Source organism: Myotis nattereri (assembly GCF_964212035.1).
Source record: "Myotis nattereri genome assembly, chromosome: 7".
NCBI classification, from domain to species: domain Eukaryota; kingdom Metazoa; phylum Chordata; class Mammalia; order Chiroptera; family Vespertilionidae; genus Myotis; species Myotis nattereri.
The window spans coordinates 91,002,833-91,291,190 of record NC_138082.1 but is presented as its reverse complement, the minus strand read 5'-3'; the positions used below and the strand labels follow the sequence as shown (position 1 = coordinate 91,291,190).

The following is a 288,358-nucleotide window of genomic DNA, read 5'->3' as shown; positions in this document are numbered from 1 at the left end:
CTACATTGTGTGTGATTGTTTTTGAGTGTTTTTGTTGTAGTTGATTTCTAACTTTGTGCCATTGTGATTTGGAAGAATGATTTCAGCCTTCTTGAATTTTAGAGACTTAGTTTGTGTCCTAACATGTGGTTTATCTTTGAAAATATCCCATGTGCAGTTGAGAAGAATTTATATTCCGTAGCTTTGTGATGATATGTTCTGAACATGTCAATTAGTTCTATCTGATTGAGTGAGTCATTTAGGATTGCTGTTTCCTTGTTGATTTTTTTTTGTCTAGAAGATTTAACCAGTAACATTAATGGGGTATTAAAGTCCCCTACTATGTTTATATTGCTGTTGATTTCTCCTTTGATAACTTTCAGAAGTTTTTTATTTATTTGGATGCTCCTGTATTGGGTGTGTATATGCTTATCAGAGTTATAGCCTCTTTATGTATTGATCCCTTTAGTACTGTGTAGTGGCCTTTCTTATCTATTGTTATGGCCTTCATTTTGAGGTCTATATTGTCAAATATAAGTATTGATACCCCAGCTTTTTTTTTTTTTAATTTCCATTTGCCTGAAGAATTTTTTCCCATCCCTTCACTTTCAGTCTGTGTGCATCCTTTGTTCTAATGTGCATCTCTTGTAGACAGCATACATAAGGCACATGTTTTCCTAACCATTCAGCTACCCTGTATTTTTATTGGAGCATTTAATCCATTTACATTTAAGGTTATTGTTAATAGGTACTTGTTTGTAGCCATTCTTATTTTATTATTATTATTATTTTTTTATTTATTGCTTAAAGTATTACAAAGGGTATTACAGATGTGTCCATTTTATCCCCCTGCCCTAGACAGTCCCCTAGCCTCCCTTATCCCCCAGTGTCTTATGTCCATTGGTTATGCTTATATGCATGCATACAAGTCCTTTAGTTGATCTCTTACCCCCCTACCTCCTGCCCCCAACCCTCCCCGGCCTTCCCGCTGCAGTTTGACAATCTGTTTGAGGCAGCTCTGCCTCTGTATCTATTATTGTTCAAAAGTTTATAATGGTCTCTATTATCCATGACCATTCTTATTTTTTTATGCCTGTGTACTTATCTCTCTATTTCTTCTTACAACAGTCCCTTTGCATTTCTTGCATTGTTGATTTGGAGGTAATAAACTCCTTTAGCCTTGTTTTGTCTGTGAAGATCCTGATTTCACCATCAATTTTGAATGATAGCTTTGCTGGATAGAGTATTCTTGGATTCAGTCCCTTGCTTTTCATTACTTTGTATATTTCATTCCATTCCTTTCTGGCTGGATGTGTTTCTGTTGAGAAATTATTTGATAGCCTAATGGGAGATCCCTGGTAGGTAACTTTCTGTCTCTCTTTTGCAGCCCTTATGATACTTTCTTTGTCATTGCTGTTTGCCATTTTACTAGTAATTACAATGTGTCTTATTGTGGGTCTTTTTTGTTCATCTTGTTTGGGACTCTCTGTGCTTGTGTGACTTTTATCTTCCCCAAGTCAGGGAAGTTTCTGTCATTAGTTCTTCAAACATGGTTTCTATTCCTTGCTCAGCTTCTTCTCTTTCTAGCACCCTATTGTGCAGATGTTTCTTCATTTCATGTTGTCCCAAAGCTCCCTTAAACTCTTGCTTTTTAATTTTTTCACAATTGTTGTTCAGATTGGGTGTTTTTTTTCCTACCATGTCTTCTAAGTTGTTGATTAGGTCCTCAGCTTCTTCTACTGTGAAGTCTTCCATGTTGTTCTTTATTGAAGCTATGTCATTCTTCATTTCCTCTTTAGTCTTATCCATGTTGCTGTATTTCACATTCAGCTCCTTATAATTCTCCTTATAATTGAGTTGTTTGTAATTGGCATTCAGATATTTGCACATCCTTATAACTATTACTTAGAAATCTTTATCTGACAAATTATTTGCCTTTGTTTCATTTAGTTCCTTTTCAGGTGATTATTCCTTTTCTTTCCTTTAGAGATTCTTTATTTATCTCCCCATTTTTGCCATCCCTTTGTATTTGTTTCTATGTCAGATCAAACTGCTATGCCACCCTGATTTTGGGGGTGGGCCTATGTAGTAGGTGTTTTGTGGGCCCATTGATGCAGTGTCTCGGATCTCCTGAGCCGGGTGTTCCAAGAAAGCTCCTCTACTTGAGTTATTTGGGTTGTGCTGATGTAGTTAGGTCTTGAATGTTATTATCCCATTCATGGATGGAGTCTCCTCACAGATTGTCTGACTATGTGGCTCACTCTTGTCCTCTTGGTTCAAGCTATGTAAATATGCTTGGGGTCCTGGATCCCGTGGCCATGAGGGAAAGCCAGGCCAGCAGGGGGTGCAGTTGGGGGTGACCAGGCAGTCAGGGGGGCAGTGAGGGGTTAGTAGGCTAGTGGGGGGGGCAGTTCGGGGCAATCAGGCCAGCACGCAGAGGCAGTGAGAGGTGATAAGGCTGGTGGGGGGAGCAGTTAGGGGTGACAGGCAGGCAGGCAGGCAGGTGAACAATTAGGAGCCAGCAGTCCAGGATTGTGAGAGGAATGTCCAACTGCCGGTTTAAGTCTGATCCATGGGCCTAAACCGGTAGTCGGACATCTCCCAAGAGGTCCCAGATTGGAGAGGGTGCAGGCTGGCTGAGGGGACCCCCCTGCCATGCACATATTTCATGAACCAGGATATATATATATATATATATATATATATATATATATATATATATATTAAAAGAGAAACATGCAAATTAACCATCACTCCATCACTCCATCACTCTGCTACACCCACCAGCCAATCAGAACGACTATGAAAATTAACCCAATAAAGATGGTGGTTAATTTGCATACATAGGCACTGAGCGAAGACTAAAGGCAACTGAAGATGGTGGCAGTCACAGAGCTGGAGCGAGAAGGAGGCTTGGGTTGCTCCCAGCGACAGAGGAAGCCAAGCTTCCCGCCGGCCCTGGACTCTACCCCAGGAGGGGCTGGGGGCCTGGGTTGCCGGGGGGGGGGGCGGGGGACCCAGGCTTCCAGCCCACCCTGGGCTCCTCTAGAGGAGCTGGGGAAAAAAAGGAGGGGCTATGGTGGCGCCCATAACTATAAGATGGCAGTGACCAGTCCCCTCAGCCCTGCTACAGTCCCTGGTCCTTTCAGGCCCGCAGGGTGGCGGGGCACCGCCCTTCCCCAGTCTTGTCAGCCCCACCTGTCTGCGGTCCTGTCAGTGGCCCTGCAGAGAGCAGACAGCAGGGCCCACTGCCTGCTCGCCCAGTCACCGCAGCGACCTGCAAGAAGGCCCTGCTGTTTACTCTCTGTGGGGCATGCTTGCCAGTTCGCCACACTTCCCTCAGTCCCACTGGCCCTGAGGCATCCTCCCCGACCTGTTTCAGCGAGGCCTCTGTGAAGAGCCTGCCCTCTGAGCGTGCCTGGCTCCAGGGAAGCGGGCGGCACCACAGGCATCGCAGTGGGTAGCCCAGCTCCCTGTGCGCTGAGGGCTTGGGAGGACCCCACCAACAGAGGTAGCACTGCCGGGCAAGGAGGCAGTTGCAGTGGCAGCAGTCCCATCTAAGCCGCCACCCTCACTCTCACCCTCACCCTCGCTGCTGGCTGATCCTGGGTGTAGCCTCCTGGCCCAGAAGGTGCAGGATTGCAGGGACAGCCACCATGGTGGGACACATTGACATCATCCTGGCCATGCCACACGAGTTTGCAGATCTGCACAGACCTCCGCTGAGTGCACCGTCTCCCCCACCCTCATGTGTGAATGTCCGCCAGTGCGCTGTCACTCATGCCTGCCGCAGCAGTCCCGGATCATGGTGCGTGCATGTTCCACGTGCCACTCTGCTGCACTTCCCTCAGTCCCACTGACCCTGAGTCACCCTTCCCGATCTGTTTCTGCCAAGGCCTCTGTAACGATCCCACCCTCCGAACATGCCTGGCTCTGGAGGAAGCAGATGGTACCACAGGCATGGCAGTGGGTAGCCCGGCTCTCTGTGTGCTGAGGGCCTGGGAGGACCCCACCAACAGAATTAGCACCTACCCAGCGACCACTGTCCCTGCCCACTCCCAGCCAGGAAAGAGGAAGAGTGAGGCAGGGAGGCAGGGAGGCCTGGAGGCAGGCAGTCGCTGAGAAAAACAAAGAGAGACAGAGACTGGGTGAGATCAGGCTGGCAGGGGAGAGCACTTGGGGCAATCAGGCAGGCAGCGGCAGTTAGGGTGATCAGGCAGGCAGGCAGGTGAGCGGTTAGGATCCAACGGTCCCAGATTGCGAGAGGGATGTCCCTGATTGGAGAGGGTGCAGGCTCTGCTGAGGGACCTGCCCGCCCCCCCCCCCCCCATCCCCGTGCATGAATTTTGGCACCAGGCCACAAGTATGTGTGTGTGTGTGTGTGTGTGTGTGTGTGTGTGTGTATCTTCATCTGTATTATTTTTCTTCCCCTTTACTACCTTCAAAATTTTGTCAAATTTTTGTTGATTCTATATTTTCATTTCACTTTTTAATATTTTGTTTTGTTTTGTTTTTTAAGTTCTCCTAATGTTTTATACCCTTCTTTTGCTTCATAATTTTCCTCAAATATTATTTGCCAGTTTTGAGTCCTCAGTTGTTTCTAAGTGATACTTCATTAAAGTTTTTATATTTTCCTTTTATTTTATAGCAATGGCAACAGGTTTTATCTACTCTATTGCAACATATTTTTCCTGCCAAAAGTGAATATGTGTATGTGTAAATTGTGCTGTCTTTTTATAAATCCAGTACTTATTTTTTTTATTATTCATCTTTCCTCAGGCAAGATATTCTGAGCCACATTTGCAGGTGGTACATGTGAAAATCCACAGCCAAGGCCCAGCCTGATAGGTTATAGTGTCTGTATGAGGGAGCCTTCAGCAGAGCAGGTGTAGGTTCCTTCACAACTGTGTGTTGTTCACTCTGCACCTCACTCTTAACCAAAGTCTCCCTCTTAAGTGTACAGCTTGTTTATACACAGCCTCCTATACTCCCACTTCCTGTCCTTATTTCTGGTGCTTAATATGTTCCATGGAAGCTTCCTCTTTCATTACCATTTTCTCGAAATTTTCTTGTAAGAATTGTTCCTCAGTGTGTCCATTGGCCTTATATTCATGTCCTCAAACTTTGTACCAGCTGAAAAGCCATGACAGTATCTTCATTTATTCCTTCTAAACATTGTACACTTTTTGGTCCCTAGTTTCATGAAAAAAGTAACTTTTTGATATTGCTTTTTATTTCTTCTCTTCTTCAGTTAATTTGGCTATTTTTCAACTTTGGTTCTAATTTCTAATGAGATGATTATCTCCAGCAAATATTACATATAATTCATTCACTTTGTATTTGTATGAGTATTTAAGGTTATGTTTCCTTTATGCATTTCTTTTGCTATATCTTGGTTTTGAAATGTAGTGTTTTTAATATCATTGTTTTCTAGAAATTTTTCAATTTAGATTTCTATTTACTTTTTGACCTGGGATTTGCTTATGAGAGCCTTGCATTTTCATACATTTCAAACATTATGTTTGTAAGCATAATGGAAATATTATGATATTAAGCACCTGATAAAATATACTCTGCACAGTGAAGAATGTATGAATTGGTGAATAAAGAGGCTGTGAACACCTCTGCATATTTTAAATTGGCTTCTTATGTTAGTAATTTTAGGTGTCCTGAAACAGCAGTAGTGTAGTGCAAGCAGTCGATGACGGTGAGGAAACAAGCAGATAGATTTGAGATATGTAAAGGGATGTGATAAAATTGTTAAGACAATGTATTAAAGTGCAGCCTGAAGTTGAGAAGAAATGAGGCTGTTTCCCTGGGGTTGGGCTGAGGGAGCCACGTGGCAAAAAGCTGCTCAGGGGCAGGCGTTGCCATGAAGAGCAGGTCTGGGTAGGAAGACCAGGACAGGTAAGAGGAGTTACACTTCAAGTGCCTGAGAAACATACAAGCAGTGATGTTCTCAAGACAGTTAGATGCATGCTAGAGTAGAGTGGAAGCAGATGTTAGAGTCATTCGCATTGAGGTGGTAATGGATATATAGAAATAACTGAGGGAATAACTTTTAAACAATAAGAAGAGAGGGCTGAGAAGGGACTCCAGAGAGCTCCGGGCATTTGTGGGACAAGGACAGGAAGCACAGCCTGGAGTGCGGGCTGAGAAGGGGCCAGTGTCTCTCTGCATTAGATTGTGAGTCCCTTGATGCAGGCACAGAATTTGAAACAGGAATAGATAGAAAAGGGTTAATTTAATGAGTAAATAAGTGAGTGTATGGGAAAAACAAATTTCTAAAATCAAGGCAAGCTATAAAACCTGGTGTGCTCATTTAATCAGCATGGAAATTGAATCATGAAATATGTGACACCTTAAGCTGACACCTGCAGGGAGGACTGGCCTCTGCATAGAACACATGGCTCCTTCATGGAGCCACAGCCAGCAATAAGCACGGCCTCTCTGCACCTCGCTGCGCTTCCACACCCAGGCAACACGATCATGTTGACAACTAGTCATTTAACTCATCAGAAGCAGGTAATAGCCCCTCGGTCAGTCAAAACAGTCAAATTAGTGTGCATATAAACGAAACCTTCTTTTGCCAAGGTTTATGACATGGAAAGGGAAGAATTAGAAAATAGAACAATAGTACCCTGTAATATGAAAGATGTGGAATCTGCCTAAAGTGAAAAAACACAGTTTATTGACTGGGAATTGCCTTTGAGGGTTTGAACAGCTTTGAAAGAAAACCAAAATATGCTAGCTTCATCCAGTGATTGAAACATATACCATATGTTTCTGTGTATAAGAGGCCCCCATGTATAAGATGCCCCCAAGTTTTCCAACCCAAAATTAAAAAATCAATATTTTAAACATTTTGCTGGTTTTCCTCTTAAGGCCTTCTTCTTCTTCTTCTTCTTCTTCTTCTTCTTCTTCTTCTTCTTCTTCTTCTTCTTCTTCTTCTTTTTTGTTTTTTTGCATCTTAAGGAGTTGTTCTTCCTGTTTTCTCCACAGTCTGGTCGCACACTCAGTGGGAGGGGGTCCAAATGGTCTCTCTGCAGATCTATTTCCATGCTCTTTTACATAGCTGATTACATTCAGTTTGAATTTTACAGAGTAAGACGACCACTTACTGGTATTTATCTTTTTAGTTTTTGACATTTTAATGGGCTCAGAATACTCCAGTCCCTGTTGCATCTACAGCTATCCATCTCCACCTCCAATCACAGCATCAGCTGATTTCAGTAACAATAAGGCTCAGGATTGGAGGAAGCCTGTTTGACAAGGTATGAGCAGCCACTCAACTGTGGGGCTCCCTCCTCGGCTGACTTCCATGTATAAGATGCCCCTGAATTTTCAGTCTAAAGATTTTAGAAAAAAAATAGTGTCTTATACACGGAGAAATACGGTAACTTTGGAAGCTTTTATGAGAAGGAAGTCAGGGTTGGGAGGAGAGGAATTAATAGGGAAATTGAAGTCCTTACTAGTAGATGTGTTAGCCCACAGCCAAACATAATTGTACTTTGTATAGTTAGCTTTACACTTTGCTACTATTTTATTCGATCTATGAAAATATCTTTATTTTATTGTTTAATATATTTTATTTATTTTTTACAGAGAGGAAGGGAGAGGAACAGAGTCAGAAACATTGATGAGAGAGAACATCGATGGATCAACCGCCTCCTGCACACCTCCTACTGGGGATGTGCCCGCAACCAATGTACATGCCCTTGACCAGAATCGAACCTGGGACCTTTCAGTCCACAGGCCGATGCTCTAACCACTGAGAAAACCAGTTAGGGCACAAAAATACCTTTAATTATACTTAAAAGAAAAACCAAATATTGTTTTTTAAACTATGTGGCAAGAGCCATCTAGTCAAGATTTTAATGAATTGAATTCTTAATGCAAGTGAAAATAGAAGTTTTCCAAATATATTACATATATGACTCTGTTCTTACCTAGGAATTCAGTGTTCTCTTCTCTCTATTAAAGAAAGCAATCGACCTACCCATTTGACAGTGCTGCCTGGTTGTTTCCTGCCTGAGGCACTGCTGCCCCTTGGAAATAGCTGATAATCCTCATATCCTCAAACATTTAAGTGACATTTTATCGTACTTTACCTAACACAATTTGTGGTATTGTTCCATGATTTTAAATTATTTTCTTGAATTTTTAGAGAGAGAAAAAACATTGATCTGCTGCCTCCTGCCTCCTGCACACCCCTTACTGTACCTGGGCAATAGACCCTGACTTGGAATCCAACCGGCAAACTTTCTGTGCGAGACGGATGCCCAACCAACTAAGCTACCCCTGCCAAGCCTGTACCATGTCTTTTTTTCAAGGTTTAGTATCATGTTGTTTTTCACTAAGTCTTAATTTCCTTGCTGGTCTGCTTTCTGTGTGAACATGGGCTGTTCCGCATGTTATTTGTTGAATGAATAACTTGCTTTCTTCCTCTCTTCCCTCACACTTCCTCCCCGCCCTCCTTTGCCAAACTCTGCTCTAAACACATGGTTCACTAAACTGCAGCCCGGCCCCTAAATTTGTGACTTCTGAGAGGCTTGGCTGTTCCAGATCTTGGTCAACCACCGAAGTTTTCCGATTAAGTTTTCTTCTCTCTCTCTGTCTGCCCCTTCACCCCTTCCCACTCAGAACTCTAGTCAATTAAGCAAATTTTGAAAGCAGTGCATGTTGGACTGGTTAGTTTACTGACATGGGAAATTCAATCTCAAAGTACAGTCCGAGTTTTAATTGCTAATATTAAGTAATTTAATTTTTTTTAAGGAATACCTAATTAGAGCAATTATCTTCCTTACTGATAAGTAATTATAGCATTCCAAACATGTTTACTCTAATTAAGCAAAAGTAGTTTGAATAATGACAAGGCAGGACACAGTAAATATATATATATATTTAGTGCCCCAGTGCACACATTCATGCACATTGAAAGGATATTAATTAGAAATTAGAAGGTGGCTGGAGGGGCAGGACTGGGAGAGATGGGCCAGACACGCCCTGGAGCCAACCTCCCATGGTACCTCCCCAGCCAGCTGCACCTGGGGTGGCACTGTGGCTTGAAGGGCATCTGCGGAGTGAGTGGGGTCCCTCTGGCAGGTGGGGTCCCACAGCCTGCCCTGCAGGGATTGGGCCGAAACCAGCTCTCCAACATCCCCCGAGGGGTCCTGGATTGCTAGAAAGTAGTTCTCAGATGACGCACCCCAGAATCGGGCTCCCTCCTCTCTGGTTCCAGGGTGTGTCACCCAAGAACCATTGCTGCCAAGTCACCGCAGCTCAGCAGCTTCTACATTGAGCATCTGCCCCTTAGTGGTCATTGAGCATCATAGCGACCAGTCAGAGAGTCATATGGTTGCTTAGCCATATATATATATATATGTATATATGTATATATTAATATCAGAGAGGAAGGGAGAGGAAGAGAGAGAAACATCAATGATGGGAATCATTGATCAGCTGCCTCTTGCCTGCATCCTACTGGGGATGGAGCCCACAACATAGGCATGTGCCCTGACCTGGAATTGAACCATGACCTCCTGGTTCATAGGTCCATGATCAACCACTGAGTCACACAGCTGGGTCTGGGGCATTCTATCTTGAAATTGCTTCCTCAGATATTTTTTTTAGGGCAAGGCAATTTTTTCACATGCTTTCAAGGAAGCTCCTGGTGATACCAGTTAACCAAACAGAAGCTGTCCAATGGAGACTCAGTGCATTCTCCACATGACAGAGACATCTTCATGGGGTGCTTCCCAACTCTTTCTTACCCATTCAAGGGGAACAAGTTATTTTGAGCGCATGGGACTAGAATCTAAGGATTTCAGGTTAAATTGATTTTAATGAAAGAAATAATAGTTCCCCCAACTATTTGACACACTAAAAGGTAACTCACACTCGATGGGGCTTCCTTGGCCCCTGGCACAATGCAGTGAGCTCCTGTGGTTGTGATTTGGGGCAGGAACTGTAGTGTCTGGTAGCAAAGACCAGCCTCTAGGAGACCCTGTCTGTGTTATATGCTCAATGACATGGCTCTCCTTTGAATTAGAACTCAAGATGGCAAAAATTTAGGGATTTTTTACAGCTATTTTTATATATTGAGCTGCTACTGACGTTTGAAATTAGACCCTCCTATTGGCCTACCTATGCAGTATCTAGCTGCATTGCTGAGGGAACAGACAGTTAGATACTTCACATTCACTCTTTGAGGCACCCTGCCCTGGCGTCCGCACAAGAGAGCCACTGGAAAGACATTCACGCTAAACCTCTTCAGGAGGCCAACCACAGGTACAGGAATCAGGTGAGTCACAGAAGATGCTATGGACAGAGCAGTCTGTACAAGCCTGTGCCACGTAGACATTCATTCTGCAGAGATGTGAGCAAGGGGATACACACCATGGCTCTGAGAGAAATGGCTTCCCTGAAGCTCTGAGGGTAGGCTCGTGATTTAGTAAGAAAGCGTATCACATGGAAGAATAGAACTGGAAACAAGTAAAGAGAAGGACTTACTATGAGGAGAACAACTAGCAGGGAGGATAAATGGTGCAGAGGGCTGAAACCAAACTGAGCAGGAAGAAAAGCAAAACGTACAGCTTAAAAGGAAGTCCAGACCTCAGCTGTGGAGGTGTGCAAAGCCCTAATAAAGTGTTTTATTGTGATTTGACAAGTACCCACCCATGTGTTCAGTGAATATTTAAGGACTTTTCTCAGGTGCCAGTTGTTAAGGGCCATGACATACCCGTAGACCGGTGTAAAGTGAAAAGCAAGAAGAGAGACATCCCAGAAAAAAGAAGCAGGAAATATAACAGCAGCTCAGAGACCCCAGCCTGTCCTTGATTTTCAGCTTCTTCCCTGCTCAGGGCAGTTTTGAGACCCTACTTAGGGCATTTTTATGCAGATTACCTTCTGGTCATTCTCTCCCTTTTTTCTATAACCCTCATCACTATCTCAGACTGCCGGACACTTACCCCAGTGAAGGAGAAAAATGCTTGGCACTGTTGTAAGGGCTTTTAAGGCATTCACCAATCCAATTTGCCTGTGGTAAGCAACTAGTAAGTTACGTAACCAGTATCTGAGCCACAGAAGTTGATTCCAGAAAACGTCTGTATTCTTAAAAACTGCACCACAGTTCCTTGTTGGTGCCTTCATTGTTGTCATGAAGTAGCCCTGATTTATCCACATGGAGTGTTCCCTGTGTCCTCTGAACTCACGGAGCAGCCCTCTAGCTCCCATCAAATACTCATCTCATTCTCATTTTACATTCGGGCTCTTAAGAATGCGACCCAGGGAGGATTTCTATTTTAACAGAGAAATATCAATAAGTATTTATAATAGAATAAAGGCAGCTCCTTAATAGTCCCAGATCCCAATTTATTCTTTATTTTTTGCATAATTTTGCTATTCTTCTTGGTTATTGAAATGAGAGGATTTAGGATGTCTTTCTTTGGCTAGTCTTACTTTGAAGGCAAAACTGCAGAATGCATACTTAAATACTTTATTTATTGATTTTTTATTGATGTTAGAGAGGGGGGAGTGGAGAGAGAAAGAGAGGAACATTGGTGTGAGAGAGATACACGGATCAGTTGCCATTGCCGGCAAACTAGGTATGTGTGCTGATAGGGAATTGAACCAAGACTTTCTGCCACGACCTTCCAGTGCACAGGACAGCATTCCAACCAACTGAGCCACACTGGCCAGGGCTGTTTTAATGTTTCGTGGCTAAGTTATTTTAATTATCTTTCCTCATGTAGAGAGGGATTAGACAGATCTTTGACGTTTTTCCTTAACCCTATCCCAACTTTGCTGTTGTGGTCCTCGCCTACGTCCTGGCATTTGCTGACTACCTTGCAAGAGCATCCACTCTAGAATATGATCCAGACTTGTCTTTTCTAAAAGGCCTAGTGCCTTGTTCCCTTTGCAGAGGCAACTTTTGAGGTGTTGTTAGTATTCTAGCAGAGCACATGAACTCACACTACAGTATTAGTGGATGCCCACTTGCCTGATGCTCTTATAAAATTCAAAGGAAATCAGGCATCTGATGCTTTACTGTAATCAATGAATGCAAACATCTTCACTTAAAATACTCAATAATCCTTTTCATATATTCTCACTCAGAGGAACCTGCTTAATGCTCATTAAAACTTAATAGGCTCTGTTTAAGTAGCTTCTTTGCTGTGTTTGCATAAAATAAATTTGTCATCTAAGATCTAAAGTTAGACTATTAATCTAATGTAATCAAGAGTTGAAAAACAGGATTATAAAAAGTAAACACGGGAGCATTATTGCTTAAGTATTCCTTTGCCTCATGATATGATACCCATTTGCCTAATAGAATTCTGTTCCTACATGATGTAATAAATTAGAATATAACTGGAGATATTAAAGTAAATAAAATATATAAATTGAATGGGGTGGATTTCAAGAAGCACAGAACCCAAATAAGTCGTAACCATTTCTTGTATTACTGCCAGTGACAGAAAAGTAAAATTTACTTTAACGCTATTTTATCAAGGCTAAAATTTCAGCTCAACCAAACTCTGATGTCCTGAAATTTGTTAAAATATCTTGGTGGCCGAAACCGGTTTGGCTCAGTGGATAGAGCGTCGGCTTGCGGACTGAAGGGTCCCGGGTTCAATTCTGGTCAAGGGCATGTACCTGGGTTGCGGGCACATCCCCAGTGGGAGATGTGCAGGGGGCAGCTGATCGATGTTTCTCTCTCATCGATGTTTCTAACTCTCTATCTCTCTCCCTTCCTCTCTGTAAAAAAATCAATAAAATATATTTAAAAAAGAAAGAAACTAATCTTCTAATACAAGAAAAAATTTTCTAAAAAAAAAAAAATATCTTAGGTGAACTAATTACTAGAATGACACTTTCCCCTATTCATTCCTTAGTTTTTCACACTATGGAATGACGATATTGGTCTGTGAGTCTCGAACGTTTTTTCCAATACTGACATTGGTAATTCCAAGTGAGATTTCCTTCAGCTAGTATGCCATTGAAGGCTACAATTTTATTGGCTTTCTGTTTCCCTTTTTTTCATTTCATATAAAAGATTTCATGAATCATCTTTTTCTATTTGATATTGGGAACCTATGAGCTCTTGGAACTAGCTTTAAATTTAAATTATATTTATGTTTTTGCTCCACAAGGGACATGCACATGTAAAAATGTTTCCCTTTTTTTATCTACTCTAAGCTGACTTACTAGGAAAATTCATAAGTGACATGTTCCTTCTCCCTTGTTAATAAAAACAAAGGAACACAACATACATAGGATAAATTATATCTTCAAAGGATTTTTACAGGTAGCATTTGGTATTTATTTTCACAATTGTGTTATGATGTAGGAAGCACCGTTACCCATTAAAAAAAAACAAAGTATGTAACAGTAACTACTCTACAAAATCCATAGTGTTATGGGCATAAGTAGCCATGGTTGTATGTCTCCCCCACAAGCACTTATCCACATACAGACACATACTTCACAAATATAAGAATGAATAGCTAAGGAATAGTGGCTCTATATTTATGTAAGTCACAAGACGCCGGAGTCCATTCACTGTCTTCACTAGCTGAGTTTAGACAGAGACCCCCCAAAAGCTAGTAACCTTTGAAGTTCTAGCAAAGGTCAGAATTGTGCACCACCCAGTTAATTTAGGTAATAATAGTTGAAGCATCCCCACCTTAGTTCACTTAATTCCTTAGATACTTATGTAGATCCTTGTTGATTAATGTTAATCAGATACTCCTGGAAATCTATTGATGAGCTAATCAGATACTTTGTCTATTCCTGAAAATTGTTTGCTGATCTGTGTGTCATTGAAACCTCCTTACCCTAAGGGCTATTCCAGATCAATAAAAGACTGGAGCAGCCTGAGCAGTGGAGGAAGTCCTTTGGGACTTGCAGCCTGGTCCCCCAATATTGCAAAATTATCTTGTGTCTTTTTCTCTCATTTGTTGTGCGGCTCCTCTTTTAGATACCGAACCCTACTCCACGCAGAACGTGGAGGGAGTCTTACTCGACAACAACCTCTACAATAATTTTAAAAATCAAAAGCTTCTATAGAATAGAAACTTAGCAAAAGCTCAATAAATGTAATTACTCTTTTTAAAAAATATGCATATTTTTATTGATTTTAGAGAGGAAGGGAGAGTGAGAAAGAGATAAAAACATCAATGCTGAAAGAGAATCATTGATCAGTTATCTCCTACATGGCCCCACAGGGGATTAAACTTGCAATTGGGCATGTGCCTTGACTGGGAATTGAATGATGACCTCTTGGTTCACAGGTCAATGCTAAACCACTGAGCAATACTGGCTGGGGTTAAATGTAATTACTCTTATTAATTGTTCCTGCATTCTCATCTATAAATTATGATAGATCCTCACTCAATGTAGTTGTAAGAATTATAAATATAAAAGTGACTAATATGCTTAATGCCCACTACATTCTCAGGGAATGTTAATATGTTTTTTCTTTAAGTGATTTGAAGATCTCAGACTGTTAGGAGTTCTGGATAATTCCTCTGTCAAATAAACGAGTCCCTGATATTCCATTAATCACTTAGCTTAGACTCAATTGTGCTACAGTAAAAAAAAAGATAAAACAAAAAAAAACCCCACATCTTAATGGCTTAAAACAGCAAAGATTTACTTTGTCAAAAAAAAAAAAAAAAAACCCTTAAACTATAATAAAAAATGAAAAGCATTTATTTGAGAAAAGTATTGCAATCCAACAGACACAGATTCATGTAACAACTCGAACTATTCTTTGGGGAAGACAAAAACAGCAGGGTTTATAAAGGAAAACACACAGAGTTTGTAACAAAAGAAACTTCTCCTATTTGGTGTCTACCTTGGTGTGATGAATAGTTAAAAATGAATTGGTCAGGAGCTCCAAAGATGGCGGCCAACGGGACGGCAGGCTGCAAAATAGTGTGTGATTGGATAGTGTGTGAGTGAGAGAGAGAAAGGAAAGTGCATGGATGTGTGGGGAGTGTGTGTATTTTTGAGTGAGGGACAGATATATTCCACAGGAATGTTGGGGACTGGCAGACCAGGCTCCTGTGGTCGGGCAGCCTCTACTACCACTGAAATCTCTCCTGGAGTGTCTGGCTCTGCTGCAGAGACCGCCATCTTGAAGGGGAGAGAGGCTGTAATCAGAAGCCCAGCCTTACCATCAACCAGGGAGACCTTGGATACCTCCCAGGACCCTACAACCACATCACCCAGGGACCAGCTGCCTTAGCTGTGAACCCATGAACACCAAGACATCAGCCTCCCCAACCGCAGGAACCAAAAAACTTTGTCCGGGGGAGACAAAGTGATGCTGAATATGTGGACGGCCCCTGTGCCTTCTCACAGAGCAGGTAGAAGGAACAGCTGAACCTAACAACATCCACCTAAAATTGGCGAATTAAACACATTTGTGAGGCAATTCATGGACAGAAAGGTCAAAGGTCACCTAGAGAGAGCTCTGCCTCCTCAGATTCAGTTGGGTGTTTGTTGTTTGGGTGTTTGTTGTTTGCATTTTTTGGATTAGCTGTTGGTTTTTTGGAGTTTTCTTCCCATATACATATATTTTTGCCCTTCTATTTTCTTCTCTTTCTTTTCTCTCTTACATTTTTTCCTTTTCTCAATATCATTTTTGCACTCATTTCCCTCCCCTAATTCTCTTTTCTCTGGTGGTCACCTTTATTTGGGGTTATTGGTATCGTGAATACATTTGTGTTTGGTACTCTGTGTGTTGTGTCTTGTCGTGTTGTATTTTGTGCCTTTAAGTCAATACAGGAGGGAGAGAGCTACATTACCAGACACCCTGAGAGGAGCGAACATGGGGAGACAAGGAAACCGTCCCCATACAAAAGAAAAGGAGGAATCACTGGAAAAGGAAGCAAATGAAATGGAGGCAAGCAATATGTCAGAGAAAGAATTCAAGGCAATGGTCATAAGGACGCTGAAAAGGATGGAAGACAAATTCAACAATATGTGTAAGAACCAAGAGGAAATGAAAAATGACATTGTTGCAATAAAGAACTCAATAGAAAGCATCAACAGTAGACTAGAAGAAGCAGAAGAACACATCAGTGAGCTAGAAAACAAGGTAGAAAAAAATACCCAAGCAGAGCAGCAACTGAAAAACAAAACAAAACAAAACAAAAAAAACCTTAAGAGACAGGAAGAGAGCCTAAGGGAGCTATGGGACAACATGAAACAAAACAACATCTGCATAATATGGGTGCCAGAAGGAGAGGAAACTGAACAAGGAATAGAAAACCTGTTTGAAGAAATAATGACAGAAAACTTCCCTGATATAGGGAAGAAGAAAAAACTCACACAAGTCCAAGAAGCTCACAGAGTCCCAAACTTGATGAATCCAAAAAGACTGACACCAAGACACATTATAATTAAATTGGCAAACAACCATGACAAAGTAAGAATCTTAAAGGCTGCCAGAGAGAGACAGAAAGTTACCTACAAAGGATCTCCCATCAGACTATCGACTGATTTCTCAACAGAAACACATCAGAGCAGAAGGGAATTAAATAAAATATACAACATCATGCCAAGCAAGGATCTGAACCCAAGATTACTGTACCCAGCAAGGCTATCAATCAAAGTTAAGGGTGAAATCAGGAGCTTCACAGACAAAAAATGACTAAGGGAGTTTATTACCACCAAACCAGCAATGCAAGAAATGATAAAGGGACTACTGTAAAAAAAATAGGAAGGGAAGAAGGAACGCAGTCATAATGAATAATTATTGTGACAAACAAGTACCTATCAATAATAACTTTAGCCCTAGCTGGTTTGGTTCAGTGTATAGAGCATTGGCCTGTAGACTCAAGGGTCCTGGGTTAGATTCCGGTCAAGGGCACATGCCCGGGTTGCAGAATCTGTCCCCAGTAGGGGGCATGCAGAAGGCAGCCAATCAATGATTCCCTCTCATCATTAATGTTTTTATGTCTCTCTTCCTCTCCCTTCCTCTCTGAAATCAATAAAAAATATATAAAAATAATAAAAACTTTACATGTAAATGGATTAAATGCCCCAGTCAAAACACAGGGTAGCTGAGTGGATAAGAAAACATAACCCATATATCTGCTGTTTACAGAAGAATCATCTCAGAACAAAGGACTCCCACAGACTGATGGTGAAGGGATGGGAAAAGGTTTTCCAGGTAAATGGAAATGAAAAAAAAGCTGGGGTAGCGATATTTATATCTGACAAATTAGACCTCAAAGTGAAGGCCATAACAAGAGATAAGGAAGGCCACTTCAGAATACTAAAGGGAGCAATTAAACAAGAAGATATAACTCTGGTAAATGTATATGCGCCCAATATAGGAGCACCCAAATACATAAAAAAACAAACAAACAAACAAACAAACAAAAAAACCTTCTGGAGAATGTCAAGGGAGAGACTGACAGCAATACAGTCATAGTAGGGGACTTTAATACCCCACTAACACCACAGGATAAATCCTATAAACAAAAATATCAGCAAAGAAACATCAATCCTAAATGACTCACTAGATCAGATAGAATTAACTGACATCTTCAGAATATTTCACCCCAAAGCCACAGAATATACATTCTTCTCAAGTGCACATGAGTCATTTTGAAAGATAGACCACATATTGGTACACAGGCAAAGTCTCTTCAAATTCAAGAAGATAGAAACCATATCAATCATCTTCTCAGATCACAATGGCATCAAATTAGAAATCAGCTACAATAAAAACAATGAAATAAATCAAACACCTGGAGGCTAAATAGCATGCTATTAAATATTGATTGTGTTACCAAAGAGATCAAAGAAGAAATAAAAAACATCATGCAACAAACGACAATGAGGAGAGAGAACCAAGATGGCGGCATAGGTTAACGCCGGAGTTTGCTGCTTTGAACAACTACTTCAAAAGTGAAACTAAAAGACGGAGGGACATCACCCAGAACCACTGGAACGCTGGCTGAGTGGAAGTCCTACAACTAGGAGGAAAGAGAAACGCATACGGACACTCAGAGGAGGCGCAGTGCTGAAGTCAAATTCTGAGGTGCGGAGTGCGCGGAGCGGGCTGGCGGCAGAGGGCGCGGTTGGCGTTTTCAATCGGGAGGGAGTCGCAGACTCTGAGCTCCAGATCCGGGCGAGTCTTTAGGGACCCAGACTCAAACGGGAGAAGCGGGACTGTCTGGCTTCGGTCAGAGCGAGTGCAGCTTTCTCTCCGAGCTTTGCAGCGGGTGCTGGGACTCAGAGAGGCAGAGCCCCTGGGGACAGGACTGAGAGCCGCCATAACTGCTCTCTCCAGCCCACCCTGTTGATCCTGTGCGACCCGCCCCGCCCAAGCCCTGCACAGAGGCATTTGCCGGATAGCCTCAGGCAAACGCCAGATTAGCACCTCCCTAGAGGACAGAAGTTCTCTCACTGCTGACACAGCTGATTCTCATAGCCACTTGGCCTGGAGGTCAAACCCTCCCTGGAATTAGCTACAACAATCAAAATTTAACTATAAGACCACGAACAAAGACCACTAGGGGGTGCATCAAGGAAGCATAACAAAATGCGGAGACAAAGAAACAGGACAAAATTGTCAATGGAAGATATAGAGTTCAGAACCACACTTTTAAGGTCTCTCAAGAACTGTTTAGAAGCCGCCGATAAACTTAATGAGATCTACAAGAAAACTAATGAGACCCTCGATGTTATATTGGGGAACCAACTAGAAATTAAGCATACACTGACTGAAATAAAGAATATTATACAGACTCCCGACAGCAGAACAGAGGAGCGCAAGAATCAAGTCAATGATTTGAAATGCGAGGAAGCAAAAAACACCCAACCGGAAAAGCAAAATGAAAAAAGAATCCAAAAATGCGAGGATAGTGTAAGGAGCCTCTGGGACAGCTTCAGGCGTACCAACATCAGAATTATAGGGGTGCCAGAATATGAGAGAGAGCAAGATATTGAAAACCTATTTGAAGAAATAATGACAGAAAACTTCCCTCACCTGGTGAAAGAAATGGACTTACAGGTCCAAGAAGCGCGGAGAACCCCAAACAAAAGGAATCCAAAGAGGACCACACCAAGACACATCATAATTAAAATGCCAAGAGCAAAAGATAAAGAGAGAATCTTAAAAACAGCAAGAGAAAGAAACTCAGTTACCTACAAGGGAATACCCATACGACTGTCAGCTGATTTCTCAACAGAAACTTTGCAGGCCAGAAGGGAGTGGCAAGAAATATTCAAAGTGATGAACACCAAGAACCTACAACCAAGATTACTTTATCCAGCAAAGCTATCGTTCAGAATTGAAGGTCAGATAAAGAGCTTCACAGATAAGGAAAAGCTAAAGGAGTTCATCACCACCAAACCAGGATTATATGAAATGCTGAAAGGTATCCTTTAAGAAGAGGAAGAGGAAGAAAAAGGTAAAGATACAAATTATGAACAACAAATATGCATCTATCAACAAGTGAATCTAAGAATCAAGTGAATAAATAATCCGATGAACAGAATGAACTGTTGATTATAATAGAATCAGGGACATAGAAAGGGAATGGACTGACTATTCTTGGGGGGGAAAGGGGTGTGGGAGATGCGGGAAGAGACTGGACAAAAATCGTGCACCTATGGATGAGGACAGTGGGTGGGGAGTGAGGGCGGAGGGTGGGGCGGGAACTGGGAGGAGGGGAGTTATGGGGGGGAAAAAAGAGGAACAAATGTAATAATCTGAACAATAAAGATTTAATTAAAAAAAAAAAAAACGACAATAAAAACACAATAATACAAAATCTATGGAACACAGTGTGAAAGCAGTCTTGATATGGAAGTTTATAGCTCTACAGGCCTACCTCAAAAAAAACAACAACAAAAAATGGTAATAAGTTATCTAACTCTACAATTCGAAGACTTGGAAAGAGATTAACAAGAAAAACCCAACATACGCAGAAGGAAGGATATAAAGATCAGAGCAGAAATAAAGGGGGAGGACAGGGGATTGTCAAGGCTGTGGAAAAAAAAAAGGAGACATATGTAATATTCTTTGTAATACTTTAAGCACTAAAAGAATAAAAAAATAAAAAATATATATTAACAATAAAAAAAAGAAATAAATGACATAGAAACAAACAAACAAGCAAACAAAAAAGATGAAGAGCTGGTTCTTCGATAGGATAATCAAGATTGATGAATCTCTAGCCAGGCTCACCAAGAAGCAAAGAGAGAGGACACAAATAAACAAAATCAGAAATGAAAGAGGTGAAGTAACAACTGATCTTACAGGAATACAAAGGATTATGAAAAAAATACTATGAACAAATCTATTCCAACAAAATGGACAACCTAGACAAAATGGACATATTCTTAGAAAATACAAACTCCCAAATCTCAATCAGGAAGAATCAAAATATCTGAATAGGCTGATAACCACCGAAGAAATTGAAGCAGTCATCAAAAATCTTCCAGCAACAAAATCCCTGGTCTGGATGGCTTTACAGGGGAGTTCTACCAAGCATTTAAAGAAGAACTAACACCTATCCTCCTCAGACTATTCCAAACAAATGAAGAGAAAGGCACACTTCCAAGTTCTTTCTATGAAAACAGCATTACCCTAATTCCAAAACCAGATAAAGACACCACAGAAAAAGAGAACTAAAGGCTAATATCCTTGATGAACAAAAATGCTAAAATCCTCAACAAAATTGTAGCAAATCAGATTCAGCATTACATTAGAAAGATCATACACCATGACCAAGCAGGATTTATTCTGGGGATGCAAGCATGGTACAATATCTGCAAATCAATAAATGTGATATATCACATAAACAAATTGAGAGACAAAAATCACATAATCACATCAATTGATGCAGAAAATGCATTTGACAAAATCTCACATCCTTTTTTGATAAAAACTCTCAGCAAAGTGAGAATAGAGGGATCATACCTCAACATAATAAAAACCTTATATGACAAACCTACAGCCAACATCATACTCAATGTGCAAAACCTAAGCTCATTTCCCCTGAGAATGGGAACAAGCCAGGGATGCCCACTTTCATCACTCCTGTTCAATATAATACTGGAAGTGCTAGCCATAGTAATCAGACAAGAAGAAGAAATAAAAGGCATCCAAATTGGAAAAGAAGATGTAAAACTGTCCTTATTCACAGTTGGCATGAAACTGTACATAGAAAACACCAAAGACTCCATCAAGAAACTAATAGACCTAATAAATGAATTCAGCAATGTAGCAAGATACAAAATTAACACCCAGATATTGCCCTAGCCCGTTTGGCTCGGTGGATAGAGCGTCAGCCTGAAGACTGAAGGGTCTCAGATTTGATTCCAGTCAAGGGCATGTACCTTGATTGTGGGCACATCCCCAGTAGGGGGTGTGCAGGAGGCAGCTGATCAATGTTTCTCTCTCATTTATGTTTCTAACTCTCTATGTCTCTCCCTTCCTCTCTGTAAAAAATCAACAAAATGTATTAAAAAAAAACAACAAAAAACAAAATTAACACCCAGATATCTATGGACTTTTTATACAGAAACTAGAGACCCTGTGCATGAAATTCATGCACGGGGTCAGGGGCAGAAGAGGAGAGGTTCCCTCAGCCCAGCCTGCACCCTCTCCAATCCAGGACCCCTTGAGGGATGTCTGACTGCCAGTTTAGGCACAATCCTGGGGGTTGGATTTAAACCAGCAGTCAGGAATCCCTCTCACAATCTGGGACCACTAGCTCCTAACTGCTCAACTGCCTGCCACTTGATTGCCCCTAACTGCCCCCTCTGCTGGCCTGGTCACTCCCAACTGCCCCCCTGCTGACCTGTTTGCCCCAAACTGACACCCTGCCTGCCTGGTCACCCACAACATCCCCCTTGACAGCCTGGTTGCCCCCAATAGCCTCCCCCACCAACTTGGCTGCCTGCACCTGCCCCTCTGCCAGCCTGGTCACCCCAACAGCCCCCCTGCAAGCCAGGTAGCCCCCATCTGCCCCCCCCCCCTGCTTGCCTGGTCAACCCATGCAGCCTGCTGTTAAATCATTTGGTCATCCCTAACTATCCCCCCTGCCGGGCTTGTTGCCCCACGTAGCCTGCTGTTTGGTTGTTACTGTAACTGTGACAGAGTCCCGGACTATTATTTGCATGTTCCTCTATTATCAGTGTAGATAATGAACTCACAGAAAGAGAAATGAGAAAAGAAATCCCATTTACCATTGCACCAAAGAAATTAAGATACCTAGGAATAAACTTAACTAAGGAGCTAAAAGACCTATACTTGGAAAACTATAGGACATTGAAAAAAGAGATAGAGGAAGACATAAACAAATGGAAGAATATACCATGTTCATGGATTGGTAGAATCAACACATTAAAATATCCATATTACCCAACGCAATCTACAGATTCAATGCAATCCCTATTAAAATAACAAAGGCATACTTCAAAGATCTAGAAAAAACTCTCCAAAAAATCATCTGGAATAAAAAAGACCCTGAATAACCACAGAGATCCAGAAAAAGAAGAACAAATTTGGAGGGATCACAATACCAGATATTAAGCTATATTACCAACCCATGGTTCTTAAAACTGCCTGATACTGGCTCAAGAACTGACATATACACCAATGAAAGAGAACAGAGAATCCAGAAATTGACTCAAGACATCTTCAATTAATATTTGACAGAGGAGGCAAGAGCATACAATGGAATCAAGCCAGTCTCTTCAATAAATGGTGCTGGGAAAATAGGACATATGCATGCAAAAAACTGAAATTATATCACCAACTTGCACCATACACAAAAATAAACTCAAAATGGCTAAAGAACTTAAATGTAAGATGGGAGAGCATAAAAATCCTACAAGACTCCATAGGCAGCAAAAAGCAGACATATGTTGTAGCAATATCTTTACCAAAACAGCTCCTAGGACAATGGAAACTAAGGAGAAAATAAACTAATGGGACTACATCAAAATTAAAAGCTTCTGGATAGCAAAAGAAACCATAAACAAAACAAAAAGAAAGCCCACTGCATGGGAGAACACACTTGCCAACAATATTTCAGATAAGGGTTTAATCCCCCAAATTACAGAGAACTCATACAACTTAACAAAAGGAAGGTAAACAATCCAATCAAAAAATGGGCAAAGGACCTACACAGCCACTTTTTGAAAGAGGACATACATATGAAAACATGCTCAAAGTCACTAATTATCCGAGAGATGTAAATCAAAACAACAATACCATCTCACACCTGTCAGAATTGCTATCCTCAACAAATCAGCAAACAACAAGTGCTGGCAAGGATGTGGAGAAAAAGGAATCCTCATGCATTGCTGGTGGAAATGCAGACTGGTGCAGTCACAGTGGAGAACAGTATGGAGTTTCCTCAAAAAGTTAAAAATGGAACTTCCATTTGACCCACTTCTAGGACTATATCCCAAGAAACCAGAAACACCAATCAGAAATGATATATGCACCCCAATGTTCATAGCAGCACAATTTACAATGGCTATGATTTGGAAACAACCAAGTGCCCATCAGCAGATGAGTGGATTAGAAAACTGTGGTACATCTACACAATGGAATACTATACTGCTATAAAAAAGAAGGAACTTTTACCATTTGCAAGAGCATGGATAGAACTGGAGATCATTATGCTAAGCGAAATAAGCCAGTCAGAGAAAGATAAATATCACACAATCTCATTCATATGTGGGATATAATGATCAACATAATTTGATGAACAAGAATAGATGCAGAGATAAATGTTTGGGGTGGGGGTTAGAGAGCAACCAAAGGACTTGTATGGATGCATAATAGCATAACCAATGGACACAGACACTGGGGCAGTGGAGGCTAGTCCCGGGTGGGAGTGGCTGGGTGGGGGGTGGTCAAGCGGGGGAAAAAGGAGACATATTCTAGCCCTGCCCTGTTGATCCCATGGGACCAGCCCACCCAAGCCCTGCAGGGAGGCTTTTGCTGGATAGCTTCAGGCAAAGGTTAGATTAACACCTCCCTAGAGATCCAGGAGCCAGGAATCCCAGAGGTCAGAGTGGGACCATCCAGTTTGCAGCTCCATGGAACCATAAAGGACACACTCAGTGGGCTGACTCAGTGAGCACCAAAGTCCCATTGAAGCAAGTCTTGCCCAGAGGGGTGTCTTCAGCACAGAAGTTCTCCCACTGCAGACACAGCTGATTCTCACAGCCAATTGGCCTGGAGGTCAATTCCTCCCAGTGATACCTACAGCAATCAAGGCTTAACTACAATAAGACTTTGCACAAAGCCCACAAAGGGGTGCACCAAGAGTGTCCTCCTCAGGTAATTGGGGAGGCTGAACCACTGGGCCCTAGAATAAATAAAATAAATTTAAAAAGGACTTGGTCAGGTCTGGGTTGTGAGACTCTGAGGGTAAGCAAGTTCCATGGTGTATTTCTACAGTAAGCAAGAAAGAAAGATAGTTTCAATCTCATTTAGGTCCTGTTTGCAAATGAAGAATGAGAGCGGATGAACTAAATTGGCTCCTATCAAGTTATACAGTGCAGATGGACTGGTTGCCATGGTGGGGAAAGTCAAGTTGAGGAGGTGGTCTCACAGCCTGTTCAAATGTTTGTAAATGGTGTGCGCATAGGCCATCACTTTGTGACCCCCTGGCTCTATTTCCTTTCCCTGGACAGAGTGACCCCATCCTGGCAGTATCGTGCATAACTCCTTGCTCGATCACATGTAGAGCAAGTGAGTGTAGCTGACGCACTGTTACTTATCTCCTGTAGCCCAGAACCAAATGTTGGGGCATGCTGGTCACAAAGCACAGGGAGAAAAGAGAGAAGTCATGGAAATGTGCAGCTATTTTTAACATTTCTGCTCAAGGGTCAATAGCACCACTTCTACTTCATTTTAGTGGCCAAAAAGAGTCATATGACCTAGACTGACATCAAGGGGGTGGGAAAATATAATCACCATACAGACAGCAACAATCAATATTTGAAAATAGTACTCTATTACAAACTGCCAAGTTTCTTTAAAAAAATTAACTGCTCCCATGATTGCAAATGTAGGAGGATCATTTGTTTACTCGTTTATTTATTCATCACTCATCAGGTGCTTATGGAGGAATTACTATGTTCCAGATACTGTGTTATATCCTGTAATGATAAAAAGAGAAAGAAAATGTGTTCTACATGTAGTGAGCAAACTTTGATAGAGAAAGAAAAATATATTTACTTTATTAGGATGATGTGCTTGTGTGTGTGTGTGTGTATGTGTGTGTGTGTTTGGAAGATAGACATGGTATCAAATGCACATGCACACACATGTGTGCATACACACACACACACACACACACACACACATACCAGTCAGTAGTGGGCATTCATGTTTAGCTTTTGAAAAAAATACAAGGATGAGAGAACACAGCAGAACAAAGGCAAATACCCCTACAGTGCTCTTTGTGTTAAAAAAAATTCAGATATCATAGAAGCCGAGGTCACATCTTATTCTGCTCATTTCTCTGCCTCCATTCAACAACTATTCCGTGGATAAAAGAAAAGCCAGTGATCCAATACATGGATGCACAGAGTGAAGACAGAGTGTTGAAAGTACTTAATGCCTTTATTGAAAATTCTGCACCCAGTGTCTTGGAGCAACAGAGGCCATACATTCAGCATAAAGGTAAGGAGTCACTGAGAAAAAAGAAGGGGCAGTTGGGGGAACTGTCCTTGTCCCTTTCCTAAGAAGCAACCAGAAGGCTAGAGAGAGCTTCCTACTGAGATGGGACTGTCCAGATCAAGGCCTGGTGAGTGGGACAGTAGGAGGCTCTTTGGTCCACAGAAAGTCAGCATCTGCTAATCGAGTTTGTGTGGGGAAACCATGTTGGTGAGGAAAGCCATGGTTATTGAAAGCCCCAGGTTTACTGGAAATTTTCAGAATCCATATCCAGTCTACACAATTGCAGCAGGGCCTTGACTTACGAGTTTCATTCATTCCGTGATGGAGCTCATAACTCAAATTACTCGGATGTCAAATCAAAAAGTGAACAAGTGAGACACGTGATGCTGGGCTGATGTGGCGTTCACTGTGACATTCACTGCATCAACTAGCGGTGGGGTATCTGAAGCTGACTCGTAACCCGAATTTAGCTCACAACTCAAAGCAAAAAATCGGCCGAGAGACGGCTCGTATCTCTAAAAACTCGTTAGTCAGGACACCGTAAGTCAAGACCCCACTGTATATGAGTGGCCCCCAAAATAATATGCCTGCTAAAAAGGACCCCTCATTGTTAATTGGGCTCAAATTCCTAACCAGAGTCTAGCAGTCATTATTTGTAGAAGGCCCTCAGTGCATTTAAGGGAAAGCCCCAGACCTGGTAGCCAAGCCTTCTGCACTGTGCTCCTGCCCTCTGAATAGACCTATGTTTGTATAAGAGAGCTGCTAGTATCAAAATTTAACCAGTAGGATTAAGACTCTACTGACCCAATAGGAGCTGTGCAGCTATATCCTCAATTGTATCATTACCAATAAATCAGAGAAGCTCTATTCCAGCTAAATAGGATGGTGCTTTTTGGACTAATCAAACTGTGAGAATTTGGAATACTCATTTGAAAGAGAGTGGACCAATCAGGAACCAGGGTCAGGCACTCTTCTTTACATGTGTCATCTTCACTTGTGACTTTAAGGGGTATGCTTTCCATTTTTATCAAAGACTGCCTTTTTTTGATACATCTACAACTACAGAGGTAAGCTGGGACGCTTGAGATAAGCGGGGACTCCTGAGCTGAGCTACAACACCTAAGCTGAGCTGGGAAACCTGAGCTGAGCTGGGAAACCTGGTATGAGCTACAAAATCTGAGCTGAGCTGGGACACCTGAGCTGAGCTGGGACACAAGAGATGAGCTACAACTCCAAAGCTGAGCAGGGACACCTGAGTTCACTTAAGAAACCTGAGCTGAGCTGGGACACCAGACCTGAGCTGGGACATCTTAGCTGAGCTGGAACACCTGAGTTGAGCTAGGAAACCTTAGCTGAGCTGCAACACCTGAGCTGAGCTGGGAGACATTAGATGAGTTGGGACACCTGAGCTGCTAGGACTCCTAAGCTGATCTAGGACACCCGAGCTCAGCTGGGACACCTGACTGAGCTAGGATACCAGAAGTTAACTGGACACCTGAGCTGAGATAGGACACCTGAGCTGAAATAAGACACCTATGCTGAGCTAGGACACCTGAACTAAGCTGAATCACCTTTGCTGAGCCGAGACACCTGAGCCAAATTAAGACACCTGGGCTGAGCTGAGATACCTGAGCTGAAGTAAGACACCTGAGCTGAGCTGGAGCACCTGAGTTGAGTTACGAAACCTGAGCTGAGCTACAACACCTTAGCTGAGCTGGGACCCCTTAGATGAGCTGATACACCTGAGCTGAGCTACAACATCTGAGCTGAGCTAGGACACCTGAGCTGAGTTTGGACACATGAGCTGAGCTGGGACTACTGAGCTGAGCTGGGACATCCAAGCTGAGCTGAGACACATGTGCTGAAGTAAGACACCTGAATTTAGCTAGGCCATCTGAGCTGAGCTACAACATGTGAGCTGAACAGGGACACCTGAGCTGACCTGGGAAATTTGAGCTGAGCTGGGACACCTGAACTGAGGTGTGACATGTGTGCTGAAGTAAGACACCTGAGTTGAGTTAGGACACCTGAGCTGACTACAACAGCTAAGCTGAGCAGGAACATCTCAGCTGAGCTACAACACCTAAGCTGAGCTGGGACATCTCAGCTGAGCTGGGACACCTGGGCAGATTTGGAACACCTGAGCTGAGCTGGGTCACCTGAGATGAGCTACATAATCCAAGCTGATCTGGGACACCTGAGCTGATATAGGACACTTAGCTGAGCTGGGTCACTTGATCTGAGCTGAGACACCTGAGCTGACATAGGATACCTGAACTGAGCTGAGACAACTTTACTGAGCTGAGACACCTGAGATAAAGTAAAAGGCCTGAGCTGACCTAGGACACTGAGCTGAAGTAAAACACTGGAGTTGAGCTAGGACACCTGAGCTGAGCTCAACACCTGATCTGAGCTGGACATCTGAGCTGAGCTGAGACACCTGTGCTGTAGTAAGACACCTGAATTTAGCTAGAACACCTGAGCTGAGCTGGGAAATCTGAGCTGACCTGGTAAATCTGAGCTAAGCTGGGACACCTGAGCTGAGCTGTGACATGTGTGCTGAAGTAAGACACCTGAATTTAGCTAGGCCAACTGAGCTGAGATACATGTGAGCTAAGCAGGGACACCTGAGCTGACCTGGGAAATTTGAGCTGAGCTGGGACACCTGAGCTGAGCTGGGACACGTGTGCTGAAGTAAGACACCTGACTTGAGCTAGGACACCTGAGATGAGCTACAACACCTATGCTGAGCTGGGACATATCAGCTGAGCTGGGACACCTAAGCTGAGCTGGGGCACCTGCCTGAGCTACAACTCTTAAGCTGAAACCTGAGCTTAGCTGGGACACCTGAGCTGATCTGGGTGACCTGAGCTGAGATAAGACACCTGAGTTGAGCTTGGACACCTGATGTGAGCTTCAAAACCTGAGTTGAGCTTGGTCACACAGCTGAGCTGGGACATCTGAGCTGAGTTGCAGCACCTGAGTTGAGCTAGGAAACCTGAGCTGAGCTGGGACACCTTAGGTGAGTTGGGACACCTGAGTTGAGCTAGGACACCAGAGCTTAGCTAGGACACCTGACCTGAGCTGAATTACCTTTTCTGAGCTGAGACACGTGAGCTGAATTGAGTTGCCTGGGCTGAGCTAGGACACTTGAGTTGAAGTAAGACACCTGAGTTGAGCTAGGACACCTGAGCTGAGAACAACTGAGCTGAGCTGGGACAGCTGAGCTGAGTTAGGACAGCTGAGCTGAATTAGGACACCTGATCTGAGCTGGGACACCTGAGCTAAGCTACAACACCTGAGCTGAGCTGGGACACCTGAGCTGAACTGGGACACTGGAGCTGAGTTAGGGACCTGAGCTGATTTGGGACACCTGGGCTAAGCTAGGACACCTGAGCTGAGCTTGGACACCTGAACTAAGCTAGGACACCTGAGCTGAGCTAGGACACTTGAGCTGTGCTACAATGCCTGAGTGGAGCTACAACATCTGAACTGAGCTAGGACACCTGAGCTAAATTAAGACACCTGAGCTGAGCTGGGGCACCTGAGCTGAGATGGGGCACCTGACTTGAGCTAGAACACTTTAGCTGAGCTGGGACACTGGAGATGAGTTGGGACACCTGAGCTGAGCTACAACATCTGAGCTGAGCTGGGACACCTGAGCTCACTTAAGACACCTGAGTTGAGCCAGGACACCTGAAGTGAGCTACAATGCCTGATCTGAACTGATGCATCTGCTCCAGGGGGAACACCTGAGCTGAGCTACAACATCGGAGCTGTGCTAGGAAACCTGAGTTGAAGTAAGACACCTGTGCTGAGCTGGGATACCTGAGCTAAGCTAGGACACCTTAGCTGAGCTGGAGCACATGATCTGAGCTGGGACACCTGAGCTGAGCTACAACATCTGAGCTGAGCTAGGACACCTGAGTTGAAATAAGACACCTGAGCTAGGACACCTGATATGAGCTGGGACACCTGAGCTTAAGTAAGATATCTGAGTTGAACTGGGACGTCCGTGCTGGATACCTGAGCTGAGCTGGGACCCCCTAGGTGAGCTGGGACCCCCTAGGTGAGCTGGACACCTGAGCTGAGCCAGGACACCTGAGCTGTGCTACAATGCCTAAGCAGAGCTACAACATCTGAACTGAGCTAGGACAACTGAGCTGGATTAAGACACCTGAACTGAGCTGGGACACTTGAGCTGAGTTAGGACACCTGAGCTGAGCTGGGGCACCGGAGCTGTGCTGCATCACCTGAGCTGAAATGTTAATACCAGCGCTGTAATACCTTGGTGCCTTGCCAAGGCTAATCCCATGGTCCTGCTGCTCCACAGAGAGGCTCTATCTCACAGCCATGCTATGTTATAGTGAACCTTTTTCACAATTGAGTTTTTGTTTGTTTGTTTGTTTTTGTATTTGTTTTTGTTGGTGTTGTTGTTGTTTTTTCTCCTGATTAACATCTTCCCCCTTTACCACCCCTAATATTGGTGATTATGTTGGAATCACCTGAATTGGCAGTGATGACCTTAGGTTGTCAATATTAATATTACACACCCTTGTTATGTGTGTCCCTGTAATTTAACTTTGGTAATGAGGTGCTGGGAAAATAATTGCTCTATAGAAGAAATCCAGCACCCTGCCTGGGCTACATATTGTAACATAATTGCAAGCAGCCTATATGTTTGAAGACCCTTGAGGAAAGAGATGTTTTTGCATTGCAAGAAATGAGCCAATATCCTGCATATATTAGGGACTTGGCAAGTGCTTTCTTAATGGATATATGAGTGAAAGACAGTGGCTCTTATGACAGAGATTTTTCTTGCATTCTGTTATCCTGTCACTCAAGTCTGGGAGATGTCTGTTCACTGTTATTAACTCATGTTTGGCTTACTGCTGTTAGAATGAGTAAATACAATTCAATAATAACCTACAGATTATTAAAACAAGTTTCCCATTTGGTATCGAAGCACCTCTAAACACTTGATACACCCTTTCAAAGGTGTCACTGTAAATTAAAGAAACAGATTATCTTATTTTAAAATGTAGTGTAATTGGTGCTTTAGTAATTGTACACTTACAGAGGCAAGAAAAAGTGTGATTCTCTTAGAAGGCTCAACTGAAAGGTTCTGGGGATTTTCTGTTAACCCAAGGTCCAGTTGGAAAGTGAAACTAGCCAGCTGGTCAAAGTTGAGGATGGACTCTACTTTCAAGCTGTTAACAAAAACTGATTCCCTTTCATGAGAAGCAAAGACCAAGGAACATATGTGTGGGTAGAGTTGGACCAAATACAGGGAATTTTACTGAATCTGTTTTCCTAAGAAGAATGTATTTTCTTTAATTACTTCATAAGTAAGTGTTTGACAATTTAATCTGTGCTTTAAGGTATAGAAAGGAATAGATTCTCTAACATTGCCATTTTTTATACCATCCATAAATTTACATAGCTGCAACCTACACAGTGTAAAATGATACCTTTAAAATATTAAGAAAAAACAAACACTATCAATTCTTATTGTTTCTGAAGTGTTCTAAAGTTATAATGAAGACTCCAAATATCTGCTTTTTTGTTGTTGTTGTATTATTTCTCAGGCAATTACATTTTTACTGCCAATTTGGAGGATTTACTTGATATAATCATTGAGTACAAGTGTAGTGCTAAGTATTTAAATGAGAATGCTATGAAAAGAGTAATTTTCCTTGTTTTGTTGTAACCAGATTATTTTTAATATGCAAAATTTATTTTAAAACATTTTAATTATGCTAGGAAATTTGAATCAAGCAAGCATTCCACACATAATATTGCCTCTAATAAGGTTGGCATTTACAATATGGTAACATTCTCTATGCTTATTTCTTAAGTATTTTGATTTTGTTAATACAAGATAAATTAGCAAATCAGGCAATGATGTTTAGGTATTTGAATTAATCAGGTGCTCAATCTTGTCTGAATATTTTAAGGAATGTTTAGCAACTGTGCTAAGTAAACTGAGTGGCAAAAATGAACATAGATTTTGCTATGAATTGCAAATATGTACAAAATTAATGTGGCTAGCTGAATAGTAATACATTATTATTTAAAGTAATTTTATTTTGATTTGAAGAACTCATTTGCAATATAAAATAGGAATTTTATTATTTCTCACTTAGAAAAAATGGCAAATAAATTTATTTTGCAAATTCATAATGCTTATGTTTCTGGGTTCATTTCAGACACTGTCTATTTAAGAAAAATAACTAACAGTTGAATGAAAAATAATGGTTTCTCATCACAGGAGGGTTTTTGGACATACTTCTTGATTGAATGACTGATAAGTTCAACATTGGATGGTGAATTAAATAATTACTGGTGTGACTGCTTCTACATGTGCAATTTGACTAGTTTCTTCCTAATTGTATACAACCCATGACCCTGCAAACGTTTTCCTAGTATTTTGAGTTGAAGCTTCTCACAACCAGTGTCAGGAGCCCACAGAAGAACCTTGTGAGGAAGCATAATCAGAGCCAGTATTCCATTTACATTTATTTATTTATTTTTATTTTGACTAGCTGTGTAAATAAACATGTCCTGGACAATCATTCAATTTTAATTTGCTTTAATATCTTCAATCTATACATATAAAAGCCTAAGCAACTGGACGACCATACAACCGGTTTACCAGTCGACCGGTCACTATGACACACACTGACCACCAGGGGGCAGATGCTCAACACAGGGCCTGCCCCCTAGTGGTCAGTGCACTCCCACAGCCAACCTCCTGCAGCCCCTCCTTCCCAGCCGGCCAGCCTCCCATGGCCCTACTATGCCCAGATCACCTACCAAGCTAAGGGACGCCACTTGTGCACGAATTCATGCACCAGGCCCCTAGTTTATTTTATAAATATTTAGTGACTATTATTGAGGTGATTTAATCCATTTAGTAAACACATTTGTAAGAAGAAATGGATTTATTCATTTCCCATTTTCACTATTCAAAATTGTCCAAAGAACTCATTCAACTTTAGAGTAGAACCATGTCTGGTCAGCACCACTTGTTGAGGGGTACACACTAGGTGCATCTATTTTGAGAAAACTAGCCCAGTGTATATCAGGATAGACAGACGAAGTATGATTCTCTTCTTCCAAGCCCACACCAAGGGAGAGCAACCTATAAGCACTGTGAGAGAGAAGGTCACTTCCTATAATTGCTGTAACCTAGAACCGAGTAAGGTACTTAATATGTGGTGGGCACTTTACATCATCATTTAATAATATTTACTAATTGATTACTATGTGACAGGCTTTATTTTAAGCACTGAGAATAGAGCAGTAAAGAAAGAAACACTTGCTTTCTGCCCTGGGGCTTATATTCTATTCGAAAAACAGAAATCTAAAAAAGTTACACACAAGTACTCATATAATATTTTAGATAGTTATAAGCATTCTGGAAAAGATAAAGCATGGGGAAGATGATGTACGTGCTGTGTGTGGGCTCCCTGTTATATGTAGGGTAGAGAAGAAAGGCCTTGTCTTTAAAGTGACATTTGAATGGGCATCTGAAGAAAGCAATTCTATCTGGGGAAAGTATCTAATACATAAAAATAGCAAGTATCAAGGGTGTGCTCAGCTGGTATCAGGAAGAATGAGGAGCTCCCTGCCAAGTGGGAGAAAGCTAGTGGAAAATGCAGAGAGCCCCTCATAGGGCTTCATAGAGAATTTGGTTCATCCCCTCAACTTGATTTCACATACACAAATATAAAATAATATTTAATAATTATATGTCATGTCTAATTATTAAAAGTACTTTTCACACAGATAGTGACCCATTGGCAATCATCCACTGGGTATATGCATGGCATTGTTGTAATTTGATGATAATAAAAATGTTGAATGATTATTGGATATGCACACTGATTAGGTAGAAAGGGTCCAAGGGAGAGATGGAGGAGAGGTGGAATTGACCAGAAAATGGGGGTAAATACTAAGAGGGATTGGTCATGACTTCTCACCAGTTATCATAACAAACTAGAACAGCCCTTGGACTTTAGCGTGTCCCAGGTACTACCTACCCTCATTTCATAAAGGTTTCTTATTCCATTCTCACAACAATCTTGAGGCTGTGTGTCTTTGAGAAGAGAATCCAAATGAGGATTATGAGAGAAGGAATGGCAAAAGGCACTGAAATTTTCAATGGCCAATATTTTGGGAGTAGAGAGTAGAGCATGAGGTAATAAGTGGGAAGCCAGAGCTCCAGTATTAGATTAAGAATATGCAGGTTATGACCTGCTGAATGAGGCACAAGCCACCCATATGGGTGGGCAAGGAGCTACAACAGCTCAGAGGTCCTACTTTGGGAAAATGAAAGCCCTAGGATTATTTTCATTGAAAGCTGAGCTGTAGCACTCTCACACAAAGAAAGTAAAGTCACAGATTTATTGCTTACATACCCCAGAAATGAGGAGGTGCAGTGAGCAAGGAGAAGGACAGTCCTCCATCCCAGCTCACAAGGAGCAGGAGATAGAGAACAGGCCATAAACACATTATTTAAAAGGTGGTTGGAGTAGAGGTCACAAAGTTTTTGCTGGCTCCATTCTAAGTGGTTATTTTAAAAGGTTCTCAGGTAAAAGCAAAGTAGAAACTTGTGGCTACAATCTTAAGCTCAGGTCCTCATGTAAGACTCCAAGTGTGAGCAGAGTTGCCTACTGCAAAATGACTAACAAACAACGCAATGTTTTTGTGTGTTTGTGTGTGTGTGTGTGTGCGTTTTTGCTGTTGTTTTTTTGTTTTGTTTTGTTTTTTTCTCATCACAGGACTTAGTCTCTTGCAGTAATCCAGACAATAGAAGTTTTCAGTTTCAAGAATATTTTTCTAGAGTAAAATGTTTGAATGTGTTGACTGTCATCAAGGAAATAAATAAAAAATAAGAGTGCTTCAAAGGATTTATTGTCTCTGAAAAGTGTAAATAATAAAGTTGTTATTTATTGAGAGTGGGAACAGCTTGGGATGGGCTTAGACTCAGAAGCCGTGTTTGAACTTGCTAAATTTGAGAGGAATACTAACACCCAAGTGAAGACAAGGACATTTTGTCAGGTCCACCCACAAACAGCTGAGTAACGAATGGAGGCAGAGAGGAAGGAAGCTCAAGAAGCTGAAGATGCACCAACAAAGGCAATAGCAGAAAGTCTGAAATTTAAATGTAACTAAAGTAGGCAAAGCATCTTTCTCGGGGGATAATTTTAGTTCTGTGTGGGCTAAGGCTAATTAGTAATGTCAGCATTAAATGCATGGGGTTAAGTATTTCCCCAGCAGTGACATCTGGCTCCTAGCGGCTATTTGGCAGCTCCATGGTGCAGTCCAAATAGGGCGGAAAGTCTGTCTTTTGGCTTGTGTTGTTTGTGCTCTTGTAATTTTTCATTAGTGCATCCTGTGTGTATTTGAAAATAAATTGTATTAATCGATATCTATTTTTAATAAAAACAACCATGAGATGTTCATATGTTTACAAAATAAAATCATATTTAATAATTATATGTCATGTCTAACTATTGAAAGTGTTTTCACATGGACTATTGATCAATTAACAATCATGCACTTGGAATGTGCTATGTGCATGGGCTGGTTGTAGAGATTATAACCAAAATGTTGCATGACTCTTGGCTATGCACACTGATCAGTTAAGAAAGGTCCCAAGGAAAAGGTATCATTGACCAGAAGGTGGGCAGCAGCACAAAGAGGGCTTGGGGCAGTTACCATTTGTCAGCCACTTTAGTCATATTAACATACTACAGGCTTGGTGCATGAATTCGTGCACCAGTGGGGTCCCTTGGCCCCAGATTGCGAGAGGGCGCAGGCCAGGACAAGGAACCCCACAGGTGCACAATTCGGGTCAGGGAGGGATGCGGGAGGTTGGCCAGCTGCAGAGGGACCGCAGGAGGGCTCCAGAGTGTGTCCAGCCCATCTCACTCAGTCCCGATTGGCTGGACCCCAGCAGCAAGCTCACCTACCAGTTGGAGCATCTTTCCCCTGGTGGTCAGTGCACATCATAGCAACTAGTCAACTGGTCAACTGCCTGCCCCCTGGTGGTCAGTGCATGTCACAGCGAGCGGTTGAGCGGCCTTAGCATATCATTAGCATATTACACTTTGATTGGTTGAACAGCCTACCAGACAACCAGACACTTAGCATATTAGGCTTTTATTATATAGGATTTGAACTGCCTTTGTTTTCTACTCTGTTTCAGATAATATCTACCCTGATGTAATTAGGGTAATTAATGTTTCTCATTCTAATCTCATGACAATTTTGAGATATCTGTTTCTTATTCACTTGAAATTAATGTCCATAAAAGTTGCAATTTTCTAAGGTTATTGAGCTCGCTGTCAGCAGTTCTGAAATCACATTTGGATAAACTGGATTAAGAGAGGCACTATATGTTTTTAGAATTCCTAAGAATAGCTCATCTTCGAATCTTTCTCAACCCAGTCCTATAATCTCTGATACTGCCTCTTTAATCTAGTAACACTTTCCACCCTCAAAGCCTAAATATTAAAATATCAAATAGTTACCGTGGTGTGCCCTTACTTTACCATGATATGAAAGATAGCAGCCTTACTCAAATGATATTACACAAGAAGTTCCCAACTTATTAACCATTGTTTTACAATTGTCAAAACGGAACACAGCTTTAATTTAATCATATGATTTTATGCGTTTTTGCTCTTGATACATGGACTGAGATGATACTTATGGGCAAAGAACAGAAAGATGTGTGACTGTGCTTATCAGAAGGAGCGAGACCCGCACTGTGTAGGAAACAATACTTGTAGGATCAGTGTGACCTCCAAATAGATGAGAGTCGTCAGGGAAGCTTTTCACATGCTCCAAGCCATGTGCTGGCATGGTTTCCTGTGGGTGGATATGACACATGCTTTGGGCTAAAATCCAATTCAATTAAAGAAATACTTATTGCCCTCCCACTTTGTATTCATCATATTGTACCATTTCCCTGATACCATTCATATATCTATTCAAAACCTAAAACTTATATGAAATAAACTGGCTTGGATGTTAACTACATGTGACCAGAAAATTGACTCTTTTTATAAAAATGACCATTTCCATCTGCCAGGATCTATGCCAAATTCCTGAGCCAAGAATTGGTTGGAAAATACATTGACACCAGTGTTTACTTAATCTATAATATAAAGTAAGAATTTCTAAATCACCCCTGCCCTTTTGTGCCTCCACTGTAGCATGCACAGGTTGTTGTCACAGCCCCTGACCCAACGTGTGCCAAAGGCAGGCTGTTGGAAGTGAGTGAGGTCCTTTAGACACAATAGGGAGGCCTTTCATGTAAAGACTTTACAAAAATAACGAACTACAAGTCGGTCTACTTATTGTTATGAACATGCATAGTTAACTCAATGTTGTGCATTAAATCTGAGTGCATTCACCCATGAACAATGTTACAGAATTTTTTAACTTCACAATTATGCAGGAAGCCACAACGGTATAAACAAGGTTGGGGGTATTGCCAAAACGGAGAGTAAGGTGAGTTACTAGGTTCTGCAGTTCTTCAGGGCACTGCACACAGGAGCCATGTTGTGTGTGGGTTTCACCTCACCCACCCCAGCAAAGCTGAGATGCACCAACACAGCTAGGAAAAAAGCAGACAGGCAGGGACTGTCAACAGCAGCCAGGAAACAGGAGTCATCTTAATTCATAGTGACCAGTCCTGCAGACAAGCCCCGCAGATGTGAAAATTGAAGGAAGGAAAGGGCAGCACAGGCATCATGAACCCTTGCAGACTTTACCAACATTTGCCCCATAGGCATTTATGTTCGGTGAATCCAGTGGCTTCAGTCCCTCTCGACAACTCTGTTCTCACCCACTGGGGCCTTGGAACTGCACCAGCAGCCAGGCAAGCCGATGCATCGTGCAAGTGTAAAAGGCCAGCCAGATATGGTGTCTGAACCCTACTGTGCACACACACGGGGCTAGCACTCCAGCAATGCCTTTGCACACTTCTAATCTGATGCCTGTCACCAGCCTCGAACAGCACACTCATCTGGGGAACACTATGCAGCCACAAAGGACATGCCAACCATCAGGGTCCCTACAGCTGCCTGTGGGCTGGTATTAGCCCTGTGTTATGTCTGCGAGCTACACCACCATGCTCACCTGAAGCTAGCTCCTCCAAGGGTGTGCCAGCCTCCCCTGCAGCTTGGCCTTTGCCACCAGCTGCCTGACTGAGTGCATGCAGGGTGAGTCTGAGCAGTCAATGGAGAGCACAGCAACACCCAGGGTCTGTGCAGCTGCCATGAGCCAGGAGCTGGCCTCCACCACGGCCCAACCACCACGTGTATGTCTGAAAGCAGCCCTTTTCACTACCTAGCCACGTGCTGCTGACCCCCAGATGAGTGTGTTCACATGACCAACTCCAGCCACCACAGCTCCCTGCCCTGGTCCCAAGGCACGGGACCTGGAGGCAGTGCTGAGGCCCCAACAGCCTTTGCACTAATTGAGAACCCCCGCAGGGCCTACCAAAGAGCTCACAGTTGTTAATGCTGTGCACCTCAGTCATCTGAGCCACATGGGAATCATGGCGCATCAGGGACACACAACGGCCACCAAAACAATACAGCAAGCTCCCAGTAACTGGTCCCAAAGGAATGAAGATCCAAAAATTTCTCAACAAAAATTCAAAATGATTGTTGTAAATGTGTTCAGAAAGCTGCAAGAGAACACTCAAGTACTGAAACCACCAGTACTTGAAGCCACTAGTAGCACTGTTTTCTTCCTATACATACACACTTATGATAAATGCTATTTCGTAAATTAGGCATGTTATGAAATTAACTATAACTGCTAATAAAATAGAAACATTACAATAATATACTATGGTAAAAGTTATTTAAATGTGTTCTCTTTCAAAACACCTTATTGTATTATGTGCACCCTTCTTTTTGTGATAATGTGAAATGTAAAATACCTCATTAAGTCAAGCACTTCTACTTTTTCACTTAAAGAAAGCACTTTACAGCTTCTGTTTGGCTTGTCTGAGTTCCCAGCACACTAACTGTGTACGTTGGGCCATTATTAAATAAAACAAGGGTTACTTGTGCACAACCACTGCAGTACCACAATAGTCAGCCTGATAACAGATACAGCCACCAAGTTACTAATAAGTGGGGAGCGTCTACAGCACTGAACAAAGGGGTGATTCATATCCCTGATGACCAGAGTTGGGCAGTGTAACATATCACTCCATCAGTTTGAAATTTAAAACTTATGAATAATTTATTTCATACTGCAGTTGACTGTAGGTAACAAACTGAGAAAGCAAATTCATGGTGAATGAGGGACTACTATAATTTCAACTGACTTGTCTTCTAGTCCATTGACTTCTTCTGCTTGATCAGTTGAATTACTAAAGTTCTCTAGTGCAGTCATTGTATTCTTCCACTCCAAAATTTCTGTTCAGTTGTCATTTATGTTTCCTCTCTTTGATGTACTTCTCATTTTGTTCTTGTGTTTTTTAATCCTGGTATCATTAAATTCTTCATGAGTGTTCTCTTGTAGCTTTCTGAACACATTTACTTTATTCATTATATTCCACATATAAGTGAGATCATGTGATACCTGTCTTACTCTGACTGGCTTATTTCGCTTAGCATAATACTCTTCAGATCTTCCATGTGTTCTCAAAGGGTAAAAGATCCGTCTTTTTAAAGCTGCATAGCATTCCATTGTATAAATGTACCACAGCTTTTTTATCCACTCATTTACTGATGGGCACTTGGGTTGTTTCCAGATTTACCTGTTGTAAATTGTGCTGCTATGAACACAGGGGTGTGTGTATTCTTTCTGATTGGTGTTTTGGGATTCTTAGGTTACATTCCTAAGAGTGGGATCACTGGGTCAAATGGCATTTCCATTTTTAATTTTTTTAAGAAACTCCATACTGTTTTCCATAACAGTTGCACCAGCAGTGTACTAGGATTCCCTCAACAGCAGTGTACTAGGATTCCCTCTTCTTCACATCCTCCCCAGCACTTGTCATTTGTTGATGATAGTCATTCTAGCAGGTGTGAGGTGATACCTCATTATCATTTTAATTTTCATTTCTCTGATGATTAGTGATTTTGAGCATTTTTCAAGTGTTCTTGGCCATCTGTATGCCCTCTTGGAGAAATGTCTATTTAGGTGCTTTACCCATTTTTAAATTGGATTGTTTGTCTTCCTTTTTGTTAAGTTATATTAGTCCTTTATATAACTTGAATATTAACCCCTTATCAGATGTATCATTTTTATCTTGTTGATGGTTTCTTTTTAAGTGCAGAAGCTTTTTATTTTTTACATTTATTTATGTTTTCTTTATTCCCCTTGCCCTAGGAGATGTATTGGCAAACATACTTCTACGAGAGATGTCTAAGATTTTGCTGTCTATGGTTTCTTCTAAGATTTTTATGGTTTCAGTGTTTACATTTAAGACATTGCCTATTTTGAGTTTATTCTTGTGTGTGGTGTAAGTTGGTGGTCTAGTTTCATTTTTTTGCATGTACCTTTTCAATTTTCCCAACACCATTTATTGAAGGGACTGTCTTGACTCCATTGTATGCTCTTGCCTCTTTTGTCAAATATTAATTGAGCATAATGGCTTGGGTCAATTTCTGGGTTCTCTATTCTGTTCCATTGATCTATATGCCTGTTCTTGTGTCAGTTCTAGGCTGTTTTGATTACATTTATTATGACAAATCTCAGCAAAGTTGGAATAGAGAGAACATATTTCAACATAATAAAGACCATATATAACATATAGTCAACTTGGAAACTTGAAGCATTTCCCATAAGACTGGGAACAAGACAGGAAAGTCTACTATTACCACTCATATTCAAGATAGTATGGGAAGTTCTCGCTACAACAATCATATCAGAAGGTATGCAAAGCATCCGAATTGGAAAGTAAGAAATAAAATCTTCATTATTTACATATTACATATTACTGTATATAGACAATCCTAAAAATACCACCAAAAATCTCCTACAGCTGATAAATGGATTCAGTTAAGTAGAAGGATAAAAAATGAATATTCAGAATTAGGTTGCATTTTATGCACCAATAATGAACTATCAGAAAGAAAGACTAAAAAACCAAACAAACAAAAATACTCCCAACAATCCCATTCATAGTGGAATCAAAAACAAACACCTAGGAAAAAACTTAATCAAGAAAGTAAAATACCTGTACTGGAAAATTATAAGATACACGAGCTATCTAAGCTTTTGCTCCGTCTTTAATTTTTGGCATTTTTATTGTGATGTGTCTGTGCATCGGCCAGTTTGGTTCTTCTTGCCTGGGACTCTCTGTGTCTCCTGAACTTTTGTGCTTTTATCCTTCACCAGATTAGGGAAGTTTTTGTCATTAGTTCTTCAAACATGTTCTCTATTCCTTACTTTCATCCCCATCTGAACCTCTTATGATGCAAATATTTTTACCTTTCATGCTGTCCCACAGCTCCTTCAAAATGTCCCCCTGTTTTTTCTTTTTGGATCTCTGAGTGTTTTTTTCCTACTATGTCTTCTAATTCATTAATCTGATCCTTGGCCTCCCCTAATCTGCTGTGTATTCCTCTCAATGTGTTCTTTATTAGTGGCATGTCATTTGTCATTTCCAGCTGGTCTTTTTCAGTTACTATATTTTTTCTCATGCTGTTGAGCATCCTTGCCATCATTATTCTGAACTCTATATCTGATAAATTCCTTTTCTCCATTTCATTTATCTCTTCTGGAGAATTCTCCTATTCTTTCATTTGGGGCTTAGTTTTTTATCTCCCTATTTTGTCTGCCTATTTAGGTTTGTGTCTGTGTACTGGCAAGATTTGCTACAGATCCCAATCTCTAGTGCAGGACAATGTCAGATGCTGTTTGTGACTCCCCCTGAGTTTCATGTTTGGAGCTAGCAACAATCCACAGCTTGTGGCTTTCTATGCTGGGGCTTGCTTCTTGGAAAGAGCCAAGATGTACACCAGGGGCTGCTTTTCCTAGTTCTTGATTCATAAGGAGATCAGGCAAAGACTCACAGCTTCCAGAGACCCAACTCTCCCTATAGTCTGATTATTAGCCAGGCTGTGGATCACAGGGTGAAAGAGTTTTCCAACAGGGTGGGGCAATTGCTCCTCCCCTCCAGGCAAATGCTGCCTGGATGGTAATGGTCTGCCTGTGAACAATATCCTCTGCTGTATGAGGGAATGACTCAGCACAGGAAACCGGGGTGACTGCCTCCTGAGCTCTAGCTCCAGAGCCCCTAACCCTGGCTTCTGCTCACACATCTACTCTGAGCTCCCTCTGCCAGAGCCCAACTTGAGTGGTTGCACACACAATTTTTGTGTTTTCCCTTAAGAGTGTGCCTGCATTTCCAGATGTCTCTCCCTGGCAGATAGCAACCCTGAAGCTTTTCACAGCCAGACATTATGTGGGCATCTTTCTCAGTTCTGGTGCTCTGGGATGGGGAGCCAAGCTTGGTGTATAGACTCCAGAGTTGTCAGTAGACCCCACCACAGCTGAGATATCCCTCCAGAACTTTAGCTGCTACTTGTGAGAGCCTGGCCAGCACTTTCACATCTCTGTACTTCCTACCAGTCTCTATGGGGTCTCCACTTTCTGTGCTTGGTTGCCAGGATTCTCTCCCGCTAGTCTTGAGTTTATTTTCCAGGGTGCTTTTTCTGCATTTAGTTGTAATTCCAGTTTGATCCTGGGAGAGTGTCAATGTAGCTTCTACTTACTCCTCCACCATTTGGCAACCTCATCATATTTCAGTTTCAATCCTCATTTACAGTTTTATTTAAACTACTCTCCCGCAGGACATGATTTCAGATATCTCTCTTTCCCCTTCAGTATGGACAGTCATCACCACTGGTGCCACCACCTTCTAGCAGTAAATGCATTTATTACCTATCATGTGCTAGGTTTGAGTTGAGCTTTACAAGTCATGTAATCTCATTCACATGTTGACACACATTCCTCATTTTGCTGATGAGACAACAACCATAGAGATGAGCAATTTTCATAAATTTAATCTTATTTATGAAAAATATTTATTGAACACCTTTTATGTTCTCTATGAGTTGAGGATACTGCCAGAAATTAGGGAGATGGGATTCTTTTCATTTTTATGGTATTCGTTTTCAGCTGTGGGAGGCAGATTAGCAAAAGGAACAATTCAGAGATCAAGATAACCTGGGACCATGGAGGAGGGCACAGTGCCTCCTTCAGCCTCTGTACTCCTCTCTAGCTTTTGCACCCCAGCCTGTTTCCTTTAATCTATGTGCAGACAAAATGTTGATGAAGGGGAATTATATAAACTCTGTAGCAAGTAAAAAGTGGAAATTGTGAAGCAAAATGGGCTAAAGATATCAAGAGAAATGACATAGAAAAGTCTTCCCAATTAGACCATCTATTGAACTAGATTTTGTAAATGTTTTCTTAAAATTGTTCTCTAAAATGGAACATGATTGAGCTTCAAAATACTTCATTGTTGGGCTCTGGTCTATTTAAGTGACCTAGTGATTATTTAACTTTCTTGGCCTCAGATGCCTGAGATATATACATGGATCTGGTATTGTAAACACATTATTTCTAAATTACTTTACCTCAAAAAATTCAATGGCATAGTCTCCTGAAGTGGGAGTAGTCACAATGTTTAACCTCAACAGCTTACAAATCAATACAAATTATATGATAATAAAGTATAATTTTACATTCATAAAGCTCGGGTACTTTTTCTTGTAAAGATTACTGTCTATTGCTAATAGAAATTACTTTTGGAAGGTTTTCAGTTGCTTGTTAAGCAATTTTAAGTAAAATGCTGTGTGCATGAGATGTTTTTGTATCTTTCTCGAAGTTATAGATTGTCTCGATTCAAAAAGAGACCCCGTCCTTATTTTCACCATCCTTATAAGCAGTTATATCTACTCTGTACTGAGCCAAATGGGATAATTGTCCTCTTTGTGTTCTTTCCTGAAAACACATGCCACCGCCCCACTGCTGGTGCTTAGAAGGAAATGAATTATATTTAACCCAAAGGACCTTTGCCAGCTTGGAATGCTGACTGCGTTAGCCTCAGGCAGGGCTCCACTGCCTGGGCAGCCTTTCGGACGTCTCCAGTCTCACCTCACTCCTGCACAGGTGTCTGAGGCCGTGCAGGTGAACCCGAGTCGCTGGCACCAGGGAAGGGTATCATGAACTGGAGCTCAGCTGGTGAGGTGTCGTAAAACTCTCCGCCTTCCTTTGACAACTTCATCGGTTTCTATAGTTCACGTTTGCTGCTGTGCAGAACTTGAGGGCTGCAGTTCAACCCAGCACCATCATTTACTCCCTCCTGGTAATAAGGTTGACGCAAGCTCAATGACTGGCTAGCTTTCCGTCAGTGATATAGTTTGGAATTAGCTGCTGCCGCTGTTTTGGGCATCTTGGTTAGCCCTGTAAAGAAGCACTGGGAAATGAGAAGCACCCAGGGACTTTAAATGACATATATGTGGAGGCTGAAAACGCCAGTGGCCCATGGATTTCAGTGGAGAAATGCTCCCACCTATAAATGTCTCAGCAGTGTGCTCACGTACACTGTAGGTACGGAGAAAATGTTTAGTGTGTGTGTGTGTTACAGATTCAAAAGAGATTTTTTTTTTGCCATTACAAAAATCATTTAGTGTGACAAAATTTAGAAACAATCTAAAAATTCAATATCATGGCCAAAAATAACAATCCTTCAATAGCTGAAACTATTTAATTGCTATAGTAATTATATAATAATGTTGAAATGATTGTTTAATACTAAGTAAAAAATGGAAAATGCATATATTTGTTCTTTTGTTACACCTCTAAAAAGTGTCTATATACATAGTTGGGAAAAGTGTAGAAAGGAACATATTAAATTGGTATGTCATGATGGGCTGATTTTCTTTTTATTTTAATGTTGAATTACATTTGAAGTGTTGTCTACAAAGCAACATATATATCTATGGTTTTAATAAATAAGAGCATGAAATTAGATGTATGGACTGTTTGTCAGGTGCCACGGTTCTGAGCATTTGACGCTCACAGCCTTGTGAGGCAGACATTTTTCTCATTTTACAGATGAGCACACGAAGGCAAATGCACCCTGGCTCCATCAGTGGCTCAGGATCACATAAATGAGAAGCACAGCCAAGCTCATGCTCTTTCAGTCATATCACACTTCCACAGGGCAACCATCGGAGTGAGGCGCAGGAAACAGAATGCTGGCTAGCTTCGAGTGAGTGCACCTGGAGGGAAAGAAAACAAAATTTAGGATTAAAAAGGTGAAAATTCTTTTTTAAAGAGTTTGTATTTAGATAATTGATACACCTATTTTCTTTTGCATTTTAAATATGCAATTGTTTCCACTGATTTTAGTGGAATTCTAAAATCACCATTCATCTGCCAGCAATTTGTTCCTTGTCTGTCAGTAATAACTTCCATTGGTCCCCATAGACAGCACATGGTGAGGCAATGGCCTCCAGACATCAAGGAGGAGCCCACTCCCTGAGGCAGGGGGAAGGGAGACAGACGAAGAATCACAGAGTCAGTATAAAGTGAAGAAGAAGTTGGGAGTATTCTGCAGACAGAGGCAACTTCCCACGGCTAAACCAAGACAAAGGGACATAAATGTATTAGGTACAATGTCAGTAGCAGATATTAGCATTACAAATAATGGGACCAAGCCCATCATGACAAAAGAATGTCAGGTGCGTCCCATCTCTACCAGAACTAGCAAGGATGCTGAAGACACAGAAAGAATTAAGGACTGTCATACCAGCCCACAAGGTCACAGGAGCCCTCCTTTCTCCAGCCAGATGCCATATTGGGTTCAAGCAGAGAAGGGATGGAATCTATGAGCCAGAGCAAGTATCTACAAAATACATTACCTAAAGGGATTATTTAAAACTAGAGGCCCGGTACAAGAAATTTGTGCACTGGAGGCAGGGAGTCCCTCAGCCTGACCTGCACCCTCTCACAGTCCGGGACCCCTCGCTCCTTACTGTCTGCCTGCTCACTGCTCCTTACCTCTCAGCTCACTGCTCCTTAGCGCTGCCATGGCAGGAGCCTCTCCCACCTCCACCTCTGTGCTCACCGGCCATGAGCCCGGCTTCTGGCTGAGCGGCGTGCCTGCATTGAGCATCTGCCCCCTGATGGTCAGTGCACATCATAGTGACTGGTCGATCTGGTTGTTCCACTGTAATGGTTGCTGAGGCTTTTATTATATAGATATTGGTTTTCATAAAGTTTTAAAACAGATTAAGCTAAATAAATGTTCCTTTGTTTCAATCAGATAGAGGACCATGAAGGAACAGCACACCAGTTTTAGGAAAAATTCTGTGCATTGACTGGCAGTGCAGTTACATCATCATCTGTGCTGACACACACAAATCCCTTTCACACAGTGTGTGAGCACGTGTGTTTATACTCATCTGTAGATGTGTGTGCACTTATCTCATTGACAGTACAACTCTCACCACAATGATTTTCATCACAGGAGAGAACAGACAAATCTTTTGAACAGGAGTCTATTTGATCAACACCTAGTTCTTCATTGCCCATAAATTTTATTGTTGTTTCACATCACACATAATTGATATTGAGCTGGTAATGTCTTTTAAATATTATTGAAATTCTAACTGCAGAATATTCTCATTTGTGCATCTCCCCCAAATTCAGTCTTTACCTAGAGTCTTTATTAACACTTTTACTATTGTAATAGCCATCTTTTCCTTCACTTTTTAAACTGTGCTTCCTTTTCTGTCTGTTGAGCAGAAATGATTTTAATATGGTTATTTTTGAAGAAAATAGGTCACTTACAACCTAACTACAGGGTGCACCCCCATAATGGATACACACAATGGCTGTAGATTCTATTACACTTTGAAAATGAAATATATTTTAATAAACACTGCCTATAATGTATTCCAAGTGTGTATACCAGTTGTACCGGTTAATAATGCGGATTTTGTAATCAAAGAAAATATGATAATTTCAAGAGAAACATCAAAAGTGCTTTATTCAATGTAATTTCCATTGCCAGCTACACATTTTCTCCATCTTTCAAGAAATTTGTGGATACTGTCCCAATAGAACTTTTCTTGTTTTGAGGCAAACCATTCAGAGACCCAATTATCCACTTCTTCGTATGTTTTGAAGTGCTGCTCAGAAAGTGCGTATGCCATTGATCAGAACAAGTGGTAATCTGAAGGAGCAAGGTCTGGTGAATATGGTGGGTGGGTTAATACTTCTCAGGCAAGATCTTTTAACGTGCCTTTAACTGGTTTCAAAGTGTGTGATCGTGCATAATCATGTAGCAAACTTACTTTGCCTTGTCTTCTGGAACATTCTGGTCGTTTTAACATCAAAACGTGGTTCACATTGATTATTTGTTGTTAGTAGCTATCACTATTAAAGGTTTCACCTGGTTTTAGAAGCTCATAATACACCACATCTTCTTGATCTCACCAAACGCAGAGCATTGTCTTCTTTCCGAAGCGATTTGGCCTTGCAGTCCATGTTGATGGTTGACCTGGATCAACCCATGATTTTGTGCATTTGGGATTCTCAAAATAAATCCACTTTTCATCACCAGTCACAATTTGATGCAAAAAAAGACTTTTTTTCATGCCTTTGAAGCAACATTTTACTGATGACTTTTTGGTTTTCCATTTGTCTTTTGTTCAGTTGATGTAGCACCCATTTTCCTTCCTTTAAAATCTTTCCCATTGTAAAAAATCAGAAATTGTTTGCTGAGCAAAGTTTAATGTTTCTGCAAGTTGTTTTTGAGTTTGACATGGATCTTCATCCAACAATGCTTGTAATTGTCACTCTTCAAACTTTTCGGTTGACCTGGATGTTCTTTGTCTTCCCCATCAAAATCATCACTTTTAAAGCATTTAAACCATTGTTCACAAGTATTTTGAGATGGAGCATGTTCACCATAAGCTTCCCGAAGTATACAATAACTTTCAGCTTCACTTTTCTTCAAAATAAAGTAATGAATTAAATATTCCTGAAAATGCTCTTTTTTGGCACAATATTAAACATTTTTAAGTGTAAAAATATTTATGATGTTAACACCTGCAGCAAATATGACATATGAAGTTTTGAAGCTTGCTGTCAATACAACAAAATAGCATACATATTAAATCGCATATATATCAACATATGTGTAACTCCATCTATTGAAAAAAATCCCCATTATTAACCGGTACACCTGGTACATTTTTGGGACACCCTAATTATCTGAAATATTTTTCTCATTATTTAAAACATAACTCTTTTAAACTCAGTAATTGGATGTATAGCTGTTTGTTTAAAATTGACTACTTATACTGTTAGGGTAAATATGAATAAGTGGTGTTCATGTGTGTGCATAAACACATTTTAACATATAGATATAAAATTATATATGTTATATATATAAAAGCCTAAGCAACTGGAATGCTGGAATGACCAGAACAACCGGTCGCAATGATGTGCACTGACCACCAAGGGGCAGATGCTCAATGTAGGAGCTGCCCCCTGGCGGTCAGTGCACTCCCACAGCCAACCTCCTGAGTCTGGCCAACCTCCCTTGGTCCCTCCCCATGGCCAGTCAACCTCCCGCCGTTCATCCCTGCATCTGGCAGGCCCCAGCCATCAGCTGGCAGCTGGCAGGAAGGCCTTGGCAGGAAGGCTCTGGCTGGCAGTCCCTGATAGGCCCTGATAGCTGGCAAGGCATAGGGACCCCACCTGTGCACGAATTTCGTGCACAGGACCTCTAGTATATAATAATGGATAACAATTTCATGTTATGTAGTTCATTATGTATATAATACAGATATATACACATGTATGCATTCAATATGAATGCATCATATCTAAGCATATATATGTTTTATGTTTAGCCATGTCTTATGTTTAACTATGTGTAATTTTATAAGTGACATTAGCAATGCCTATTCAAAATTATTTTTCCTAAAAACATATCCCCAATGTAAACTTCTTAAATTCCCCTCCATCTATTTAAAAAAATTTTTTAATGATTATCAAAACAATTTTTTGTCCTTTAAAAAATGCTTTATTGAAATATAATTTACATACCATCAAATTTATTCACTTTATATTAAATTCAATGGTTTTTAGTATATCTACAGAGTTGTACAACAACCACCATAATCTAATTTTAAAGTTGTTTTTTTTTTAAACAATAAGGAAGACTTTTTGATTCAAACAAGGCCACCAAAGTCTGGAATTTTTTTTACTTTGTTCTTTCCTTCTGCCATTTTGGCTTTTTTAAAATTAAACAAAATGTGTTCTTTGGAAAAAATGTCTATTCAGTTTTTCAACCCATTTTTTGATTGGATAGTTTGTTTTTATGGTGTTATGTTATATGAGTTTACTATATATTTTAGATACTAATCCCTTATTGAATATAGATGGCAAATATCTTCTCCCACTTAATAGGCTGTCTTTTCATTTGGTTTGATATAGTCCCAGTTATTTATTTATTTATTTTGTTTCCATTGCCTGAGAAAACATATCCACAAAAAATTAATGAGTGATGTAAAACATTTACTGCGTCTGTTTTTTTCTAAGACTTTTAAGGTTTTGGGTCCTATATTTTGATATTCAATCTATTCTGAGATTATTCTTTTATATGGTGTCACAAAGTGATCAGGTATCATTCTTTTTATGTATTTGTCAGCATTCCCAACCTCATTTATTAGATACCATCTTTACTGCATTGTGTATTCTTACTTCCTTTATCATAGATTAATTGACCAGGGGACATAGGTTTAGGTCTGAATTCTCTATTTTTTTCCATTAATCTATGGTCTGTTTTTGAGCCAGCACCATGCAGTTTTGATGATGATAGCCTTGTAGTATACTTTGATATTAGGTAGTTTAATGCCTCCATCTTTGTTCTTCATTTTGAATACTACTTTGGTTAAACAGGTTCTTTTATCCTTCCTTACACATTTTAGAATTATTTTTTCTAGTTCTGTGAAAAAATGTCATTGGTATTTTGATACAAATTGCATTGAATCTGTAGATCGATTTGGGTAGTGTGAATACTTTAATGATGTTAATTCTTCCTATTCATGAATAAAGTATATATTTTTAATTATTAGTATGTTTTTATTATTTTCTCATGTTCTATAATTTGTCAAGGACAAGTCTTTTACTTTCTTGGGTAAATTTATTCCTGAACACTTTTTTAAATGCAGTAAATGAGATCGTTTTCTTAAATTCTCTTTTTTTAAAAATTTTTTTTAATATATATTTTATTGATTTTTTACAGAGAGGAAGGGAGAGAGATAGAGAGTTAGAATCATCGATGAGAGAGAAACATCGATCATCTGCCTCCTGCACATCTCCTACTGGGGATATGCCCGCAACCCATGTACATGCCCTTGACCGGAATCGAACCTGGGACCTTTCAGTCCGCAGGCCGACGCTCTATCCACTGAGCCAAACCGGTTTCGGCTTAAATTCTCTTTCTGATAGTTCATTATTGGCTTATAAAAATGCAACTGAATTCTGAATGTTTTATGTCCTAATACTTTACTGAATTTGTTGATTACTTTTAGTATTTTTAGTAAAATCTCTAAGGTTCGCTCTACATAGTCATCTCCACATAATGACAGTTTTACTTCTTTCTTTCCAGTTTGGGAGCCTTTTTTTTTTTTTTTTAATATCATTGTCTGATTACTGTGGCAAGGCCTTCCCCTACTACTCTGAATAAGGATGGTGTTAGTGAAAATCCTTGTCTTGTTCCTGATATTAAGAAAGTTTTCACATTATTTACTATAACTAAGTTCTAGAAACAGCCCAATTGTCCATCATCCTATCTAATAAAAGAGAAACATGGTAATTAACGTACATCCACTACCCTTCCCATTGGCTAATCAGGGCGATATGCAAATTAACTGCCAGCCAAGATGGCGACCGGCAGCCAGGCAGCTTGAAACTAACATGAGTCTTGCTTGCTTCAGTGACGGAGGAAACCAAAGTTCCCCGCCTGCCTTGCTGGCCTCTGAGCTTGTAGTTTGAAATATAGTTACAAATATAGAAGCTAAACAAAACCCCAGAAACCTGCTTTCAGGCAGCCGGGATCTCAGAGCTGGAGTTGATACAGTGTTTTGATTATAAAACACAAACAAACCAGATACCTGCTTTCAGCAGCAGAGGCCTCAGAGCTGGAGCCAGAGCTAAAGCTGGCCCAGAATAAAAAAGAAAAGAAAAAAAAAGAGCAGTTGGGAGCTTCAGTCACCCGCCAGCCTGGAAACAGCCCTCAGCCCCTCACCCAGACTGGCCAGGCACCCCAGTGGAGACCCCCACCCTGAGGGTGTGTGACTAGCTGCAAACAGCTGTCATCCCCTCATCCAGGCTGGCCAGGCACCCCAGTGGGGACCCCCACCCTGATCCAGGACACCCTTCAGGGCAAACCAGCCAGCCCCCACCCATGCACCATGCCGCTATCCTATATAGTAAAAGGGTAATATGCCTCCCAGCACCAGGATCAGCGGAACCGCAAGGCTTCCTGGAACCGGGATCAGCATGACAGGGGGCAGCGCCCAAACCTCCTGATCGCCCTGTGGCTCTGTGTATGACAGGGTGCGGTGCCCCAACCTCCTGATCGGCCCTGCTCTGTGTGTGACAGGGTGCTGCGCCTCCCCCCACCCCCACCATGGGCCCTGCTCTGTGTGTGATGGGGTAGAGCCATAACCTCCCCAATCGGTCCTGCCCTGAGTGTGACAGTGGCGGCGCCCCAACCGCCTGATCAGCCCTGCTCTGTGGGTGACAGGGGGCAGAGCCCCAACCTCCTGATTGGCCCTGTTCTGTGTGTGACAGGGGGTGGCGCCGCAACCTCCCCATCGACCCTGCCTTGAGTGTGACAGGGGGCGGTGCCCCAACCCCCCAATCGGCCCTATCCTGAGCGTGACTAAGGGTGGCATCGCAACCTCCCAACCCACTCTGCTCTGTGCATGACAGGGGGTGGTGCCCCACTCCCCAATAGGCCCTGCTCTGAGCCCGACCAGGGGCTGCACCTAGGGATTGGGCCTGCCCTCTGCCGCCTGGGAGCAGGCCTAAGCCAGCAGGTGGTTATCTCCCGAGGGGTCCCAGACTGCAAGAGGGCACAGGCCGGGCTGAGGGATCCCCCCTCCCCCCTGGGTGCACAAATTTTTGTGCACCGGGCCTCTAGTATATAATAAAAGGCTAATATGCAAATAAACTGAATGGTAGAACAACTGAACAACCAGTCATTGTGATGTGCAATGACCACCAGGGAACGCACATGGAACATGGTAGGCGTCGGCTGCGGCGGGGTGATGGAGCAGGTGAGTGGGGTGCCAGACCAAGGCAGGGTGCTGGTCGCTGTCATCAGGGTAAGCCTCTGGTCGTTACTGAAAATTCTTTGCTTCCACACACCATGGTGCTGCCCGGCACTCGCACCTGCTGCCTTCACTGGCCCTGCTTGCTCAGCACCATCAGGGGTGCGAGCAGCAGCTGCTGGCCCTGATTGGCCCTGATTGCCCCTGACGGCTTCGCCACCTCCCCCTGATCCTGAGGGATGATCGGGGCAGCAGCCACCATTCACACCCACTGAAAGAAGCAGCCCCACTTGCGGGTGCAAGTGGGGCCAGCGCCAGCAGTGCATGCAAGCAGCAGACAGGGGACTGGGGTCTCGGCAGGAGGGGCCAAGCGAGGACAGGGAGGATGTGCTGAGACCCGCCCCTTGTGGCCCACAGTTCCTTTCAAGATGCATAAACCTGTGCACTGAACCCCTACTCAGTAGATAAATGGATTAAAAAATGTTGGTAGATTTATACAATGGAATAGTATGCTGTGAAAAAGAAGGCTCTCTTACCCTTGGAGACAGCATGGAGGGACCTGGAGACTATTATGCTAATCAAAATAAGTCACTCAGAGAAAAACAAGTTTCACATGATCTCACTTATATGTGGAATCTAATGAACAGAATAAACTGGTGAACAAAACACACCCAGAGATATTGAAACATGCAACAGGTTGATGTATTTCAGAGGGTAGGGTGGAAAGACATTAAACACAGAACTTATATGCATATATGCATAGCCCATGGACAAGCAATAGTGCAGGGAAGGCCTGGAGAGAGGGTGGAAGGGCAGTGAAGAGGATCAACAGGGGAAAAAAAGAGGAACATCTATAATAGTTTCAACAACAAATATTAAAAAAGAAAAAACAAAAAAAAGTGGAGTTGGGAAAATAAAAATTAAAAAAAAACTTTCAGCTTTTCTCCATTGTGTGTGATGTTAGTTGTTTGTTAGTCATATATGACCTTTATTCAGTTGAGTTATGTTCCTTCTATTCTCACTTAGTGAAGAGTTTAATCATAAATGGATGCTAAATTTTGTCAAATGCTATCTGTGCATCTATTGACACAATTAAATTACTTATATCTTTTTGTTGCTTTTGTTTATGTGATGTATCAAATTAATGATTTGGGGATATTGTACCAAATTTGCATCCAGGAATAAATTCCATTTGATCATGATGTATGACCTTTTTAAGGTGTTGCGTAATTTAGTTTGCTGATTTTGTTGAGGATTTTTGCAGCTAAGTTCATCAGAGATATTGAGCTAATATTTTCTATTTTTATAGTGTCTTTGTCTTGGTTTGCTATCAGGATAACAGTGGCACCATAAAATAATCTTGGGAGTCTTTCTCCCTCTTGATTTTTTTTTTTTTTTTTTTTTTTTTTTTTGTAATACATTGAGGAAAATAGGTGTTCCAAAAAAATAAAAAAAAAAAAGGTTAAAATTCAACTGTGAAGCCATCCAGTCCAGAGCTTTTGCTTTTAGGGATTTTTATTTTTTTATTTATTACTACTTCAGTTTAAGTAGTTGTAATCTGTCTATTCAGATTCTCTGATTTTTCCTGATTCAGTCTTGGAAGACTGTATTTTTAGAAATTTATCAATTTCTTCCAGAGAGTATAATTTGTTGGCATGTAATTATTTATAATATTTTCTTATAATACTTTATATTTCTTTGGTGTCAGTTGACATTTCTCTTCTTTTGTTTCTGATTTTTTTCATTTGAGTCCTCCCTCTTTTTTTCTTAATTAGTCTGGTTAAAGGTTTATTAATTTTGTTTTTCTTTTCAAAAAACCTCTTGGTTTCATTGACCTTTTGCATAGTTTTCTTAGACTGTATTTCATTTATTTCTGCTCTGAACTTGATCATTTCCTTTCTTTTACTCACTTTGTACTTTTTGTCCTTCTTTCTCTAGTTCTTTATGTCTAATAGGTGGTTTGAGATTTTTCTTGTTTCTTGAGGTAGGCTTATCATGCTGTGATTTCCCTTTTAGGACTGATTTTGCTCTGCCCCAATGGATTTGTGTTGTGTTTTCATTTTCATTGTCTCAAGGTATCTTTTGACTTCTTTTATTTTGGACACACTTCTTTGTCTCTTTGTTTAGGCTGGAGTTTGCTCATATGTTTAGGTAGATCTGTTATGTCTGCCAGAGTGGCCTTATGTAGTAGGTGTCCTGTGTGGGGCTGTGGTAAAGTCTTCCTGTTTACCTGGGTCAGGTTTTCCATGGGGGTCTCTTGTGTGGGTTGTGTGTGCACTTTTGTAGTTGAGCCTTAGGATTTCTCCTACTTTGGGACCTCAGTGAGTGGATTGACCCTGAGGCTGATGGACTCTGAGGGCTGGCCATGACTACAGCAGATGAGCTGATGTGCAGGAGCTGACCCCATAGAGAAGGATTTGTTTTAGCAGGACTCTGGTTCTTCTCAGGTGTGTCATTTTTTTTTTTGAGTTAATTGAGTGCTCTGGTGTGGTCTGAAGCCAGTCACTTGCTTTGTTGGCTTTGAAGCCCTTAGGAAAGGATCTGCCTTTTGTGCCCAGTTTGGGATCTCCGGGTGGTAGTTGCAAAGTGATCTCCAATGGTTTCCCTTTTGCTGGGCTTGAAGTTGCTTGAGAAAGCCTATGTGTGAGCCAAAGCTGGAGGTCACTAGCGATGACCTCGGGGCCCTTTAATGGGCACCACAGTGTGACCTGAGGTCTGCCACCACTTGTTCTGTTCACTGTGGCCTCTTCGTTGAAGCTATGTTCCAAGTCAACACTGAGGTGTCCACATGTGGGGACACCTCAGGCAAGTTTCAACCGATTGCTACTGGTTCCATTCTTGTGGCCATTTAGCAAGAGGTACAGGACACCCTGTGGCCACTTGCTGCTTATCTGAGGTTTGTGGACCTTTGAGAGACTTCAGAAATTCTGCAGTGTGAACAGTGTCAGTATCCTTTTGTGGAAAAGCTGCTGGAAAAAGGTCAGAGCCAGGTGTGCAGATTGGGTGGGATGGGGGTCTCATTTCTAGTCTCCTAAAAACTCGCTCCGAAAGGAATGCTCCTGCACTGTTCAAACCTAATTCAATAGCTCTTAGATCCTTTTTATCTCTGTCACAAGTCTCAGATTCTACATTTCATGACACAAATTACCAAGACCCTGTGTTCCAGCTGCTCAAAAACTATTGTCAAGAAAGTGCTCAGTGACCTCCAAAAAACAGGTTTTTAATTATATCATCTTATAGATCAAAAGAAAAGTGACTTTTAATGACCTACAAATAAGATCAATAAGCCATCAATACTTGGATTCCAGGACCATTCTTTATCAAATTTTATGTTCTCCTTCTCACTCAAAGGGCCTGTGTATTAAAGTTGTCCATCTGCTAGTGATCTCCAGGGGATTATCTACAAGTACTACATCTGATTAGCAATGCAGATAGTCAGCAGTTCCAGAATGGCACTCAGTTTCACAGATGCAAAGTTTGGGGTAAAAAAAATCAATCATCCATCCCCAAAGGAAGAAGTCATCTTATTGAAGGAGTCTAATTAGAGCCATCTGTCCAAACGGCATGGTGTCTAAGGACCCTGATAACATAAGGAGTTCTGGGGTCCAGGACTGCCTAGGGTTTTTGGAATTAGTTACCTGGAGGAGGTGGCTTCATCTCCTATATTCCTTGCTCCTTTATTCCTTTATCAATCTCTGTTGTTAGTGACATGACAGCACATTTGCCCTACCTCACCTTTCCTTGATCTTCCACTTTGATTATCCTCCCACCTTTTGCTCAAGACACTTTTGAAATCTAAGAACAACATTTTTATTTGTTTCTAGTTAAATTTTTTTCTATGTCTAAAGTTCAACAAGTGATGTTGGCAATATCCAATCCATTGTGTCAGCCACACAAACAAATTGAAATGGATTTCTGCAATTTGATTTATTTGGAATTTGTCACAAATATAATTCAGTTTTCATAGGTCTCACTATTCCTTACTGTGCCACATTTCCTTGCCTAAGTATAGTCTTATATAGTCTTTGTTCCTTAAATTTTAAAAGTTTAAATATAAAACAAAATAGAGAAAATAGTATAATGAGCTCTATGTATTTATTTTCTATCATACAAAAATCTTAATTATGAACATAAAATCATTAGTATAAAAATTTCTGGTTTTTTATACTACCTTCTCCCTTCTGTCTTCAACAGAGTATTTAGCCTAATTTCAGACAACATATAATTTTATCTGTAAATAGCACATATTTATAAAAAGGCAAGAAGCTTTTGCATTGAAAATTACATCTGCAAACCGATTATCATACCACATGCAAAATATTAAAATAAATTAGTTGATAATATCAAGTATCAACTAAGTGTTGAAATGACTACAATTCTCTTCCCCACCCCTTCCTCCTTTTTATGTCTCCTTTATTTCACACTGCTCTTCACTTCACTATTTCAAATCAGAATCCAAATAAAATTGACACATAGCATTTTTTGATGTCAACAAAAATCTCTTATAATCTATTGTTTCCTCCTTTTTTATTTTGCAATTCACTCTTAAAGTCTTTGTGTCCATTATTCTTGCCTGTCTTCCCTATAAGTAGTGCACAGCATCATCTTATATGAAAGACATTGACAGAACTTAAATTCGTCTTATACACAGGCAAATTTCCACTGCCTCAGTGAGGAAATCAGAGTTTTATTGAGAAGGCTACTTTGCCCAAGAATGCATCTCCTAATATCTGCAAGGATGTTCCACATCTCAAAAGTAGACCTTCATTCTCTCTGATTCGAAAGGGTCTCAGACAAAGCAAAATTGGGGAATGGGCAACAGAATCTCAAGAATAGAGGATAATGTTCTAGTACATCATCAGGGAGGTATGAAAGCTTACAAAGCTCTCCTCCTCCTGCTTTCAAATAACCTAAGTTTTTCTACTAGCATTATCCTATCTACTAAAAGAGAAACATGGTAATTAGCCATACCTCTGCTACACTTCCCATTGGCTAATCAGGGTGATATGCAAATTAACTGCCAGCCAAGATGGCGGCCGGCAGCCAGGCAGCTTGAAGCGAACATGAGGTTTGCTTGCTTCATTGATGGAGGAAGCCAACATTCCCTGTGCCGGCCTCTGAGCTTGCAGTTTGAAACATTGTTACAAATATAGAATCTAAACAAACTCCAGAAACCTGCTTTCAGCCAGCTGGGATCTCAGAGCTGGAGTTGAAACAGTTTTTCGATTATAGAACCCAAACAAACCAGATACCTGCTTTCAGCAGCCAAGGCCTCGGAGCTGGAGCCAAGTCTCAGAGCTAAAGCTGCCCCAGAATAAAAAAAAAAGAAAAAAAGGAGCGGTTGGGAGCTTCAGTCCCCCGCCAGCCTGAAAACATCACTCAGCCTCTCACCCAGACTGGCCAGGCACCCCAGTGGGGACTCGCACCCTGAAGGGTGTGTGACCAGCTGAAACTGCCATCATCCTCTCATCCAGGCTGGCTAGGCACCCAAGTGGGACCCCCACCCTGATTCAGGACAACCTTCAGGGCAAACCAGTGGGCCCCCACCCATGCACGAGGCCTCTATCCTAAATAGTAAAAGGGTAATATGCCTCCCAGCACCAGCATAGCATGACAGGGGGCAGCGCCCAAACCCCCTGATTGCTCTGAGGCTCTGTGTGTGACAGGGGGTGGAACCACAACCTCCCTATCCACCCTGCTCTGTTCGTGACAGGGGAAGGCGCCCCAACCCCCTGATCAGCCCTGCTCTGTGCCTGATAGGGGGGAGCTCCCCAACCCCCTGATGGCCCTGCGGCTCTGTGTGTGACAGGGTGCGGGACCCCAACCCCCCACCCCCCCACCACGGGCTCTGCTCTGTGTGTGATGGGGTAGAGCCATAACCTCCCCATCATCCCTGCCCTGAGTGTGACAGTGGCGGCACCCCAACTCCCTGATCGGCCGTGCTCTATGGGTGATAGAGGGTGGTGCCCCAACTGCCCCCCACGGCCCTGCTCTGTGTGTGACAGGTTAGAGCCATAACCTCCCCATTGGCCCTGCCCTGAGTGTGACAGGGTGTGGCGCCCCAAACCCTGATCTGCCCTGCTCTGTGTGTGACAGGGGGCGGTGCCCCAACTCCCCTATTGGCCCTACTCTGTGTGTGACAGGGGGGAGCTCCCCAACCCCTGATTGGCCCTGCTCTGTGCGTGGCAGGGTGTGGTGCCACAACCTGCCCATCAACCCTGCCTTGAGTGTGACAGGGGGCAGTGTCCCAACCCCCCAATTGGCCCTACCCTGAGCGTGACTGAGGGTGGCATCACAACCTCCCGATCTGCCCTGCTCTGTGCATGGCAGAGGGCGGCGCCCCAACTCCCCAATCAGCCCTGCTCTGAGCCCGACCAGGGGCTGCACCTAGGGATTGGGCCTGCCCTCTGCCACCCGGGAGAAGGCCTAAGTCAGCAGGTCGTTATCTCCCAAGGGTTCCCAGACTGCGAGAGGGCACAGGCCGGGCTGAGGGACTTCCAACTCCCCGCTCCCCCCCCCCCCCCCGCGAGTGCACAGATTTTTGTGCACCGGGCCTCTAGTTCTATATAATAAAACGCTTAGATGCCAATTGTCCCCTGGACTGAGAGTTTGACTGTTTGCTATAATATGCAGTGACCACCAGGTGGTGGCGCAGAACATGGCAGGTGTTGGCAATGTAGTGCTGGCAGCGGGTTGAAATGGAAGCACTGCCAGCCCCAATGGGCCCCGATGAGAGCAGGACTGGAGCAAGATGGTGGAGCAGGTGAGCGAGCAGTGCCAGGCCAAGGCGGGTGCGAGCAGGGCCCAATCTCCCTACCGATAACCCCACAGACATCGACCAGCAGTGGTGGCAGAGGGAAGGGCTGCTGCCCGGCTCCCAGATGCTGAGGGAGCTGGGAGTGGTCCCAATGACTCAGGCAGAGGGGGGCACACAGGGGCCCAGGGACCCAGGTGCTTCTCAGGGCCCAGAGGTCAACTGGGACCCCCCTTGCCCCACTTCCATGTCAGATGCTTGTGCTTTGATTACCAGCCAGGCCTAGAGACTACACCACCCATGTGCAATTTTCATGCACTGGGCTTCTAGTCTATATATATAAAAGCCGAAGTGACCAGCTGACCAGCCAGTAGCTATGATGTGCACTGACCACCAGGGGACAGATGCTCAATGCAGGAGCAGACACCACAGGAATGGAAACATGGAACATACTGAGGAATCTCAGAGGAGGGGGTAAAGGAGAAGGTGGGAAAAGATTAACCAAAGATCTTATATGCATACTAGAGGCCTAGTGAACAGATTCGTGCACCACTGGGGTCCCTCAGCCTGGCCTGCAGGGATTGGGCTGACACCGGCTCTCTGACATCCCTAAAGGTTGTCAGATTATGAGAGGGCACAGGCCAGGGCAAGGGACCCCACCAGTGCACGAATCTGTGCACTGGGCCTCTAGTAATTTTATAATGAGATTTTAACCTTAACAGTCTACAAATTCCCTCTGGAGAAATATACCATAAGATGCTATCTTTCATGCATATCTTATCACGAAGAAGGGTCCAAGCACTGGGTGTGTAGGTTTCCACTTTTTCTAACTACACTTGAATAACATCCACCCTGTAGAGATGAGGGCCACATCTTGTGGGGCTTGATTCTAGTCACTGGGGACCAGGGTTTATTATTAAGAGAGAGAGTAAATTATTGGAAAATTTTCAGTTGTGATGTGACATGATTGATTTCTATTTTAAAGGGATGATCTGGATGCTCTGAAGAGAATAGATATCAGGCGGGAATAGTAAAAGCAGGGAGATCCATGGGCAGTAATTCTAATAGTTGACTTGATTGTGAGCATTTGGGAGATTGATTGGAATCTCAGAATGAACCAAGAATGTGTCATTCTTGGAAAGAAAGCAAGTAAAGTGGCTTAATCTGTTCTTAAACATATAAAATAATACATATTTTAAAATTATTTGAAAAGAAAGACCCTGCCATTAATTTTCTGACTAAAATGGTGGATAAGATTGTCTTACTTCTCAGATTTAAATCCCTGGGTCTGCACATGCAGTATTAATTCCTCATTGAGAAATTAATTATTTTTAATGTTAAATGATCAATGCTAATACATGTTTATGGTTTAAGAGGATATGGATGTGGAGAAGCGAATGTGGCACTCCTCTTTGTGCTTCTCTCCACTAAACCCTTTCCCAGGAAGGATCCATCTACACAGGTCCTGGGGATTCACCCCCCATGGAAACTCCTAAACCTTACTGTGTGGATTTTGCATTAAAATTTGTTTCCTCAGTGTTGCCTTGTCCATATAAATGTTAAATTAATAAAATATTAGTTTTCCCTTAAGAGATAATAAAATTGAAGCTCAAGGAGGTAAAATGTTGCTAATAAATAATGGAATGAATTTTACAGAACATCCTTTGTGTAACTATTAAAATGAGCCAAATTACAGTGTCAATGTCCCCAAGTATTTGACCCCATTATACTATTGCTCTTAACTTGACTAGTTCAAGGATAATGTAAACCAAGTTGACATATTGCTTTGGTTGATATGCCATCAAGCTGTTTTATAATCTACTAGAGGCCTGGAACATGAAATTCGTGCACAGAGGGATGGGGGTCCCTCAGCCCAGCCTGTACCTTCTCCAATCCAGGACCTCTCAGGGGATGTCCAACTGCCTCTCGCAATCTGGGACCACTGGCTCCTAACTGCTAGTCTGCCTGCCTGCCTGATCACCCCTAACTGCCTCTACCTTGTCCTACACTCAGGATCAAGGATTCCCTCCTCTGGCCGGTTGCAGGCACCCAGGACCCGGCTTGGATTCGTCTGGGCCGGCTTTAGTAGCAGGGGACTATGGACGGGCGGCTTCACCTGGGCTGCAGTCTCAGGCGCCCAGGACTGCAGGATAGGTGTCTTGTCCCTCTCCTGGGCTGCAGACGCAGGCACTGGCACCCAGGACCACGGGGTGGGCAGCTTGTTCCTCTCCTGGGCCAGGCCACACTCGCAGGCACAGCTGCTGGCACCCAGGACCACGGGGTGGGCAGCTTGTCCCTCTCCTGGGCCACAGCCTGGCTGGTCCCCATTCCTCTCTCGTGGGCTCATTTGTGCCTGGCTGGTCCCCATTACTCTCTCCCCAGTGCTGAGTATCTGAGCCCTTATGGCACTATGGCATGAGGGCGTGATGACCATTTGCATATTAGCTCTTTATTACATACGATCATTTCTCCCTTTTTTATGTTGTAATTTATTCTTGAAGATGTTGAGTTTATCAGCTTTGCCCTTTCCATTTCTATGCAGTTTCATATGGTTTTGCTTATTGCATACTTCATGCTCTTTTCACTCCACTTTGGTAACCTTCTGGAAGTCAGGTGATGCCTTAAATGTCTTTCATTGTTACAACATCCATCATGTGTGGAGATACAGGTAGTCATTGATGTTACTGTGGAGTCTTTTATAATCTAGCATAGCCTTTATTAAAATGCAAATATCTGCCCTAGCTGGTTTGGATAGAGCTTCAGCCTGTGGACTAAAAGGTCCCAGGTTTGATTCTGGTCAAGGGCATATGCCTGGGTTGTGGGCTCAACCCCCATAGGAGGTGTGCAGGAGGCAGCTGATCAATGATTCTCTTTCATTATTGATGCTTCTATCTCTCTCTTTCTCTCCCTTCCTCTCTGAAATAAATATCTGTTAACATGTATATTTATTAGCCTTTAAACTACAATACCTCAAAGGCAGAGAAAGTCTTTTATTTTACTTCAATCATTATCAACCAGAATAATTACTGATTACTGGCCATAATTGATTTTCTATATAGCTTTGTTCAGAATAATATGAAAAGAATTAATGTGTCATATTCTCTTAATAATCACATGGGAAGCAGTAATGAGAGCAATTTTGACAATAGGCACTAAAGTTAGACTCCCTGGGTCTAAATCTAGATTCAACATTTACATTCTATGTAAATTTGGACAACTTATAGTGCCTCAGCTCCCTCATATGTGAGAAACACAGTACTTATGCATAAGAATGTAATAATTTAATAAATTATTCCTTAGAACAGTGACTGGAGTGTAATTAAATTGTAATATAAGTGGTATATGTGTTCATGACTGGCATGTAATAATTGCTATTTGGTGTTATATGGTATTTTTAATAATTATTTGCTGAATTCAGATGCAGTCAGTGTGTGTGTGTGTGTGTGTGTGTGTGTGTGTGTGTGTGTGTGTGTTTAGTGATAATGATAGGAGGTATTTTTAGCTAGAATTCTTCAGCACAGATATGCCAGCCTGTTTCCTGGCGAGTATGACTTATTGTTGAATGAACATGTCATTATTTTATGGTTGTTGTTTTTGCTACCTTATGAAATGTTTCCAACATCTACAGTAAGTGCTACCAAATAAAGCATTTGGAAATGAGTAAGAGTTGCAAACACACTGAAATAACAACACTGAAGAAAGGCAAAGGATACTCATTATCTTTGAGATCCCATAGGGGGGTATTGATACCCTGTGCACACTCTTTACTGAGGCCTGAGAACTAAGCAGGGGACCATCTGCAGGCTCTGTGTGCTTCTGTTTCATGGGGGCTCTTGGGCGGGATCCTGTGGCAGGAGCCAATAGAGCCTGCTGGCGGACCCAGGCCTGAGCCCACGTCCTCAACTCTGCCACAGCCTTTTCTTGATTCCATTGTGCCGAGAATTGCCTGTGCCTGGACACCAGGCCAGGAGTTGATCTGGGGGGTCTGTGTCCGTTTGCCGTCAGTGCAGATGATGCTCAAGGGAGGAAGCAAGTCAGTCCGTGAAGAGCCACAGCAGATTGCAGTGCAGGCGCGAGGGCATCCATGCGCAATGAGGGACGAGGGCATGGCTGTGGTGGCCTGTGGTGGAGCAGGCAGGGAATGTAGAGCAAAGGAGCAGGGTGCAGTGGAGTCTGTGAGCACAGAAAGCGTCTGAGACCAGAATGGTCTTGTTTACTGCTGTGGCCTCAGTGCCTGGCACAGACACAGTAAACACCTTCAACATTAATTATGAATAAAGTACCGAAGGGAGATTGCACTGCCCAGTCTGTCACGTGTATAGATCTTGGCAGAGTGATACAGTATTGCAGATACACCATCAAAAAGGATGGAGAAGCTGGAGAATACATGGGATCACCAGGTAGCTCTATCCTTGAAATAATCTCCAAGCCAAAGCCAATTATCTTATTGCATTATCTTTTTTTCCTGAAGGCTTAGGAATAGAATATCTATCCCAGTGGTTCTCAACCTTCCTAGTGCCGTGACCCTTTAATACAGTTCCTCATTAATACAGTTCCTGTGGTGACCTTCAATTTCATTGTTACAAATTGGACATAATTAAAGCATAGTGATTAATCACAGAAACAATATGTAATTATATGTGTGTTTTCCAATGGTCTTAGGCGACCCCTGTGAAAGGGTTGTTCCATCCCCAAAGGGGTCGCGACCCACAAGTTGAGAACTGCTGATCTAGCCCCTTATTCCTGATATTCATGGAGGCTATGATTCAATGAGGAGTATAAGCCTCATACAAAGAGGATCTGACAAAGCTGAAGAGTGAGAATCTCAGGCAGAAGGTACAGTTGTTAAAGTGCAGATGGTGGCAGTGAAGCTCAGATTATAAAGAAAAAGCTCACACATGTACACAAGACTTTATTTGTGGCCACCAGCAAGAATGTTGTCCTGTCCAGCCAGTGTAGCTCAGTGGTTGAGTGTGACCTATAAACCAGGAGGTCACAGTTCAATTCCTTGTCAGGGCACATGCCTGGGTTGTGGGCTCAATCCCCAGTATGGGGTGTGCAGGAGGCAGCTGATAAATGATTCTCTCTCATCATTGATGTTTCTCTCTCTATCTCATCAATAAAAATATATTTTTTAAAGAAAAAGAATGTTGTCCCAACCTGAACCTCAGGGCACTCAAATGTTTCTGATCAAGTCAGAAAGTCAGAATATTGTACTGCAAGTAAATACTAGTATTTTTGTCAGTTTTCCCTGTTATGAAAAAGTACCATAGTCTAGTGGGTTATAGACCAGATAAATTTATTTCTCATAGTCCTGGAGGCTGGAAGTCTGAGTTGAGGGTGCCTGCATGGTTGAGGTCCGGAGGCCCCTTTCTGCGTATTTACTTGGCAGGAACAGCAGGGAGCTCTCTAGAGTCTCTCTTATAAGACATTGATCCACAGATCCCACTCCCTAATGTCATCACATTGGGGTTACCATTTCAGCACATGAATCTTGGGGAGACACTATAATTTAGTCCATGGCACTCAGCTTTGATAAAGGCCAAGTAAGTGGGAACACAATTGTGAGGTTATAGACCCACATTCTTTCCCCTTCCTTAGGGAAACCAACATTGTTTACAGTCAGGACGGAACTGAATAACACTCTGATCCAAGCGAATACACCTTGTGACCCTCCGCTTTCTCGTGAAGAAAACACAGTGCTGCAGCCTTTTTCAAATTAGGAAAAAGAGAAGCATGGGTTTGGTTCACCACTGCTTCCAGGCAGAGGAGCTGAGCGGAGAGCAGCGACACTGACTGGGTGTCGGCAGGTCCGTGTTGACGCAGCGGCACCAGTCCGAAGGGGAGGCTGCAGATTTCAACAGACCATCACCTCTTTGCTGCAGAGTTTCCTTACTGGCTCCCTCTAGAAGTTGGCAAAAATAATCTTCTTTGTAATTAACATGTTTCTGCTTTCAGAAATGACGGGCTAATGGTCTGCTGACCCCCGTGGAAGCAATCTCATTGTTGGCTTCTCTCCTTAAGCAGCAGCCAATATAGCCCTGGATTTCTGGTTGAAATTCTAGTGCAAAGATTCTCAAGCCACCAGCTGGAAGGCAAAACACTCAGCATCTATCCTATTGGTGCCAATCAGGAAGAAAAGTTAATAAATATTAAAAATATATTTGCATATTTGAATATTTACAGACCAATTCAGAGAGATTATTTGATAGGAGCTGCATTTATAAAAATAATTACATAATTTTTACTATATGACATGAACCTCCCTTCTCTCCTCTCTCTCACTCACATGAAAACTGTGTGTGTGTGTGTGTGTGTGTGTGTGAGAAAGAGAGAGAGAGAGAGAGAGAAGAGTATCATTGACTAATAAAATCAAGTGCATCTGAGTGAGAAAAGATACCTGCTTTCTTAAAACAATAACTCAATAATTAGTCAGAGTTGAAATTAGTATATAAAATTTTTGTTTTACATAAAACTTTATATTTTTCTTAAGTTGTTTAAAGAGTAGCAGTTTGATTTTAGATAAATGTGGAAATATATATTTTTCACAACTATGTACCATGATTCTGGCAAAGTAAATGCCTCTGAGAGAAACTGCAAAATAACATCACCTTAGCACTGTGTTCTCTACTGGGAAAAGCAGGGTTATTCTTAGTTGAGAGCAGTCTTTGCAGAAGGTAAAAAAAAAAAAAAATAGCAGGTGGAATTCACACTGTGGTTCATTACAAAATATAAGTCATCCTGAAATACAAATGTATGGGGAGTTTGAATAGCAAAAAGTATAACCCAGAAAGTAAGTATCTCATAGGACTGAGAAGGGGTTCAGAGATTACCCAAAATTCAAGACTGGCAGTGAAAGGATGTATGAAATAATACACTTTTCAGGGGAAAGGCAGAAGAAGGGAAGTGATTTTTACTAATTCTACTGTAGTGCATTTAACAAACATCATCTCAATGAACACACACGATTGCCTTCTGCAGTGTTATTATCCATGTGTCACACACGGGAACGTGGAGTTAGGATGGGTAAATTGTCCATGCCACAAAGCTACTAATGACTGTGGCCAGAATGCAATGCTAGGCTGCCATCCAAGACTTAGTTTCAGAAAAGGGGCCTGTATTTCTCTTAAATGTATTAGACTGATAATCTGGAAAGAAAGTTAAATGTTTGGAACATAGAAAACTCCTTCATCTCTACACAACACTTTTCAGTTCATTCACATTATTTGTGAAGACAAAAATGATGTTTTATCCCTAGATAATAAAGAATAAACATGAATATGTTTACCAAAATTTATATGCTCTAAATCAGTAGTTCTTGAATAAATTTATTACTCTATGCTAGAAGGCCTCAGGGTAGGTTATACAATGCATTTTCATAGGTATATATTTAAATAGCACTAACCTATTCATATCTGTGTACACGGGGTATAGAAAATGTTTTCAGCAAAGATAGGCATAATGGAGTTGGCAGTTATTTACTTTTTCTCTAATGAATTATTTGTTTTGATTATCTTGAAATTTTAAGAAATTGTCCTTTTGGAGAGAACTTCAGATGCTTTCTCAAACTGGCTTTTCTGGAAAGTCCTGATATTAATCCACAAAACAAAACAACAGAACCCCAGGGTGTTTTGAGAAAATGGTGCATTTCAGGTGTTCATGAATGCAGACTATCACTAACTTTGTCATCATTATTTGTTCAGACATTTCTTTCCTAACATTTTTGGAAGTGCAAGCCCAAGCAAGGAAACCCTGTGCAGAATTTTAAGTGAAAAGACATGGCCCATAATAAAGGCAAAGATTAAGAGTAGAATTGGATTTAGAAGTTCAGATCCACGAGTAAATGACAAGACACAAAAACTAGAGACGGTAAACAAACTGGACCAAAACAGGGCGAGGGCAGCAACAGGGACCCTGGCAGAGTAGACCCTGCAAATAGGGTCCCATGGTTGAAAGGATAAGCCCTGCCAAGCTCACTCTGGAGCTTTAGGAAGCCTGAGTCTAAAGGCGTCGCAGTAGAGGTTGACCCTGAGTGGCGTTTATCATTCTCATTCCCTCACATAAATCTTTTTAAGTCTCTACTAAAGACGTTTTTCTGTTTCAAAGCTGAACAACATATTGTCTGACTCTGACTCTTCTCTAAATATCGTAAATATTTAATTTCTGTCCTTCTAAATATTTTTTGAGAGCTAATTAGGTTGAGAGTCATTTTCTAACTGCGACTTTGGAAGATCAGATACATGCCTGCCCACTGTTGTGCACTTACTGCTGTGCACTTACTTGCTCCATATCAGTCAGAAGGGCAAAGAGGGTTATAAACAAAGTTATGTGCTGCTAATTGGCCTTTGGTCATGCAGATACAGCTTGGACTGCAGTTGAAAATATATTATAACAGAATAAGATATATTATCTTTTACTTTTGCAAATACTCTACTTCTGCACCAACACTCACAGGATAATATAATTGGAATGAATTCTATCTTAAAATGTTTGTAATAGTTAAGTAAATTTTTGAAATGCATAGTATGCCAATATGAAATGGAAATCCATTTACATTGTCAAGAAAATAGCTTAGTAGACATATCTGCCAATTTTGAAACGCTTGGCATGTGAAGGAAAAAAACAAAACAAGCATAAATAAACAAACAAAAAATACCAAATCTTTACTGGAACTATGGCATTTGGAGGTTTTAAGGTAGAAAAAAACAAGCCAACTTTTTTTCCCCCTGTCTGTCAGAAGCACAGCTTGTCTTTCTTTTTTCCCTACCACGTTCTATTTTATACTTTCAGACTTAAGCTCCTGGAATCTGAGAACATCTGTGCATAGGGGAAAAGGAGTGCCTTGAGAAAGCATGTGCTTATGAATCTTATCAGAGTAGAAATGACCCAACTGCTTCCCCAAGAAGAATCAGACAACATACAGCCAATGGTAGGCAACCAGGTTGAAGAAATTGACAGCTTTTATTCCTTATTGAAATCGATCCTCAATGTTTTTAAGATGAGAAGAAGGTGCTACACTGTAGCAAGAAGCATCTAGAGATTTAAGCTAAAGGAAGCCCCGCAGTGTATTTGAACTCTCTGCAGTAAGCATAATGAAGAAAAGGAAAGAGGTTAGAATAGTGTTAGGGTCACTAAAAGAGGAACACATGAGGCCAAAGAGGTAAAGAATTATACATTTACTAGAGGCCCAGTGCACGAATTTGTGCACAGGTGAGGTTTCTCGGTCTGGCCGGTGATTGAGGCCTATTGGGAGGCCGGTCAGCTGGTGGGAGGGTGGCCTGCTGGCCTCCCCATTGAGGCCCAATGGGGGGCGAGGAACTGTGAGAGGTTGGCCGACTGGCTCCCCCATCAGTGCTGATCAGGAGAGCTGGACAGGAGGGGGGCAGAAGAGACATGGGAGGTTGGCTGTGGGAGCACACTGACCATCAGGAGCCAGCTCCCGCATTCAGTACCTGTTCCCTGGTGGTCAGTGCACATCGTACCAACTGGTCCACCAGTCGTTCCTGTCGTCTGGTCATAACAGTCACTTGGGCTTTTAAATATATACTAGGGCCCGGTGCACGAAATTCGTGCACTGGGTGTGTGTGTGTGGGGGAGTGTCCCTCAGCCCAGCCTGCCCCCTCTCACATACTGGGAGCCCTCAGGCGTTGACCCCCATCACCCTCAGATCGCCTGATCAGCCCCTTGCCCAGGCCTGACGCCAACGCCAGAGGTGTCAGGCTTGGACAGGGGACCCCCATCTTCCCCATGATCACTGGCTCTGGCCCCAGCCCAGGCCTGAGGCCTCTGGCCCAGGAATCATGCCTGGGCAGGGGACCCCCATCTCCCTCTGATCGCTTGCTCCACCCCCCGCCCAAGCCTGACGCCTCTGACCCAGGCTTTAGGCCTGGGCAAGGGGACCATCATATCCCCCCAATCCCCGGCTCCGCCCCCCACCCAGGCCTGATGCCTCGGACAGAGGAGTTGACCCTCATCACCCTCCGATCACCAATCACCGGATCGGCCCCTTGACCAGGCCTGAGGCCTCCGGCAGAGGTGTCAGGCCTGGGCAGGGGACCCCCAGCTCCCCACGGTTGCAGGCTCTGCCCCTGCCCAGGCCTAACGCCTCTGGCCTAGGCGTCCGGCCCAGGCAGTGGGGACCTGCAGTGGCAGTGGGGGGCACCGCTATCATGGGCTTCGCTTTAGGCCCAGGCAAGGGACCCCTAGCTCCTGGGACTGCCAGCTTCGACCCTGCCCAGCTCCCATCGCTGGCTCCACCCCTACTTCCTGCTATCACTGGCCAGGGCGGCAAAGGCACCTGATTCTCCGATCATGGCTGGGGGGCAGGGCAAAGGCAGCCGCCTTTGCCCTGCCCCTCAGCTCTTAGCTCCCCCCTGGGTTTCAGATCACTGTCAGTGGCAGGGGGCTTCTTCCTGCTTTCCCTTTCGCCTCCCTGCATTGTGCCTACATATTCAAATTAGCCGCCATCTTGTTGGCAGTTAACTGCCAATCTTAGTTGGCAGTTAATTTGCATATAGCCCTGATTAGCCAATAAAAACGGTATCGCTGTACGCCAATTACCATTTTTCTCTTTTATTAGTGTAGATACTTGAGGCTTGGTGCACAAAAATGTGTGCACTCGGGGGGAGGAGGGGTCCCTCAGCCCAGCCTGTGCCTTCTCGCAGTCTGGGACCCCTTGGGAGATAACCACCTGCTGGCTTAGGCCTTCTCCCGGGTGGCAGAGGGCAGGCCCAATCCCTAGGTGCAGCCCCTGGTTGGGCTCAGAGCAGGGCCGATTGGGGAGTGGGGCGCCGCCCCCTGTCATGCACAGAGCAGGGCAGATTGGGAGGTTGTGATGCCACCCTCAGTCACACTCAGGGTAGAGCCGATTGGGGGGTTGGGGCACCACCACCTGTCACACTCAAGGCAGGGTCGATGGGGAGGTTGCGGTGCCACCCCCTGTCAAGCACCGAGCAGGGCCCATCAGGGGGTTGGGGAGCTCCCCCCTGTCACTCACAGAGTAGGGCCGATAGGGGAGTTGGGGCACCACCCCCTGTCACACACAGAGCAGGGCGGATCAGGGGGTTGGGGTGCCACCTTCTATCACCCACAAGCAGGGCCGATGAGGGGGTTGGGGCGCCGCCACTCTCACACTCAGGGCAGGGCCGATGGGGAGGTTATGGCTGTACCCCGTCACGCACAGAGCAGGGACGATCAGGGGGTTGGGGCGCCGCACCCTGTCACGAACAGAGCCACAGGGCGATCAGGAGGTTTGGGCGCTGCCCCCTGTCACACTGATCCCAGTGACAGGAGGCCTCTTGGCTCCACTGCTCCCGGTGCTGGGAGGCATATTACCCTTTTTCTATATAGGATAGAGGCCTGGTGCATGGGTAGGGGCCGGCTGGTTTGCCCTGAAGGGTGTCCTGGATCAGGGTGGGGGTCCCCACTGGGGTGCCTGGCCAGTCTGGCTGAGGGGCTGAGGGCCGTTTTCAGGCTGGAGGGTGACTGAAGCTCCCAACCACTCCTTTTTTTCTTTTTTTTATTCTGGGCCAGCTTTAGCTTTGAGGCTTGGCTCCAGCTCTTAGGCCTCCGCTGCTGAAAGCAGGTTTCTGGCCTTTGTTTACCTTCTTTATTTGAAACAATGTTGTGATCCTGCTGGCTGAAGCCCGGCAGACTAAAGCAGGTTTCTGGGGTTTTGTTTAGCTCAGGGGTGGGCAAAATTTTTGACTCAAGGGCCACAATTGATTTTTAAACTGGACCGGAGGGCCGGAAGAAAAGCATGGATGGAGTGTTTGTGTGAACTATTATAAATTCAAAGTAAACATCATTACATAAAAGGGTACGGTCTTTTTTTTTTTAGTTTTATTCATTTCAAACAGGCCATATACGGCCCACGGGCCGTAGTTCGCCCACGGCTGTTTTAGCTTCTATATTTGTAACATAGTTGCTTAGAGTTGCAGCTCAGAGACCGGCAGCGGCAGGCGAGGAACTTTGGAGTTCTCTGTCACTGAAGCAAGCAAGCCTCATGTTTGCTTTAAGCTGCCTGGCTGCCGGCCGCCATCTTGACTGGCAGTTAATTTGCATATTGCCCTGATTAGCCAATGGGAAGGGTAGCGGTCGTACACTAATTACCATGTTTCTCCTTTATTAGATAGGACTAGAGGCCTAAACCGACAGTCGGACAACCCTTTCACAATCTGAGACCGCTGTCTCCTAACCCTTCACCTGCCTGCTGGCCTGATCCCCCTAACTGCTCTGCCCTGCCAGCCTGATCCCCCTAACTGCTCTCTCCTGCTGGCCTGATCACCCCTAACTGCCTCTGCCTTGGCCCCGCCACCATGGCTTTTTCCAGAAGGATGTCCAGTCTAATTAGCATATTACCATTTTATTAGTATAGGTAGAGGCCTTGTGCATGGGTGGGGGCCAGTTGGTCTGCCTTGAAGGGGGTCCCAGATCAGAATGGGGGGTCCCCTTGGGAATGTAGCTGGCCTGGGCAATGGTCCTGGGGAAGTTTGCAGGCCAGCCACTTTCCCCATAGGGTTGGGGGGGTGCCTTTCCTGGGGGTGGCCAGCCTGAGCGAGGGGCTGAGGGAGGTTTGCAGGCTGGCCACGCTCCCATTGGGGTGGGGGTCCCCGCTGGGGGCATGGTTGGCCTGGTCTAAGAGCTAAGGGCCATTTGGGAGTGGTTTGCAGGCCCGCCAAGCCCCCATATTTGTCCGGAAGGATGTCCTTAAGGTCTCCCAGTCTAATTAACATATTACTCTTTTATTAGTATAGATCAGCCGTGGGCAAACTACGGCCCACGGGCTGGATCCGGCCCATTTGGCTGTTCTATCCAGCCCGTGGAGCCGAAAGAGTGGAGGGTTCTCTTGCTCTCCCCTCCACTCCTTCACCAGCAGCAGTGTTAACATGTATTAGTTCACACAAACACTCCATCCATGCTTTTGTTCCGGCCCTCCGGTCCAGTTTAAGAACCCATTGTGGCCCTCAAGTCAAAAAGTTTGCCCACCCCTGGTATAGATAGACTAGAGGCTTGGTGCATGAAATGTGCACAGGGGTGGTCCCTCAGCCCAGCCTGCACCCTCTTGCAATCTGGGACCACTGGCTCCTAACTGCTCACCTGCCTACCTGCCTGATCACTCCTAACCACTCTGCCTGCCTACCTGATCACCAACGGCCACTCTGTCTGCCTGCCTGATTGCCCCTAACCCCTCTGCCTGACTGTCTGATCACCCCTAACCTCCTCTGCCTCAGCCCCCACAGCTGTGGCTTCATCCAGAAGGACGTTTGGAATGACGTCTACAAGGTCGTTCAGCTGTCTGGTCTTATTAGCATATTATGCTTTTATTATTATAGATTGTTACATCTGCTAGCAGAAGGGCTGAGACCAGAATGGCATCAGTGGGGCAGAGCATGGAGAGTGGAATATTTATGTCTCCGGTAAAGGTCAGAGTAACCAGTCGGACCAGGTGCAGAGGGGCGGGGTGTAGGAAACTGAGTGAGGTGCTTTACTGGAAGGCCCTTAATAATGTCTTGCAAAACCTATAATGAGGAAACAGGAAAACCACCAGGAGGGGTGAGAGCAACCAGCGGGGCATAATGGAGCACAAGAATCTGCCTAACAAATAGAAACTTATACATCCTGATTGCCCTCTACTGGCCCTGTGCTTTATCTAACTAATTTAATTTAAATTGTTATAAATGTAATAAATGTGGTACAGACAGAAGTCACCCCAGTATGGTAGACAGGAGAGTGAATAGAGAGGTGACATAAAAGAATAACGAAGTAAAAGAAGAAGCAGTATGTAGTCCTACTAGGTTTGAGACTTTAGGGTCGAGTTTGCCAAACATTTTCTGTCAAGGGTGAGGTCCTACATGTCATAGCCTTAGCACCTATTCAATTTGCCATTGTTAGGATAGCTGCCATAGATAATATGTCAACAAACGATCCTGCTTGTATTCCAATAACACTTTATTTATGGAGACAAATTTGAATTGCATATACTTTTTATATATCACCAAAGATCCTTCTTTTTCCCCCGACCCTGAACACATATGAAACTACTTTGGATGTGTGGGCCATTCAGAAGCAGGCACTGGGTTGAATTTTGCCCATGGCCATAGTTTGATGATCCTTCCATTAGAATCTTATGCTTACAGCATGATCACACACCCACATGTATGTGAGGGTATGAGGACGCTCATTGCAGGCCCCTTAAGTTTTCTCTGACCTCTGTGATTTTTAAAACACACTCAAATATTCTTAAAATTTCTTTTCAATTATAGTTTACATTAAATATTAAAATACTCCATTTGAGTGATATTTCATTTTTCTTTAATTTACTATTTATTGCATTTTTGGGGTGACACTGGTTAAAAAATTACACAGGATTCAGGTGCACAATTCTATATCATCTGTGTACTGTATTGTTTGTTCACCACCCCAAGTCAAGTCTCTACATCACCATTTATTCTCCCATACCCTTCTGCACCTCACCCCAACAGCCCTCCCCCGAGCAGTCATCACACTATTGTCCATGGCCATGAGGTCTTTCTCTTCTTTTCTTTTTTGCTCAGTCCCTCCACCCTGCCTTACATAGCCTCCCACCCAGCTGGTGTCAGCCTACTCTCTATCTGTGTGTCTGTCTCTGTTTTGCTTGTTAGTTCATTTTGTTCAATAGATTCCACATCTAAGTGAAACCATGGTACTTGTCTTTCACTCTGGCTTATTTCACTTAATATAATGCTCTCCAGGTCCATTCATGCTGTTGCAAAGAGTAAGACTTCCTTTTATTTTTTTTAATGACCACATAGTAGTCCCTTGTGTAAATGTGCCACAGCTTTTTAATTCACTCAGCTACTGATAAGCAGTAGGGCTGACTCCAAATCTTGGCTATTATAAATAACACTGCAATCAACATACAGGTGCATATATATATTTTTTTTCAAACTAGTGTATTCAGGTTTTTACAAATAAATTTCCAGGATGGAATCAGTGGGCCATAAGGCAGTTCCATTTTTAATTTTTTAGGAAACTCAATACTGTTTTCCATAATGGCTGCACCAATTACAATCCCTCCAACAGTGCACAAAGGTTCCTTTTATCCATATCCTCAACAACACTTGCTGTTTGCTGATTTATTGATGGAAGCCATTCTGAAGATATAATCTGCAAATTTAGAAACACAAACATTGGAAGATTTGGCAGATGAAATTATGGATTACTTTTCATTGAATATTTTAAAAATAAATAAAAACAGTTTTGGTTGGAATCGGTGAACAGAGCAAGGTTTATTTCCAGCAGATTAAAAAGCCAAGTGCTATTTTCTACAAAATGAAAGAGACTAACACGTATATCAGATTCACGTGGCATTTTTTATATGGAAAATAACAACAACAAAGACGTCAGTGAGACCAATTAATTTCTCTTTAGCTTTGTGGAAAGGCACCTAACTCATCTGTCTGTGTGCAAGCAAATGTATTTTCCATTGTTCTGTGCCAGGATGCTATTAAACATTTCCACCCTGTTAGTTACTCTTCATTAGACTGACAAGAAAACAATACAGCACAAAAGCTAAATAAAAGTCATTTCTCTAATGAAACTGTACAATGGTGGTTCATTTACAATTTAGTGGTCCTGAAAATAAAGGGATATTTTTTGTTTTTCACCTAGTTTTTTATAAATAATTTTCTTTAGTATTAGTTATAAATATAATGAATATATCTATATAAGAATGTTTGTAGGTCTTACAGTGTCTATTCCGCCTGGTTGAATAATGGGAAGCACCCTTGTCATCTGTAATACCCTTCAAATAAAAAGATGAATAATGAGTAATCTTCAATAAAATAATAGCAAAGTGAATCAAGCAATATATAAAATATAATTATGTTGCTAACACATGCCTGATAAAGAATTAATATTCAAAATATACAAGGAAGTCATACAAATAACCAAATTGAAAAAGTATACTATGAATACTCTATTCTGACACACTTATCAGTAAATTGTTAAGTTCCATATTCTTCCAATTCTCTTCCTTTTTCTCTGCTGTTCATTCTCTCTCACCTTTGTTTCTTCTTCCCCATCTCTTTGACAGGTCAAGTTAGCATGAGCAAGAACTCAGACTTCAGGCTTATCAGCTCTCCTACATTTTCCCCTTTGACTTAACTTAAATAATTTTATTTCTCTATAGCACACCACTGCCTTACCTTTGTGCATGTATATCCAATAGCATCCTCAACAACTTCACTTTTATCATTACTAAATGCAATGTCTTCTGTTTTTCCTCTCAATTAAAGAAAAGTTGAGCTGTTATAACCAAAACTGTGGAGTCATCCTTGTTTCCAATCTTTCTCTCAAATTCTACATTAAATCTGTAACAAATCCTGTGAGCATTAGCTTCAAAATATGCTCATAATATGAATACTTTTCACCCCTTGTACTTCTATGACTCATGTCCAAGCCATCATCCTGTCTCTTCCGAATTACTATTAAGACTTTTTCATCTTCCTAATTTTGTCCTTGGCCTCATTCATTCGATGCACAATTTATCACAGTAGCCAAAGTATTTTTTATTAAAACAAAAATGAAATTACATCAGTTATTCCTCTGATCAAAAATCTACATTGCCTCCCAATCTTACCCAAAATAACATTTTATGACGCCCTACAAAGCTATATAAAATCTGGTCCTATCATCTCTGTAACCTCACTTTCTAATCCTCTCTTGTTGTTCACTTTGCTCTAGTCCCCTACTCTGTATTGGTTTCAATTCTTTGTCTCAAGTTCCTAGTGTTTCCTGGGGTTACATTCCAAATAAACTAACTGCACTGGAATTCATATCCAAACAGTTAATTTAAGAGAAATTAAGCTAAGACTTTTGTTAGGAAGCAAACCTTAGGACTACCTTCTGATTGGATCATCTGTTACCCAAAGTGACCAGGATGACCTTATTGCTGCTGGTAAGATGAATGTGAACAATCCTGACATGTTATGTCATCAAAATTGCTAAGATTTTACCTATAGTGAATTGGGGTGATATAGCAGTAGAAGCCGACTTTAGTTCATACAGAGGTTTAATGGTGGTTTTGTTGACTACTGTTAATTGTCACTGAAACTCTGAAAGAGCAAAATTATAGGCTCAGGTTAGCCGACTCTCAACTCTTGTATAAAAGTGTGAATTTAAGATATACATTTCCTGCAACTGGATGGTAGCTTGCACTGAAAACCAAGTGCAGGATGGGATAGTTGCAGGGTTACACAAAGATAGCTGAATGCACAGTCCCAAGAAGCTTCTGATGTGGGAGTCAGGACCTGCTCAGGAAGGAAGGGACCCTGAGGGATGGAAATAGGGGGGAATGTGCTTGAGAACTAGAGGCATCCAGCTTCTCCTGAACTCTCTGAGATGGCAGGGATGGCTCCTCTTGCTGGCTCAGGGTTAGCAGCCTTCTCGTGCCTGGAGATCCTGGAGTCCTTACCTGTGGTGCTTCCTCTCAATGTCATGCTTGCCATCATCAAAGCTTTCTACTTGCATTTTTAATGCAATAATTGAGGTCAAGTCTCAGTATGTCTTGGTCTGAAAGCTCTATTCCTGCTACAGGAAGGGCATTATTTCCTAAACTACTAAAGGAATTGGCTAATATGAATGGATAGAATTAGGAGAAGAGCTTCAGAATTACTCTAGAGTTTGCAGAAGCTGGTGGTAGGATTAATAATAGGGATTTGATTGACAGGGGGACGCTTCTGTAACTTGGATTTTGATGTCCTGACAAGTGCCAGTACACTGCAGAAATGGATCATTAAAGCTTAAAGGAAATGATAGAATATTAAAAATGAAGTGGAGATGACAGAACTGCCTGAGAAGAATATTGACAAATGGATAAAAAGTTGCAGACTTAAGCATGTTAAAATTAGTTACATAACAACAGAGAACCCTCAGCTGACCTTGTTTCCTGGGAGGCTCAGAGATTCTGTATTCACTAGCAACGAGGAATGTGTTAGAGAAAAGGCTCCTGGAATTGCTGAGTATCTCAGTGTAGGCCTCCATAGGCCTAGGTGGAAAGTGGCAAAGTCTGCTATGGGAATAGTTTCTTTGTATCACTAAGAATGCCAGTCGATGTCACTAAACTGTTAGATACCAGGTGAATCTAATCAATGTGCTGTGCCAAAAAAGACCAAATATTAATCAAGAGACCCTGACTCACAGATCAGGCCATTACTAGAGACTCAAAAAGCAGCCATTGGTGAAATGGCTTTACTTATGCCAACAGATCAAGAGCAGAGGAAGAGATTACTGATATCACCGGTTACAAAAGAAAATTGTGGCTGTTACTGTTTCCATATCTGAGACAGATCTCAGGTCCAGGGCCCATTAATTGGAGGCCACAGCAAGCACCTCAAATAAAAATCTCCCAAATTTGACTCAAGGAAGCAACAGCTATGTGCCATAATAAATATACACTGGGCAAAGGGATTCACATGCCCACAGCCCAAATGGCAGACCATAGTAGAAGAGGGATAGTGAATTATAGGCATGTGTGTGTGTGTGTGTGTGTTTGCCTTAATAAAACTAAGATAAATACAAAAATTAAAATTATTTTGTCTCTATTTTGTTAACTATAAAGTTATTTCTAAGTGTCCATTAAAAGATTAGTTTAATTTTAAAGAGATGTTTAATGTCATGTAGAGATAGCTTCTGGCAAGGTTTTTCAGTTGGACTCTGTGGAAGTACCACTAATCCCCAATTAGAATTTCCTTTTTGCATCAAATTCTGACATCAGTACCATATGGGAGGGGTTCTGATTTTGGTTCTATCTATTTTCTTTTCATTTTCACTGGGAGCAATAGATCCTGGCCCCTGGCCTGTTCATTCCTTCTGCTCCCAGCCCAGTCTCCCGGGTTTCTCACTCTCCTGTGACAGCTCACTGTGGGCTGCCTTGGGCACGGGCCTCAGACAAGGCAGCTCAGCCACTGTCCGTGAGGCATTCAGGCTCCATTGGATCATTCATGGCTGAATTAGCATTTTAGGAAACATTATTTGGGTAGAAAAGAAAATTTCAAGGGTAGAAGTAAAAGATTTTCTAGACAACCAATGACCCTTGTATATTAGGACTCAATACATATTTTATTAACCTTGTAAATCTACAGAGAAAGAGAAAATGTGCCTAATAAAATAGCACCTGGAATATAGAGTTCAAAATATCCTATCTAATAATAGACAAACATGGTAATTAACCGTACCTTCGACATGCTTCCCATTAGCTAATCAGGGCAATAAGCAAATTAACTGCCAACCAAGATGGTGGCCAGCAGCCAGCCAGGCAGCTGAAGTGAACAGGAGGCTTGCTTGCTTGCTCCAGTGACGGAAGAAGCCAAGGTTCCCCGCCTGCCACTGTCGGCCTCTGAGCTTGCACTCTAAGAATCAATGTTGCAATTATAGAAGCTAAACAAAACCCAGAAACCTGCTTTTGGCTGTCAGAGCTAAAGCCGGCTCTCAGCTCCAGTGACAGCCATAGAAGGTAAATAAATACCAGAATAAAAAGAAAAAAGAAAAAAAGGAGAGGTTGGGAGCTTCAATCACCTGCCAGCCTAAAAACGGCCCTCAGGCCCTCACCCAGACTGGCCAGGCACACCAGTGGGGACCCCCACCCTGAAGGAGGTGTGACCAGCTGCAAACAGCCATCATCCCCTCATCCAGACTGGCCAGGCAGCCCAGTGGGAACCCCCACCCTGAAGCAACAAGATGGTGGCTAAATTGCATACTGAAGGCGGGCAGCAGCGGGCAAGGGTGTCCACTGTCCCAGGACCTGGATCTGTGACCCTGCCGGGTGGGGGCAGTGCTTGAAGCTGTCCACGGTCTGGGACCCGGATCTGTGACCCTGCTGGCTGGGGGGCAGTGTTTGAGGCTGTCCACTGTCTGGGACCCGGATCCGTGATCCTGCCGGGTGGGGGGCAGTGCTTGAGGCTGTCCATGGTCTGGGACCCGGATCCGTGATCCTGCTGGGTGGGGGGCAGTGCTTGAGGCTGTCCACTGTCTGGGACCCAGATCCGTGATCCTGCCAGGTGGGGGGCAATGCTTGAGGCTGTCCACGGTCTGGGACCCGGATCCGTGATCCTGCCAGGTGGGGGGCAGCGCTTGAGGCTGTCCGTGGTCTGGGACCCGGATCCGTGACCTGGCGCGTGGGGGACAATGCTTGAAGCTGTCCACTGTCTGGGACCCGGATCTGTGACCCTGCCGGGCGGGGGGCAGTGCTTGAGACTTTCCATGGTCTCGGACCTGGATCTGTGACCTGCTGGGCGGGGGGCAGCGCTTAAGGCTGTCCGCAGTCCCGGGACCCGGATCTGTGACCCTTCCCGGCGGGGCGGCAGCTCGCACAGGGAGGATCGGCTGGGGTTGGGCAGGGCAGGACGCCTGACTTCCGCCCAGCCCCAGTCACTCTGGGCAGGTGAGCAGCGCAGAGAGCCTCTGGACAGGGGAGGCAGGCCAGCAGAGGGCGGCCTGTACTCCCCACATGGCAGTGGTGACAGCTGTGAGTGTGCCAAGAGGAGCCTGCAGGCTGAGCTGAAGTAGCTCCTGCAGGCCATCAGCGCCCAGGAGTGGCTGCGCAAGATCTGCCTCCTGGCCCAGAAGGTGCAGGATTGCAGTGACAGCCACCGTGGCGGGCCAGACTGATGTCCTCCTGGCCACACCAGGGGTGTTTGCAGATCTGCAAAGCCAGAGGCCTCCTGTGTGCACATCCCCCCCTGGTGTGCGAACATCCCCCAGCACACTGTCACCCTCCCACGCCTGCAACAGTTGCAAACCAAGGCGTGCACAAGTTCCCCCCGCCTCTCCACCGCACTTCCATCAACCCAGCATGCCTAACACCCCCACAGGATGTGCACACATCCCCTCTGATGCATTCACGTCCTTTGGAGAGTGTCTGGGTGTTCTGGGTGCTGAGGGTGGGCGCCTGTGAGATGACAGTGAGAGGGCAGAGTGGTGATGCCCTGTTCCCACAGAGGCCAGTGCAGCTATGAGATCACCTCTGGGGCATTAATGCAGGTGCTGAGGCAGGAGCAGATGCAGACAGACACACCTAGTGGGCGCGGGCGCCCCCCCCCCCCCCCGAGGTGCCTTTGGTCAGTGTTCAAGATCAAGAACCCAGAGGCGGAGAGGAATTCCGTCCTCTCAGTGAAACAGTGGGATAGTCGGGGCGACTGTAGAGGAGGAATGTGCACTTTGGGTGCCAGCACCCATGAGCGAAGGCTGCCCTGACTGAGCCTCACTTGCTTGGGGCCTAGTGCACTCCTGCTGGGCAGCGGGTGACAGGACGTGCTTTTCCGAATTAATGAGAGAAAACGTTGATTCTCCTGCTGCCCACGAAGGTGTAAAGTGAAGTGGGGAGACATGTGGGGAGTGAGCGAGGTTCCCTGTCTGGGGGTTCCAAATCTGCTGTTGGTTTCTTTCACCGCTGACTAGAGATATACAGGGTGTCACCCCAAAATGTATACACACTTTGAATACCTACTAATTCCAATGGTTTTAAGCATAAGAAAGAAACAACAATGGAGCTGTTATCTGTTAAAAGTGTGGGCACAAAGAGGTACTTGGACATTCCCTGAGGGATCTCAGATTGGAGAGGGTGAGGGCCAGACTGAGGGGCCCCTCCCCCCCCCTACCCCAGTGCACGAATTTCGTGCACTGGGCTACTAGTCCTATATAATAAAGAGGTAATATGCAAATCAACCATCACTCCAACATACAAGATGGCCACCCCTATGTGGTCAAAGATGGCCAGCAGGGGAGGGCAGTTGTGGGCGGCCAGGCCAGCAGAGAGAGCAATTAGGGTCAACTAGGCTGGCAGGGGAGGGCAATTGGGGGCCATGAGGCCAGCAGGGGAGGGTAGTTGGGGGCCATGATGCAATCAGGGTAGGGTAGTTGGGGGCCATAAGGCTGGCAGGAGGGGTCAGTTGGGAGTGATCAGGGCAGCAAAGGGGGACAGTTGGGTGTGTGAAGGCTGGTGGGTAGAGCAGTTGGGAGCAGGCAGGCTGGCAGTCAGAAGCAGTTAGGTGCAATCAGGCAGGCAGGCAGGCAAGGGGTTGGGATCCAGCTATCCCAGATTGTGAGAGGAATCCCAGATTGGAGAGGGTGCAGGGCAGGCTGAAGGACACCCCCCATGCATGAATTTCATGCACCGGGCCACTAGTTATGAAATAAACGTTTAAAGCATCCAAACCATCGAGTCATTATCCCTTATGAAAACTGGAGCACATGTATGCTAATAAAAGGGTAATATGCTAATTAGAGCAGATGTCTTCCAGATGTCCTTCCAGACAGAGCTGCAGTAGCTGCAAGGGTCAAAGGCAGGCAGTCATGGCAGCAGCTGCGAGGCCCAGGGCTCAGGCAGTCATGGGCTCAGTCAGCTGTGAGCCCTGGCAGCTGTGAGGCCTGGGGCTCAGGCCTCATAGCTGTGGCAGCAGGCAGTGGCAGCAGCAGTGGGGTGATGGGGGTGGCACCTTTCCCTGATTGACCTAGTTGCCTCCTGCAGAGGGAAGCAGAGGCAGCAGCACTGAGGGGGTAATGAGAGTGGCGCCTTTCCCAGATCAGCTGCTCACTTCCCACAGATGTCCCATCAGTAGGACATCCCCTGAGGGTTCCCAGACTATGAGAGGGGGAAGGCCGGGCTGAGGGACCCCCCCTCCAGTGCATGAATTTTCATGCACCGGGCCTCTAGTCTATACTAATAAAAGGGTAATATGCTAATTAGGGTGGACGTCTTCCGGACGACCTTCCAGACATCCTTCTGGACAAAGACACAGTGGCTGTGAAGGGCCCAGACTCAGGCAGGCAGGAGTGGCTGCGAAAGGCTGAGGTGCAGCTGTGAAGGCCTGATTTGCGGCTGCGAAGGGCCCAGGCTCAGCCAACCATGAGTGGCTGTGTAGGACTCAAGCTCAGGCCTGCAGTGGCAGCAGCATCAGGGTAATGAGGGGGGTTAATGGGGGCGGTACCTTCCCCTGATCCACCAAGTAGCCTCCCACAGAGGGAGACCAGACTGTGGCTTAGGCCAGGAGCTGAAGCAGAGGCAGTTAGGGGTGACTAGGTCAGTAAGGGAGCAAGTTAGGAGCAATCAGGCCAGCAAGGGAGCAAATTAAGATCAATCAGGCTGGCAGGGGTACATGTTACGGTAGATCAGGCCTGCAGGGGGGCAAGGTAGGGGTGATCAGGCTGGCAGGCAGAAGGATTAGGGACAATTAGACAGGCAGGCAGAGGTGGTTAGGGGCAATCAGGCAGGCAGGCAGGCAAGTGGTTAGGAGCCAGCGGTCCTGGATTCCGAGAGGAATGTCTGACTGCCGGTTTAGGCCTGATCCCTGTGAATCAGGCCTAAACCAACAGTCGGACATCCCCCAAGGGGTCCTCGATTGGAGAAGGTGCAGGCCGTGCTGAGGGACTCCTCCTACTTCATGCAGGAATTTCATGCACTGAGCCTCTAGTCTATAATAACAAAAGCATAATATGCTAATTAAACCAGACAGCTGAACAACCTTCCAGATGTCCTTCTAGATCAGTGGTTCTCAACCTTGGCTGCACATTAGGATCACCTGGGAATCTTTTTAAAATCCTGATATCTGGGCCTCATCCTCCGGAAATTCTGTTTCTTTGTTACTAATGTTGTGGCCCCACCCCATAACAAAGAAACAGAATTTCTGGAGGATGGGGCCCAGATATCAGGATTTTGAAAAGATTCCTAGGTGATTCTAATGTGCCAAGGTTGAGAACCACTGTTTTCTAGATGAAGCCACAGCAGCAGAGACCAATGCAGAAGCGGCTAGGGAAGATCAGGCAGGCAGACAGAGTGGTTAGAGGAGATCAGGCAGGCAGGCGAGTGGTTATGGGAGATCAGGCAGGCAGGTGAATGGTTAGGGGCAATCGGGCAGGCAGACAGGTAGACAGGCGAGCGGTTAGGAGCCAGTGGTCCTGGATTTTGAGAGGGATGTCCGACTGCTGTGGGATCAGGCCTAAACCTGCAGTCGGACATCCCCTGAGGGGCCTTGGATTAAGAGAGGGTGCAGGCTGGGCAAGGGAACCTCCTCCATGCATAAATTTCATGCACCAGTCCTCTAGTTTATTCATAAGAAGAAAAGCATGAAACACAAATCACAAGTGGATTAATAATTTAAATTCAGTCTACACTAAAAGAAAATGTAATAGCAATTTTAGAAATTAAATAAGTCACTTAATTGCAATTTTAAAGACTGAAAAACTATAGTGTGGGAAGCTAGGCATTAACTAGAATACATTTCAAATGGTTTTTGTTTATTTATATTTTTGTTAAAGGTCATGGGCTCCTTGGTGAACCTGATGAGAACTATGGCGCCCTCTCTAGGAAAATGTCGGTACTCATCAAATGGTTTTTATATGATTAGTTAGAATGGGCCAATTTCAGGGCTGGCTGTTAACTGTTTTAATCATTTAAATTTATTGTTTTTTCTCATGTCTCTAATATTCATCGTTATTCTTCTTATGATCAAAAAATCTATAGTAGCCCTGGCCAATTTTTCTCAGTGGTTAGCATGTCGGCCCTTGGACTGAAGGGTGTCAGTTTTGATTCTAGTCAAAGGCATGTACCTCACTCGGTTGCAGGCTTGGAGCCTGGTGCCATTCATGGTGCCTTCAGGAGGCAATCAATCGATGTGTCTCTCTCACATCGATGTTTTCCTCTCTCTGTCTCCCCACCTCCCTTCCACTTTCTCTAAAAATCAATGGAAAAAATATCTTTAGGTAAGAATTAACACAAAAAAATCTATAGTATTTCTGTTTATCAAAGAGTATGGAAAATATTATTTCTTTCACTGTCTCTGGTTCCTGTATATCTCTTCTGGCAGTATATTGAGGAAGAAGTAACTCTGCATTTCAAGTTTAGTAATCTGAATTCTATGGTGTTATTATATACAGAAATTAAAGTTACTTGCCTTTCCCCTGTGCCTCAGTAGCCTAGTTTTTCTAGTGAGGGCAAGGACGAGAAAACCAGATCCACTGAGGCAATACTGTCTCAGCCATCCATTCCCGAGAATCACCCTATGCTCCCTGTTTCTCTTCTGTCCATCACATTCAGTCAACTTGAGTTCTTTCAGAAAATGAAATGAGGGGAAATGATTAATTCATGCCTGACTGAATTAATCATTTATTTATTCAGGAAATACTTTTTGTTTATGCCAACATTTTTTACAGTCACTTTTTGTTTCCATAATGATTGATAGCATCCTATTTAAATAATCTTCCTTTAATTTTGATAAAATCTATTAACTTTCAAACAATATCCCTGAATATAATATATCTTATACGGACACCTAAATTACACAATTTCATCATATTTATCTTGCGATACACTTCATTATGGCTGTGCTCAAAACAACTTTCTAATAGTTCTCTATTGTCTAATACAGAAATATGGAGTCATTTGCTTGACCTTGAGTGTTCTCCAAGACCACACCAATATAACCTTTTGGGCTTTTTTTCCAAATACTCTCGCGAGGCAAGATATGTCTCCAAAGTAGGTTAATAGACTTCCTCTGTCCAAAATAACATTTGAGGTCTCATGGGCAGCTTGGACATGACTTAGACAGAGGAAATAAATATAAAAGATGCTATCTACTCTTAAAGAGAGTGCCCAACATTGAAAGACCTAATCCTTAGAAAAATATTGATTCCTATCTATGCTGAGTAATAGAGAGTTAAAGAAAAAATGTGCCAGAGATGGATGTTAGAAATCGAGCTACACACCTGCTGTGAATGGATACAAGAACAGTGTTTGAGCTAGATTTGAGCTGTCATGTCTAGAGGGAGCTATAAGACAAGAGAAATTCAGATGCTTGAATTTGGGAACTGATAGGTAATCACCATTTATAGTGATTATTAATAATTAGGCACACTATAGTTCTCACTAAATATAGATTAATTAATATGTGCATGTCTTAATTAGTGCTTCTTGTCAATTGCCTTAGGTATCAGGTTATCCCTTCAGCCTATCCAGAAGCCACATGTGAATGGCTGGGTGTTTGGGAAATGGTCAGTCTGGAGACATCAGGCAACTCTAGGTGGGAGAGTGAGGGTATCTACTGCCTAAGGACTGTAAACAGTGCCTGAAAGTTAGGTAATCCTATGATTTTAGTGCAATCTGCAGTCAAATATGATTCACCATAAAGGGGAAGATTTGTCAATAACATGTAAATGTAATAGAAGGATTTAAGAAGCCATCTTTGATCACATGTCCAATGCCAGGCAGGACAGAGAAACAATGACATAACAATGTAATAAGTTAGTAATCAAGCCTTGTTCATATATATTTCAAGACTACTTTCCTCTCCTGCTCAAAGTTTAGGCCCAGCCAGCACATATTTCATGACTGAAATTCTGGTGAGAAAATCTGCTGCCGGAAGGAGGATGTCAGGCAGGAAGGGACATACACAAAAGTATTTACCATTGCAAAGAGAACATGGTTAGCATTTTAGGAATAGTTTCATTTATCTGGGTCTGTTCATATTATTTCCTGGATTTAATTCTGGATCTGCAAGTTTCACTTAAAGACACAGGACACCTCCTGGCAAGTCAGAGGCTCTGGGATTCACAGAAGCCTCTCAGCAACCCGCTCCTGCCTCCCCCTCCCCATCTCCTCCCTGTGCCTCTCATACCACAGCTCCAAAGGAGAAATTTCTCTGTTTTCCACCACCCCTGCCTTATTTCATACAATATTAAAGATGACAACTGCTCATTAGGTCCAATTTAAAGAGGCTTCTTTCTAAGGTGAGTAATGAGCAGCGAAAAGAAAATAAATCTTTAGTGCACGTCACCTCAGGAGGGTCTGAAAAGAAGAATATAGCCATTTCAGATGGGAATCTTAGCTGGGCCGGGGCCGCTGCTGCACCGGTGCAGGATGGCCAGCTTAGCTTTCTGTTGTCCAACACTCTGTTAGCAAAATCTTATAGGACCTGGGCAAAAATCCGAGATGTTAATCCTCTGTTAGTTATACAGTCTCGGTATGCATTTTGCGGTTTGTTTTATTAAAGGTAAGGTTCTTGAATTGCTCTCTCTAAGGGGCTTGTTACATTTTAATGCTGGGCTAAGACATATTACTACTGCCTTCAGATGTTTTGTCTCATCAGAAATGGGAAGCAAGCAATTTTGCACCCAAAGAGAAGCTGGGGCTACTTCAAAGCACTGGCAAATCTAAATATCAAAGCTACCACCATGTGGAGTGCTATCCTCACATCTCAGAGAGGGGTCCATCACAGAAAACATTAACCTTACCTTTCTGTAGAGTTTTTGCTGAATTTTGTGACTTGAGGAAATTACTATTGAAAACATGCCTGGGTTTTTTGGGGTGAATGTAGGTTTAGGCTGGCATAATACAGATTATTCTGCTGGAGCAGGAATGAGCTTACATAGAGATTACTAAATTACATGACACTTTACTTTTGTTCCTCAGGGTTTCTCTGCCCTGTGCTACATACAGGGCCAGATGTAACTTTTGTTCACTATATTCTAATTATGAGTGATATTGTAAAATGTGAACGGAAGATAAGGTTGAGGGAGAGAGCCTGTTGCTGGTGGCTGTGGAAATGGAAAAAAGACATGTGATCAGACAAGAATGGCCAGGGACAGAGATATTATCATTCCATTAAAACATCTCATGGGTCAGTATAGCTGGGGAAAGAAATCTACAGATTCAGTGTAATCCTAAAAAAAATTCTGGCAAAATTTTACACGGGATGGGGAAATTGACAGTTGGCACTGGGGATAACACAGGTTTGAATGGCACAGTTCCACTTATATGTTGATTTTTTAAATAAATATCCAATTGACCTTTTGTAAATTTGCAGATTTAACCAACTGCAGATGATAAACAGTATCTTCAACCCATAACTGGTAGTCCACGGATGCAGAGCCAACTCTATGCATTTTTCTATACCATCTATATATATAAAAGCCTAAGCGACCATTCAACTGTTTGACCATTCGACCAGTAGCTATGACACACAGTGACCACCAGGGGGCAGACGCTCAATGCACAGGCATGGAAACATGGAACAGACTGATGAATCTCAGAGGGAAGGAGGGAGGGTGGAGGGGGGAGGGTGTAAAGAGATTAATAAAAGTTACTATATTCATACTAGAGGCCCAGTGCACGGATTCATGCACTGGTGGGGTCCCTTGGCCTGGCTTGCGGGGACTGGGCTGAAACCAGTAGTCCGACATCCCTGGTGGGGTCCCTGATTGTGAGAGTGTGCAGGCCAGCCTGAGGGGCCTCTGGTTTAATGTAAGGGACTTGAGCATCCATGGACTGTGGTATCTGCAAGGATCCTGAAACGAATCTCTGGTAGATATGAAGGGACTGCTGTAGTTAATTGATTTTGACTGTGTGGGGTTGGCATCCTTAACCTCCAAGTTGTTAAAAAAATATCAAAATTAGAGTAATTAAGATGGAATGGAATAAGTGAAAGAATAGACACAAAACCACTAATTCAAAACAACACATGCATCCCTATGTCCATTGTGTCATTATTTAAAATAGCCAAGATATGTAAGCAACTTAGGTGTTCATTGATATATGAATGGATAAGGAAGATGTGGTACATATATACAATGGAATATTTCACAGCAATAAAAAATGAAATCTTACAATTTGTGACAACCTGAATTGACCTAGAGGCTATTAAGTGAAATAAGTCAGAGTAAAATACATAATGTATGATTTCAGTTTTATTTTTAATGTAAAAAAGCGAAGCAAATGAACAAACAAAACTAAGATAAAGCAGACTTATAGAAAGAGAGATCAAGCTGATGGTTGCCAGAGGGGAGAGAGGAAGGACATGGGTGATAAAGGTGAAGGGAACTATAGCCAATAATATTGTGATGATGTCACACAATGACAAACTGTTACCAGACTAGTGTGATGATCATGTCATAGCAATATAAACATGTTGCATTACTATATTGTATACCTGAAACTAATATAATATTGTATACCAAATATATTTTTTAAACGAATAGATGCAAATACCAATGAAACAGATTAGAGAATCCAGAAATATGTCCACATTAATAGAGTCTATTTATTTTTGACAAAAATGCAAAAGCAATTCAATAAAAATAATAGTCTATTTAACAAATGATGCTGGAAAAATAAGACATTATTTAAGAAAAAGTACTTCAACCTATTCCTTATGTTTTATATAAAATTAACTCAAAATAAATTATAAACACACTAGAGGCCCGGTGCACGAAACCATGCATGGGTAGGGTCCCTAGGCCTGGCCGGAGATCAGGGCCGATCGGGGTCTTCCGGCTGCCAACTGGGGCCTTCCTTCAATCTGTGCTGCCCCTTGGTGATCAGCACACGTCATAGCGAGCAGTCAAACTCCCAGTCAGTCAAACTCCAGATGGGACAATTTGCATATTAGCCTTTTATTATATAGGATATAAAAGCTATAAAACTTCTAGAAAAAGAAGAGGATGAAATATCTGTAACTAGATTTAAGCAAAATTTCTTGTATATCATCCCAAAGCATGATCCATATGAGTTTTTAATAATAATAAGTTTGGCTTTTTACAAATGTTCTTTTTTAAATTCTCAACTGTGGATATTTTTTTCCATTGATTTTTAGAGGAGAAAGGGAGGAAGGAATAGAGAAAAACATTCATGTGAGATACACATTGATTGGTTGCCTCCCGCATGTGCCCTGACTGGGCTACAGATTGAACCTGCAACCCAGGTACGTTGAACAGAAATCAAACCCATGACCTTACTGTGTGCAGGCCCACACTCTAACAACTGGGAAACATTGGCCAGTGTGCTTTTACAAATTTTATATTTGCTAAGCTAACAACTGTTTTCTGAAAACAAATAGACAAGCAACAGACTGGGAGAAAATATTTGCAAATGGCAATTACCAAAGGATGCATATGCAAAATATATAGAGGACTTTTAAAAACCCAACAATAGTATTAAAATTTAAAAATAGGAAAAACACTTCAACAGACACTTTACCAAAGAAGATAAATACAAGGCAAACAAATACACAAAATGATGCTCAAGACTATTAGGTAAATGCAAATTAAAACCACAATGAGATTACACTAGACACACATGAGAGTAGCTGAAATTACCCTTACCACATACATAGATCTGACATCACACAATATTGATAAGCATGCAGAGAACTGTAGTCTCATACATTGCTGGTAAGATTGAAAAATTGAGCAACCACTTTGTTAAAGAAAATCTGCAGTTTTGTATAAAAGTAAAGATGCATTGACCACATGATCCAGCAACCTCCCTCCAAGTAATTATAGAAGATAAACAAAAAATGTTTGTATATCATTTATATGAAATTCTGGCAAAGACAATCTAATGGGAATGGAGAACAAATCAGTGGTTGTCCAGATCTGGGGCTGGAGAGCATCTGACCACAGATACAGCGTGAAGGAATTATTTGAAGTAAGGAACTCACCTTGCTTGTGGTGGTGAATATATGATGCTGTGAAAATACGTTGAGCTGCCTACCACAAAGAACTATATTTGCCCTATATAAATTAAATAATAAAACAAATAATGGGTTGGTTTGGGGAAAGCCAATGTCAATTTTAGTTTGTTTTAACTATGAATGCCTATAATTATGACATTTGGATTAACTGATGGTCCTTCGGACAAAGTGTTATTAAAAGTTTATATGGTCCCTGAAATTGCTGAGAGCAAAGAAAGGGTAAAAAACAAAGCAAAACAACACACACACACACACACACACACACACACACACACACACACACACAATGAGATTGATATATGTTGACCACTAGTATGACGCGGTTCTTTTCTTGTTAACATATGATTTACCTTCACAACTATCACTACTCTCATTTGATGGATAATTAAATTGATGCTTGTCTAGAAGGGAAAAAAAAGAAAATTTTTGAAGACTTCCTGCTTCTATACACAAAATCCATTGCACTAAGCCGGGCCTACAGGTCAAGGGCATGACAATGAAGAATACATAAACAGACACTAAACACAATTTTGCTTAAAATTTAGCACTTTTCTTTGTTTTCCAATGATGACTCCAAACATTCTTGAGGACAGGATGGAGAAACACTGGCTGGCTGATAATACAAATACATGGAGATATAGATATCAAAACAGCCACACCCAAGGAGTGTTTCACTTGTTAGTAGGAAGGAGTGCCCTGATGATATGACAACTTGAGTGAAGGCATATTGAATGTGCTTATCAAATTCATACATAACGCAGAGGCTCACCAAAGCCTTAGATGTTGGATGATATATTCAAAGTATCCCCCCAGTCTAGAGATAGAGGTACAAGTAAACACCTGTATGTGCATGCACATGTGTGTGACTGTGTGTAGGCAGCAGTTGTGATCTAGTGGATAATAGCAGCAATCCTGTTGGACATGAGGAATTACTAGTGAAATAGAGAATTTCAGTTTTCTCACCTGTTAAATAATTAACTCAATTAATATTTGCTCAGGGTGTACCACACATGCCAGATACCATCCTCAGGGCTAGAGTTACAGCGGAGAATAAAAAGTGAAGATGAGGTGATCTGCCATTTTGCACTTTTGTCAGGATTCAGGACCCCCCTGGTTATGATAAGTGTTCAGCCATTGACAAGCGTGCCAGTCAGTGACAGAGGGGACAAGTTAAGGTAAATATACATGTTGTATCCTGATGACTTTCAGAAACTTCATAAAAAGCTGTTGTTTTGCCAAGACAGACTTAAACAACTTGACTGGTCTAGGTTGTTACTTCAAAGATCACTTTGGGCATTTTAGTGAAAACCCATTAAAATGTCTTGTTCTGATCAGTGATTCATTCTAACTGCATTGCATGCCTGGAAAATTTGATATTTTAGGCTGTTAGGAACTGACATAAAATAAGGGCATTTCTAAAAAGGGGCTGTTGGATTGTCAGGTCTCTTTGGAAAGCTGTGTTCTATGGTGTGGGAAAGAGCCTTACCAATGACCAGCAGCAACTGAGCACCAAAGCAAGGGCCTCTGGAAAGTTGGTACAGCCAGACACACAGCCAACATAGGGGCCACACAGGGGTAACTAGAATCCTATATTTGACCAGACTAAGAAGTCATAAAAGCTTACCTACCAGTGGACCATGCTCAAATACTGGCCAGAACAGAATAACTTACAAAGGTAAGTAAGAAAGATGAGTGCAGCCCATCTAGAAAGAATAAGAAGGGCTCATATTTAACCTACCTCCAATTAAAAAGGTAGACAAAGAACCACTTTTTGAGGAGGAAAAGGCAAATTGAAATTCTACTTTTGTAATTTTTACACAAGGGGAACAATGTGATTCCGCATTGTTTCTATGCAATGTCAAGTTGCTCCTCTTGGCCTGCTTGCTAGCTAGACATCAATCAGGTGACATTTCAGGGTGTTTGCCTCTCATTAATGTTTATTTTCAACTAGAGTTCTGGTGTACCAGTGGGGTCTCTCGGCCTGGCCTGCGGGGATCAGACAAAACCGGTTCTCCAACATCCCCCAAGAGGTCCCAGATTATGAGAGGGCAGTTCTCAGGTGATGCACCCCGGAATCGGGCTCCCTCCTCTTTGGTTCCAGGTGCGTCACCTGAGAACCACAGCTGCTAAGTCACCCCAGCTCTGCAGCTCCTGCGTTGAGCGTCTGCCCTCCGATGGTCAGTGTGTGTCATAGCTACTGGACAAACAGTTGAACGGTCAGATGGTCACTTAGGCTTTTATATATATAGACTAGAGGCCCAATGCATGAACATTCATGCAAGAGTAGGCCTTCCTTCCCCTGGATGCTGGCAGCAGCTTCCCTCTGGCACCTGGGACCTGGGCTTCCCTCCTCTGGCTGCTGACAGGCACCTGGGACCTGGGCTGGCTTCCCTCGGGCCACCCGCAGGCACCAGGGACTGGGCTGGCTTCCCTCCAGCCCTGGCTTCGTCAGGAAGGATGTCTGGAATGATGTCCTGAAGATGCCTGGTCTAATTAGCATATCACCATTTTATTAATTATATATGTGCCTAGGGAAATGTTACCATATTTATCTTAGAATCACAAAATCAGACCATGTATTCTAGCTAGGATTAAATAAGAATGAGGCAATTGAGCCAGGTATTCTTATTCTGCTATAATTGTCTCACTACATCTGGTTTGGCTTGCAGATACTATTCTCATACATCTAGGCCCACAGCCTGAGCACACTTGAACCACATCTTGGAAAAGTCTCTGAGTCACCATCACTAGCTATGAATGTTAGACCTGTTTTTCCATTTATCAAAAATTCACTGAGTAGCTACCATTTGATAAACACTGCAAATCCCTACTTGTTGAGATTATATCACAGCTTCTTTCAAACTAATCATTCATTAATGGAAGAGAAAGAGAAATCTACAAATAATTACAATTACTCTGGTAAATTATAAATTTTATGGTAAATTTTATCTCAGACTAGGTAATGGCAGTTGGGAGTTATCAGAGGACCTCGGAGATTGAGCTTAGAATAAAAACTCCAAGAACAAGTATATCTTACTGAAAACCAAAATTAACTTTTGATGAAAAGAGAATGAAAACCACTTATGTGAGCAAAAAGGAGCTGCAGCCACTGCAGCCAGGAGACACAGATTAAGGCAACAACCTAAATTGTTTTCTACAAAGGAGAGGCCGTCTTTCTTTATAATCCTCACCCAAGAATACGTTTTTATAGATTTTTGAGGGAGAAGAACTATAATTCTATCCCTGAGGATGGTATCTGCCATGTGTGGTATACCAGGATCAAACCGGATACGTAGGTATGTGCCCTGACTGAGTATCGAACCCACAACTTTTTGGTGTACAGGATGACATTCCAACAACCTGAGCCACCTGGCCAGGGCAAGGCCACCTGCTATAGCTCAAGTTCCCACCTGGTTCCCAGGTAGGTCTATTTTATGTAAATGAGGTACCAATTGTGCCCTTCTAACTGCACAGGGTAGGTCTCAGTCCATTGGTAGAAAGATGAAATTAGAGGTTCCCTACGATGGGGTAATTAATGGAACATAGTGTGGGAAGCTGATGGGATGGTTTCACTAAGGTTCACTAAGGAACCTAATCTTGACGGCAAGAATGGATTTCAGTGAACCAGGGCGCTCCCTGTTTTCCAGGTCTGGTTGGATTACAGAGACTCTAGCCCAGAGATAGGTGCTGATCAGTGGAGAACATTCTGCAGGACGTCTGCTGCTAGGAGGGGTACCAAAAGGTGACATCTGATACCAGGGAAGGACTACCCCTAATCAATCTCTGTATGGGGACAATTCAAAGCAACAAACCCATGATTGACTATGGAAAAGAGTTTTTACCTTAATTGCCATATTTGTACAAGGTTTCAAGAGTCGGATATGTTGAAAAGTTAGGACGTTATCTAGAATTGGTCATAAAAATAGAATAATTATAACATAAGTGATTGAATCATACCATTTTTTGTGATTTTGGTAATTCTGCAGAGTAGACTTAGCTCTTAAATCAGAGGCCTTACAGGTCTGGGGCAGGTAAGCCTGTTGGCACATGTTTCATATACAGGTGTAGTCTGGCTTTTGTGGGCTGGTAGGAAGCTTCTGGGATGTTGGCTTAAAGGATTTAAAAAGAGTTCTCTAGGAGAATGGGCTCACATTCTTGGAAGGCTTTTCACATTTGTAAGTAAAAGTCAATTGCACTTGAAGTCATCAGAATCTCTGAGAGGAAAGTTCTGGGGTTTATAAACCACATCTGGCCCTTTTGCAGGAGCAAACTTTCCAGTCCTGCCCACTCATGGCCCTATAGTCTCCAAAACTACCTGCCCCGCACATTCCTCTTAACTAGCCTGTTGTATGTGCTCTTCCAGGATTCCACAGGGGAAGTCATCTGTGGAATTGCTGCTTCACTGTTTCCACTTCCAGTGGAAGGGACCCCAGTCAAACTTAATGTAAACATTTCTTTGTTGTAGCCTTGTAGAAATATCCACCTCTTTTCTGGAAGCAGGCTGTTTTTATAAACAAAGTTGATCCCTTAAAATAGGATTTTACAGGCTTCCAAAGGATTCTGATCTAAAATGCATTTCTAATTGACCTATCAAAACTTCTGCATTTGAAAGACAAATTAACCAAGGGCCTCCCACATTTTGGTCATTACTGTATCATTCTCACAATTTTTGGCACTCACACCAATTTTTACTTAATATGTTTCCCTTGTATTTTTATTTATTTATTCAAATACATTTATTTATTTGAAAAGAAATTTATCATTACTAGCAAATAAAAATAAAGAGTATAATAAGACAAGGATGATAAACATTTTCCCAAATGAATATATGGAAAACATAACAATTAAAATAAATTATATCCATCTATGTGAACTGCTAAATCATTTATAAACACTGAGCTAAAACACAGCACTACTAGTATTTAATCCCATACAGTGTGCTAATGATTAGGGGAACAATAATAAATAGGCATAATTCCTATTGTCAGGGAATTCAGAATATAGTAAGGGGGAGAGACATAGATACATCATTGTAACTTGCTGTCAGCATTTCTGTGATGCAGATAAGCCCAGAGTATTTTATAGACACAAAAGGAAAGCACTCACCACTCAAGCCTGTGTCAGAGCAGAACTTGCCAGGGCTGGTGATGTCAGAGCCACATGCTCAGGAAGGTAGATGCAGAGGCAATGGCCAGATGACAAAGGAAGAGTCTTCCAGGCAGAGGGACAACGTGAATAGTCCAGATTCCAGAAAAAAGCATGGATGAGTGGAAGTTAGCATTTATGTCATGGAAGTTAACAGTGAAATCAAGGAATGATGGGGAGGAGTCGAGGTTAGATGTTAGGCAGCTTGCACTTCATTTTGTCAGTAAAGGGTGAGAGGGATGGATTCTCCCTGTGATGCGGGAAGTTTGTAAGAGAGTTAGATTTGCAGTCCAGCAAGTAATACCACTTTCTGAAAGAACCCCAAGGGGAGAGGGAAATGGAAAGAAATGGAGAGAAGTGACAATATGTGGAGGCCTTCAGAGAAGAAGAATCAAAGAGCAGAGCATCACATTGTTAGGGATGATAGGACCTCCTGCTCCGGACCCCCTGCTCCAAGAGTACAGTGTACCCTGGGCTGCATGTTGAGGTCGAGAGGATTGGTAGCACCGATTTTATGTGTTCCTGGACAGCGGGCCTGATGTTTGGCCTCCTTGAGATTGAGCCTGTTTCTCTACTAGCTAATCCTTCTGAGAGACTCCTGTAATATTTCTTAATGTCTCTAGGCAAGAATTTCTTCCAGGGCCAGGATTATGTCTTTGTGCTCTTCCTTATCATCTGGGGTAAGTCCCTTTCTTTTCAAAGGCTTAATTTTATTGTCTCTAAAATGGCTCTTATATTGCCGAAACCGGTTTGGCTCAGTGGATAGAGTGTTGGCCTGCGGACTGAAGGGTCCCAGGTTCAATTCCAGTCAAGAGCATGTACCTTGGTTGCGGGCACATCCCCAGTGGGAGTTGTGCAGGAGGCAGCCGATCAGTTTCTCTCTCATTGATATTTCTAACTCTCTATCTCTCTCCCTTCCTCTCTGTAAAAATCAATAAAATATATTTAAAAAAAATAAAATAAAATAAAATAAAATGACTCTTATAAAAGTCACCTTGAATGGTTGCTTTGATGATCATTAGGTACAAAGCGTATGAAAATACCTGGCTCTGTGATATATGCTCACTGCATGTAGTCAGCATTTGTTAGCTTTCTATTGCATTTTCTGTATAACAGTAAGCAGTGGAGGAATCCTAAATAAAGAGCTAACATGCTAATTAGACCGAACAGCAGAATGACTGTCTGGACAACCTTCCGGAAGAGGTTGTGAGGGGCTGCGAGGGCTGAGTCCCTTGCACGAATGTCATGCATCGGGACTCTAGTGTTTGATGATGATGGTGACTTCAGAAAGGACTGATTGGTCAGCACATGTTTTTGTAGATTGGAATGAGATAAGGAAAGCAATCTAAATGAGCTCCAGAGTTTTATTTTGATGACAGTGTCAAATAATTTTGTGTTTGGACCTTCATTATATTTGAAGTTATTATAGACTGTTTTATGCTCTAATTCAATAAACTGACAAAGGGAAACCCAGTCTAAGAGTATGGTTGATTCTCCATTAACCCTAATACCGGCCATAATTACTCCAGAGTTGACACTATTCATCTCTTAGTCAGCACTCCTATTATAAGGCCTGGGCCAGGAAACACGTAACAAGATTCTCACTTACTTTTAACCCATTGCAGAAGAATCCAAAAGCTGCACTGACCACTAAGCTGCATCCCTGTGGTTTTGGAAGACACATCCTCACACTGATTTGGAGGGAAAATGAACAGCTTGTGAAGAGCTTATATCTAAGATAGTTCACATACCTTTGCAGTGCCTACTTTATAGCAATTTGAGTGTAAAATCAGATGAAGGGAAGGACTCAAGAATGGAATGGAGTGCAAAGTAAAATCTGTTCCTCAAAAATCCGGGATTCCTCACAGTAGTGATGTTGATCTTACATTTATAAAACTTATCAGAGGTGTCAGTAATAGTGTTAAGTGCTTTGCATACATAATTTCAGTTAATATTTCCAGCAAACTTATGATATATAGAATTAGTGTCCTTTTTAGAGATTAAACAAACTGGGCAGAGACAAGTTAAATAAATTGCCTAAGACTACACTGCCAGTTAAGAAGCAAACTGAATATCCACTTTCTGGTCTACCTATAGCCCATATACAGGGAGGTGCCACATCCTCTTTAAAATATTATATATTTTTCTAATGTGAAACTCACAGGAAGATGTGGAAATCAGGTAAGTGAATATACGTGAAGATTTTAAAAATCCAAATTGCTTAGCATGAGAACCACAGCGAACGCATGTCTATCGCACCCACAGCATCCATCCTACAAAGGACACATCAAATTAACACGTGTGCATGAAGTGGGCCTGTGTGTTTGCCGTAGACGGGTTCTATTAGAAATTGACAAGAGGAGAAAGTAGTTGGGGGACAGGTGTGGTTTCTGACTTATGTCATATCCAGTTGCCATGGCCTGTATGTGGATTACCCATTTCCCAAATTTAGGAGGTCGGAAATGCTTCCAGCCCCACCCCACCCACAGCCTGAACAGGATGGCATCTTCTGTCCATGATTCCTGCAGAGTGTCTGAACTTTCTTCTCACCCCCCAGAGGTCCCTGGAAATCTTTCCAGATGTCCCTAGAGATATTATTTTCCCTTTTTTTGAGAAATAAAACAATAACTTAATAACTTTAGAAGACATCATATCTGACCTTTTTGATTTAAATATATTTTTGATATATATATATATATATATATATATATATATATATATATTCCTTATAATCAGTGTTTACCAGAAACAAACTTTTTACTGAATTTAATTAAATTGCTATAAATTCAATTATGTTTATCTGATAGAGATGCATAGATACTTACTGAATGTAAAGTAACAATTGATATTTCCCCCTTTTCCAGCGCACAAAAATTCACTGTGGTCTGTGCCTTTCAGAGGCAGCTCACCTGCTCTCACGGTTATTGCACTTCTGGAATGAAATTTCCAGGCAGACAAATACCCACTAGCAAGGAAAGATATGTTTAGGGAGTCTTGAAATTTATGAAACTTTGTGCACCTGCTTTAAGAAAATACAGGGTGACAAAAATAAAATTAGTTCCATGGAGACCTAGAGATGACAATCCTCTGATGGATTCTGTTGGAAAGGGAGACAATTGCCTTTCCCAACTCTGGAGACATTTTTTAAAAGAAGGATGAAATAGAAGTTATTTACAAATTAAACATTTTTGTAAAGGTTTCATAACTTTTATTTCCAGCCCCTGTTGTTATCATCATAGGCCTAGGTCTAGATGTGAACTGGACAGGGATAGAGCAGAAACACCAATATGAGATTCTGAAAATATGCTGTGATCATACTTGTTAACGTAAAAAAAAACATTGAAACCTGTAAAGAATTTTTTGTGAGTTTATTTGAGCCAAACTGTCCACATATGCCAGGAAGCAGAACTTCAACGAATTGAGGTAGTGTTCCGGAGAATGGCGGGGTTACATTTGTATTTATACATTTGCAATCAAAGGAGGGACATAGGTGGGTTACATGAAATTCATTGGTTATAAATTAAGGAGGAGGGATAAAGCAAAGCAGGGAAACCCCTGGGATTGGATAAAAAGTAAAATGAAGGACACATACTTAGGTGGGTGCAGGATTAATTAACATGATAATGAAGGAATTTGTAGTATCTGTCCTGCCACCCAGCACATTTGGTTGTGCCCCAGGGGCTCCAGAAAAAAAGGAAGTTACAAGTTACCCAGACATTTCAAGGTTATGTTATCTTAGAGGCAAAAAGGCAAATGGGCTCAGTAAGGATCAAAGTTGACCTTGTCAGTGAAGATACTGGCCTAGGACATAACTGCCCACCATAACTGCTTTTAGTCAAAGTTTAATTTCAGACCATCCTTTGTGGTGACTTTAGGTCTCTGAGTTTGCAAGACTGCCATGCAGGCCTCCCCTGAACTTGTCAAGTCAGCGTGTGGCCCCTTTCGTCCACATATTTATCTAAACTGTACTTACATCAAACTAGTTATGCCTGATAATCTTGTTCTTATTAAAGGATATAAAACTCAAGATGTTAATCAAATATATCCAGCACTTGATACTAACTAAACTTCTTGTATTTGAGTGTGTCTCTAAGATCAGTTCTGGCCAATTATTTGTGATCAAAATTGATGAATATCACTTCTGAACACGAGCCCTTACTAGGACAACAGTGTAGCATCTGCCCCAGAGCTCCCTTTCCCTTTGTAAAGCTTACCGATGCCAGTAGAATGTGGCTGCGTTATCATCCCGGCGGCAGTGAGGAGGTGTGTGGGCTAAAACAAAAATTAATACTTTCCCTCCCATCTTCTAGGTTCTTCTGGCTGTGTCAATAACCACATTTTCAGAGACAGATTAACAGGGGAAAATCAAATGTTTTAATTCATGTGCATTGGGGAATTCACATGGCCATAATAAATCCATAACAATTCCAAAGAGAATGAGGAAACATATACCAGTAAGACATTAGGAACAAAGGAGAAAGAGAGGAGAGTGGGGTCAAGTTTTCAGGCTTGAGAATGAGTGATTTACAGGTAGTTGTGGGAGAATAGACAGGAAAAGAGAAGTCAGGAAAACTCTTGCTGTGCAACTCAGGAACAATGGGGCACAGCTGGTGTGGAGCTAAGAGGCACCTGCCTGAAGCCCTCCTGTTTACCACACTTAATTCAAATTAGGGAATACCCTCATCCTAAAATTTCCCTCCTGACCTGACACAGCTGTCTCTGTCGGAATCTCTTGGGCAGGGAAGGAGGGGAGTGTCAAAGGTTCTTTCTGAGTCTTCTTTCTGAATAAACAACTAAAATCAGTATCCCAAAATGCAGCTTCAGGGTGACAGAATTTTTGTCCTTCGACATGAAAAGGTTAATAAGAGGTAGAGAAATACATTAATCCAGCAAAATTGTATTACATTCCTATTCTGTGCCAAGTATCTTATAAAATCTTTCCCTGAAGACAAGAATAATTAATAAGTTTAGCAGATGTGAAGTTGGCAGTACTTGGGGGCAGTTTTGATAGTGACAAGGAAGACATGGTCTCACCTTTTTTCTTCTCCTCTGGATGGAGTTGGGCTGAGCATGCCATGTGTTTCTGGAGAACTTTGGGTTAGGGCAGTGGTCAGCAAACTGTGGTTGTTGAGCCACATGCGGCTCTTTGGTTCCTTGAGTGTGGCTCTTCCACAAAATACCGACTTCTGCGCATGGGCCACAAAGTTTCAATTGCACTGTACATACACACCCGCACATGGTATTTTATGGAAGAGCCACACTGAAGGGGCCAAAGAGCCGCATGTGGCTCAAGAGCCACAGTTTGCTGACCACTGGGTTAGGGGAAATGAAAGGACCCTCGGTGTGCCAGGTAAACAAGGGTAAAAGGGCATATTTACTGAGCTCCTATCGGCGAATTGCACAGGTGGGATCCCTCCTTTGCTCTTAGGAGTGGGGTATCCTTTTCCCCATCAGGAGCTGGGGGGCTGGTTTCTGCAATATCTGGAGAAAAAGAATATTCTGACTTGCACAGAAGAGTGAGTGCTTTTATTCACATGAAGTTATACCCGTTGGTTTCCAAAGTCTCATTTTCCTGGAAAAGGTGCAGCTCGGGGTGCGTCCGAAGTTTCCTTTCCTGATGCAGCTGGGTCCCCTGTAGCAGCAGGCTAGTTGTGTCCATCAGTCCACTGTGTGGGGTCCACATGGCTGTGGGCCACATGGCCGAGTGCAGGGGGGGCATGCCCTCTGCAATAGAAGAGCCAGAAGTGCAAGAGACCTCAGAAAGGGAATTCCCTTTGTTCAGGAGTCTAAATATCAAATTTTTCTACCCTTGCAGTGGCCATGCCTACACGCCCACTCTAGCCAATGCCCTGGTCCCGGGGATGACTGACAAGCACCTTCCCATGTCACCCAGACCTTGCCAGGCATGTGTCTATTGTCTAGTCCAGTGGCTGGCAAACTGCGGCTCGTGAGCCACATGCGGCTCTTTGGCCCCTTGAGTGTGGCTCTTCCACAAAATACTGACTTCTGCGCATGGGCCATGAAGTTTCAATCACACTGTACATGCGTGCCTGCATGTGGTATTTTGTGGAAGAGCCACAGTCAAGGGGCCAAAGAGCCGCATGTGGCTCACAAGCCATAGTTTGCCAACCACTGGTGTAGTCCCTTCCCGCAGTGATCTTCGGGGAACAGACCTGCAGGGTGTTAAACTGCAGCTTCCTGGCACAGCTGTAAAAATGGCATGCCTATTACCTGGTCTTCCTTTATTTCTTTCCTGTTAATTAATAACAAGATTATTACAATGGTATCAGCTCTAGGCTGTCATAGAGAGAAGTTAAAAAGACTGAGTTTGGTTTATAGCTCAGCCATGCCTACCAGATTAAGACAATGCATAGGAATTTAGGATTTTAGACTTTCGTTTGATTAAGTATCTTCAGCTTTGCATCTTTTAGAAATACAACCTAAAGGGGTTCTGGTCCAGGGAAGGAAACTGAATTATGGCCCAAAACAGGGGGTATTTAGAGTAGCAGTGAAGCAGAATAATTAGACAAGAAAATTTTGGGCAAGTAGCACAGGGGAACTGAGACAGATAGCTGATTGAAACTGCACCCTGACTCACCTGCCTACTTCTCCCTTACACAATCACCCCCTTAATCATTAAGCCCTCAGGACAATGAGGTTCTGATCATATCAAGGAATCTTCGGAACCAAACCTAGGGTCCGTGGACCACAGAGGCAGAGTTTTGGTCAAACTAGAGATAACATCTAGGCCTCAGGTTTGTTTCAGCTCCAGGAACAGAAAAGCAGCAAAACCAGATGAAGCTTCCCTATGGCATGGGAACTAGCACTTAACAACCAGTGGAGACCAGGGCACAGAAAGGACACACCTGGAAAGCTGAAGAATATTCTATTGAGTTCCTCTCCTGAGACTTCCCTTAAAATCCTGCTTTTAGAAAACAGATAAAACCCTTTAAGGCAAAGGACACACTGCATGCTCGCTCTCTCATGCCCAGGCCTTTCCCCTTCTTTCCTTAGGTGCCTATGCTTTGCTTCCTTTCTCCTAAGCTCTAAGGACCCTTGGTGTGCATGCATACTTGTTCTCTGAGTGCACACAGCCATCTGGGCTCCCTTCGCTGCCTCTGTGACTTTCCTCTCACAAGGCCAAGGCAGCCATTTGAGCAGCGCAGTCTCTTCTTTCTTTAATGTACTTGCATCTCACTCCCTAATGAACTTCATCTTGAACTAGAGTTCTTGGCTCTGAATTCTTCCTTAGCCCAACTCAAGAACTGAGGTTGCCAACCAAGAGCCCACATCATCAGTATTTTCTGGGAAAGGGTCTATAGTTCTGATATGACATGTGTTTTATATAAAGCCAAGGTGATTTTTTCTGGCAATTTTCTTTTTTTTTTTTTTTTTTTTTGGAAATTCACATTTTATTTACATCAAAATAAACTGTACAAAATTGACTTTCTTGTAAAGCTTACTGATGATAGCAATATTTTCTGTATTATTCCTAGATAAACCACAAAACAGATTTTTGTAGGTTGTCTAGGTTTTGCTTATAAATCAAGATGAGGCAGTAGATATAATCATGGAAAAAGACAGAATAAAACAGACCAATCTGTTGTCAGTATCCATGGCCTCTGATCCTGTCTTGACCATGAAACAGAAGTGTTCGACATATACTTGCTAAAAAGCTTATAAAGATATAGGCTCAACAAAGGAATGTCAACAGCAACACCCAGATGTGGGTGGAACAACGGTAGGTTCTTCCTTCAATGTTTAACAGTAACTTCTTTAAGATCATTGAATACAGACAAAATCTACACTGAAATCCTTGTTTGGCAAGCTCATGTTTCTTTCACTATCTGGTAGTTTAACCGTCCATTACAGATTTTTAATAATATACTTAAAACTCCTGCTATTCAAAGGTTAGTCATGAGCTTCGTTGTAAAGTTTTATTAAACATATTCCTCCCACACCTTCTCAAAATTCATTTCTTTGAAAAAGATAACTCAATACCCAACAACTGGATCCACAGTGATAATAAATGCTATATCTACAATGACTTTAGCAGAGACCACGCAGAAGTGCAATGTGGCCCATCCAATGCCACCCTCTGGAACAACGGTTAGTCCTCCAAGCAGGAGAGTTCATACAGGGGCCATTTAAACATGTATAACCAATGGCTAATGTACTCGAGATAGCGAGTGACTAAACGGCCCACATATACCTAATATCTTTTCTATGTTTTCAAATTTCTTAGATTTTTTTCAATATCTTATCTAATAAAGTGTGAACATGCAAATTGACTATCATGCTATAATGGTCAAGATGGCTGTGCCCGCAGTGGAGGCAGGGATTCCTTAACACAAGGTGGCTGCACCCACACTGGAGGACAAGTTCCCACAAGGAGCCTTAATGAGCAATCAGCAGGGACCTGAGGCTGCCTGGCACTGTGCAGGGGCAGGAGACCTGAGGCTGTGCCTCCCCCAGTGGAGCTTGAGAGGGGTCCTCAGGCCACACCCCCCACCCAGCAGAGCTTGACGGGGGACCTCAGGCTGCGTCCCCTGCCTGGCGGAGCTTGATGGGGGATGTCAGGCCGTGCCCCCCACCTGGCAGGGTTTGAAGGGGGACCTCACCAACACAGGCAGGTGCTCTTCCCCCGCTATGTCGTCAGTGGTAATCAACGTCCCTGAGCGTTCCTTCCCAAATGCGGCTCTCACAGATCTCCAGCGCCTGCTTCTGCTTGGGCTTTTGAACAGAACAGTGTCTTGGCTGTTGTCTCAAAGTGCTTTCTCAGAACCTCTTCCTCAGGATTTATCCGGCACTCCAACAGTGCCTGCCTGAAAGTTATCAGGAGCAAAGAGACCTTCTGGGATTTCATCAGCTTCATGTACATCCAGAGGTATGTTTTGTTTTCCCATAAGAATCAAAATTTCAAATAAAGATTTTAAGTATTCTTTGTTTTCCTTCTCTTCAAGGGGTAAAGGTAAAATGTCTTCGTCCTGTTCTTCACCCTCTTCTGTACTGGAGTTCTGAACATTGCTGTTGTTGATTTCTTTATGTTTTTGTTCCTGTTCAGAAGTTTCATCATTTTCTTTTTCTGGTTCAGTGTCCTGATTTCATCTTCACTAAAATTTTTTATTTGTTTTCTGTGTCTACTATGTGGATTGTTCACATGACTGGTAAGACCAAATATTGTTAGTAGTGCATTACCTGGAAGAGCTGTCCTATAAGGACTCTCCCAATGACTTTACAAGTAACTGCTTTAAATAATTTTGAGAAATAAATAACCCAATCATTCTTTAGTTTTCTGGTGCCTCTGCAAAATGTACAGTTCTACAGATCATAGAGGTCTCAAAGTGTTTGGCACATAATCAACAATGTTTATTTAATTGATCAGGTGTTTTATCTTCTAAGTCTGCTCTCCTACAATTTTCCACCCACTTCTGGCATCTGGCCGGATCCCTCAGGAACCTGAACAAGGCCAAATCTGACTGTGTGCTCTACCGCGTGCAGTTGGGGGGCCTCGCAGAAGTTCAGCATTGTCTCCCACCTGCCCACGAGTCTGCCCAGCGCTCCCCTTCCTGCCTCCTCCTGGCAGCCCTCCTACCCTTCTGGGCTGGGAGGGGAGCCCGGCCGGCCAGCTGGCTCATCAAAGCCAGCAGATCTCATAAATCTTTCGCCTTTTATGGCAATTTTCAAAGCCCCTAAATGAAATGATGTAACTTTATTCTGTAGCAAACTTTATTTTTTTTAATGTACACTGTCCTTTTGGTTTGCTAATAACAAGAAACGAGTCCTCTCCCTTTAAATCCATTCTTTGAGTTAATTATTCTATTCATCAGAATGTATGTTTCCACATGATTACAATGCCAGCCACACCAAAGCCCTCTAAACTGTTCACTCATCATATCTGGGGGACACTGTCTGGAAAATTATTTCTATTGCAACACCCTGAATAAAGCACCCAATTCCCTGAAGTGTGGGTCCGGCAGAACTGTGTAAAGTGTGACAGAGTCTAAGAAATGTAACTTCCTAGCACTCTTGAAAAAGAATACTTAAAATAAAAACATGATCAGGCCAGGGGGTCTGGTAAGAATGTGGGGGAGGCGGCCTTTCAGAATAGCTGAGTGACTCAGAAAGGTTCTGCTAACTATAATGAAGTTACTACACCTTTTACACAACACAGAAATGTATTAGAGTTCAATTAATTAAGAGAAATGAAAACAGATTTTCTGTATATCTTTCAAATATAACAATGATTTTAGGTTGTATTACTGACACATAAAATAATTACTTGAATACATAAAAATTATCTAGAATTATGCATGAACATGAGAAAAAAATTGTATTAGCTTTTTTTAAAAATTATTACTGTATAACAAATTACCAAAACGTTAGCAGCTTAAATAAGACCTCTGTGATGTGCTTCTGTAGGTCAGTCCAGAGCCCACTGGCCTCTGTTCGGCTTAAACACAGCAGGAATCAGGCGTGCGCAGGCTGAGCACTCTTTGGAGAGCTGGGGGTCCATTTCCCAGCGGCAGCCCAGCCGGCTGCTGACAGCTGCATTGCTTTGTGGTTGTAGGACCGAGATCCTCACTTTCTTGCTGGAAGGGTCACTCTCTGCTCCTGGAGGACACCTGCATCGCCCCCTCCACGTTTAAAGCAGCAATGACACTGAGTTCTTGTGATTCTATTTTCTCTGACTTCACCTTCTGCTGCTGCCTTCTGCCTTTTAAACGGCTTATGTAACTGTTAGGTCTGATCAAATGATTGAGTCCACACCCTCTCACCTGGAACTGACCTTTAGGCCACTTCAGAAGGGACGCTCCCTTTCACTTAGACCACATTCCACTTGCTAAGACAATCATCTTCCCCCTCTGGGTATTTCCAGGATCAGACCTGCCCAGAGAATTATCCGCTCAGAAAAAGCCCACCTAGAGTTCTTTAAAACCTCTGACTCCCCATCCCTAGGCGCTGGCGCCATTTGGGGCTCAGGCCACCTGGTTTCCCAGGTGACCTAATAAATCCATAATTCGTCACCCCTTTGGGCCTCATATGTTCCTCTTTCAGTGACGCTAACAGTGACTAGCTCAGGTTTACCTGCCTAATCTACAAATTTTTAAGATAACTGATTTGAGTCTTAATTACAGCTTCGAAGTTCCCTCACGGCAATGCCTAGATATTTTTGTTGAATAACAGGACAGGGGCAGGGAATGGTAATTCTTAAAATTCTGCCTACCTCATAGTTGTGAAGGGACTAAAATTCTGCCACTCTGAAGCTGCCCTTTTGGTGTATTGATTTTAAGCTGTGTATTAAGAAGCAGAAGTCAGAAAGAAACTTGACCCTCCCCCTTCCTGCCTAGGAGATTCTGACAGAAAACTGCTTCAGGAAGGAGATCTAAGGTCATTGCCTTCGCCTCATAGAATGAAGTGTGGTAGATAGAGGGCTTCAGGCAGGTGCCTGCCACCCAGATAGCACCTGTGTCCCACTGTTTCTGAGTTACCTGGTGAGGATTTCCCTGCCATACGTGTCCTGCTCTTCCTCAGCCACCTGTAAACAGCCCACCCTCACCCCTGAAGCACGACTGCCTTCTCATTTGTCAAAAAATGTCTCATTACCCCATGTTGCCTCGCCGCCTTTGGAATGTTCATGCCTATGTGAGGGCCCTATGCACATGTATTAAACTTTGGCTTTCTCCTGTTCATCTGCCTCTTTTAATTTAATAACTAGGGGCCCAGTGCATGAATTTGTGCATGAGTGGGTTCTCTCAGCCTGGCCTACAATCAGGGCCAATGGGGACCATCTCGCCCAGTCCCAATTACGGCCGGTCAGGCAGGGGATGGACCTTGGGTGATTGGCCACCCATGGGAGGGTGGCTGTGGGAGCGCACTGACCACCAGGAAGCAGATCCTGCATTAAGCGTCTGCCCCCTGGTGGTTAGTGCACGTCATAGCTATTAGCTGGTCATCTGATTGTAAGGGTCACTTAGGCGTTTATATATAGATTAGCCCAGCCAGAAGAACTTAGAAGCTACTAAAGCATATGTGGTATTGTTTTTAGTCCCCATAGTTGCATTTTCAAAGTCCTAAAATATTTTCAAATTGAGCATGTTGAAGTGGTACTAACCTGTCTATATCCCTACTCTCATAATTTGGCTATCTCTCTGTTGATTGCACTCTGATTCATGAATCTGAGAAGCCACTTGGAAAAGGGAGCTTTTTTTTTTTTTAAATAACATCCCAACTCCTATTCCAACAATACACACACGTACCTCTTTAGTTTTAAAGTAACTCAGAATATTGACTTTTACTTCTCTAGTGAGGAAAAATTTGCCACAAAACTCACTAACCCAAAAAATCAACAACAAAATAAAACAGTAGAGGACTGTCGGGCCTTGAATTTGTGATTATAACTAATTTTTAAGGAGAAGCAGGCATTAATGCTTGCAACATGCTCTAGAACCATTACCGCCAGCCCAGTTTGAACACTCAGAATCAGCCCTGAGTCGTGTTAGTTTTGTGGTGCTCCTTTGTCATCAAGCCTGTGTCAGAGGGCCAGAGCCATTCTACACACTGTTCTTCGTAAGTGCTGACTGCTTTGTGTTCTTACCAATTCATTCGGTTGTTATCACTGTAATTAACTAGTTTATCAATAGTAATAGGAAGAAAGCTAAGGGGGGCAGACATTATAGGCATGGCCATCTGGGCAGCTTCACCAGGAAGCTGCAATTTCACACTCCCCAGGAAACCAAGGTCCATTCCCTCCAGATCACTGCAGAAGGGATTGGACAAAGGGGGCTGGGCATATGCACAGTGAAGTTGGGGTGTTGTAGGGAAAGTGCTTGTCTGTCAGTCTAGCCTGGGAAGAAGATCATTGGCTAGGGGGTTGGACTCCAATGCAAGCCTGCAGAGACTTGGAAATATGTAACCCCTAGGCAAAGAGATCCCACTTTTGTTCTGCCCTTGCTTCCCTCTTGCCTGCTTATGTCCTTAATCTCTCTTGCTCCAGGACCCTCACTCCCCTGACATGTGGCCTTAAGCAGCTGCATGCAGACCCCACACGCAAAATGGACTGCAGCTAGAAACACAAGCTAAGCCAACCAGATGCTGGACCAGACTGTGCTTTAATATGGAGCGGAGACTCTGGGCAGCGGCCTTGGCTCTAGCCCTGCTGAAGATAAGGCTGGGCTTCTTCCATTGCAAGACAGGGAAATGGGACATTGGGGAGCCAGGGGTTTAATTCCACATAAATAAATATCCCCATCCTCCAGTGCACATCTCAGGAAGGTCCTTTCCTTGTGACATTGCAGGAACTCCACTTCCACAGGTGGGGACGCAGAGGACACCCCGCCAGTAACAGAGTCTGCTGACGCTCAGATGTCAGAGTTTGTGAACAAATGGCTTCTGTCTCTGTTTCCCCAGTCTGCCAAGAAGCAGGCAGTCAAATCAAGGGCAGCTGGTTCTCCGGAGTAACTTCTCATGCTGATGAGTGTGAAGTGCCCCCTGGAGACGCCTGGCTTACAATTCCAGGTCTCGGTGGGGGAATAGCTTACTGGCATCTGCTAGCAAACAGAGACCTTCCTAAGTGCTTCTCTGCTCTGTGCTAACCAGAAAGCACTTTGCTCCTTTTCTGTTCATCTCCATCTCGGTGTGGACAAAAAGGGGCCACATACTAAACCTGACAAGCTCAGGGAGGCCTATGTGGCAGCCTTACACACCCAGACACCTATGGTAACCACAAAGGATGGTCTGAAACTAAAACTTTTTAACTAAAAGCAATTCATGGAAGCCCGAACCGGTTTGGCTCAGTGGATAGAGTGTCGGCCTGCGGACTGAAAGGCCCCAGATTCGGTTCCAGTCAAGGGCGTGTACCTTGGTTGCTGGCACAGCCCCAGTAGGGAGTGTGCAGGAGGCAGCTGATCAGTGTTTCTCTCTCATCAATATTTCTAACTCTCTATCCCTCTCCCCTCCTGTCTGTAAAAAATCAATAAAATATATTTAAAAAAATAATAAATAAATGACTAAATGACTAAATAAATAAATAAATAAATAAATAAATAAATAAATAAAAGCAGTCCATGGCAGGTAGAATGTCCTAGGTTAGAATCTTCCCTGACAAAGGTCAATATTCTCCTTAACTGAGCCTGTCTATTGTCTTTGTGCAGCTAGGACAACATAGCTGATAAATATGCCTTTGCACAAACAAAGTAATTTTCCTTTTTCTAGACCCCTCAAAGCATGGACAAGGGACATTGCACCAGAGTGAAAAGCACAAATCCCCTCATTGTCATTATCATGTTAATTTCTGTTAGCTATCCTGTATCCACTTTTGTAAAAGAAGTATGTGTCAATCATTTCACTTTTCATCCAATCCCAGGGGTTTCCCCACTTTGCTTTCTCCCACCTCACTAATCTATCACCAATGGATTTGAAGTAACCCACTTATGCCTTCTCTTTTGATTTTAATGAATAAAGCAGGGTGCAGAACTGCCATTTTTCCAGAGCATTTTCTCAATCAGTTGAGGTTTTGCTACTCAGCAATTGTCTTCAGTTTGGTTCAAATCCTATATCATAAAAGGGGTAATATGCAAATTGACCCTAATGGCGGAATGACTGGGAACGACTGGTCACTATGACACACCCTGACCACCAGGAGGCAGACACTCAATGCAGAAGCTGCCCCCTGGTGGTCAGTGCACTTCCACAGGGGGAGCTCCACTCAGCCACAAGCCAGCTGACTGCTGTGAGCACAGTGATGGTAGTGGGAGCCTCTCCTACCTCCTTGGCAGCACTAAGGATGTCTGATTGTGGCTTAGGCCCACTCCCTGCAGACATCTCCCAAGGGCTCCGGGACTGCCAGAGGGATGTCTGACTGCCAGCTTAGGCTCGATCCCCCCTGGGGAGCAGGCCTAAACTGGCAGGTGGACATCCCCCAAGGGGTCCTGGGCTATGAGGGCACAGGCCAGGCTTAGGGACCCACCCTCTGAGTGCATGAATTTTTGTGCACCGGGCCTCTAATCTATACTAATAAAAGCCTAGGTGGCCCTCACACCCTCACGTCATCACAAGATGGCCACCACCAGATGGCTGGCAGTTGGGGGTGAACAGGCCATCAGGGGAGGGAAGTTGGGGATGATCAGCCCAGCAGGGGAGTGCAGTTGAGGGCAACCAAGCCTGCAGGGGAGGGCAGTTGGGGGTGACCAGGCCAGCAGAGGAGGGCAGTTGGGGGCAATCAGGCTGGCAGGGGAGGGCGGTTAGGGGCAATTGTGCAGGCAGAGGAGGGCAGTTGGGGGTGATCAGGCTGGCAGGGGTACAGTTAGTGGGCGATGAGGCTGGCAGGCTGAACTGGTTAGGGGCAATTAGGCAGGCAGGCAGGTGAGTGGTTAAGAGCCGGCACTCCTGGGTTGTGAGAGGGATATCAGGATCAGGCCTAAACTGTTAATGAGACATCCCCTGAAGGGTCCCAGACTGGAGAGGGTGCAGGCTGGGCTGAGGGACATCCCCTCAGTGCATGAATTTCATGCATCGGGCCTCTAGTAAACTCATAAAAATCCTCTACAGGTCTGACTGTTTCTTACATTGACATCAGGATGTGGTTTATGTATGTCTGCTACCTGGAAAGTTTCTTCTTCCTTTTTACTTATTTGGAAGGTTAGGAAGTCTTGATTTAATTTATTTAATATATTCAACCCTATCTAGATTACTCATGACTCCTTGTGTGGCTTTTGATAATTTGCATCTTCCAAGGAATTAGTCCATTTCACTTGTTATCAAATTTGTGGGCATTTGTTGTCCATAGTTCTTAGTATTCTTTTATTATTTATTATTATTATTTGAATGAACATGGACTCAGTTTTGATGGCCCTTCTCTGACATTGGTAACCGGTATCTTTTCTCTGTTTTCATGGTGCCAAATAATAAACATAGACTTAATTAAGGAGAGATTGCAGTGAAAAGATTGCAATAGGAGGACACAGGAAATGCGGGATTTACGAGCCTCTGAAAATCAAACAGGAAAAAAGCTTTCCATTTTTTAGGGAACAGTAAGTAGGAATAGTGGTCACTTTTGGGGGGGAATTGAGTGAGAATGAACAGAAAGAATCATTATGGTGGCTGACAGGCAGTGTTTCTTTCTGATTGTGATCAGTTGATTCTCAGGCTGAGGTGTTAAGGAGGATATTCAGTGTGTTGCTATTTGCTCAGACCTGGGACAGGCCAATGCTCAGGAGTCTTTGGGGAAAGAGAAGCCTGGCTAAAGATTGCCCAGCCAATGTCGAGTGGCAGTGTAGTCAATTGTCAGCACCTGGTCATTACTCAGCCTGACTAGGTGTGTTTTTGTTGTTGTTGTTTGTTTAAATATATTTTATTGATTTTTATACAGAGAGGAAGGGAGAGGGATAAAGAGTCAGAAACATCGATGAGACAGAAACACGGATCAGCTGCCTCTTGCACACCCCCTACTGGAGATGTGCCCGCAACGCAGGTACATGCCCTTGACTGGAATCAAACCTGGGACCCTTCAGTCCGCAGGCTGATGCTCTATCCACTGAGCCAAACCAGTCAGGGCCTGACTAGGTTTTTATCAGTTTCACTGATTATTTCAAAGAATGACCTTTTTGTTCATTGATTCTCTATTGTTTTTCTGTTTTCAAATTATTCATTTTGCTTTCATTTTTAATATTCTTTTTTTTTTCTTTCCTTAAGCTTAAATTGCTTTTCTTTTTCTATTTTCTTGGGTAAAGGTTTATATTATTTTAATATATTATCATTTTCTTCTCTAATGCTATATATTTCATCTGAATATTAATTTTGCTGCATCCCATGTGTTTTGATAAGTTGCATTTAAATTTTTATTTGCTGCAAAATGTTTTTCTCATAATTTTTCTTGAGACTTCTTTTACTTATATGTTACTTAAAAGTGGATATTAATCAATAAATATTGAGGATTTTGCAACTATATTTCTGCTATTTTTTTGTTAAATTCCATTGTGTTTTTATAAATTACTTTAAATTATTTATATTTTCAAAAGTTTTTAGATATTGTTTTATAACCTAGAATGACATCTATCTTGCTAATGTTTTATTTGAGGTTGAGAACAATGTGTATTCTGCTGTTGAGAAAGAAAATACTCTAATGATATCTATTAGATTAAGTGGATTAAGAGTGATATTCAGGTCAACAATATCTTTAATGATTTTCTGCCTACTTGAACTACAAGGTACTGATAGTGTCCAACTGATAGTCACTAACTATAATATTGGTTCTGTCTACCTCTCCTTGAAGGTCTGTCAGGTTTTGTCTCATGAATACATGAGATGCTCTATTAGGGACAGACATGTTTAAGTTTGTTATGTCTTCTTGGAAAAGTGACAATTCTTCATTCCTGATAATTTTCCTTGTTGTGGTGTCTAATTTTCTGTGAAATTGGTATCACTATTCCAGTTTTCTTTGGATTAGTGTTAACACAGTGTATCTTTTTCTTTCCCTTTACTTTTAACCTGAATCTTCTGTTAAAAATGTAAGTTTCTTGTAGATAATATATAGGTCCTTTTTTTTCTGGTTTATTTTGCATTTAGTCTCACATTTTTTGTCTTTAATCAGTGTATTTATTCTGTATTTTTAGAACTTTCTCATTGTAGTAGGCAAAATAATGTCCCGCCAAAATACCCATACCCTAATTTCTGGAACCTGTGAATATGTAGCATTTCATGACAAAAAAGACCTTGTAGATGTGATTAAACTTGAGATGGGAAGATTATTCTGGTTTTTCTGGTGGACCCAATCTAATTCACCATGAAAAAGGAATACAGACAAATAGGTCAGAGTGATGTAATTGGAGAAGGGCTCAATCTGCCATGGGTGACCTTAAAGGTGAAAGAAGGGGTCTATGAGCTAAGGAATGTGAGCTCTCTTGAGAAATTTGGAAAGACAAGGACCTGGAGCCTACCAGGAGCCTACAGAAAGGAACGCAGTCTAGACACCTTAATGTCAGCAGAGTAAGACTGTCTCAGAATTCTAACCAGTAGAACTGCAAGATGATAATTTTTTGTTGTTTAATACTCTAATCTGGTTGTAATTTACTATAGTGGCAATAGAAAACTAGTAGACTCACATTTCAGGATCAAATTCAGCCTGTGCTAAAATACCCTCTTTATCTTTCTTACCTGTTCTTTGTCTCATGCATATTAGTTTTTGTATATGAAGCAGAGTTAGTATATGTCTGTACTGTTGCAGCTACATCAATATTTGTTCTTAAACTTTTTCATGCTTTATATATTACCTAGACAAATATTGGACATATGAAAGAATAAGGCCAATTTGACTGGGGGTGGGGACGGAATGCACTGATGTTACATATCATGGATTCTAATCCCGTTACTCACCATGACACTCATCCCTGGGTTCCTCATCTGTAAAATGAGAATAAAAGTAGCTGTTCCAGGAATCTTTGGAAGGCAACAGCAAGTAAATTTTTGCCCTGAGTCATGTTTAGGTATTAGATATTCTCAGTATTTAATTTTCTTGGGAGAAACAACCAATGAGATAATTGTGAGCATAAAAGTTGCACTCCTGTTGCTCTATTTAAAAAATCACATTCGTTGTCCTAGCATCCTAGCTGTTTGGCGCAGTGGATAGAGTGTGAGCCTGTGAACCAAAGGGTCCCGGGTTTGATTCCGGTCAAGGGCACTCTGGGAATCGCCCCAGAGGCGCCTGGTAGTCAAGGACAATTAAAGCATAGAGGCCTTGTTATCAATACACCAGCCTGCCCAAGGCCAGGCTAGGCTACATACCATACACAGCTGCACGGCCACAGTGATCTCACGGTACACTGTGCCCTTCTGTAACCCAATAAGATTGATGTAACTATTGGCAGGAAACCTTCTTCGTCTTTGGAATAATATATGTTACTGACCAGTTAGTGTGAGAAGCAGAGGTGGTAGGCACAGAGAATGCAGCCTTTATATGTGCAGGAGAGAGGAGAGCTCAGACTGAGCTGGGAGCTGCTGCTGAGATGTAAGAGGCTGAGAGCGCATAGAGAGCTCAGAAGTAGTTACTGTGTGAGGCTACAGAGACCAGCCATGTGCTGGGCAGGGGAGACTGGAGCCGCTGCTGAGCCAGAAAGGCTAGAGAAGCTGCTGAGGCAGAGCTTAGGTGCCCTTATGATATGAGATGGTGAGTCTAGGGGGCAGCGTGCCACTGCTCAGATAATAGCTGTGGGTATGGAAACTGCTACCGCTCTGTGGGAAAGATGTACATGTTAACGAGCCCGTGTATGGTTGCCTGCCTGTATGGACTTAGCTGTAAATAACTGTCTTGTCTGATAGCTATATGCTCACTGGCTTCTGAAATAAAGACTCATTCTTATATACCCACAACCTCTCATGGCTTCTTCCCAGTGTCCTAGGAGGAACAGCCCTAGGCAGGGGGCTCAGACCTGACACCTGTAAGTAGTGAGCAGAGGGTAAATGAGGAACTTGGACTAAATTCCCAACAGCTAGTACAGTGGGCAGGGATTAAGAAGGAACCTGCCCTGGTGTAGTCGGGGAGAATTTAGAAAGAATACGTGGACTCAAGCAGCAGAGCTGAGCGGTGCTCCTGCTGTGTCTCTGACAGGCACAGCCTCAGGTGGGTTGCAGGCTCCTCCCTGGCCCTGGGCCCTGGTCAGGGTGCTGCATCCATAAAACCATGGCAACCAATCAATGTGTTTCTCTCATATTGGTATTTCTCTCTGTTTTTCCCTCTCTCTTCCACTCTCTCTAAAAATCAATGGAAAAATATCCTCGGGTGAGGATTTAAAAAAAAATTGCATTGGGAGACTATTTTATTTGAAAACTCTAAGAACAGATGCATAAAGCGGACTCAGAAGGGAGCTTAAAAATCACCAGTGTATCTTATCTTTAAAAATGATCATTTCCTTTATTTATAGATAGATTATAGATATAGATGTATGGAGATATAGTTATATATACATATATATATATATATATACATATATATATAATGTAAATATATATAGATAAGTATATATGGCTTAAATGTCATTTCCTGTATATATAATATATATCTTACATTCATGATCATATACATCTAATAAATATATCAAACACGTTTTATATTTTTAATTATAAAAAATTATAAATAAGCCTGTTTTTAATTTTCAAATGCTATGTAGTTGAATAAAAGTGATTACTTTGTCTATATTTTAGTTTTCCTTTTGGTAGGTCATGTTGGAAGGTAATTCTCCATTAGTCTATCCCAAGGGTCTTCAAACTACGGCCCACAGGCCACATGCAAATACAAATATTATATTTGTTCCCGTTTTGTTTTTTACTTCAAAATAAGATATGTGCAGTGTGCACAGGAATTTGATCATAGTTTTTTTTTAAACTATATTCCGGCCCTCCAACGGTCTGAGGGACAGTGAACTGGCCCCCTGTTTAAAAAGTTTGAGGACCCCTGGTCTATCATGTTTCTGCACATTTGGTGAACAGAGGCACTGAAGTCTTTTAAAAAGAATATTTGAAGGACTATCTTTTCAAGGATATTTATAATCAAAAAAAGAATTGGAAGATAGAGATTGCATCTTCCTCTAGAGCAGAGAGTAGCCATCATTACTATCCAGTCTAATAAATGTAACGTTTCCCTCTAAGGGAAATGTTCAGGTGTGCGTACAGTCCATTACAAGGTATGTGGTTTCCTAAAACCTGGGGTTCCGCTCCTGTAGCAATACTTTGCATATGTAGGTATCTCTTGGACCTCTTTCTGTCATTCTATGAGAAATAAGGCTTTGGAAAACTCAGCAAAAATGTTGATATTCTGGCCACTGTTATTTCTTTGAATAATAAAGTGTCCTTTGACTCTTTTCAGAATCCATGGTTTTCTGCCAGCATCCATAAAACCATGGCAGGATAACTTGTTAGTTTGCCGGTAAAGTTATACCCACGACAATTCTTGACAGAATTAAAAAAATAGTACATGTTATGGAGAAGTACTTCATGTCAACCAAATAAGTCAATTATATGTATGCTCATTTTCAAGAAAAAGTCCAGAAACATGATTTTCATACATAGGCAGAAGTGGCTTAGTGCAATGGGTCTAGTATTGGGCTTCAGGTTAAGACCCTGGCACTTAAGCTTCTCCTCTATCTCCATTTGTGAACTGAACAAATTTACTTTTGTTTAATATGTTTCTCATATCCTAGCTCATTTATTATTAACAAATGCAAAATGCAGTCAGTTTGAAATTGCATGCTTTTTTATAAAAAAGCATCTATTTTCTGATTTATCTTAGTTGATATACATTATTAGACAATTTCAGTGTTGTCTCATATTCTGATAGTAGAGGTATAGAGGCTACAGGGTGTGGAGAGAACCACATACAATTCTTGGTTCATAATTTCAAGTATACTTCAGCTCTTACTGGAAACATTTTCATGTTTGAGGGTATTTCCTATGTGTCAGAAGAATGCACTAGAGGAAGAAACTACATCTGTAAGGACAAATGAGGAGCAGAGGTCACACTGGCCTGCATGTACCTCTTGACAAGAAACCTATTATATGTCATGGGGCATAAATTGAAGTGATTTAAATATCACAGTTGGAGAAAAAATTCTGTTTACTATTTTGATCTGAACTGAAGGGTTGTATTTTACCACTCTCAAAGTGGCAGGAATACTACTATTATCAAAGTTTTTTTTTTGTGTTTTTTTTTTCTTCTTAAGTTCTGTTTTGAGCGTGGTAGTACTTATACTACTGGGTATAATTTGCCCCCAAACCCTTGAGCTATACATTTAAACTATATAAAATTTATTGCATGCAAATTATTTCTCATAAATTAAAAAAACATTTCTAAATTAGTACCTGGAGGAAGGTCTGTATATTTTCCAGGAGACTTTAGGTTCCCTGGGGATCTCTGCTTTTAATTGGGTTATTCAAATTTCAGGGACACCATGCAATCTCTCATCAAAAGCGATGGTTATGTAATGTTTTTAAATGTAAATATGTTTTTCAGGTTTTTTTTTTCTGAAAAATAGTTGTACTTAGGAGAAAAAGAAAGGGTGTATGAAGGGATTAAGACTATGAATAAATGTAAGAATAAAAGCAAGGCAGACCCTCAAGAGAAAGTGAAGACTTGGATAACTTAAAAATTACTTCCAATTGCAACCTTGATTTAATCTCTCACTTTTCATTTTTTTTCTTGTGACTAAAACACACAAACAGGACACAAAAACTTTTTTTTTTATTTCTCAGTGCACAACTGTAATAAAGACAGTTCTGTTCTTTTATAACCCAGGTAAAGGAAGAGATGTAATTCATTGGCTTTGTTTCACTAATTATTTAAAATAAATTGAGGCAGCTGTGATGGACTTTCAAATCTTCCAATATATATCAAATCTTCAAAATGATTCAAGCTTGAATTGGCATTGGAAATAATATCCAGTAAAAATACTGTCCTAGATTCACTGGTCCCACAATAAGATATGTGAATATTTAACTGATTATTAGGTCTAGAATTATATATAATTTGTCACCATCATTATAATCATTTATGTTTTTAGCATAGTGCTTGACACAATATAGGAAAAAGTATTGTTCTTTCTGCTAATCTTCCAAAGCCACAATGAAAATTATGGACTATAATATTCTATTAGAATTCAGTTCATTAAGTTGAGTGACTGCACTCTCCTAGTCAGTTTATGATGACATAGGAAAAGGCTGATAAGAGATTCAAAGAGTTCACCCTATGGTTTTGAAGCAAGAAAAATTCATCCTAAGATAAAAGATTCTGTAAGAAACATAGAGATTGATATTGGCAGCTTGACTTATGTGGGAGCTGGAAGAGTTGTCATTTTGGGCCCAGATGATTATCCTATAAAGCACTTACCATGCATCAGGTGCTATCTAATTAGGCTAACACATCTCTAATCTTGGCCAGTACAGAAATGATTTAAACTCAATGGCCCTGCATAGTTATGAATAACCCCCTATACTATCGAAAGTGTTTTGAATGTATGGTTATACATCAAACCATAAAGTTAAGTTTGACTCATATAGTGCCACCATCAAGTTGAAGAAAGATGTAAAGAATTTGCCCTTGTTACATCCCATATGTCCAAACAGTATTTTGAACAACATTTCCTGCACATTAACATCTGTTGGCATTTATTCTTTTTATGGTAACTTATGCAGCATTGTTTTGAACAAAGAATTCCACTTCATATTTAAGGAGGACAATGGAAGTCCTGGAAAGTATTAGAGAATACAGAGAGAGAGAAAAGTAGTGGGAAAGAGCTTGTTTTCTATAGACATATTACTTGGGTTCAAATTCTCAATCTTGCAGATATTGAATCAACCTTGCATTCCTGAAACAAATCTCAACTGATCATGGCATATGCTCTTTTTAAAGTATGCTTGGATCTAGTTTGCTAATATTTTGTTGAGGATTTTAGCATCTATGTTCATCAGGGAAATTGGCCTATAATTTTATTTCTTTGTAGTGTGTTTATCTGATTATGGAATTAGGAAAATGCTGGTCTCAAAAAAAAAATGAGCTTGGGAGTCATCTCTCTTCTTGAATTATTTTTGGAATAGTTTGGGAAGAATAAGTTGTTAGTTATCTCTGAATTTGGTAAAATCCACCTATGAAATCATATGGTCCAGGACTTTTGCTTGTTGGGAGCTTTTTTTGATTACTGATTCCATTTTGCTAGTGGTAATCAGTCTATTCCGATTCTCTGGTTCTCCCTTATTAAGTTAAAAGATCGTATGTTTCTAGGAACTTATCCATTTCTCCCATATTGTCCAATTTGTTGGAATTGTAATATTTGTTTATAGTTGCAGTTGTTTGTAATATTTTCTATAATTCTTGGTGTTTCTATGATGTCAGGTATACCTTTCTTTCTTTTTGCTGATTTTATTTACTTGGGTCTTCTCTGTTTTCTTGATGAGTCTGATTAAAGGTTTGTCAACCTTGTTTATCTTTTCAAATAACCAACTCTTGGTTTCATTGATGTATTGCTTTTCTGGAATCTATTTTGTTTATTTCTGCTGTAGTTTTACAATTTCTTTCATTTTATTCACTTTTGACTTCTGTTGTCCTTTTTCAATTTCTTAAATGTAAAATTGGATTATTTATTTGAGATTTTTATTGCTTCTTGAGATAGGCATGAAATGCTATGAATTTGACTCATATGATTGATTTTGCTGTATCCCATAGATCTTGGGTTGTTGTGTTCTCATTAGCATTTGTTTTAAGGTATAATGATACACCACATAAAATGAAGGATAAAAACTACATGATAATATCAATAAATGCAGGAATGGCATTTGATGAAACCCAACACCCATTTAAATAAAAACAATCTCAGCAAAGTAGAAATAGAGGGAACATAACTCAACATAATAGAGGCCATATATGACAAACACACAGCCAATATCAAACTCAATGGGCAGAAGCTATAAGCATTTTCTTAAGATCAGGAACAAGACAGGGATGTCTGCTTTCACCACTCTTGTTCAACATGGTACTGGAAGTCTTAGCCTCTATAATCAGACAAGAATAAAAAGAAACAAAAGGCATCCAATGTGGCCAAAACCGGTTTGGCTCAGTGGATAGAGCGTCGGCTGCAGACTGAAAGGTTCCAGGTTCGATTCCGGTCAAGGGCATATACCAGGGTTGCTGGCACATCCCCAGTAGGAGATGTGCAAAAGGCAGCTGATCGATGTTTCTCTCTCATCAATGTTTCTAACTCTCTATCTCTCTCCCTTCCTCTCTGTAAAAAATCAATAAAATATATTTTTAAAAAAAACATCCAATTTGGAAAGCATAAAGTAAAACTATATTTGCTGATGACATGATTCTTAAGGTTCTCTATAAGATTCTACCAAAAAATAAAAATAAAAAAAAAACCTATTGGAACTGATAAATTAATTCAGTAAAGTAGCAGGATACAAAATAAATATCCAGAAATCAATTGCATTTTTATACAACAATAATGAACTATCAGAAAGGGAAACTAAGAAAACAATCTTATTCATAATTGCATCAAAAAGAAGAAAATACCTAGGAATAAATTTAACCAAGAATGTAAAGGACCTGTACTCAGAAAATCATAAGACACTGAAGAAAGAAATTGAAAAAGATACAAATAAGTGAAAGCATATACTGTGTTCATGGGTAGGAAGAATTAAAATGTCCATACTTGCTGTAGACCAATTCCAGCATGTCATAATTTCAAGAGTTTCGTGATGAAACTTGGGGACTCAACAGGGTTGAGTCATACATGTAGTCACCTGTTGGGAATGGCTAAAGGCATTTCCCCAAACCTGAATGGGAAACTGATTGTGGCTACCAAACAGCTAAAGGCATCTTAATCTACATGTTATTGCCTCCTACTGGCCAAACACCTGAACAGCCTTAGGCTAATTCCCCCATTCTGACAATGGTTCTGTACCCTTTGAAGTGTATTATCTCCACCTTGCCTTAGGGCAATTGTGTTAATAAAAGCAAGGGTCCAAGACAAAGTCCTCTGACCCCCCCCCCATGCCTTTCAAAATTATAACTTGTCTCCAGACTCTGTTAGTCTCTGGATTTCTATGTCATCTACGCACAGCCTTTTCCAGATTCCTGAACCCTTCTTGATGCTGGGACAAGAACCCCGGCACATACTACCCAAATAAATCTACAGATTAAATACAATTTCTATCAAGATACCATGACATAATTCACAGAACTAGAACAAATATTCCAAAAAAAACAACAACCAACTAACAAACAAAAAAATCAAAGAAGATCAACAGTGATCTTAAGAAAGAAGAACAAAGTTGGAGAAATCATGCTACCTGATATCAAGTTATATTACAAGGCCATGATAATCAAAACAACATTGTGCTGGCATAGAAATAGACATGGAGATCAATGGAACAGAATAGAGAGCCCAGAAATAAAGCCACATCTTTATAGTCAATTAATAATAATTTTTACAAAGAAAGCAAAAAATGCAGTGGGCTAAAGATAGCCTATTCAGGCTCTGGCCAGTGTGGTTCAGTTTGTTGGAACATCATGCCATATACCGAATGGTTGAAGGTTTGATTCACAGTCAGGGCACATGCCTATTTTTCGGGTCCAATCTCAGGGGAAGCCTATGGAAAGGCAACCAATTGATGTTTCTTTCTCACAATGATCTCTCTCTCTCTCCATCTTTCCCTCCCTTTTTCTCTTTCTAAAATCAATAAGCATGTTCTCAGTTAAGGATTATAAATAAATAAATAAATAAATAAATAAATAAATAAGAAAAAAATATAGTCTATTCAATAAATAGTTTGGGAAAATTGGAAAGATATGTGCACAAAATGAAACTATATCAGTTTCTTACACCATGCACAAGAATAAACTAAAATAGATCAAATACTTGAATGTTAGACTCTAAACCATAAAAGTCTGAAAAGAAAACATAAGCAGTAAAATCTTGGACCTTTCTTGTAGCAATTTTTTTTTTCTGATAAATTTTCTTGGGCAAGGGAAACAAAACAAACAAACAAACAAATAAAAATAAACAAATGGGAGTGCATCAAACAAAAATATTTTGCACAGAAAAGGAAACCACCAACAAAATGAAAAGACAACCTACTGTATGGGAGAACATACCTATCAATGATACACCTGATAAGGATTTAATATCCAAAATTTATACAGAACTTATAAAAATCAACACCTAAATAACAAACAACGCAATTAAAAAATGGGCAAAGGTTCTGAGTAGATACCTCCAAAGAGAACATACAGATAGTCAATAGCCATAGGAAAAGATGCTCAATGTCACTAATCATCAGAGAAATGCAAATTTAAACCACAGTGAGCTATCACCTCACACCTGGAAGAATAATTATCATCAATAAATCAACAAACAAGTGTTGGCAAGGATGTGAAGAAAAGGGAACTCTAGTGCACTGTTACTGGGAATGAAGATTGGTGCAGCCACTGTGGAAAGCAGTATACAGTTACCTCAAAAAAAAAAAAATGGAACTTTCTTATGACCCAGTGATTCTACTTCTGGGAATTTATATGAAGAAAACGGAAACAAAAATTCAAAAGAAAACATATGCATTCTTGTGTTTATTGCATCACTATTTACAATAGCCAAGATTTGGAAGCAACTCAAGCATCCATCAGTAGATGAGTAAATAGAAAAGGTAAGTCCACAGATGGCTGGCTGGTGTGTCTCAGTTGTTTGGAGCATGATACCATACACCAAAAGTGACAAGTCTGATTCCTGGTGAGGATACATACCCAGGTTGGGGGATCAAACTCTGTTCAGGGCACTTACAGGAGTCAAGCAATCAATGTTTCTCTCTCACATTGACCTACCTTTCTTTCTTTCTTTCTTTCTTTCTTTCTTTCTTTCTTTCTTTCTTTCTTCTTCTTTCTTTCTTCTCTCCCTCCTCTCTCCTCTCTCTAAAATAAATAAAAATCTGTGGTACATTTACACTAGGGAATGCTACTCTGTGGAGAAGGAGAAGGAGAAGGAGAAGAAATCTTACCCTTTGGTATGGCATGGATGTACCTGGAGATCATTATGTTAAGTAAAATGAGCCAGTCAGAGAAAGACAAGTACCATATGATTTCACTCATATGTGGAACCTTATGAACAAAATGAACTAATGAGAAAATAAAGACAGACCCATAGGTAGAGAGCAGGCTGACAGCTGTCGGGGGGCTGGGGGTGGTGGGGGGGCTGTGGGGTGGTGGGGCGGCTGGGGAAGGTGGAGCGATGGAGCAAAAATGAAAAAAAAAGGTAAAGAGCTCATGGACATGGACAACAATGTGGTGAGTGCTGGCGGGGGGAGGTGAGAAGGGGAAATGAAGGAGGGTATAAGATGGTAAATGGTGGTGGATGGAGTGTGGGAAACTGTTTATTGCCTTCACTATCTGATAAGCTTAGACAGAGAACCCCCCCCCCCCCCAAGGCTGGGTGCCTTTGAAGCCCTAGCAAAGGTCGGAGCTAGGCCCACCTCTGTTTGTCCAGACAGTGGTAGCTGAAACTACTCCCCCATTTATTATTATGTAAATCCTTGCTGATGGGCTAGTCTGCTTGTTACTAGGGGGTCACCTGCCTAAGGACTATGCTATGGGTGCATCCCAGATCAATAAAAGTTTGGTGAGGCCTTAGCATAGAGAGAAGTCCTTCAGGACTTGCCGCCTGGTCCCCCAATATTGCAAAATTATCTCGTGTCTTTTTCTCTCATTTGTTGTGCGGCTCCTCTTTCAGATACCGAACCCTACTCCACACAGACCGTGGAGGGAGTCTTACTCGACAATGGAGACTTGACTTGGGGTGGTAAACACACAATACAGTGTACAGATGATATGTTGTAGAGTTTTGCACCTGAAATCTGTATAATGTCACCCCAATAAACAATAACCTATAATCAGTTTTTAGTCTTACAAGGTCTTAACTCAGACTTATAAGCTGAACTACCTCTTATAATATGTGTACCCTGGAAAACCTGTTTCAACTCTCTGTGCCTTAATTTCCCCATCTGCAAAAGCATATGACTATGATGCTATATAGAGGGTTATTGTGGGGAATAAAAATATTAACATATGTAAATATTTTTAGAACTGTGCTTTGTATACAGTGTAGTTAACATTTAATTCTTTTTATCATTATTACAATATTTTAGTGTTCTGGAAAATTGAAATTGTTCATTGAAGATCTAGCTATATTGTGAACTGAAAATCTAACTAACAGCTACCACTGTTTTGGAAGATGCTACCTTCTAGCACAATAGCACTGGGTAAGCAGCCTATATATAGCACAAATAGTTAGATAGGCCCATGAAGTAAGCAATGGAATTAAGGGTCCAGGGAAAGATATCTCTCTACTACTTCTATTAACCTATTCACAAATTTATTTTCCCAAGTCTTTGTGCATCTGTACATTTTAGGTAGATGTTTTATTAACCCAAGGGAAGAATGCTTCCTCCACTCGCCTCAATAAATTATACTACTCAGCTCAGAAGCTAAACCTGTCACAAGGCTATTTCAGGATTTTTACAACATTCAGAGAAGCAAGTACAAAGGGAGCCTATGGGGAACCCAGTCTAAATACACAAGGGCAAGTGTACTGCCTTAGGCATCTTTTATTGTTAAAAACAGCAATAAGCACTACTCATTGTTTATAGGCAGAACACTTACCTCTTAAAAAGCTTTGTTCCACCTGAACCACAAATATGCACCAGCCAAGGCACTGTCTAAAGTCGAGGACAAGCATCACACCATCTCACTCATCTCATCTCATTCATGGAACCTAATGAACAAAATAAACTATGAACCAAATTGATCCAGACACACAGAAGCATGGAACAGACTGCAGAATCTCAGAGGGAATGTGGGGGAGGGTGGGTGGGTGGGAAGAGATCAACCAAAGAACTTGTATGCATACATGCATAACCCATGGACACAGACAACAGGCTGGTGAAGGCCTGGGGTGGGGGCAGGAAGGCTAGAAGGGGTCAATGGGGAGAAAAGGGGGACATATCTTTCAACAATAAAGATTTTAAAATAAAAAAAATCCAGTTATGAAAAATAAAAATAAATAAAGGAAAGATACATAGATAGCAGCATCGCAAGCACCATAACAAGTTACAAAGGGCTTAAGTATTTGTCAGAACTGTAATATATGTAAATATAGCTGTATTTATTATACATACTCATAACATATGCACATATAGATTTGTTCTCTATCATTAGTATACATATACTACTGATAGCAAAGTTGAAAGAATCAAAAGGGGGAATAGAAACATCAACAATCAGCACAGTTAAACACTTCATACGTTATCTCTTTTTATTACTTTACTCACACCTTTATCTCATTTCTTATAATGAATGGCTAATGAAAAGAAAAGTAATTCAGCACTGTATGACTTTACACAGGAACTGTAATTAAATGCTAACCCACCGCACAAAACATGGAACCCCCAGGCCTATAGTGGGGATTTCTTTAAGTTTCCTGAACTCAGTGACAACTAACAATTTTTATCAAACAGAAAAAAAATGAATGGGTTGCATTATTGTTCCCCTGGCTGACATGCTCATCAATTGATACATTTTCTCCATGTGATGCATTGACTCAAACCAGAATGTAGCAACTAAAATACCTACACTTATGAGTCTCAGAGTAGGTCCAGCTGCTCTGGGGGATTATTTTGTGGTCTGACCAGGGGAATTACCAATGAGATGGCAATAGGCCCACCTTCCCAGAGAGTGATATTTATTGAGGATACGGAACCACATATTTATTTTTCAAAATTATCAAATGAAATCTCTGTTCCTCAAAGAGACCTTCAATATTTAAACCAAGTTTAAGGAAACTGTTGGCAGCAGTAATTGGCTGAAGAAGTTCTCCCTCCACACCTACACTGGGGCTGGGTGTCCCCTTCCCTTCTGATGTACCCTGGGGAAAGGCTTGGCCACACTGACCTCCAATTTCAGGCCAAAGATTGGGTCTTGCTTGGGACACAAACAGGTCCGCAGGAGGTCTGGGAGCCTCCAGTGCCGCACCAATGCTGCCTTCCGTTTTGCCGTTGATATAAATTACAGTCCGAGGGAACATAGCTGGTCTCTTATGTGCTCAAGTCCACTTCTTTAAATATATACTTTTATGGTTTCTTAGTCTGTTTGGTTGCAATAAATTTCAACAATTTAATCCTTCTGCTTGTATTAATGTAGCTCCCAGATTCTGTGGCACTTCCACTATAGGTCACAGTAAATGGCGATGTAGCTTCCCGAACTGTGAGAAAGTGCAGGATGTTTCCGAGTAGCTCCCTGCCTCCTAATCAGGTTCCTGAATATTCTTCTTCTTTTCTTTCTAATTACATTCTTCTAATCAAAGAAACCACTTTGCCCGCCTCCAGGAACAGAGCTCTGTGTCCATGAACTGCGGGTGACCGGGGGTCCATCGCGGAGGGCCTCCGAGGTCGCCACGCCGAACCTGAGCGCTGCAGCCAGCGCCACGGCCGATGGCGCCAGGTGCACCAGGACCTGCCGCAGGTTTGCAAATGCTGTTTGGATAACGCATTTGGTTTCTCGGATGTCTTCCAGCCAGTCACACACAGCTCGCCCTGACGCACCACCAGCACGCATACCTGCACACTTCAGTCCTTCTGTGGGACACTTTCGGGAGCTCAAACTGTCAGCGGTGGTGAAGGGCTCTCTGCACGCCCATTCTTGTCCTGCTTGTAGGAATGAGTTCAGACAAGAGAGACAAATACCAGCAAACGTTGGCGAGGATTTATTTGTGGGAAAGAAATGCAGTCACATAGAACCTGAGTGGGCAACTCAGAGGGCCGCGACCGATATTTTTTGGGTTTAGAAGGCTTTATACCCTTAGGCTGGAGCACCCCTCGGTACTCTCAAAAAAATATATATCTTTAAATTATAAGCCTCCTTCATCTAGGCCAGTGGTTCTCAGCCTTCTGGCCCTTTAGATACAGTTCCTCACGTTGTGACCCAACCATAAAATTATTTTGTTGCTACTTCATAACTGTAATGTTGCTACTGTTATGAATCGTAATGTAAATACCTGATATGCAGGATGGTCTTAGGCGACCCCTGTGAAAGGGTCATTCGAAGGCCAAAGGGGTCACGACCCACAGGTTGAGAACCGCTGATCCAGGTGCTACGCCACAGGTTAGACCACATCCTGGAGGCTCTGAATCTTTCCCGCTCACACAGGGGCCTGCCACCTCCATTGTCTGTCTTCATTTTGTCATGTCTCACCTATGTTCCCTCCGAGCCCCCGCTGCCTCTCCCAGCTCATATCTACCTAGCTGCCTAGCCCCGTGGTCAGCAAACTGTGGCTTGCGAGCCACATGTGGCTCTTTGGCCCCTTGAGTGTGGCTCTTCCTAAGCCTTAGGAGTACCCTAATTAAGTTAATAACAATGTACCTACCTATATAGTTTAAGTTTAAAAAATGTGGCTCTCAAAAGAAATTTCAATCGTTGTATTGTTGATATTTGGCTCTGTTGACTAATGAGTTTGCCGACCACTGGCATCTAATAGAACTCCACTGACATCCTTCTGAATATGCTGTACGCTTTTGATGTAGCCAGCTCTGAGGAGATTTTCCCACCTCTCTTTAAGTTTGCCAGGGATGAGAGTATGCTTCCAATGCTTCATGGAACAGTTTTGCCTATAAAAATGCGTTTAAAGTCTACTCAGCAGAGAGTGCCATTCTCTCCCAGTACCAGAATCATGTTCTGTTTCTACTTCTCCCATCCAAGTACTAACCAGGCCCGACCCTGCTTAGCTTCTGAGATCAGACGAGATCGGGCGCGTTCAGGGTGGTATGACCGTAGACTGTTTCTACTTCTCAAAATAGAAAATGGTCTGATGCCATGGTCTGCTGAAGGACCTGGTCACACCGGTGTCTTATTCCTTTGCAAAAGTATTTTTAACAGCATTGCAGTAATTCGTGCTGCATATGGTTCCCAGATTCTCTTTGGTTGAAGAGAGAAGAGCATGCCCTGGGATGCTTGCTTCCTCATCTTGCTTTGGGAACTTACATTTACCCACAGGTCTATAGAGTAAAGTATCTTTCTTGAACAATATTGGCAAAAGCCATAAACCTACATAATCAAAAAGCAGAGCAAAACACAAAAAAAAGATAAAATTCAAAGTAATTCCACATCAAGACACATCATATTAAATCTATGGAAAAAAAAAAAGACTGAGAAAAATCTTAAATGCAGTGAGAGAAACCTTGCCTACAAACAAAAATCAGTTCCCATGTCAGTAGATTTCTCAACAACCATACAGACGAGAAGGGAGTAGCAGAACACTTTTAAAGTTATGAAAAAATATGTGTCAATTCAGAATCTTATGCCCATGGAAAATATCCTTTATGAATACTAGTAAAGGGAAAAAACAAACAAACAAACAAAAAAACAGGTAAAGAAAAACTAGGAAATTTTTGCCAGCTGAACTTCTCTAAAAATGACTAAAAAAATGTTCTCCAGACAGAAAGCAAAGGATTTTCAAAAAGGGACATATTGAACATTAAGAAAGAAGTAAGAATGCAGCAAGCAAATATGTGAGCAAATGCAGTAGACATTTCTTCCCCTACTGGTTTTCTAAATTATGTTTGCCTGTCAGAGCAAATATCACAGTACTGTCTGAGGGGCTTCTAAAGTATGTGGGTAAAATAATTGTAAATGATGGAGGTAGAATAAAAAATGTAAAATGAGAACAAGTTTTTATAGTGTAGTTAAACTGTAAAAAGACACCAGTGTAAAAAAAAAAAAAGATACTATGACAGGTTACATATAGGTTCTGTAATAGTTGGAGCAAGAACTAAATAAGACATACAAAGAGACATACTCAAAAACACTACTGACAAACAAAAGTCAATTTCTAAAAAGTCTTCAAGTAACCCACAGTAAGGCAAGAAAAGTAAATGGGGATCTACATAACAAAGGGAACAAAAATATAAAATAAATTGCATGTTTAAGATTATTGTATACCAATAATTATATTAAATGAAAATGACAAAATTCACCATTAAAAAACAGCTTTGCAGTTTAAAAAACATGACCCAAATACATTTTGTCTATAATATATCACATCAAATATATACTAGCGATAGGGGCCTGCAGGCTGGGGGCAGCTCCTGAGTTGAGTGTCTGCCCCCTGGTGGTCAGTGTTTTTCATAGTTACTGGTTGTTCTGCCATTCAGTTGATTTGCATATTACCCTTTTATTATCTTATCTAATAAAGAGGGAATTTTCAAATTGACCATCACACTGTAACGGTCAAGATGGCTGCACCCACGGCAGAGGCAGGGATTCCATAACACAAGATGGCTGCGCCCACAGTGGAGGCCAAGTTCCCATAATGAGCCTTAATGAGCAATCAGCAGGGACCTGAGACTACATGATGCTGGGCCGGGGCAGGGGACCAGAGGCTGCACCCTCAGCCTGGTGTGGTTTGAGAGGGGACCTCAGGCCATGCCCCCCACCCAACAGTGCTTGACAGGGCACCTCAGGCCACACCCCCCACCCTGGCACCAGGCCGTGGGACCTGAGGCTGCACCCCCCGCCTGGCGGGGCTTGACAGGGGACCTCAGGCTGCACACCTCACCCACGGTGCTTGGTAGAGAACTTCAAGGTGTGCCCCCTCCCTGGCCCAGGCTAGGGAACCTGAGGCTGCACCCCCGACCCAGCAGGGCTTGATGGGGACCTCAGGCCATCCCCCCTGCCCCAGCACCAGGCCAAGTGACCTGAGGCCGTGCCCCCCACCTGGAGGGGCTTGATGGGGGTGGGGCTGGCTGGGTCTGGGTCTCGTGTGATTTTGAGACACATGTGGGTGGGTGGGGACTTGACTCTGGTTCCTGTGGTGCACCCCAGACTCTGACAGGAGGAAGATTTTCATATACATTTTACTTTTCTTTATACATTTTCATTATACATTTTCTTTCATCTCTGACACTTCTATTATAGAGAAAGGGCAAATAGCAATATTAAAATATTTCCTCTAATTAATTCCCTTTTAATGTGCATGGATTGTGTGCACTGGGTATAGTATAATTGTTAATACACCAAGGCATAGCAATTCTGAATGTGTATGAACCAAACAATGAAGTTGCAAAATATGTGAAGCAAAACCGAAAGGACTGAAAGGAGGAAAAGGTAAATACACAGTTGAATTTGAAGAAAGCATGGCATCTCCCCTCCGTAACTGACAATACAGTTAGACAGAAAATCAGCAAGGATATAAAATAACTCAGCAACACCAGCAAACAACAGAATCTAATTGACAGTTATAGAGACTTTACCCCACAACAGTGGAATACACATGTTTAAGTACTCATGAAACATATAACAAAATAAATTATATCCTAAGTTATAAAACAAGCTGCAACAATTTAAAAAATGAAATTATATAAACTTCATTTTATCACAATCAAATCAAATTTTAAATCAATAGCATAAAGATAAAAGAAAAAGCTGAAATCATGTGGAAAATAGAAAAACACTTTTAAATACTCCATGCATCTAGCAGAAAGTTTCCAAGAAAAAATTATTTATAAATGAACGGACATGAAAATGAGACATTAAAAATCGCAGGACACAGGCAAGTAGTGTAATGACAGAAGCTTATTGCACTAAATGTACACTTCATGGAAGAGAAAAAGTATTCTGTTCATCTGAACTGCAGTCCAAGAATGTGGAAAAGAGCAGAGCAAAATAAACTAAAAGCAAGCAGAAGGAAGAAAATAATACAAAGAATATAAATCACTGAAATTGAAAATATATTAGAGAAAAACAGTGAAACAAAGAGCTGTTTGAAAATTGATGAATCTCTAGCAAGATTTAGAGAAAGTGGAAATTGCTAATATTGTAGATGAAATATAGATATCTAGTAATATCTATAATTAGAGGCCTGATGCATGAAATTAGGTTCCTCAGCCTGGCCTGCACTCTCTCCAATCTGGGACCCCTTGGAGGATGTCTGACTGGCTGTTATGGGATTGGGCCTAAACTGGCAGTCAGACATCCCTCTCACAATCCAGGGCTGCTGGTTCCTCACTGCTCACATGCCTGCCTGCCTGATCACTCCTAACTGCTTCTGTCTGCCTGCCTGATCACCCCTAACCCCTCTTCCTGCCTGCCTGATCACCCCTAACCACCCCTGCTTGCCTGACTGATCACCCCTAACCACCTCTGCCTGCCTGCCTGATTTCCCCTAACCCATCTGCCTGCCTGCCTGATTGCCCCTAACCACTCTCCTCTGCCAGCCAACCTAATGGCCCCTAACCGCTCTCCCCTGCTGGCCTATCGCCCCTAACCACCTCTGCCTCAGCCCCTGCCACTGTGGCTTTGTCCGGAAGGATGTCCAGAAGATGACTGGTCTATCAAGGCTAATTAGCGTATTACCCTTTTATTAGTATAGATAATAAAAGTACAATATGCTAATTAGACCAGACAGCTGAACAACCTTCTGGATGTCATTCCAGATGTCCTTCCAGATGAAGCAGTGGTGTCGGGGGCCAAGGCAGATGTGGTTAAGGGTGATCAGGTAGGCAGGCAAATGGTTAGGGGCAATCAGGCAGGTAGGCAACATGGTTAGGGGCAATCAAACAGGAAGGAAGAGTAGTTAGGAGCGATCAGGCAGGTAGGCAAGTGTTTAGGGGTGATCAGGCAGACAGGTGAGTGGTTATGGGTGATCAGGCAGGCGAGAAGTTTGGGGAAATCAGGCAGGTAGACGAGTGATTAGGGGACATCAGGCAGACAGGTGGAGTAATTACCCTGTTGTAAAAAAAAAAAAAGGCATTCTTTCCATTTGCAACAGCATGGATGGAACTGGAGAGCATTATGATAAGCGAAATAAGTCAGTCAAAGAAAGATAAATATCACATGATCTCATTCATTTGTGGAATATAATGAACAACATAAACTGATGACCAAAATAGAACCAGAGTCATAGAAGCATCAAACAGATGGTCCAATTTATGAGGGAAAGTAGGGATTGAGGGGGTAATGTATCAACCAAAGGACTTTTGTGCATGCATATGAGCATAACCAATGGACACAGACAGTAGAGGGGTGAGGGCATGTGCTGGGGGGAGAGGTCATGCTCACTTTGAGAGTACATATGAGTGTGCCACTGCCCTCTTTAGTAAAGAATTCTGGCCCTAACAGGTTTGGCTCAGTGGATAGAGCATCGGCCTGCGGACTCAAGGGTCCCTGATTTGATTCTGGTCAAGAGCATGTACCTTGGTTGCAGGCACATACCCAGTAGGGAGTGTGCAGGAAACAGCTGATTGATGTTTCTCTCTCATCAATGTTTCTAACTCTCTATCCCTCTCCTTTCCTCCCTGTAAAAAATCAATAAAGTATATTTTTAAAAAAGACGCATTCTGTGCAGTCTACCCAGCACTCCCCCACTCGGTGCCCGTCCAGCAGGCCTGCATGCACATGCTCACTAGAGACATGCCTAAGAAAGTCTGCAACAACAAGATGTCAGAGCCCACACTAGCAACTATGCAAATGGCTATCAGCAGTGGAATGAATAAATTGTGGTATATTTCCACCACAGAATACATACAACTGTGAGAAATTAGCACCACAGTTACAAAGAATAATGTGGATGCATTACACAGACATAATAGTGCACAGTCAGGACAAAAATAGGGTATTATTTGGAGATGAATTTTGCCTCCTCTCAAGTCATATCTCCAGACCCCAGAATGTAACTGTATTGAAAATAGGATCTTTAAGGAGGTAATTAAGTTAAAACAAGGCCACTAGTGTGATCGCTAATCGAAATATGGCTGGTGTTTGTCTAAGAAGAGGAGGTCTGACACAGACACACACGGAGGGAAGACCATGTGAAGACGCAGGGGGAAGAGGCCATCTGTGAGCCAAAGAGAGAATCATCAAAATAAGCCAACATGCCAGCACCTGAACCTGGAATTTCTAGCCTCCAGAATAGTGAGAAATTAAATTACTTTTTGTGAGCCCACCCAGTGGGTGGTAGTTCACTACAACAGCCCTGACAAACTAATATAGGTATATCCTACATGTCCACATTTTTGTAAACTGCAAAAGTTGATTAAATTACATCATTTTGCTATTAGAATAGTGACTCCTCTTGGAGGAAATAACAGGGAGGGAACATGAGAAGTCTTCTGGCATGATAAGCATGTTCTATTCTTGAGCTCCTTTTGCTAGATAAATAAGTATGTTTAACTGGTTATCTAGCTGTGTAACAGTACTTACAAGATGTGCACTTTTCAATATACATTATGTTTCAGGTTTTTAAAAATAATATGAATTAAAGAATATTAAAATTGACCTCTAGTAAGATACATCATCCACAGCCCTTAAGTAAGATGTGACTTTGCATTCTCTCCCATTAAAAGAAGCTTGGTGGTGCTGATATCACTAGGTATATGGATGGAAAGAAGGGTGTGCGTGTGGTCGGTGAGGGTGTGGAGGAATATGTGTCTGGGCAGCCAAGGTGAAACGTGCCCGCTGGCTGAAGAGGTTGACTGATTTATTCTTCTTTCCCGGTGGAAAGTACCTGAACAGCGCCATGTTTGACAGTTCCTACTGTTCTCTGCAGAGCTGCTGAGTCAGGACTCAAGGAGATAACCACATGTTTGCTTCTTTTTTCACACCCAGGACACTTGGAATGTTTTATGGAGGCTGCAAACGTCAAGTGGTTGTCGATCAGTGGAATAGACTCGCTGTGGCGACAGCACAGCAAATGAGCTCCTGGGCTAACATTCCAGGACAGGCCCTGCTTCCTCCATCCCCAAGGTGTGACTGCTCAGGTCTTCCGAGGAGTCCATGAACTAGTCCCTTCCAGTAAGTCGGCTCTCACTGAATCAAGGCAGAACCTCTCCTTTGACACAAAGTACTATAACTTTATACACACGGTGCAAAGTGGTTTTGAGACCGAAATAAATGTGTATAAATATCCTGATGAAGTCCTGAGCCCAGAGCTTGTGCCCTGTCTGGTATGTCTATATTTATGACAAAACTCAGCTTTTCCTTTTTTTGTGTGTGTATTACCAAAAAATAAGACATTACAGAGCACAGCAGATTTCTAGGCACTAAAAGTATTCGGTATAACACTATAATAGTGGATATGTGTCATTATGGATGCATTAAAACCCATTTAATGTACAGCACCAAGACTGAACCCTAATGTCAACTATGGACTAGATGATAATTATGTGTCGATGTAGGATCATTTATTGTAACAAATAGACCTCTCTAGTGTATTTTGGGAGTCTATGTGTGTGAGGAGAGTTTATATATTGTAACTTATTTGCAATGAACCTAAAACCGATTTAAAAACTCATGTCTATTTACAGAGAAAAAATAATAATGTAATATCAAAAAAAGCCATTAAAATCTCCTGCTTATTCTTCTCTTATTATAAGTATGTGGTACTGATTTCACAGACTTTATGTGAACATAATAAGTCAATAAGAAGGAAGTATTTAAGCATTTATAATGTAAAAAGGCTTGGAGTTCATTATTGTCAATCAATGTTTTGTTACTTGATATAGTTTTTCTTGTACTTTTTTGTATACAAAAATATTTTTATGCTTCTAAAATTATATCATATGTAATATATAATTGCATATTATATAATATATTGTTTTGTAATAAAACAATATTATTATTAAGAATTAATTAATGATATATAAATTACAGTTATTTAAATATAATCACATTTAATATAAATTATTTCACATTTATATTGCATACATTATAATTAATATAAATTATAATTAATATAAATTATTTTACTTAAAAAATAAAATTCTCTTTAAATTATCTAGTAATATATTTAATTCTAGAATAAGTATACCAATTGATTTATGATATTAAAGTATTGTAAGATTAGTTAAGACTAATTTTATCACTAACATTAATACAGTAATATTTCTTGCTCACATTATGTTGAGCTCTGTGGTAAAGCAAACAATACAATAAAAATAATACATTTCTTAAAAACTCAAGTGAAAAATTCTATAACTGAAATACATACAATGTATTAGGTGAGCCCTGAGTAGAGGGAAATATATATGTCTGGGAGAAGAGACTGCATTTATATTAACTCTAGATGAATTCTTCTGCTTGGGGAGCAAGCTGACTAAAGACTTTCCAGGCAGACAGACCGAGGGTACATGCCCTTGACTGAGAATCAAACTCGCAGCCTTTTGGTCAATGGGCCTATCCCCTAACCCAGTGGTTCTCCACCTTCCTAACACCGCGACCCTTTAATATAGTTCCTCATGTTGAGGTGACCCCCAATTTCATTGTTACAAATTGAACATAATTAAAGCATAGTGATTAATCACAAAAACAATATGCAATTATATATGTGTTTTCTGATGGTCTTAGGCGACCCCTGTGAAAGGGTCATTCGACCCCCAAAGGTTTCACAACCCACAAGTTGAGAACCAATGCAAATCAGCCAGGGCAAATATTTGTAGATTTTAAAAGAAATTAATACACTGTGAGCATCACATAAATACAAAGAATTGTAAAAAAAAAAAAAATACTATAATAGCTATGTGCCACCAAGATAGACAACCTTGACAAAATGGGAAAATTCCTAGAAACATGCAATCTTCCAAAACTAAATTAGGAAGAATCAAAAAACTGAAATAGACTGATTAAAACTAATAAAATTGAATAAGTATTTTAAAAACCTCCATCAAACAAAAGTCCTGGACCGGATGGCTTTACATGAGAATTTTAGCAATCATTCAAAGAACTAACACCCACTCTTCTCAAACTATTACAAAAAAATTAAAGAGAGTGAAAGCCCTCCAACGTCCTTTTTATGATGCCAGCATTATCCTTTATCCAAACCCAGATAAAGACACTATTAAAAAAGAATATCATAGGCCAATATACCTGATGAAGATAGATCCTAAATTCCTCAACGAAATACTTGCAAAATGGTTGCAGCAATACAATAACAGCTAAGCCCACTTATTCTAATAATTACTTTTTCTTCCCCTGTGATTTTTTAAATAAATGCTTTCTTATAGTTTTTTTTTTTTTAAGTAAAAAGATCATACACCATGATCATGTGGGATTTATTCCAGGGATGCAAGATTGTACAATATTTGCAAATCAAGAAATGTGATATATCACATACACAAAATGAAAATAAAAACCACATATCATATTAATAGATGCAGAAAAAGCATTCAATAAAACCTAGCACCCATTTATGATAAAAACTATCAGCAAAGTGGGAATAGAGGGATCATACCTCAACATAATAAATGCCAAATATGAAAAGGCTGCAGCCCACATCATACTCAATGGGCAAAAACTAAAAGTGTTTCCCTTAAGAAGAGGAACGGACAAGGATGTCAGCCCTCACCTCTCTTATTCAACTGGAAGAATAAAGAAAAGGCATCCAAATTGGAAAGGAGGAAGTAAAACTGTCATTATTCACAGATGACATGATATCGTACATAGAAAACCTAAAGAGTCCACCAAAAACTACTAGTAATAAATGAATTTGGCAAAGTTGCAGGATACAAAATTAATGTTCAAAATCATTGGCATTTTTATACACCAATAATAAACTATCAGAAAGAGAAACTAAGAAACAGTCCCATTTACTATTGCAATAAAAAAAAAAAATAATGTACCTAGGAATAAATTTAACCAAGGAGGTAAAACACTTATACTCAGAAAACTATAGGATATTAAACAAAATAATTGTGGAAAATACAAATAAGTGGAAGCATATACCATGTTCATGGAATTGAAGAATTAACATTATTAAAATATCCACACTACCTAAAGAAATCTATTGATTCAACACAATTTTTATTAGAATATCAATGGCATATTTCACAGTTCTGGTACAAATATTCCAAACATTTATATAAAAGCTAAAAAGATCCCAAATAGCCTCCGCAATCTTGAAAAAGAACAAAGTTAGAGGTATCACAATATTTTATATCAAACTATACAACTCTATTGTAATTAAAAGAGCCTGATGCTGGCTTATGAATAAGCATATAGATCAATGGAAGTGAATAGAGAGCCCAAAAATAAACCCATGTCTCTAAGGTCAGTATCTTGACAAAAAGACAGGAGTATAGAACAGAGTAATCTTCATTAGTACAAATTTTTATGGTTGGTTGTTTTTGTTTTTTGTTTTTTAACTTTTTCTCTCAACATACAGAAATGAAAAATTTAAATTTACATAATAAACATTTGTGCATTTTCTTATCATCTTGGTCTGTTTATAATACCAAGGTGTGCATATAGTGTGACACACATGGATTTTAATGGATAACCTCTCTCTGTATTTGTGTGCCTACTGATTTGTTTTTAAAAAAATCTAATGCGAGGGAGACAAAATGGCAGCCCAATAGGTGGATGTGCCCTGTGCCTACTCACGGAGCAGATAGAAGAAACAACTAAATCAAATAACATCCACCTGGAACTGGTGAATTAAACACAGCTGGTGAGATAACCCATGGCCGGAAAGGGCAGAGGACGCCTGGAGAATGGTAGGATTGGGGATCTGGGGTGAGAGAGAGACGCCCAAATAACTGGGATGAGAGGGTCAGAAGGAACCTGCACTGCGCCAGGTCTGCATCCCTTGGGGCCATGCATAACACTGGGTTGCGGGAGGGGTGCGCAGGGCTGCTGGCAGCCACGGAATATAGACCTAAGTCCACAGCCACGAGCCGCTGTGCCAGAAAGGCAGCCTGTAGAACACAGAAAACCTAGAGTCCACCTAAACTGTGCGGTTCTGGGGTAGAGACACTCGCGGTGGCGTGGCTGTTTGCCTTCATATTTCCTCTGCTTTTACTCGCTAAACCCAGTTCATAGGACCTTTCGATTAAAAACACTCACTGAGGCTGCGGTGCATTTTTGTGGAGGCTGGGGAGAGGCTGTGGAGAGGAGTAGGGCAGGGAGAGGTGACCGGGGTTCCACACTGGACATCGGGGTCCCTTCAGCCCTAAACAGCCATTTTTCTCCAGAAGAGCCAGCCCCTCCCAGCACCCGCAGGCAACTAGTGCAGCTACACCCAGCCCCCAGCTCTGCAGAGGAAAGGAAGAATCTGAATGGTCCCAGGGACTGGGTTTAGGGGCCGTTTGGTCCCAGGAAATAATATAGCAACACCCCAACCCCCAAATAGCCCGTGTCAGGAATAGACTCTTGTGTAAATACCACTGGAAGCAGGCAGACAAAGGGGGCGGAGTGGTTCCGCCCGCCTGACACCGAGGCTGTGGAGACAGACAGAGCAGCGGTGGACCGCGGAAGCCTCAGCACGTGCTGACTCTCTGACAGGCCGGCAGAACCGCAGAGGGGGTCCTAGGCCCGCCCCGTGGGACAGCAACACGCAGCTGAAGCAATGACCCTCCACTTTTTTATTTTTTATCTTTTACTTAAGAAAGACAATTTTTTTTCTTTATTTTATTTTTTCCTCTTTATTTTTTTAACCTTTTATTTTTTGGATTATTTTTCTTCATTCTATTTTTATTTTTTTATCATTAGTTTACTTTATCTTATTTTTTCTTTTTTGCCACCCTTTTCGTCCTCTCCTCTCCCCTTTTCATCCTGTTTCTCTTCTCCTATTCCCCCTTCAGTTTTTCTCTCTCCTTTCTTTTTACCCCTTGTTAAAAACTGATCTTCTTTATCTGCTTTATTGGTGCATTATTATTATCGTAGTCTGTTGGCTTACTCATATATCTCTGCTGCAAGTCCATGCACCCTTCTCTTTTCTCTTTCTTTGCTAGCCAATTTTTATGCTTTTGTTTTTCCTCTCCTCTCTTGCTCTCTTCTTCTCCTAATTGCTTAATTAGTTTCACTCACTAAACTCAAGCCTATCTGCTTTCTTGTCTATTCTTCTTTTTCAAAAAAATAGATGAATCCTATATAATAAAAGCCTAGTGACCAAACAACTGAACAACCAGAATGACCAGTCAACCAGCAGGTAGCTATGAAGTGCACTGACCCAGAGCTTGCTGCCTGTACCTGTCAGGCCAGAATCTGGTTCACCTGTACCCCAGACCCTGACAAAAGAGAGGAGGGAGCCCAACACCCACACCCCGGACCCTGACAGGAGGGAGGAGAGAGCCTCATTCCTAACAGAATAGGCCATTGGTTAACTTGCTGCCCATGTCCTGACAGTCCAGAATCCCATTCCCCAGCACCCCGGACCCTGACAGGAGGAAGGAGGGAATATGTCTGAAAATGAACAATTGGCACAATGTTACCTCTGCAGCTGAAAGAAAGAGGTGTCATCAACAGAATATGTCTGAAGACCAGCTATTGGCACAATATACCTCTGCAGCCGAAAGAAGCAGCGTCATTGACAGGATATGTCTGAAGAACAGTCTTTGACAAGTACTACCAATCCTGGTAGGAACTGCCTTCACAGTGAAAATGGAATAAATGAGGGTGCAATTATAGTTGTGGTGCAATGACTGTTACTTGTCAGTTTTGTCCATCACTAAATTTCTCAGATGAAAAACCATCTGATGGAAAGTTTATTCGATGTTGTAGCAAAGGTAAGGTTTGTCCAAATGATAAACATTTTCCAGAATACCGACATATTTTAAAAAATAATGATAAACCAAGGTCCTGACAGTAAAAATTTCATGGAAAATATTTGTTCAATAAATAGTTCTTTTGCTTTTGCTTCAATAGATGAAAATATTGCATCACCAGCAGGATATGAGCCATACTGTTTTAGAATACACGGACAAGTTTATCACCGTACTGGAACTTTACATCCTTCGGATGGTGTTTCTCAGAAGTTTGCTCAACTCTGTATTTTAGATATGGCTGAAGAGTCAAGTAAAAGATTAGTAATGCCAGAAAACCAGGGCTGCTCAGAAAGACTCATGATCAACATCAACAACCTCATGCATGAAATAAACAAATTAACAAAATCATACAAGATGCTAATGAGGAGAAAAGGAAGCCCAATCTGAAGCAGCAGCAAAAGATATTCTTCCCACAAAAGTAACAATGGCGATTAAATATGATCATAACAGTGATCTGGGTAGGTATAATTCTCCCCGTGTAACTGAGGTTGCTGTCATATTCAGAAACAAAGATGGAGAACCTTCTTTTGAAAGGATTTGCTCATTCATTGTAAACCAGATCCTAATAATCCAAGTGCCACTAAAATGAAACAAATCAGTATCCTGTTTCCTATATTAAATGCAATGATGTATCCTATTCTTTTTCACATGCTGAAAAAGGCTGGGGAACAGATATTGCATTAAGACTCAGAGACAACAGTGTAATCAACAATAATACTAGATGAAATGTAAGGACACGAGTCACACAAATGCAGCATTATGGATTTCATCTCTCTGTGCAGGACACATTTAATCCTATTTTAAATGCAGGAAAATTAACTCAACAGTATGTTGCTTATTCATATTCAAAAAATGGAAGCCAATTGGATAAATTACATTAAAGCAAATCAATGTAAGTTGAGAGTTGAAAAATATAGTGGTTTGAGGAATTATATCACATCTAGATCTGAAAATGAAAATGTGCCGATTGGTAAAATAATAATACTTCCATCGTCTTTTGAGGGTAGTTTTAGAAATATGCAGCAGCAATATCAGGATGCTATGACAATTGTAAAGAAGTATGGCAAGCCCGATTTATTCATAACCATGACGTACAACCAAAAATGGGCAGATATTACAAACAATTTACAACGCTGGCAAAAAGTTGAAAACAGACCTGACTTGGTAGCCAGAGTTTTTAACATTAAGCTGAATACTCTTTTAAATGATATATGTAAATTCCATTTATTTGGCAAAGTTACAGCTAGAATTCATGTAACCGAATTTCAGGAACACAGACTGCCTCATGCTCACATATTATTGATATTAGATAGTGAATCCAAATTATGAACGGAAGATGACATTGACCATATAGTTAAGGCAGAAATTCCAGATGAAGACTAGTGTCCTCGACTTTTTCAAATTGTAAAATCAAATATGGTACATGGACCACATGGAATACAAAATCCAAATAGTCCATGTATGGAAAGTGGAAAATGTTCAAAAGGATATCTGAAAGAATTTCAAAATGGGACCATTGGAAATATTGATGGCTATCCCAAATACAAATGAAGATCTGGTAATACAATGTCTATTGGAAATAAAGTTGTCGATAATACTTGGGTTGTCCCTTATAACCTGTATTTGTGCCTTAAATATAACTGTCATATAAATGTTGAAGTCTGTGCATCTATTCAAAGTGTCAAATGTTTATTTAAATAAGTCTATAAGGGGCACGATTGTGTAAATATTCAAATTTCTGAAAAAAATATTATCAATCATGACAAAGTACAGGACTTCATTGACTCAAGGTATGTGAGCGCTCCTGTGGCTGTTTGGAGACTTTTTGCATTGCGAAGCATGACCAGTCTCATGAATCACAAGATTAGTTATTCGTTTTCCAAATGATCAGAATTTGTGTTTTCATACCGATGAGTTTGCTGAAGTTATGGATAGGGCTAGAAGGCATAACTCAATTTTTATGGCTTTGTTTTTATTGAATAGAGAAGATTCGGATGCACATAGTTAGTATTGTTGGGAGATTCCACAGCATTATGTAGCCTTTCAGACTCTAACTTCCACCATCGAGGATCAAACTGTACACCCCAAACGCTTTTGCTTGAATGATCCAGGCGGTAGTGGAAAAACATCTTTATAAAGTTTTAATACATTTATTAGAGGTCGTGGTGGTACTCTTTTACCCACAGCATCTACAGGAATTGCTGCAAATTTACTTCTCGATGGAAGAACCTTTCATTCCCAATATAAATTACCAAATCCATTAAATGAAACTTCAATTTCTAGACTCGATATAAAGAGTGACGTTGCAAAAACCATTAAAAAGGCCCAATTTCTCATTATTGATGGGTGCACCATGGCATCCAGTCATGCTATAAATGCCATAGACAGATTACTAAGAGAAATTATGAATTTGAATGTTGCATTTGGCGGGAAGTTCACCTTCTCCGAGGGGATTTTCGACAATGTCTCAGTGTTGTGCCGTATGCAATGCGATCAGCCATAGTACAAACAAGATTCAAGTACTGTAGTGTTTGGGGATGTTTTAAAAAGTTGTCTCTTAAAACAAATATGAAATCAGAGGATTCTGCTTATAATGAATGGTTAGTAAAACTTGGAGATGGCAAACTTGATGGCAGTTTTCATTTAGGAATGGATATTATTGAAATCTCCTGTGAAATGATTTGTAATGAGTCTATTATTGAAACTACCTTGGAAATAGTATATCTATACATTTAAAAATATGTCTAAATGTGTGATTCTTTGTCCAAAATATGAGTACATTCATAAATTAAATGGAGAAATTTTGGATATACTTGATGGAGATTTTCACACCTATTTGAGTGATGATTCCATTGATTCAAAAGATGATGATGAAAAGGAAAAATTTCCCATTGAATTTTTTAATAGTATACTCCTTCAGGAACGCCATGTCATAAATTAAAATTGAAAGTGGGTGCAATCATCATGTTACTGAGAAATCTTAATAGTAAATGGGGTCTTTGTAATGGTACTACATTTATTATCAAAAGATTGTGACCTAACACAATTGAAGCTGAAGTATTAACAGGATCTGTGGAAAGAGAAGTTGTTCTGATCCCAAGAATTTATTTGTCCGTGTATGACACTGGCCTCCCATTTAAATTAATTTGAAGACAGTTTCCCATGATTCAGCATTTGTGATGACTATTAATAAATCACAAGGACAAACTCTAGACAAAGTAGGAATTTTCCTACCTGAACCCGTTTTCAGACATGGTCAGTTTTATGTTGCTTTCTTTCGAGTTCAAAGAACATGTGACATTAAAGTTAAAGTTGTAAACACTTCATCACAAGGAAAATTAGTCAAGCACTCTGAAAGTGTTTTTACTCTTAATGTGGTATATAGGGAGATATTAAAATAAGTTTAATCAATTTTTTTAGTCATTGTTTGTATCAATGTTGTTTTTTATCATGTGTTTGTTATTTTTATATCACATCTTTGTTGTTATATCATGTTGTTATTGTTTATTTATTAATAAATTTATATATTATTTTCATATACATTTTACTAATTTTTTCATCTCTGACACTTCTATTATAGAGAAATGGCAAATAGCAATATTAAAATATTTGTTCTAATTAAATCTTTTCAATGTGCAAGAATTTGTGCACTGGGCCACTAGTATATACTAGTAGATAGATAGAGTAAAGAAAAAAAATTATCTTTTTATTTTGTAAATTATTGATTATTTAATTTTTACTTTTCATCTTATCCACTCAGTCTCTCTACAAATTCTGCCCCCCCCCCTTTTTGGGCCATTTGTTGTTTGCATTTTTTAGTTTATTTGTTTGTTTTGTGGAGTATTCTCCCCATATATTTATATTTTTCCCTTCATTTTTCTCCTTTTTCTTTTCTCGAGTACCCTTTTTCCTTTTTTCAATATCATTTTTGTTCTCCTTTCTCTCTAATTCCCCTTTCTCTGGTGGTCACTTTTATTGGGGTTATCCTTATTGTGAATACATTCATGTTTGGTTCCCTCTGTGTCGTGTCTTGTTGAGTTTTATTTTGTTCTGTTCGGTCAGTGTGGTAGAGAGTAAGCCACATAATCACACACCCTGAGAGGTGACTCCATCCACAAATGGGACAATAATACTCAAGACCGAACTACACCTAAAGAACCAAAATATACCAAGTACGGGGTATCCCTAGAATGCCCAGCCCAGAAGACCTGAGAGATTGCACCACTGAGTGCCTAAGAAATTCTATATAATTAAAGGCTAATAATATACAAACAGACTAAATGATGGAATGACTGGTTGCAATGACATGCACTGACTACCAGGGGGCAGACACTCAATGAAGGAGCTGCTCCTGGTGGTCAGGGAACTCCCACAGGGGGAGTGCCACTCAACCAGAAGCCCTGAGCTGGCCTCATGGATGGTTAGTGCAGCAGCAGTGGTCAGAGTCTCTCCCGCCTCCACAGCAGCACTAAGGATGTCCTACTGCCAACTTAGGCCCTCAGAGAGCCAGCCTAAGCCATCAGTCAGACATCCCCAAGCACTCCAAGACTGTGAAATGGTGCAGGCATGGCTGAGGGACCCCCTGACCCACGAATGCATGCATTTCATGCACTGGGCCTCTAGTCTACTACATAAGACAAACTCAAAAACATTCAGGTAACAAAGAAGTTTGATGTGATACATAGTAACAACCACAAAGGAACAGCAAAACTGGGAGGACAAAGAAACAGCACCATCCTATATAATAAAGAAGTGATATGCAAATTGACCCTCACGCCATTGCACAAGATGGCCGCCCCCATGTGGTCAAAGATGTCCACCACAAGATGCCCAGCAGGGGAGGGCAGTTTGGGGCAATCAGGCCTGCAGAAAGGGCAGTTAGGGGCAACCAGGCCGGCAGGGGAGGGCAGTTAAGGGCAATCAGGCTGGCAGGGGAGGGTGGTTAGGGGCAATTGGGCAGGAAGGGGAAGTTAGGCATCAATCATGCTGGCAGGGAAGTGGTTAGGGGGTGATCAGGCTGGCAGGCAGGTGAGCGGTTGGGAGCCAGGAGTCCCGGATTGTGAGAAGGATGATAAACTGCTGGTTTAGGCCCAGGGGTAGGGCCTAAACCAACAGTAGGACATTCCCTGAGGCATCCCAGATTGTAGAGGGTGCAAGCTGGGATGAGGGACAACCCCCCCCCCAGTGCACAGATTTCATGCACCAGAACTCTAGTATAAAAGAAAAGGCGGAATCACCAGAAAAGGAAGTAAATGAAGGGGAGGCAAGCAATTATTCAGAGAACAAATTCAGAGCAATGGTCAAAGGATGCTGGAAAGGATGGACGACAAATTCAACAATGTATAAGAATCAAGAGGAAATGAAGGAGAACCAGGAGTAAATAAAGAATGATGTAACAGCAATAAAGAACACAATGTAAAATAATAACCATAGACTAGAAGAAGTTGAGGACTGCCTCAGCAAGCTAGAAGACAAGGTAGAAAAAAATGCCCAAGCAAAGCAGCAACTAGAAAAACAAAACAATACAAAACAAACAAACAAAAAACTTAAAAAGCCAGAGGAGAACCTAAATGCACTTTGGGACAACATGAAATGAAACAACATCAATGTAATAGGGGTGCCAAAAGGAGATGAGACTGACCAAGGATTAGAAAACCTGTTTGATTAAATAATGGCAGAAAACATACCTGATATTGGAAAGAAAAAAAACTCACACAAGTCCAAGAAGCACCTGGAGTTCCAAACAAGATGAACCCCAAAAGACTGACACCAAGACACATCATAATTAAATTGGGAAATACCAACAACAAAGTAAGAACCTTAAAGGCTGCCAGAGAGAGACAGAAAGTTACCTATAAGGGATCTCCTATTCAAGTGGTTCTCAACCTTCTGGCCCTTTAAATACAGTTCCTCATGTTGTGACCCAACCATAAAGTTATTTTCATTGCTACTTAATAACTGTAATGTTGCTACTGTTATAAATCATAATGTAAATATCTGATATGCAGGATGGTCTTAGGCGACCCCTGTGAAAGGGTTGTTTGACCACCAAAGGGGTTGCGACCCTCAGGTTGAGAACCAATGTTTAGACTATCAACTGATTTCTCAACAGAAACACATCAGGCCAGAAGGGAATGGAATGAAATATAAAAAGTGATGCAAAACAAGGGACTGAATACAAGATTATATACTAAGCAAGGCAAAGGGTCTTTACAGATGAAAAGGGCTAAGGGAGTTCATTACCACCAAGCCAGCAATACAATAAAGCTAAAGGGACTGCTGCAAAAATAAGAAATAGGAAGGGAAGAAGGAACACAGCATAAATAATAAGAATGGCGACAAAGAAGTACCTATCAATAATAACCTTAAACGTAAATGGATTAAATGCTCCAATCAAAAGACATAGGGTAGCTGGATGGATTTCTACTATCTATGAGAGACCCATCGCAGAACGAAGGACTCACGCTGACTAATAATGAAGGGATGGAAAAATATTTTTCAGGCAAATGGAAATGAAATAAAGCTGAGGTAGGTATACTTATATCTGACAAATTAGACCTCAAATTTAAGGCCATAACAAGAGATAAGGAAGGCCAATTCATAATACTAAAGGGAGCAATTCAACAAGAAAATATAACTATGGTAAACATATATACACCCAATACCGGAACACCCAAATACATAAAAAAAACTTTGGAAGGTATCAGGGGAGAGACCAACAGCAATACAATCATAGTAGGGAACTTTAATACCCCACTAACACCACTGGGTAAATCCTCTATACAAAAAGTCTGCAAAAAAAAAAAAAATCCTAAATGACTCACTAGATCAGATGTTCTTGATTGACATCTTCAGAACATTTCACCCCAAAGCTACAGAATATACATTCTTCGTAAGTGCACATGGGACATTTTCAAAGATAGACCACATATTGGGACACAGGCAAAGTCTCTTCAAATTCAAGAAGATCAAAATCATATCAAGCATATTCTCAAATCACAATGGCATAAAATTAGAAATCAACTACAATAAAAACAATCACAAAAAGTCAAACACTTGAAGGTCAAATAGCATGCTATTAAACAATGATTGAATTACCAAAGAGATCAAAGAAGAAATAAAAAGCATCCTGCTAACAAATGACAATAAAAACACAACAATCCACAATCTATGTGACACAGTAAAAGCATCCCTGAGAGGGACTTTCAATGCTCTACAGACCTACCTCAAAAAACAAGAAAAAAAATGGTAATAAATTATCTAAATCTACAACTTAAAGAATTAGAAAAAGAAGGACAAGAAAAGCACAGAGTAAACAGAAGGAAGGAAATAATAAAGATTAGAGTGGAAATAAATGACATAGAGACCAAGAAAACAATACTAAATATCCATAAAACCAAGAGCTGGTTCTTTGAAAAGATATACATGATTGATAAACCTCTAGCCAGTCTCACCAAGAAACAAAGAGAGAGGACTGAAATAAACAAAATCAGAAATGAAAGAGGTAAACTAATAACAGACCACACAGAAATACAAAGGATTGTAAACAAAAAAAAAAAATTATAAAAATACTATGAGCAAATCTACTTCAACAAAGCAGAAAACCTTGACAAAATGGACATAATCTTAGAAAAATGCAAGCTCCCAAAACTCAATCAGTAAGAATAAAAAAAACAAAAACAAAAACACCTGAATAGGCCAATAACTACCAAATGAATTGAACCAGTAATCAAAAATCTTTCAGCAAATAAATACAGACTCCCATGTGGGAAGAGGGAAAGAGTCCCACAGAACAGACTCCCACATGGGGAGGGGGAAAGGGTCCCACTGAGTTCCGTTTCCCTGTGGCTTATAAAGGCTGAAGATCCTGGTGCCTGCAGATCCTGGTGCCTTGATATACCCTCTGATTGGTCACTATTCCCTTGACTGGTTACTATAGTTACTCCTGAGCTTAAAGGCCTTAAGTCCTTTCTTATTGTTTTCCTATTCCCTTTGGGCTTTCTTCTTCTTCTCCTGGATGAAGAGCTTCCTTCCCTTTATTTTGTAAATATAGACCTTCTGCTATTCCCAGCTCCCTCATTCTATGGAAATATGCCTTCTGCTGCTCTGCAGCCCTGTGCTTCTTTCCATGGTCCTCTTAATTTCTAAAATTTCCTAAAACCTGCCTTTTTCAGCCCTCAAAATTTCTGTTTCAATAATAATGTCATCATTCTGGGTAATGCTGTGCTATTCACTATATAACTAAAGGCTTTGAAACTATTCAGCACAGCATATTTCTTTACCAGGAATATATCCTGGTCTGGACGGCTTTACAGGGGAGTTCTACCAAGCATTCAAAGAAGAATTAAAACCTATCCTCCTGAGACTATCCCAAAAAAATTCAAGAGGAAGGAACATTTCCAATCTCTTTCTATGAAGGCAGCATTACTCTAATTCCAAAACTAGATAAAGACAACACAAAAAAAGAGAACTATAGCCAATATCCCTGATGAACATATATGATAAAATATTCAACAAAATTCTAGCAAAATGGGTCCAGCATTAATTAGAAAAATCATGCTCCATGACCAAGTGGAATTTATTCCAGGTATGCAAGGATGGTACAATATCCACAAATTAATAAATGCAATACATCACATAAAAAATTGAGAGATAAAAATCACATAATCATATCAATCGATGCAGAAAAAGCATTTGACAAAATCCAACACCCTTTCTTAATAAAAACTCTCAGCAAAGTGAGAATAGAAGGATCATACCTCAATATAATAAAAGCCTTATATGACGAACCTACAGTCAACATCATACTCAATGGGCAAAAACTAAAACCATTTCCCCTAAGAACAGGAACAAGACAGGGATGCTCACTTTCACCACTCCTGTTCAACATAGTAATGGAAGTGCCAGCCATAGAGATCAGACAAAAGGAAGAAATAAAAGGCATCCAGATTGGAAAAGGAGAAGTAAAACTCTCATTATTTGCAGATTACATGATATTATACATAGAAAACCCTAAAAACTCCATCAAATGGAGCAGGATACAAAATTAACACCCAGAAATTTATGGCTTTTTTATTCACCAATAATGAACTCACAGAAAAATAAATTAGAAAAACAATCCCATTTACATTGAAACAACAAAATTAACATACCTAGGAATAAACTAAGGACGTTAAAGACCTGTATTCAGAACACTACAGGACATTGACAAGAGAGATAGAGGAAGCCATAAATAAATGGCAGAATATACCTTGTTCATGGATTGGTAGAATAAACATCTTTAAAATGTCCATACTGCCCTAACCAGTTTGGCTCAGTGGATAGAGCATTGGCCTGCGGACTGAAAGGTCCCAGGTTCGATTCCGGTCAAGGGCATGTACCTTGGTTGCGGGCACATGCCCAGTAGGAGGTGTGCAGGGGGCAGCTGATCGATGTTTCTCTCTCATCAATGTTTCTAACTCTTTATCTCCCTTCCTTTCTGTGAAAAATCAATAAAATATATTTTGATAAAAAAATAAAATGTCCATACTACCCAAAGCAATTTATAGAGTCAATGTGATCCCTGTTAAAATACCAAAGGCATATTTCACAGACCTAGAACAAACTCTCCAAAAGTTCATCTGGGATAAAAAAAGACCCCGAATAACCACAACAATCCTGAGAAAGAAGAACAAAGTTGGAGGGATCACAATACCAGATATCAAGCTATATTACAAAGCCATGATTCTCAAAACTGCCTGGTACTGGCACAAGAACAGGCATATAGACCAATGGAACAGATCAGAGAACCCAGAAATTGACCCAAGACATTATGCTCAATTAATATTTGACAAAGGAGGCAAGACCATACAATGGTGTCAAGACAGTCTCTTCAATAAATGGTGTTGGGAAAATTGGTCAGATACATGCAAAACAAAAATGAAACTAGATCACCAACTTACACCATACACAAAAATAAAATCAAAATGGATAAAGGACTTAAATGTAAGATTGGAGATGTTAAATATCTTAGAAGACTCCATAGACAGCAGAATATCAGATATATGTTATAGCAATATCCTTACTGATACAGCTTCTATGGCAATGAAAACTAAAGAGAAAATAAACAAATGAGACTACATCAAAATAAAAAGCTTCTGCACAGCAAAAGAAACCATCAACAAAGCAACAAGAAAGCCCACTGCATGGGAGAACATATTTGCCAATGTTATCACCAATAAGGGTTTAATCTCCAACATTTACAGGGAACTCATACAACTTAACAAAAGGAAGGTGAACAACCCAATCAAAAAATGTGCAACGGACCTAAAGAGACACTTTTTGAAAGAGCACATACAGAAGTCTGAGAGACATATGAAAACATGCTCAAAGTCACTAATCATCCGAGAGATGCAAATAAAAACAACAATACAGTACCATCTCACACCTGTCAGAATGGCTACCATCAACAAATCAACAAACGACAAGTGCTGGTGAGGATGTGGAGAAAAAGGAACCCTTCTGCACTGCTGGTGGGAATGCAGACTGGTGCAGCCACTGTGGAGAACAGTATGGAGTTTCTTCAAAAAACTAAAAATGGAACTCCTGTTTGATCCAGTGATCCCACTTCTAGGAATATATCCCAAGAAAACTGAAACACTAATCAAAAAGGATGTATGCTCCCCTATGTTCATAGCAGCACAATTTACAATAGCTAAGATTTGGAAACAGCCTAAGTGCCCATCAGCAGATGAGTGGATTAAAAAACAATGGTACATCTACACAATGAAATACTGCGCTGCTATAAAAAAGGAACTTTTATCATTTGCAACAGCATGGATGGGCCTGGAGAGCATTATGCTAAGTGAAATAAGCCAATCAGAGAAAGATAAATATCACATGATCTCACTTATATGTGGGATATAGTGAACAACATAAACTGATGAACAAAATTAGATCCAGACACAAAGAGACACTTAACAGACTGCCCAACTTCTCTTCTGAGGGTGGGTAAGAGATCAACCAAAGGTCTCATATGCATGCACATAAGGATAACCAATGGACAGGATCTCTGTGGTGGTGTGGGCTTCTTCTGCGGGTGGGAGTGGCTGAGGAGGGGTCATGGGGAAAAAGAAGACATATGTAATGCTTTAAACAATAAAAAAAGAAAAAATAATCTAATACAATGCACGTTGCTTATATATTTTAAATACCTTTAATTACATTGTATTGCATTCATTATGCAAAAGGAAAGTTAGAGGCAACAATCAAATGAATGTTTAATACTTTTAAAAATGTTTTAGTCTTCACATATATTAGTGGTTCTCAACCTTCCTCATGCCGCGACCCTTTAATACAGTTCCTCATGTTGTGGTGACCCCAACCATAAAATTATTTTCGGTGCTACTTCATAACTGTAATTTTGCTACTGTTATGAATCGTAACACAAATATCTGATATTCAGGATGTATTTTCATTGTTACAAATTGAACATAATTAAAGCATAGTGATTAATCAAAAAAACAATATGTAGCCCTGACCAGTTTGGCTCAGTGGCTAGACCGTCGGCCTGTGGACTGAAGAGTCCCAGGTTCGATTCCAATCAAGGTCATGTACCTTGCTTACGGGCACATCCCCAGTGGGGGGTGTGAAGAAGGCAGCTGATCAATGTTTCTCTCTCATCAATGTTTCTAACTCTCTATCTCCCTTCCTCTCTGTGAAAAATCAATAAAATATATATTTAAAAAAAAAACATGTAATTATATATGTGTTTTCCAATGGTCTTAGGCGACCTCTGTGAAAGGGTCGTTCGACCCTCAAAGGGGTCACGACCCACATGTTGAGAACCGCTGACATATATGCTTTGCTGTTTTGCACCTCAGTTTTTCCCTTTACCGTATTCCACAGTGCATGGAGAATGAGAGACACCGGACAGGCTGTAGTAGAACATAAACTCCAATCACTGGAAGCTTCTCATAATTTCCTAATTGCAGGGGAAGATGTTTTCTAGGTCATGTGATTATGGTTTAATGTGGTATCCTTCACATTTCTATATTTGGGATTAACATTCCCAATTGCCTGCCATTCTGTCCTGAAAATGAAATGTAAATCTAATTGGAGGCTAATATGGGTTTATCACTGTTGCTATGATAGCTATTTACATGCATGCATTGCAGGTACACATAGCTGTTTAGAATTTAAGCCTTTCCTGCAGGACTTAGTATCAGCAGAGAGGTAGTCTAAAGGGTAGAATGAGGAATAGGTCAAATACTCAGCTTGCTTCAGGGCCTCAAATTGTGCCTGTGACATAAGAAGGATGTGTCATATGTAATGCCATGTTTGATGTTAGAGAGTTAAAAAATGCTTATGGAGTGCAAATAGGATAATAGCTCCCCAACACAATGCTATCAGACTGTTATAAATGGTATCCTTAAGAATATTGACTTTTTAAAATATATTTTATTGATTGTTTTACAGAGAGGAAGGGAGAGGGACAGAGAGTTAGAAACAACAATGAGAGAAACATCGATCAGCCGCCTCCTGCACACTCCCCAATGGGTATGTGCCTGCAACCAAGGTATATGCCTTTGACCAGAATCGAACCTGGGACCCTTCAGTCCACAGGCCGACGCTCTATTCACTGAGCCAAACCGGTTAGGGCAAATATTGACTTTTCTTGAGGAGACTCTGAGCTTGAAGTTAAGAAACCATATGATTATTGTTGTTAATAAACTCATTGGTTGATGTATTCCAAATATTTCCTTAATAATTCATTGTAGTTCTGTTATTAACAAATAAAAGCCTTTCTGAAGACTCTACTTTCAAATTTTTTCTAAATAATGTTATGAATTTTTGAAACTCTAATTCAAAGGTGAAAAATGTAGGCACATAATTTAACTAGATAGTAATTGGTTCCTTCTTTAAACCCAGTTGCTTAATCGATTTGTTGTTTTTTTATTTTGGTGTTCTGGTTTGTCTCATGATTTATTTTGATTCCTTTACCTGCTTTGAGTTTTATTTTTGGAAAAAGAAGAAGACGATTATGACCTTTCCAAAATAAAATGCAAAACAAAAAGTGAAGAGAGAGAATATCAAAACTTATATTCCTTGTCCCTCTGGACTATGTTCCCTGGCAAAGGAAGAATTCTAAATTTCAAATGTCCATATCAGTACTTTGTTCCATGGCAAAATTGCTGATTAAAATATCTCTTTTTCTATATGGTAGTGGTTTATGTTATTTTTTATAATATTTCAAGTACTTTTATATTTGTTACCTCTACTGCTCCAATATCATTTCTGTGCAATGGGTAGAGAAAAGCTGTTGTCTCCTTTAGATAGATGGAGACATTGGAGAACAATGAGGCAAAGTCAGTCAGAGCTTACCACTCTGTCTGAGGAGAAGCTCTAGAGGTCGTGTGTGGGCCCACCTTTGACCACTGGGCGCCAGCAGGTAGCAGAGCCTGAGACATGGCTGCTATAGCCTAAGTAAAACTTGCCACTTCTTGTCTTTTTGATGAGAGTCATTTAACAGGTGTATCTTGAAATCTTGTGGTTTTGATTTGCATTTCCCTAATAGTTTGTGAAGCTGCACTTCTTTTATGTGTATTATGACTACCTTTATGTCTTCTTTGGAAAAATGCTATGCAGATCCACTGCCTTTATTGTTGATGTTTAATCCTCAGCTGAGGATACTGTTTCCATTGATATTAATTTTTTTTAGAGAAAGTGGAAAGGAAGGAGGGAGGGGATAGAGAGAGAGAAAATTGATGTGAGAGACACATACGTTGGTTGCCTTCCACATGTGCCCCAACGGGGCCAGGATCTAACCTGCAACCCAGGTACTTGCCTTTGACTGGGAATTGAACCCACAATGCTTTGGTGCTTGGATCAATTCTCTAACCACTGAGCACACTGGCCAGGGCCCCACTCCCCATTTTCTTTACTCGGGATTTTTTGGTTGTTGCTATCGTTGTTGTTGAGATGTAGGCGTTCTTTCTATATTTTAGATATTAACTCCTTATTGAATGTGTGATTTGCAGATATTCGTTCCCATTTGGTAGGCTGCCTTTTCATTTGTTAATAGTTTCTTGGCTGTGAAGCAATTTTGTTGGTTTGATGTAGCCCCATTTGTTTCTTTGTTTATTTTTTCCCCCTTTGCGTTGGAGTCAAATCCACAAAACATCACTAAGACTGATGTCAAGGAGCTTATTGTCTGTTTTCATTGTGGCATTATTCATAACTAGAAGCCCGTTGCACGAAGATTCGAGCAATAGGCCTTCCTTCCCCTGGCTGCTGGCGCCAGTTTCCCTCCAGCACCAGGGAACCAGGCCTTAGGTCTGGCCGCAGCAAGGCTTGGCTTCTCTGCTGCAGCCTCTTTAGTCTTCAGTCTTCAGTCTTCACTCCTCACTCCGGCCAGAGCCTTTAGTCTTCGCTTTGTGCCTGCATATGCAAATTAACCACCATCTTTGTTGGGTTAATTTGCATAGTTGCTCTGATTGGCTGGTGAGCGTAGTGGAGTGACACCAATTTGCATGTTTCTCTTTTATTAATGTAGATAGCCAAGAAATGGAAGCAACCTCAATGTCCATTGACAGAGAAGTGAGTAAAGACAATGATATATATATATATATATATATATATATATATATATATATACACACACACACACACTAGAGTCCCAGTGCTTGAAATTCGTGCATGGGGAGGTTCCCTCAACCCAGCATGCATGCTCTCACAATCAATTCAAGACCCCTCGGGGGATGCCCGACTGCCAGTTTAGGCCATCCCTCAGGGATTGGCAGTCGAACATCTCTCTTGCAATCCAGGACTGCTGACTCCTAATTCTCTGCCTGCCTGCCTGATCATCCCTAACCACTCACCTGCCTGCCTGATTACCCCTAACCCCTCTGCCTGCCTGCCCGATGGCCTTAACCACCTCTGCCGCGGCCCCTGCCACTGAAGCTTTGTCTGGAAGGGCAAATATTTATTATTATAGATATTATGTATATATTATATTAATATATATAATACTAGAGGCCCGATGCATGAAATTTGTGCAAGGGGCTTGGCCCTCACAGCCCCACGTAGCCTCTGCCAGCCCTTGCAACCCCAGCTTCATCTGTAAGGTCATCCAGAAGGTCCTCCAGACAGTCATTCTGCTGTTCAGTCTAATTAGCATATTAGCTCTTTATTATATAGGATATAAATGGATAAAAATTATGTGATATATATGTTATAATAATATTATATATTATACTAGAAGCCCATTGCAGGAGGATTCCTGCAAGAATAGGGCTTCCTCAGGCCGATCGCGCCACCAAGCCCTGCCGCCCAGGGCCGCATATGGGGTCCCACCCGCCCAGGGTCACAAACGGGGGTCCTGACCACCCAGGGCTGCACACAGGGGTCCTGGCTGGGGGCGGGGCTTAGGCGGTGTGTTCGCGTCACCAAGCCCCACCTCCCAGGGCCGCACACGGAGGTCCCGGCTGGGGGCGGGGCTTAGGCAGTACACAGGGGCCCGGATGGCGGCTTGCTCTGGCCCGCCCTGCCTGCAGTATGCAAATTAGCTGCCATCTTTGTTGGCAGTTAATTTGCATATGACACTGATTAGCCCATGGGAGGTGTAGCAAAGGTACGGTCAATTACCATATTGTCTATTATTAGATAGGACTAGCATATATCATTCTATTATATATTATGTATAATAGTACTCTTATACATACTATATATATTTTATGTATACTGTATAAGTATATATACATATATATGTATATAAATCAAGTACTACTCAGCTATAAAAAATGCTGAAATCCTGCCATTTGCAATATATATGGATGGACCTTGAGTGTTTTATACTAAGTTAAATAAGTCATACAGAAAAAGACAAATAAATAATTTTCCCATATGTGAAATATAAAATTAAAATAAATTAACAAACAAAACAAAATAAAATAACTGACAAAGTCAGACAACAGGTCAGTTGTTAACAGAGGGAGGGGTGCAGGGAATGTGGAACGGATAAAGGGTTGGGACCTAGACTTGTGGTGATGAGCATGAGGTAGTACATTCAGATGTTGAATTATAATGTTGTACACCTGGAACTTAGGTAATGGTACCAACCAATGCTACCTTGGTAAAAACAAATGTAATAAAATAATAAGAAAAATGCATGGTGCTAGCAATTCCACTCCTCGGTATTCATGCAGAGGAACTGAAAATGTATGTCCACACAAATTCCTGCATGGGATGCTTATTGAAGCTTTATTCTTGATTGCCAAATGTTGAAAGCAATCAAAACACCCTCTGTAATAGTGTCAACAATAAAAACAAAATTTTAAAAAGAAGTCCATTCGTTGGTGAGAGGATAAATTGTGATATGTCCAGACAATGGAATATTACTCAAAGACATGAGTTATCCAGCCATGAAAGGACATGCAGGGAACTTATATGCATATTGCTATGTGAAAGAAGCCGGTCTGAAGAGGCTATATACTGGAAAAGGCAAAACTATGGAGACGGTCAAATAATCAGTGATTGCCAAGGTTGGTGGTGAGGAAAGTATAAATACACAGAGCACAGAGAAATGTTAGGGCGGCGGGGTTACTGGAATGACACTATAATGGTGAATAGGTGCCATTATCCATTTTCCAAACCCATAGAATGTGCAATCTTGTTGTTGTACTACCTTCTCAAAATCTCATTGGAGAAACAACACAATGTGAAAAACTTGTAGTCAGCAGTGAGAATGGGCTACAGCAGCAACAGGAAAAGGTTGAGTATTTCCAGGGTCTCCAGAGACAATATTTCAGAAACCTTGGGGAAATGCTGTCTACATGATTTACAATAATACATTTTAGCAATCTTTTCCTCTGTCTAGGAATCCACCTCTCCTACAGAACCAGTGATCTCATTGCGATCTTGTTTTTCTTACAACGTGCCATTTCCTTATCAGATTACTTAGAGTGTGTCAGTCGCTTTGCCGGTTCTGCATGGGTCTCATTTGTGAATGACAGTGTCACTGCTATTATTGCAGCTGTTTGCAGAACACCAGGAAGCTGTCAAACCCAGCAGTCAGACAGTTTGTAGCAAGCAGCAAGTGAAACCTACTCATCAGAGATTAAAGGCACTTCGTAAGTGGTCTTTACCAAGGAATGAAATGCTGTCAGGCTGAGCCATCTTCTGTGTTTGCACCTGGGATCACGCTAGAGACAGTTGTTGCTGATGAACAAGTAGAGGAAACCCTGCCTCTGGACGGGAAGAGAAGCCTTGGAGGAGGAGCCTGCCACTTGGAGGCAGGGTCATCCCATCACGTGGTGGTGATTTGTGTGATTTTAGACTCATTACAGACATCGTTTTGTTTATTTCAGTGGCATCCATAAAGAAAATATTAAGAATATATATAAAAAAAACAGGGAAATATAAAATACATCCATGCCCACAGCCAGCACTTTTTCAGCAGGGACTCGCCCACTTGGATACATTTCTCCCCTGTTGACAAGTCGCCCACTTCATTAAGAAGAATGTTAGATGTGTTCAGTGAGCTTTGCTTTCAATATGCTCAACAGTAGAAGGTCAGGGTCCCAAAAGATAACAGAATTCACTTCTCAGTTATACCATTTGGAGAAATCAAGGCCTTATAAGTCAGTTGTCCATGATCACATAGAGTTTAATAAAATTGAAAGGTTATTTGGGGACAAACTGATGACCTCCACAAAACAAGATTTTGATAGAAAATTAATTATGCACAGACAAGTGAGAAAAGAAATGCTTGGAAGACATGTTTACACATGACTCAATGAGACTCAATGAGACAGGTTCAAATTACATGTACTTTAAAAAATAAGCTTTGTTTAGGTCCAGTTTTTATACAATAAAATCAGGCAATTGGCCATGTGCAGTCGGTGACTTTGAACAAATGTGCATCATCACAAACACGATATAGAATATATTAAAAAACCCCTAAACCTCTCCATCCCCATCCACATGATTCCCCTTCTCCACACACCCTGTCCCCTGACACCCACCTTTCTGTTTCTCTCACTATCAGTTTGCCTTTTCGAGAATCTCAAATAAGTAGACTGGCTTTGTGTCTGCCTTCATTCATTCAGAATAACATTTCTGTGATTTATGTTGTAAATATATTGTTGTATGCACCAGTATTTCTGAATATACTCTAAACACTAAAGTTCATTCTCCTTGTCAGAGCTTGTCAATTGTAGAAAGTCCACAATGCTGAGGGGCCCACAAGGAAATCATGAATACTTTCTGAGGGGGTGCGCTATGCCACGTCTCATTAGATTCTCTAATAATACTTCCGTTTTATTAGTGAAATGAAAACAGAAGCTCACCGGGTGTTCAGGAATGTTAAGAATCTCCACAGCTAACCAGGATGCTGACAGTAGGGGGAAAATTGTTCTTCAGTAGGAAACTATTCAGAGTCCGGGGCCCGCTTTCCAGGTTATTAGACTGTCCAGTTGTTTCTTACAGTGTTGTAAGTTGTAAGTAACAGATGGCAAAGCAAATACTTCTTGTCTATCGATTGCCAATTCTCTCAACTGCCAGTTCAATTTGCTTCCCTCCTGTCCATGGAAGAGGCCAGATCTGTCTCCCATTTGCACATTCATTTTACTATTTCTTATCTATAGACATGTCTGTTCTTAAGATTATCTTTTGTACTGTCCTAATATCTACCAATTTTCTCATGAAGTAAAATATTTAACACATGTTCACTTTTATACATGTATGAGAATCATGACCTTAGTTATGCTTTATTTGAATATTATACATTTTTCTTTTAAACATGTTTTTATTGATTTTTTTAAAAGAGAGAGGAAAGGAGAAAGAGAGGTAGAAACATCAATGGCTGCCCCCTGCCTGTCCCAAACAGGGAGTTGAGCCCACAACTGAGGCATGTGTCCAGTCAGGGAATTGAACTGGGGGCCTCTTAGTTCATGGGATGATGCTCAACCACTTAGCCACACTCTTTGGGCTTGAATATGATCTTTTAACAGAAAGTAATTAAGTTCAGGAATTTGACCATAAGTTCTGTGCTTTGCACTGCACCATGATTAGCTCCTACATTTTCATAATATTTCTGTCATTATCAATTCCCTTAACACATAAAAAGCATCTTTACATTTTGAACTCTCTTTTATCAAGGAAGTAACAACTTCCCAGGATAGATTTACCTTTTCTACAACAGTCCTACCTTGGGAATGGCATATGTGGCCAGACTTCACTGAGTTGTAGCCTTAGCAGGAAGCCTGTAACCAGAAGACGATAAGGTCTGTCAAAGCATCTCCCATAAGACACGGATCCAAGGCCTCGGTAAATCCTGACTCTTCTAGCTGCCAACATGTTATGGAGCATATTAGTGGTAAGATTTGCTGAAGGAATCAAGAGAAAAATGAACATGCAACTTTTTGTGCTTCATTATCCATATAGGTGAAATTTGTACTTTCTACCCATAAGGCACACCTGATTAGAATAGACCAAATGTCTAAGTTTTGTCTATATCTTGAAACTATAAATAAATTCTAAGTGTTTGAGGGAATCTTGATATCATCAGGGTTAATCTCCGTCTGGTATCTCAATTCCACCTATAAAAGCTTTTGGGGACAATTGCTTCTGCTCTACTTAAACACTTTAATAAGTTCAACAGTACCTGACAAGCCCAATCTATATTCAGGCTTTACCTTGGATTTATAATATTTTGAGCTGGGCAGTGTTCTCAACATATGAATATCCACTGATTCTTACAACTGTTAGATGCTGCTATCCCATTTTACAGAGCTAGAAATCAAGGCCTAGGAGGTAACTTGAACAAAGACCCAAATGCCTCTTTTAAATGTCTACATTGGAATTCAAATACAGCATTTCAGGGCTTCATACTACTTACCCTCCTCTTTTTAAGATGACTTACCCCTTGAAACAATTTAACAGCTCAATTTCTATCCTCTGAGGATAATAGGTTGAGTTTGTGGTATGTAGTAAGAGTCTGTATTCCTGTCTCTTTGAGTCATGACATTAAGGGTCGTAGCACATAACCCTCCTGCAGGAAATTCTCCAAACATGAGAAGAGGATTCCCGTTCTGATGATGTATGTCACATGTCCATACAGGCTGTCACATGTCCATCCAGAGGAAGTACAGTGTGTGGGGAAACAGATTCTGTGATTGTGAGAGAAAGAATTATTCACACATTCGCTGTCACCTTACATATTGGTGTTTCTAATTTATATTCTGTAAATATATCCCTAATCTCAAAGAGGCTTGCTTCTGGCAGTGACCTAAGTTTCTTATCATTGGAAGCTGGAAGATGACAGCTAGATTTATACATCTCTTCTTTTTCAGGTGAAAAATGTGGCTTCATTGGACTCTAACTAGACTCATTCTGCTTTTCTGCAGACTATGTCCATGGTCATTTTGTTTTCAATTTAGTCTTCTTCCTATGAAATTCCACACCTAATACATAATCTAATCTCTGGAAAGATATTTTAAATACATGAAAGAATAAATTACTTATAGTGACTTAGCCTATATTGTATTTAACTTTGGTTAATTCAAATCTTATGATGAATTATTTTCTCCTTTATTTCCTATGTGGGATAAATCATTGTTTATTCCTCATTTTGAAACTTTGGAACATCAGAGACTAGACAACGTATTTCTAATTTTTCAAATATCCCTTTTTGTCCAATTTTACTTAAAGTGGCATCTCTTATTTTTCTGAATTTTTAATTAGGATTTATTTATGTCATTTATTTAGCCAATAGCAACATGTTCTTTTGTGACATTAAAAAAAATGCCCATAAGCTGACAGAAGTAGTATATGACCAAAGACAAAGTAATAGAGTCAGGGATCTATAAGAACAGACAAATCAGGACTTCAAAATAAGCTTTTATATCATACAAGAGGCCCGGCACATGAAATTTGTGCATTTGGAAGGGGGGGGCATCCCTCAGCCTGGACTGCACCTTCTTGCAGTCCAGGAGCTCTCAGGAGATGTCCAACTGATGGCTTAGGCCCAGGGAGTGGACCTAAGCCGTCAGTCAGACATCCTTAGCGCTGCCAGGAAGGCGGGAGAGGCTCCCATCACTGCTGGTGTGTTAGCCAGCCATGAGCCTGGCTTCTGGCTGAGTGGTGCTCCTCCAGTGGGAGCAGACTGACCACCAGGGGACAACTCCTGCTTTGAGCATCTGCTCCCTGGTGTTCAGTGCATGTCATAGGAAATGGTCATTCTGCTGTTTGGTCAATTTGCATATTAGCATTTGATTATATAGGATAATGTATTATTATGGGCAAGGCCTCTAATTCAAAATTTTTAGGTAATTAAAGGAAGGGGCAGAATTTTCACTTGAGCTTGAAGCTAAAATTGCCCTTAGCACAAAAACCTACATAACAATGAGACATATCTTGGTGAGGCTCATTCTGAACCCCCACACTGTTCTATTATGTGTATAACTATTGGGAAGCATCTTATCTCTTTAGTGAAAGGAAACTTTTGTAATGTTACAATGACTAACTTTATCTCATGAGTTGTGTTTTGGCTTTAAGCCTGTATCCAATATTTGTGCAGCAACTTCAGCTCTTCTGTTCAATATGTACCTGGCACATCTTTTATTTTATGTTCTCTAAATCTTTCTAGATTTTTATGTATTAGACTAGAGGCACGGTGCACAAAAATTTGTGCACTCGGCACGGGGGGGGGGGCGGTCCCTCAGCCTGGCCTGTGCCCTCTTACAGTCTGGGACCCCTTGGGGAATGACCACCTGCTGGTTTAGGCCCGATCCCCCAGGGGATCGGGCCTAAGCTGGCAGTCAGACATCCCTCTGGCAGCCTGGGAGCCCTTGGGGAACGTCCACTTGCTAGCGGGGAGCAGGCCTAAGCTGCAGTCGGACATCCTTAGCGCTGCTGAGGAGGCGAGAGAGGCTCCCACCACCACCGCTGTACTGGCAGCCATCAGCCTGGCTTGTGGCTGAGCAGAGCTCCCCCAGTGGGAGTGCACTGACCACCAGAGGGCAGCTCCTGCATTGAGTGTCTGCCCGCTGGTGGTCAGTGTGTGTCATAGTGACCAGTCATTCCCAGTCGTTCTGCTGTTAGGGTCAATTTGCATATTACCCTTTTATTATATAGGATAGAGGCCTGGTGCATGGGTGGGTGAGAGCTGGTTTGCCCTGAAGGGTGTCCCGGGTCAGGGTGGGGGGTCCTGCTGGGGTGCCCGGCCAGTCTGGGTGAGGGGCTGATGGCTGTGTTCAGACTGGCCATGGCCCCCAGCCACCCAAACTTCCAGTGGAGGCTGGCTGGAAGCAAGTATCTGGGATTTATTTATCTTCTGTAATGGAAACTTTGTTGCCTTGAATGGAGGACACAGCTGGCCAGGCAGGTGGGAAGCTTGGCTTCCTCTATCGCCGGGGCAACCAAGCCTCCTGCTTGCTCCAGCTCCGTGGCTGCCAGCCACCATCTTGGTTGGGTTAATTTGCATATAGTCGCTCTGATTAGCTGATGGGCGTGGCTTGGGCATAGCGGAGGTGTGGTTAATTTGCGTGTTTCTCTTTTATTAGATTAGACTAGAGGCCAGGTGCACAAAATTTGTGCACAAGGGTTCCCCTCCCCTCAGCCCAGCCTGCACCCTCTCCAATCCAGGACCCCTTGGGAGATGTCTAACTGGCAGTCAGACGTTCCTCACAATCTGGGACCACTGGATCCTAACTTCCTACTTGACTGGTTGCCCCCAACTGCCCCCACATGTGCCTGGTTGCCCCTAATTGCCCCCTCCCCCTGCCAGCCTGGTCTCCCCCAACTGCCCCCCCTGCAGGCCTGGTCACCCCACACAGCCTGTTCGGTCATTTATTCAGTTGCGATGGTTGCTTAGGCTTTTATTATTATAGATAGTGATAGTCTCCTATAACTTGCTTTACTTAAACATTTTCTTTGTTATTTGAACTTACTTATATTTTTCTCTTTTTTGGAAATATTTTTCAAGCTTCAGAAGATTGCCACTATGATTTAGATTGGAATTGCAACAAATAAGCCACTCACGAGAAGTCTTTTTTTAAAATGGAAATCCTGTATTTCTTTTAGTCATAAATCAGTATGGTCATTTTGGTCACATATTAAAATATCCCTCTTCAGTCCTCACTTCAGCACCTTCTGGCTTCATGCTTCTTCAACATCAAGCTTCTTAAGGAGTTGACTGTATTTGCTACTTTTATTTCCTCACCTTTTGTGCCATGGTGACATGTATCCTGATTTATTGGCAATCACACCTTTTCAGGCCTATTGTGTAGTCGTCTGACCAGCTGGTTTAACATTCATCCTAGACTTACTTTTAAACTAGTGATCGATAGTTTGTAATAGCATAAGCCAGGATAGGTTTGATGGATCTTCACCTCATGTTTCCACCTCTGGGCTGGTAGTGCTCAACACTGCATGAAGACATGCAGCATGGATGCAGCTACCTTAAAACACAGTTCAAGCTGCAAGGGCCAGTCAATTCCGGGGTTTCAAAAGAAAGTCCCAAGGTCAAGAGCACTGACGACTACTTTGCTGAGGTAAGGACTGGGAGCCACAGAGGAAATGAATTCCAACCCAACTGCCCTCACCTCCTCCTCTCCACCCCACTGCACATTTTACCACCTGCCGTTCCTCGCAGGGGCCAGTCCATAGTCCTATCCTATATAATAATAGAGGGATATGCTAATTAGCCCGGACGCCTTAAAAGTCACCACTGGTCAGGCGCAGGCCTGGAGCGGCCCCCAGAAGTGGTCACCAGTGGAGGTGCATGCAGGCCTGCGGCGCTGCTGGGCCTGGAGGCCGCCTGGCCCGGGAGCAGCCTCTGGCCAAAGCAGCCACCAGTGGAGGTCCGCACAAGCCCATCGCGCCGCCTGGCCCTGAGGCAGCCCGGCCAAAAGAGTCACTGGTGACTTTGGTTAAATTCAATAGTTAAAATCACTATGCTCTGTGAGAGCTGACATCCTCAAACACTCGGGACCCTCAATCACACAAATCAATAGGAAACAATTGCATAACGCTTTGACCTAATTGTACACACTTTAGTATCGTTTAAAAATTATTCTACATTTTTTAAGTAAATTCAGCAGCTGACTGAGGAGATCCGATGCTGAGAAGCCTGCTGCCGGCTCTGCTATCTTGAGTTTGTGGTTTCCAAGGGAACAGCCAGAAGGGATGATAAACCCTCTGCAAAGAGCTCAGCAGGTGCCTATCAAAACTGGGGCAAGGGGCTGCTTGGTTTAAATCCAGCCATTCCGCAGTGAATGACCCCAACCCGCCCTGAACCAGGCAGGTTCCTGTGGAGCGAAATCTCCACCTAATACAAAGGGGCCCCAGTTTCCTCCCTGGGGATCTCATGCGCATTAGCTCAAAGCAGCGGGGAAGGAAGGGAAAAGGCATCACATGGGGCAGCTCTGGGGAACAAGCAGAAGGAAACCATGTCTGGCAGACACTCCCCTGCCACCCCCTTCAATGTGTAAGAAGAATCAAATTAACCAATGCAAACACCTCTCCCCCGCCCTGGAGAGATGCAGGACTGAAGGGCGTCCTGCCCAGGCATTGGGTACCTGCTTCCCACCCCCTTCCTCCAAATGGAGAGGTTAGGGGTTTAAGGCAGCCGTGGGCAAACTACGGCCCACAGGCCAGATCCGGCCCGTTTGAAATGAATAAAACTAAAAAAAAAAAAAAAAAAAAGACCGTACCCTTTTATGTAATGATGTTTACTTTGAATTTATATTAGTTCACGCAAACACTCCATCCATGCTTTTGTTCCAGCCCTTCAGTCCAGTTTAAGAACCCATTGTGGCCCTCGAGTCAAAAAGTTTGCCCACCCCTGCTCTAGCCACTGAGCCAAATCAGCTAGGACAAGCAATCCGATTCTTAAAGACTTGATTTTTGTCGTAACCAAGTGGATTTGAATCATATCAAACCAATATACATTTTTAATGAAATGTCTCTTCATTTCTACTAATGCAATTCTACCTTAAAGCTTATGTTGTATAATTTATACTAATAAAAGGGAAATATGCTAATTAGTCCTTCCACACAAAGCCACGGTGGTGGGGGCCTAGGCAGTGGCAGTTAGGGGCAGCCAGGCCAGCAGGGGTGGGCAGTTAGGGGCAATCAGGCCAGCAGGCAAGTGAATAGTTAGGAGCCAGTGGTCCTGGATTGCCAGAGGGGTGTCCAACTGATGGTTTAGGCCCTGTGTGATTGGGCCTAAGCCGTCAGTCAAACATCCCCCGATGGGTCTCAGATTGGAGAGGGTGCAGGCAGGGCTGAGGGACCCCCCTCCTCCCATGCACAGATTTCGTGCACCGGACCTCTAGTAATAAAATAAAATAAAATAAAATAAAATAAAATAAAATAAAATAAAATAAAATAAAATAAAATAAAATAAAATAAAATAAAATAAAATAAAAAAAAATACAATACAATAAATACAATACAATAAAATGAAATGAAAGATATAGTAAGCAAAGCAATATTTTAGTGTCATAAGGACAAACATATTTACCAAAGGAACAGAATACAAATTCCTTAAATCAAGAATTTTTTGTATGGCCAAAGATCTGCCACATGGGTGACAAATATACACAATGGAGAAGGTATATGCCTGCTCCCGCCTCCACTGGTGGCCACTTCCACCAGGGGCCGCTCCCAGGCCAGGCGGTGTGGCTTGCCTGCTCTAGACCCCCAGCCAGGTGGCCTCTGGACTGGGTGGCACCGCAGGCCCATGTGTGCCCCCACCAGTGGCCACTTCCACAAGGGGTCAATCCCGGTCTGCACCTGACAGGTTGTGACTATTACGCGCCTGACTGATCATGACTGCTAAGACATCTGGGCTAATTAGCATATCCTATTATTATACAGGATTATATCACATTCATCCTCTCTATAGCCTCTTCCACCTCCACCCCCCCCCCCCACCATAATCACCACACTGGTGTCCATGCCCATGAGTTCTCTCTCTTCTTTTTTTTTTTCTGAACTTCTGCACCCTGCCACTCATCTCTCAGCTGTAGCCTGCTCTCTATCTATGATTCAGCCTCTATTTTATTGACTGTTTAATCTCTTCATTAAATTCTACATCTGAGTGAAATCATATGGTACTTGTCCTTCTCTGACTGGCTTGTTTCATTTCGCATAATGTTTTTTCATGTCCATCCATGCTGTAGCAAATAGTAAAATTTTCTTCCTTTTTATGGCACAGGAGTATTCCATTGTGTAAATGTACCATAGCTTTTTTATCCACTCGTGCTGATGAACACTTAAAAATTTTAACTTTTATTTCTGCTTCTGAATAAAGCAACAAATTCAGTTATTGGCCTTAATTTGCATATCACTTTGGGTAGTATGAACATTTCAATAATATTACATATTCCAATAAATGGACTCAGAATATTTTTCAATTTATTTTCCAGGTTTACTGTTCACTTCCTAGAGTTCCTTGGACTCACAGGACTCACAGTGGTCAATGCCACTCCTTATGTCCATTATCAAGATCTAGCCATATTGTAATGAAGCTTCTCAGAGACCAGGGTTGATAAAGTGGGCTCCTATGAGGATTGTCTTAAAATAAAATAAAAAAATAGAATGTTATTTATACCTGTGATAGATTTGATTGGAAAATTGAAAACACTGTATCAACACTAACTCACCTCACCACCATCTTTTATCCCAGTACCTGTGATGGATGACACGCTAATATTACTATCGAAGTACCAATCCGCTGGCTTATTTTGTTACCCATCATCATCACCCTCATTGTCATTATCTTTATCAGTCATCATTATCACGTTTTGAATAGTCTTAAGTCCTAGACATTTTATTGGGAGCATCACACACATTTTACCAAATCCTCACAACCAAAGTATAAATACATATGGTACTTATTACCTGCATTTCACATAAAATGACATTCAATCGAGAGATTAAAGTGATTTCTCTCTTTTCTCAAATATACTGCAGAACACTTTGTTTATTCTGAACTGGGACAAATTTTATCCCACCTACATCTTCTTTAGTCGGATAAGATCTTGAGACCTATTTCTTCACCTGTAAAATGCGAATGATAAAACCTATTCTACATGTGTGTTGCCAGAATTGAATAAGGGGAAGAAAAAATAGATCTATTATAAGACACAACTCAAGCTTCATTTTGTCTGATCATAATGGCACTGGGAATTCATGTGATAATACAAACATTTCTTCAAAACTCTCATTTAGTGCTTATTACATAGGGTTCTAACATGTGTTTCTCTTCTTTCTTTGGTCCTTTTCCACACTATGGTGCCCATCTATCTGGGGTTTCTGCTTGAGCTTAATATTATTGTTTCACATAACAACCTCTTATGGCTGCACCACTCTTTCTGTTGGATGCCTATCGGAACAGGAATCTCATTCTTATAAGCACTAATTACATTTAATGGAAAGACATTGATCCACTAGTTTGTTCAAAGCAAAACAGAGCAAAATATAATGCACACGTACACAAACACAAACACACAACTCAATGAATGACCCTGAAAAACAACTATACCTACATTAGAATCATGTCAGTGGAGGTAAATGCAGTAAAAACCAGGAGGCACCTCCTCTTCCGGCAATAACTTCTTAGATAAAATGGGATTATCACCTTTGGAAAAGTTTCCCATACCAGCATGGAGACGAACTTCATGTCTTTCGCTTACAGTGCAGACTTGATTTTTCAGGCTGCTTAACTGGCTTTGAAAGGAACAAAGGGTGAGAGACCGGGATTTCTCAGCAGCAAGGTGATTGTTCAAGATGCAGTCTTGGCTAAGCTGAAAGCTGTTATAATAAAGCTGGAAGCTGTTGTTATAGTCAAATATTAGTTATGCTTAGATATTATGTTTAAATATTATTGCTTTCATGACCTGAATTTCTAAGTAGAAATATTTTTAAAACATTACATATTTTATATACCACCAGATTCATGTCAACCCCAATTGCATCTTTATTAGTATCATTTTTTAAACTCTCCAGTGATCTAACTGTTCAAATCTTAACACTTCTAGCCCATTTTTGAATTTTCGATGCATATAGTGCATTTTGTTTTCTGTCATACTAAAAAGGATTTCTTTCTTCATTCTCAGATTTTTAGCTCCAACTGCTGATTTCTTTTCACAATTGAAAGGAGCTGTAAATAAATGCCAGCCCTCCCAACTTGGGCAATGGCGTAGAAAGGTTCAAACGTTTTACATTCACATGAAAGAAGCAGTTCCAGTCTTGAGAAACAGCTGGAAATGGAAATATGGTGGGTCCCTAGAGAATAGCCATACCCAGTGTGAGATCCCATAGGTTCTGGGCATTTGAAAGGGACTCCATATGCTCTACTGAGGTGCGGGACAGGTGCCGAAAGCCCACAAGATCCATGAGTGCTGTTGAGTGGAGCTGCCTATGTTGTGATATCTAGCTCTGTCTGGGGGCCAGTGTACACAATAACTGTGTGAGCCCTGAATTTGCTTATGAAGAACATATACTGGGTATTCAAAGCTGCACAAATAGCAGTGATGATATATTTTAGGAACATGTGTACAGGCTGACTTTGTAAATTTTCAAAGTAAGATTTAAATGGAAAACATACTAATGTTAATGTTAGGTCTACCATATGAAATGCACTTTTGATATATTGCCTTTGTTTCCACGATAGCTCATTATCAAGCCTCATTTCTCCTCTAGAAGTTTATTTTCATTTACTTAAAGGGCTAATTCATCAGATGTGCTATCAGACCTCCACCAGCAAAGGTGTGTTATTCTCTATTACCAGATGCTTCAGATATTTCAGAATCCCCCTTTATTCACAAAATACTTCAGCATCTCATTTTCTGTATTCTTATCTATAACTAACATCAACATTATTCTTTTATGACTACACCATCCATGCAATTTCATCTAGTACTTTTACTTCTCAGGTGTTCAACTTCCTCAAGTCTATGTTTCCACCTCCAAAACTGAATTCCATTATCTTGTTTTCTGAATATTGGACTCCGTATTTAATTCTCACTTATGATTTTATCTCAAGCCCAACAAAGTTTCAGTCACACTGAAACCTCCACTGGACGATCAACTGCTTCTTTACGGTTTCCATCTCCTTTGTGTTATCATTTTTCTCCTAACTCAACTTACGTTCAATAGTCTGACATTTACGTTGCTTCTTTACATAGATGCTCAGCTGCCTTGGCTAGTTCTCCATTTGTCACATAGACCTGATGAAAATCATTAAATGCAGCACTTTGACTAATGCACTTTTACACAAATTTAGTTTAGTGGTTGAATGAGATGGTGTATGATTGAACTAAGTTTATGATAACACATTTCAACTGTGTTATAATTTAGCACTGCGCAATGATTGATGTCTCATTTTTTTCCTAGCTCTATCCAATTACAATGGCCTGAGATGACTATTTCATACACTCTTGTTTCTTTTCATAATTTAAATACACCTTCTCCTTTCCCAGTCTCAGCTGATGCTTCACTCTTAGTTCACTGGAGAAATAGAAGCCATCAGATAAGTATGTGTCACCTTCCCAGTGTCAATCATATCAGCCAATATAGACACACACACACACACACACACACACACACACACACTTTCTGCTGTAATGGAGGTACTATCTCTGTATCTATCTAAGGCCAAAAATTTCATGTTTGCACTGGACTCCACTGAGTATTGCCTACTTGGAAATATTCTTCTAAAAGTAGTCTCACACTTGCCTGCATTACTCATGTTTCCCTCTTGCTTTCCAATCTGTATTGGAAAATGTTATTTCTGGGGTTGTAGAATTTACCTTAAAATATATCTCTTGGTTTAAAAAAGTCCCTTCTGAAAATCATGTGTATGATATTCCAGGAATAATTGTATATGTCTGAGTTTCATAAACTATTAAGACAAATCCCCAGGCACCAATAATGAAGAGAGACGGGAAATCATACTGACATGTGGACTCCACAGGTGTGGGCATTAAAGACACCCGCTAATCTCAGTAATGTGTACATACAGAGTTTTGAATGGGCTCGCTTGGAAAAGAAAAACAAAATGCCTCTCACTTTAAATATTTATTATCTATTTTAAATATGCATTTATCTTAAATTAGTATGTATAAATGATTTTAAAATTAAAACTATATTAAAGGTCAAAAAGGAAGATAAGACACTCATACAACTCAACAAAAGGAAGACAAATAAACCAATTAAAATACAGGCACAGAAGCCTAATAGACACTTCTCCAAAAAGGACATACTGATGGCAAGAGACATATGACAAAATGCTCAAAGTTACTGATCATCAGAGAGATGCAAATTAAAACTACAATGAGATATACCCTCACACCTGTCAGAATGACTATCATCAATAAATCAACAAAACAAAAAGACAAGTGCTGGCCAGGATGTGGAGAAATGGGAACATTAGCACACTCCTGGTGGGAATGCAGACTGGTGCAGCCATTATGGAAAGCAGTATGGAATTTCCTCAAACAACTAAAAATGGAACTCCCATTTGACCCAACAATCTCACTTCTGGGAATATATCTTAGGAATCCTGAAACACCAATAAGAAAAAGTATATGCACCCCTTTGTTCATAGCTGCACAATTTGCAATAGCTAAGATCTGGAAACAGCCCAAATGCCCATCACTAGATGAGTGGATGAAGATCCTGTAATACATATGTACAATGGAATATTATGCAGCTGTAGAAATAAGGATTTCTTACCTTTTGCAACAACATGGTTGGACCTGGAGAGTATTATGATGAGCGAAATAAGCCAGTCAGAGAAAGACAATTATCACATGATTTCACTTTTAAGTGGAATCTAATGAACATAATAAATTGACAGACAAAAAAGGTCCAGAGACATGGAAGCATCAGACAGACTGACCTATCTAGGGGGGAGGGGGAGTTGGAATAGATAAACCAAGTAACTCATATAAATATATGCATAATCAATGAACACAGACAATAGTGTAATGAAGTCCTGGAATGGGTTTATTTGCCAAACTGGGTGGAACACTATGCCCTCTCAAGTCTCACACACACGTAGACCTGACCTCATATGCATCCAAATTTAATCTAATCTCAACTCAACAAATTAATTGCAAATGCTCAGGATTGATACCATTGAAACACCTGCCGGCATGCATTGTGACAGTACCTCACAATGTCCTGATTTTAAAAATAAGTGTACAATTTAATGTCATGAAGTAAAAAAGGGAAAATATGAGCATGAATTTTAGTTAGTAGGAAGAATATCTAAAAGAAATACAGGTATTTGATGATGTATCTGCTCAAAATGATTAGAAAAGCAAAAGTTGTAAATATGAACCAGATATAAGATACAGTTTAACACGAAAAGGGGAAATGTTAAAAATTTAACAGTACATGATTATAATTTTTACAATGGCAATTGGATGGTGAAACAGCAGTTGAAAAGAAATAAGATTTTGTAAAAAAGATGGTGTATCTAAAGAAATTACCTAATTTTTAACAAAGAGAAGAAATAAAAGGAGGTAAAAAGTTATAGCTGAAATTTTGGGATGACACTAATACAGATCATAATATTAGGGGGGAAAGGCTGAGCAAAATTAAAAGAAAACGATGACTTGAAATGTTTCAGATTTAAAGAAGAAAAGTAATTCTCATGTTTAGAAATGATAAAATATCTGTAAGATGTCAGGGACAAGCTCCTCAGCCTGAGACTTGACCCTTCTGTGTGCAGGAAACTGAAAGAACACACAGGTACAGGCAGGCAAGTGGGGGTATGCTTTATTGCAAACAGAACAGCCTATATCAGGCTAGTAGGTGGCAAATTATATACAAGCTCAAACAAAGGGGCTTTATGCCAAATAGTGACCTCAGTATTTGGGCCACAGACAGGCACGCCTGCGCAGTGTATAGCTTGCTGCATCCTTGCTTTTGCATCTGGGTATAGCAAATTAGCCTTGAACAGCCTGATTAGGATTCCCATGCTCAGAGTGGCCTTGAACATTCAGTGTACTCTGGAGAGGGCCCCCACATAAGAAAAAACTAAACCCACACCTACATTGTTGTGAAAATAAAAATGAGAGAATACAATTTTAAATCAGCCCAAGGGAAAACATAGATTATCTATTAAGGTATAGAACTTAAACTAACAGTCTCTTTTCCATCAACAGAAATAGAAGCCACAAGCCACAAGCCACAAAAATAATAAATTCCTTCAGCATACTGAGAAAAATAGTAATCAAGCCAAAGTTGATTAACCAACTAAACAAATCTTTAAAGAACTAAATGAATTAATCACACACACACATACACCTGTAAAATTTAAGTTCCTTTCTAAAAGAATTTCCTACATGCTTCAAAAAAAGGAAATATCAGATAAAAGTATCATATTTACCTAATAATATATCGCTTTGACCCTAATTGTTGGCATAGTTTTGCTGTGTGCATGCTCCTACTTTAGAATATCTTCTCGCTTCAGAACTGTGTAGGCTCTAGAGCAGTTGTTTTGGGTTGAAACATGGAGGGATCTCAGGAGAATTGCATTGTGTCTGGAAGCAGCCACCTCACTCACATGTCACTGCTGGACTGAGCCACGCAGTGGCACCTATGGGAGGCGATGAGATGCGGGGGCTGGACCACCACTTCCGGGTACAGCTCACTTACATGGAAGTGGAGGTCGGGCTTGGATGGATAGCTCTCTTGCTCCATCATTGCTGCTCAACAGGATCATTTCCCAAGGTGTCTTTCCTACAGTGCTCTTTTTGCTCAAATGCAACTCATATATCATTAATCAAATTATTAATAATTTCATAACATTGTGACCACAGTTAATTTGTTTTACACCTGGAAAGGACTTCAGTGACTGTGCATCTTTTTTTTTCATTGATCTGTTTTATTTATTTATGTATATTTTTGTTAAAATTTTTAATGTTGACACTATTGCAGATGTCTCCCATTTTCCCCTCCTTCTCCCACCTGCCCTTACCTTGGCTTTCACCACAGTCTTTTCCATGCGGTATGCATATATGTTCTTTAGCTAATTCCTTCACCTTCTTTATCCACTCTTCCCTCCCCTCGCCTCTGAGACTTGTCAGTCTTTGCTAGTCATCCATGACTCTGGTCCTATTTATCCAATAGCTTATTTTGTTCACTAGATTCAGTGAGATGATATGGTATCTGTCTCTCTCAGACTGGGTATATATCTTAGCATAATACTCTCCAGGTCCATCCATGCTGTCGCAAATGATAAGAGATCCTTCTTTTTTACAGCCACATAGTATTCTATTGTGTAGATGTACCACAGCTTTTCTTATCCATCCATCTGCTGGTGGTCACTTGAGCTATTTCCAGATCTTGGCTTCATTGATATGTTCATCTCTCTTTTACTGAGGCCCTACTAAAGACCAGGGGTTAAGTACAGCATGGCGACCAGACAGCAGAGGCGCGTGCCCTAAGAGGCATACGTCCAGAGTATAAGATTTGAGTTAGACAAATAAGCATGCATATTAAATATACCTCTAACTCTTACTCTATTTCTATTTTGACAGAAATTTTATTTTAGCAGCATTATACGAGTACACTGATGAAATGCACTGTTAATAAAAACCTGATGAAACTCATTGCCTCATGCATCCCTTCCCCACCCTCCAATTCCATTCTGCTTCTCTCATATACATTTTCCTAGTGCCCCACCTACATTTTTCAAGATATTTTATCACAGTTTATGAGCAAACTATTCATTTATTTATATTATTCATTTAAGTAAATAGTCCTCATTGATAATACACTATTGTTATGTATCCTTGTCCAATTTTTACTTTTCCTAGTATAAATAATTTCTCATGTTTTCTTTTAGTTCTTCCTATGAAATCAAAGGGTAAAGAAAGAAAAGTAATTTATTAAAGTCCAGACAAATGTAAAGAAATTAACAAGAAATTCAGGCCCAGATTTTCTACTGTGAGGTCATGCTCCGCCTTCTCTGTCGCTGCTGAAGGCTTGGGGATCACTGGTGCAGTGGTGAAAAAACAGATGGGGCTTTTCACCTGAGTCTGCTGTGGCCTGACACCTGTGATGGTGGCACCTGGCTGAAGGCCAGTTCTTCAGCAGGCTTCCCTCAGAAGCTCCAAGGATGAAGTTTTGTTCACAATCTAGTAATCAAGAGGATATTCAATTATGCATACTCTATATAATAAAGAGGTAATATGCAAATTGACCACCATGCCCTTGCACAAGATGGCTGCCCCCATGTGCTCAAATATGGCCAGCCATAGATGGTCACAAGATGGCCAGCAGGAGAGGACAGTTAGGGGAGACCAGGCCAGCAGGGGAGGGCAGTTAGGGGTGATCGGGCCAGCAAGGGTGTAGTTAGGCATCAATCAGGCTGGGAGGGGAGTGGTTAGGGGTCAATCAGGCAGGCAGGCAGGCGAGAGGTTGGGAGCCAGCAGTCCCAGATTGTGAGAGGGATGTCAGACATCCCCCAGGGGGTCCCAGTCAGATATCCTCCGAGGGGCCCCAGATTGGAGAAGATGCAGGCTGGACTGAGGGACACCCCCCTCCAGTGCAAGAATTTTGTGGACCGGGCCTCTTGTCTTAAATAATTAATGAGTATGTAGAAAAATTGAAACTAGAAAATGATACTACCTGTTCATGTTCGTGATGTAAAATTATGTAAAAACAGGTAAGTTCAAATTCGACCTAAAATTCTTAGAGAAATAAAAATGCAACAGAGAATATTAAACAAATTGTGTGGTGGAATTTGAATATATGTGAGGCAAAGCTTCGTGCTAACCAGTGACAATAGTCAGCATCCCTTAATTCTCCATCTATTATGTACCAGGTGTTGTGATAGATACACATATACATGTGTAATCTTTTAATCTCTTCACCTGAATATATACAGTTAGTCCCTTTCACAGATGAGGAAAATTAGATACAAAGTTAAATAAACTTCCCAACGCATGATAATTGATGAAAGGGCCAAGCAAACCTGCCAAATACCAGACCTGCTCAATTCTACTGCCATTTCCTCGTCCTTGTCCAGCACATGGAGCGAGGAAAGGCTTCATGAGGCTACAGGGAACTGAGGCAAAATGGTTTTGCACGTTTGTAATGTACAAGACACTGGCTTTACAGGAGCTTTGCAAGACAGAGGAAATGGGAAGCTCTAGTCATTTACTAAGGTCGTGGGGGAAAGCAAGTTCCACAGAAATATGAAGTTATGGTGTAAAGAGAGGCACCAGGCACCTTGTGATTTATGGTTAATTAATTGTTACATTTTAAAATTATTTTTATAAATGATAGTTCATATAAAAACAGATAAAGATGCCATGCTCCATTGGTGCATAAAGAACCTTTCCTATTCTGAATACAAAGCTACTTGATGCCAAATGCAGTGCATTAAGTAAACCGCTAGAGAGCACGCAGTAATATTCTGTTTCATTCTTCTTTAACAGGAATGGAAATGCTTATTGCCAGAAGAGTTGGTTGTGAATTCAGAGTCCTTTTACCCCTTTCTTCCTTCCTTCCTTCCTTCCTTCCTCCCTCCCTCCCTTCCTTCCTTCCTTCCTTCCTTCCTGCCTTCCTTCCTTCCTTCCTTCCTCCCTCCCTTCCTTCCTCCCCTTCCTCCCTCCTTCCCTTCCTCCCTCTCTCCCTTCTTTCTTCCTTCCTTCCTTTCTTCCTTCCCTTCTTCTTTTTTTCTTTTCCCCATCACCATTTATCCCCCTATACCCTCTTCCACCTCCACCCACCCTTCTCCCCTAGTAATCACCACACTGCTGTCCATGTCTGAGTTCTTTCTCTTTTTTTTGTTCAATTCCCCCACCTCCCCAACCTCCCTCCACCCACCACCCCTTCCTACAAGAGCTATCTGCCTGCTCTTGTTTTGTTTCCATAATCTTGGTGCATCAGCAGCACAACTTCTAAAGTTTTCTAAATAGCGTCTTCTGTTTTCAACAAGTGTGTTTATAAACCTCCTGCTCCAATATACCAATTAGTTTACATAGTCCTGATATTTATGCCGAATGCAGTGCATTAAGTAAACCCTGCAGAACCTCACTCCACATATTCTCCATTGCTTTTCCCACTCTGTATTTGCTTTGCTTTGTTCTAAACTAAACCCATTGTTCTGCAATTCCCTCTTTTATTGTATGCTCTCCATGCACTCAGGCCAGGGGCATTCCTTGCGTAACTACCCTTCTTTGCAGAAGCTCTTCTTGCATCCTTTTCTGGCCTCTGTTGGTTGCCTTCTTGAGATACATCAAAACCCACATGGCCAGTGTCTGTTTCTCGTGCCTGAAGGGTGGCAGGTAGGATATTTCTGTCATTCATTCTTGTTCCTCTAGGTATTGTTACAAGCAGCAGGACAGCTGTGGGACTAACACCAAAGATGTGATGTCTGCCCGTGCTTCCCTAGTGCAGCAGCTGGCTCTGCTCTGCCTGCGGGGGGGGGGGGGGGGGGGCACCTGTGTGGGTCTGGGATCTCTGTGTCCCTCCACTGTCCTGACACCTGGAACCATCTGGAGAACCAAGTGAGTGCCAGTGAGTTAGGAAACTTGGACACAAACCAAATCAAGCAATTTATGTAAAGGAAAGATCAAACTTTTTCAATGTTCTCTCCTTTAGAAAGTAATGAAAAATTACTGACTTGGAGTCAAATAAAGTTAAGTTAAAATTACTACTCTATGCTTTAAAATCTCTGTTGCCTTAGAATTAATTAACTTATTTAATCTTACTCTCCTTACCTATGAAATGTAAGAGAACAACATGTGTATAAAGCTCCCACCTTTACGTGCCTTACATTTAATGTTCTATTTCTCCACATTCAGTTCCCTCACACAGCAGTACTCCAGGCCAACCCTGGCCTGGAAAAACCCAGTGCTTATATTTTTTAGCAAATAATTTATATACATTTCCCTCCCTCCTCTTCCCTTTAGTGGGGCTGAGCTCAGTGACTGCTTTGCGAAGAGAACACTTTGGGAAGGGAGACTTTGCTGCGAGGAAACCTGACAAGCCAGTGAAAGGTCACCTTGGGAGCATGTTCTTTTATTTAATGTGTTGAAAATGGCACTTCACTTCTGTGACCTTATGCCCTATGCCTAGAACCCCCGTTTAACTCTGAGGAAAACAGCAAACTGACCCAAATTGAGGAACTGTCCATACAGCTTACTTCAAAGCTGTGAAAGTCGTCAAAAACAAAGTCTGAAAAACTGCCACTGTTTAGAGGAGCTTACACCTGGCATTCTGGATGGAATCCAAGATCAGAAAAAGGGCAGCATGCAAACACTACAGAAATGCAAGCAAGTGCAAACTTTAGTGGATCATAAGGTTCCAACATGATCCTTAGTTGTCACATAAATGCTACAGGAATATATGATATTAATAATGAGGGGAACAGCCCTAGCCAGTTTGACTCAGTGGATAAAGCATTGGACTGGGGACTAAAGGGTTCCAGGTTCAATTCCAGTGAAGGGCACATGCCCAGGTTGCAGGCTCAACCCCCAATGTGGGTTGTGCTGGAGGCAGCTGATCAATGATTATCTCTCATCATTGATGTTCCCATCGCTTTCTCCCTTTCTCTTCCTTTCTGAAGTCAATAAAAACATTTTTTTAAAATGATAATAATGAGTGATGTTGCACATGATATCTATAGAAATACTCTGTGATATTCTGTCCATCTACTGTATTTATCCAAACTTATTATAAAATAAAAGTTTATTTAAAAAAATCAAACACATAGGAGTTCAAAGAGAAAGTGCTACATAGCTTGTTCCCATTTCCTTCTGTTACCATGACTGCCCTCCCTAAACATCAGAACAGAAAAGCACAATCTTAGAAATTGATTCTATACAGACAATCAATTTTCTGTAAAGACCTGTTGTTTAAAGTTCTTTTAAAATTGAAACATCTTTTTAAAAGGTGAAATACTAACTTTTTTAATTAAAGCTCACTTTGCATAGACATAGTCTATAATTTCCTTTGGGAAAATAAGGTCTAGAATTACTTTGTGAACACTCTCAGTTGAATTTGAGTTCTGCTTTATTAGCCCGTTCTCAGAGGATGGGCTAGCTGCAGTCATGGAATCACACCTACATGTAATTTGTACTTGATGAATTTATATGCATCAAATTTTGTAATAAAGAAAATTAAACCTGGGAAATTTTGCCAAAGGAAATGTGTATAGCATCTGAATAATAGAGGTTAAGAAAAGTTCTCTGAGCCCAATGAAATCTGACCAAAGGATTTGGGGGGGGGGGGATGAAGAATTATTTATCTAATTTGCCCAAGGGGTTAGGATTTACTCGATGGCTTTGTAAGAGAAAATTGGCTGAATTATAGAGTAAAATTTACTTTCTTCACTTAGTCTACATCTGGACCACAGAGGAAAACAATTTAATCATCTCTGAGTCACAGCATTTATGGACCAAGATTCAGTTTATTTCCATTCAGACATCTGAGCAGATAAGATGCTAGGAGTCAGAAATGCCTGGATTAAAGTCAAACTCCAGCCCTGGTCAATAGCTCATTTGGTTAGAGCTGTGGTCGGCAAACTGTGGCTTGCGAGCCACATGTGGCTCTTTGGCCCCTTGATTGTGGCTCTTCCTAAGCCTTAGGAGTACCCTAATTAAGTTAATAACAATGTACCTACCCATATAGTTTAAGTTTAAAAAATTTGGCTCTCAAAAGAAATTTCAATCGTTGTACTGTTGATATTTGGCTCTGTTGACTAATGAGTTTGCTGACTACTGGGTTAGAGTGATGTACTGATACACCAAGGTTGCAGGTTCGATCCCCACTCAGGGTACATACAGAAATTAACCAATAAATACATAAAAAAGTGGAACAGCAAACCTCTCTATCTGTCTTAAATCAATAAAAATAAAATTTAAAGTCAAACTCTAACATCCACATTACAGTGGCAATTTATCTAAATGAAAAACCTCATTTTCTTATCTTACGATATATAGTAACTGCTTAATGCACTAGGCACCTGGTAATTGTGGGGAAAAAAATTAATTTCCTTCCTTTTTGCACTTTGTACTAATCCTCCTTGCAATCTTTCTAAAACAACAATAGCAACAACAAGTGGAAATCCATTCATCACTCCTCAAAGAAAGGCCAGTTCTTCCACAGTGTTATGTACCCATTTTTAATTATTCTGCCAAAGTTCCTATCAACAAGATACATATTTACCAAACCTGAATATTGTTTGTATTGTGTTTATGGGAGCTATTGTCTCTTTGAACTTCAGTTGAAAATAACACTCTGAAAAAACTACTAGAACTGATAAGTAAACTTAGTAAAAACTACTACAAAATACCCAGAAATAATTTATTTTATACACCAATAATGAACTAAGAGAAGGGAAACTAAGAGAAATTCACATTCACACTGGTATTAAAAAATGGAATGACTAGAAATAAATTTAACTAAGGAGGATAAAGACTTCTACTTGGAAAACTATTAAGACACTGAAGAAAGAAACCAAAGGAGATACAATTAAATGGAAGCATATACAATACTCATGAATAGGAAGAATTAACATTGTTAAAATGTACTTATTACCCAAAGCAATCTATCAACTCAATACAATTCCTATCAAAATACCAATAGTGCATTTCACATATATAGAACAAATAATTCAAAACTTTATATAGAACCACAAAGACCCCAAAAGCCACAGCAATTTTGAGAAATAACAAAGTTGAAAAAAATCATGCTACCTGATATTAAGCTATACCAAAAATCCATATTAATCAAAAGAGCATGGTATTGGCATAAAACAGACATATAGATCAATGGAACAGAATAGAAAACCCCTAAATAAACCTACATCTATATGCTCAGTTAATATTTGATAAAGGAGGCAAGAACATACAATGGAGCAAAGACAATATATTCAATAAATGGTGTTGGGCAGAAACATACAAAAAAAATGAAACTACACCACCTTCTTACACAATCCTATATAATAAATATGCACATTAACCGAACAGCTGAATGACCAGTGGACCGACCATTCGCTATGATGTGCACTGACCACCAGGGGGCAGACACTCAACACAGGAGCTGCCCCCAGCCCGCAGGCCAGCCAAGGTGGGTGCCAGCAGGGGCCCCCCAATCACCCTGCCAGTCGCTTCACAGTTTGGCCCTGATCACCTGCGAGGCCTAGGGACCCTTCCCATGCATGAATTTCATGCACCGGGCCTCTAGTATACAAGAATAAAGTCATAATGGGTTAAACATTTAAATGTTAACTCAAAAACCATAAGTCATAGAAGAAAACATAGGCAGTAAAATCTAGGAAATTTCACTGAGCTCATTTTTTTTTCTGATATAACTCATAGGCAAGGGGGAAAAAAAAAGAGAAAAAAATGAACAAATAGGACTGCATCAAAATAAAAAGTTTTGCACAGCAAAGGAAACCTACAACAAAGTGAAAAGGCAACACACTGAATGGGAGAACATAATTGTCAATGATACATCTAATAAGGGGTTAATATCCAAAGGTTATAAATAACTTATACAAAAATGAGCAAAGGACCTGAGTAGGCACTTCTCCCAAGAGCACGTATAGAGGCCGACAGGCATATGAAACATGCTCAGTGTCACTAATCATCAGAGATGCAAATTAAAACCACAATGAGATACCATCTCACCGCTGTCAGAGTGATGGCCACCAGTAAATAAAGAAACAGTGTTAGGGAGGACGTGGGGAAAAGGGAACCTCTCTGCACTGTTTGTGGGAATGCAGGGTGGTGCCGCCACTACGGGAAATAGTATGGAAGGTCCTCAAGAATTTGAAAATGGAACTTCCTTATGACCCCTCCATTTCACTTCTGTGTGTTTATCTAAATAAATCAAAAACTCTATTTACAAAGAATATATGCTTCCTTATTATTTACAATATCCAAGTGTTGGAAGCCACCCTAGTGTCCATCAGTAGGCTAGTAGATAAATAAGTGGTGGCAAAATGTATATGCACTTTAACAGCTGATCTCTATTACACTTTGAAAATTAAATGTATTTTAATAAATATGGCTTTTATAATTATTCCAAGTGTGTATACATTTTTGGGAGCACCCTATATTTACAATATAATATTACTCGGTCATAAAAAAGAACAAATCTAAGCTTTTGTGACAATAAGGATGGACCTAGAGGGGAGGTATTATATTAAGTGAAATACATCAGTCAGAGAAAGACATATACCATGATTTCATTTGTGTATGGAATCTAATGGACAATATGAAAGAACAAACAAAACGGAAACAGACTCAAAGATATAGAACTCAGACTGATGGTTGCCAGAAAGTAGGGGGGTTGTAGAATAGGCAAAAATGTTAAAGGAATTGAGAAGTACAGATTGGTAGTTACAAAATAGTCGATGTAAAATACAGCATAGGAAATATAGTCAATAATATTTACTAACTACGTATGGTGCTAGGTGGGTACTGAAGAATCAGAAGAAACACTTCATAAAGTATATTATTGTCTAACTTATGGTACACACCTGAAATTAATACAAAATAATATTGAAATAAACTGTAATTTAAAAAATAACTTTAAAAATAAAGACAAAAGGAAAATATTACTCTGTATTTCTATCTATCGGGCAAGTTGTCACATGGAGCCCAGCCGGAGAAAGTGAGGACACTGTACTTATTAATATTGTGAAAGGGATACTATTCAATAAATATTTCCCATTGTTAGTGAAACCAGAATGCTTAGCCTGAGATTTTGTTCTATTTCATTCAACTTCAATTTTTTTTAATATTTTTTATTGATTTTTTACAGAGAGGAAGGGAGAGGGATAGAGAGTTAGAAACATCGATGAGAAAGAAACATCGATCAGCTGCCTCCTGCACACCTCCCACTGGGGATGTGCCCGCAACCAAGCTACATGCCCTTGACCGGAACCGAACCCCGGACCCTTGAGTTCGCAGGCCGACGCTCTATCCACTGAGCCAGACCGATCAGGGCTCAACTTCAATTTTTTAATAGCAAAGAAATAATTATTCTTCAAAAAGCATCCATTATTAAATACTAGATTAAATAGTTTCCCTATCTGTTAATCCCCACAACTCATTTATTTAGAAAAAAAGTACTCATTTTATTTCTATGTCACATACAAAATATTTTATAAGTTTCTTTTCATTATTCTCTGAATTTAGTTTCACAAAAAATATTTCCTCTCATTTTTTTTTCTTTTCTTAAAATCCTTTATTAACTCTCTGTGGTGTATACAAGATAAGGTCAAACACTTAAGCATAAATTACCAGGCCTTCCATCACCTGCTTTCTTCCCAAATGTCACCTCTGCCACTCGCCTATTTGCAATTCATGCTTTAACAGTGATGAACTAGATAAGTGCCCTCTACCGATTCATGATTCTGTTCATCGTCTCATCTTTTCCTATTTATCTTTAATGAAACTTTATAATGTTGCTCAGTTTTGGTGTCATCTTCTGAGAATCTTGAACCTCACAATTTGGATTGATTTATCTTTTATTCCATAGACACTGAGCATTTGTTCCTTTACGCTAAGATATTCTTAAGTTACTGACTAGGAACAATGTTTAACAACCTGCCCCAGCCAATTATTAATTGAGCACAAGGATCGTCCTTTTTATCCATTCATTTGCAATGACCATCAATATACTTTCACATTTAATATACGATTATATTTTTTTCAATTGGCCAATTTGCTATGCAACTCAGTGTTGGCGTTGATCATCCAGAACAGCTATTAATTCATTAGATTAATTAGCACTCCGATTCTTAAACTATCATTATTATTTTTTATAGTAATAGGAAACTGAGGCTCTAGGGTGTTAATTGTGTTGCACAGTAAAAACAATTGTTCAACCTCAAAACCCACGTACTTAAAATTGTCACTTCCCGCCCACCCACCTTCCAAGTAAAAGCACAGCTTTTCTGTTGCTGAGAATTTTCCCTGCTTGTTGAATACATATTATAGCTACTTGAATACAGAGAGAAAAGAATTAACAGGGACCAACAAAGATCCTGTGAAGGACACAAAACCTGAAGCAGAGTTTACTACAGGACAGGCCCCATGGAAACGGGGGGCGGGAGGAGGAAGGCGATCCCACAGAGTTCACGGCACTGGTGTGGACATGAAGGTTCCTGTTTGTTGTTAGGGAATTAATTTTACTATCAGGAGAGAGGAAGAGAAAGAAACTAGTAACATAAACACCATAATGTTTATTTTCAGAGAAAAGATATCAGCACTAATAAGAAGCTGGTCAAGAGTATTTTGTGGTTTTTTTTCTCTTTTACTTTCAATAGATTTGACTTTTTAGAACACTTTAAGAATTACAGAATAATTGAAAATATACACTGCAGACATTTTCCACATAAATCACACCCAATTTCCTCATTGTTAACATTTGACATTGGTATGATGCATGTGTTATAATCAATGGACCAATATTGATAAATTAATAGAAGTAAGTTTTATAGTGTATGTAGATTATTCCATTTTTCTTAGTTTTTACCTGTGCCAGGATCCCATCCAGGAGACCACTTGACATTTAGTTGGCATTTCTCTTCAGGTCCCTCTTGGCTGTGGCAGGTTCTCAGACCTTCCTTATTTTTAATGACCTTGACAGTTTTGCAGAGTACAGGTGAGGAATTGTGTAGGGTGCATTGCTATTACAAATGTATCAAAATCTGGAATTTCCTAAACAACTTTCCAGTAAAGCTCTTCCCATTTTATCAAGCTCATTTAGAAGAAATGTGCTATACATTATGAACATAGTAGATGATGTAATCCCAGGGCCAGGCAAAGCAAGACGTTCTGGCAGGGAAATAGGCAATGGGGTTTTCAAAATCCTCCACACAGCCTACCGATTAGGCCAAACTGAGAGCATTGCTTACCTCAGCCATGCGTAACACCTTCCCCACCTTCAAAGCTTGAGCCGTGAAGGTGGGAGGAGGTGGCTGTCGGGGAGGGTCTTGGCTCTGATTGGGTAAAGACCATGTTTCAATCACCCAGCACAGGTGGAAGTCTCAAGGGAAGGATTTTGGGATGAGGGAGACAGAATCACAGGACACAGGAAGAGCAGGTGGTCTTTTGTAAAGTTCCTGTAATGAACAACTAAGCCCTTTACCTGGACAGGAGTCATAAAGTCTTGCTAATGAGGCCTGGGAAATATCACTGTAAACAATGAGGTGTGGATACCATTTTCAGTGCTCAGGCTGAGTGTGGGGGTAAACTGTTTCAGTTCTCAAAGTATTTATACTTCTGGAAGTGAGTGAGAAGAAACTATTAGCACAATACAGCATGCATCTTTCAATACCAGATTCACTGTTTACAATGATGGAATAAAGGCACTAAGGCTCTCTTTTCCTTTAAGTAACTATTTAACCAAAACAGGGGGGTGAGGAACAGAAATTGTGATGTCCAATGCATCTAAGTGATATCCATGGAAAATATTTAATATACACTATAAAACCATTGCTAATAAGCCAATAAATTTTAATGAAATAGGAAAATGTAGGAAACAACTAGTTTTTTTCAAGGAAGATCTCAAAACAGGTATACAAGAGCTCAAGGAAGGCATGAAAGAAAAAATAAAGATGTAGAGTTAAGTGCATAAATTAAAAACATAAGAAATAATAAAAATATGGAAAATTTAAATAAAGTGTAAAACAATACTTTGTTATATTCTATTATAATTAACTAGAGGCCCGGTGCACAAAAATTTGTGCACTGCGGGGGGGGGGGGGGGGGGGGCTCAGCCCGGCTTGTGCTTTCTCGCAGTCTGGGACCCCTCAGGGGATGTCCACCTGCTAGACTAGGCCCATTCCCAGGGGGATTGGGCCTAAGCCCCCAGTCAGACATCCCTCTGGCAGCCTGGGAGCCCTTGGCAGATGTCCACGTGCCAGTGGGGAGCAGGCTAAGCTGCAGTCAGACATCCTTAGTGCTGCTGAGGAGGTGGGAGAGGCTCCCGACACCACCGCTGTGCTGGCAGCCAGCAGCCTGGCTTGTGGCTGAGCAGAGCTCCCCCTGTGGGAGCACACTGACCACCAGGGGGCATCTCCTGCATTGAATGTCTGCCCCCTGGTGGTCAGCGTGTGTCATAGTGACCAGTCATTCCCAGTCATTCTGCTGTTAGGGTCAATTTGCATATTACCCTTTTATTATATAGGATAGAGGCCTGGTGCACCAGTGCGGGCCAGCTGGTTTGCTATGAAGGGTGTCCCAGATTAGGGTGGGGGTCCTGGCCAGCCTGGGTGAGGGGCTGATGGCTGTTTGCAGGCTGGCCAAGCACCCCAGTGGGGACCCTCACCCCATGGGGGTTTGGCCAGCCTGGGTGAGGGGCTGATGGCCATTTTCAGGTTGGCCACGGCCACAGGCTGGAAGCAGGTATCTGGGATTCATTTATCTTCTATAATTGAAACTTTGTAGCTTTGAGCGGAGCTCAGGGCTGGCCAGGGGGGGCAAGAATCTTGGCTTCCTCCATTGCCAGGGGCAACCTAAGCCTCCTGCTCACTCCAGATCTGTGGCCGCCACCATCTTTGTGACGGACTGACTGAGTGAGGGAGAGAGGGTGTGACAGTTAATTTGCATATTACTCTTTTATTAGATAGGATTAATATTGAAAATGTATAAAATGGAATATAATTTTATAGAAATAATAAATTAGGAAACTAATAAAAATATATGTGCAACAGTTAACATAGATAAAAAAGAAAGTTTTTACCTTCCAACCCCACCTAAAACACTATGCTCATAAGATGATCCGAAGCCTGGTAAACTTTTTTGATAGTGTGAAAAAAGGAATTTTCTAAAATAAATTTTTTTAATATATGAATGTCATCAGCTTATGCCTATATCTTCAGATCCATATTCCAAAGAAAAAACTTCAGAGTCCAGCCCTCCTAGAGCAGCCCGGCAAACCGAGATGCCTGAAGCAAGAAGAGCCCAGAGCTCGGCTTTCTGTGGGCTCCTTCCACAGAGAGCCACCCAGGAAGTGGTTCCAGCGGGAAATGGCCTCACGGTCCTAGGCTCTGAGCCAACACAAGCCGTTAAGAGTGTGTAAGTTAACAGTCCCAGCTTTGTATCTCCATCCCAAGCCTGCCATTGCTCAGGTGGGCAAACCTTCTCTCCCTGCTCCCTTTCCCTCTGAAAAGTTATGTAAGAATCGTTTGAAGTTATTGCTTATGAAATACAGAAATCTGCCAGTAACCATCTCCTTTCAAAGCAGTATGGGAAATCTTTGTTGTGAATGGGCTTTCAGAGGCTTCAGAGTAACTCCACTTCCACCGTCTGGAAGAAAAGTCTTTCACTCAGAAGAAAAAGAGAAATGCTTTGAATCTGGAGCCACGGCTCACACCTCCGCCTGCCACTCGTGCCTGTAGTACTAGACAACTTCGCTTTTTTGCCAAGTACTTCATGGAATGAGAGTTCAGTCTGTGTGAGATGCTTGAGTTCTGAAGTGCTTTTAAGGAAATGCAGTACTGTTTGATGTCTTCCAAATACCAGGCTGATTCCAATCTTGAATGTTTTTGCAATGATGTGACCAGTTTAAGAGAAATTGTCAGTTAGCATAAATTCCGGAAAAGCAGAATATACAGGAAACCACTCTGAGAAGGAGGTGTCTCCTTAGAGAAGGGTCTCAACTCCATGTGCTTTGTTCTCACCCATCAGATCCTTCCACCGAGTCCCTGGGTGGAATGTGAGAGTGGCGCATGCTGTAAGGAGGTAGGATTCACAAAGGAGACACCAAATAGCAATAATATGGGGACAGCAACTGGAAGGAAGTTGGAGACAGACCCAGGACGTTGAGATCAGGACATTGGGATGAGAGCCCCTCTCTAGAGCACATGTTATGAAGTTAAGGTCTTAGTTGGACTCTTAGCTCTGTCACTTAGCAGTTCTGTGAGTTCAAGTTAACCTTTCTAAGCGTGAATTCTCTTATGCAATTTGAGGATGATAAAAGTGAGGGCTTCAGAGAAACTTAAGAATATAAAACGAGGTTATGAAAAGTGGTGGGTGGTATGGGCCAGCAACCCACCACCAACACTGGAGCCTCCTGACCTCCTCAGGCTCAGCCTGGAGGACAGACCCCAGGTGAAAATGAGACCACAGAGAACTTGAGGTAGATTGCATACTGATGGCCAACATTTAAATATGATATTGGGAGACCTGGGAGTGATTATTATAGAAATTGTTGGAGAAACATACGGAAAGATATATAAATCAACAAAACAGAATATTCTGATACTTTTGTCTGGGGAGATGGTGTTATACTACTTACCCCTCCATTGAGATTTGGCTGAAAGAAATAATTTATAATGTATGGAAAATAAGAGAGCTTGTATAATTGCCTCTTGAAATGTACAAGGTATTGAAAAGAGAAACCTGTGTAAATTTTGACATTGACAAATGACCAAGGATTTTTCCACTCCTGAGATAAGTTGATTTGAAGATAACTCAACATTCTTAAGCTAAATGGCATTTTTATTTTTCTCCAATCCTTATAATAAATGTGATTAGCAAAATGCAGAACTATTTTTTAGGAATTGACTTGCTCCATTGATTTTTTTTCAGACAATCTCTGATTTTTAAATTAATTTTGGTGTTTCTGTTGTTGATTAAAAAGTAATATGAAATAAAATAAATATGTTAGACAACTAGCACAATGTGTTAGGAATGTTGGTAATTATGTTGTTTGGGGCTCCTTTTAGCATTGGGGTGGCACAGAAGGTGGGTAGGTCAGCTGGAAGAGGAAATAGGGGTGGGAGTGAGGAGCTTAGGATTAAAATGCATCTGCTAATAGTCATTATGCTTCTCACATATTCCTTTTTAAAGGCTTAGATATCTTGGCATAGTAAAAGCAAAATAAAAAATTACAATTAGAATTATAAAATATTTTATTATGTAACTTGCTACATTCATCTATAAATAATGCTTAAGGTATTTAGATATATACATATTTTTTAATAAATTGAGCTTTTTACAATACTATAAAGTTTGTTAAACCACATTCTTTCTTTAAAATATTTAATAAAGTAATTTTACCTCAACCTAAATGGAGTTGTGAAAAAGTAAATTAATGACATTCTGATTCAAATGTTCAACTGCATTTGCTATGCCTTTGGATTTAATCTTAAAGCTCAAAAAACTTAAGTGAGGGATATCCCAGCAGGGTGGCAGTGAAGAAGAGAGTGTGAGTGAGCAAAAGAGTGGGAGAGGAGTGTATGGACATGTGTAGTAAGTGAGGGTCAGTTAGATCTCTCAGGAGTCTCAGGGACTAGTGTATCAGGCTCTCCTGGACAGGGAGCCCTTGCTACTGCCACAGGCACTCTCAGGCAGGACTCTCAGGTATTCTCTGGTGCGAATACCACTCCATCTTTAGGGTGGGAGCAGTAGAGTGCAGCCACACCAACACTCGGACTGACCTTGGACACTACCCTGAACTCAAGCAGTGAGCTGATCACCAGCCATAACTCCCTGCAAGCTAACCCTGCAAGCTAGCAGATGTCTGCAGTGAGTAAAGGGCACAGAGGCCTCCCTGTCCTCCCCACCGGCCTCCAGGACCCTGAACACCAGGACCCTGTGCTTCAGGAGCCTGCAGTGTGAGTGTATGACAGAGGGACCCCACACTTCTCCCGGCCCCACCGGGGCCATGCTACTAGTGCATGCCACAGGCACCCAGGACTGAGCCCCACCCAGGCCACAGGACTGCACTTTGAGTGAATGCTGGAAGGTCTTAGGATGCCACACTGCCATGGCACTGGGACCACAAAGTGAATTGTAGGCCAGAGGGCTCCGGGACCTCACAGGGAGTTGTTATGCCCCTGCAAAACCTGAGCATCTGCAACAGACAACTAAGAGACTAGAGCCATGGGGAAATAAGTACATCTAAGAGCAGAGACAATGAAAGCATGAGACTCAAAGCAAACCCAGCTTCTGGGCTAAGGAGTCCCATACCATTGGGCCACTAGTGGCTTCAAACTCTTAGAAGTCAATCAGGTTGCCCAGGGCCAGAAAGAGACAGCAACTCACATTACATAGAAACAGCAAAAAAAATGGGGAGACCAAAAAACAATCCCCAAAGGAATGAAAAGGAAGAACACCATAAAAGGAACTAAATGAAGGCAAGCGATTTGTTAGCAAAATAATTCAGAGTAGAGGTTAAAAGGATGCTCAAACATCTGGATAAGAAATTTACCAAGTATAAGAATCAAGAGGAAATGAAGAATGACATAGGTGAAATAAAGAACACAACAAAATTTAGAAAAACAGATTAAAAAAAAAAAAAAAACACAAAACACCCAATCTGAACAGCAAATGGGAAAAAAAAATTACAAAGCAGGAGGGGAGTTTAAAGCAACTTTAGGACAAAAAGAAATGAAGCAACATCCCCATAGTAAGGGAGCCAGAAGAAGAAGAAGCTGAGCAAGGAACAGAAAACCTGTTTAAAGAAATAATGACAGAAAACTTCCCTGACTTGGGGAAGAAAAATGTCACACAAGCACAGAGTGTCCCAAACAAGATAAACCCAAGAAGACCCACACCAAGACACATTATAATTAAAATTATGAACGACAATGACAAAGAAAGAATCTTAAGGGCTACAGTGGAGAGACAAAAAGTTACTTACAAGGGATCTCCTATTACGCTATCAAATGACTTCTAAACAGAAGCATATCAGGCAAGAAAGGAATAGAATGAAGTATACATAGTAATGAAAAGCAAGGTACTGAACCTCGAAATACTCTATTCAGCAAGGCTTTCATTCAAAATTGAAGGTGAAATCAGGAGATTTGCAAACAAAAACAGGCTAAGGGAGTTTATTACCACCGAACCAGCAATGCAAGAAATCCTAATAGGACTGGTTTAAGAAGAAGGCATAGAAAGAGAGGGAGAAACACAGACATAAAGAATAAAAATGGCAACAAAGAAGTACCTATTAATATTAACCTTGAACACAAATAAATTTAATGCTCTAATCAAAAGACATCAGGTGATTGAAGAGATAAGAAAACAAGGCTCATATAATATGCTGTTTACAAGAGACCCACTTCAGAAAAGGGGATTCACACAGAATGAAAGTTAAGGGATAGAAAAGAATTCAGGCAAATGGAAATGAAAAAAAGCCTGGGTAGCAATACTTATATCTTACAAAATAGACCTCAAAGTGAAGCCTATAATAAGAGATAAGGAAGGCCACTTCATAATGATAAAGAGGTAGATACAACAGGAGTATATAACTCCGGTAAACATATATGCACTCAAAACAGGAGCACCCACATACATTAAAAATCTTCTCAGAAATAACAAGGGAGAGACCGACAGCAATATAATCATAGTAGCGGACTTTAACACCCCATTGACATCACTGTATAAATATACTAGACAAAAAAATCAACAAGGAAACAGCAGTCTTAAATGATTCACTAGATGACATCAAACCAATTGACATCTTCAGAACATTCATCCCAAAGCCATGGAGTATACATTCTTGTCAAGTTCATGCAGAACATTTTCAAAGATAGACCTCATATTTTGACACATGCTAAGTCTCTACAAATTCAAGAATATTGAAATCATATCAAGCATCTTCTCAGATCACAATGGCATAAAAGTAGAAGTTAAATACAATGAAAACAATCAAACACATGAAGGCTAAATAGCATGCTACTTAACAATGAATGGGTTACCAAAGAGATCACAGAAGGAAAAAAAAATCCTGGAAACAAATGACAATGACAACACAACAATCCAAAATATATGGGACACAGTGAAAGCAATCCTGAGAGGAAGTTCATAACACTACAGGCCTAGCCCCCCCCAAAACAAGAAAAAACTGCTAATATTTTATCTAACCCTACTACTTAAATAATTACAAAGAGAGCAACAAGAGAACCCCAGAGTAAGTAGAAGGAAGAAAATAATAAAGATCAGAGCAGAAATAAATTACATAAAGACCAAGTAAAACAATAAAAAATATTAATAAAACCAAGAGCTGGTTCTTTAAAAGGATAAACAAAAGTGATAAACCTCTAGTGACCAAGAAAAAAAAAAAACTAGTAGATTTAATAAATTCTTTCTATGAAGCCAGCATTACCCTAATCCCAAAACCAGATAAAGACACTACAAATAGAGAATTACAGGCCAATATCCCTGATGAATATAGATGCCAAAATCCTCAACAAAATTCTAGCAAGTACATCAAAGAGATTATATACCATGATCAAGTGATATTTATTTCAGGGATGCAAGGCTGGTACAATATCCACAAATCAATAAATGTGGCACATCACATAAACAAATGGAAAGACAAAAATTACATGATCATATCAATTGATGCAGAATGAGCATTTGACAAAATCCGATACACTTTCTTGATAAAAACTCTCAGCGAATTTGGAATAGAGGGATCATATCTCAACCTAATAAAGACCTTATATGACAAACCTACAGCCAACATCTTTCTCAATGAGTAAACACTAAAACCACTTCCCAAGAATAGGAACAAGACAGGGATGCCCAGTTTCACCACTCCTGTTCGACATAGTACTGGAAATACTAGTCATAACGATCAGACAAAAAGAATAAATAAAAGGCATCCACATTGGAAAGGAGGAAGTAAAATTCTCATTGTTCGCAGATAACATGATATTTTACATAGAAAACCCTAAAGACTCCATCAAAAAACTATTAGATTTAATAAATGAATTTGGCAACATAGCAGGATACAAAATTAAAGCCCAGAAATAATGATCTCACAGAAAGAGTAACTAAAAAAGCAATCCCACTTACCACTGCAACAAAAAAATTAAGATACCTAGGAATAAACCTAACTAAGCAGGTAAAAGACCTGTACTTGGAAAACTACAGGATGTTGAAAAAAGGGATAGAGGAAGATATAAACAAGTGGAAGAATATATCATATTCATGGATTGGTAGAATCAACAAGATAAAAATGTCCACATTACCCAAAGCAATCTATAGATTCAATGCAATACCCGCTAAAATACCAATGGCATATTTCACTGACCTAGAACAAACTCTTCAAAAACTTATAGGGAATAAAAACAAACAAACAAACAAACAAACAAACAAACAAAAAAAAACACGCCTGAATAGCAGTAGCAATCCTGAGAAAGAACAAATTTGGAGGGACCACAATATCAGATATGAAGTTATATTACAAAACCACTATTCACAAAACAGTCTGGTACTGGTACAGAATCAGACACATAGATGAATGGAACAAAAAGGAGAACCCCATGGAGTACTATGACCACCCATTGGTAAGGGTCGGGTGTGACTGGGGAAAAATGGGACTTAGCTGACTCTGCTGACCCACTGCTGTGGCAGAGGTCCTCTGGTGCCAACCAAGTTTAATCAAAGCCCTGGGTTTCACTGAGGACATGTCTCTCAGCAAGAGGTGTGTCTGAACGAGAAACTGTGGAGATAAATCAAATGTGCTATGGCCAAAAATGGGTGGTGGAGCTTCAGGAAACATTACAAACTATTGGGTCATTTAAAAAAATAAAATCAATTGTGTAAGAGAAAAAATACAAACTAGCTTTATGTTGTTTCTATAGAAAGTATTGAAAACATATAGTTATGTGAAGAGATGTTTAAATAAGTAGCCAGGAATTTCTTCTCCCAGGAAAATGCATAGACATAATTTCTCTGTATTTCCTGTTAAGAGCAATTAAAACCCCAGGATATTATATTAAATCAAAAAAAACAAAACATAAACAACAAATAACAACATAAGACTCCTAAAGATGCAGAATGTATGCCCTACCATGCAGGAAATCAGGAAATGACACAGTGGTGAGATTCTTGGGTTTCCTTTTTGCTCCATGTATCCCAGATTTAGAGCTAAAGAATCTGATAACTCAAAAACGTCAGTGGGTGCAGACAATAAAATTCCACCAAAATCCTGCTGTCTCTAGAGAAGACCAGGAGAGTTGCAGTCTTGCAAGACATGCGGATATTTAGACAGCAACTCTACCTCAACCAAACATCACAGAGCACACCCAAGTTCTACCCCTGCCCAGGCCAGGCATGCTGACTAGAGAGAGAGCTTACATTTCCACCCTTGCCAGGCTAATAAGGTGAGCAACCTGACCAAATAAAGTGGCACAGTAGGAAGCCAGGATTTTAACTCCCACCAGCAAGTAACAAGTAGCCTCCCCTACTCCTTGTTGTCAGTGGGGATTATCTGGAGATTATTAATGAGGCAATTCTATGCCACCCATCCAGAGAGGTGGCAGTGAAGACCTGATGAGGAGCTGGAGCTCCCATCCTTGCCCAGCAATGGCAAAGAGCTCCCTAGCTCTGTGTCAATGAGGCTGAGTATGGAATCTGTACTTCTCTCCCTACCTGCCAATAAGAAGGCTCATCCAGAATCCAAGATCCAGTGAAAATATTCCACAAGATGGGAGGAGGGGGACCAGGTGAATAAAGACTAAGCAAATAAGGACAGTTATTTCTCTCAGAACTATTAAAAAATGGCTAAAGACACTCTCTAACCAGAAAGTAAATGATAAACATGAAACTTTGGAACATCGGAGAAGAACAAAGAACACAGTAAGGAAAAATATATAAGTAAAGATCATCAATTTTCCTACTCTTGAGTTTTTCCAGGATACTACAGGAGTATAACAACTTCTGATGTGGTTCTAAATTACTGTAGGGGAAATATTTAACACAATTGCACTATAAATGAGGAAGGGGAGCAAATGATTGGATAAGAGGAAAGAACTCTGTAATTCTTTCAAACTTTTAAATGCGGACAGAAGTAGATTGTGGTGAATCATGTATATATTATATGTGCTAAATGTACCACTAAATATTCTGTCCAAAAAAAAATGACCAAAAACTTCTATTAATAAATTAAAATGGAATTATAAACTGTTTTGGTCAGCCTTGGGAAAGAAGATAGGAAACAGAAAACCAACAACAAACAGAGCAAACAGAAGCAACAAATAAAATGGCCAACTTACACCCTGACATAATAATAATTGCATTAAATACAAATAATCTAAATACACAAAGTATAAATGAAGATTAGAAAAATAGATTACAAAACATTAACCACAATATAGGTTGTTAAAGAGAAACTCATTTTAAATATAACAATGTAGATTGGTTGAAAGTAAGTAAAAGATGTAAAAAGTCACATCATGCAAATGTTATCAAAGGATGTATTTCTATATTCATCATAGTAATGAGCATGTGGATACCAAAATTAAAAATATATGATCCCTTACAAAATAAAAAATTATCGCCAAAACCGGTTTGGCTCAGTGGATAGAGCGTCGGCCTGCGGACTGAAGGGTCCCAGGTTCGATTCCGGTCAAGGGTATGTACCTGGGTTGCGGGCATATCCCCAGTGGGAGATGTGCAGGAGGCAGCTGATCAATGTTTCTCTCTCATCGATGTTTCTAACTCTCTATCTCTCCCCCTTCCTCTCTGTAAAAAATCAATAAAATATATAAAAAAAATAAAAAAAATAAATAAATAAAAATAAATAAAAAAATTATCCCAGTTAAAGAAAATATTTCTAAAATGTCATTAATATTTATTTTATAATAGTTACATAGTTATTTATTGAAAATACTGTATTGTTTTATTTTACAATATTTATTTTGTTATATAAAATTATAATACTTTATTATAATACTAGAGGCCTGGTGCAAAAATTTTTGCACGGGGGTATGTGTCCCTCAGCCCAGCCTGCACCTTCTTCAATCCAGGAATGCTGGCTCCTAACAGCTCACCTGCCTGCCTGATTGCCCCTAACCCCTCTTCTTGCCTGCCTGATCACCCCTAACTGCCTCTGCCTTGGCCCCCACCACCATGGCTTTGTCTGGAAGGAGGACTGGACGACCAGAAGATGTCTGGTTGACCCGGTCTAATTAGCATATTACCCTTTTATTAGTATAGACATCACTAATATTGTATTATTTTATAATTTTTGTGTCCATAAGCTTATAAGGAAATGCTTGGTACAGTGACATTTGGGTGAAAGTTTGAATGTATGTCAGGATGTTCATCTTCTAGCATCAATTCCTTTTCCAAACCATATGACTTCAGGTGCATTCTTTAATCTTTCTAGTCCTCCCTTAAAAATAACAAGCAGGGTTTTAAGATTTAAATTCTGTCTCCCATGACCTTGGAAAAGTTATATACCCTATCTGGGCTCTAGTTTCCTATTCCATAAAAAAGGAGAAAATTATGGTACCTCTGTTACAGGGCTGCTATCTTGGTTAAAGAACCCATTATATGTAAAGTACTTAGAACTCCACCTTCTGTATTTGGTGCTATATAACCTGTTCTTTTACTATCAAAACTAAGTTGAATTCCATGATCTGCAAATTATTCCTTGACTTAGAATACAGAGATGGATGCAAGAGTCTCTCACTTTTAGGTGCCTGAAATTTCTGCTAAAGGTTGAGCTGCATACTGCACCAGGAGTCCCAGCATCACAGAAGGAGTGGGTCCTAGGTTAGGGCACTTGAAAAGTTTCATTCCTCATTTTCAAATACTTCTGGCATACCCTCCATGAACTTTCACAGACCTTGGACCTAAACAAATAAGCGTATAACGTGGAAGGTGATTAGTTATACAACTGTGTGGAACATTGTTTAGATGCACTGGTGGCCTCCAAGCTCAATACCAGGTGAGCCTCCCCAGTGAACACCATGCAGAAAGTCTCCCAGACCAAATTAAAATGTTCACATCACACAGCTCATTTAAATCACTGTTTATCAATTCAAAGCACGGAATGAGAAGCAAGGAAAAAGAGATAGCAAAAGTCAGGAAACTTAAAATAGAGTGCAAGTGAAATGGGAGGTCTTACTACCTGAGTCCTGGGCATGCACTGTTCATATATTCTCACATTTGTCTGCCACACTGGCTTTCATGCTGATGGTGTAGATACAAGGGGAGTTTAAGTTCAAGCAATGGGACCCGCAGATAGAAAGTGCCCTGAGCCAATAACACACCTGCTTCACTGGAGACACACAGGGCAATTAGCTCAGCACAGTGGTAGCTTGACAATTAGCTCTATGAATAACCATGGAATTTACTTGTATTTTCTGAGCAGAGGAAATATGAGGCCAGAATGGGTATCACTGATGCGTGGCTGAATTCAAACTTCATTAAAATTAATTACCCATGTTTATTGAGTATATTCCTAATATTTAGTGTAACTTACATAGCTATATGCCATGGATGTTTACTTCATAAATATCTCGGTCCTCCCATCCCTTCTTTGTTGACATACATTCTCTTTTTCATCACTGTATCTCACTCTAACAACTTATATGAATTCTGCCTATATTGAATGAGAGTTTTGCTTACTAGGTACTTATCTATTTAAAGTATTTTAAAGGTTATGTTTGTTTTTGAAAAACTACAAATTTATTTATTAAAACAAAAGTACAGTCCTGGATGGTGTGGCTCAGTTAATTGAGTATCATAATATGCACCATAAAGGTCTCTCGTTGGATTCCCAGTCAGGGCACATGCCCAGGTTGTGGGTTCAGTCCCTGACTGGGGTACATACTGGAGACAACCTATCAATGTTTCTCACTCTTTCTCTCACCTCTTCCTCTTGTTCTAAAATCAATAAAAAGATATTTTTTTAAAAAGCACAATATACATATGAAGAAAAATAAAGCAGGTTGAGTGCCAGTTTGGCCCCAAGTCAGCTAGAACAATTCCCTACATGCGCAGGCCCCACCTGTGCAGTGCAGAGCTCTGCCCTCCCCTGTCTAGTGTCTCTTGGGAGGTTCCCAGGGGAAGCATTTCGGGACATCCCTGCACCAACACTGGTGTTACTGCCCTCCTGCTCCTCAGGCTGCTGACCTCTAGTGCCCCTGGCCCAGGCCCCTCTCTCTCCAGCTGGTGTTCAGAGCCCACTTGCTGCTGAGCCACTGGGTCCTTCTCTGTTCCTTGTGCCCTGAGACCCATGGCACAGCTCTTCTCCCTGCTAGTTGTAGGAGTTATTTGCCAACCTTGTCTCTTGGCATCACAATTTTCTTCTGGTGGCAGAAAAATAGATTTATCGTCACATTTATTATCTATATTTTAACAATGTCATAGCAGAATCTTCTGAATTCCTATATGTACTTTTACCTGTATCATCAATATCTATATCCACATTTATATCTATCATTTTTCTTATGGAAAGAATATAATAAATAATACGAAAATAACTCTGTTTTGCATACTCACAACTGTAAATCTACTTTGCCTTACCTTGTATATCTATCTATCCATCCAGTTTCGATACAAACTCTCCCTTAGAATGTAGGTCACAGGGTGTATATTTCTTTACCTTGTTTTCTTCCAGTATTTAGACCTTGACTTCCCTATTGGTGACTTCCATAACCATTTCCACATTCACAGTTTCAGTGAGTAACTCCAAATATATCAAACACATTAGTCAAACACATCTGAATTCCAACTGTGATAAGACTTAAAAATCAATCCAATAGAGGTCGATGGCCCCATGTGCGTCAAAGTTGCATTCAGCTGCCATTGGAATGGGATCTCATTTCACACCATTGGGGTGCAACCAAAAAAGTCTTTTACATCAGGCAAAGTTAATGGGCATTGTAAACCAGGCATTGACAAAACTTTTCTATAAAAGGCCAAATATTTTAGGTTTTCTAGGTCAAAGAGTTTCTTGTCCAACTAATCAAGTCTTCCATTCTAGCACAGAAACATCCATAAGTAATGCAGAAATAAAAGGGTGTGGCTGCCCTAACCGGTTTGGCTCAGTAGATAGAGACGATGCCTGCAGACTGAAGGGTCCCTCCCAGGTTCTATTCTGGTCAAGGGCATGTACCTCAGTGGGCACATTCCCAGTAGGGAGTGTGCAGGAGGCAGTTGATCGATGTTTCTCTCTCATCGATGTTTCTAGCTCTCTGTCCCTCTCCCTTCCTCTCTGTAAAAAAACAATAAAATATGTATTTTTAAAAAAGGTGTGGCTTTGCTTCAATTATTTACAAAAACAGGTGGCAGGCAGTAGTTGCCAAGCTCTAGCCTGAGTCATACTTCTCTCTTAGAAATAGTTAACATTTCTTCCAGTGCTGCACGTGAGCCACTTGCCACAATCCTTTTGCTACTAATTATATCATTCTGGGCACTGGGGAAACACTGTAGGGAAAAAGTCAGAGAGGGACCCCAACCGCTATGGAGTTTACACTCCAGTGGTAGAAGGCATAAAATATATAGTACAACCCAGCCACCGTGGCTCAGCGGTTGAGCATTGACCTATGAACCAGGATGTCATGGTTTGATTCCTGGTTAGGGCACATGTCTGGGTTGCAGGCTCCACCCCCAGTGTGGGGCATGCAGGAGGCAGTTGATCATTGAACTTTCTCTTTCATCATCATCATCATCATCATCATCATCATCATCATCATCATTCTCTCTCTCTCTCTCTCTCTCTCTCTCTCTCTCTCTCTCTCTTCTAAAATCAATAAAATATCTTTAAAAAAATAAAATAATAATATGGTATATTTTATAGTGATAAAAGCAGAGCACATGAGGGAGATGGCCTCTGTTGGGGTGTGGGATTTAAAGATAAAATTTAAGCAGAACCTTGAATGACGTGAGATAGCAGACCGTGTGAACAACTGGGGGGAACGCATGTGAGGCAGGCAGGTGCAAGACCACTCAGCAGCTGCATGGAGTTTGATGAACTGCAAGCAAATGAGGCAGAAATTGTGTCCAGAGGAAGAGGGAGTCTTAAGAAGTGAAGTGAGAGAAACTAAATGGGCTGTGTTATGGGTCTTCCAAACCAATGGAGTCAATTATTATTACTCTTAGTGAGATGGGGGCGGGGCCCCTGGAGGGTTTTGATAGAGATTAGATGTTTCAATCTCATCACTCTACTCCTTTCATCTTTCTTTCTCTCTTTTGTCTTCTTATCAAATATATAGATATCTATATATTTCTCCTTCCTTTTTAAAATATAATCAATTCTATTGAGTGTAGACATTGTACTAATTGTGCTTGAGATACAGAGGTAGCATATTATCTAAATTCAGACTACAGTTTCATAAGAGGAAAAATGCAAAAAGTTACAATGCAATGTGGTACACGCTAAGAAAAAAGTCCGCACAGAGTATGGGGGCAGTGAGACCACTGAAGAAGTCAAATCTCAGGATGGTTGCCAGAAATTGGTTTTCAGGCATTTTGATTAAATTAGCTGACTATTGAATCAAATTGAAATAATGAATCCTAAAAAAGCATGGTCTAAGCTAAAGGTTATTTCATAGCAAGAGAGAAAGCTGAAAAAGGCATAATAAAACTGGTTAAGCAACAGTAGTTCCATAAAGTCCACAGGTGATAGGCATGTGCAGAAAACATTAGAGAGGGGTGAGGGGTATATTACGAAGGGCCTTATACACTGCATGGAATGGATTCTCTTTCAAATGGGATGTCAAGTACTTTAAAATTGATTAATATGCTTTTGACTACAATATCTATGCAGTGCTGCAACAAGCTTAATTGCATTGCACTTTCAAAATGAATTTTATAATTTATTTGATTAACAGTATATTCTGGGGAAAATGCTGTATATCTCCACATTGAAACACAGTTTGGACCTTAAGCAATATGGAAATTTTAAAGATAAATGTCTGTAAAATTGAAAGATACTATTCTGTGTAGAGAGCCGTAGCTTGGATGAACAATAATTCTATTAGAACTTAAAACTGATATGGAAGTGTATAATGGTAGCAATTTCCCATTATATCCCCTGCATCTTATTTAGATTTTATGTCAAGTTTAGTTTATTTAATACATAAGAATTCAGCAGTGACCCTTATATAAAAGTTATAATTTAATGTCAGACATAAAAATGCTAAGGATGCTTCACATGACCAATGATGTACCAGGCAATGAAGTTGTTTTTAAAATAAGTTTGACTATGATAATGTTCTCTAAGCTAATATATTCATTGTAATTTGTAATTTTTCCAAGTTATCTAAGAAGTATTTATTCATATCTTAGAAGCAGTTGGGAAATGTTTTAAGCCTTCATGTTTATAATTAGTACCCTAAGAGAGTTAAGTAACTCTTTTTATTATACACAATTTACATGATTGAACTGATTAGATAGTATACTTGAAAATGTTTGAAAGTTTTAAATAGTATTACCTCTCATTTAAAATCCACTAACTTTGAGCCCCTCAGAATAAAAGTAAGTGGAAATAAGATGCCCCTTGACAATCAAGTAAATATTAAGATTAAAATTAATAATGTATCTCTTAGTTAAATAAGTCTGAGAAATATTAAATGCTAGTAATTTTGATTAGATTCATCAATAAATTTAATAGAACATACTTTGAATTAAAAATTTCCATGGGTGATCAGAAAATCCCCTGAGGGCTCCCGGACTGAAAAAGGGTGCAGATCAGGCTGAGGGGACCCTCCCCCTAGTGCACGAATGTCTTGCACCGGGCCTCTAGTATTAAAGGAGGGTCTTTAGACTGATAGCAAGTAACCCCAGAGAGTAATTCAAACCCACAAAAATGAGAGAGCACTGCTTACAATTATTATGAAATTATAAATGACAGTATAAGTACATATGTTCTCCTTTATTCTCTTAACTGATTTAAAGAGAAATTATCCTATATAATAAGAGTTAGTATGCAAATTGTCCCCTCGACCTGAGTTCTTCCTGGAGTTCAACCTGGGGGGGGGGGGGCGTTTCAGCCAGGGGAAGGAAGAGAGGCCCTGTCCAGAGGCGGCAGTGGCAGGTGGCTGGGGAAGGGATGGAGTACCCGCCTGGCAGCCGGCAGCAGCTAGGGACCCTACCAGTGCACGAATTTCATGCACTGGGCCTGTAGTATAAAATAATATGTATGTAATATATCATAGGGCATATAATTTATAGATTTACAAACTTTCTAATAATAATATATAGGAGGTGAATAGGAGTAGACTATATTGGGCTAACAGAATGACTTTATTTGGTAATGCAAACTACAAAAAAACAATTAAGTGAATCAGAAATAATAAATAAGAAGATTAATATTATGGAAAGTATAATTGTATACTTCCATTTTTATGTCAGCTCTCCTAAAATATATAAATGTATATAAAATGATAATTACCACAAAGAGATTGAGAAGGAAATACAGCTATTTAGCAACACTTCTATATCTCTCTATAATTAAATTAGTATGAATATAATGTTAATTCTGGTAAGTTTGGATAATATATATATTAAGCCCTACAGCAACCAGTAAGGAAGTAATAATAATAATAATAATAATAATAATAATAATAACATGATACATATTGAAAACAAAAAGTAAAATGACAAATATCAATTCAACTGCATCAATAACACTGATAACAGTGAGGAGATTAAAGAACCCAATAAAAGGGCAGAGATTGCCAGACTAGATTATGAATCATGACCCAACCATGTGACGTCCATGTGGAATGCACTTTAGATTCAAATAGTTTAAAAGAAAAAGGATGGGAAAAGTTATACAAATAGCAACCACAAGAAACCTGGAGGTTTCCAATATATCACGGAAAATAGAATTTAAAACAAAAATCATACTAGAGATAATCAGAGGCATTTTATCAAGATCCATGTGTCCATACACAAGGAAGATACAATAATTACACATGCATGTGAAATGCTATATATTATATATGCTTGTAATAACAGAGCATTAACGTGCATTAAGCAAAAACTTACAGAAATGAAGGAAAACAGGTAATTCAACACTAGCAGCTGGAGACTTCCATATTACACTTGGATAACAGATAGAAAAATGAGGAAGGAGCTCAACATGAACACAAGAAATGAAGAATGCTATAAACTAATTATGCATAATAGACACCTATAGGCCGCTTATCAAGTATACATGAAACCTTTTCCAGAATAGATCAAATGCTAGGCCATAAAACAAACCTCAATACATTTAAAAAGACAGAAACAATACACAGTATGTTCTCTGCCCACAGTGAAATTAAATGAGAACTCAATAACAACAACAAAAGATGCACACAGATATTTGAAATAAAATAACACACTCTCAAGTAACCAATGTGTACAAGAAGAAATCCTTTAAGATGAATGAAAATGAAGACACAGAATACTAAAACATGGAGTGGAGCAGAAGCAGTGCTTGGAGTGAAAGTACTAGCTACAAAGTCCTATTGTCAAGTAGATGAACAATCTAAAAGCAATAATCAAACTATTTACCTTAAGAAACTAGTAAAAGAATAGCAAACTCAACCCAAAGCTAGCAGAAGAAAGGTAATAATAATAATTCGAGCAAAAATAATGAAACAGAGAATAGAAACACAAAGAAATTCAATAAAGCCAAACGCTGGTTCTTTGGAAAGATCTATAAATTTGACAAACTCTTATCTACATTAAGAAAGAAAAGAATTCATATTACAGAAATGAAAGGGGAGGCATTACTATGGAGCTGACTGAAATAAAAGGAATAAAAATAAAATAGAATAAATGAGACACCCAAATGGGAGTTTCAAGTATGGACAATGTTAATGCTTGTTAGTAATCAGAAAAGTGCATTCTATTTCATTCACTTTTTAAAAAAAATTATTTATTGACTTTATTGAGGTGACATTGGTTAATAATATTATGTAGGTTTCAGTCTGTTCTCTATCGATGAGTCTGTTTCTATTTTGTTAGGTTATTTTGTTCGCTAGATGCCACATATGAATGAAATCATATAGTATTTGCCTTGAACGTACATTTTAAAATCACAATAATTTACAAACATATAATCACCAGAGTATCAAATAAATAAAACAACAAAAACCGATAATATCAAATGATTGAAAAATTGCAGAATATTCATTTTTCTAGATGGGAGTGTAAAGCAGACTTAATTAATGAAGATTTTCTATGTTATCTACTGACATTGAAAATGTGCTCTATGTCAGAGCCATTTCACTCCTAGGTTACCCTAGAGGATTATACATGCACATGCATCTCAAAATACCTGTACTAATACATACATCGTTGCATTTTAACAATATCCCAATAAAAGAGCAATCCAAATGCCTGACCAGAATAGAATGGTTAATCTTTGGTATTATGATACCAAAAAAATAATATACAAACATTAATTCAAACCCATTATAATTATGCATAGTAACCCAGATAGATCTCAGAAACATAATGCTGAATCAAGGGAGCAGACACAAATAAATATATAATGTGCCATTCCTTTTACACTATGATGAATATTACAATGACAGAGAGAACAAAAACGTAGGCACATAGATGCATGTTTAGTTAGCAAAATTACGGAGAAAAAACAAGAAGATATTTCCATAAGAGTCAGAGTAGAGTAACTTTCTAAGAAGAGTGAAGGATACAAATAAGGAGGGATGTGAGAACGGCCTCTGGGGTGATTCCTCCATGTGGCAAAAAGTGGTAGTGACTACAAGGCTATTCATTGCTTTATTTAAACGTACTAGGGTGACATTGGTTAATAGGATCATATAGACTTCAAGTGTAGATTTCTATGATACAAGATCTGTACGTTGCACTATATGCCCACCAACCCAAATTCAAACTGTCTTCTGTCACCATATATTAGACACCCTCCATTTCCTACCTTCCCCCTCCCCTATATCTTCCCTTCTGGCAACCACCACACTTCTATCTGTGTCCACAATGTTCAGTTTTATATCCCACGTATGAGTGAAATCAAATGTTTCTTAGCTTTCCATGACTGACTTATGTCACTTAGCATAATATTCTAGAGATCTATCCAAATGACAGTGTCTCATCCTTTCTTACGGCTGAAGAGCATTCTGTTGTATGTATTGTACCACATCTTCTTTATCCAGTCCTCTATCATAGGACACTTTGGATGTTTCCATGTCTTATCTACCGTGAATAATGCTGCAATGAACACAGAAGTGCATATATCTTTGTGAATGCATGTTTTTGAGTTTTGAGGGAATATACCAGGAAACGGATTGCTGAGTCAGATGGTAACTCAATTCTTAATTTTATGAGGAACTGCAGACTGACTGTACCAGTCTACATCCTCAGCCAGCAGTGGATGAGGGTCCCCTTTTCTCCACAACCTCTCCCACACTTGTTATTGCTTGTCTTGTTGATAATGGCCACTCTCAGTTGTGAGGTGGTATCTCCTTGTAGTTTTGGTTTGTATTTCTCTAATAGCTAGTGAAGTGGAACATCTTTTCTTGTATCTGTTTGCCATTTGTATGTCTTCCTCAGAGAGGTGACTTTCAGGTCTTCTGCCCATTTTTTTTTAAATTGGATTATTTGTTTTGTGTTCAGTTTTTGAGTTCTTTGTTTTATTTTGGATATTAACCCTTTGTACAAAAAATGTCAATTGCCTTTTGTTTTGTTGTAGGTTTCTTTTGATGTGCAGAGCTTTTTAGTTTGATATAGTCCTGTTAGTTTATTTTTACCTTTTCTTTCCATGCCTTTGGGGTCAAAATTATAAAATGTCCTCTACACTCAAGGTTCATAAGTTTAATACCTATGTTTTCTTCTACTCAAATTATTGTTTCAGGTCTTATATTTAGGTCTTTCATCTATTTTGAATTAATTTGTCCACATGGGGGAAACTGTAATCTACTTTCAAAGAAGATTTGAAATCTTTCCTTCTCAAATTCTTCCATAAAATGGAAGAAATGACTATACTTCCCAATACATTTTATGAGGCCAACATAATCTGATACTAAAACCTGTCAAAGATAACCCCAAAAAATGGAACTGCAGACCAATATTTCTGATGAATATAGATACAAAAATTCTAAACAAAATACTAGCAAATTGAAAACAATAATATTTCAAAAAATAATAATACATCATGATTAAGGGGGGTTCATTCCAGGGGCCAAAGGATGGTTCAACATATACAAATTGATCAGTGTAATACACCACATTAGCTAAATAAAGGATAAAAACCATATGATCTTATCAATACATGCAGAAAAAGCATTTGATAAGATAAAACATCCATTCATGATTAAAACATTCAATAAAATAGGTAAAGAAGGAAAAAAGCTCAACAACAAAAAGGCCATATATGTCAACCTCTCAAGTAATATACTCAATGGAGAAAAACTGAAAGCTTTGCCTCAAAAATCAGGAGCAAGACATTTTGGATGCAACTTACTTCTGGAAGTCCTAGTCAGAGCAATCCAGCAAAAGAAATAAATAAAAGGCATCCAAACTGTGAAGAAATAAGTAAAAGTGTCACGTTTTGCAGATGACATGATTCTGTATATAGAAAATCCTAAACAATCCATGAAAAAACTGTTGGTGCCCAGCAGCTGTGGCTTGGTGGTTGAGCATTGATCTATGAACCAGGAGCTTACAGTTTGATTTCCCTTCAGGACACATGCCCCATTGTGGGCTCGATCCCCAGTAGGGAGCATACAGGAGGCAGTAGATCAATGATTCTCTCTCATCATTGATGTTTCTGTCTCTCTCCCTCTCCATTCTTCTCTGAAATCAATATAAGTATATTTTAAAAACTATTAGAAACAATAAACAAATATAGTAAAGTTTCAGGATACAAAGTCAATGTGCAAAAATTCACTACCTTACTATATAGTAACAAGTAAATTTCAAAAGAAGAAATGGGAAAAAGTCCTTTTTTATTGCTATTTATTGATTTATGCATTTCTTTTTAAAATCATCTGTATTGTTTAAAGTATAATAGCAGTGCAATTAACAATAGCTAAGAACAGGAAATAGCCCTACTGCCCATCAGCAGATGAGTGGATAAAAATTCTGTGGAACATTTACACCATGGAGTACTATGCAGCAGTAAAAAAGAAAGATCTCTTACTCTTTGAGACAGCATGGATGGACCTGGAGAGTATTATGCTAAGCAGAATAAGCCAGTCAGAGAAAGATAAGTATCACATGATCTTACTCATATGTGGAATCCAATGAACAAAATAAACTAATGCACAAAATAGATCCAGAGACATGGAAGCATAGAACAGACTGTGGAATCTCAGAGGGAAGGCAGGGGTGAGTGAGTGGGTGGGTGGGAAGTGATCAACCAAAGAATTCATATGCATATATGCATAACCCATGGGCACAGGCAATAGGGTGGTGAAGGCCTGGGTGGGAGGCTGGGGTGCGCTAGAAAGGGTCAATGGGAGGCATATGTAATACTTTTAACAATACATATGTTTTTAAATAAAGAATTATTTTTTAAAATGTCCCCTTTTGACCCCTTCCACACATTTTAGAAATTAACCCCTTATCAGATATATCATTGGAAAATATGTTCCCACATACAGTGGGTTACTTTTTCAATTTTTTAATGATTTCTTTTGCTGTGCAGAAGATTTTTATTTTGATACTAGAGGCCCAGTGCATGAAATTTGTGCACTGGGCAGGGGGGTGGGTCCCTCAGCCCAGCCTGTACCCTCTCCAATCCGGGACCCCTCAGGGGATGTCCGACTGCCTCTTCCTATCTGGGACTGCTGGCTCCTAACTGCTTGCCTGCCTGCCTGCTTGATTGCCCCTAACCACTTCTGCCTACCTGCCTGATTGCCCCTAACTGTTCCTCTGCTGGCCTGATCACCCCTAACTGCCTCTGCCTCGCCCCACACCTAGAACCCAGGATTCCCTCCTCTGGCCAGTCACAGGCACCCAGGACCCAGGGTTCCCTTCCTCTGGCCAGATGCAGGCACCCAGGACTGGGCCAGCTTTTCCTGAGCCGGTCACAGTTGCAGGCGACCATAGGCAAGAAGCTTTGCCTGGGCCACAGCCACTGGCATCTGGGACCACGGGGCAGGCGGCTTGACCCTCTCCTGGGCCACAGCCTGCCTGGTCTCCATTCCTCTCTCATGAGCTCATTTGTGCCTGGCTGGTCCCCATTCCTCTCTCCCCAGTGTTGAGTGTCTGAGCCATTAACTGCATGATGGCATGAGGGTGTGACAACCATTTGCATATTAGCTCTTCATTATATAGGAGTTTAATTTGTTTATTTTTCCATTTCTTTCTTTTACCTTAGGTGATAATGAAACTAGGCCATCAAATTATATCATATACAAGAATAAATCAAAATGGCTAAAATACTTAAATGTAAGTCACAAAACAATAAAAATACCAAAAGAAAGAATAGGCAGCAAAATCTCAGACATAACAGAAGGCAATTCCTTTTGTAATTGAAACCAAAAGAATAAAATATCTAGGAATAAACCTAGTAATGGATGTGAAAGACCTATATACTGAAAATTATGATACACTAGTAGCCCAGTGCACAAAATCCATGCACTAGGGTAGAGGGGGGTAAGGGGCCCCTCAGTCTGGCCTTCACCCTCTCCAATCTGAGACCCCTCAGGGAATGTCCAACTACCTCTTTGTGCCCACACTTTTAACAGATAACAGCTCCATTGTTGTTTCTTTCTTATGCTTAAAACCATTGGAATTAGTAGGTATTCAAAGTGTGTATACATTTTGGGGGGACACCCTGTATGTCTCTAGTCGGCGGTGAAAGAAACCAACAGCAGATTTGGAACCCCCAGACAGGGAACCTCGCTCACTCCCCACATATCTCCCCACTTCACTTTACACCTTCATGGGCAGCAGGAGAATCAATGTTTTCTCTCATTAATTCTGAAAAGCACGTCCTGTCACCTGCTGCCCGGCAGGAGTGCGCTAGGCCCCAAGCAAGCGAGGCTCAGTCAGGGCAGCCTTCGCTCATGGGTGCTGGCACCCAAAGTGCACATTCCTCCTCTACAGTCGCCCCGACTATCCCACTGATTCACTGAGAGGACCGAATTCCTCTCCGCCTCTGGGTTCTTGATCTTGAACACTGACCGAAGGCACCTCAGCGAGGGCGCCCGTGCCCACCAGGTGTGTCTGTCTGCACCTGCTCCTGCCTCAGCACCTGCATTAACGCCCCCAGAGGTGATCTCGTAGCTGCACTGGCCTCCGTGGGAACAGGGCATCACCACTCTGCCCTCTCACTGTCATCTCACAGGCGCCCACCCTCAGCACCCAGAACACCCAGACACTCTCCAAAGGACATGAACGCATCAGAGGGGATGTGTGCACATCCTGTGGGGGTGTTAGGCATGCTGGGTTGATGGAAGTGCGGTGGAGAGGCGGGGGAACTTGTGCACGCCTTGGTTTGCAATTGTTGCAGGTGTGGGAGGGTGACAGTGTGCTGGGGGATGTTCGCATGCCCGGGGGGATGTGCACACCGGAGGCCTCTGGCTTTGCAGATCTGCAATCCCCCGTGGTGCGGTCAGGAGGACATCAGTCTGGCCCGCCACGGTGGCTGTCCCTGCGATCCTGCACCTTCTGGTCCAGGAGGAGGATCTTGCGCAGCCACTCCTGGGCGCTGATGGCCTGCAGGCGCTACTTCAGCTCAGCCTGCAGGCTCCGCTTGGCACTCTCACAGCTGTCACCACCGCCATATGGGGAGTACAGGCCGCCCTCCGCCGGCCTGCCTCCCCTGTCCAGAGGCTCTCTGCACTGCTCACCTGCCCAGAGTGACTGGGGCTGGGTGGAAGCCAGGCGTCCTGCCCTGCCCAACCCCGGCCAATCTGCCCCTGTGTGAGCTGCCACCCCGCCGGGAAGGGTCACAGATCCAGGTCCCGGGACTGCGGACAGCCTCAAGTGCTGCCCCCCGCCCGGCAGGGTCACAGATCCATGTTTTGGTCCTGTGGACAGCCTCAAACACTGCTCCCCCCCCCGCCCCGGCTGGCAAGGTCACAGATCCAGGTCCTGGGACCGTGGACAGCCTCAAGCACTGCCCCCCACCCGCCAGGACATGGATCCGGGTCCCAGACCGTCGACAGCCTCAAGCACTGCCCCCCACCTGCCAGGTCATGGATCTGGGTTCGGGACAATGGACAGCATCCCACAGTGACCCTGGCCCACCAGGTCACGGATCTGTATCTGGACCGTGGACAGCCTCAAGCACTGCCCCCTGCCTGGCAGGGTCACAGATCTAGGTCCCGAGACCGCGGACAGCCTCAAGCACTGCCCCCCAACTGCCAGGTCATGGATCCAGGTCCAGACCACAGACAGCCTCAAGCACTGCCCCCCACCCGACAGGGTCACAGATCCTGTCCCAGACAGCTGACTGCCTTGCCCACTGCCGCCCGCCTTCTGTTTGCAAATTAGCCGCCATCTTGTTGCTTCAGGATGGGGGTCCCCACTGGGGTGCCTGGCCAGCCTGGATGAGGGGATGATGGCTCTTTGCAGCTGGTCACACCCCCTTCAGGTTGGGGGTCCCCACTGGGGTGCCTGGCCAATCTGGGTGAGGGGTTGAGGGCCGTTTTCAGGCTGGCTGATGACTGAAGCTCCCAACCTCTCTTTTTTTCTTTTTCTTTTTTTAATTCTGGGATTTATTTACCTTCTATGGCTGTCACTGGACCTGAGAGCCGGCTCCAGCTCTGAGACCCTCGGCTGCTGAAAGCAGGTATCTGCATTTGTTCTATAATTGTAACACTGTTGCGATCCTGCTGGCTGAAGCCCGGCTGGTTGAAAGCAGGTTTCTGGAGCCTGTTTACCTTCTATATTTGCAACATTGTTTCTTAGAGTTGCAGCTCAGAGGACGGCAGCGGCAGGTGGGGAACCTTGGCTTCCTCCATCACTGGAGCAAGCAAGCCTCCTGTTCGCTTCAGCTGCCTGGCTGCCGGCCACCATCTTGGTTGGCAGTTAATTTGCATATCACCCTGATTAGCCAATGGGAAGCATGTTGGAGGTATGGTTAATTACCATGTTTGTCTATTATTAGATAGGATTATTAAAATAGATTGAAAAAGACACAAGGAAATGGGAATATATTCCATGTTTATGGATTGGAAGAATCAACATAGTTAAAATGGCCATATCACACAACACAATATACAGATTTTCTGTAATCCCCATCAAAACCCTAATGTCATTTTTTAGAAAAATAGAAAAAAAAAATCATCACATTTGTATGGAATCACAAAAGACCCAGAATAGCCAAAGAAATCCTGGGAAAATAAGAATGAGGCTGAATGTATCATGTTGCTGACTTCAAATTATATTACAGAGCTACAATAATCAAAACAGCATGGCATTGGCAGTAAAACAGACACACAAATCAAAACACACAATGGAAAAAAGAAAGCCCCTTTAATAAATGGTACTGGGAAAACTGGAAAGCCAGATGCAATGCTATTCATTTAATAATAAATCATGCACTTCTGTTTGGTACTATTTCCTTATGTGTTGTATATTTCACAATGAAAGTAAAAACACAAGCATACATATATGCATACATAAATAAAAGCACCTAGTGTGGTACATCCTATTTCTTTGTTTGAATATAAAATATATGCAGAGGTGAAACAAAAAGTAAGTACAGTAAAGTTACAAAGAGGAATAAAGATGGAAAGGCCGAGCTCTTTGGACAGGAGCAGTTGAAGATTTAGTCTTCAAAGGAGTCAGTGCAGAAGAGGTGAAGTAGGAATACTATGTCTAAGTTAACACAGAGGATAGGACAGATCAAAGACAGAGCAGTGGCTGGCACCATGAGACAGACTGCCCAGGCTGTGGTGGGACAATGTATTGATTGGTTGGCTTGAGTGAGAATGTGTCAACTGTATAACAAACTGCTTTCTCTAGTCCAAATACTTTAAATGTTCTTTCCAAAAATGCAAAAATATATTTGGTGACTGCAACTCCTTTAAACTCTTCTGTGAATTGTTGCACCATATCTCTCTGACTGCTCTGGATTAACGCTGAGGGAAAAAAGAAATGATGGTTTCAACAAAGAGAAATGCATACATGTCATCTTATTAATTGTTTGGAGTTTAAATTTTGATCTGCTTTATTTATTAAAGGGGTATAAGTATACTTTTTCAATAGTTTTTTTCCCTTTAATTTTCTATTATAATTAGCACAAGAATTAATATCAACTCAAGTAGAAAATGAACATGCTAAGAGAATGCACACGCTGGGACCAGGCAGGCTCCCCTCATGGACACAGGCTACAAGGAGGCAAACAGTGAGGCCAGCCTTGGTGGGACTCCATACCGGGGGATTTGTATGCAGTGCTTCTTTCTGTATAGATTTCACTTGTGCTTCCTGCCTCCCATCCTCCTAAAAAAGCCTGGTATTGCTGTTGTGACCACACCTCAGCCCACCTTCCTCTTATAACTCAGCTGCTGTGCTGTTGCTATTAATAGTAGCCACCCAACACTGGCTTCTCTGCACTGCATTTTTCTATCATATGTGTAATTCAATTATCTCAATTACTCTATTTAAAAGGCAATATAATTTCCATATATCAGGCAGGGAAATCGAATAAGAAGGGAAAACACAGAGAGTAAAGAACAGACATAGAATTCTCATTGGAGTCTAAGGACTCCAAGTTTTCTTATGCTATGGTATAGGCTATAATATTACCAGCCCTAGAGAAAATGCCTTAATGGTATTGAAGAGTGCCTGGTTCTTTAACATAGCATCTTTTAAGTAACTTTTATTGAAGTATACTCTGCATATAGAAAAAAAGCAGAATTTTCTGAGCTTCTACAAAATAAAACCATGGCCACCACCATAACCGACATTGAGATAAAGAAAAACTACATTACCAGTGTCATGGGAGCCCGTGGTGCTGCCACCCGGCCCAGCACTGCATGGGTGCCCACTACCCTGAGAGGAAGAGTTGCAGTGAGATTACTTTCTGAATTGAAGCAAGTCAGAGAGCACAGACACAGGTGATTTTCAGGAGCAACATCTTGAGATTTTACAAGTGCAACAAGTGCAAGTCAAATAGAATCTGACTGTGGGGCACATGTTGAATTATATCCACAGTGTGTTCACCGACCTCCATCAACACTGTCATCAATCCCAAGCTGCCACCCAGGCCGGCCTCCTGGGGAACGTGGACGATGTTCTATCACCGAGCAGCATGCTCAGTGTGTGCCCTGGGAGCCATTATACTTCCACTGAATCAGCACTGATGTTGAAGATGTATAAATGTTTCTAAGTAAAGAACAAAATTATCTCTAGTAAAGAGCCTGAAAAAAATGGGAGGCCATTTTTAGGAAACCACAGAGCACGATCCTAGGAATATCTTACCGTGAAAATACCAGTTGGATGCATGTCTCCTTGGTCTTTTTATTTGTCCAACTGCACGCCATTGATGAATGCTTGTGCTTTGATTCAATTAGATTTGACAAGATTGGTGTCTGAGGGGTCCACTGAGAGCAGATTGGGACTATATACTGCTCTTGGGGTAAAGTATAAAGATTGCTAGGAAAATGTAGGATGTAGAGGAACATGCTGTCCATGTCAGTGCTTTCCGGTGCAGTTGGAGACAGCAATGATCTTGTTTACATGATTTTATGCCTGTGTTCACAATGGCAGAATGAGAAAGAGGTGTGTATGTGTGTGTGTGTGTGTGTGTGTGTGTGTGTGTGTGTGACAGAGAGAGAGAGTAACAGAACACACAGACACACAGAGACTGTGATAGTGTGGAACTCCGTTTAATAAGTCCCCATAGTATGCATTCTATAAGTCACAGCCACACTCTGGGATAAAAAGAGGTCTTACCAAATTCCGTATGTCCAAATAACAGGACATACGTTTTATGCAATATACGAAGTATCTTGAGGTGAGGATACACGGTGTATGTATATAAACTTTCCATTAAGTTGGGAATGTGCCGGAAGGTGCAGGAGGTCAGCCACACAACGGCTTGAGGACTCTTCGTGCAAGTCAGGGCCAACGCGGAGCCTCTGAGGGTGGCAATGCTGAGATTCGATCAGATGTCTCTGATAGATGAGTAGACAGTGATGGACGGTATCAATATTTCAGGCAGAGAGCAAACAGTAGCTACCTCTTATAGGTTGGTAAGCCAATGGCTTGTGGCAAAGAGAATTATTAAAAGTTTTATAATATTAATTTAAAATCGCATAAGGTTAACTTGTCTCAACAAGTGTTTTCCAAAAATTTAACAAAAAAAACTCTCTCTACCCCCTTCCATTTTTCAAAAAGAACATATTAACACATTTTTAAAGAAAAGACATTACACACACAATTTAAATTAGGTTAATGACTTAAGTCTAAGTCCTAAGCCCTCACGACTCCTACAAGAAAACACAAAAAATTGTTGGGAATGATGCTTTTGGACATGACACCCTGAACACAGGTACAAAAGCAAAAATGAACAAGTTGGTCTACATCAAGCTAAAAACTTCTGCACAGCAATGGAAACAATAAAAAAAAGAAAAGAAAAGAAAAGATGGAATAAGAAAAAGGATTTGCAAGCCCTGTATCTAATAAGGGGTTAATATCCAACATACATAAGGAAAGCATACAAATTTGTAGCAAAACAAAGCCTAGTTAAAGACCATAAAAACAAATAAACATATTTTAAAATAAGACATAACAATGGCCAACAGGGATAAGGTGTTCAAGAGCACTAACCATCAGGGAAATACAAATTAAAACCACAAAGGGGGACCCCAGAGCACCCTGAGCAGCCCCACCGCCGCCGCCAGCCTAGTCACCATCACACCCGGGAGGAGCCACAGCCGCCACAGCCGGCCCCAGTCACCATCACCACAACCCTGGGCAGCGAGGCCCACACCCAGCAGCCGCCCCCGCGCTGTCCCCGCCGCCCCCGCCCTCCGCGCTGCCAACACCAAGCTCCTCACCAATGGCAGCGGTGCAGGGAGCGGCGGCCCAGGGGGCCTCACGGCGGGGCCTGCCAGCGGGGACAACAAGGTCATGGCAACGCAGGGTTTGGGGAACAGTAGAATGGTTCAATGTAAGGAACGGATATGGTTTCATCAACAGGAATGACACCTCGGGAGATGTATTTGTACACCCCCCAGGCCGCCATAAAGAGGAATAACCCCGGGAAGCCCCTTCGCAGTGCAGGAGATGGAGAGACCGTGGAGGCTGATGGGCTGAAGGAGAAAGGGGTGCGGGGGCAGCAAATGTTAGGCCCTGGTGGAGTCCAGAACAAGGCAGTCAATGCGCAGCAGACCGCAACCATTACAGCCGCTGTCCCCGTCGCAGGGTCCTCCACGCACTTACCAGCAGAATTACCAGAACAGTGAGAGTGGGGGGAAGAATGAGGGGTCAGAGTGCTCCCGAAGGCCAGGCCCAACAGCGCCGGCCTATCGCAGGCGACGGTTCCCACCTTACTGCATGCGGAGACCCCATGGGCGTCCACCAGTGTTCCAACCCTCCTGCACAGGGCGAAGTGATGGAGGTGCTGACAACCAGGGTGCAGGAGAGCAAGGCAGACCGGTGAGGCAGATATGTACCGCGGCTACAGACCACGATTCCGCAGGGGCCCTCCTCATCAAAGACAGCCCAGAGAGGGCGGCAATGAAGAAGATAAGGAAAATCAAGGAGATGAGTGAGACTCAAGGTCAGCAGCCACCTCAACGTCCGTACCTCCGCAACTTCAACTACCAACGCAGATGTCCAGAAAACCCTAAACCGCAACATGGCAAGGGGACAAAAGCAGCCGATCCACCAGCTGAGAATTCGTCCGCTCCCGAGGCTGAGCAGGGCGGGGCTGAGTAAAAAATGCGGGCTTACCATCTTTACCATCATCCGGTTGAGTCATCCAACAAGAAGAAATATGAAATTCCAGCAATAAGAAATGAACAAAAGATTGGAGCTGAAGACCTTAAGTGCTTGCTTTTTGTCCATTGACCAGATAACTAGAACGATCTGCATTATCTATGCAGCATGGGGTTTTTATTATTTTTCTCTAAAGATGTCTCTTTTTGGTAATGACAAATGTGTTTTTTAAGAAAAAAAAAAAAAAAAAGCCTGGTTTTTCTCAATACACCTTTAAAGGTTTTTAAATTGTTTCATATCTGGTCAAGTTGAGATTTTTAAGAACCTCAGTTTTAATTTGTAATAAAAGTTTACAGCTTGATTTTTTCAAAAAGTCAACAAATTGCAATCACCTGTTAATAAAGGTCTTAAATTAAAAAAAAAAAAAACAAACACCAAAAAACCCTCAAAAAAACCCACAATGAGCCCCTTCTTTTTCTTTCTTTGTTCTTTGTTTTTAACTTTGAGACAGCATGGATAGACCTGGAGAGTATTATGCTAAGCAAAATAGGCTAGTTAGAGAAAGACAACTATCATGTGATCCTCCTTATATGTGGGATATAAAGAACAAAATAAAATGACAAGCAAAATAGGTACAGAGGGATGGATGCATGGAACTGAATAACAGATCTCAGTGGGGGTGGATAGAGGGGAGGGGAAAGGAAGAGATTAACAAAAGGACATATATGCATATAAGCATGGCCCATGAACACAGACAATAGCATAGGGAAGGCCTGGGGTGGGGCAGGGACTGGGTGGAGAAAATGAGAGACATCTGTAATCCTATCTAATAATAGACAAACATGGTAATTAACTGTACCTCCAACACGCTTCCCATTGGGTAATCAGGGTGATATGCAAATTAACTGCCAAACAAGATGGCGGCCAACAGCCAGGCAGCTGAAGCAAAGGAGGATTGCTTGCTACAGTGATGGAGGAAGCCAACGTTCCCCGCCTGCTGCTGCTGGCCTCTGAGCTGCACTCTAAAAAACAATGTTGCAATTATAGAAGCTAAACAAACCCCAGAAACCTGCTTTCAGCCAGTCGGGCCTCAGAGCTGGAGTTGCAACAGTGTTTCAATTATAGAAGCCAAACAAAAGCAGATACCTGCTTTCAGCAGCCGTGGTCTCAGAGCTGGAGCCGAGCCTCAGAGCTAAAGCTGGCTCTCAGTTCCAGTGAGAGCCATAGAAGGTAAATAAATCCCAGAATAATAAAAAAAAAAAAAAGAAAAAAAGGAGAGGTTGGGAGCTTCAGTCATCCACCAGCCTGAAAACGGCCCTCAGCCCCTCACCCAGACTGGCCAGGCACCACAGTGGGGACTCCTACCCTGAAGGGGGTGTGACCAGCTGCAAACAGCCATCATCCCCTCATCCAGGCTGGCCAGGCACCCCAGTGGGGACTCCTACCCTGAAGGGGGTGTGACCAGCTGCAAACAGCCATCATCCCCTCATCCAGGCTGGCCAGGCACCCAAGCAGGACCCCCAACCTGATCTGGGACACCCTTCAGGGCAAACCAGCTGGCCCCCACCTGTGCACCAGGCCTCTATTCTATATAATAAAAGGGTAATATGAAAACTGACCCTAACAGCAGAAGGACTGGGAATGACTGGTCACTATGACACACACTGACCACCAGGGGCAGACGCTCAATGCAGGAGCTGCCCTCTGGTAGTCAGTGCGCTCTCACATGGGAGGAGCTCTGCTCAGCCACAAGCCAGGCTGGTGGCTGCCAGTACAGTGGTGGTGGTGGGAGCCTCTCCTGCCTCCTCAGCAGCGCTAAGGATGTCCAACTGCAGTTTAGGCCTGCTCCCTGCTGGCAAGTGGACATCCCCCGAAGGCTGCCGGGCTGCCAGAGGGATGTCTGATTGCCATCTGAGGCCCAATCCCCAGAGGAACGGGCCTAAGCCAGCAGGTGGTCATCCCGTGAGGGATCCCAGACTGCAAGAGGGCACAGGCTGGGCTGAGGGACCCCCCCCTTCCCCCTGAGTGCACAAATTTTTGTGCACTGGTCCTCTGGTACTGTCAATAATACATACAATAAATACCAGTTAGGATGGCTTTTGTCAAAAAGTCAACACATAACAATTATTGGTGAGAGTATGGAGAAAAAGGAACCCTTAAACACTGTGGGTCGAATATGGAAACTAGTAGGAAGTTTTCTTAACAAATTAACAATAGAACCATCATATGATCCATCCTGGATATATTCCCAAAGGAATTGGAACACCATCTTGAAGGGTTATCTGCACTCCCATGTTCATTGCAGCATTATTGACAATAGGCAAGACATGGAAACAAAGTGTCTGCTGCTGAGTGAACTTATTCAGTCCTTCCTGGCATTTGTGACAGCATGGATAGACCCATACTGTCTTACCGTATGTGAACTAAGTCAGACTGAGAAACACAAATAATGTATGATGTCACTTGTATTGGAATCCAGAAAAGCCAAGCTCACAAAAGCAGAGTAGAAGTGTTGCTGCCACGAGCTGGGAGTGGGGAAAACCAGGAGATGTTGGTCAAAGGGCACAAACTTTCAGCTATAAGATGAGTGAGTTCTGGGGATCTAACATAAAGCATGGTAAATGTGGTATGCAGTAATACTGTATTGTGTACTTGAAAGTGCTAATGATGTGTTTTCACACAAAAAGAGAATTATCTCAGATAATATGTTAAACTCCTTGATTGTGATGATCATTTCATAATATACAGGTATATCAAATCATCATGCTGTATATAAGATAGATAGATAGATAGATAGATGATAGATAGATAGATATGGATATAGATAGATATATAGATATATATAGATCTATGTAGGTATAGATATATATAGATATATATATCTATAGAGCTTATAGATATATATAGATATATATATCTATAGAGCTATCTCTCTATACATATATGTATATATGATATAGATGATATAGATATAGATATAGATATAGATATAGATATAGATAGATATATAGATATATATAGATAGAAATATAGATATAGATATAGATCTATATAGATATATATCATATATATATATATATATATATATATATATATATATATTTATTCAATGATACCTCCATGAAGTTGGCAGGGGGGGGGGGGCGCGGATTTTAGAAATGCTGACATTTTAGGGATGGGTTGTCAAACCCACAGAACACCATGGAGTAGAATTTCTGTGCAGAGAGGAATTCATGTTACAATAGAAGCTTGGTTAAAAGTGCATGCCTTCATGGAAAGAACATGGATTGATCAGTTACAGCTCAGTCACCACCATGTCTGTGACTTTGGGTGAATCTCTCAAACTCTCTGAACTTTAGCTTCTTCACATAAAAAAGGATAATGAAAATAATATCTCTGTTATTGGTTGTATAATATCTGAATGATATCTTCTGTGTAAACCCCTGGCAGAGGACTTAGAACTCATACACTACTATAAATAAAAAAATAAATAGATTAAAACACAGACGATTAGACTTTTCTTTCAGGTCCTGTTTAAGGACCTGATTTAAACAGACATGAGCAAAAATTATGTGCTTTGCACCAAATACTTGTGAAGATTATCTGAAAATTGTGAATGACAATGACAGAATCCTATATAATAAAAGGCTAATATGCAAATCAAACAAACGGCAGAACAACCAGTTACTATGATGCACACTGACCACTAGGGAACACATGCTCAACACAGGAGCTGCCCCCTGGTGGGAGGGGAGTGGGCCTAAGCTGGCAGTCGGACATCCCCTGAGGGCTCCCAGATGACAAGAGGGTACAGGCTGGGCTGAGGTACTCCTCCCAAGTGCACAAATTTTGTGCACCTGCCCTGAGTGTGAGAGTGGTGGTGCCCCAACCACCTGATCGGCCCTGCTCTGTGGGTGATAGAGGGCAGCGCCCCAACACCCTGATCCTCCCTGCCCTGAGTGTGACAGGGGACAGTGTCCCAACTCCCCTATCGGCCCTACTCTGTGAGTGACGGGGGGAGCTCCTCAACGCCCTGATTGGCCCTGCTCTGTGCATGACAGGGGGGGAGCTCCCCAACCCCCTTATGGGCCCTGCTCTGTGGGTGACAGGGTATGGAGCCCCAACCCCCCTGATGGGCCCTACTCTGTGCGTGACAGGGGGTGGCACAGCAACCTCCCAATTTGCCCTGCTCTGCTCATGACAGGGGGCTGCGCCCCCACTCCCCAATCGGCCCTGCTCTGAGCCCGACCAGGGGCTGCACCTAGGGATTGGGCCTGCCCTCTGCCACCCGGGAGCAGGCCTAAGCCAGCAGGTGGTTATCTCCCGAGGGGTCCCAGACTGCGAGAGGGCACAGGCTGGTCTGAGGGACCTCCCCTCCCCCCCGAGTGCACAAATTTTTGTGCACCGGGCCTCTAGTAATTATATAAATATTTATAGAGTTAAATAATTATATATTTAAATGTATGCATAATATATAACTTATTTATTATACAATAGAGGATTGGTGCACAAAATTCATGTCCCTCAGTCCAGCCTGCGCCCTCTCCATTCTTGGACCCCTCGGGGGATTTCCAACTGCCGATTTAGGCCCTGCCCCTGTGGGATCCCCGTGGGATCCCTGTGGGATTGGGCCTAAACTGGCAGTCAGACAATCCCTCTCACAATCCAGGATTGCTGGCTCCCAACCGCTTGCCTGTCTGCCTGCCTGATTGCCCCTAACTGCTTCTGCCTGCCAGCCTGATCACCTCTAACCACTCCCACCAGCCTGATAAACGCCTAACTACTCCCCTGCTGGGCTGATTGCCCCAAACTGCCTTCCCCTGCAGGCCTGGTCCCACCCAACCACTCTCCCCTGCAGGCCTGGTCCCCACAAACTGACCTCCCCTGCAGGCCTGGTTATCCCTAACTGCCCTCCCCTGCTGGCCACCTTGTGGTGGCCATCCTGTGACCACATAGAGGTGGCCATCTTTGAACACATGGAGCAGCCATCCTATGCGAGGGTGTGACAGTCAATTTGCATATTACCTCTTTATTATATAGGATAGTAAAACTACCTTAACTATTATTTGATTACAAAAATATGAATACATGCAAACATATATCATAAAACAAATGAAGACCTCATTAATGTAAAAGTGCAATAGTATCAGATCCACTGTTTTGAGAGCAGCTCTTTTTTCATTGAGTAGATAGGAAAGACACCAGAGGAGGAAAGATTGGAAAAGGGCACGGAAACCCTAGGAGACTGTAGGTAAACTCTCCACTACAGTCTCTCAGAATCAACCTCGCTGATAAGATGGATGTTCTCTCTGTAAATGGTACGATTTGTCAGATACATTTATTCTAATATGTAACTAGAGGAAAATTCTCTCCAGAGTTTCTTGTGTTCTGAAATGCCTGGTTTATTCCAGCATTTCAGCTATGGACACCTCATTTCTAAGTCACTTTGACTATTCTACAAGAAAGAAAAAGGATCAGTGATGGAATCAACATTTGCTTTTCATGAACTCTTCTTTATTGTCAATAAATTCCTACCCCCTGAAATTTTGACCAAAAAATAACATTTATCTGGTTGTCTCCTATCCTGCTATTACAATGAGCTAATCCTTGTATTATTTTTATATTTTCTTACAAGCAACTGGTTTTGTGTGTTGCCTCAGGATACAGGAATTTTGCTCTCAAGTTCAGATTAATAAAAATGGATTGAATCCAATTGTTACCCAGATAAAGACCAGAAATACTTTGGTAGATTTTTAAAAACTTGTCCAATGTCAAAAATAAAATAAAATAAGTTTTATAGGGATAAACTCATTATATTCAAAATCATAGAGCCTACCATTAGCTTTAAGGGTCTTTTGAATGGCTAAATGCCACATTCCCATCTATAAACTGCAGATATTTTGAACTATCAAGGAGAAGATAGATGTAATTTTTCCGTTATTTCCTTATTTATTTTTAATGTTCAGTTTACATTCAATATCACTCTGTATTAGTTTCAAATGTACAATATAGTGGTTAAAAAATCATACAATTTACAAAATATCATCTTTGACATTTTCAGTACCCACTTGGCACCATACATAGTTATCATGATGTTATTGGCTGTATTTCCTATACTGTACTTTACATCTCCATGACTATCCTATATAATAAAAGCCTAATATGCTAATTGTCCAGTCATCCAATAGGCCATTCAACAAATCAAAGCGTAATACGCTAATGATATGTTAAGGCCACTCAACTGCTTGCTATAATTTGCACCTACCACCAGAGGGCAGACAGTTGACCAGTCGACCAGTTGTTATGAAATGCACTGACCACCAGGGGCAGATGCTCTGACTGGTAGGTTAGCTTGCTGCTGGGGTCCGGCCTATTGGGACTGAACAAGACGGGCCGGTCATGCCCTGGAGCCCTCCTACAGTCCCGCCCTGGCTGGCTAACCTCCAGCATCCTTCCCTGGCCCCAATCGTGCACCAGCGGGGGTCCCTCGGGTTGGCCTGTGCCCTCTCGCAATCTGGGACCCCCTTGGGGGATATCAGAGAGCTGGTTTCAGCCCAATCCCACAGGCCAGGCCGCGGGACTCCACTTGTGCACGAATTCGTGCGCCAGGCCTCTAGTTTGTAACAATTAGTCTATACTTTTGAATCCCTTCACCTTTTTCACCCAGTGCCTCAAAACCCTCCCCTCTGGCAACTGTCAGTCTGCTCTCTGTAGGATAGATGTAATTTAAATCTTCCTCATTCTTTCAGTACATTCATGTGTCTCTGAGGAGAGGTCTGGTCTTTTAGCTGGTGGTTTAAGATTACAGGAGATTTTCTGAAGGGTGCTAGAATACTTATTATGGGGAGAGATGAAAATAGTTGAATAAATTTATGGTAGAAAACAAACTTGTTAGAAAAGTTAGGCATGTTTACTATGAAGAGTAACATTTGTAATGAAAACAGAAAATTCCTTTGCTGCATTGGTTTGTGTATCAAATTTACTGTAGGGAGATTGGCTAAGTACACATGTGGAGGATATTTCTCAATGACATAGATCTGTCTTAACTACATAGAGAAGAAAGTTAATATGTGTGGGAATTTTACAGCAGGCCATGCACTAGACTAGATGATTGTAAATATCTTGTTTAATTTATGATTTATCTATACTCTTGTATACAAATACTATTAATCTCAGGGTTTTTTTGAGAAATTGCCAAAGAGAGTTTTAACTAACTCAATGCCACAAGTTTCATAGGTTATAGATCTGGAATTTGACCCTTCCCCTCATCTGGTTCCAAAGCCTTATTCCTTGTATGCATGCATATGAGCATAACCAATGGACACAGAATGGCACGGGGGGAGGTGAGGGCATGTGCTGGGGAGTGGGGGCAGCCAGGGTGAGGTTAATGGGGGAAAAAGGAGACGGGTGTAGTGTAATTTTTTAAACAATAAAGAATTTAAATTTTAGCCCTGACCAGTTTGGCTCAGTGGATAGAGTGTCGGCCTGTGGACTCAAGGGTCCCAGGTTCGATTCCGGTCAAGGGCATGTACCAGTGGGGAGTGTGCAGAAGGCAGCTGATAGATGTTTCTCTCTCATCAATGTTTCTAACTCTCTAACCTTCTCCCTTCCTCTCTGTAAAAAATCAGTAAAATATATTTTTTAAAAAAAAGAATTTAAATTTTAAAAAAGCCTTATCTCCACACTGTGTCAGACTCACTATCACTGAATAAGATGGTCCCTTTGCAATTACTCAGAAAAAAAAAGTATTAGAAGTTTTTCAATAATAACAATTTTATAATACTTAATGGGTAGTCTCCATTAGCCCAAAATTCTTACCAAAATTTATACAATTGCTGTCTACAAAATTTATTAAAACATATGACTGCTTTGACATTTTACTTGTTACTAATTTATAATTATGTCAGTAGTGAAAAATAGAATAAATACAGTAACTTCCATTAAATGGTCTAGAAATAATGCAACGTGAAATAGAATATTTTCTCCCCTTCATGTTTTATGCCCCGTTCCATTAAGCTCCAAGAGTGGGCCACTGCTCCTTCTGGTGTGCAGCTCAATAATTGTCTTGGTCTCCTAATAGTTTCAGAAGTAAAATGTGGCAGCTCTTTGTAATATAGGCCAGGGACACAAATTCTGCTTAACTCCCACTTGATGAATGTTCAACATTAATCAGTTTAATCAGAAGGATTTCTTAATGTGAAAGGTAAATGGTCATTCTACATGGTTTTACTCTTACTTGAGCAGAGCACTCCATAAAATGCAAAAGATATGGTCTTTGGCATCAACAAACTGGATTATAAATACTGGGTCTATCAATATTTTGGTGGAGTTGAGCAAATTAACTCTTCTTTCTGAGCCTCAGTTTCCTCTACTGTAAAAATCAAAATAATAATTTCAGGGAATGATTCTGAAGATTACATATGATAACTTATTCAAAGCTCTTGAAACATTTGATTATTCAGTTATTTACCATCCTCTATTTCTAAACACTTTCTACTACTTCCACCTTCTCTTTGCCCCAAGCATCAGAGTGGGAAAGAATAGGCCAATCCCCTTTACATATTGCCTGAATATAGCACAGATAATTTTTTTAATGAAACACAAAAATTAAAAGTTTTATCTTACATAATTCAATCATATAGCTTACATCAGTTTATTACATGGACACAACCACTGCCTCCTTTCTTTTGCTGAACCTGTAATGCAGGAGACATATAGTGGATTTCCTACTAATGCAGAAATATGCAGAACTCTGAGGGAGAAGAGGTGGGCCACCCTTAATCAATGATCAAAACAGAACAGGATGCCTGTCACCTTCCCCAAATGACAGAATAGGAACTGAGAGTAACTGGAAACCTGGCATTGGGTTTCCAATGTCCACATTTTTCTGTCCATTTTGAAGTGGCTGCTGATACAAATACAATCCATTCACTGCTTGGGTGAAGGTCACCAGGAAAAGTCAGCTCAGAGCTGTGGTGGATGACAGGGCTTTGCAGGTCCTGCTCACAATATTGGGATAACTATTGGTGACCACAGAAGATTCAAGGAAGGTCAATTTTGAAACTGATCTTATTTGTGTGCAGAAGAGTCAAAGGCACAGCTGAAAACCTGTATGAAATAAGAAACCCCCAAGTAGCAATCATAATGCATTTACCGCCATCCTTAGAAGACTGATTGATTCAGTGCTTATTAATATTTTGTCTTACTTCTAAATTTAATGTCCCTTCTGCGTTCTTTATTTGTTGTATAATCATTATTGTTGGATATGACAAATAGCATTTGTCATTTCTGAAAATACAACAAAAGGCTGGTCCTATTTTAAGGCTGGAGTGAGGGCAAAATTAGGCACTGCAAAAGAGCCCAGCCAGCATTTTGGTTGAATCTGCTTTTGTTTATGACTGAAGCTACCTGCAATAATGCACTGAACTCCTGTGCTGCTGTGAAATACTCAGGTCACTCCCAAGAATCAGGGAGTCTGGTTCTAAGCCACACTGAATACCTTAGCTCTTCAGATTGACTGGGGTAGTCTAGCTCCCAAACACATTTTAACTGTAAGTTTCCATGAAAATATTCATTTTCAAAATGACAGTTATTAGCCTACTAAATTAAGGTAAGATTTTTCCCATTAAACATATATGAAAGACATATATCTAAAATATACACTTTATATAGTAAAATGTAAAAAAAAATGTTATAACACTTAAAGATATTTTAACAACACAATTACATTATTTTATTGCAGTAGAAACATTGACTATTACAAACTAGCAATCAATGGAAAATCAATTATATGAATAATTTTAAAATAAGTTTCAGTGCACAATTGGAATTTGCCTTGAAATTAGAATAAAATTTCTTGGCAGACCTTTTTTGTAATAAAGTGGAACATGGAACACTCTAGTTATTAATTTCCTTATAAACAGACACATAAAATAGTTTTACAAGTAATATTCAAATGATGAATTAATGTGTAGGAACATATGGGAAGTAAGTGTTTCTTCATTTTTTTTTTTTATGTCAATTCCCTTTATTGTGGTCACTACAATGCCTTTTATCATCAGCAAGGTCTAAGTCATCAGCATAGCTTTCTATGGCAAATAAATAATGTTTAAACTCCAGTTGTAATTGTGCCAACTTTACTCTTGCTGATAAGCCAGATGGTGACTTGCAATTCAAAGCAAGAGTCCATGATGAAAAGGGCATGTGACTTAGAAAAAAACTGACCTTGGTTGAAATCCTGGTTTCCATTTATAAACTGTGAAACCCTGGACTAAGTTCTTTAGCCCTCTGACCTCAGGGTCCTCAACTTGAAAATTGTTATAACAGAGACCTCATAGGATTATTAGCCTATATAATTAAGAAGTAATATGCAAATTGACCATAACACCCTCACACAAGATGGCCACCCCCATGTGGTCACAAGATGGCCGCCACAAGATGGCCGGCAGAGGAGGGCAGTTGAGGGTGACTGAGCCTGCAGGGGAGGGAAGTTGGGGGCAACTGGGCCTGCAAGGGAGGGCAGTTGGGGGTGACCAGGCAGGCAGAGGAGGGCAGTTAGGGGCAATTGGGCCAGCAGGTGAGCAGTTAGGCATCAATCAGGCTGGCAGAGGAGTGGTTAGGGGGTAATCAGGCTGGCAGGCAGAAGTGGTTAGGGGCAATCAGGCAGGCAGGAAGGCAAGTGGCTGGGAGTCAGCAATCCCGGACTGTGAGATGGATGTCTGGCTGCCATTTTAGTCTCGATCCCTGGGGTCCCAGATTGAAGAGGATGCAGTCTGGGCTGAGGGACACGCCCCCCCCCCCCCCAATTAAGACTATAAATAGAGAAAATGTATGTAAAACAAACCAGTGCAGAGTTAAACCCCAAACTGGGTTCAAATTGACTTTCCTGTAGGAAATGAGGTGAGCATGGGTCTTGGCAACAAGGGAACTTGAACTTCGTGGGATAAATAGCTGAGCACTGCACACACAGGAGTCTTGCTTCATTCACATCAGAAGAGGAGCTTTCTTTTGTAATTCATGAAGGTTCTCAGCCTTAAATTCCCATTTCCTGTAGAAAATGACATGGTCTGGTGCAATTTCTCGTCTCTTCTCTCAGGAAAGGAGTAGTTCTTTCTTACCCATTCCTATATCATGATGAATGTGATATTATTTCTTTCTTTCTGGCTTATATGATTAGTATATATTTATGCATTTTTTTCAATGCCATATTAGATACTTGAGGAAAGGCCTTGTCTACATTTCCACTGATCTTTATCATGTCCTTCCTTCTATGTATTCTGGGCTTTCCTTGTTCTCCTTATGATTCTTTTGGTTGTTGGGTTAAATCATTTATTAGAGACTAGAGGCCTGTTGCACAAAATTCTGAACCCGAGATGGGGGTTCCTCAGCCCAGCCTGCGCCCTCTCACAGTCTGGGAGACCCATGATCAATTGCCCCACATGGGGAGGCCCCCCACTCACCATAGCGCTGCTGGCAATGTAGCCTGGGCCTCCCTCCGTGGTGCGATCAATTATGGGGCTCCGTGATCCAGCTGAGGCTTCATGATGGAGCGCCCCCACAGAGGGAGGCCCCACCAACCTGCCACAGTGCAACCACAGTATAAGTGATCGTGGGGTGATGGTGGGCCCCCCAACCATGGGAAATAAGTGTTTTGCACCCACCTTGGCTGGCGTGGTGCCAATTCGTGTCATAGCGTGGTCATCCAGAAGGTCATTCAGATGGTCATTCTGCTGTTCAGTTGTTCGGTCAATTTGCATATTATGCTTTTATTATTATAGATTTTCTTTGTTTCTTTAGGTAGGCCTGTAGTGCTATGAACATCCCTGTCAGGACTGCTTTCACGTGTCCCACTGACTTGGGATAGTTTCATTTCATTTATTTACAGGTAGATTTTTTTTTAAATATATTTTATTGATTTTTTACAGAGAGGAAGGGAGAGAGATAGAGAGAGTTAGAAACATCGATGAGAGAGAAACATCGATCAGCTGCCTCCTGCACATCTCCTATTGGGGATGTGCCCGCAACCCAGGTACATGCCCTTGACCGGAATCGAACCTGGGACCTTTCAGTCCGCAGGCCAACAGGTAGATTTTTTATTTCTTCCTTGATCTCATTGGTGACTCATTCATTGCTTAATAACAAGCCATTTGGCCTCCATATGCTTCAATACTTTTGACTATTTTTATTATTTTTGATTTCTAGTTTCATGCCATTTTAATCTAATAAGATGCTTGATAAAATTTTAATTGTCTTGAACTTGTAAACAATTATGTTCCATGTGCACTTGAGAATAATGTATATCCTGCTACTTTGTATGAAATGTTCTGTAAATATCAATCTGATCTAGTGTGTCATTTAAGATCACTGTTTCCATTTTGCCTGGAAGATCGATCCAGTGATGTTAGTTGGTTGATAAAATCCCATACTATGACTGTATTGCCATCAATATCTCCCTTAAAGGCCTTCATGAGTTTTTATGTATATTTAGGTGCGCCTATATTGGATGCGTAGCCTCTTGTTGGATAGGTCCCTTTAGTGTTATGTAGTGACCTTCTTTGCCTCTCTTATGGCCTTTGTTTTGAAGTCTATTTTGTCAGATATAAGTATTGCTACTTCCACCTTTTTAAAATTTTCATTTGCATGGAAATTTTTTTTCTATCTCTTCACTTTCAGTCTGTGTGAGTCTTTTATTATAAGGTGGATCTCTTGTAAACAATGTATATATGGATCCATATTTTCTCAACCATTCAGCTACCCTTTGTCTTTTTATTGGATCATTTATTCCATTTACATTTAGTTATTATTGATAGGTACTTATATTGCCATTATTCTTTATGCCTATGTTTCTCTCTATATATTCCTTCTTCTTCTTACAATAGTCCCCTTAGCATTTCTTGTAATGCTGGTTGGGTAGTAATAAACTTCTTCAGCCTTTCCCCCTACCCTCTTTTTTTTTTTTTTTGTCTTGGGAAGCTCTTTATTTCATCTTTAATTTCATCCTTTCTGGATAAGATAGGCTTAGTTTTAGATTCTTGCATTTCATTATTTTGAGTACTTCATACTATCCCCTTCTGGCCTGTAGTATTTCTGTTGAGAAATCAGCTGATGGCCTTATGGGAGTTCCCATTTAAGTAATGACCATCTTTCTCTTGCTGCCCTTAAGTTTCTCTCTTTGTCTTTAACATTTGCCATTTTAATTAAGGCGTGTTTTGGTGTGGGTCTCTTGGGTTTTTCTTAAATTGTGATTCTCTGTACTTCCTGAACTTGGGTGACTTTTTCCTTGACCAGGTTAGGGAAGTTTTCGGTAAGTTTTTCTTCAAATAGGTTCTCTAGCACTTGCTCACTTTTTTTCTTACTTTGGTACTCCTATGATGTGGATATTGTTCCATTCCATGCTGCTGCAAAGTTCCCTTAAACTGTCTTCATGCTTTTTAAGTGTTATTTTTTGCTGCTCTAACTGAATAATTTTTTTCTACCTTGTCTTCTAATTTGCTGATTCAATCCTCTGCTTCTAATTACTTCTAGGGTATTTTTATTTTAGCCATATCCTTCTTCATTTCTGGCTAGTTGTTTTTCATAGTTTCTATGTTCTTTTTCATGCTGTTGAGCATTCTAAAACTCATTGCTTTATACTCTGTTTCTGATAAATTGCTTGCCTTCATTCCACTTAGCTCTTTTTCTAGAGATTATTCCACTTCCTTCATTTGGGGACAGTTTCTTGTTTCTCCATTTTTTCTGTTTATCTTTATTTGTTTCTGTGTATTGTATAAGACTGCTATGCCCCCGCCCTCCCAGGCTTGGTGGGGTGGCTTTCTCATGGAACCCAGTGGTGTAGTATCCTTGTTCATCTAAGCTGGATAATCTAGGAATGTCCCTTTTGGAGTTATGTGAGCCCTCCTCTTGTATTTGGGTCTTCATTGCTGTTTTCCCATTCATGGATGGGCCCAGCCCACAGATTTTCTATAATAAATAAAATAAAACATAGAATAGAAAGAGAAAAGATAAAAGGAAAATATATTAAAAAAGAAAAAAAGAATAGAATAAAAGGAAAGAGAGAAATAAAATAATATGAAAGAAAAAAAGAAAAAAAAATCCTTTGTATCTATTTGTGGAGCTTGCTGGATTTTGCTCCGACGTTAAATCTGACCTCTTTGTGTGTCTGTCCTGGGCCTTCTGATAGGTTCTCCGGTGAAATCCCATGTGTGTCATCGTCCCTGCCTGACCCAGGGCAACGTTCTGGAAACATGGCAGGGAGGAGGCCCAAGTAGTCCAGCAGGCAGAGCCTCCATAGCCCAGAGGCTGTATCTGCTTTGGGTCTCACACTTTTATGTCCCTGTTCTGAGTTTCTCTCCCTTCCCCCATGGAGCTGGGCTCTGTGGGGGTACTGGGTCCTGGACAAGGTGGTTTAGTCAGATTCATATTGGGGTGTGCCCATAGCTTGCAGGAGGGGAGCCCGGGCATTTCCTCTTCTTCCAATGCCTCAGCTCTGCCTGGCTCACTGGCACCCCCTCATTGTCACCCCAAGCAGGAGGGGATACAATTTTTTTTTAACACAGCCCTACTTGGTATTCCAATATTTCAGCTCAACCTGCCCCCAGTGGGCAGGGCCACTGCTTAGGCTCCAACCAGGCCAAATGTCTGAGTCCACCACAACCCCAGACCCAGCTGCACTAGCACAACTTTCCAGACCAAAGTTGACCCTCCTTGCCTCAGGTTGCAGCCAGGTGGTGCCAGACCAGCTGTTCTGTGGCTGGCAGAAAGGGTACATTTCCCATGCTTGAGTGGGGAGGGCTGATCCTCTTTCCTGGTCACACTGTCCATCCCCTGCCCTGCTCTCTGCCAAAAGCTCTTTCAGAGAATACAGGTGTGCTCTGATTCACAGCTGAGTGCATAGGTCAGACCCTCCCACTGGCCTAAATTATGCCTGTGGCCCTTCCCTCAGACTAAGATCAGGGTACAATTCCCAGGCTGGTATTGTAACGAAACAATCACTCTTTCTCTGGAATAGTGTGGTCTGAGTCTCCCAGGTGGAACAAACCACCACTGATTCCCACCGCCCGATGCGATGTGGGCTCCCCTTCCCTTCGCTAGTGTTCTGGGTTGGAATAGCTGCATGGGACTCAGGCCCTCGGTCCCAGGGGCAGGGCTGTGCTGCCACACCAGCCCACCAGCTTCCTAGCCAGGCACTGCACAGTAGCTGCACAAGTTGACTCACTCTCTCCACAGCTTATTCTGTCCCCTCTCCCTGCTCCCCATTCACAATATTTTGGATCAGCTATTTTTCGACTATTTCTTCAAGCCGGATACTCTGCAGTTTAGCTTCAAGTATGGTCTACAGCAAGAGGAAGGAGCTCCCTGCTAGTCTATAGCCATCTGGGTATCTTCACCATTCCTGAAATATTTTGCAACACCCGCTAATGTTTTCAGGTTAAAGAGTATGTTTCCTTAAATAATAAAAAGTAAAGAACATATAGTACATGGCAGGAGAAATCATGACTTGAGTAAAGGGTTTTTGTTTCTTAGACTTCTGCTGGAATTATAATCATTGTTAGGTGTAAGTGGGGAAGACTCAGAGAGCTTCAGTATCTCAGTCAGCGTCAGTCTCAGAAAAATGGCTGCCGCCGAGTATAAAGTCCTCAAGAGATGCGAACTGGAGCCAAGGTATCAGAATGACTCTGTCTTGATTGCATTGTGCTCACTGATTACATTTAAAGGCTGTTTCAGAAGGAGCTACCGGCCTGGGTGTTTTAATGAGCTCTTTCCTTCAGTTATATCATCAACAAGGAGTCCGGACAATGAAGATGGAATACTCATGAAGGTCTAACGCCTTCCCAACCCCCCCCCACCCCCACTCTGATGTTTCCTGGATTGTTTGCAATGGTTGTGTAAGGAAAATACAAGAAGGTTCTGACTCTTGGGGATGGAGATATCCCAGCACAACCTGCACATACGGGAACAACTCAAGTTCTAGAGTGTACACACCTGCGCCCTTTCTCCTTTCCATCCCAATGTATGTAGCTGTCTCCCCGAGCTGGATCGCCTCTGTTCTCCCCCAGTCATGCTTTCCAGGTCCTGGTATGATAACTGTGTGCTTGTTCCTGCCTCTTTCTAATAGATTCGAATTGCTTCCTCACTCAGAGGTCTCTGGCTTGCCACTGGACTGTGGTCAGACAGGACAGAGTGGTTAGTGCAAGCATGTAAATGTACGGGTGGAAGCTGTGTCCCAGTCTTGTGATAACAAATACAAATGGCCCTATGCAAACTGATCTATAGGAACCCCATGCCTTTATTTCATTTTATTTTTCTTATGGAAGACTCCAGAAATAAATTTTAGCTTCAGCAGATTTATTGTAATGGTAGTTTTTCAAACTTTTTAAATGTCCTGGTATTTTCTCAAGTCAAATATATTTCTAGGGAAAAATTCTGAACATTCTGGTGTAATTATTATTAGAGTCACCCCCGAAGGCTCTTCCCAGGAAACCCTGCATAAAAGGGGTAGTTTCCTTTATCCACAAAAGTGTCTTAACTTTTTGTTTAATTGGCAGCGAACTGCATGAGGAACCAACTAGTTTTATGTCATTAATAGTAAAATTTTCCTGAGAAGCCTGCTTTTTGGCTTTTGAACACCACAGATTTTCCATAACCTTCATTAATGCCAGTGGGATTAGAAAGAAAATAATAATAATTAATTTTTGTTATTTCAGGTGTCATATAATGTTACCACTTACAAAGCACTTTCTAACACAATTATTTTTAGAAATATTCACATTTCCTGAGGGATAAGTAAGTGTTTTTTCCATATTTTACAGACAAAAACACTTGAACAGCAAGGTTAAGTGACTAGCTTACAGAAGCACTGAGACCCAATGTTGAGATCAGGCTTCCAAATCAACTTTCAATTTCTGAGACCACTTGACCACATTCTTTCTAAATGTAACACAATTTTTTGAAAAAGAAAAAAGAGGTTCTAACTGCTCTTAAGAACATAAATATTCTGAACTGAATTCTAGGTCAGAGATTTTCCAGTGCCTAAGAAGCATGGAAACAGTTAAGGCAGCATGCCATATTTAACTAAGAGGGCTATTATTGTAAATAATTCCATAGGTTAATTTATTCCTCATTTATATCCATTAATTCAACAAACACTTACATAGCAACTAATAGCACAATTATGAGTTAAATTGCAATTTTATACACATTTAAATATTACATATATTACACACACATTTATTGCTATTACTTATAGAGCAATTATTTAGTGTTTAGTGTTAGGTTGTCTGCTAAATGATTTACATATATTATCACATGCACTCCAGCATAAATTATCTGATTTAAGTATTAAACAACCTTATATGATAGGTGTTACTTCCCCAATTTTACAGGTGAGAAAATTCACAAGTTACACAGCATGTTACTTATTGATCCAATATTCAAATCTAGGTTGGTGTTTTAAAGAACATAGGCATTTATACTAGAAGGACTTGAGTTATAATGTTACTACTTACTAAGCAGCTTACAGGGGTATTACTTAATTCTATGTGCTTAAGTTTTCTAGCTTTGAAAATTGGAATTTTAATAACTAATGCCATTGTCCAATAACAGAAGATTCTTATGAGGAGTAAGGAAAACTAATAATAGTTCCTCCGAAAGTTAACATCCACCTTCTAAATATGACTTGAAAAGACTGGATATGGCTATTTTAAAATCTCTGAAATGCACAGTAAATGGGAGGAGAAGGTAAAGAACTTTTAGAACAAGGACCAAGCGAGGCCAGAAATCTAGCATAGCAAACTGAAGTCAGGAGTTGGGTTTCATGTCAGGCATACATTTGCCAGGCAGCCCTGAACTTTGATCTTCAGACTCATAGAGAAACAGGGAGTAAATGGCAATTCTAGGCCTTACACAAGGTGGAGAGTCAAATAATAATTCCTGTAAAATAAAATGGGGTTACCAAAGAGTTCTGTCTCATTGAAATAATGAAGAAAATATATCCCCAGATGAAAGCAAGAAACTTGAAAAGTGTAATATTTTGATAAAGAATGGTGAATAGAATGTGACTGAGAATTTGAAATAAATCAGTCATCAGGTTGTATTTACAACCTGGAAGTTTCAAAACCTTCCAAGTTGAGAATTCAGTTTAGTAGTAAATTAGTACTAAATTAGTAGCGCCCTCTAGACACTACAAGAAGCAAATAGAGAAATTCTGTGCATCTAACTATCTCACAAAGATATATAATAGAAAATAAGGAGGAGAGATCCAAGATGGCAGTGAGGAGAGAGGGTGAGTGAGTGAGAGAGTGAAAGGGAAGTGCGTGGATGTGTGGGGCACGTGTGTGAGTGAGGGACAGTCAGGACTATTGAGGGCTGATGGACCAGGCTCCCCTGGCCAGGCAGCCTCTACCGCTGATATCTCTCCTGGAGCAGCCAGCTCTGCCATAGAGACCGCGCCATCTTGAAGGGAAGAGTAGCTGTGACTGGGAGCCCAGCCTCACCTACAACCAGGGAGACCTCAAACACCACCCAGGACACTACAGCCACACAGGCCAGGGACCAGCTGCCTTGGCTGTGAACCCACAAACACCGCAACTCCAGTCTCTCCGGCCACAGGCTCCTAAAAAGGTTGTCCAGGGGGAGACAAGGTGGCTGCTGAATAGCTGGATGGGTCCTGCGCCTCCTCCTGGAGCCGGTAGAAGAAACAGCTGAATCGAATAACATCCACCTGGAACTGGAGAATTAAACACAGCTGGTGAGACAATCAGTGGACGGAAAGATCAGAGGTTGCTTGGAGAGAGGTGGGCTCAGGGATCTGGGCTGGAGGGAGAAACACATGCAGCCAGGACCAGAGTCTCAGAGGGAGACTTCACTGCACCAAATCCACATCCCACTGTAGTGCTGACTGTGGACGGGGTCCCACAGGGCTGCCGGCAGCCGGGGACTCCAGATCTAAGCCCACAGCCATGGGAGGCTGCTCCCAGAAAGGCAGCCTGAAGTTCCACGCCGGCCACACAGTGCCGGGGTAGAGACGCGCAGCGATGTGGTCACTGTCTTTATATTTTCCTTTCTTTTCCTCACTAAATCCAGTACACAGGGTCTTTCAATTACAAACACTCACTGAGGCTGCAATGCAGGGGAAGGTGGTTTTGTGGAAGCTGGGGAGCAAATAGGGAGAGATGATCAGGAAGCGAGCTCTGGGATAGTCCGTTCCTCCACCCCTGAACGGCCATTTTTCTCCTGAAGACCAGACCCCTCCTAGCAGTGCAGCTGCACCCAGCCTTGAGGTCGGCAGGGAAACAAAGATTCTAAATAGCCCCAGGGAGCCCTTGGGGCCTGGGTTGAGGGATCATTTGGTCCCGGAAACTAATACAGAAACACCACCACCTAGTGGCCGTGTCAGAAATAGACGCTTGTGTAAACACGACTGAAAGCAGGCAGGCAGACAAAGCTGGCAGATTGGTCCTGCCTGGCGGACACCAAGGCTGTAGCGTCCGATCGCTGGGGACTTCAACACAGTGCTGACTACCTAACAGGAACGAGACGTGGCAGGCAGAACAGTAGAGAGGGGTCTAAAACCAGCCCCCATAGGACATTAAAACCAAGCTGAAGTGAACGAACTTCACTATTTCTATTTTTTATTTGTTATCCTTTACTTAAGAAACTAATTTGTTCTCTTTTATTTATTTTATTTTATTATCATTTATACTTTTTATTGTTATTATTATTATTATTTTAACCTTTCATTTATTTGTTTATTTATTTATTTATTTTTGGATTAATGTTCTACATTCTATATTTATTTTTTAAACATTATTATACTCTATCTCATTTTTTCCTTTATGCCAACTCTTTTTTCCTCACTTCTCCCTTTTCCATCCTGTTTCTTTTCTCCTGTTTCTGTTTTAGTTTTTTTTCTCCTTTCTTTTTGACTCTTTGTTAACAATTGATCTTCTTTATCTGCTCTATTGATGCATTACTATTATAGTAGTCTCTGTTGGCTTCCTTATATAACTAATTTCCTCTCCCCTGCTCTAAGTCCATGCATCCTTCTCTTTTCCCTTTCATCCCTAGCCAATTTTTTTTCTTGTTGTTGTTGTTTGGTAGTTTGTTTGTTTGTTTGTTGTTGTTTTTTTTAATCTTTTGTTTTTCCTCTCTACAATTGTTCTCTTCTTCTACTAATAACTTAATTAGTTTCACTCACCAAACTCAGGCCTATCTGCTCTCCAGTCTCCTTTTCCAAAAACAGATGAATATATAGATAGATTAAAGAAAGGAAACTTTTTTTATTTTTATATCTATAAATTTTCTTTTATATATAGTTTAAAATATATTTAATTATTATTATTAAATATTATTTTTATTATTTTGTTTTTATTTATTTTAACTTATTTTAGTCTTTATTGAGTATTTTATGTTTTACTTTTCCTCTCATACACTCATTCTCTTTCTAACTCCTCTATACTGAATCATGGCCATTCCTCCATTCACCTTTCCCTTTTCTTCTGGAAATAAGCTCTGCCTCTTCAGATTTGGCTCCCCTCCTTTTTTTCTGGGTGATTGTTGATTGCATTTTTTGGATTAGTTATTTGTTTTATGGAGTTTTCTCCCCATATACGTATATTTTTTCCCTTATTTTTTCTTCTTTTTTTCCTCTCTTCCCTTTTATCCTTTTCTCAATATCATTTTTGCACTCTTTTCCCTCTCCTAATTCTCTTTTCTCCGGTGGTCTCCTTTATTTGGGATTGTTGGAGTCATGAGCACATTAGTGTTTTGTTCTCTCTTTGATGTGTCTTGTTGAGTTGTGTTTTGTGCCTTTTGGTTAACGTGGTAGAGAGTGAGCAACATAATAAGACACTCTGAGAGGAGTGAAAATGGGTAGATAAAGAAACAGCCCCCATAAGAAAGAAAAGGGGGACCACTGAAAAGGAAGTTAAAGAAATGGAGGCAAGCAATTTGTCAGAGAAAGAATTCAGAGCAAAGGTCATAAAGATGCTGAAAATGATAAAAGACAAATTCAACAACATGTGTAAGAATCAAGAGGATATGAAGAACCAAGAAGAAATGAAGAATGGCATAGCTGCAATAAAGAACACAATAGAAAGTATCAACAGTAGACAAGAAGAAGCTGAGGACCACATCAGTGAGCTAGAAGACAAGGTAGGAAAAAACAGCCAAGCAGAGCAGCAACTGGAAAAAACAAACACACAAACAAACAACAGCAACAACAAAAAAACTAAAAAGCAGGAGGAGAGCCTAAGGGAGCTTTGGGACAACGTGAAACAAAATGACATCCATATAATAGGGGTGCCAGAAGGAGAGGAAACTTAGCAAAGGAAAGAAAACTTATTTAAATAAATAATGACAGAAAACTTCCCTGATATTGAGAAGAAAAGACTCACACAAGTCCAAGAAGCTCACAGAGTCCCAAATAAGATGAACCCAAAAAGACTGACACCAAGACACATCAAAATTAAGTTGGTAAACACCAATGACAAAGTAAGAATCTTAAAGGCTGCCAGAGAGAGACAGAAGGTTACCTATAAGGGATCTCCCATTAGACTATCAACTGATTTCTCAACAGAAACCTATCAGGCCAGAAGGGAATGGAATGAAATATATAAAGTCATGCAAAGCAAGGGACCGAATCCAAGAATACTATACCCAGCAAGGCTGTCATTCAAAATTGAAGGTGAAATCAGAAGCTTCACAGATAAAAAAGGACTAAGGGAGTTTATTACCAACAAACCAGCAATGAAATAAATGGTAAAGGGACTGCTGTAAAAAAGAAGAAATAAGGAGAGAAGAAGGAACACAGGCATAAAGAATAAAAATGGCAACAACAAAACACCTATCAATAATAACATTAAATGTAAGTGGATTAAAAGCTCCAATCAAAAGATAGGGTAGCTGAATGGATAAGAAAATATGACCCATCTATCTTCGGTCTTCAAAAGACCCACCTCAGAATAAAGGACTCACACAGACTGATAGTGAATGGATGGAAAAAATTATTCAGACAAATGGAAATGAAAAAAAAAGCTGGAGCAGCAATACTTATATCTGACAAATTAGACCTCAAAGTGAAAGCCATAACAAGAGATAAGGAAGTCCATTTCATAATACTAAAGGGAGCAATTCAACAAGAGGATATAACTCCAGTAAACATATATGCACCCAATAAAGAAGCACCCAAATACATTAAGCACACACACACAACAACAACAGCAACAGCAACAACAACATCAACAAAAAAACTTCTGGAAGATATCAAGGGAGAGATTGACAGCAATACGGTCATAGTAGGGGACTTTAATACCCCATTGACACCAGTAGATAAATCCTCTAAACAAAAAATCAGCAAAGAAACATCAGTCCTAAATGACTCACAAGATCAGATGGAATTAATTGACATCTTAAGAACATTTCATCCCAAAGCTAAAGAATATATATTCTTCTGAACTGCCTATGGAACATTTTCAAAGATAGACCATATATTAGAACACAGGCTAAGTCTCTTCAAATTCAAGAGGATAGAAATCATAGCAAGTATTTTTTCAGATCACAAAGGCATAAAAATAAATATCAACTACAATAAAAACAATGAAAAAAATCAAGCACTTGGAGGCTAAATAGCATGCTATTAAACAATGATTGGTTTGCCAAAGAGATCAAAGAAGAAATAAAAACACCTTGGTAATGAACAACAATGAAAACACAATAATCCAAAATCTATGGGACATAGTAAAAGCAGTCTTGAGAGGGAAGTTCATAGCTCTACAGGCCTGCCTCAAAAAATGAGAAAAAAAAATGGCAATAAATTATCTAACCCTACAATTGAAAAAATTAGAAAGAGAGCAACAAGAATGGTCCAAAGTAAGCAGAAGGAAGGAAAAAATAAAGATCAGAGTGAAAATAAATGAGATAGACCAAAAACAAACAAACAAACAAACAAAACCTCGGACCATGGGCTCAGGTGAACGCCCCCAGCTCCTCCCGTCGCCAAGCCAGGAAGGCAGTTTTTGCTTGTTCATGCCTCAGAGTGGGGCTCCTGGGGGTGCTGACAGCCCTGGCCTCTCAGCATCTTAATGTGTCCTCTGCCCTCACTCGAGAGACCAGCCAGCTGGCCTCACCTGAGGACTTTAAACCATAACCACTAGCTCTGCACCGTCTGTATCATAGTGTGCAGAGCCCCATCCTAGCCGGGCCTCCTCCCCAGGGCTGGGAATGCCTGTCCCTTCCTGTGCAGAAGCCAATGTCCCCCTCTGCCCCATGGCCTGGGCCCCAGCCTTGTCTTCTGACCAGGAGCTGCCTGGCCCAGGGGGTGGTCAGGTCCTCCCTTCTACCCTCCCTCCCTCCTTTTTTATATCGGTGACTTTAAAGGGGACTCTGGTACTGGTATACTACTTATGGGGGTGCCAGAGGCACCTGGGCCTGGGTGTGTGTGGGGGGCTCGTGTTTCCATGCAGAGAAACCTCAAATAATAAAGGAGAAAGGCCCAGTGGGGGGGGGGGGGAAACAGTACAAAAGATTAATAAAACCAAGAGCTGCTTCTTTGAAATGATAAACAAGATTGATGAACCTCTAGCCAGGCTCACCAAGAAGCAAAGAGAGTGGACCCAAATAAATAAATTCAGAAATAAAAGAGGTGATGTAACAACTATCCCCACAGAAATACAAAGGATTATTAAAAAAATATTATAAACAACTATATTCCAACAAGCTGGACAACCTAGACGAAATGGACATATTCTTAGAAAAATACAAACTCTCAAATATCAATCAGGAAGAATTTAAAAAAAAAACTGAATAGGCTGATAATTACCAAAGAAATTGAAGCAGTAATAAAAAAACAAACAAACAAAAAAAAAAAAAAAAAAAAACTTCCAGCAAACCAAAGCCCTGATCCAGAAAGCTTTACAGGGCAGTTCTACCAAGCATTCAAAGAACAACTAAAACCTATCCTCCTCAGACTATTCCAAAAATTTCAAGAGGAAGGCATACTTCCCAGCTCTTTCTATGAAGCCAGCATTACCCTAATTCCAAAACTAAAGACACCACAAAAAAGGAGAAATACAGACCAATATCTTTGATGAACACAGATGCTAAAATCCTCAACAAAATTCTAGCAAATCAGATCCAACATTACATTAGAAAGATCATACATAATGACCAAGTGGGATTTATTCCAGGAATGCAAGGATGATACAATATCTGCAAATCAATAAATGTGATACATCACATAAACAAATTGAGAGACAAAAATCACATAAGCATATCAATCGATGCAGAAAAAGCATTTGACAAAATCCAACACCCTTTCTTGATAAAAACTCTCAGCAAAGTGGGAATAGAGGGATCATACCTCAACATAATAAAAACCTTATATGACAAACCTACAGCCAACATCATACTCACTGGGTAAAAACTAGAATCATTTCCCCTAAGAACAGGAACAAGACAGGGATGCCCATTTTCACCACTCCTGCTTGATATAGTACTGGAAGTGCTATCCATCGTGATCAGACAAGAAGAAGAAATAAAAGGCATCCAAATTAGAAAATAAGAAGTAAAACTGTCCTTATTCACAGATGGCATGATACTATACATAGAAAACTCCAAAGACTCGATCAAAGAACTACTAGATTTCCCTACCTGGTTTGGCTCAGTGGATAGAGTGTCAGCCTGTGGATTCAAGGTTCCCGGGTTCAATTCCAGTCAAAGGCACAGGACAGGGTTGCAAGCTTGATCCCCAGTGAGGGGTATACAGGAGGCAGATGATCAACGATTCTCTCTCATCATTGATGTTTCTAACTCTCTCTCCCTCTCCTTTCTTCTCTGAAATCAATAAAAATATATTTTTAAAAAAACTATTAGACTTAATAAGTGAATTCATTAATGTGGCATGATACAAAATTAACACCTAGAAACCTATGGCTTTTTTATACAACAGTAATGAACTCACAGAAAGAGAATTTAAAAAAAAAAAAGTCATTTACCATTGTACCAAAAAATAAAAATAATAATTAAGAAATCTAGGAATAAACTTAACTAAGGAGGTAAAAAACCTGTACTCAGAAAACTACAGGACATTGAAAAAAGAGATAGAAGAAGAAATAAACAAATGGAAGAACATATTGTGTTCATGGATTGTTAGAATCAACATCATTATAATGTACATATTACCCAAAACAATTTATAGATTCAATACAATCTCCATTAAAATACCAATGGCATATTACACAGACCTAGAACAAACTCTCCAAAAATTCATCTGGAATAATAAAAAAGACCCCGAATAGCCACAGCAATCCTGAGAAAAAAGGACGAAGTTGGAGAGATCACAATACCAGATATCAAGCTATATTACCAAGCCACAGTTCTCAAAACTGCCTCATTCTAGCAAGAACAGACATATAGACCACTGGAACAGAACAGAGAACCCAGAAATAGACCCAAGCTATTATGCTCAATTAATATTTGACAAAGGAAGCAAGAGCATTCAATGGAGTCAAGACAGTCTCTTTAATAAATGGTGCTGGGAAATTTGGTCAGATACATGCAAAAAAATGAAACTAGATCACCAACTTACACCATACACAAAAACAAACTCAAAATGGTTAAAGAACTTAAATATAAGGTGGGAAACCATAAAAATCTTAGAAGACTACATAGGCAGCAAAATATAAGACATGTGACCTAGCAATATTTTTACCGATACAGCTCCTAGGGCAATTGAAACTAAGGAGAAAAACAAATGGGACTACATCAAAATAAAAAGCTGCTGCATAGCAAAAGAAACCATCAACAAAACAACAAGAAAGCCCACTGCATGGGAGAACATATTTGCTAATGCTATTTCAGATAAGGTTATAATCTCTAAAATTTATATGGAACTCATACAACAAAAGGGAGATAAACAATCCAATAAAAAAAAATGGGCAAAAGACTTATATAGGCACTTTTTGAAAGAGGACATACAGAAGGCCGAGAGACATATGAAAGCATGCTCAAAGTCACTAATCATCTGAGAGATTCAAATCAAAACAACAAGGAGTTACCATCTCACACCTGTCAGAATGGCTATCCTCAACAAATCAACAAATGACAAGTGCTGGTGAGGATGTGGAGGAAAAGGAACCCTCCTTCACTGCTGGTGGTAATGCAGACTGGTGCAGACACTGTGTACAGTTTGAAGTTGCCTCAGAAATTTAAAAATGGAACTCCCATTTGAACCAGTAATCCCACTTCTAGGAATATATACCAAGAAAACAGAAACACCAATCAGAAAGTATATATGCACCCCTATGTTCATAGCATCATAATTTACTATAGCTAAGATTTAGAATCAGCCTAAGTGCCCATCAGCAGATGAGTAGATTAAAAAACTGTGGTACATTTACACAATGCGATACTATGCTGTTATAAAAGAGATGGAATCCTTTTACCATTTGCAACAGCATGGATGGACCTGGAGAGCATTGTGCTAAGCAAAATAAGCCTGTTGGAGAAAGATAATTATCACATGATCTCACTCATATGTGGGATAAAATGATCAACATAAACTGATGAACAAAAATAGATCCAAAGACAAGGTGGCATGGAACAGATTGTCCAACCTCGGGGAGAAGGCAGGGGAGGCGGGACTAGAGATCAACCAAAGGACTTGTATGGATGCATATTAGCATAACCAATGGACACAGATGCTGGGCCGGTGGGGGCTTGCGCTCAGGGGTGGGAGTCAGTGGGGGGTCAATCAGGAGGAAAAAGGAGACACATGTAATACTTTAAACAATAAAAAAAAAGAAAAGATAAGAAATCACATTTAGTAAAAAAGTAAATACTGACACAATGGGGTGGGGGTGGGGGGGAATGGAAGGAGCACAAAAAGTGAAACCAAAATAGAGCCACAAGGGCTTCAGATATGGATCTGTTAAATATGAAAATAAAAACACTGAACTTGAAAATATTTGCAACAGGAACTATAAAAATTGAGAAGATGATTGAAGAAATAACCAGCATAACTACTAGAAAATAAACTAAAAGCATAATTAAAATTAAAACTTGAGTTGTAAGTGCTAAATGGTTTAAATTATCTTCTCACACATAATTAAAAATCTGGTCAAAAGAATTAAAGACCCATTTGATGAAACTGGAGAGTAGCCACAGAGAGGCAGCAAATGGAGATAAATATACCTCTGACATAATAAATCAGGCAGGTAAGATTTACAGCACTGTGATTTTTGCTTGAGGATGCAGGATATGAGAAGCCACTGACATATTGGTTTGAGGTGTTGGAGGATGTATTTTAAGGCATTCAGAGCAGTGTGAAAGTCGGGGGAAATCCTTGAAGGAAATGAGCTATAAAAGGGTTAAGTCCCCAGATTTTACTTATAAAGTCCACGCCAAACATTTGCTGGCTGCCAAACTACGCGTGCATTGGGATGACCCAACAGAGCCCGTCATGTTTCATTTGGAACGTGAAAGCACTAGGGAAAGAGTGGCGCTCAAGGCCACCACAGCTAAAAACAGAGTTTGAACTTTGAATTGTGTCAAATTGGTTACATTGTGAAACAACAATCAAAAGAAACTTGCATGTTAGAGCAAGAGAGCAGAATATATAATCTCTAAAACATCTATAGTATGCCATTTAAAATTAAAGAATGATAAAGTAAACAGAAAATATGACCCATACTAAAAAGTAATTTCTTTAAAACATGAAATAGAAACTATAACCCATGGACACTGACAATCCTGTGGGGAGGGATAAGAGGGAGGTTTAGGGTTTGTGTGGAGGTGGGCAAAGGGAGAAGGAAATGGGGAACAGCTGCAATAGTGTCAACAATAAAAATTAAAAAACAAAACAAAACGAGGCCCAGGAAAATCCAAATTAGCGATTAGAAAATAGCAATAAGAGAGCAGCTATTGAGAGTTCCAGTCAAGAAGGCAGCGTAGGTGGACGCAGTGCTCACTAGCATGACTGCATGAAAATTACAGCTAAATTATAAAATAATCAACCTGGAGAACTACCCGAAGACTAGCTGAACAGAACTCCTATAGCCTAGGAAAGAGAGAAGAAGCCATTCTGAGAGACTGGCAGGAGGAGCATTGATGTGAAATGAGCTGACTCCACACTCACATGTAGTGGTTGATACTCTACAGGTATCTCACCTGCAGAGCTTCCCTTGAGGAGCAGGGGTCTCAGTCCCAGGCTGGTCTCCCCAGCCCAGAACACCAGTGCCAGAGAGAGGAGCCCACAAAACATCTGACTGTGAAAACCAGCAGAATTTCAGAGAAGCCCAAGACCACCTCGGAGACGCTGACCAGCGCTAGGGACCAGCAGGACCCATGGTGCCACACTGGCTCCTCACTGTGCCTTGGGTGGACTTGGGTACATTTCTTGGAGTTCCAGACCCCTTCATTTTGAGGTAAGGCTGTCCTGGGTGAGGTTTCCGGAATCCTGCCACGCAGTCTGAGTCATAGCACCATAATGCTGGGGGAAGCGGGAATGGCACCAGGTGTTAGACCAGTGGGGTTGCAGCAGACCTGTGTTCAGTAAATTCGGTACTTGAGTTCCAGCCAAGACTCACACTATAAGGGAACATTTGTTTAGAAAACCACAGAGGTACAAGTGATTCATAGAAGAAATGGGCTTAGGAGACAAGTGATAGAGGCAAAGAAGGGCTCTTGGAGCTTGGAAGTGAGGAAAGTTAAGTAAGATGATGTGTCTGAGGGAAGGAATAGTGGGCCTGCCCTGGGAGGAGAGCACACTGTGTCCTCTGTGCTAAGGGTTCTAAGGGTGGAGACTTTAGGGACGGTCCCAGGGGAAGACCTCAATAGAATATTCAGCAGCTTTCCAGTTGTGTCCTTTCAGGGTTGTGATCTGCACTGGCTGATTGCCCAACATCAGGGAAGGGGATCATTATACAATTCAGCTGATCCTGAAGACAGGCATGGCATAGCTTGTCTGGTTTTTCTGCTTTTCTGGGCCTGGAGCTGAGATACAACTGAAGCCTAAATGTTATCTCTAGGGAGGAAAGGTCAGTGGTCCAAACCACATGTCCAGTGACTGATGTGATACGGGAAGAAAGGTCATCTTGGGGATAAGGTCCCTCCCTACAATTGTCTGTTGCTAGGCACCCAGGATTTTCCACCCTGGTGACTTTGTGTACCTGGCCCATCATCTTTGCCCTGCTCATGTCTGTCCAAACGCCTACCAAAATAGCAAGAGCAAGCAGTGAAATCTTTCAAACATTAAAAGTCATAATAAAATCTGTACTAGCAGTCTTTCTTAAAAATCCCTCAAGGAATTCTAATCAAAGTCAGGGTTCACCAGAGACACAACAAGAGAACCTGAGTTGTGTGGCTCCAGAGAGAGGGCTACAGGGATGGCCACCATTGTCCCTTTTTGAGGTCTTCCCCCGCATGGCCAAATCTGATACATTAGCCAAGTGAACTCCACTTGCTCCACCCATACAACTCTCTGAGGCCCTGCTCCACCCAACTCATGTACCACCTGAGGCTCTCTTAACTGCAATCAGCCATTAGAAGCAGTACTCACTCATTAAAAAACTCCAGAGGAGTTCCAGTTAAACTCAGAAAGAGCCAAAGACATAGAGGAAGAAAGTGAGTTGTATGGTTTCAGGGCAAAGGATGAAGGGACAGCATCATTGTCCTTGTGTTAAGCCCTCCCCTCATGAGACCAAGTCTGGTTTTAAATTACCATGGTGAACTCCACTAGCTCCAACCTGATGACTCCCTGAGACACAGCCCTAAGAGACTACAGGTCCCAGGCAGGTGGCAGCTGGCATTAGTGTACCCTAAAACATTTACTGAGTAGTCACAGGTTCAGCAGTGGCAGCAAATCTGAACCTGCATCAACCTGGTAAACACCACTTACCCCATTCTTGTGACTCCCTGACAACCCATCTCAGCCAACTCATGTACACCTGAATATTTTATAGCAGCTAAGCCTAATGGGAAGCTAGCAGTGGCAGCAGGTCTAGAGTTGCCTTGTGCCATTTATTAACCTGTCCCAAGTCTGGTACTGGTAGCATCCTACCTCAGCTCACAGTGAGGCTTCTTCACACATATCCATGTCCACCATGGGCAGCTATCAACGGCAGATCACTTTGTAGCTCCTAACAGGTAGCTACAAGCCAGTCACACAGCATCTGACACTGCCTTGCACCAGAGCCCCTTCTAAGAGACTCCAGAACCAACACATCTAGTGGCTGGCTTCAGAACACAACAGAGCACTGCCCAATTAGATCCACAAATATCACATCTGAAGGGACTAGGTGTTGCTGCTGTAAATTTTGTTTCATGGGTTTAGCTCTAGAACAACAGTTTGTGGACTCTGGTTGTAATCATTCCTCTCAGTCATTCAACCTGTGGGTCAATTCTAATCACTGTCATACCAACAGCAACCAAGGCCCAACTACAAGAAGAGGGCACATACAGCCACACAAGGAATACTCCTAAAACGTGTGGCTCAGGTGATCAGGGAAACTGTGACACTTGGCCCCAGAGGACACCACTATATAATACCAACCTTCCAAGACTGGAAGATATAGCCAGTCTACCAAATACGTAGAAATGAACACAGAGATAGTCAAAACTTGTCCCAAATCAAAAAAGCAGGAGAAATCTCCTGGAGAAAACAACAGCAAAAACACAAAACTGAATGAAATGGAGGCAAGCAATCTATCAGACACAGATTTCAAAACACTGGTTATAAGGATGCTAAAGGAAATTAGAGATAGTAAGCATAAAATAGGCATAAAAACACAAAAAAGAGACAGTAGAAAATGAATACAGAATACATTAGAAGGAATTAACAGCAAATTAGATAAAGCAAAGGCTCTGATTGGAAATTTGAAAGACAAGGTAGGAGAAAACAGTAATCAAAAGAGCAAAAAGAAAATTATATATAAATGAGGATAGATTAAGTAGTCTCCGGAACAACATCAAGAGTAAAAACATCTTCATCATAGGGTTACCAGATGATTAGGAGAGAGAGCAAAGGATTGGGACCTATTTGGAAATAAAATAAGTAACTGAAAATTTTCCTAACCTGCTGAAGGAAATGGACATACAAGTCCAGCATTTGCAGAGACCCAAACAAGATGACCTCAAAAAGGGCCACACTAAGACACATAATAATTAAGATGGCAAAGGTTAGAACCAAAGAGAGAGTCATAAAAGCAATTAAGGAAAGGCAGTTCATTGCCTACAAGGGAGGTTCCAAAAGACTTCACAGAAACTTTTGAGGCAAAACCAAGATTTCTCTACCAGGATGGTTATGATTTAAAATTTAAGAGAAGTAAAAAGCATCCCAGACAAGGGAAAGCTAAAGGAATTCATCACTACCAAACCAGTACTACAACTAATGTTAAAGGAAATTCTATAAGAAGAAAAAAGAAAAGAAAAGAAATAATAAAATGTCAATAGCTATGAACCTATCACTAATAACTTTAAATGTGAATAGATTAAGTGCTTCTATCAAAAGACATAGGGCCCAGTTGGTGTGAGTCAGTGGTTGAGCATTGGCCTGTGTGCCAGGAGGTCACTGGTTTGATTCCTGGTCAAGGTGCAGGCTTGGTTCCACTTTAAGGCATGCAGGAGGCAGCCGATCAATGTTGACATTGCTATCACTCTCTTTCTCTGCCTTCCTCTCTCTCTAACAACAATAAAAACATTTTTTAAAACAGACATAAGGTAGCTGAATAATAAGAAGCCAAGACCCATGGGTAAGCTGTCTACAAGAGGCCCACTTCAGATGGAAATACACATAAAGACTGAAACAGAAGGGATAGATAAGAATACTAGTATTGCATGTAAATGGAAATCAAAACATAAAGCTGTGGTAGCAATAATTATATCAGACAAAATAAGGTTTAAAACAAAGTCATAATATGAAACAAAGAAGGATATTACATAATGATAAAGGTATCAGTTCAACAAGAGGATATAACCCTTAAACATTTATGCACCCAACATAGGAATACCTAAATACATAAAGCACATATTAATTGACATAAAGGGAGAGATCAACAGTAATACAGTCATAGTAGGGGACTTTAACACCCCCATTGATATCAATGGGTACATCTCCCAGACAGAAAAATTAACAAGAAAACCGTGGCCTTAAATGATACATTAAACCAGATGGAGTTTAATACATTTTTAGAGCACTTCATGCCAAAGCAGCAGAATATACTTTTTTTTTAAGAGCACATGAAACATTCTCAAGAATAGATTACATGTTAGGTCAAAAGTCAAGTTTCAACCAATTTAGGAAGGATGAAATTATATTAAGTATCTTCTCCAACCACAATGGTATAAAACTAAATATCAACTACAAAAAACAAAACAAAACAAAAACAAAAACAAAAAAAACACACACACAAAACAAACAAACAAACAAACAAAAACACAGAAAAACACACAATCACCTAGAGGCTAAATAACATGTTACTAAACAATGAATGGTTTAACAATGAGATGAAGGAGGAAATAATAAAACACCTTGAGACAAATGATAAAACAACAACCACAAATAAAAATCAATGGGACACAATATAAGCAATCACAAGAGTGAAATTAATAAAAATACAGTCCCGCCTCATAAAACAAGAAATATATCAAATAAACAATCTAACCTTACATAAAGAAACAGGAGAAAGAGCATGGGAGAACATATTTGCCAATGATACATCTGATAAAGGGTTAATTTCCAAAATATATATGGAACTCATACAACTTAACAAAAGGAAGACAAAAATTCCAATTAAAAAATTGGTTAAGGACCTAATTAGACATTTCTCCAAAGTGAACATACAGAAGGCCAAGAGACAAATGAAAACATGCTCAAAATCACTAATCATCTGAGAGATGCAAATTAAAATGACAATGAGGTACCATCTCACACCTGTCAGAATGGCTACAATCAACAAATCAACAAATGACAATTTTTTACCAGGACATGAAGACAAGGGAACCCTAGTACACTGCTGGTGGGAATGCAGACTGGTGCAGCCACTGTGGAAAAGAGTATGGAGTTTCCTCAAAAAAGTTAAAAATGGAACTCGCATTTGACCCAGTAATCCCACTTCTAGGAATATATCCCAAGAAATCAGAAACATCAATCAGAAAGAATATATGCACCCCTATGTTCAGAGCAGTGCAATTTATAACAGCTAAGATTTGGAAACAGCCCAAGTATCCATCAGTAGATGAGTGGATAAAAATGCCATAGTATATTTACACAATGGAGTGTTATGCAGCTATAAAAAAGAAAGAACTCTTACCATTTGCAAGAGCATGGATGGACCTGGAGAGTATTATGCTAAGCAAAGTAAGCCAGTAAGAGAGAAACAAGTCTCACATGATCTCACTCATGTGGAATTTAATGAACAAAATAAACTGATGAACAAAATAGATCCAGAGACATGGGAACATGGAAAAACTGTGAAATCTCGGAGAGAAGGGGGCGGGGGTGGGCTAGAAGGAGTCAATGGGGCAAGAAGAGGACATATGTAATACTTTCAACAATAAAGAGTTTTTTAAATCAGAAAAAAAGAAAAAGAAAATAATAGGCTTTTGATTAATCTATTTTTTTTTCTGGCATCCCTTCTTTCACAATAACCTTATAAGTCATAATCTCTTTTTCTTCCATATTTTAAAGCATTCTTTCTATATTTTGGGAATTTCCCTTTTGAAACTCTAATGCTTGTTTTTGAGGTTCATAAATAACTAGGACACTTATGTGTAGGGGAAAAAAAAACACAATTTAAGAGAGCAGCAGCTGAATACTCTGAGTTGGAGGCCCAGCTTGGCACTTACTGAGTCTGTAATCATGTTTAAATCAATGTCTAGCTCAAGAAGGGGATAGATAATACCTTCCTCATGAATGTTATTTCATATGTGAAGTTATAGTGTGACTACAAGCTGTGCAAGCTGTAGCAAATGGGAAAGGGGAAGACTATGCCTTTTCTCTAACTCTTAAAACACTCACCTTCATTTTTTTCAGGAAAGCATGTCAGTCATGTACTATTGTAGTAGGAATATCCTTCAAAATCATTGGTTTGGCTTAATTTTTCAAATAAAAAAATTACAGGTGCTGCACCATTTGCTTGAGGTAGGAGAATAAGCTTGCCTCTGAGGCTCTGACCCCTGCAGACCTCAGGTCTTCTGGCTGCCGTGTGGTGTCTGTCCAGTGCGTCAGGCCAGCAGGTAGCTCTGAGTGAAGGACAGTGTTCCCAGTAAGTACAACCCAGACATCAAGTCTCTATTGTCAAAAGATTCAAGTCACAAGTTTGTATATTTTACAGATTTTAAATTGTTATTAAATATTTCAAAAATTATATATATATATATATATATATATATATATATATATATATATATATAAAGCCAGCAACCAGAACACCATAACGACCAGAATGACCAGTCGCTATGATCCCCACTGTGGCCAGCAAACCAGCCCGATCAGGGGTGGGGCCGGCAGCCAACCTCCCTCTGCCCCTTTCCCCATCTAACCCTGCCCCTGAATGGATTCTCCCACCCCCATCAATGACGGGGATGGCTGGCCAATCTCCTGTAGCCCCTTCCCTTAGCCACCCCATCCCTGATCACCCCCCACCTCAATAGGGGGTGGGCCCAGCCGGCCAACCTCCTGCAGTCCCTGCCCCTGCCCAGCCCCACACCCAGATAGGCCCCCCCCACCCTGATGAGGGGCAGGGCAGGTCAGCCAATAACCTGCAGCCCCTCCCTGCATCCTGATGGGCCCCCACCACCTTGAATTGGCCCACAACCCCTCCCCCAAGCCAGCTTCACCTCCAATTGGTCCCCCACTCCAATCAGGGGCAGGGCTGGCAGACCAACCACCCATGGCCCTACCCCCAGACCACTGGCCCCTGATCTGCTCCCCCACTCCATTCGGGGGTAGGACTGGCTGGCCCACTGCCCACATCCCCTCCTACAGCCAGCCCTGCCCCCAATCGGCCCCCTCACACCAATCATGGGCAGGGCCCACCAGCCAATAGCCCGCGGCCCCTCCCCCCAGCTTGCCCAGCCCTGATTGGGCCCTGATCAAAGCTGGCTGGTCGACCAACCTCCCAGCATCTCCTCCTTCCAACAAGCCAGCCCAAATCTGCCCCGATTGGGGCCGGGCTGGCTGGACACCACCTGTGCACGAATTAGTAAACTGGGCCTCTAGTTAAATATAATCCTATATAATAAAGAGCTAATATGCAAACGGTTGTCATGTCCTCATGCCATCACGTGGTAACAGCTCAGACACTCAACACTGGGGAGAGAGAGGAATGGAGACAACTAGGCACAAATGAACTCACGAGAGAGGAATGGAGACCAGACAGGCTGCTACCTGGGAGAGGGACAAGCCGCCCACTCATGGTCCTCTGTGGCTGTGACCTGCCAGAGGGAGGAAATCCTGGGTCCCAGGTGCGGGGCACGGCAGAGGCGGTTAGGGGCAATCAAGCCAGTAGGGGAGCAGTTAGGGGTGATCAGGCTGGTAGGGGAGCTGTTAGGGTTGATCAGGCAGGCAGGCAGAAATGATTAGGGGGATCAGGCAGACAGTCAGGTGAGCAGTTAGAAGCTAGCAGTCCTGGATTGCGAGAGGCAGTTGGACTCCTGGATTGGAGAGGGTGCAGGCTGGGCTGAGGGACCCTTCCCCATGGTGCTTGAATTTCATGCACTGGGCCTCTAGTCTGAATATAAAAATCTTATATAACAAAAGGATAATATGCAAATTGACCCTGAGGGTGGAATGACCAAGAACAACCGGTCACTATGATGTGCACTGACCACCAGGAGGCAGACATTCAATGCAGGAGCTGCCCCCTGATGGTCAGTGTGCTTACACAAGGGGAGAGTCACTCAGCCAGAAACCTGCTCATGTCTGGCCAGTGCAGTGGTGGTGGCGGCAACCTCTCCTGCCTCTGCGGTAGCACTAAGGATATCAGACTAACGGCTTAGGCCTGCTCCCCCTGGGACATCCCCTGAGGTCTCCCAGGCTGCCAGAGGGATGTCTGACTGCCAGCTTAGGCCTGATCTCTGAGGGAGCAGGGGTCCCATGAGGAGTCCAGGACTGTGAGAGGGAGCAAGTTGGATTAGGGACTGCCCCCTCTACCCACCAAGTGCACAAATTTTCAAGCACTGGGCTTATAGTCTAATCTACTAAAAGAGAAACATGCAAATTGACCATATCTCTGCTACACCCACAAGCCACGCCCACAAGCCACACCCACCAGCTAATCTTGAGTGAATATGCAAATTAACCTAACTAAGATGGTGGTGGCCATGGAGCTGGAGCAAGCAGGAGGCTTGGGTTGCTTCCAGCGATGGAGGAAGCCAAGCTTCCCACCTGCCCTCCTGGCCCTGAGCTCTGCTTAAGGCTACAAAGTTTCAATTCTAGAAGATAAGTTAATCCCAGATACCTGATTCCAGCCACTGTGGCCTCTGCTCAAGGAGGGGCTGGGAGCCTGGATTGCCAGGGGCAACTGAGGCTTCCAGCAGACCGAGGCTACAAAGTATCAATTATAGAAGATAAATAAATCCCAGATACCTGCTTCCAGCCCACAGCCGTGGCCAGCCTGAAAATGGCCATGAAGCCCTCACCCAGGCTGGCCAGGCACCTCAGAGGGGACCTCCACCCTGAAAGGGGTGTGGCCAGCCTGAAAACAGCCCTCAGCCCCTCACCCAGGCTGGCCAGGCACCTCAGTGGGGACCCCCACCCTGAAGGGGGTGTGGGCAGCCTAAAAATAGCTCTCAGCCCCTCACCCAGGCTGGCCACACCCCCATGGGATGAGGGTCCCCACTGGGGGGCTTGACCAGCCTGAAAACAGCCCTCAGCCCCTCACCCAGGCTTGCCAGGCACCCCAGCAGGGACCCCACCCATATCTAGGAAACCTTTCAGGAAAAACCAGCTGGCCCTCACCCGTGCACCAGGCCCTCTATCCTATATAATAAAAGTGTAATATGCAAATTGACCCTGACAGCAGAGCAACTGAGAATGACTGGCACTATGACACACACTGACCACCAGGGGGCAGACGCTCAATGCAGGAGCTGCCCTCTGGTGCTCAGTGCGCTCCCTCATGGGGGATCTCTGCTCAGCCACAAGCCAGGCTGATGGCTGCCAGTACAGCGGTGGTAGTGGGAGCTTCTCCTGCCTCCTCAGCAGCACTAAGAATATCCGAGTGCAGCTTAAGCCTGCTCCCTGCTGGACATCCCCCGAAGGCTCCAGACTGCCAGAGGGATGTCTGACTGCCAGCATAGGCCTGATTCCCCAGGGAGTGAGCCTAAGCCAGCAGGTGGACATCCCCCAAGGGGTCCCAGACTGTGAGAGGGCACAGGCCAGGCTGAAGGCCTCCCCCCCAAAGTGCACAAATTTTTGTACACCGGGCCTCTAGTAAAAATATAATAAAACAAATCCATGTAAACACTACCCAAGTTAGGGAATAGTATGTTACCAGTGTAGGTATGTCTCCAGCTTCCACATGCCTCTATTATAATAGCCACTTCATATGTACCCACTATCCTGAATTTTATGTATTCATTTAAAAAATGTTTTTATTACATATCCGTAAATGACATATAAGTTTTGTTTTTATTTTTTAATTTTGCATGAATGGAATCATACTGTATCTATATCTTGTTCCAGATTACATTTTCTACTCACTATTGTATTTTAGAAATTTAATCATGTTGGTATTAGTTGCTAGAGTCATTCTTTTACCATGTACTATTTCAGTCAAATGTATGAAAGTACCATACTTTATTTAGCTATCACTCTGTGGGTATACCTTTGAGTAGTTTCAAATTGTGCTGTTATGAACATTGTGGCTATAAACATTCCTTTGTGTGTCTCCTGGTTCATATGTGCAAGCGGTTTTCTGGTGTTCTGGGAATAGAGGGGCTGTGGCATAGATTATGTGCTCACTCAACATGGTCGCGCCACTTTATGGTACCATCGTTCCCATGGCTCTGTATCCTTGGAAACTCTGGTGTAACTCTGTTTTACAATGTTGTCCCTCTGTTCGGTATGGATATGTCACTTTCAGCGTTGACATGCATTACTGAAAAGCATGAGGGATGAGTGAGTTCTTATTTGTTTTGTAGACCTTTTACATTTCCTCTTTTGTTACATGCCATCGTTTCCTTTGCCCACTTGTTCTGTTGTGCTCTTTGTCTTTTCTTATTGACTTATATAATGTATATTAAACATTTATGTGTGTGTCTGTATGGAAGAGCTCTTTTTTCCAGAGTGAAGGACAATGATCCAAATAGCTGTAGCCCAGAGGTCAAGTTCATAGTTTTGGAAGTTTTAATGTACAACATATAAATCTGTAAATGGAGATCAGTGATGGCCATGTGACTTGCTTTGAACAATGAATCACATTTAGAAACAGCCTGAGTTACCTGAGAGAGGAAGTTAAAGGAGCCAGTGTGTGCCATCCTCCCTCACCCCGCTAAAGGGGAAAGGGCTGAATGTGTCACAGTAAGCTCCTCCACTCTAGGTCTCTGAGTAGCTGCAGTGAGCAAATATTCTCCAAGGAACCCAAACTGATTATGTAATGAGTAGAATTTTGCTGTGTTAGACCAATACAATTTTGAAATTGATTGAGTAATACTGAACATTTTTACATTTTTTTTACTTGATAAATGTACTTGATAAAAATTAGAAATTGTGTGTTTTTAAAAAACAATAATGCAAGCCATATATTGGAATAAGACATTGACAACACATGTCAGGGTAGGTATTTGTAGTCAGTAGATATAACTGACTGTTAGAAATAATAAGAAATAAACAACCTATTTTTTATAACAAAATATTTTAGATGATTCACAACAAATATACAAATAGCCAATAAGCACACACAAAGATTCATAATATTGTTAATATTTAGAAAATGCAAACAAAATTATAGTGAGGTTTCACTGCACACACATTAGATTGGCAAAATTAAATAAATAAGATGATTATACCTCCTGTTGGCAAGAATGTAAAGCAACTGGAATTCTCCTAGCTGCTGATGGGAATATAAAATTTCTTACCCACTTGGTGACTTTAACAGTTCAAATGGCCTACAAACCTAATGCTGAAGTGCCGTCTGGTGCTGCTGAGCATAAGAAGGTTGTGCTGTGCCTGATGGAGAAAACACATGTGTGAGATAAGCTTCCTCTGGCTGTATTGTAGTACTGGTGTAGTAGCATGCAGATGGAAAGGTATGAACGGGGAGAGGCAGCTGGCGCCCGGAAGAAGTAAGTGTGAGACATGACAAACTGAAAACAGACAATGGAGGTAGCAGGCCCCTGTGTGAGCAGGAAAGATTCAGAGCCCTTTAGAGTGTGGTCTAACCAGTGGCATAGCACCTGGATGAAGGAACGTTATAACTAACAGATACATTTTTCAGTCATGAGGGAGGGGGTGGCTTGCTCCTTGCCTAGGGCTATCCCAGCCTAAGGGTATAAATCCTCTAAACTCCCAAATATCAGGGCACTTGATTTGGTCTAGGCTAACTCAGTTGCTCACTTAGGTGTTATCTGAGTATATTTCTTTCCTACAAATAAATCCTTGCCTACTTTTGCTGCTATTTGTTGCCTCTAGTTTGAATAATTCCTACAAGTAAGACAAGAACTGGAGGCACAGAATACTGTGTCTGGTTAAAAGTTATCTCAAACTAGAGACCCCTTTGACCACCACTAACATCTTGGTGCCATGACTGGGATTTCAGATTTCAAATTTCAAAGCTGTGAGTCTTCTGATCTCAAGGTCAGAGAAGAAAATATTTTGCTTTGCTTTATGTCCAGGATCGGGAGGGAAAGGCAGTAATTGTGTTTAACTGGGGAGAAATGACTGTGAGTGGGAAAAAAAAAAGTGACTAAAGTACCTGATGATGAACTGGTACAAAGATAAGATGCACAGCTTCCCTCAGTTTGCACAAGCAGACACACTCAGGTGACTAGTCTTTGCCGAGCTGTTGGAGAGTCCTCCTCACAGAATGCATGGGCTGCATAGGGATTCCAGAATGCACTTGTGATTAAATGTGACCCCTCCGGGCAGTGCATGTAAGGGCTGAACACCCAGAACTCCGGGTCCTTACGGCTGTTTTAGACGGCCTGTGAGAGAAACCAAGGCACATAAGAGGAGTGGGATGACCAGCCTCTGGAAACCCCCTCCACAACCAGCACACTTACTTTCACCCACCACATTGATCCCCTAGGAATTCCACTTGCATCCATGACTTCCTCCTGCCCACACTCCCAGCCCATTACATTGTCACACATAACTTGCTATGATTTAATGTGTCCTGCCTGCCCAACTGGACTTACTAATCTACATTCTCACCTTCCAATTTGTAGAAATTGTACTTTGGGAGATCGTTGCATATGCTGAAGATATAGGAGTAGACACCACATGTTGAGGGTATTATACTCCATCTCTTTGTCCAGCTTCTTTGAGCCTGCCAACGGAGCCCCTTCTTTCACATGCTCTGGGTAATCTCTGGCATGCATGAGACTCAGATCTTTTTACTCCACCCTGGTAAGGTTAATAATTCCTGGCTTTCACACTCTTAAGAGCTTTTCCAGATATTTAGAAAAGGCAGATAGGGACAGTAAGAGGTGCCTAATTTGCAACTATAGGGAAATCTTTGGAGTCACTCCTGGCCTAGGCTCCCCAAACTTCTTTTGAGTAAATGTGGCCTGCCTTATTTCTTTTGGCATTTCACATGCATGAGACAAGGAGCCCTGAAGATGGAAGTACAGGGGGAATAATTCAGGCTAAGTGGAAAATCTATCTTTCCTGCAGTGCCCACACCTACTGGGTTAACATCTTTCTCTCTCATTATAAAACCTCGCAGGAAGAGGGGTCAATCCCATTCTTAAGTCAATTAGCTGGAATAGCGATCCTCCAATTTTTTTTATGATGGTGGGCTCTGGCAAGACCAGGGAGCATACAATCAGGAAACACAGGAAGCCCAACAGGCAGGAGTGCACCCTGCAGAGGTTGTTTCAGGGAAGTACAAAAATTGTGGTGGCAACATCATAAGAGGAGTAGAGAAGCCCCCCATGTAGCGAGGCACACAGACCATGAAATAAGGCATCCTAGTACAATGTCTAGGGTGGCTAGGATGTAGGTGATGCAGCCTTTTTGCAGCAAGGGTTCAAGGATCTGGAGAAGGAGCTGTGACATAAATGAAGAAACTAGACAAGAAATATAAATTTAGAAGGCATTGAGGGAGCCAGATGGAAACCCTTCTCTAGAGGAATGGTCTCACTGAATCTCTGGATCCATGGTTTTTTTTATTTACACATTTTGCCCTTTAGCAAAGCAAACATACATATCAAACATAAGGTTTGGTATTCAGTAAAAGATTATCGGGTAGGGCAATTGCCTTTGGCCACCATTGTCTCTAAAGAACAATCATTGTATAGCCTTTAGCCCTTGATAAAAGCCCAAAACCATGGTACATCTACACAATGGAATACTACACTACTCTAAAAAAGAAGGAATTCTTACCATTTGCAACAGCATGGATGGAACTGGAGAGAATTATGCTAAGTGAAATAAGCCAGTAAGAGAAAGATAAATATCACATGATCTCACTCATTTGTGGAATATACTGAACAACATAAACCAGGGGTGGGCAAACTTTTTGACTCGAGGGCCACAATGGGTTCTTAAACTGGACCGGAGGGCCGGAACAAAAGCATGGATGGAGTGTTTGTGTGAACTAATATAAATTCAAAGTAAACATCATTACATAAAAGGGTACGGTCTTTTTTTTTTTTTTTTTTTTAGTTTTATTCATTTCGAACGGGCCGGATCCAGCCCACAGGCTGTAGTTTGCCCACGGCTGACATAAACTGATGAACAAAAAACAGATCCAGAGACAGAGAAGCATCAATCAGACTATCAAACCTCAGAGGGAAGGTAGGGGAATGTGGGGGTAACGGGGAGAGATCAACCAAAGGAATTGTATGCATGCCTAACCCAATGACACAGACAAAAGGGGTGAGGACATAAGTGGAGTGTGGGGGGTGGGGAGCAATGGGGGGATAAGGACATATATGTAATATCTTAATTACTAAAGAACAAAAAAGAGAAAAGACAAAAAAAAGTGGAGTTGGATTAAGTGGAAGCTACACAGACATTTTCCAAGGAGCAAACTGGAAATACAACTAAAATACAGAAAAACCACCCTGAAAAATCAACTAAAGACTAGCTGGAAAGAAATCTGATAACCAAGGATGGAAAGTGGAGACTGCATACAGACTGGTAGGAAGTGTGGAGGCACAAAAGGGCTGGTGGGGCACCCAGAGACAGAAGCTAAAGTTCTGAAGAGGTATCTCAGCTCTGGGGGGCTCACTGAAAATTCCGGAGTTCAAAACCCAAGCTGGGCTGCCTGGCCCAGAGCACCATAACTGAGAAAGATGCAAACATAACATTTGGCTGTAAAAAGCAGCAGGGTTTCCATCTGCTGGCACAAAACTGCTGGAAATGCAGGCACTATCATAAAGGGACAACACACAAAATTTCATGTGTAGCCATTCACCTTGGGCTCCAGCAGAGGGAGGGCAGAGTAGACTAGAGCTGTGTGAGCAGAAGCCAGATTTGGGGGTTCTGAGAATGGAGCTTGCAGGGCAGCCCCCTGGTTTCCTGTGCTGAGTCATTCCCTCACAATGCAGAAGACATCTTTCTCTGGCGAGCATTTGCTATCCAGGTAGTTTTTGCCTGGGGGGAAGGCAGTTGCCCCACTCTGTTGGAAGACCTCTCTCCCTACTCTATGGTCAATAGCCTGAGGCTAATTAAAATTGAATTTCAATGAGACTGCAAGCAGAGGTGTGTCTCTGGATGCTGTGAGTCTTTCCCTGATCTAATTCTGGGATGGGGACAGAAAAAGCAGACTTTGGTGGACATCTTAGTCCTTTCCACAGGAACCCAGCCACAGCCAAGGGAGCTACAAGCTCTGATTTGATGATAGCTCCAAACAGAGTACTCATGTCCAGTCACAAACAGCATCTGACATTGTGCTGCACTAGAGACTTGAAATTGTAGCACATACACAAACCCACACAGCAGCCATAATGGAGAGACAAAAAAACAAAACAAAACAAAAAAAACTCCCAAATGAAAGAACAAGAGAATTCTCCAGAAGAAGAGTTAAACAAAATGGAGATAGAAAACTTATCAGACATAGAGTTCAGAATAATGATGGCAAAGGTGCTCAAGAGCATGAGAAAAGATATATATTAACTATGAAGGATAACTTAGCACTAATAAAAAACATATTAGAAAGAAAACACAGCACATTAGGGGAGTCCAAGGATCCATTCAGTGAATTAGGAGACAGGGTAGAAAAAATTACTCAATCAGAGAAAAAAAAAGGAAAGATAATTTAAGAACAGGAGGACAGCTTAAGGGAGCTGTAGGACAACATGAAACTTAACCCATTGCAGACCAGTAGTTTTATTGCTATCTTTACCCACTGGCCAGATAAGTTTCAATTGAATGAGTACAAAAAACATTTTTACATAAATGTTAAAGGCATGCTTTAAAATTAAATACCCATTGGATTTTGAAGTTATTTATTACATGTTCTTACAAGCTAATATTTTTTAAAGAATTCTTGTGATTGGCCACAAGCCTTAGAAGAGAAAACACGAGAATTCTTGTCATCTGTCCACATTGTGTTAACAATATTGTTAACTTCGTATCATAGGAGAAACAGGAAGGGAAGAAAGTGAGCAAGGGACAGAGAATGTGTTTAAAGAAATAATGGCAGAAAACTTCCCTAACCTGGTCAAGAAAAAAGTCACACAAGTTCAGGAGGCAGAGAGAGTCTCAAGCAAAAAGAACCCGAACAAGCCCATGTTCAGAAACATCATAATTAAAATGACAAAAATTAAAGACAGAGTATCTTAAAAGCAGCAAGAGAAAAGCAAACTGTTACCTACAAAGGAGCTGATTTCTCTTCATAAGCTCAGGCAGAAGGGAATGGCATAAATTACTCAAGGTAATAAAAAACAAGGATCTGAAACCAAGATTATATATCCAGAAAAGCTATCTTTCAAAATAGCTAGTGAAATAAAGAGCTTCCCAGACTAAAAAAAAAAAAAAAAAAAAAAAAAAGGATTTTATCACCACCAAACCAGCAGTACAAGAAATGTTAAAGGGACTTCTGTAATGAGAAGAACTAGAGAGAGAAGCATAGGCATACAGAATTAAATTGGAAATATATAAGTACCTATCAATAATAACCTTAAATGTATATGGATTAAATGCTTCAATCAAAAGCATAGGGTAGCTAAATGGATACAAAATCAATTCTATGCTGTCTATAAGAGACCCACCTCAGAACAAAAGACTCACAAAGGATGAAAGTGAAGGGATGAAAAAAATAAATTCATGCAAATGAAAACAGAAAAAAAGCTGGGGTATTCATATCTGACAAAATGAATTTCAAAATGAAGGACATCAGAAGACAATAAAGGTCACTACATAATACTAAAGGGATTAATCCAACAAGAGAATAAAACCCTGGTAAACATATAAGCACCCACTATAGGAATACCTAAATATATATATGAATTTAAGGGAGAAATTGACAGTAATACAGTCAGAGTAGGGGACTTTATTGCCTCTCTCACTTCACTGGATAGATCTTCCAGACCAAAAATTAAAAAGGAAACAGTGAATCTAAATAACACACTGAATCAGATGGATTTAATTGATATTTATAGAACATTTCACCTCAAAGTTGCAGGATATACATTCTTTACAAGTGCACATATGTCATTCTCAAGGATAGACCGTGTGTTAGGACACAAAACAAGTCTCTACAAGTTCAAGAAGACTGAAAACATATCAAGCATCTTTTCAGATCACAATGGAATGAAATTAGAAGTCAACTACAGTAAAAACATTAAAACACTGGGAGGCTAAATAGTATGTTATTAAAAAATGAATGGGTTACAAAAGAGATCAAGAAAGAAATCCAAACTTCCTGAAAACAAATGAAAATGAACATACAACAACCCAAAATCTACGGGTCACAACAAAGGCGGTGCTGAAAGGGAAATTCATAACACTACAGGCATACCTCAAAAAAAAAATATTGTTGAGCTATTTAACCCTACTACTTAAATAATTCAAAAGAGAACAGTAAGTGCTGAGTAAGTAGATAGAAGGAAGCAATAAAGATTCGTGCAGAAAGAAATGACAGAGGCATCACAGATTTAAATACATATAGATGTGAAAACACATCATAGAATATGAAATTTCACATTATAGAAACATCAGTGACATATAAAAATTGGTTAAAAAAAGATGCAATAATTAGAGTAAAACATGTTTTGTATGGCTCTGATATAGGGGAGGAAAGGAGCAATGACTTCTTAGAGATGATCTTGATTAGGGATGTCACACTAGAGAGAAGTTACCTTACAGTGGTTCTCAACCTTCCTCATGCTGTGACCCTTTAATACAGTTTCTCATGTTGTGGTGACCCCCAACCATAAAATTATTTTTGTTGCTACTTCATAACTGTAATTTTGCTACTGTTATGAATAGTAATGTAAATATCTGATATGCAGGACGTATTTTCAAGAGTCATGACCCACAGGTTGAGAACCGCTACAGGCTTATGACCAGAACTTGACAAAGGTGTGATACTAAATTTCCAATTTGTAGGCATATGGTAGGAGCTCTAGAATCAGCTAAAGTAAAAACAAATGCTAGATGTTACACAGATGCACTCATTTTGACAAAGCACACAAAAAGCCTGCAAGGATCTTCAGGTACTTTCCAAATATATCCTGATTTGTGGGTATAGGAAAAAAAACTTTTTTGAGAAAAAGAAAAAACAAAGAAAACAAAACAAAAAACCAAAAAAAAGAGGAAGAAGAAAACATTTTAAGCAAAATGAAATTTCTAAGAACAAAATCAGCTTACCAAATGGTAACTTCTAATTACCTGCTGGTTTTCAAGTGTTCAAAAATTACAATTCATCATTCTCTCTTTTCATTGTTGTGTTGTTGCCACAAGGTAGTTTTACTTAACTGAAGCAAGAGAAGAAGACAGGAGATTCATATCCAAAGGCTTAGCCATTGTCTATGTACAGTATTTGGTCCATTATATATTTTCTTCTTTGCAGTTGGCTACATTTAACCTGTTTGTTGAGTTCTTGTCATCCTATTTACAACTACATGTGCAAATTACTGTCCCATATTTTAACATTTAGCAAGAAATAATACCTAGGACTGCCAGACATTGAGACCTTTGTCTGTCTAACAAGACTCTCCCTCCCCAATGGTCCTCTGCCAATAACACAGCCTTCGCCAACATTCCCCCAATGATGTTCTGTTTGCTTAATATATGGAAAGAAGCTCAAACTCACAGAGAATTAAAAAGATCTAGATTATAATAAAACTAGAGGCCAGGTGCACAAATTCATGCATGAGCAGGATCCCTTCGGGTTGCCTGTGGGGATTGGGTCCCAGCTTGCACCCCGAGGCTTGCAGCCCCAGCTTGCACCCCCAGCCTTTCAGCAATGCAGCCCCGCCTGGCACCCCACCATGGCCTGGGGCAGCCCCCTCACCTGTTCCACCATCCCACTTGCAGGGAGATTGATCGGGGCTGGGCCATTGCTCGGCTCACTCAGCACCTGGGTGTGCCGAGCCAGCTCAGTCAAGGTTCCGCAAGCCTGAGTGAGGGTGGTGAAGGATGAAGAAATGACAAAGAAAATAAGCTGGGTCTAGGTGGATCTCCTGTGTCTGGCTGAGGCCACAGAGAGATCCAGAGGCAAGCTGAGCCTTTATTTTATAGTCAGAGGTAAACAAGGTAGTGGTCACCATAGTTACAATGTTCTTGTGAGTTTCACTTGTTTTGGCAGCACTTGCTACATCTCCCTCAGCCAATTAGATTCCCAGATAAGATCTAAGGAGTGGCATAAGCTCAGGCCTAATTATGCTAAGAGGACTGTGCCCTTTAAGTTAGGTCTTGTTTGTGGCTTTGTCAACAGGTCAGTCCGAGGCTTAATCCTATAGCCATGCCCTACATCTGGGAACTGAGCAGTGGCCCTACTCCAGCTGGTTGCCATCTGTGGGGTGATCGGTGGGCGATCAGCATTGCGATAGGGCCCCTGCTTGCATCCCCATTGGCCTGGCACCGCCTGCTCACCTGTTCCACCATCCCACCATGGTCCCACTCTCATCAGGGCCCACTGGGGCCAACAGTGGCTCTACTGCTGCCCACTGTCTGTGCCCATGGCTGACGCCTCCGATGTTGCTCGCCACCCCTTGGTGGTGAGCACACGTCATGGCAAGCAGTTCAACTCCTGGTTTGAACTTCCCGTCAAAGAATTTGCATATTAGGCTTTTATTATCCTATCTAATAAAAGAGAAACATGGTAATTAGCCATACCGCTGCTACCCTTCCCATTGGCTAATCAGGGTGATATGCAAATTAACTGCCAGCCAAGATGGTGGCCGGCAGCCAGGCAGCTTGAAGCGAACATGAGGCTTGCTTGCTTCAGTGACAGAGGACTCCAATGTTCCCCGCCTGCTGCTGCCGGCCTCTGAGCTTGCAGTTTGAAACATTGTTACAAATATAGAAGCTAAACAAAACCCCAGAAACCTGCTTTCAGCCAGCCGAGATCTCAGAGCTGGAGTTGAAAGAGAGTTTCGATTATAGAACCGAAACAAACCAGATACCTGCTTTCAGCAGCCGAGGCCTAAGAGCTGGAGCCAAGCCTCAGAGCTAAAGCTGGCCCAGAATAAAAAAAAAAAAAAATAGAAAAATGGGAGTGGGTGGGAGCTTCAGTCACCTGCCAGGCTGAAAACAGCCCTCAGCCCCTCACCCAGACTGGCCAGGCACCCCAGTGGGGACCCCCACCCTGAAGGGTGTGTGACCAGCTACAAACAGCCATCATCCCCTCATCCAGGCTGGCCCAAGCACCCCAGTGGGGACCCCCACCCTTATCCAAGACACCCTTCAGGGCAAACCAGCTGGCACCCACCCATGCAACAGGCCTCTATCCTATATAGTAAAAGGGTAATATGCCTCCCGGCACCGGGATCAGCGTGACAGGGGGCAGCGCCCAAACCCCTGATCGCCCTGCAGCTCTGTGTGTGACAGGGGGCTGGGCCACAACCTCCCTATCCACCCTGCTCTGTTCGTGACAGGAGAAGGTGCCCCAACCCCCTGATCGGCCCTGCTCTGTGTGTGACAGGGTGCGGCGCCCCAACGCCCCCCCTACCCCACGGGCCTTGCTCTGTGTGTGACGTGGTAGAGCCATAACCTCCCCATCAGCTCTGCCCTGAGTGTGAGAGTGGCAGCGCCGCAACCCCCTGATCGACCCTGCTCTGTGGGTGATAGCGGGTGGCGCCCCAACTGCCCCCCACGGGCCCTGCTCTGTGTGTGGCAGGGTAGAGACATAATCTCCCCATCGGCCCTCCCCTGAGTGTGACAGGGTGTGACGCCCCAACCCCCTGATCCGCCCTGCTCTGTTTGTGACAGCGGGCGGTGCCCCAACTCCCCTATCGGACCTACTCTGTGAGTGACAGGGAGGAGCTCCCCAACCCCCTGATGGGCCCTGCTCTGTGCATGACAGGGTACAGAGCCACAACCCCCCTGATGGGCCCTGCTCTGTGCGTGACAGGGGGTGGCGCCGCAACCTCCCCATCGACCCTGCCTTGAGTGTGACAGGGAGCGGCGCCCCAACCCCCCAATGGGCCCTACCCTGAGTGTGACTGAGGGTGGCATCACAACCTCCCGAACCGCCCTGCTCTGTGCATGACAGGGGGCAGCGCCCCAACTCCCCAATCGGCCCTGCTCTGAGCCTGACCAGGGGCTGCACCTAGGGATTGGGCCTGCCCTCTGCCACCCGGGAGCAGGCCTAAGCCAGCAGGTCGTTATCCCCCGAGGGGTCCCAGACTGCGAGAGGGCACAGGCCGGGCTGAGGGACCTCCCCCTCCCCCTGAGTGCACAAATTTTTGTGCACCGGGCCTCTAGTATAGGATAACAGTTTACCAGATTGGCAAAGATTTACCAATTAATTATACTCAGGAATGTGGCAAAAGAAGTACTTTTACACACTTCCTGCATTTTACAGCATTTGTTTAACCTGAGGACCACTCGATTCCACTTCTGGGACTTTTTCTTATAGAAATATTTGCACAAGTTCAGGAAAACAAACAACATTCTCGTTGATCACTTTCTGGAAACTAATTCATTTGAGGAGTATTTTCTCTCTTTTTAGTAGAGGTTTAGCAGCCACTGTGTGAACATGTGTGAAGTCCATATTTTAAGATAAGAACAGCTTTTCCTCTCCTGGAGAGAGGAGATTTAACCCTTCACCTGGCAACAGAGCAGATGATGTTGTCTGGTGCAACTGGCAGATCAAAAACAACTGATTGGAAAAAAGAAATAAAGAAGTAAAGAATGTGCGTACCTTTGTGGTAGAGTCCTGCTCAGAAAATAGTTGCCAAAAATGAAAACATAAGCATGAGGTATTATGTCAAATAGCAAAGGCTTTATTCTGTCTGAGATAGAAAGCATCTGCCAAAATCAGGGCATCCACCTAGAAATGCCAAGAAAACCAAGATTCATTTTATGAAAGTTTTAAGTCTCTTATTGTGTATAGGGGGAAATTAATACTTTAATTTAGAATCACTTTTACAGCCACTGCTAGCATAGATAAAAATTTATAGTTTCACAGCTGTAGTTTTTAGATTTAATTAGAGGAATGGTTCCCTTTATGCAACAACTTTCTCATAGAGATAGGCTATGCTGATTTGAATTAATGTGCTTTAAGTAATTCTTACTGAGTTTCCTGCTGTGAATAGCTAAATAGAAGTTTTGTGGTTCATGATTTTAAAAGAATATTTCACCCCTGTAACTGAGTTTGGGATATATTTCTGCCCTTAGCAACAACAGTTTATAAACAAATACTTTTTTTAAGAACAGGAGAAGACATGGTGACCCTCTTTATTAGTTAGTTCTAGTTTTGTTGGAGAAATGTGTGCACAGTAATTTGGAAACTAAAAGAAAAATGTGTTATAAGGCCTTACCATTTCCTTCATAAATTTCACAAATCTATATACATAAAAAACCAGTGACCTGAACGCCATAATGACTAAACAACCGGTAGCTGTGATGTCTACTTCAACCAGCGAACAGGCCCAATCTGGGGGTAGGGCTGGCTGGTCAACTTCCCGCATCCCCTCCCACCAGCTGGCCCTGCCCCTGATCAGCCTCTCCCACCCTGTTTGGGGCCCAGAGCCTGCAGCCAACCTCCCACAGCCCCTTCCCCTGGCCAGTCCCACCCACAATCAGCCTGCTCACACTGGTTGGCTCACAGACTCTCTCCCTGGCCCACCTGGCCCCTGATTGCCCCCCCACCCCAATAGGGGGCAGGACTGGCTAGCCAACCCTCTGCAGCCCCTCTCCCTGTCTGGCTGGCCCCACCCCCAATGGGCCCCCACCTCTCTGATCAGCCCACAGCCCCTCCCCCCAGCTGACCCTGCCCCTAATTCCCCCCACCACAATAGGGGGTGAGGCTGGCCAGCCAACCTTCTGTAGCCCCTTCTTCTGTCCTGCCCCACCCCAGATCGACTCCCCACTCCGATCAGGCGCAGATCCAGCTGGCCAACCTCCCACAACCCCTCCCTTGGCTGCTGATCCCTGATCTGCCCCCCCATCCTATATGGGGGTGGGCCTGCCAGAAAATCACCCTCGGCCCCTGCCCCCAGCCAGCCTGTCCCTGATCGGGCCCCAATCAAGGGCAGGCTGGCCAGCAAACCTCCCGCCATCTCTTCCTCCCAACAGGCTCGGCCCTGATCTGCCCTGATTGGGGCTGGGCTGGCTTGACCCCACCCATGCACAAATCCATGCACAGGGCCTCTAATCTATCTATATAAAAGGCTAACTGTCTGTCCTACTGGTAGCTATGATGCAAACCGATCACCAGGGGGCAGGAGCTGCCATGATGCACATTGGCCATTTAAAAATAAATGGCACCATGGACATGGCACTCACAAACCAACACTTGGCTTCCCCCAAGTGGGGCCCCACCACCACCCTGGAATGACACCCAACCAAATCTCAGCCAATGCTCCCAAGACCCCATGGCGCAAAATGCAGTGACCAGCCCAGTCCAGCCCTGAAACAGTCTCTGTGGCCACTGAGTAATGATGTCACATAGCAACACCGGCTTCCTCTCCGAAGCTACTAGCCTCTTTGCAGTTTCTTCAGCCCAGGAACACAATATGCTTTATGACAAGGTGGAAACATTTCACACTGTAATCAAATACCTGTGAAGTGTTTTCCCATACCTCATCTCATCTGATCATCACTGAAGTCCTGGGGTAGGTAGATAGGCAACTCGGTGGAATCCTACTTTCTTTTCATTAGCCAGAAAATGAAGATTTAGAAAGTTTAGTAACTTGACTCACCTGAAAAGAAGTAAGAGATGGTGGACCTTGAAAATGACTTTAGGTATTCACACTGCGCAGAATATAGTTAAACACTACTGCAGTTAAATATTTTACCTTTTGCTCTCCCTGAATGATCTATAATAATAATCTGCTTTGTGTTGATATTGACTGCTGTGTTGCTGACAGTTATCTGAAAGAGAAGTTGGGGTGCTTCACTGAGCTGGAAAAAGTTTAGCTAAATCAGAAAGCAGGTCTAATTAAGCAAATATATATATGAGCCAGAGTCCATAATGTTCAAAATGATCAAAGGGAAGGCCAAACGCCAGGCTGTGTGCAGCAGGCTCAGGTGAGTGGGGACTGGCAGCGGGCTAAACTGTTGACCTCTCAGAGAGAGAGAGAGGTGGGGCTGATCAGCAGCTGCCATGGCTGCTGGAAGGCCCAGAGAAAGAAGCAGAGTCTGTTCCGCAGCCTCTGTGGCAGCTGATGATCAGCCCTTGCCTCTCTCTCTCTCTCTGGACATCGCCATCAGCCGAGCCTCTCTCTCTCTCTGAGAGGTCAGCAGTTCAGGCTGCTCACCAGCAGCCTGGGATGGCTGCTGATCAACCCCACCCCTCTGATCAGGCCTGGAGATAAGCCTGGAGACACTGACTGTCATAGAAACCAACCAATCAGAACTTAATTTGGGTGGACTGTGAAGGAAAAACCTAAGGTGGGTACTGAGGAGGGGTTTTAAAGGCAACAGCTGTTTGGTGTAAGGTGTAAGAAAGTTGTTCAATTTTTTAATGACCGGTTTGGCAGTATAGTGCATATGTCTGGCTATCAGTCAGATATAGGGTTATGTAATTTTGTCTGCCAAGAGCATCTTCTCCTGCTCAACCCCCCCCCCCCCATTTAAGCAACCCTATCCTATATAATCTATCTATACTAATAAAAGGTTAATATGCTAATTAGAGCAGGTCGACTGGCCATTTTCTGGACATCCAACTTTCTTCCAGACAAAACCATGGTGGTGGGGGCCAAGGCAGAGGCAATTAGGAGCGATAAGGCCTGCAGGGGAGGGCAGTTGGGGGCAAGATCAGGCCCGCATGAGAAGGCCACTGGGGGTGAGATCAGTCCAGCAGAGGAAGGATGTTGGGGGCTAGATCAGGCTGGCAGGGGAGGGCAGTTAGGGCGAACAGGCAGGCAGAGGCAGTTAGGGGCAATCATGCCAGCAGCGAAGGGCACTTAGGGACGATCAGGCAGGCAGGCAGAGATAGTTAAGGGCAATCAGGCAGGCAGGCAAGTGAGGGGTTAGAAGCCAGTGGTCCTAGATTGTGAGAGGGATGTCCGACTCCCAATCAGACTTAAATTGGGAGTCAGACAATCCCCAAGAGGTCCCTGATTGGAGAGGATGCAGGCTGGGCTGAGGGAACCCTCCCCATGCACAAATTTCATTCACTGGGATATATATATATATATATATATATATATATATATATATATATATATATATATATGGCTAAGTTGACTTATGCATGTGCGATACATATAAAGCTCTCACTGGCACCAATTGCACATGTGTATTTTGACCTGTCATTGTCGATCGTGAATTTGGTTGACACTTCTATTATAGAGAAAGGGCTAATAGTGATATTAAAATATTTCTTCTAATTAATTTCCTTTAATGTGCATGAATCCGTGCACCAGGACACTAGTTAATTATAAAAGAGTAAGGAGACAAATATAGATGATGCATATTTGCATGTTAAATTGTGAAAGAGTCTTGAATTCCATAGGCTAAAGGCAGAAGTGATTCACATGAGAAAAAAGAGTCTGGAGATCAGCATCCCACTTCGACGTACCCTCCAGTCTAAGAAGCAAGGCAGCCAGGGATGGTGTGGAGGAGTTTCGGTTGCTCGGTGCTTGGGAACGTGTTGGCTGCGTGGACTCAGGAACCATTAACTTCTAATTTACATGTTTTAATGTGAAATGCAGTTACACAACCATTTGTGTAGTTTCTTTTGATAAACTATTTTCTATAAAATATTGAATTTCAGCCAAATAATAGAAGCAGGAAATAGTACAGACGTATTTGATAATTTGACATTACAATACAGAGATTAAAGTAATTCATTTTACTTTATTACAGTTAACTGACACACCTAGACACACAATTAAAAAAGAATTAAAAAAAGTAAGCATACAAACATTTTATTATTTTTTTAAGATTTTTTTTATTGATTTCAGAGGAACAGAGAGGGAGAGAGCTGTAGAAACATCAATGATGAGAGAGAATCCTTGGCTGGCTGCCTCTTGCACACCTCCTACTGGGGATTGAGCCCAAAAATCAGGAATGTGCCCTGACTGGGAATCAAACCCTGACCTCCTGGTTCACAGGTCAATGTTCAACCACTGAGCCATACTGGCAGGGCCTAACCTTTTATTATTGTGACAGAAGTCCATCCCTCTCTCAGTTTCCTAGATGATGATTTCAATTCTCTCCTCTGTTCCTCATTCACCAACTTTTTTCTCAATTCTTCTTCTCAGCTGAAGCATAAGTTGCTATTGTTGAAGAACAGAAGCCTAACAGGAGAAATCCACAAGCTCTCACCACCATATCCATCTACTTGCATGCTCTGGGCCAGTATTCTCTGTCTCCTCTCTAGTTATTATCATATTTATCTTTGTATCTCTAAATGACATAGTGATATTGTATTGTTAGTTTGTAAGTTTTATTGATCATTTTTCTTCCTAATATGAAAATATCTATTTTTCCTTCTGCCTCATTATATATATAGTTCACATTTGTCCCCATAATCTTTAAAAGTCACATAGCAGTATGGGGTAGAAAATTGCTCCACTTTTAATATTCCAGGTAAATATTATATAATATTTACCACTTAGCTCCATAGTAAATTATGGTTACATTTGGCTTTACTTCACTTGTGTGTTGTTTTGGGGTTTGGTTTTTTATATATTTAGCATGATTTCTTTGCCAAATATTAGAATCTTATCAAAATACTTCTAAAGGCTTTAGATATTTTTCCATTCATGTTATCTTCCTGAAGAACAATGCCCCATAACTCCTGACCTTTCACACATATACAGGGTTCCCTTTGCTCCTTGTCCATAGCAATGTTGCTGAAATGTGCCTCACTGCCATCGTACACATTTCTTATTGCTTCCTGTGTTGGATTTCTAGCTTCCAACAACTAATGTCTTCCATTATATTGGTTTACTATTTTAAAAAGTCTTTGAATAGTAATTCTCCAATTATGTTCTAGAAAGGAATGCATTGTAGGTAGTGTTGCTGTTTTAGGACTTCCATGTTAAACTTATGTTTATTGAAACCATAATAGTGATTGCTAAACCATAATATACTAGAATAGGTTGTACTACAAACTCATAGAAAATTCATGTACTAAATATTTCCTTATGAGTATTTTGTAGACATCAGCAGTTGCAACTCCTATCTGATCAAGGAATGACCCTTATCACAGACTTGGGAAGTGTCAGCAATTCACATCAGAAACAACAGGAATGCTACCTACATGCCCTGTTCCTGGACATCAGCAGTAAAACTGCAGATGGAACAGTGAAACTAAGCACATAGGAGATAACATTGAAGAGCAGAGAAACTGAAATTCCTGTTTCCTTCTTCTAATGGTTCCCCTAAAACCCAGCCAGGACACCTGAGATGCCGAGAGGGTTTCAAAGGCTTAGCCAGCTGTATCAGGTTGTTGACTCCTGAATAAACCCATTTCCTTCTAAGCCAGAACTTGTCTCACGAGTTTAACTTCCATGGTTAGCTGAACCTGTGGGTTGTTTTCTGACTTCAAAACCTCATACTTGGTTACTTTTGTGTGCATTAAATACCAACTCCCATTCCTCCCTTTTCCCCAGGCCCTGGTAATTACCTTTCTATACTCTGTCATTATGAATTTCACTAAACTAGCTAGGTACCTACTACAAATCATGAAATATTTGTACTTTTCTGACTGTACATCTCTCTTAGCAGAATGTCAAAGTTCACCATGTTGCAGAATTTTGTTTATACTTTCACCTATTCATTTACACTTAGATTGCTTTAACCTTTTGGTGATTGTAAATAATTCTGTTATGAACATAGACATACAGATACTTATCAAGTCCCTTCAATCAGATCTTTTGGGTATATATCCAGTAGTGGAGTTGTAATAGTAATTCTATACTTAGAGTTTTATAGTTTTACCATTTATATGTAGAGTATGATCCATTTTGTATTAACTTTTATAAATTGTTTAAAATAAAAGTCCAAATTTTTTATTTCATGTTAGTACCCAATTTTTCCAGCATCATTCATTGAAAATACTGTATTTTTCCTATTAGAGGGACTTGGCAGAATTGTCAAAAATTATTTGGCCATATATGTGAGGGTTCATTTCTTGGCTCTCTATTATATTTATATTTCATTGTTCTATATATCTGTCTTTATGCTAGAATTGTTAGAATAGCCAGATAGAAAAATATGAGCTGGGACTAGGAAGACACAAGTGCAAGACATAACAAGGTGAAAACAGACAATGGAGGTGGCAGGCCCCTATGTGAGCAGGAAAGATTCCAAGCCTCCAGGATGTGGTCTAGCTGGTGGCACAGCACCTAGAAAAGGGCTGGGGAATGTGTGGCCCGCAGGCCACATAAGGCCTTCGAAATCATTTGGTCTTATCCTGCCGAGGCCGTAGGGATGAGTTAATTAAAGGTTTGACCCAATATGGCAGGCTAATTTTTAAGTTGATTATTTTGTATGGCCACGGAATGATGTTATAAATATCCAATGGCCCTTGGCAGAAAAAAAGGTTCCCCAGCCTTCACAATGAAAGAACCTTATGGAGGGGGTGACTTGCTCCTTGCCTAGGGGCATTCCAATTTAGGGCTGTAAATCCTCTAAACTCCCAAATATCTGAGCGCTTGGTTAGGTCTCAGCCAGCTAAGCTGCTCGCTCCGGGTTTGGTTTTGGCCAACTGAATGCATTGCTTTCCTACAAATAAATTCTCACCCAACTTTGCTATTATTGGTTGTGTCTTGTTTGAATTTATTCCTACAAGCAAGACAAGAACTGGAGTGCAGAGTACTCTCTCTGACCAGCGTTATCTCTGGCCAGGGACTCTCTTGCCCACTGCTGACAGTACCCACACTTTTTTTGTTTTCTATAACTTTTTAATCAAGTTTAAAATTAGAAAATGTAAGACATGCAGGTCTGTCCTTTTTCTAGATTTTACTTTTGGCTATTTAAGGTCTCTTGAGATCGCATATAAAAATAATAATAGATTTTTCCATTTCTAAAAAAACAACAACTGAGTTTTAATAGAGATTTCATTGAATCTATAGATTCCTTTACACAGTATCAACATCATAATATTATTTAAATCTATCAGCTCATGACCACAAAGTTCCTTTTCAATTATTTATTTTTTAAATGTCTTTGAGCAGTGTTCTATAATTTTTCATATACAAGTATTTGCCTCAGTTAAGTATATTTTTAAATATTTTATTTGTATGCTATTGTTAATGGAATTGTTTTCTTAATTTATTTTTTTAGCTTGGTCATTGTTAGTGTGTAGAAACACAACTGAATTTTGCATGATGATTTTGCATCCTGCTATTTTATTATATTTATGAGTTCTAAGAATTTTAACAGTGTGTGTATCTGTGTGTGCATGCATGTGCAATCTTTATGGTTATCTACATATATGATTATTACATCTGAGGACAAAGGTAATTTTTTAAATTATTATTTTAACTTCCATCTTCCCCAATTAGATGCATCACTTCTTTTGTTGCTAGTTATTTGGGCTAGGACTTCCACTACTGTGTTGGAGAGAAGTGGCAAGGGCAGGCATCTTTGCTCTGTTCCTGATCTTAAAGGAAACACCTATAGTCTTTATCATTGAGTATGATGTTAATGTGAATATTTATACATGGCTTTTATTATGTTGAGGTAATTTGCATCTGTTCTTATTTTGTGGAGTGTTTTTATCATGAAAATGTGTGGGATTTGACAAATGAATTTTCTTCATCAATTGAGATGATTCTATTGTGTTTCCCTTTTTACTGACTATCTGGCATATCATATTGATTGACTTTTGTGTGATAATGTAACTTTTCACTCCAGGAACAAAATCCACTTAGTCAAAGTATGCCATACTTTTAATGTTGTTGAATTTGGTTTGATAGTATTGTGTTGGGGAACTTTTCATCAAATGCAAAAGGGTTATTGGTTTGTAGTTTTCTTTCTTTGTAATGTCTTTATCTGACTATAGTATCAGGGCACTTTTGGCCTCATATAATGGACTTCCAAATGTTCCAACCTTTCTTTATGGGGAGAAGAGTTGATAAGAGTTTGTATTAGTTCTTCTTTAAATGTTTAATAGAATATACCAGTCAAACTATCCAGTTCTAGGCATTTTGAGGGGTATTTTTGATTACTAGTTTTATCTTCTTACAAGCAGTAATTCTAATCAGATTTTCTATTTCTCATGATTCAGTTTTGGCAAGTTGTGTGTTTTAGAAATTTGTCCGTTAATCTAGGTTATGCAACTCATTGGCATAGAAGTGTTTATACTAATCTTTTGTAATTCTTTTAATTCTTATAAAATAAGTACCAGTGCCCCCTATTTCATTTCTGATTTAAGTTATTTGAATCTTTAGGGTTTTTTCTTAGTCAATCTAGTTAATGGATTTTCAATTTTGTTAATCTTTTCAAAGAAATTACTCTTAATTTGTTGACTTCCACTATTGATTTACAGACTCTATTTTATTTATCTCTGCTCTAATTTTTATTTCCTGTCTTCTGCTAAATTTGGGTTTAATTTGTTTTATTTCTGAGTCCCCTAACCTGTAAGATTTAGTTGTTGATTTAGGACCTTCCTTCTTTTATGCTGTAAGTTTTAAAGCGCTACATTTCCCAACACCCCTGCTGATGGCATAAGTTTTGGCATGTTCTATTTTCATCTGCATTTGTCCAGGACGTTTAATAATTTCTCTTGTGATTTCTTCTTGACTCATTGATTATTTAAAATGATATTCTTTAATTTCTATATATTTGGGAATTTTACAGTTTTCCTTCTAACGTTGATTTCCAGTATTATTTCATTGTTATTGAAACAGAAATTTTAGGGGAATATAGGCAGACTTAGGGAACTTTTAGAATTGTGGTCCATGGAAAAAAACCGGGCTACAGACTGGGAGAAGATACATTTCCATAAGACAAGGGAGCCAGGCACAGTTACTTCTTCATAAGACAAGGGATCAGCAACAGATACATTTTCATAAGACAAGGGAACTGGAAGTAGCCAAAAAAGGTCTATATTTACAAAATAAAAAGGAGGGAAAAAGCCCAGAGGGAATGGGAGGACAATGAGGGAGGAGGACCTCAGGAGTTACTATAGTAACTAATTCAAAAGTGAATATTGACCCATCAGAGGGGATATCAGGACACAGGAACTACATAGAGTCTTTATAAACCATGGAAACAGGAAGTGGGTGGGACCCTTTCCCCCTCCCCATGTGGGAGTCTGTACTTTTCTTTGTGCTATACCACCTTCTGTCTGTGGATTCATTCTTAGACAAAGAATCCGGGTTCCAGTCCAAAAATTCTGTATCATTGTTAGGAAATATGCTTTATGAATCCAATTTTTTGAAATGTATTATGACTAGTTTTGCGGCCTGATGTGTGCACTTTCCTTGAAAATTGCCCTGTGCTCATAGAAAAGTGTGCATGAGTCTGTTATTTGATAAAGTGTTCTGATGATGTCTATCCGCTAATGGGTCTATGTCTTCCAGGCCTTCCATTTTCTTCTTGATCGTCTCTCTGGTTTTCTTTATGTTATTGAAAGTGTCTCCTACAATTACAATAGAGGTATCTTTGCCCCCTTTATTTCTTTCAATGTTTTTTTCATGTATTTTGGAGTTCTAATGTTTGTAGCACATACATTTATTATTGTTTTATCTTGTTGATCAATAGATATTTTATGATGATATAATGTCCTTTTTATCTCATGTGAGAATGTTTCATCTAAAGCCTATTTTGTCTGATATTAGTATAATTTAATGTATTAATTATTTTTTTATGAATGTTCTCTATATTTACTATTAGCATGACATTTCTCTTTCCATTATTTTACTTTCAACCTGTGAATGTGTTTAGATCGAAGACAGTATATATTTGGATCTTGTTTTCATTTTTTTTGTTTTTTATGTTTCTAAATCCATTTTGCCTGTCAAGTTTGTTGTTTTGTTGTTGTTGTTGTTTTGTTTTGTTTGGGGGGAGTTAATCTGTTTACATTAAAAGTAATTACTGATAAAGGAGAACATGCTTTTGACATTGCTATTTGTTTTCTATGCGTCTTATAATATTTTCTCCCTCAGTCCCTAAATCATTGTCTACTTTCGTGTTTACTTGAATTTTTGTAAGTGACACACTTTGATTCCACTCCTCATTCATTTTGTTTGCATGTGTTTTTATTTTATTTGTGGTTACTGTGGAGATTACATTTAACATACTGAAGTTACGACAGTTTATCTTAAATTGATATCAACTTGACTTGAATCATACACAAAAACTTTGCTCCTTTAGATCTCCTCCCTTAGGCTATTAATGTAACAGATTGCATCTTTATACATTGTACTAGAGGCCTGGTGCACGAAATTTGAGCACGGGTAGGGTCCCTAGACCTGGCTGGCGATCAGGACCGATCTGTGGGGCAACCAGCGGGGTGATCGAGGGGCCCCCACTGGCACCTGCTTTGGCCAGTCTGACACCACCAGCTCGCCAGCCCCGCCCCCTGCTGCTGGTCACCTTCCTCTGTGGGGTGACCAGAGGGGTGATGGGGGACCCTGCGGGCTAGGGGTAGCTTCTGTGTTGAGCATCTGCCCCCTGGTGGTCAGTGAGTGTCATAGCGACCAGTTGTTCCACTGGTTGTTCCACCAGGTGGTCAATTTGCATATTAGGCTTTTATTATATAGGATATCCATTAACAGAGGTTTATAATTACTTTTCTGCAGCAACAGCATGGATGGTCCTGGAGAGCATTATGCTAAGCGAAATAAGCCAGGCAGAGTGAGATCAAATATCACATAATCTCACTCATATGTGGAATCTAACAAACAACATGAACTGATGAACAAAAATAGACTCAGAGACAAGGAAACATTGAATAGACTGTCAAACCTCAGAGGGAAGGCAGGGGAAGGAGGAGAAGAAAATAAATCAATCAATGAAATAAATCAATCATATGCATATATGCATAACCCAAGGACACAGACAATAGGGTGGTGAAGGCCTGGGGTGGGATGGGGGGAAGGTGGGAGATGTCAATGGGAGAAAAAGGAGACATATGTAATACTTTCAACAGTAAATATTTTTAAAAAAAAGAAAGAAAGAAAGACTTGCCAGGATTGGTCATAGATTGTGATGTGTGTTATTTACACAACATTTTGTGAAATAGCAGGAAAGTTTTTACTATATGAAATTACTTACTATTAATCTACCCTGGTAACTGGTGGTAGATTAAGTAAACTGTGGGAACTGAAATTCATGTGCATCAGTGCTATGTTAAGTACAGACAACCTGTAAAAGCAGCCACAGAAACTAGGTAGAAGTATAGTACAGAACAGGGGTCATGAGGGATGGTTCACTGAAGGATGTAGCACCCCTCTGCTTAGAATTAGAGTCACTGGTTAACCATTTTTAGGTATACTCAGTAGCTCTTTTTTTAAATCTTTATTGTTAAAAGTATTACATATGTCCCCTTTTTTCCCCGATTGACCCCATGTAGCCTACCCCCTGCCCCTAGTTCCAGGCCTTTATCACACTATTGTCTGTGGCCATGGGTTATGCATACATGCATACAAGTTCTTTGATCTCTTCCCACCCACTCAGCAGCTCTTATTATTAGATGTAGAGATACATCCTCTCATGGTCCTGGGAATATCCATTTTGCACAAATGTTTTCATGGATATAATCTATATTATTTCATGACTTTTCTTATTAAATAGAAGCCTAGCTCTTTCATTAGTGACAAGTGCTAATGGTTTAAACTAATAAAAATTTATAATACATTAGAATATTATAATACTAAAATACTGTTGGCTACAAAAGTCACATTATATTTTGTTACATTGAATCACTTTAAATATCTGGTATATTTATATGTCAGCAAGAAAGCACAGATAGAAAACTGCCTCATTCATAATTGGATTCTGATACCCCTCTCAAAGTCTCATTGTTTTATTTTAATAGCAGCTGGGGTTCCCTACTTATTTGTTCCCTACTGTGTAAGGAGTTAGTGGGCTATCTGGAGGAGCATGCCTTTTAGCTGGATTTTTCCCTCCAAACCAAAGTAACACATTTTTGTTTGTAGTATTATTTTCCTTGATTTAAGCCTTTTGACCTGATGTTTTGATGCACTCCAGGCACACATATTTTCTCCTCTAAGAAGCTTGTAGGCCTCTTGAATTCCAACTAAGGCAAAACAGGGAACAAATATGCGGTCAAGAGATTTCCCATTCATGTCAGAAGATCCAGCCCAAAGCTCACACAAAAGCGAGTCCGAGAGGAGGCTTCCTGCACTGTTTTCTATGTCAGCCAGTCATTCGTCAGAAGCCCTGGTCTGACCCATCCCCGAGACCTGGTCAGGGAAATCCCAGCATTGATATTTATAATTATTTTGAGTTCAGAGTTCAGGAAGCAAATGATTCCATTTACTCATATGATACCATCTGGAAAAGAGGATGAGCTCAAAGTGTCCATTCTCAGTGTGATTAGAAGAAAAGGCACAGATTAGACCAATGGAGTACTGTGCATCATGATATTTATTCACTTATATTTTTAGCAATAACATCCACAGAGAAAGAAAATAAGACAACTGAAAAAAATAGTTGCAAAGGGTGATGGTAAAATAAATATGTTTGATATAGATTTGCAAACAAGTGTACACTTAGGACATTTTATATGTCACACTATATTTTATATCACTTTTAGCTGCATCTTGATATTAAAAGTTGCATGACCCAGTTTTGTACCTTTCGACAGGTAAAAGCAGAAAAGGTTGACAGGTAAAAAGCAGAAAATGACAACATTTGCCTAACCAATGGCCTGGACACCTTTGTTCTCGAGGGAATGTTAAAATTATAAAACAAGTGGTATGTTTTATATTTCCATTCATAAGTAAAGTATCCTGTCACATTTTTTCATCATATATTTTTAAAATAATTGTATCTGGACTTTGCACATGTTCTTCTTTTTTTTTCTTTAATTATCTCATGATTTGTTTTTTCCCCATAACCATTTATCCCCCTATGCCAGCCGTGGGCAAACTACGGCCCACGGGCCAGATCCGGCCCGTTTGAAATGAATAAAACTAAAAAAAAAAAAGACCGTACCCTTTTATGTAATGATGTTTACATTGTGGCTCTTGAGTCAAAAAGTTTGCCCACCCTGCCCTATGCCCTCGTCCACCTCCCCCATACCTTACCCCAGCAATCACACACTGTTCCTTCTGGTTTATTTTCTATTTTGCTCAATCCCTCAGCTTCCCCCAACACTCCCCCTCGCCCCTCCCCACCCCCCCCCCCCACGCACACACACACACCACCCGACAGCAGTCAGCCTGCTCTCTGTCTATGAGTGTGCCTCTATGCTGCTTGGTAGTTCATTTTTTAAATAGATTCCATATAATTGAAATCATAAGGTACTTGTCTTTCTCTGGCTGCCTTATTGCACCTAGCCTAATGCTCTCCAGGTCCATCCCTGCTGTTGTGAAGGGTAAAATGTCCTTTTTTTAAATAGGCATGTAGTATTCCATTGTGTAAATGTACCACAGCTGTTTTATCCATTCTTCTTAATGGGCATTTGGACTGCTTCCAAATCTTGACCATTGTAAATAACACTGCAATGAACATAAGAGTACATATAATTTTTGAATTAGTATTTTGGGTTCCTTCAGATAAATTCCCAGAAGCGGAATGGATGGGTCATAAGAAAGTTCCATTTTAATTTTTTGAAGAAACTCCATAGCAGTTTTCACAGTGGCTGCACCAGTCTGCATCCCCACCAACAGTGTACGAGGGTCCCCTTTTCTCCACATACTCACCTATACTTATTGTGTGTTGATTTAGATGATAGCCATTCTTACAGGTCTGAAATGATTTCTCATTGTGGTTTTAATTTGCATCTCTCTGATGATTAGTGATGTTGAGCATCTTTTCTTATGTCTATTGGCCATCTGTATGTCCTCTTCAGAGAAGTATTTATTCAGGTCCTTTGCCCATTTCTTAATTGGATTGTTTGTTTTCTTTGGTGTTGAGTTGTGCAAGTTCTTTATAAACTTTTGATATTAATCTCTTTTTAGAGGTATCATTGGCAAACATGTTCTCTCATTTTGTGGATTGTCTTTTAATTTTGTTGATGGTTTACTTTGCTGTGCAAAAATGTTTTATTTTTCTGTAGTCCCATTTGTTTATTTTTCTTTTGTTTTTCTTGCCCAAGAAGATATATTAGCAAAATATTGCTACAAGAAAGGTTTAATATTTACTGCCTATGTTTTCTTGATTTTTATATTTTTAAGTGTAGCATTTAATTCTTTAATCCATTTTGCATCATCTTCCTTCCTAATGAGTATTCATATTTTGCATCACTGGAAAAAATGTGACAAATCAGCATTTCTCTCTAAATAAATTTGTAACTAAGAATGTAAGGCATTATCTTTTAAAAATTATTTTATTTACTCATCGTGGTAGCACTTAACAGGTAACAGCCTGCGGAACATTTTCAGTCATTTTTAAAGCAGTATTTTTCCATTTGTAATTAAAACTATGGCTATCAAACACATTGCTATATACATCAGTGCATGACTAAAATTGACTGTCATCCCTTCCTATGATTTATAATCTTGTAAACAAGCATATCTCTTATTCTAAAAATTCAAATCTTTTTCTTCAAAGCTACTTGATTAGGCAAGAGAATTGCTAAAGGATCATTAAGTCTTTCCGAATTTTTCTCTTATGTATTTTATGTTGTCTTTTGTTTTTTTAATTTTTTCCCCAGTAAATTAAATGAGAGATATTTTGTGTTTGTATATGCCCTCCAAGATGATTACAAATAGACAGCAAACCTTAATGAAAAAAAACAAAAATATGTTCCAAGTGATACTATTGTATTTACCTAGTTATTGATAATAGGAAAGGAGGAAAGGGGGCAGTCAGACCTTATAGGCAAGTCATTTGAGCAGCATCAATGGGAAACTTCACACTACCCAGGAAACCACCCCGTGAGACAGATGCCTGTCCAGCAAAGCTGGGGGGCTAGGGCAGTGCTACTCTCAGTCACACCTGGGAGCAGAGGTCAGCGGCCAGTATGGGCGTGGCCACTGCACGTGCAGGGACATTAGGGGATACATAATCCCCTGAACAAAGGCGTTCTCTCTCTTGGGACTCACGTGCTCCGGACTCGCTCTGGGCTTTATGGTATTCACCCCTATGGCCCGCAGCCATGGAGGCCCACACATTGAACTAATGGCCTACGGCTAGCCCGACGCTACCTTGGACTATGCACATGTGGGACGGAAACTGGACTCTGATGTTAGCTCCACTGAATCCCCAGCTATCCTTCTTCTATGACTGGACTAAGAGAAATTGGACTTTTGAAACCCAGGAATGTAATTCCATAGAAATAAAGTTTTCTGCCATCTCATCTCCCGTGGGGTTCCCTGGAAATGTGTATTCTAGCGGCACCCCAAGGACTCCCCCAGCAGCTACCGGGGGTAGCTGTCACACAAGTGCAATGAGCACTCAAGCCCTCTTTCCTACAGGAAAAGCGATCGATAAACTAGAATTTTTCCCTGGGAATGTTGCTGTCCAACTCAGTAAGACCTGGGTTTCAGTTGGTCCCATAAGCATTAATTTGTCATCAACCCTGCGCTGGAGCCTGAGAAAATCCCTGGAGCTTGGAAACAAGCAGGACACAAGGAGCTCAGGGGGAACGCGGTTCACAATCACGGAGCCATGAGGGGTGTCATCAATGGGAGGTCAGTAGGGACCCCGCCGAGAAGAACCCCTCCCTCCTCCCCAGAGAAACTTCCTTCCTTTCTGTTTTCACACAGGCTAGTCGCAGGGGTGGGCAAACTTTTTGACTCGAGGGCCACAATGGGTTCTTAAACTGGACCGGAGGCCGGAACAAAAGCATGGATGGAGTGTTTGTGTGAACTAATATAAATTCAAAGTAAACATCATTACATAAAAGGGTACGGTCTTCTTTTTTTTGTTTTTTTTAGTTTTATGCATTTCAAATGGGCCGGATCCGGCCCACGGGCCGTAGTTTGCCCACGGCTGGCAGTGTCATCTCTTCATGTGAACAGCAGCATGCAGAGCGTGCTCTGGTGTCTAGCTTCTTTTGCAGAGCACTATGGTTTTGAGGTTTAGTCATGTGTATTAAAAGTTGATTCATTTTTACTGCTGAAGAGTTTATATGCCCATCCCCCTGTTGCTGGATATGTAGGTTGTTTCTCGTTTACAGCTGAGGATTGCAGAACTCTTGGCACAATAACAAATCTTTCCAAACCTCTGCCCCAGAGATGACCAAGCTCTCCCAGGCTTCTAGCAGCATAAGGCAGTGTCCTTAAAATGACCCCAGTCCCTGACTGAAGTTCCAGCCTGAGCTGCCAGAATGTACTGTTTGTTCTATCCAACACCTGCCAACAGCCTCTTGACCTCCCTGTTTGCAGGTTTTTCGATAATTACACTAGTAAATCCTTTCTCAAAAGGATACCTTTATATCTCCAAAGGATATAAAGCAACCTGTTGAGACATAAATGTATCTCTCCCAAATCAAGAGTGTCTTTCTCCAGGAGCTGAAAGCCATTTCTTTAAAATGTAATCATCACACAACTTGATGGAAAACAATTGACCATGTAAGCATGGGAACATTTCTAGATCCTTCATTTGTGTTTCAATGGTCGACTTATTTGTCTTTAAAGCAATGTCAGACTATGTTCACTACAGTAGCTTTATAATCAATTTAGAAATTAGGTTGTATAATTCTCCCCATTTTTTAATATGTATATTTATTTATTTCAGAGAGAAAGTGAGAGGGAGAAAACAATAGATCAATAATGAGAGAGAATCATTGATCAGCTGCTTCCTTCATGTCTATACTGTGGATTGAACCTGCAACATGGACATTTTCCCTGACTGGGAATCGAACCTGGTTCATAGGTTAAAGCTCACTGAGCTACACTGACTGAATATCTTCCCTGTTTTTTCTAAAGCTTAGTTTGGGAAAACAAAGTCCTTTGGGTTTCCATAAAAATTTAAAAATTAATTTGTAATTTTATACAAATGTTTCTGCTGGGGTTTTGATTGGAATTTTGTAGAGGATAGTTGACATCTTAATAATAGAGAGGACATAACAATCTAAACGGTGCTTCTCACAACGCTATCACTCTCAGCTTATTCAGGCATTCTTTAATTTCTTTTAGCAATCAACGGTTTGTAATTCTTCATGTAGAAAATCTCACACATTTCTTAAGTACAGCTCTAAGTTTTCCTTTCCGAACCTGATGATTTTGTAAATCCTATTAACTTAAATTTTACTTTCTGATGTTCATTGCTAGTAAGTAGAATTGAAATGAATTTTGATCTTTTATACTGCGGCATTCCTAAAGTCACTATATTATTTTTAGTATATTTTTGTAGATGCTGTAAGAGTTTTTATTTCACTTGATCATATCTCAATAAATATTCACTTCTTGCTTTCTAATCTATGTCTTCCAGGTTTTTCTTCTTCTCTGTCTCAATGGGATGAATTTCATAAAATAGTGACAGAAAACATTTTTGCTTTGTTCTCAATTGGGCGAAAACTACTCAATCTTTTACCTTGAAGTATGTCAGCAATTGAGCTTTCTTTCAGACTGAGGACATGTATACTTATTTCTAATTTGAGGATGATTTTAATGATGAATGGGTTTTCCATCCCATGCTTTTTCTCATCGCTTGAGATGATCTATTGACTTTTGAATGTCCAACTAATCATAAATATCCTGAAATAAATCTCACTTAATCATGTTTTATCTTTTTATTTATTGTTTGAGTCAATATGCTAATATTCTAAAAAAATGAGATCTCTCTATTCGGGCTTGTTGGAACACAAATGACACCTTTGTGCCTTTTATTTTTGTAGGTAAATATCTTTCAGAATAGAATTATAAACTGGTCATCATTAATAAAATGCCTGCATATCTTATGCTTATTTGGGGAGTTGATCATCAGTGTACATATTTCTCTCTATGTTTTGAATCTTCCCTTCAGAATACTGAGAAAGCAGAGACAACTGAGTATTATTAAAGAGCTTTTAAAACTATGTTAATCTGAATTTAAACTCTTGGTTTTTGTTTTTTTCATAGGTTGCTTATTTGCTCAAGAGGAAACTATGAGTAGAGATAAGAATTCAAACCCAGTCCAACAGATTGAACCAAAATGCAATAAAAGAGAAAGTTCATTTTCAAACTTTATTATGAGACAGGCCAGTGAGTGGGCCAGGGAGACTGAGGCAGAGAGCTGAACAAGCCGGCAGAGCAATGCCCAGCAGATGCAGAAGGCCCCTCCCTAGAGGTAACATCTAGGCTTCAGTGTAATTCAGTTCCAGATGCAGAAAAACAGCAAAACCAGGTGAGTGACACCAGGACCAGCTGTGATGACAAATGAGCCCCTGCCCTCGCACTGACCCTTCGGTGGTGATCACATCCTGGGGGAGCCCACCTGGAAGCTGATGAGTATTCTATTAAGACCCTCCCCTGGGACCTCCCCTAAGATTCCGGCCTGGAAGAGAGAGATAAAAGCCTCAAGACAAAGGACGCAGAGCTCTCCCCCAGGGACAGCACCCACCATTTCCTTTCCTCTATGTCCCCGCCTCCTCCCACAGGTGTGCATCTCCTAACCTCTAAGGGACCCCATGAGATTTGCAACCATGGGAGCAACGGGCACCAGCAGCTCATCCCAGGCTAACCCGTGAACCTGTTCCTTTTCTCTGAGATCCCAGAGAGCTAAGGCAGCCTGGCCTGGGCTCTCCTGTTGCTTCTTCTATGCTAATATCTTTCTTGTTTTACTGACCCCAGCTTCAATAAATGTTCCCCCATAGTCACCTGAGCTCACGTAGTGAAATTTATCTACACAAAGTCAAGAACCCACACGCTGGCAGAACCGCTCAGAACCAGGTCCCCTGTTTGGCAGCAACCCGAGACACGGATTGCCAGACTCGACATCTAGAGTTTCTAAAATTTGGAAGCAGACCCAAGAAGTTGTATTTCAACCAACTCTCTAGTCTAGCTGATGATGCTGGTCTGGTTACTACCCTCTGAGAACTACTGGCAACGATCTTAGAGGAACAGATTGACACTCCTGACCATGTTTGAGCTCCTAAGATACCAAGGTGCTTTGACATGAAATTCAAAATGAAAAGTATTTAGTCTTACCCATCTTCAAGATAGGGCTGAAATTTTTCATAACTCCCTGTTTCAATGAAGTACCATGGAAGGAACTGAGATTGGAATGAATCTGTAAAAGTGTTATGAGACATTGACTTGGATCCCAGCTGGAGACATTGGGGCGGGGAGAGGTATCTGAAGCAACCTTGGGCTTGAAAGATTATGCTCTTTCAGAAAAGGGGTGAGGTTGACACATAATCCTTTAAAAATGACCAAAACACTGCCAACACATATACGTGAAAACTCACTCACAAGAGAAAGCAACTACAGTGCTGGGGTCGAACCCCAGCAGGTCCAGGGGTCCCCATAGGTGTGGACGGAGTCGGCGAAGAAGGAATGACACAGAGACAGCGTTCAGTTGATCAGCAGTCTTGCCAGGATCTCTAGCCACAATCTCCAGCAAAGTTCTGTCTAGGATCTCCAGCAAAGTTCTGGTTAGGATCTCCAGCCAGGTTCTGTGTCCATGTTCTCTTGCTAGGTTCTCCAGGTTCTCCAGCCAGGTTCTGTAGACATGTTCCCTCGCTAGGTTCTCCAGCCAGGTTCTGTCCAGGTTCTCCAGCCAGGTTCAGTCACCAGGTTCTAGTCAGGTTCTCTTGCCAATTTCTGTAGTCAGGTTCAGTCCAGGATCTTTTGCCATGTTCTCTCGCTAGGTTCTGTCTCTAGGTTCTGAGGCCAGTTTCTGTCCAGGATCTTTTGCCATGTTCTCTCCAGCGAAGTTCTTCTGTCTCTAGAGAACGTTCTGTGTAGGTTCTGTGCCTCCTGGTTCTGTCTCTCTTTCTGTCTCCTAAGTTCTGTGTTCTAAGTTCTGTGTTCTAAGTTCTGTGTTCTAAGTTCTGTGTCTTGCTGTCTTGTTACATCTGTATTTATACCAGTTGATTCAATCCTCTCAATCTCTACTACAAAGGTTAGGGCGTTTCTTATCTCCATTCCAGGGAGTAAAGATTATGTAGCTTAAGCATGATTGTTTGTAGTTAAAGTGATTAACTACCCGCCTGGCACTTAGTTAAGGAGTTTTATCCCCTCCCTGACTTCAGGGGAAAATCCCTACCTGGGGAAACAACCTTTCTCAGAGACCTTGGTTAAAACACATAGTGCCAAGAAGGTGAGCAAACATTTTAAGAACAGTATGCCATATATGCCAGGTCCTTTGAAACAGCAAGGAAGGACCAGCTCCCGGCACTACAGCAAACTAATTCTGCAGTATGGACACATAATATTTCTATGAATGATTTATAGAAAGGCTTTCATGGATGTATCTTGTATTTTGAAGGTTTGGGGACAGAAGGCAAGTTACAAGTACAATAGTTTTACTCTTTATTGATCAAATGAAAAAATAGTTTATATATTTCAATTGAAATTATTATAATTTTATTTTATTACTAGAGGCCTGGTACATGGATTTGTGCACCAGTGGGGGTCCCCCAGCCTGGCCTGCAAGGATTGGGCCCAAACTGGCTCTCCAACATTCCCTGATAGGTCCTGGATTACAAGAGGGCACAGGCCAGGCTGAGGGACATCACCAGTGCATGATCTGGGCCAGGAGGGACCACAGGAGGGACCCAGGGCATATCTGGCCAGACCCCAACAACAAGCTAACCTAGCGATTGGAGCACCTGCCCCCTGGTGGTCAGTGCGCGTCATAGCAACTGGCTGAACAGTCAAACACTTAGCATATTAGGCTTTTATTATATAGGATTTCCACATATATAAGTATTGTGAATGTTGGAAATCAGGGTAATTGAACACAGCTACAACCGTCAGGTGAAAATATTTAGTTTTTCCTTGCTTCTTACCACTGTGAAGAAAGAAGATTAGGAGCAAACATTCTGTAGTTTAATCTTTCCACTGCCAAGTTTCACAAGGAGTCAATACTGTCTTCCAGTGGATTAATAAAAAGAATATCAACATGACATTAATAATTTACTAGACAAGCCAAAATACCTTCCTAGTGGGGTTTTGATAATAAAGTACTGTCATTCACTCCATCCACTTTAAAATCAAATTGAAGGCCTAAGGGAAAATCTCCCTTAGAAATTAACATTTTTCATGCTGAATATATGTATACTACAATAATACTTAAAATTGAAGTGATTTTTTTTTTCTGATTGCCATACAAAAAGAGAATAGGATAAAATTACTAATGTATCCATTGGAATGAGCCTGAAGATTCCCAGGTTCAACATCTAATTTACATTTTCAAAGGTCTTTCTGCAATGTTTTGTAATCCCTCACTGTAATATAATTGGCTTTTTCTTTTTCTGGTATGGTGGTTATCGCTTCTACTGATTCTCATCTTGTTAGTCATGGTTGAAAACAGGCGAAAAAACAGGTGCTTCCATTGTTTGTCTGCTTTTTATTGTCTTTACTTGAGTGAGTGCCATGGTGTCCTATACATAATAGGCATTTGATACATATTGGCCAAAACACAAAGCTAGCAATATAAGCAGAAAAAAAAAGAATGCTCTGTACCATTCATTCAATCTTTCTGTGAAAAATTCTGATCAAATAAGCTGTCCTTTATTTTTATTTTTTTATTATTTTACTTTTTACTTTCAATATTATTTTGTATTAGTTCCAGGTGTAAAGCTTAGAGGTTAGACAGTTATATGCTTTATAAAGTGATCCCCACTATTTCCAGTTCAGTCTGGCATCATGCACAGCATTTGCAATAATATTGAGTATATTCCCTAGGCTGCACTTTACATCCACATGCCTATTTTGTAATTGCCAATTTGTACTTTTTAATACCTTCACCTCTTTCACCCAGGACCCTCACTCCCTTCTCCCTCCTCTGGCAACCATCAGTTCGCTTTCTGTCCCAATGGACACATACTGCTAAGTCTGCTTGAATTGTGTTTGCTAATGTCTCCTTGTTCAAGACAAGTCACATTCCCTGCTTCCAGTGGTGGAAAGACTCCACCTTTCAATGGAGGAACTGAAGTCAGCATTGCAGAAGGGAGTTCATGCTGGGATAGAAAAAGTTTTATTATTTATTTATTTATTTATTTATTTATTTATTTATTTATTTATTTGAATTTATTGGAGTGACATATATATATAAAAGCCTAAGTGACTGTTACAACCAGTACACCGAATGACCAGTCGACTGGCTGCTATGATGCACACTGACTACCAGGGGGCAGACATTCAATGCAGGAGCTTCCCGCTGGTGTTCAGTGTGCTCCCACAGCCAACATCCTGTGGCTGGCCAACCTCCCACTGTCCCCCCTGCCCCCATGGCCAGCCAACCTCCCACTGTCCCTGCCCCCGGCTGGCCTGCCCAGATCAGCCCTGATTGCCAGCCAGGCTGAGGTATCCCATCCCTGCATAAATTCATGCACTGTGCCTCTAGTTGGTTAATAAAATTACATAAGTTTCAGATCTACAATTCTATAATACATAGTCTGTATATTGTATTGTGTGTTCACCAAACCAAGTCAAATCTTCTTCTGTCACCACTTATTTGTCTTCCCTTTACCTTCTTCTACTTTCTCATTCCCCTTTCCCTCTGGTAATCATACTGTTGTCTGTCTATGAGCTTTTTTTAGATGTTAGACTTAAAACCATAAAAATCCTAGAAGAAAACATAGTCGGACATTTCTCATAGCGATATTATTTTCTGATATATCTCCCCAGGCAAAGGAAATAGAAGAAAAATAAGTGTATTTGACTGCTTCAACTAAAGTTTTTGCACAGCAAAGGAAACCATCAACAAAATGAAAAAAAACAATCCATTGAATGGGAGAACATATTCACCAATTATACATCTGATAAGGGGTTAATATCCAAAGTCTATAAGAAAGTTATATAATTCAATACCCTGAAAACCACAGGAATAATCCAATTAAGAAATGGGCAGAGTGAATTGACACTTCTCCAAAGAGGACATACAGATGGCCAAGAGACATATGAAAAGATGTTCAAAGTCACTGATCATCAGAGAGATGCAAATTAATGAGATAGCACCTCATACCTGTCAGAATCGCTATATATATATATATATATATATATATATATATATATATACACATATATACACATATATAGAAAAGGCTAATATGCTAAGTGTCCCTCCCGCCTTCCAACTGGTCACTGTGCTGCACACTGACCACCAGGGGGCAAATGCTCAATGCAGGAGCTGCTGTGACGCACACTGGCCATTTACAAAGAAATGGTACCATAGACCTGGTGCCGACAAAGCAACACTCGGCTTCCCCCGCCAAGTGGGACACAGGCGCTGCCACCACCCCGGAACTACAGCCCACCAAATCACAGCCAATGCTGCCAATACCCCATGGCACAAACTGTGACCTACAGCCCAGACCAACATGGAAACATCACACAGCAAAACCTGGCTTCCTCTCCCTAGCAACTAGCCTCCTTGCAGTTTCTTCAGCCCAGAAACACAACTTGCTTTATAGCCAGATGTAAACATTTTACTCTTTAACCAAATGTCTGTGAAGCGTTTTCACCTGCCTCATCTCATTTGATCCTCACAGAAGTCCTGGAGTAGGTAGATAGGAGACTCAGTGGAATCCTATTTTCTATAATCCTATGTTCATTAGCTGGAAAACAGAGATTTAGAAAGCTTAGAAACTTGACCCGGCTAAAAAGAAGTAATAAATGGTGGACCTTGCCGAAACCGGTTTGGCTCAGTGGATAGAGCATCGGCCTGCGGACTGAAAGGTCCCAGGTTCGATTCCGGTCAAGGGCATGTACCTGGGTTGCGGGCACATCCCCGGTGGGGGGTGTGCAGGAGGCAGCTGATCGATGTTTCTCTCTCATCAATGTTTCTAACTCTCCATCTCTCTCCCTTTCTCTCTGTAAAAAAATCAATTAAATATATTTAAAAAATAAAAAAAATAAAAAATAAATGGTGGACCTTGAAAATGACTTTAGGTTTTCTCACTGCACAGAACATAGTTAAACACTTCTGCAGTTAAATATTTCACCTCTTGTTCTCCCTGTGTGATCTACAATAATAATCTGCTTCATGTTGATATTTACTGCTGTGTTGCTGACAATTATCTGAAAGAGAAGTTGGGGTATTTCACTGGGCTGGAAAAAATGTAGCTAAATCAGAAAGCAGGTCTAATTAAGCCAGTTTATCTATACATTTATAAAGTGCTCACTGGCACCAATCACACAGGCCATTGTTGATCATGAATTTGATTGACACTTCTATTATAGAGAGAGGATGAATAGTGATATTAAAATATTTCTTCTAATTAATTTCCTTTCAAAGTGCCCTAATTTGTGCACCAGGCCTCTAGTCTTCAATAAAACAACAAACAGCAAGTGTTGGTGAGAATGTGGGGCAAAGGAAACCCTTGTGTAATGCTTGTGGGAATTCAGACTGGTGCAACCACTGTGGAAAACAGCATGGAGATAACTCAAAAAATCAAAAATGGAACTGCCTTATGAGCCAGCCATTCAACTTCTGGGAATATATCCAAAGAAACCTAAAACACTAATTCAAAAGCATATATGCACTCCTATTCCTATGTTCATTGCAATATTATTTACAATAGGCAAGACTTGGAAGCAGCCCAGTGTCCATTAGTAGATGCATGGATAATAAAGCTATGCAACATTTACACACTGAAGTACTATTTGATGGTAAAAAAGAAGGAAATCTTGCCTTTTGGGACAGCATGGATGGATCTGAAGACTATTATGCTAAGTGAAATAAGCCAGTCAAAGAAAGACATACCATATGATCTTACTTACATGTGGAATCTAATGAATATAAACTAACAAACAAAATAGAAATAGACTCTGTACTTATGAGTCATAGGAGAAAGGGTTGAGGGACTGTGTGAAAAAGGCGAAGGAATTAAGGGAAAAGTTGTTATTTAAAATCCTGCCTTTCTATTGTTTCTGTAAGGAGAAATCCTTCTGTTCTTTAAAAATACAAAACCGTCTCGCTGATGCTGGAGGGCCTCACATTCCCACAGAGGAGGAGTCTGCTGCTTTCTTCTTCTCCACATTGTTTGCAACTGACCCATTGCTTGCAAGTTCTCATTTCTGAAATGCTAGTTGCCATGCAGTATCTATCTATCTATCTATCTATCTATCTATCTATCTATCTATCTATCTAATCTATCTATCTATCAGCCAGGGGCCGTCACATCCGAAACAACCAAATGGATGACCAAAAAGGCTGAGTGGGGTGACAAGGCCAGCACAGGGGTTAGTGAGGGACGACCAAATGACCGAACAGCAGGCTTCATGGGGCAAACAGGCTGGCAGGGGCTGTGAGGGGCGACCAGGATAGCAGGAGGGGCAATTGGGGGTGACCAAGCCAGCAGGGGGGGCAGTTGGGGGTGACCAGACCTGTGAGGGAGGGG

General features: G+C 41.3%; 1 pseudogene across 1 annotated transcript; it reads left to right on the top strand.

Annotated features, from left to right (window-relative positions):
- Positions 1–102,453: 102,453 nt before the first annotated feature.
- Positions 102,454–213,056, top strand: LOC308522050 (Y-box-binding protein 1-like; annotated as a pseudogene). Its single transcript has 3 exons — positions 102,454–102,519; positions 103,182–103,297; positions 211,975–213,056. The product of its transcript is annotated as a Y-box-binding protein 1-like (transcript).
- The last annotated feature ends 75,302 nt before the right edge of the window (positions 213,057–288,358 follow it).